Raw genomic sequence first — 288358 nt, 5'->3', positions numbered from 1 at the left:
TCTGGATAGATTGGAGGCTTGGGCAGATAAGTAGCAGATGAGGTTTAACACTGACAAATGTAAAGTTATGCACATGGGAAGGAATAATGCAAGTCACCCGTACATACTAAATGGTAAAACACTCGGTAACACTGACATGGAAAAAGATCTAGGAATTTTAATAAACAGCAAACTAAGCTGCAAAAACCAGTGTCAGGCAGCTGCTGCCAAGGCCAATAAGATAATGGGTTGCATCAAAAGGGGCATAGATGCCCGTGATGAGAACATAGTCCTACCACTTTACAAATCATTAGTCAGACCACACATGGAGTACTGTGTACAGTTCTGGGCTCCAGTGAACAAAGCAGACATAGCAGAGCTGGAGAGGGTCCAGAGGAGGGCAACTAAAGTAATAACTGGAATGGGGCAACTACAGTACCCTGAAAGATTATCAACATTAGGGTTATTCACTTTAGAAAAAAGACGACTGAGGGGAGATCTAATTACTATGTATAAATATATCAGGGGTCAGTACAGAGATCTATCCCATCATCTATTTATCCCCAGGACGGTGACTGTGACGAGGGGACATCCTCTGCGTCTGGAGGAAAGAAGGTTTGTACACAAACATAGAAGAGGATTCTTTACGGTAAGAGCAGTGAGACTATGGAACTCTCTGCCTGAGGAGGTGGTGATGGTGAGTACAATAAAGGAATTCAAGAGGGGCCTGGATGTATTTCTGGAGCGTAATAATATTACAGGCTATAGCTACTAGAGAGGGGTCGTTGATCCAGGGAGTTATTCTGATTGCCTGATTGGAGTCGGGAAGGGATTTTTATTCCCCTAAAGTGAGGAAAATTGGCTTCTACCTCACAGGGTTTTTTTTGCCTTCCTCTGGATCAACTTGCATGATAACAGGCCGAACTGGATGGACAAATGTCTTTTTTTGGCCTTATGTACTATGTTACTATGTTACTCGTTGGAATACGGGTAACACAATTCTTGGAAATAGAAGTTTCTCCAGCATTCACTGTCTTTTTTGTTAAAAACATTCGTTTATTAGATCTTCACGGGCCATAAAAACTTGCCAAAATGTTTTATAGGCTGTGCACAACTCATTGTTTTTAATGAAGATCTAATAAAGAAGTTTTTTCAACGAAAATATAGTGAATGCTGGAAAAACTTCAATCTATTTCCATGAGTAGAAGAGGAGGCATCTGGAAGGGATTAATGTTTGACTCCAGGATCAGACTACATGCAGGGTTTATTTGTAGTCTGCAACCATAGGGATACATAGATGGACATAGGAGCTGTATACAGAAAGTGACCGGAAATTTAGAATCAAGGCAAAGCTATCATAAGACACACCCTTAAGTCTTTCACAGTAACTAAAAAAAGTACTTAAAAAGTAATAGTTTGTTGAAAGGGTAATGATGAAAATTCCCAAGAAAGCTTTAGATAATACATTATTCACCTTACATGATGCGGCTAAAGACGGGTTAAGTTTTTCTCTGCCTTGGGTGATGAATTCCTGTCAAGACAGAACAGTTTGACATCTGCTGCATTCATAAAATTCCCTTTTTTTACCCTGCGACCTGGTGTAGGAGTTTCAGGACTGTAATGATAATACCACAAGCCCAGGAGACTGCTAGTTCTTGCTGTTATTATGACTCTCTAGAAAACACTGACATAGCTGCGGCTAGCCTAACACTGGGGAACTATAAGTCCCAGCATGTTCTGATTTTAACCACTACTTTGACTAAACATTCACAAGAGTTATAAGCTAAGAACAAACTTTCACTGGAAATTTTTCTAGATTGACATCACAAGGACCCCCCCCCCCCCCAGAGAGTGCACTATTATTGCATTGAGAATTTATGTCACACCACAACAGTGAACATAGATGGCTCCACCCGGCAGTTTTACATGCCATATACCTTGTCATTCGACTCAGAAAGTGTCTATAGCAGGCATGCTCAACCTGCGGCCCTCCAGCTGTTGTAAAACTACAACTCCCACAATGCCCTGCTGTAGGCTGATAGCTGTAGGCTGTTCGGGCATGCTGGGAGTTTTAGTTTTGCAACAGTTGGAGGGCCGCAGGTTGAGCGTGACTGGTCTATAGCCTTACACAGAGACTATATGCAACAAGCATGGCCCACACAGAGGAGGTGTGCTGGTGGTGAGGAGAGGATGAGAGTGGTTCCAGTGGTGATGAGGTTGGTAGTAGTCCTCAGGGTGGCTGCTTCTATTCTGACTCTCACTTAGGTTTGGACCTTAATGGATGGAGGAGCGCTCCCTTTGTTCCACTCAAGGCACAACCTGGGCTTTAAGGTTCCTTCCTGGTGATAGCTGGGGTGTCCTCGATGGTGGATAGTTTGTTATGTTAATTGGTAATGTTCTTATTTACTGTATAATATCCTCAATAGTCCTGTACGGATAGGTCAGGATTAACTATCCTGACTCAGCCCCTTTTAGGATGCTAGGAGATGGACTTAGGTCCACCTGGAGTGCAGTAGAGGTGTTTTTTACTAGTCGTGGAAGAGAGAGGAGGTACATGTGCTTACTCCTCAGAAAACTAGGCCTGAGTCCCAGAGAACCATCCTCTCTGAGACATTTACAGAAAGAAAGCCATTACTACATTAAAGTACTCCAGAAAGAGAAAAAGAAGAACTAGAAAGTTCAGAATCTACAAGGCTGAGGGAAAAGTAATACGCCCTCCTGTCACTGCCTGGCCCTAGGAAGCATCAGTATGAGGATTACCACTGTGATTTTTGTGAACAATTGTCATTGCCAGAGCCACTACCACTCCCACCTTCTGCTCCTCCTTTGCTTGCAGCATATCTGCAATGCCCAACTGCGGGGTGCAGTCCTAGATAGGGTGGCTAGTCCGTAAGTGTGGCAGGTGCCAAAAGCATTTAACCCTAACCACAGGCAGTAAAGTCCAAAGCTGTAACTGTGACCCTTAAAGGTCAGTCCTTGGCACAGTTGCCTTTCTGGTAGTATGCAATCTCACAGGGATGGTGTCTCCCTTCACAATCCAGCAACACATGCACTAACATGTTTTCTCTCCCAACCAGGGAAGAGGACTTGCCTACCACCTGGCAACCATAACCAAGGCTGCCAGTTATCTATGTCCTCTCACGTACAGCCTCTTTTTTAAGTACACAGTGTATAATACTGCTGCATATCACAGTAAATACATAATAAGTAAAAATCTGTCAATAGCATTAACCTGTTAGCAGTGAACCACCAGGTCAATGAACATGGTACAAGAACCCTACTGATTGGGTTCTAGAAGCTTGTCACTGGAAACTGTGCAGAGATAAAATGATGGTACCATTGACCTTCAAATCATACAAGGAGCTCATGAAGCTGATATAGGCCTTGTCAGCCAATACACAGCTCCACAGGTTTCACCAAGGAGTGATGGCACAAGTTCCCCTTTGTAACCAAGACTTCCTTGGATGGGTGGAAGGATGAATGGTTAGGGTAATTATGAACCTTAGTAGACCAATGCTTTTACCTCTAGGGTTAGCAACCATAGGAAGAATCAATGCACCCTTGCAATCAAGGGAAAGTGGTCCTGCCACCCTTTTCCTCAAGAAGGATGAAAGGGGTTAGAGCAATCATAACACAGTATGATAGGGCTATTGAACCATAGCCAAGATGTAGAACACACTGCAGAATAAAAGCCTTGAAAAGAAAAAAAAAGGTTTGATAAAAGAAAACTCTAAAAAGAGACTTCAGAAAGTCCATCACTTAGACCCTCCAAAATTCCTATACTCCTACAGGGCAAGTACCGTGTGAGCTTACAATGTGGTGTTATATAAGACCTTCTCAGATCATCGTTGGCTCTTCCTCTAATTTTACATTGAGAACTGTTGGTTATACAGAACCTGTTAAATATGCAAAGGCTCTGTCCAGGGTCTAATACACTATGCCAGCCTACTGTACTTATATGTATGCCATACCTGTTAAGAGCTATGTAAAGAGAAAGAGAAGGTGGATCCTCCTCATCACCTCTGAACACCTTCTTGGTCGTCACAAAAAAAACCTGTTATGAAATCTCTGCCTTTTCTGGAGTTTCAAAGTTGCATCCTAACATAAGCAGATCAGTTCGATGGAGTACATAGCAGAAGGACATAACGTAGATTTGTTGGTCAGTCAATTTCAGAACCAAAATGAATGCTTGGTGGAGTAGGAAAAAGGACATCATTTATAACTTTATGTTCTGCATTTAAATTTCTGTGTGTAAAAAACTGGACACTTGTTCGGGCCACAGCTGCTCCACTCACCAGTCCTAGTTTTCTGTAACACAATGGCATGGACCCAGGGGCATAGCTAAAGGTTCATGGGCCCTGGTGCAGGAGTACAGCTTGGGGCCCCCACCACCGCCTTCCCTCAGTGCTTTACGACAAGGGGCAGGCGTGCACCTAGCCTTTCTGGTGCGGAGGCAAAAATTGAAACCTCCCCCACCCCATGACAAATTCTCAACCTAACTCATTCCCTCCAGTCCTACTGTGTGCCAGTACAAAAAAATACCCCCTTACCTTTCAGATCAGCCCCCATATCAAACCCCAGATGAGACCCCCCCTATCTCAGACCAGACCCCCTTTAGACCTCTGTCAGACCCCATATCAGACCCCATTAGACCTCAATGTCAGACCCCGCCCCAAAATCAGACCTCAGATAAGACCCCATTAGACCTCAAGACCCCCATATAAGACCCTCATTAGACCTCCAGACTCCTAGTAGACCTCAGACCAGACCTCTAGACCTCATATGACCTCCAAACTCCCATATCTGACCCCTATTAGACCTCTAGACCCCCAATCGGATCCCCATTAGACATCCAGACCCTCAATCGGACCCTCATTAGACCTCCAGACCCACAATCAGACCCCCATTAGACCTCCAGACCCCCATTAGACTTCTCTAGACCCCAAGTTAGACCCTTCAGATCCCCAATCAGACCCTTCAGACACCTAATCAGACCCCCAATCAGACCCTTTAGGCTCCTTATCAGACCCTTCAGACCCCTAATCAGACCCTTTAGACCCCAATCAGATCCTTCAGACCCCCAATCAAACCCTTCAGGCCCATAATCAGACCCTTCAGACCTCTAATCAGACCCCCATTCAGACTTCAGACCCCCAATCAGAACCTTCAGACCCCCATATCAGACCTCAGATCAGACTATAAAAAAAAAAAAAACTTACCTCTCCTGCTGTGCTGCTCCTCTTCCGGTCAGGCTGTCTCCTGGGGTCTCATCTTTTCTCAGGTCCTGCCCTGCAGTCACCTGACCTCCTGCAGCATCAGGTCAGAGTGCGCTATGTACGCCACGGACACGGCAGCGCGGGCCCCGGGAAGAGCGAGCAGGCGGTGGGGTAAGTACTGTACAGCGCTCACAGCACTTCTCTGTCTCCCCCTCCTCCTGCAGACTAGTGAGAGCTTTCATTATGGAGGCGCTCACTAGTATTCCCTTTATAAGATGCAGTGCATCTTATAAAGGGAAATATACAGCACCACTGGCAAGGGGGCCCCTCTGCGACATCTGTGACACCAATAGTTACACCAGTGCATGGACCCACCTCCTGATCTCCTCTTACCAACGGGCTCGGCTACCAGGGTTGCTCTGTCTGTCCACACAGGCTGTGGCCTGCTTGCCAGCAAGGCCTCTCCTCTTCTGCCTGCCTATGGCTAGCTATCTAATCTTACTCTGCGTCCGAGCAATAGGTTCCTAACTTGATAGCTCCTGCAAAGGTGTGCTGTATTCATTTTATCTGCTAACCAACCATTTTTGACCTGATCTGTGCCTTACTTCCATACTGACCCTTCACTGCCTTCTCAAGTGCTCTATCTGCCCTGACCTTGGGCTCTCTCTAACTACCGTTTTGTCTGATCCCTCAGTGTCCTGCGCTGGTTTCAGACTCCAGTGGGTTAGCAGTTACTTGAACAGAAACTACTTCAGGAGGTTGCGGCCTGGTGGTTCCTCTTCTGCAGATCCAGATCCCTCTATCTAACTTCAAATCTGTTGGTTGACACAGTGGTTCCACACCCACTGTCGTAACAACACTGTATCTGGGCTGCTGCTGCTGTAGGTACTGAGGTCTGATGAGAACATCCCTTTAGTTTGGTAACATTACCCATCACACAGGAATAGGCTAGGGTATGGCAGGAGCTGTAATAAATCAGCAGCTCAATGACGACATTGTTGGATGGAGCTGGGAGAAGATCTACATAAACTGGTAGACTCTACTTCGGACACGTGGTATGGTCTCCAGTAGGCCCTGCATCAAGTATTGTATACATATACATATACAGAGGAGATCGGATAGAAAGAAGTGGATTGTGTATTTTATAAATAGTCTCCTAGGGAAAGCTGACAAAGAGGGTCAACTTCTGGCAATTGAAAAATAGTTAACATCCAAATACTAGGGTAGGGTGGTGGGATAGTTTCTTAAACCCTGACCTTACAAACCATGTGTATAGGGACTGTACATGGCTACCATTAGTGGTTTTCACCTTTGCAAAACCAGAGCCTACTAGAGGGAGAAAGAGGACAACTCATATTCCTGGACATGTCTCTTACAACACATATCGCACTTCTACATATATATACTTTACCTTCTGCTCACTGCAGATCTCTCACCTGTTGGCCCTGGATGCCTTAGGGTCCCCAGGCAGGAGGAATCTCTACTATTTTTAGAGGGCTTTCGAGGCTTGCTGTACCTTGTTCCTGGATGAGGTATGATGTATAGGAAATATGTCATATGAGAAAGGGGTGTGTAAATCAGTTGAGGGTCTAGGAGGCATTTTGGATTTCAGACACCGTAGCTGTAGCTTGCACATGAATGGGTTAACATTGCACCTGTGTGTCTAGTGGAGGAAATGTAGTAGGCGTAGAAAGGTATGGAAAGTGCCTTAGATTCTTTCTTTGTTGAGATTGTATGATAGATCTCATGCATATATATAGCATTCTCCATAAATCATAGAGGGATTATTCGATGAGCTGGTAGTCACTGCCACCCTTTTTTGTGCGTTTTATGGCGCATTAACTAAGGGTTGCCTCAGGGAAGATATGTCCATGGTATTTTTGGAACGTGCAATGTGTAGGACTTACAGTACTAACAGCAGTGATATGTATGAGGCTGACTGCCCCTGAGCAATATGGTAGAAGAACCACATCTGCTTAGTATTTAGCTCTACCCATGCTATAACTACTGTACTATATGAAGGGTGGGGTATTTAAAGAGAATTTCCTCAAAGAATAAAAAATTACAAGACAAACAAAGCCTGTGAGTTAAGGGCCCTTTACACACACCGACAATTGAACAGATTATCGCTAATGAGCGTTACTAGTAAATGCAGCGGTCTCCTCTGCTAGAGATCAGCAGAGTGTTGGGAAGGAACGCTTCCTTACTGACAATCTGCTAGATCGACGTCCCATGTGAAAGGACAGTCATTCTAATCACTGCAGGTTTTTATCACATTTGTTCGTGTTACGGACATAGGTGTGGAACCATTGTGTCCACAAACAGATTTTACTTTGGGCCTATCCTAAGGGCATTATCCTGGAAGGCCCCTGGTTTTTGCCCTTTAACCTCTGTACTGGGATCTGGACTTTGCTGCCGGGAAACCACCAGGCTGCTACCTCCTGGTGTATTCTCTGTGTAATTAACAGTTGATGCACGGAGTTCAAGAGACATAGGTGCAGGACACCATGGAGTCAGGCACAATCATAGTCAGGGAATAGGCCAAGGTTAGGGCAGGCAGAGTATGTGCTATAGGTTAAATGGTCCAAGGCAAAGGTCAGGTCAGACAGTGGAGGGTCAGAATCCAGTAAATGGCAGAGAGTCAGGATACTAGCACATTAGAACACCTAATGCTCCGGCACCTTCCCATATGGGAAGGTGACTTAAGTTCCTCATGGTTGCCAGCCATTAGCTGGTGAAGATTAGAGTGTGTATGCTGGCCCTTTAAGAGTCAGAGGGAATGTGAGCACATGCCCTTCAAGCAGAGGAGGACAGGCTTGCTGGCAATCAGACTGCGTGGAGGAACAGAGCAGACCCGCCGGCCGGAAGAAGACAGTGGGAAGTGGGTCTGGGCCACTGGGCGAAGTAAGCAGAAAAGAAGAGTCTGTGAACTGTCTCTGTAATAATACCGTTGTTTCTTAGCTATAATTGCTTCTCTCAATTTTCCAAAAATGTGACAACAGTTTTCTGGGGTTGTCAGCTATTTTTTTAGGATCTAGCATACAATCAGTGTGAACAACTGACAATTGCATGGGCATACCGATTCTCACCTGAGGCCAGATGTCGATGTCATTAGAAAGAAGGATCGCACATGTTGGATTTCATTAACATCGAGCTTCCAGCCTATAGACTGGTGGGCTTAGACCAAAGTGGACAATCCCTTTAACTTGACTATATCTTTAGCAGGCCATGACATATTTATATGACATTTTCATCCCAGGTGAATGTAATGTAAATCTGCTTTGTCTTTCTTTAAAACGTTCTAAGTGTGAAAGTAGCCTCAGACGGATCCGTCCAGACTTTACATTGAAAGTCAATGGGGGACGGATCCGTTTGAAAATTGAGCCATAGTGTGTCATATTCAAACTGATCCGTCCCCATTGACTTACATTGTAAGTCTAGACGGATCCGCTTGCCTCCGCACGGCCAGGCGGACACCCGAACGCTGCAAGCAGCATTCAGGTGTCCGCCTGCTGAGCGGAGCGGAGGCCAAACGTTGCCAGACTGATGCATTCTGAGCGGATCCGCGTACACTCAGAATGCATTAGGGCTGGATGGATGCGTTCGGGGCCGCTTGTGAGCCCCTTCAAACGGAGCTCACAAGCGGACACCCGAACGCTAGTGTGAAAGTAGCCTAACCTGTGTGCCTTTTATGTGCTAAACTATATAAAAAATGGAGTCAATTATCTTGTATTGTTTATGAGTTATACCTTGCATTATAATCCAGAGCTGCTCACTGTTCTACAGATTGCAGAAACGGGTCACCAAATGGGTCAGAGACAAAGCTGCGGAGAAGTATAGATCAGGGTTGGGTTAAAAAAAAAAATATCCCAAGCTCTGAACTTTCCATGGTGAGTAAATCTATTATTCCAACAAGATGGAAAGACTATGGCACAACAGCAGACCTGACAACAGATTTTGCCCACCAAAACTCACAGACAAGGCAAGGAGGACACTCAGAGATTCAACAAAGAGATCAACAATAAATCTAAAGAAGCTCCAGAGATCTACAGCAGAGATTGAAGTATCTGTCAACAGGACCACTATAAGCCACACACTCCACAGAGGAGATAGAAGTATCTGTCCATACAGCCACTATACGCCATACACTCCACAGAGGAGATGGAAGCATCTTCCCATAGGACCACTATAAGTCGTACACTCCACAGAGGAGATGAAAGCTTCTGTCCATAGGACCACTATAAGCCGTACACTCCACAGAGGTGATGGAAGCATCTTCCCATAGGACCACTATAAGCCGTACACTCCACAGAGGAGATGGAAGCATCTGTCCATAGGACCACTATAAGCCGTACACTCCACAGAGGAGATGGAAGCATCTGTCCATAGGACCACTATAATCCATGCACCCCACAGAGGAAATGGAAGCATCTGTCCATAGGACCACTATAAGCCGTACACTCCACAGAGGAGATGAAAACATCTGTCCATAGGACCACTATAAGCCGTACACTCCACAGAGGAGATGGAAGCATCTGTCCATAGGACCACTATAAGCCGTACACTCCACAGAGGAGATGGAAGCATCTGTCCATAGGACCACTATAATCCATGCACCCCACAGAGGAAATGGAAGCATCTGTCCATAGGACCACTATAAGCCGTACACTCCACAGAGGAGATGAAAACATCTGTCCATAGGACCACTATAAGCCATACACTCCACAGAGGAGATGGAAGCATCTTCCCATAGGACCACTATAAGCCGTACACTCCACAGAGGAGATAGGAGTATCTGTCCATACAACCACTATAAGCCGTACAGTCCACAGAAGAGATGGAAGGATCTGTCCATAGGACCACTATAAGATGTACACTGCACAGAGTAGATGAAAGCATCTGTCCATAGGACCATTATAAGCCGTACACTCCACAGAGGAGATGAAAGCATCTGTCCATAGGACCATTATAAGCCGTACACTCCACAGAGGAGATGAAAGCATCTGTCCATAGGACCATTATAAGCCGTACACTCCACAGAGGAAATGGAAGCGTCTGTCCATAGGACCACTATAAGCTGTACACTCCACAGAGGAAATGGAAGCGTCTGTCCATAGGACCACTAAAAGCCGTACACTCCACAGAGGAGATGGAAGCATCTGTCCATAGGACCACTATAAGTATTGACTTTTTAGAGGGTAAATACTTATGCACAAGTTCTCAGTTTTTTTTTCTTTTTTAGTGTTTGTGTCACAGTAAAACTTGTGTACCTTATAAAGGGTCAGCATGTTGTGTAAATCAGATGGTCCAAACCCCACCAAAAATCCATTGTAATTTCAAGTTGCAAGGCAGTAAAACAGGCAAAACACCAAGGGGTGAATACTTTCTCAAGTCATTATAGTCTGAGAAAGGCAATAACTCTTAAATATTTTTTATTACAATCCGACTTTCATATATATAGATGCCGATGTAAAATCCTAGGGGACTCATAATAAACATCTGACAGATTTATGGCCATGCGGACTGTCCAGACTTTGTGAGGGAATGATACGCGGGGGTCATAAACTTTTTATAGGCAACAGAAAATATACATAGCAATTCTGACATTGAAGTCTTCCCAATCTCGACATGCCAAGACTTGGTCGTTTCTTAATAACTACATGAAACTCAGCAAATTTACAAAGCTCCTGCTGCTGGCAACCTGGAGCTTCTTGAAAAAGTGGCCCTCCTGACAATGACACGGACTTGGGTTTCTATGGTTACATAACTGTGCATGTTATGAAAATAACTGATATGATTGACAGCTCAATGGTCCAGGCAAGAGCTTTGGTTTCAACCATGCTCAGACCAGGCCTAGAAGGGTAATTAATGCAGGGCAGGCCTGTCCTTAGGTATCCCTGGAATGCAGTGATCGGAGAGAAGATGGAAACCCTACAAGTATAGAATGAGACATGTAGCTGTCCTTATACCTGTGCGATAAAAACCAGACTAGTCCTCAGACAATAATTATACTGTAAGGAACAGCCCAATGATGTCCCAAGTTTCATAAGTCTGTTTAAAGTGTGTTAAAGTTGAATGTACAGGTCCTTCTAAAAAAATTAGCATATTGTGATAAAGTTCATTATTTTCTGATTAGCATATCATGAAAAGGTTCTCTAAACGAGCTATTAACCTAATCATCTGAATCAACTAATTAACTCTAAACACCTGCAAAAGATTCCGGTGGCTTTTAAAAACTCCCAGCCTGGTTCATTACTCAAAACCGCAATCATGGGTAAGACTGCCGACCTGACTGCTGTCCAGAAGGCCAGCATTGACACCCTCAAGCAAGAGGGTAAGACACAGAAAGAAATTTCTGAACGAATAGGCTGTTCCCAGAGTGCTGTATCAAGGCACCTCAGTGGGAAGTCTGTGGGAAGGAAAAAGTGTGGCAGAAAACGCTGCACAACGAGAAGAGGTGACCGGACCCTGAGGAAGATTGTGGAGAAGGACCGATTCCAGACCTTGGGGGACCTGCGGAAGCAGTGGACTGAGTCTGGAGTAGAAACATCCAGAGCCACCATGTACAGGCGTGTGCAGGAAATGGGCTACAGGTGCCGCATTCCCCAGGTCAAGCCACTTTTGAACCAGAAACAGCGGCAGAAGCGCCTGACCTGGGCTACAGAGAAGCAGCACTGGACTGTTGCTCAGTGGTCCAAAGTACTTTTTTCGGATGAAAGCTAATTTTGCATGTCATTCGGAAATCAAGGTGCCAGAGTCTGGAGGAAGACTGGGGAGAGGGAAATGCCAAAATGCCTGAAGTCCAGTGTCAAGTACCCACAGTCAGTGATGGTCTGGGGTGCCATGTCAGCTGCTGGTGTTGGTCCACTGTGTTTTATCAAGGGCAGGGTCAATGCAGCTATCTATCAGGAGATTTTGGAGCACTTCATGCTTCCATCTGCTGAAAAGCTTTATGGAGATGAAGATTTCATTTTTCAGCACGACCTGGCACCTGCTCACAGTGCCAAAACCACTGGTAAATGGTTTACTGACCATGGTATTACTGTGCTCAATTGGCCTGCTAACTCTCCTGACCTGAACCCCATAGAGAATCTGTGGGATATTGGGAAGAGAAAGTTGAGAGACGCAAGACCCAACACTCTGGATGAGCTTAAGGCCGCTATCGAAGCATCCTGGGCCTCCATAACACCTCAGCAGTGCCACAGGCTGATTGCCTCCATGCCACGCCGCATTGAAGCAGTCATTTCTGCAAAAGGATTCCCGACCAAGTATTGAGTGCATAACTGAACATAATTATTTGAAGGTTGACTTTTTTTGTATTAAAAACACTTTTCTTTTATTGGTCGGATGAAATATGCAAATTTTTTGAGATAGGAATTTGGGGTTTTCATGAGCTGTATGCCCAAATCATCAATATTAAAACAATAAAAGGCTTGAACTACTTCAGTTGGTGTGTAATGAATCTAAAATATATGAAAGTCTAATGTTTATCAGTACATTACAGAAAATAATGAACTTTATCACAATATGCTAATTTTTTGAGAAGGACCTGTATATGTGTTCCTGTGTTTCTAGTCCTTTAAGACAGCAGCTATTGATGATGCTGGAGTGACGCCCCAATGATGTCCGCCTGCCTGTTTGCAGACAGAGTGTGAGAAGAGAAGCAAGAAATGACGAGACATTGAGCAGCAGCCATCTTGGCAAGAGAAAAGACAGGTGTCTGTGCTTTATTGAGAGTGTGTGGAGATATTAGAGGACTTTCCTGTGCAGCCAAGCTGTATGTATTTCAGTCCAGAGGTAGACGGAGTATAAAGAGACAGTACGTTTAGTGGAGCCACGCTGAAAGGACTGTGCTCAGTGGCTAATCAGTGTTGTATATTGCCCCCAAAGTTAGAGACTCGCAGTGCTGTTGAGTACTGGACAGTAACTACAAAACCCCGGCTTACATCGCACCTCAGTGTATGGATTCCAACCTGTAGTAAATGCATTTTTCTTGAACTTGACCACTGCGTGTGGGTTCTTTTCTGTTTGCGGAGCCCAAGCCCTTGGTTCACAATACGATTCAAGAAAATCCTTGCAGGGTAATGGTTCTTGCGTGAGGAGGCGGCAAACAGATGAAGAGTGCATGAAATGGATGGACAAGGATAAATTTACTACAACGGATATTTATGGATATCATAAGCATCATATTTGATGTTGATATTTGACCATTTTTATCTCAGGAAACTTCAGTTTTGACAAGGTGGGGTTTGTCGGGGCATAGCTTGCCATGGAGAAGGCGTTGTCAGGACGTGAGCCTTCCAGTTAGTACAGTATAGTGGGAGGGTACTGCTGTAATTTTGGCATTGCATATGACTGCTGCGGCCAGTGATTGGCTCCAGACAATGTAAACATAGACCACCGGGGTCTTGAGTGCAAAGGATGAGAAGATATTAGACTTTTCTAGCTATAAGACTCCATTTGCAGTTAAAATTACAAGTTGTATAAACTGCAGAAAACCCCTTTAACCCAGACCAGACTACAACATTATTCCAGACCTCAGACCTGACCCCAAGATAAATACAGACTCTAAACCCCCAAAGTCAGACCCCAGAATTTAGACCATAATATTCAGACAAAAGAAAAGACCCAGACCTCAGACTAGACCCCATAATTCAGAACAAGGACCAGACCCTGAAATTCAGACCACAGACCCCAAAATATAGACCTCAGACCAGACCTCAAAACTCAGACCTCAGAGAAGACCTCATAATTCAAACCACTGCCCAGACCCTGAAATTCAAACCCCAGACCCCACACTTCAGACCTCAAAATATAGACCACAGACCAGACTTCCAAATTCAGACACCAGATTAGACCCCTATATTTACTTACTGCCCCTCGCACTTGACTCTTTGGCACCAGCACATACAGAGTCTAAATACTGGTGACTTCCACTTGTATGGAATGTCACCCATAGCTGAAGAGAACCTGGAGCTGCTAAAGAGATGCCAGAAGTGAGAAGTCTTGAATGACAGATGATAAAAAGATGGCAGTAGTTTGCCATCTAGATTCCGCACTACCACCCACCTAAATCCACCCATACATTTTCAGGATGGTAGGGCAGTGGTGGCAAAATTTGGAGTGTTTGCAACTGTGATCATAACGTCCCCAATGATGCTATTATTTATAACAGGGGTGGCCAACCCGCGGCTCCTCAGACCTTCACTTGCAGCTCTCAGAGGAGCGCGGTCTCCTCTACATATGCGGCTCGCAGGGGAGCGGGCCAGGGATGTCGCAGGTTTTCAAAATATTAGCAGCACGGGAGAAGGAAGAAGAAAGCAGTCCCCTCCTCCTCCCTGCGCTGCTGCTGCCGCTGCTACCAATGAGAATGAAGAGGGGAAGAGGAGGGGAGGGGCTGTTTCCACTGCCACCAATGATGTTAACTCACTCATTTATTCAAATACAGGAGGCGGGTTCTGGCTGCAAAATCATATAGCCCGCACCTGAGAGGTTAAGTGCCGGGGAACGCAGCATAGAGGCCAGGTGTCGGTTATGAGATTCTGCCGGCACCCGCCCCCTGTATCTGTATTAAAGGTTGTCATTGGTGGCGTAGTGCACCCCCCCCCCCCTTAATACATGCAGGCCCACGCTCTGACCTGACGCTGTGCACGTCAGGTCACTATGGAGAGGTCGCCACAGTCTTCAGAACAGCGGCAGCAGAGGTAGGATAAGCCTCCACAGTTTTATTTTATTAAAGTACTGATCTGGGGGTCTTATCTGACATGGGGGTAGTATGAGCTCAGATAAGACCCCCAAATCCTCATCAGACCCACAAAATAAGCCTCTCCAGTGCTCACATAAGACACTAAAAATCAGACACCCCATGCTCACATCTCCCCTATGTCAAATCACCCCTGAGCATCTGAGCATGGGGCGGTCATCTGATAATAAAGCGGTCATCTGAGCATGGGGCGTCATCTGAGCATGGGGTGTCATCTGAGCATGGGGTGTCATCTGATAATAAGGCAGTCATCTGAGTATAAGGCGGTCATCTGAACATAAGGAGGTCATCTGAGCATAAGGCGGTCATCTGATAATAAGGCGGTCATCTGAGCATAAGGCGGTCATCTGAGCATGGGGCGTCATCTGAGCATAAGGCGGTCATCTGAGCACAAGGCGGTCATCTGAGCATAAGGGTGTCATCTGAGCAGAAGGCGGTTATCTGAGCATAAGGGTGTCATCTGAGCATGGGCGGTCATCTGAGCATGGGCGGTCATCTGTGCATGGGCGGTCATCTGTGCATAAGGATGTCATCTGTGCATAAGGGTGTTATCTGTGCATGGGCGGTCATCCGAGCATAAGGCGGTCATCTGAGCATAAGGCGGTCATCTGAGCATGGGCGGTCATCTGAGCATAAGGCGGTCATCTGAGCATGGGGCGTCATCTGAGCATAAGGCGGTCATCTGAGCATAAGGCGGTCATCTGAGCATGGGGCGTCATCTGAGCATAAGGCGGTCATCTGAGCATAAGGCGGTCATCTGAGCATGGGCGGTCATTTGAACATAAGGCAGTCATCTGAGCATAAGGCGGTCATCTGAGCATAAGGCGGTCATCTGAGCATAAGGGTGTCATCTGAGCATGAGGCGGTCATCTGATAATAAGGCGGTCATCTGAGCATAAGGAGGTCATCTGAGCATGGGGCGTCATCTGAGCATAAGGCGGTCATCTGAGCACAAGGCGGTCATCTGAGCATAAGGGTGTCATCTGAGCATAAGGCGGTCATCTGAGCATAAGGGTGTCATCTGAGCATGGGCGGTCATCTGTGCATAAGGGTGTCATCTGTGCATAGGGTGTCATCTGAGCATGGGCGGTCATCTGTGCGTAAGGATGTCATCTGTGCATAAGGATGTCATCTGTGCATAGGCGGTCATCTGTGCATAGGCGGTCATCTGAGCATGGGCGGTCATCTGAGCATGGGCGGTCATCTGTGCATAAGGATGTCATCTGTGCATAAGGGTGTCATCTGTGCATGGGCGGTCATCTGAGCATAAGGCGGTCATCTGAGCATGGGCGGTCATCTGAGCATAAGGCGGTCATCTGAGCATGGGCGGTCATCTGAGCATAAGGCGGTCATCTGAGCATGGGCGGTCATCTGAGCATAAGGCGGTCATCCGAGCATGGGCGGTCATCTGAGCATGAGGCAGTCATCTGAGAAATCTTGAAACACATTGTGAAAAACAAAGATTGCCAGAAGTCTCACTAAAGCTGTCTACATTACAGGTAGGAAAGGTGGTTTAAATGCACTTTTAAATGTTTGATAACTAGATAAGTAGTAATACTGTCGTGTGCACGCATATTTGTGTAAACGGATAGCTTGTGGCTCTTGGCAGTCATAAGATTTTTTTTTTGGCTCTTTGTGTCTGTAAGGTTGGCCACCCCTGATTTATAAGCTTCAACTCCTTTGCTGGCTACTGCTCAAGTAAGGTTACAAGTCTTCAGAATGTAGCTACATTGACACAACCTCAGGATACTTAATGAAATACAGGAGAAACTCGAAAAATTTGAATATCGTGCAAAGTTAATTTATTTCAGTAATGCATCTTAAAAGGTGAAACTAACATATGAGACTCATTACAGGCAAAGCGAGATATTCCAAGCCTTTATTTGTTATAATTTGGATGATTATGGCTTACAGCTTGTGAAAACCCCAAAGTCACAATCTCAGGTCCCCTTTGCTCAGGGGGTATGGATTAATTAGCTGACTAGAGTGTGACACTTTGAGCCTAGGATATTGAACTTTTTCACAAAATTCTAATTTTAGGCTGCATTACTGCAATTCCTTTTAATTTGCATTCCTGAAATAAATGGACTTTTGCACGATATTCAAATTTTTCGAGTTTCACCTGTATAATACATTAAATTATATTATATTTTCAACAAATCAAGAAATAACAATTGAAGAAATCACAGATCACTATGAAAGTATGATTAATTGAAACATATTTTGTATTCTTATTTTTGAAATTTTATGTTTTTTCACAATCACTGAGTTCGATAAATATTATTCCCTTATGTTAAATAAGAATTCTTTGCCTCAACCATGAAGATATTTGATTAGGGTACAATTATGGAATAACAAAAAGAACATTACCATCAATAATTGATTTGGGAACTAAGCATTTTTGGACCATATTTATTATATTTTATATATTTTTATTTTTATTACTTTTATATATAATTTAGAATTTTTTTTACTGCTGTTTTATATATGGAATAGTGAAAATATTATATGTATTAGGGTCGATAAAATATTCTGCTAATTGTATCTATATTGACTATTACGGTACTAATAGTAACCAGTCTTTATCTGTCCTATCCATACATTTCTTTTCTTTTTATCTATTTTTATATACACAATAGGAATATCCAATGAAAGCAGTAGATTGCATGTTAATATAATTAATTTTTGTAATTTGATATTTGCCTTTGGCGTTATAATGGCAGATAAACTGTTAGGAAATATGTCTGTTAGCATTCAGAATTGTGAATGCAGCTCTGGATTTTAGTAAAATCTGTCTGTATGCAGAATTGTGAATGCAGCTCTAGAGTATAATAAAATCTGTAACCCGGAATCATTCATGTATTGTATTTACTATAAAATGGTGTTCAAAGGTGAACATTCCCTGTCATTGGACTTCAATGTCTATGTGCTGCAATCAGCCAGGGTTCATCAGTCATTGTCAGTCTATGTCTGTCACTATTAGCTTCTGTCTGCTGCCATGTCCATCGTCATCAGGTTTAGTCTGAAAGGAATGATTGGACGCGTTTTGTGTTACGTTTTTCTGATGACCCAGGAAATACTGAAATATCTCATCTGATGTTGACATCTGCACATGAACTGACATTTCTACAACACCTTTTAAGTGAGATGTCATATTGCATCCTGACAACCCTAGACGTGTAGAAGACAAGTCTGTACCATAGTAATGACTATATCTAAATTGTATGTCTTAAGCAGTGGGGCTGGGTGGCCCCTGGCAGGGGTGGACTGGCCATAGATCCTACAGGGAATTTTCCTGGTGGGCTGATGCTCATAGGGCCACCCAAGCCCTGCTCACTGTGCTGGCCGGGTACATACTACTGGGGGGAGCTATAGGGGGTCATTATTAGAAGTCCAAGCAGCATGCTGAAGGTAGGGCTGGCTTGGTGCTATGGCCCATATCGCAACTTCTAAGCCCCCCCCCTTCCTGCTCCATATCCATGTTAGAGACAGTTGGAGGAGGATGAGAACAGTACGTGACAGCTACTGATGACCACCACAGAGGGACAGCTCCTGTGGAGGTATTCTGTGCTGCACTGTGGTTTTTGGTTCTGTGGGATACTATTCTGTGCTATGGTATTACTGACCATGAAAACTTGTATTGGCCCCATCTAATTGTCCACCTTCTGTCAATTTGGACCCACTTACAAAATTGGGGCCACTTTCAGGTTTTTTCCAGGGCCACTTTAAGTTCCCAGTCCGTTCCTGGATCCTGGGACTATGCTGACTATATCCTAGCAGTAGTCTGGCTTTAGTGGATGCTGATGTAGCAATTGTGCAGTGGCCAGGTTTGAAGTGGCCCCCAATGCTACACTGAGTCCCCCAGGACACCACTGAGGTGTCACCACATGTTGCTGCTCTCTAGAGGGAATGGTAAGCCGTGGTGCACCCCAATAGCAAATTCATTATTACCATTCTAACTGATCTAGAACCTTCTAGTGTGAGGAGTGGAGCTGGAGAGGTATAGCCTAACAGAAAAAAATGTTGCAGCTCAAGTCGGCCATAGACTTGTATTGTTTACTAAGCCGTAAACAACTGTTTGACAAAGCTAAACCAGACGGTCAAAAGTTTACTGTGTCTGCCTTTTCCCTTCAAACTTAGCTCTTCATAGTCCCTTATGACAGCAGTGTAAAATTCTTAGCTTCTCGCTGCAAAGACTGGAGATTCCCAAAGTCCCATGAACTGGCTGTACATTAACCCTTTCCACAATTCAGTGTAAATACAGTACAATGCAAATGAACAGGATATATAATATAAAATGCAACTATATAAAATATATCATTGCATACAGTCCTATAGGTAACTGTCATGGAACCATGAACCAGACGTACAACAAGAGATAAGTGGAAATAAGAAGGCTTTATTGAAAATCAAGCTGTAAGGCAAAAGTCCAAACGGATGGCTAAACCGAAGCAGGGTCTTGCGAAGCCAGAGGTCAGGAACCAGAAGGGTAGTCAGACGAAGCCTGGATCAGGAACCAGCAGGGTAGTCAGACGAAGCCTGGATCAGGAACCAGCAGGGTAGTCAGACGAAGCCAGGATCATGAACCAGAAGCAGCAGCAGTCTTAGAAGCATGTGAAAACAGGAGGACCAAGCAAGGAACTGAAGCCACAGACCTCCTATATATATGAGCTAGGCATCCAGCTCCTCCCAGTGGGAAGGAGGAGCCGCAGGGTGGAAGGCTACAAGAAACCCAGAAACCAAGATGGCCGCCAGCACATGTCAAACGAAGGAGAGCAGCAAGAAGGTAAGACCATGACAGTAACTTCACCAAATATAGGGCTCAGCTGCTAATATTAATCACCAATCAGATATAAACAGCAACTGAGCCAATATCTGTTTACCCCTTAAAACAGTCTTTATTAAATATCCGATAAAACTTATAATAACCAGAATATTATTCTGAGTTATTCTGGTTATTGTGGGGGGTTCAGCCCGCACAACCCTGCATACAGGCGCACATTGCTATGGCAAAATACAGATACAAACGCAAAAACACAAATGCAATGGCACTCTGCAAACCAGCACTCTGCCCTGCCTCTATGCTGGATGTTGAATGAGGCATTAGTGTACATTTTGGCCAAAGTGTAATAAGCCACTCACCACGTCAAGGTCGCCTCTATGAGTGGTCCCTAACACTAGTTCCTACCTGTTATGGGCCATGACAGCCACACAAAGTCCAGGGAGCACAGGTACAGCATGCACGCCAGGCACACTCTGCTTTTAACCCCGTCCGGTGCCATAACAGCTTCCATCGGATCCAGGGATGCAAGTACCAACATGCATGCTGAGCCCACTATATACTTCTCCTGGAGCCAGACGGCTACTGGTAGGTGCTATATAAGCAGACTTAGTTTTATACTGACTTTAAAACCAGTCTCCAGGGCAGACTAACCAAACGTTCAGACTCCAAAGTACCTTTGTTCCGGAGCACTACAATGGCACGTGTTTATGGTACCTAAGGGGGCTTAAAGTGTAACTGTCATATTGTTTTTTATTTGCTAGTTTATTAGAGCTAGGCATGTATACCCGAGTTAGTCTGTCAATGATTGTCAAAAGATCTGTAATTACCTTATAATAACAGCTTTCAAAAATGTCCCCTATCCCTTTCCATTGGTCCCTTAAAACAGTGTTGCTATGTCTTCTCTGTCTTCCCTTTAGTGTAAACAGAAGACAGAGGGGGCAGTCCTCTACACCGCATGCCTGTGTGTAGATGGTATTGGCTGATTGGCTGGCAGGAAGCTGCTGGATAAAGCAAGTGGATATGGGAAGTGAGGGAAAGCAGTTTTGGCCTCAGAGAACTGGCAGAGGAGTTCTGGAAGATTGTCATAATGCATGGTTACAAAACAGCTGTAACCAAGGGAAAAAGTCAAGAAAAACATGAAGAAACTAAAGAGTGCTCGATGCATAATGCTGCAGAAGCAGTAACATATGCTAAACTTGATATTTTGGTGAAAACATGACAACTACATGTTAAAGGCCCTTCACATTAAAAGGTTCCAGTATTATAAGTGGCTCATAATAGGCAGGAGCTCTGTTACACATTTTGTATTGGGACACACAGCAGATGCTGTGCGTAATGGACCTTGGGACATTGACATGTCCCTCAGGAATAACTTAGATAAACTCTCCTACAGGCAACAAGCAGGTGGCTATTATTGAACTACTCAGCTGCTTGTCATGCCATAACTACATGTAGCTGCCACTAAGCGGACATTACTGCAGATTTATACAGCTCCCATTCAGTTCAATGGTATCTGTATAAAGCAAACTGCGGTTAGCACCCCCTAGTGACTACTGAAGGCAGTAAAAATGTCATAACTTTAGAATTATAAATCTGATTGGTTAGGATCTTACTCATAGCACTCATGTTGATCATCTGAAGAGGGGGTAAATATAAAAAAGCTGCAGTACCAGAATGAGCCACAACTAAATAAACTATCAAGAGGACACAGTTGTCATTACGGCAGGGGTGCCGGAAGCTGGACCCCTATCAATCAGATTATCGCACTCTGCCCAGCCTATAGACTGTTTAAGAAAATAAGGGACAGTGCGTGACAGCAAAGGTGACGCTCGTTTGTGGTTTGGGACTTTTCTGCTTGTGGAAAGGGTTTATTGCTTCCGGCACCCACCACACTTGAGAGAGGGATTGGCCATCCGATCTAAGATCACCCCTCAGTGGGAACTGCAGTAAGAGTTAATGAGAACGGATTTTCACGCCCATGCTTAATTTTGGAAGTTGTCTGGATTCAATGGAGAGACTATGCAGCCTGCTTTCCCACATACTGCTTGGAAAGATTGGGGCACATTTACTAAGACCAGCTTTTTACGTCGGTTTTAGTTTTCCCCGCTGTGCTGCCATTAGATTTGTCTAATTTATGATGAGTTTGCATATATTTCCAAGTTTCCAGGCGTAAATGTTAATAAATTTGCTGGGACTGGAGTCCCAGTACCGGCACAGCCCCTGACATGCCCAATTCATGCCCAACTGGTGGACACGACATAAAAAAAAAAGGGGGCCTTAAATAGTCGCAAGTCCTTTAGGAAATGTGCCCCATTGTGTGTGGGGATTTGGAGAGACTGAACTTATCCTCACAATAGTTTTTTGCCAAGATGACCTCAGTAAAGCTTTTTGGACTTGTTACCTTACACTGGACTCCTATTTGCCTTGCATCCAGAACCTGCACTGCTGGCACCATTGTATTGCCTACACCACCAGCAGTCCTCCCTATTGCCTACACCACCAGCAGTCCTCCCTATTGCCTACACCACCAGCGGTCCTCCCTATTGCCTACACCACCAGCGGTCCTCCCTATTGCCTACACCACCAGCGGTCCTCCCTACTGCCTACACCACCAGCGGTCCTCCCTATTGCACCACCAGCGGTCCTCCCTATTGCCTACACCACCAACAGTCCTCCCTATTGCCTACACCACCAGCAGTCCTCCCTATTGCCTACACCACCAGTGGTCCTCCCTATTGCCTACACCACAAGTGGTCCTCCCTATTGCCTACACCACCAGCGGTCCTCCCTATTGCCTACACCACCAGCGGTCCTCCCTATTGCCTACACCACCAGCGGTCCTCCCTATTGCACCACCAGCGGTCCTCCCTATTGCCTACACCACCAGCGGTCCACTCTTACACCCATCTCCCTAACATCAAGGGCACCCCAACTTTCATCAGACAGACAACCCATAGCCAAATTCATGGCCCCAGGGCATGTCGGAATGTAGCTCATGCAACAGATATAGACATAGAATTTTTTACATGTTTTACAATTATAAAGTAATTACTGACTTCTGCCATCAAAGTGTTTGCATGTTTATTTAATATATAGTGATGACTTGATGTAAAAATGTATAGCATTTTAGCAACCACAGCGACATAGCTCCCATGACCTTTAGACTTGTGTCTGGCTGTAATAGTAAAAGCATAAGATATAATAACCCAAACATTCACATGACGATCATTAGATACTTTAGCTGAACATAAATATACAAGGGGTCAGGTCTCCAGTGTGCAACTGTCGCCATATAAACACTCCAGATACTTCAAGGGGTAGTCCAGTTTGGACAATCCCAACCATTAGATGATGACTGTGACAAAACCTCTCCTTCCTGGAATCTCAAGCGACCATCTGTAATCAGTGGGGAAACCTAGCACTAAGTGTTCAGTTTCCCTGGAGTGACACCAGAGTATTACACAGTCCATTCATAACATACAGGATAGGACAGGTCCTCCAGAGTGAGAAACCCCCTTTATAACCGCTCTCCACTTTGTCCAGAGCAGAGGATTCCCCTTTATTAACTCATTTTTGCCTAATAAGATACAGTCATGTGAAAAAATTAGGACACCCTTTGAAAGCATGTGGTTTTTTGTAACATTTTTAATAAAAGGTTATTTCATCTCTGTTTCAACAATACAGAGAGATTAAAGTAATCCGACTAAACAAAGAAAACTGAAGAAAAGTCTTTTCAAGATCTTCTGTAAATGTCATTCTACAAAAATGCCTATTCTAACTGAGGAAAAAGATAGGACACCCTTGCCCCTAATAGCGAGTGTTACCTCCTTTGGCTGAAATAACTGCAGTGAGACGGTTCTTGTAGCCATCTACCAGTCTTCGACATCGGTCTGAGGAAATTTTACCCCACTCCTCAATGCAGAACTTTTTCAGCTGTGAGATGTTTGAGGGGTTTCTTGCACGTACAGCCCTTTTCAAGTCACCCCACAGCATCTCAATGGGATTCAAATCTGGACTTTGACTTGGCCATTCCAGGACTCTCCATTTCTTCTTTTTCAGCCAATCTTTGGTTGATTTACTAGTATGTTTTGGGTCATTGTCATGTTGCATGGTCCAGTTCCGCTTCAGCTTTAATTTTCTAACTGATGGTCTCACATGTTCTTCAAGCACCTTCTGATACACAGTAGAATTCATCGTGGATTCTATGATGGTGAGCTGACCAGGTCCTGCTGCAGCAAAGCAGCCCCAAACCATGACACTTCCACCTCCATGCTTCACAGTTGGTATGAGGTTCTTTTCTTGGAATGCTGTGTTTGGTTTACGCCAAACATGTCCTCTGCTGTTGTGTCCAAATAATTCAATTTTGGACTCATCTGTCCAAAGAACATTATTCCAGAAGTCCTGGTCTTTGTCAACTTTATCTCTGGCAAATGTCAGTCTGGCCTCGATGTTTCTCTTGAAAAGCAAAGGTTTCCTCCTTGCACACCTCCCATGCAAGTTAAACTTGTACAGTCTCTTTCTGATTGTAGAGGCATGTACTTCTACATCAACAGTAGCCAGAGCCTGCTGTAGTTCTCGAGATGACACTTTAGGGTTTTTGGAGACCTCTTTTAGCATCTTGCGGTCTGCTCTTGGGGTGAACTTGCTGGGGCGACCAGTCCTGGGCATGTTGGCAGTTGTTTTGAAAGCCCTCCACTTGTAGACTATCTTCCGGACAGTGGAATGGCTGATTTCAAAATCTTTTGAGATCTTTTTAAATCCCTTCCCAGACTCATAGGCTGCTACAATCTTTTTTCTGAAGTCCTCTGACAGCTCTTTTGCTCTCACCATGGTGCTCACTCTCACTTCAACAGTCAGGAGCACACCAAACTAAATGTCTGAGGTTTAAATAGGGCAAGCCTCATTCAACATGCAGAGTAACGATCTACTAATTATGTGCACCTGGTGTGATATACCTGTGTGAGATCTGAGCCAATTTAAGAGGGAATACATGTCAGGGTGTCCTATCTTTTTCCTCAGTTAGAATAGGCATTTTTGTAGAATGACATTTACAGAAGATCTTGAAAAGACTTTTCTTCAGTTTTCTTTGTTTAGTTGGATTACTTTAATCTCTCTGTATTGTTGAAACGGAGATGAAATAACCTTTTATTAAAAATGTTACAAAAAACCACATGCTTTCAAAGGGTGTCCTAATTTTTTCACATGACTGTATATACCACTGGGCTTTCTAAAATTGATGACCCCTTTAAAATGGTTCTCTTTTACACCAGTTTGATAAATCTCCCCCAGCAGAATAGTGAGTGCAGCTCTGGAATATAATACAGGATGTAACTCAGGATCAGTACAGAATAAGTAATGTAATGTTTGTACACAGTGACTCCACCAGCAGAATAGTGAGTGCAGCTCTGGAGTATAATACAGGATGTAACTCAGGATCAGTACAGAATAAGTAATGTAATGTTTGTACACAGTGACTCCACCAGCAGAATAGTGAGTGCAGCTCTGGAGTATAATACAGGATGTAACTCAGGATCAGTACAGGATAAGTAATGTATGTACACAGTGACTCCACCAGCAGAATAGTGAGTGCAGCTCTGGAGTATAATACAGGATGTAACTCAGGATCAGTACAGGATAAGTAATGTATGTACACAGTGACTCCACCAGCAGAATAGTGAGTGCAGCTCTGGAGTATAATACAGGATGTAACTCAGGATCAGTACAGGATAAGTAATGTAATGTTTGTACACAGTGACTGCACCAGCAGAATAGTGAGTACAGCTCTGGAGTATAATACAAGATGTAACTCAGGATCAGTACAGGATAAGTAATGTATGTACACAGTGACTCCACCAGCAGAATAGTGAGTGCAGCTCTGGACCAGCTGTTCCTGAGCTGTAATTACCTGAGGGTGTGGTCCTCTGTGGCTGCATGTGCTGGTGCTCCTGAATCACTTGGAGGAAAATCTATCCACCTGAGGCAGTCTCTCTCCTCCACAGGGAGGAAGTGCGTTCTCAGGCATAAGTGAGGTAAGCAAGCCCCAGGCTTCTGTTCCCAGCAGCAGGCCATTGGGGGACAGGAGAAGCCAGAGTTTGGCCTGTATGAGGACTCAGGGGTAATAAGATCTGGCAGAAGTCGCAGTAATGTGGCTTCAGTCTCCCCTGAGTCTGTGGACAGTAGGAAGAGCCTCAAGGCTGGATCTAGTATAGAAAACCTGAATGCCATCTCAGGTGAGAGTGGCCCTTTCAGGGCCCAAAGAAAGCAGAGTGTTCACAGAGGAGAAGCAGATCTTGAGGAGGAAGACTGGGGCGTACCGAGGGCTTGGGAGTCTATTTCCACCTACGGCTCCCGGGTCATGAGCCACCACCACTGCTTGCACCATTGCATTGCCTATGTTACCCGCGTTCGTGGTGGCACCATCAGTAGTCCTCCCTTACACCCATCTCCCTAACATCAAGGGCAACCCAACTTTCATCAGACAGAATACCCATAGCCAAATTCATGGCCCCAGGGCATGTCGGAATGTAGCTCATGCAACAGATATAGACATTGAATTTTTTACATGTTTTATAATTATAAAGTAATTACCGACTTACGCCATCAAAGCGTTTGCATGTTTATTTAATATATAGTGATGACTTGATGTAAAAATGTATAGCATTTCATCAACCACAACGACATAGCTCCCATGACCTTTAGCCTTGTGTCTGGCTGTAATAGTAAAAGCATAAGATATAATAACCCAAACATTCACATGACGATTGTAGCTGGCCAGCTAAGACCTGTCCTAGTTTGCTAATATGCCTTATATGTGTATACAGCTAAACCTGCCACTAGCCTTTTTACAGTTCCTATGTTTATGTTTTAAAGACAAAAGAAGAGTTATTTACTGTGACTTCTTGTTTTGGATGTCATATAACAGTTATATATTGTGTTCACAGAAGCAGGAAAAGATTATATGCCTTTAAGATTCATTTTGTAATGTAAGGTAAGCTCAGTGACACAGCAGAAACAACAGAAAGCATAGTGTTAATCTGTTGTTGCTGGGCAGAAGTCTAGACCAATCACAGCCAGCTTCTCACACAGCAAGAGTTTTTACCAATCACAGCCAGCCTCACACACAGCCTGTCTGGGAATTCCCCTAGCAGGAGCTGCTGGAATCATTACTCACCAGAGACAGGAGCTGAAGAGACATTCACTCCACTGATAGTCTAGTTTTATGGGAACAAGAGGCCAAAATAGGTATTTAAAACAGTTATATGATGTTCATGTTGTTAGTATTGTGATTGGAACTGTATATTGAACCAGTTATATGTGTGTTTACTTAAAGTTCCACCAATTGCAACCAAACTACAATTGCAACCAAACTGCAATTGCAACCATACAATTGCAAATTCAAATACAAATCAAATTGCAAGCATATAAACCAGATTCCATACAAATTGCATACAAACTGCGAACTGCTCATAAGAGATCATAAGCAATTGCATACTGCAAACTGGAAACCAAGTTGAGCAAGCAGAGGGTGAAAAAACCCTCTTTATAACCGCTCTGCACTTTGACCAAGAGATGAGGGTCCAGAGCAGAGGATTCCCCTTTATTAACTCAATTTTCCCTAATAAGATATATACCACTGGGGGAGCTGAGACTGAGGAACTGTGTTAGCAGAGGATACGACGGCATCCAGGTGTGAGAGCCTACCTCAGTGACCAGAGTTACAGCTAAGTGAAGCTGATCGTGTCCAAGACCCTGATCATGTCCAGAGGAACAAGAATTGCTTCTAGGAACGCTGATGAGAGCTGAGGAGCAAAGCTACATACACTGTGGGACCGCATGCTTGTTGGAGAGGCATTTGCTCTGTTCAGAGTCACCAGCTGATGCAGAGCAGACCCGGGTCGGTAAGATCGTGCACGCACCTCATTACAGTGTTGGCACCTAGAGACTGAGACCAGGCCTGTAGTTATTTAGATAGGGTTTCTGTTTGTATCAGGCCACAAGTGTTACTATTGTTCATTGCAAGGACTCTATAACTTAGGCCTCATGCACACAACAGTGTTTTTTCACTGTCAGTGATTTGGCTTCGGTGGTCCGTGTCCGATTTTGCTTCAGTTGTGTTTCCTTGTGTCTTCCTTTTTTTTTGTCTGACGGGAAAAAAAGGAAGGTTAATGAAAAGTGTAATATTATCGCACCAAGGTCTTGTAGAAAAAAACGGACACTGATGCGGATGCGGATGACATACCAATTGTGCATCCATTTTTTTTGACGGACCCATTGACTTGAATGGGTCCGTCCTCTGTTTTCCACTGACAAGATCAGGACAAGTTATATTTTTTTGACGGACTGGAATCACGAACGCGGAGCTGCTGTGCTGCACCGCAGGCTAGCCCGCACCACACACCTATACAGTTATTCTTGTTTGTTACCGTAATGACAGGTAAGGTGTGGCGGTTTAATTGTGCCCGCCAGTAGGTAAATTACCACCCTTTCCTCCTGCATCCATCAGAGGGCGCCGCGCTGTGCAGCACAAGGGTCTCAGCCTTCGGGCTGGATGTATGTAACTTTATTGTGTGTTCCCAGCATTTGTGGTTGTGTTCATTACCAGTAAAATTCTGCTTTGGAAAAGCTGGTGGTGGAGTTGTTTTCCTCGTTCGTGACTTTGCTGTATCCTGGGGAGCCCACCCCTGGTACACGGCTTACAGTTACATTTTCTGAGGAGGAGACAGAACGCACCTTGAATTGTTCATCCCTCAGGCAATTGGCAAGAAAAATACTTTGCTTTGACAGATGCCCGGGGTAGACATAAGGTTAGTAGTAGCATAGCTGAGATTTGAGCCCCTAAAGCTCATTGACCTTTATACAGTTCCATTTTTTGCATATTTTCCTTTACATGTTTTTGCCTTTTAACTTATGAAAATTTGTTTGACTTATTTTGCATGTATTTTTTACCTATCACCCGTTTTACATATCTAACACCGCCTGCCTGGTCATTACAGTTTTCACTTAATGGACTCCAATATTCCATATGTCATCCTCATCTCCCGCCATCCACCCATTTCCATATATATCTGATCCTGGGAAAGCTGAGTGATGATGAGTAGTGTGATTTCAACTCCCATATGGATAGTCACCCATCTTTCCCAGATGTCTGAATGGCAAATCTGCTTACCTATGCAGTTACAAATTAGAACTCTAGGAATGTGGTTATCATTACAATTCCCATAGGGTTAGTCACTCACCCAGCTTTCCCAGACTCTCATATAACAAATCTACCTGCATCTGCATTTGTCCTTTTACTCACTTACCGCTCTAAGAACGTGGGGTGACGACCATGGCTGTTATTCCAGTTTTAATAAAGCTTTCCAAGACTTCTGAATGGCAGATTTGCCTATTTGTTTATTAAAGGGGTTCTGCAGTTTGTATAAACTGATGATCTATCCAACTGGCCTGGGCGCGGCTAAGCTCCATTCAAGCGAACAGAGCTTAGCCGCGCCCAGGCCAGTTGATACTAGTCGTGACGTCACTGGGCCTGCGGAGCACCGCTGCCTTCTCAAACAGCTGATCGGTGGGGGTCCCAGGTGTCGGACCCCCACCGATTAGATGCTGATGATCTATCCAGATCTATCCAAACAAACTGAATCCCTTTAAGGCCTCTTTCACACAACCGTTTTTTTTTCCGTTTACTTTTCTGTTTTTTGCGTTCCGTATATACGGTCCGTATACGGAACCATTCATTTCAATGGTTCAGCAAAAAAAAAGGAATGCGTATGCATTTCATTTCCGTATCTCCGTTCCGTTGAAAGATAGAACATGTCCTATTATTGCCCGCAAATCACGTTCCGTGGATCCATTCAAGTCAACGGGTCTGCAAAAAAAAAACTGAACACATACGGAAATGCATCCGTATCCATTCCGTTTTTGCGGAACCATCTATTAAATATTTTATGCACAGCTTAATTTTTTCTATGTAATTACCTGTACACTGTATATGCCATACGAAAAAAACAGAACATAAACGGAAACACAACAGAAACGGAACAACAGATCCATGAAAAACGGACCGCAAAACACTAAAAAAGCCATACGGTCATGTGAAAGAGGTCTGAGGCTACTTTCACACTGGCGTTTTCAATTCCGCTATTGAGATCTGTGCCCATTCATAGTCAATGGGGACAAAACTGAACTGAACTAAACGTAATGCACCAAAACGTATGGTTGGGCTCCCATCGCGGACAGAATAACGCTGCAAGCAGCGTTTTTCTGTCCGCAATGTGGTGCGGAGCAAGATGGATCCGTCCTGTAACACAAAATGTAAATCAATGGGGACGGATCCGTGTTCTCTGACACAATAGAAAACGGATCCGTCCCCCATTGACTTTCAATGGTGTTCATGACGGATCCGTCATGGCTATGGAAGACATAATACAACCGGATCTGTTCATGACGGATGCATGCGGTTGTATTATGGTAACGGAATAGTTTTTGCAGATTCATGACGGATCCGCAAAAACGCTAATGTGAAAGTAGCCAAAGCCTGAAGGACTAATCTGTCCGTCCATCCTCTTTGCCCTTCAGAACTCTGAGAAAGCTGGGTGACAAACAACATGGCTGTCATTACAGCTTCCATAAGGATGCTCACCCAGCTTTTCCAGAATGCTGAATGCCCACTTATGCATTTACCTCTTTACTGTTCAGAACTCTAGGACAACTGAGTGACAACCAGCATGACCACCATTACCGCGTCCATAAGGGTGGTTACCCAGCTTTCCTAGACTCCTGAATGACAAATCTGCCTATTTTATGCCTTTATCCCTACAATAATACTAGCATTCCATACTCTAGGACAGTTGGGTGAGACACCCAGCTTTCCCAGAAGAAGATAAAACGACTTGAACATCTTAAAGGGGTTGTTCCACATTTTGGGAATCCTGTGTTGTGCCATAGGACTGAAATAGTTGCCAGCTGTCCTCAATTTTCAGGGACTGTCCCTGATTTTCAGAAACAGTCCTGGCAAATTCGTGCTGTCTTGGGTTAGAAAATGGACGTGCTAGTGTAAGCCCCACCCTACGTAGACCTTTCTTGTTGGGGATCAACGTTTCTAGGATGGGGCATAAATGTCCCGAATTTACCAACTAAACTGTTGGGAAGTATGGATTGGGGTTAAAGGGGTTGTTGTGTCATTTCAGCAAGTGACATTGATCATGTAGAGAAAATTAATACAAGGCACTTACTAATGTATTTTTAATATCCATGTTGGTTCCCTTGCTGGCTGGATTCATTTTTCCATCACATTATACGCTGCTTGTTTCCATGGTGACGACCACCCTGCAATCCATCAGTGGTGGTCGCGCTTGCACACTATAGCAAAAAGCGCAGGCATCTCTGGTGGCCGGGAACGTTGGAGCTCATACTGTATAGACCGCTGCTTTTTCCTATAGTGTGCAAGCACGACCACCACTGATGGATTGCAGGGTGGTCGTCACCATGGAAACAAGCAGCATATAATGTGATGGAAAAATGAATCCAGCCAGCAAATGGACAATCACAATACATTAGGAAGTGGCTTGTATTAACTTTCTCTACGTGATAAATGCCATTTGTTGAAGTGACACAGCCCCTTTAAGTGTCTGACCACCAGGACCCCCAACCAACACAGCGGTTGAACATACTTGCTTCTACTCCATTCATTTTCTATGGGATTGCTGAGTACAGCGCTCGGCCACCTCTGTCAGTTTGTTACGGATGAACGTAGCGACAGCGCACGTGCCCCACGGCTCCTCCATTCATACGGGGAAACACTGGACCCCTGTTTTTTCATGATTGGTGGGGGTCCCGGCAGCTAGACGCCCAGTTGCGGCGACCGCTTCAGCATGGTTGTTTTTTTTTTTAATTGTCTAATTGAGGCAACGTGTGGGTAACTCACCGGTGGGTAGCGCTCAACTGTGGTTTTCGGCGTTGCGACATGTGCGGCATCCAAATTCGCGATTTAACCTCAGCCTAAGGACTTAGGTGAATTCACATCTCAGGCAATGGGAGTATATCGCTAGGATATGCCCCCAATGTCTGATAGGTGTGGGTCCCACTTCGAATGGAGCCCGCAAAGTGTCAGAGGGCTTCCATCGATTCCTACGAGAGTGTCGAAAATAGCTGGGGCACACTGGGCTATTTTGGGAAGTCCCATTGAAATGAATGGGAAGCTCGGCCACAACTCCTTTCACTTCTATGGGGCTGACGAAAATTTCGCTCAGCTATTTTCAGCGCTCCCATAGGAATGAATGAAGGGTGGCTGTGCTTGCGATGCACCCTCCGGCACTTTGCGGCTCTCAGAGGTGGGACCCGCACCTATCTCCAAGATGTGCCACCAATGACCAAGATGGAAATACCCCTTTAAGGCTACATGCACACGGCCGTATGTGTTTTGCGGTCTGCAAAAAAAAAAACTGATGACATTCGTATACCATACGTTTTTGTTTTTTTTGCGGATCCATTGTAACAATGCCTAAAACGGACAAGAATAGGACATGTTCTATTTTTTTTTTGCGGGGCTACGGAACGGACATACTGATCTGGACAGCACATGGTGTGTTGTCCGCATTTTTTGCGGACCCATTGAAATGAATGGGTCCGCATCCTGTCCGCAAACGGAACGGATATGGAAACAAACAAAGTTTGTGTGCATGTAGCCTAACGCTCGGTCTTACTATGGAAAAAACAGGCCTGGTTAAAGCATCATGCTTCCAAGGTGAAGGGATCAGGTTCACACACTAGATAAGATACCCTATGAGGTTCAATGTGCTCTAAGCAGTTGTCAGAGAAGTTGTCACGGCACTCGTATAGTTAAATAACCCTTCCCATCCCGGTCTATAGAGGGCACGGGGCATAGTGAGTCTGCCAGAAAGATTAATTTGGCCGCATTTACGTTCCTAACACATTGAGCCCTTTGGGACCTTTGTCAGTAACAGCGGGGGAGATCTGTAATGGCCGCGCAGACAAAAGATGGGTCTGTCTGCGTTCTCTGTCCAAAGCCGGGGTACCGAGAAGGGGGAGAGGGTGTGATCTGGGTTGGTAAATGTCTTCGAAACAATGAGACCTTGTTTTCTTTTCCACAAGAAGGCCTACTGGAACATTCTTCCACTGGCGGAATAACTCTAGTCAGGCCTCGGCCTACGTAAGTCTGTCAGAGAATGAGTCGGCAGTCACACAAACAGCGTCTTATATGTGGGGCCAGGGCTGAAATGTCACAGGGTTATGGCATCTTGGTGGAAAAATCTATAGCCGGACTAATATGTGACATAGAATAAGAAGAACCTCCTCTGTGTCCATAGAGATTACTCACCACCTAAAACATCCAGGGTCCCGAACGACGTAAGCTCTGCCTGAATAGACCAGCAGTCAACTTTAACCCCATCCACCAAGCCTGGACAGGAGGAGCAGTAATGGTCAATCATTACAATAATTATAATATCCCTGGGGGTCTGGAAGGTTTAAAGGGGTTTTCCGGGAGAGCACGATATTAGTAGTCTATTCTCAGGATAGGTCATTACTATCTGAATGGTGAGGTTACGACCAGTCTGCCATTAAAGGAGACAGCTGCGCTCCAATGAGTGCCTTACCATGCAATACCAAGCACAGCCACTATAAAATGTATGGCGCTGTGCTTGGTATGCTGTGAAGCACTTATCAGCTGATCAGAGCTGGTGACGTTGGTTGGACCCCCACCGATCAGATATTGATGACCTATCCTGAGCATAGGTCATCTTACTTCCAGAAAACCCCTTCAATAATAAAATTACTTTGTTCTAAGGGATAATAATATTCTGGCTCCTGGTCTAATAGTAATTATCCATGGTGGTCTAGGGCAGTGTTTCCCTGCTGTAAGTGAATAATAATAGTAACACTGATAAACCTGTTAGGCTACGGTTTAACCACTATGGCCATATGACTATATACATCGGTGGTAGGGTCTTATAATATGGCGCACGTCCAGAGTAATGCTGTTTTGAATAACAGACAAAGCAATGTCTGTAATCGGTGATAACGCCGATGCTGGGCATTTAACCCCTCTAATCTGATGAGGCTTTTCCCGGGAGCTGTGTGGTTGGGGCCTGAACAGTTTCCCCATGTGGAGATCGGAGAAGCCATTACTTCTCTGTAATAGCCTCAGACTCTCCGAAGAATTCTAGACTATTACAACTGTAGTTCTTATGGAGGCCTGCAGATGGCAAGGCTCCTTAGGAACATAGCGAATCTCCCATACACTGCAATGGTAATTCATTGCTGTGTATAGGAAAAGCGATGTGAAGATTGCATTTTCAAGTCCCCTATGGGGACTTAAAAAAAGTTAAACAATTTTTTTTTAAATATAAAAATTCACCCTCCTTTCTTCATAATAAAAATAAACAATAAAAAATAAAGACCATTCGCACCATCACATCCCAAAATGTCCATACTATTAAAATATAAATGTATTTATCCCGTACAGTGAATGATGGAACAGAAAAAATCAAAATGGCTGATTTGCCATTTTTGTTGCTTCACCTACCCAAAAAATGGAATAAAAAATAGATCAAAAAGTCATACACAGTCCAACATGGTTTAAAAACTACAAAATGCCCCCAGAAAAAAAGGGGCCCTCATACAGCTCCGTAGACATAACTATAAAAATGTTGTGGGGGTCAGGATATGGCAGTGCAAATAAATTTTTTTTTTTTTTTTCATTTCCGCCCCATTTGGATTTTTTTTTCTAGCTTTCCACTAGATCATATGCAATATTAAATGATGTCATTAGAAAGTACAACTTATCCCATAAAAAACAAGGTGACATACCGCTATGTGAACAGAAGAATAAAAAATTTAAAAGTTATGGCTCCAGAAAGGCAGGAAGTGAAAAATGAAAAAGCAAAAATGGAAAATTGCCTGGAAATGAAGTGGTTAATAATATCACTCTCTTTTAGTGTCTAATGATATGTCTCTAGTGTAATGAACAGTCTCTAGTGATTTCCATGTTATACCTGGAGGTGTATGGCTTATTATCAATAATAACTATGATAATCCTGGTGGATTAGGGGGTTTTAATAATTATAATATCACCTAGGTTCAGTGGATGAAAATACTATCTTTCCTAGTCTGGGAGTAATCATACACCTGGTGGTCTGGGGGATTTCCTTATCATCCTAGGAAGTGGTGATCATTTATATTAGTAACTAATTTTAATACTAGTGGATAATAAAATGATCACTTGTGTCTATTACGTAATGTTAGCATTTCTCCTGGTTTAGGAGTAATAATATCCCTGGTGGTCTAGGGTTCTTCTGGTTAACCCTGGAGGTATAAGGGCTATCATTATTAGCAGTGTTGAGCGAATAGAAGTATCCAAAGTGGACTTCGATCCGAATTTCAGGGAAAATTCGATTTGCCACGAAGCCGAAATTTCTTCATGTTTAGTGGTAACGAATCAATTTTCCCTGAAATGGCGGTAAAAACAAAACAAAAACATACTCGCCTCGTCCATTTGAACGCGAAGATGCCATGGTGGCCATCTCGATTGAAGATCCTGCGAGAAATCTCATGCGCGGTGACGTATGACCTCACCACGCTGGCCAGCATGATGACATCAATCAAGGTGGCTGTGGCGGCCCAATGGATAAGGTGAGTATTTATTTTAACGATTAACCCCTAAAAGCCCTAACTTTTTTTTAAATCTCAGATGCCGTGATCAGCGATGAACGCGGCATCTAAAGGGTTCAGTGACGGGGGGCAGCGCAATAATTGTTCCCTGTCATTGTGCCCGCTACTCACAAACAAGTGCACTTTGTGACGAAGCAAATTTCTTTGCGAAATTCGGTGAAGCAGCTGAATCGAGTTTTTCTAAACTTTGCTCATCTCTACTTATTAGTGAGAACCATAAACCTGGTGGTCTAGTGCAGAGTAAGCCACACAGTACCACCACTCAAAGTGCCGCTGCACCAATTAAAAGCCCAGCATTAGGACAATACGAGTAGCCCCTAGGCAGGCATCTCAAACTGCGGCCCTCCAGCTGTTGTAAAACTACAACTCCCACAATGCCCTGCTGTAGGCTGATACCTGTAGGCTGTCCGGGCATGCTGGGAGTTGTAGTTTTGCAACAGCTGGAGGGCCGCGAGTTTGAGATGCCTGCCCTAGAGGCATGGGTATGCTATCCCTGAAGGTCTAGGAATAATAATACTGGGGTCTATGTACTCAGATTACCATGGTGAACTTGACCAAACAGAAATGAGATCTCTCTGAGCTGCCTCCATGACCACGTGAATTTCCACATCTTACTCTATTCAGAAGGAGGACTTAAGTACAGGAACAACCCCACGAGGGGAAAAGAATACACATAGCCATAAAGTAATTGACACATTTTTGTCTGCCTACAACCACCACAAGGGGGAGCTCCTGACATAGGAATTTATAAAGCTTATGAGAAAAAATAGTTTGTGGTGAGCTCCCTCTAGTGGTGGCTGCAGGCAGACTCCATTTTATAATTGGCCAATACAATTAACCTGAACAGAGGTCTGGGCATAAGTACATCATATCTAATGAAATGATAGCGTCAGATAAAATACCATTAACCCTTTCATCATCCTTAAATCTACCATTAATGCCCCATGCACACATCAGTGTTTTGATCAGTGATTGTGAGCCAAAACCAGGATAGGTATAAGGGAAAGATCTGCCCCTGTTCTGTGTTTAGAGCCGCACCTAGTTTTGGCTCAAAATCACTGATGGAAATCACTGACCGAACACTGACGTGTGAATGAGGCATAAGTATTTACCTCTAGTTCACCTGAGATACGCAGGACTATTGCAGGACCCTCGACCACTAGTAGTGCAACCAGCCATACCATCCCAAGCTGATTCCTGGCTTTGCTGTGAATTCTAGTGGGTCCTCGATAGGTGGTCATGAGAGGGCGGTTAGAACCATGTGGAATGCTGCTCCCTCTAGTGGACATCAGTGGTTTTGCACTCATCGAGCTAATGGTAATATGAGCAATCACAATCTGAGTACCTCACCCCTCTATAAGTGTCTGCAGCGCTGATTTAGGGTGCCACACCTGCATTGTACGCAGTCACAGCCATGATTTATATGGACGTTAAGAACATCACGGCCCCTAGGGGGACTAGAATTATTAAATGGGGTCTACATTTTTTTAATTAAACGCGGCATCTTCGTATTGAGGCTTCAGGCACGCTGCGCAGCGATGTCTGTTAATTCTGCCTGAACGTCTTATGATGAACATATTTGTTGTGTCTTTAGGCAAAGTCATGATCTTAAAGACAGAAGCTGAGACCCTCCTTCCCCCCCACGTATCTTATAGACCATACAAAGATGAGGAAGGAGAATTAATACTTTTATACAGGAAGGCACACATTCACTTTCCAGGAGACCTTGAATCACCCCTGCAATGTCTAGGAAAATATCATGGCGCATTGTTCTACTGCGGCACTCCAGCTGTTGTGAAACTACAACTCCCAGCATGCGTATTTACTCTGCTCTTCTCAGAACTCTAGTAGAAATGAATGGGACATGCTGGGAATTGTAGTTTCACAACAGCTGGAGTGCCGGAGGTTGCTGATCCCTGTTCTACTGAGTGTGCATTGCTGCATCTATTCATTTCCCTGAAATACTCTGTGCTGCTGTGAGATCCTGCCCCACTAACTATTAGAAGGTGATCTTCCGCCTGTCTCCATTTTACTCTTCATATCATGGCTCCTGCGATATGCAGCCATGTCTCAACTAGCATAATTATAGGAGTGGACAGGTCACTCAACTAGAAATACTCTGTGCCGCTGTGAGACCCTACACCACCAGCTATCGGTCTGAAACCCCCAGTTATCTCCTTTCCTCTCCTCATGCAGACCTGTCCTTCCTAACCCTAGAAGATTATTTACAGGTTACTAGGCAAGATCAGCAGGCCCTTCTCCTGAAATACTTTGTGCTTCTCTGAAACTCTACTCCACTAATGAATAGTCTGTGGCCTCCCACTTGCCTCCACCCCTCTCCTCCTATCACACCGCCCTATCACATGCAGTCCTGTTTTTATTAATCACGGCCCCTGAAATACTCTGTGCTGCTGGGCAACTTTTCTTTCTGAGTGAAAGAGAAATATAAAGAACATGTCCTCCCCCTGGTGGAGGCTTGCAGAACTGCATGCTATGTGAATTCTATTTTATAGTAAATTACTATTTTTATGTATGGTTATCTATAAAAAAAAAAAAGTATATAAAGTTAGTTTTTGATATCCCATTACTGAATGTCTAGCAGAACTTGATTGCTGGAAAATCCTCAGAATCTTGGTAAAAGGACAAAAACATTCAAAAACATGGCACATGCTGCCATCTGCTGGCTGTCTGAGAGAAGTACTCAGATAAGCATGGTTTATCATCCATACATGGCAATTTTTGGGATCATCGTTATTAGTAAGTGTGGCTTATAGTAACATTTACATTGCATAGTTCGCTGCATGGAAATGGTGATGGTGATATTGATCGCCGTGCATTCCTAAAACAGAGGCAGATTTGTGAGGAGAGAGGAGCCCTCCACTGAACCTCTACTGCTTTCTGGCATAGTCATACCATTTTCCTGCAGCTGCCACTAGGGGGAGCTCACTGCATAAGGAATTTTATACCTGTAACAACTGTATAAATCTGTACACACTGAGCTCCCTCTAGTGGTGGCTGCAGACAGCCAGAGATTTATCATGTACTGTGTAAAGGGAAGCAGAGGATTTGGACCATACCATATATACATTAAAAAAGAGGTTCCTTAGCCTGAACGCCATATTTATGAATCACCTTTGTCCTTTTTTTCAACAGACAGGAAAAGTCAGCGAGGATTCAGTGAGTAGTATCTAGAACAGGGTTTCTTGGGACCCACTTACCGGTCAGGATTTGAGAATATCCCACAGAATGAATACCTGTGGTAAGTCCTGATGCATGGACACTAATTATATCACCTGCTCAATACTAAGGCCCCTTTCACACGGGCAAGTTTTCCGCGCGGGTGCAATGCGTGAGTTGAACGCATTGCACCCGCACTGAATCGGGACCCATTCATTTCTATGGGGCTGTTCACATGAGCGGTGATTTTCACGCATCACTTGTGCGTTGCGTGCAAATCGCAGCAAGCTCTATTTTGTGCGTTGCCCCATAGAAGTGAATGGGGCTGTGTGAAAATCGCAAGCATCCGCAAGCTAGTGCGGATGCGGTTTGATTTTCACGCACGGTTGCTAGGAGACGATTGGGATGGGGACCCGATCATTATTATTTTCTGTTATAAGGGAAAATAATAGCATTCTGAATACAGAATGCATAGTACAATAGCGCTGAAGGGGTTAAAAAAATAAATAAATAATTAAACTCACCTTAATCCACTTGATCGCGCAGCCCGGCTTCTCTTCTGTCTTCTTTTTTGCTATGTGCAGGAAAAGGACCTGTGGTGACATCACTCCGGTCATCACATGGTCCGTCACATGATCTTTTACCATGGTGATGGATCATGTGATGGATCATGTGATGGATCATGTGATGACCGGAGTGACGTCACCACAGGTCCTGTTACTGCACACAGCAAAGAAGAGAAGATGTGCCGGCTGCGCGATCAAGTGGATTGAAGGGGTATTCTCAACACGCCGTTTAATACTTACCTGCTCCCGGCGCGCTGTCCACTTCCTGGTTTCGGCACTCGGCAGGCGGTGGGCTTCATCTTGATTGATGTCTTCTCCCGGCCGGGCCGCGCGCTGTACTGAACGCACACGCCGAGGCCGTGCATGCGCCCTGGTGACTTCTTCCTGGCAAGTATACTATACTGGCCAAGAAGAAATCACCATAGCACATGCGCGGCCTCGGCGTGCGCGTTCAGTACAGCGTGTGGCCGGCCGGGAGAAGATAAGAAGTCGTCTGCGCACGCGCGGCCACCTCGATTCCTGAGAAGAGCGGTGGCCGTAACCAGGGGAGATGGAAGACAACAGTCAGGTAAGTATAGGTTTATTTTCTTCTAAGGGGTGGGAATTTGTTAATTAAATATATTTAGAAAAAAGATCACTGTTAAATCATTAACAGATTTAACAGTGATCATTAAGATGATAATACCCCTTTAAAGTGAGTTTATTTATTTTTAACCCCTTCAGCGCTATTGTACTATGCATTCTGTATTCAGAATGCTATTATTTACCCTTATAACCATGTTATAAGGGAAAATAATACAATCTACAGAACACCGATCCCAAGTCCGAACTTCTGTGAAGAAGTTCGGGTTTGGGTACCAAACATGCCGATTTTTCTCACGCGCGTGCAAAACGCATTACAATGTTTTTCACTTGTGCTGAAAAATCGCGCATGTTCCCGCAACGCACCCGCACCTTTTCCCGCAACGCCCGCCTGAAAGAGGCGTAAGGAAATCCTGAAAACATGACTGGTAGGTGGGTCCCGAGGACCAGAGTTTGAGAAACCCTGATCTAGAGCCTCTTGTTCTTCAGATGTTCCATCACTTTTCAGGTCCACCCAGGAATTTTAACCTTAAAGAGGTTTTCCAGTACTTAGAAATCCATGACCTAACCTCAGGATTTGATCGATGGAGGTTCAAGTGCAGACAACCCCACCAATCACTAGAACATGAGGGCGGACAAGTTTTGGGTTAGGGTTGGCTGCCATGGTAAAGCCACTGAAGCAGTCACCTCCCTCTATCAAACACTTTGACCTCTGGGTGGGTCATTGTGTCTGAATTTTTTATTATCATTCTACAGCTCACAGTAAATGCTGGTAATGATTTCAGTATAGTGAGCCATAATTGGGAAGAAACAAAGTTCTTAACAGAATAATTCATTGCAAATGGATGCGTGGAGAACAGGAAGCTGTCAATCAAGGAGAGGAGAACCTGTAGGAACCCCTCTACAGAGACTACCTGGAACAACCTGGACAAGTACTTAAAGAGGTTGTCTCATTTAGGAAACATATTTTCAAAGACCCTAATAGTTAATATTTCTCCATTAAAAAATGCACCATCCCCTACTTAGGACCCTCGTCAACTAATCAGGGTGTCTCTTGCTCTGGAGGACCCAAAGTGTCTGTTCATTCCACAGAAAACTCATACAATTTTAATGGGATCTGTGTAATGCTTTGCTTCTCCACTAGTGGCGCTGCAGGGGAATTGAACACCTGCTGCCACAGATCTCAGCTGATTGCTGAGGGTCCCAGCAGCAGAGAATATACCACCTAGAGAACATGACTATTATTTTACATTTAATTAGTGGTAAGAACATAGATGAGAAAGAAGAGCAGCAGGATACATTATAATACTTTAACATAGGAAAGTGGTTGGGACCTTTGACCCTTGGGGTATTGAAGAGGTTAAAAGGGACAGTCATCTGGAAAATGCTCTGTCACGTGGTGTTGTGATAATCCGGGATCTCTTGCAGAGGAGGGTTGTCAGCGCACTGAGAACAAGGCACAATGGCTAATGACAGCAAGAAGACCGTCCTTATAACAGGGTGCTCATCAGGCATCGGCCTGAAGATTGCAGTGCAGCTGGCGAAGGACCCCCGGGAGCGTTACCATGGTAGGAAACTAAAGGGGACACCTTGATGAAAACTTATATAGAGTCCAAAAGAAATGTTATCAGAGGTGACAGTGAGCACTAATAACGGAGAGTAGTTAAGGAGATTTAAAGTGGCCTTTAACCTAATCGCTTCCTATATATTATTATCATATTTGATTTATTTTTTTCTTCCATTTATACCTTGTGTGACAGTATGTAGTAGTTCTAATGAAAAGGGCATAACTAGTGCAGTTTTTCATACTGTGTAGTCCCAGGTCCCAAACCATAACTCAAATGTGACCTGTAACCACTGATCCAAATACTAATTTACTTGGGACTCCAGCCAAAGAACATTGTCGTGTGACTTCTAGCTGCAGACATATTGCACACTTTTTGATATGCAGCTTTGTGTCAGGTAACTAAAGCCCTAGCCAAGGTGGACTTTCCAGACTGGTGATTGACTTGAAGAACCTTACATTTCTTTGAGGGGTTTTCTGTTATTGCAACATGCCGGTCCGCAGGGGAGAACACGTGAGGTTCACGGTGGGCCGAAAGGGTACAACAGTTCATCAGGTACTCACGGTCAGCAGATGCCTCCCTGGGCCAGCAGTGCAGTGAAGGGGAGAACAGCACTGGATTCTCCGGGGAACACTCTGATATGAGGGACACAGGCCAGAGTGTGGCTGAGGTGCCCTTGGTGGTAACGTGGCTTTATGTGCTTATGGTTAGGTCCCTTTAGTCGTGACGCCAGTACCGTTGTGGTACAACATTGGTGAGAGTAGTAGTTGAATTAAGGAGTAAGACAGCAGTTGAATTCAAGTCACAACTTTTAGGCCGGGTTCACACATAAGCGTACCCGATAAGCGCTGTTTACAAGGAAACAAGCAAATGCCCATTGTCGCGCATTCCCGCTAGGTCTATGTTCAGGAACGTGCGACAATGGGCCCCAAAGAAGCTCCTGTACTTCTTGTGGCGTAGGGCGTTTTACAGCGCGTTCGTACGCGCTGTAAAACGCTCAGGTGAGAACCATGCCGAAAGGGAAGCATTGGTTTTTGCCTGTTGAGCGTTTTAGAAAAACCCTCAGGTGTGAACCCGGCCTTACTGTTTTGCTGGTTCTCAGTAGCAATGACATTCACAGATATCAGTCTCTCTTGTATGCAGAGGTAATAAATTGTAATCCCAGGTAACAGGCTTTTTTGTAGATAAAAAACTTCAGATTAAAGTTCAGTTGGCTGGTATCTAGCTCCTTGCCTTATTCTAATCCCAGTAACGGTGGTTTCTGATCCTTCCTTCCACTTAAGTAACATAACAGATTGGCTTTCTGTCTTCTACAGGTCCTTCTAAAAAAAATTGCATATTGTGATAAAGTTCATTATTTTCTGTAATGTACTGATAAACATTAGACTTTCATATATTTTAGATTATTAGTGTTTTTAATACAAAAAAAGTCAACCTTCAAATAATTATGTTCAGTTCTGCACTCAATACTTGGTCGGGAATCCTTTTGCAGAAATGACTGCTTCAATGCGGCGTGGCATGGAGGCAATCAGCCTGTGGCACTGCTGAGGTGTTATGGAGGCCCAGGATGCTTCCATAGCGGCCTTAAGCTCATCCAGAGTGTTGGGTCTTGCGTCTCTCAACTTTCTCTTCCCAATATCCCACAGATTCTCTATGGGGTTCAGGTCAGGAGAGTTGGCAGGCCAATTGAGCACAGTAATACCATGGTCAGTAAACCATTCACCAGTGGTTTGGGCACTGTGAGCAGGTGCCAGGTCGTGCTGAAAAATGAAATCTTCATCTCCATAAAGCTTTTCAGCAGATGGAAGCATGAAGTGCTCCAAAATCTCCTGATAGCTAGCTGCATTGACCCTGCCCTTGATAAAACACAGTGGACCAACACCAGCAGCTGACATGGCACCACAGACCATCACTGACTGTGGGTACTTGACACTGGACTTCAGGCATTTTGGCATTTCCCTCTCCCCAGTCTTCCTCCAGACTCTGGCACCTTGATATCCGAATGACATGCAAAATTTGCTTTCATCCGAAAAAAGTACTTTGGACCACTGAGCAACAGTCCAGTGCTGCTTCTCTGTAGCCCAGGTCAGGCGCTTCTGCCGCTGTTTCTGGGGAATGCGCCACCTGTAGCCCATTTCCTGCACACGCCTGTACACGGTGGCTCTGGATGTTTCTACTCCAGACTCAGTCCACTGCTTCCGCAGGTCCCCCAAGGTCTGGAATCGGTCCTTCTCCACAATCTTCCTCAGAGTCCGGTCACCTCTTCTCGTTGTGCAGCGTTTTCTGCCACACTTTTTCCTTCCCACAGACTTCCCACTGAGGTGCCTTGATACAGCACTCTGGGAACAGCCTATTCGTTCAGAAATTTCGTTCTGTGTCTTACCCTCTTGCTTGAGGGTGTCAATGATGGCCTTCTGGACAGCAGTCAGGTCGGCAGTCTTACCCCTGATTGCGGTTTTGAGTAATGAACCAGGCTTGGAGTTTTTAAAAGCCTCAGGAATCTTTTGCAGGTGTTTAGAGTTAATTAGTTGATTCAGATGATTAGGTTAATAGCTCGTTTAGAGAACCTTTTCGTGATATGCTAATTTTTTTAGATAGGAATTTGGGGTTTTCATGAGCTGTATGCCAAAATCATCAATATTAAAACAATAAAAGGCTTAAACTACTTCAGTTGGTGTGTAATGAATCTAAAATATATGAAAGTCTAATGTTTATCAGTACATTACAGAAAATAATTAATTTTATCACACTATGCTAATTTTTTGAGAAGGACCTGTATATACTGGTGAGGCTGCCTGTAGCTAGATTGTCCTACACCAAATTCAAAGGAGACCATAAGCATAATAAGATGACTGTTATCTTCCTTTGTATTTTCTGTAGTCAAAACACGATTTTCCACTTGTCCTCCTGGAGGGATAGACTGCAGAAGGAGGTCTCACCTTAGCCTTGCTACTTGGCCTAAAACTTGGGAAAAGATCACTTGGCTCCTCTGGAGAGAGCTGAGAGGAGGGGGCCTCTGTCCTTCCCCCTGCTCCTCACTCCAGCTACTCCATCTCCTCAACACACACACACTGAACTCCAACTCTACATCTTCTCAACTCACTAACTAGGCCTGAACTGAGGTATATTTATACTAGTACTATCCCGATCTAGTGGTGGATGTGATGTAGTGCACCCTACCAGCCTGTTAACAGAGATTTAAGAAGCAAATATATGCAGTATACAATACAACTTGGCAGTGCCCACGTTCACTAGTGGGACGCTGCATACCCCCTAGTTTAATCTGTGTCGCCCTCGACACATTCTTGACATGTCGCAGTCTCCTGAAAAATATATAAAGGGGGAGAGCATGCAGGCAGATATACTGATATAAAATATGAAAAACAGTATGAAAATTCACATTCTTGTAAAACACTTTATAAAAACACAATAAATTATGTGGTGCACAATGCAAAATGGAATGTTGGGCGGCGCTTCTTCTGATCTTGGAGGTGACACAAATGGGCGTTGATCTCACAAACATAATATAAAGTCCATGGCAAAGTCCAACCAAGTCTTTAGAATATAAAACTTTTTAAGTGCAGCATAATAAGAAAAGTGCAAAAAGTCTGTGAAATTGCAAACATAGGAATTGCACATAAACAATCACAGAAGAATGTCTTTCGGGGTAAAATTACTTAAACATTATAATAGTCCTGTTGCATTACCCTCATCAACCTGAAGAGGGAATAGGAAGGGAAAAACTTTGTGTAAACCAGGCGCAACTACAGGTAGGGCAAAAAACAAAGGTTATCTGGCAGGGAGTCCTCAAATGTTAAAGGGCCACTAGGCTGTACAGTGGCCTAGGAAACTGCCACTTGCCGTGGGGAACTGGCATCAGTCCATACTGGGACAAAATCACTGGCTCCATTGGAGACAGTTGTTGTAGAATGGCCTACAGGCCTACTTACAGGTAGGTATCTTGTTCATCCGGTTCACCATCTTCCTATGAATCCTCCACTTGTCCAGATTCCCGGCTTTGAGGAACAGCAGGCCACAAAACGGTACCATCAGGATGCAAGATGCGGACTGGTAGCTCACTTTGTGTAGACTTGAGGACGTCCGCCAGGATCTCTTCCTTAGTGCGAACCCTGGACCGGGCATAAGTCAGTCTCTCGGGTAAGTAGATGTGTGCCGGCGTTGAGGCACGGGCAAGCGGGCTGTCATCTGGCTCTTGTGCAGCAGCGGTTGTGGGATCATAGGGACTCCGGTGGTCAGGTGCTTGACTCTGTCCCTCTAGGTAAGTCCATATCCTCTCTTGCTCCTCCATATCAGCTATCTCTTTCGTCCGCCGACTGAGGTTAGGCGATGGATAAGGACTGGCTCCTCCTTTCAGGACTGTTGGTTGCCAAAATATATTGGGACCTATGAAGGACGATTTTTCTTGCTATGTGGACCGGGCAGGCCCTGGAGGGGTCTTTGACTCCGTCTCTGTTTCAGTGACATCAGCAATACACTCCCAGTCCTCTGGCTCAGGCTGCGAACGGGACACTGCGGCGGTGTAGGGGCCTCTCAGGCCCTCCACGCGGGTGAACTCTACTTTTTAACCCTCCTGGAGGTTGGGTAAATATCCCAGTAGGTAGCTCCACTTTACAGACCGGCGATTAACATAATAATCCCGGCCGGTGCCACTCTCTTTAAAATGATGCCGAAGACTCGGTCCTTGTTAAATGTCACAACAACTCCCGTCCTCCTTTCCAGGCGGGGCTGACAGTCACAGGGATCCTCAAGGATTGTCTTGGCGACTTCTTCAAAATATTTATTTTTCTGGGTGGTTTTCTGGATGGCAGCCTCATGTATTTCAGCCATTAGGACAGGCCATAGGGGGTCTGGTTTTAGGAAACCCTCGCGTGGGCGATGGAAACGACAAGGCCCTGACCATGGCCATGGGCGGGGCGGCAGCTCCAATCCCGGTGTATAGGCTGGCGGCTCACCCATCTCATGCTCTGGCTGTCTTGCCCTATCAGTAGGCACAACATCTCCTTGCATGTCTGGAGGCAGGAACACATCTAGCAGAGTCGTCCACTGATCGCATAGACTCCACCTTTCCTTTGGCACGCCCCCCAGGTTTGGCAGCACAGGGGAGGCGGCGCTCATATTGTAAACCCTGCTAATGAGGTGATGGCTTAGCAGAGATATCTTTCCCGCTCTCTCAGGAGGGGCGTCACTTAATATATTTTTATCTGGAGGCTCAGGTGTAGCGATAATAGTAGTTGTAATACTAGGCACTGGTATTTCTTGCAGGGGCACCGGTGGCGCTGGTGCATTATCCTCGTCAGGTTGAGTCTCCAAAGGAATAAGAGTATTAATAGGCAGTATCCCAATTTGTTTTGGTGACTGGGAAAATCACGGGGGCTGACTCAACACTGGAGACGGCTCTGCAGTCTCCTGCACACTAGAACACCAACACTGGATTGAGTCCTCAACAAAGCACCCAATAGGCGGGCACAGTGACAATCCACACAGACTTCCACCCATTTTGTCCAATGGCAGAGTCTTGCTTTCAAGAAAGGGCGGTGCTCAGGTTTCCCCGCTCTGAAGGGGGTGTGAACCACTTCTTTGCGCAAACAGGGAGTTTCTACAAAGTGATGGCGCAGTTGAAATTTGTAAGCACTTTAGGCGGCCATCTTGGACGCACCAAATGTCCATTCAAATAAAGCAAGCAGTGTTACTAACACAAGAAAAATCCACAATTTCTTAATTTCAGTGATGTGGTTTTGTAGCAGACGATCAGCACAGGACAGTTAGGCACTTGCTAAACATTTAGAACAATTCTTTGGCCCAATAAAACAGCAAAATAGATGGGGCTTATTCACATAAGGCAGTTCACTATGGCGCACAATTTTGTTACTGAGTCCTGTTCACAGCACCAATTTATTAAGGGGGCACACAAATGCAGCGATGCACAAATCCAGTTATCAATGAGGAGCCGAGGAATATAATCCTGTTCGTGACGCCAATTTTTATATGCAACGTGCTCATCCGCAAGGGAGATACTCTGTGCTGCTGGGCAACTTTTTCTTTCTGAGTGAAAGAGAAATATAAATAACATGTCCTCCCCCTGGTGGAGGCTTGCAGAACTGCATGCTATGTGAATTCTATTTTATAGTAAATTACTATTTTTATGTTTGGTTATATATAAAAAAAAAAGTTTATGAAGTTAGTATTTGATATCCCATTACTGAATGTCTAGCAGAACTTGATTGCTGGAGTATCCTCAGAATCTTGGTAAAAGGACAAAAACATTCAAAAACATGGCACATGCTGCCATCTGCTGGCTGCTTGAGAGAAGTACTCAGATAAGCATGGTTTATCATCCATACATGGCAATTTTTGGGATCATTGTTAACAGTAAGTGTGGCTTATAGTAACATTTACATTGCATAGTTCGCTGCATGGAAATGGTGATATGGATCGCCGTGCATTCCTAAAACAGAGACAGATTTGTGAGGAGAGAGAAGCCCTCGGCTGAACCTTTACTGCTTTCTGGCATAGTCATACCATTTTCCTGCAGCTGCCATTAGGGGGAGCTCACTGCATAAGGAATTTTATACCTGTAACAACTGTATAAATCCATACACGCTGAGGTCCCACTAGTGGTGGCTGCAGACAGCCAGAGATTTATCATGTACTGTGTAAAGGGAAGCAGAGGATTTGGACCATACCATATATACATTAAAATAGAGGTTCCTTAGCCTGAACACCATATTTATGAATTACCTTTGCCCTTTTTTCCAACAGACAGGAAAAGTCAGCGAGGATTCAGTGAGTAGTATCTAGAACAGGGTTTCTTGGGACCCACTTACCGGTCAGGATTTGAGAATATCCCACAAAATGAATACCTGTGGTAAGTCCTGATGCATGAACACTAATTATATCACCTGCTCAATACTATGGAAATCCTGAAAACATGACTGGTAGGTGGGTCCCAAGGACCAGAATTGAGAAACCCTAATCTAGAGCCTCTTGTTCTTCAGATGTTCCATCGCTTTTCAGGTCCACCCAAGAATTTTAACCTTAAAGGGGTTTTCCAGTACTTAGATATCCATGACCTAACCTCAGGATTTGATCGATGGAGGTCCAGGTGCAGACAACCCCACCAATCATTAGAACATGAGGGCGGGCAAGTTTAGGGTTAGGGTTGGCTGCCATGGTAAAGCCACTGAAGCAGTCATCTCCCTCTATCAAACACTTTGACCTCTGGGTGGGTCATTGTGTCTGAATTTTTTATTATCATTCTACAGCTCACAGTAAATGCTGGTAATGATTTCAGTATAGTGAGCCATAATTGGGAAGAAACAAAGTTCTTAACAGAATAATTCATTGCAAATGGAATGCGTGGAGAACAGGAAGCTGTCAATCAAGGAGAGGAGAACCTGTAGGAACCCCTCTACAGAGACTACCTGGAACAACCTGGACAAGTTCTTAAAGAGGTTGTCTCATTTAGGAAACATATTTTCAAAGACCCTAATAGTTAATATTTCTCCATTAAAAGAAGCACCATCCCCTACTTAGGACCCTCTACACCTACTGCCACAGATCTCAGCTGATTGCTGAGGGTCCCAGCAGCAGAGAATATACCACCTAGAGAACATGACTATTATTTTACATTTAATTAGTGGTAAGAACATAGATGAGAAAGAAGAGCAGCAGGATACATTATAATACTTTAACATAGGAAAGTGGTTGGGACCTTTGACCCTTGGGGTATTGAAGAGGTTAAAAGGGACAGTCATCTGGAAAATGCTCTGTCACGTGGTGTTGTGATAATCCGGGATCTCTTGCAGAGGAGGGTTGTCAGCGCACTGAGAACAAGGCACAATGGCTAATGACAGCAAGAAGACCGTCCTTATAACAGGGTGCTCATCAGGCATCGGCCTGAAGATTGCAGTGCAGCTGGCGAAGGACCCGAAGGAGCGTTACCATGGTAGGAAACTAAAGGGGACACCTTGATGAAAACTTATATAGAGTCCAAAAGAAATGTTATCAGAGGTGACAGTGAGCACTAATAACGGAGAGTAGTTAAGGAGATTTAAAGTGGCCTTTAACCTAATCGCTTCCTATATATTATTATCATATTTGATTATTTTTTTCTTCCATTTATACCTTGTGTGACAGTATGTAGTAGTTCTAATGAAAAGGGCATAACTAGTGCAGTTTTTCATACTGTGTAGTCCCAGGTCCCAAACCATAACTCAAATGTGACCTGTAATCACTGATCCAAATACTAATTTACTTGGGCCGCCAGCCAAAGAACATTGTCGTGTGACTTCTAGCTGCAGACATATTGCACACTTTTTGCTATGCAGCTTTTTGTCAGGTAACTAAAGAAAAATCCACAATTTCTTAATTTCATTGATGTGGTTTTGTAGCAGACGATCGGCACAGGACAGTCAGGCACTTGCTAAACGTTTAGAACAATTCTTTGGCCCAATAAAACAGCAAAATAGATGGGGCTTATTCACATCAGGCAGTTCACTATGGCGCACAATTTTGTTACTGAGTCCTGTTCACAGCGCCAATTTATTAAGGGGGCACGCAAATGCAGCGATGCACAAATCCAGTTACCAATGGGGAGCCGAGGAATATAATCCTGTTCGTGACACCAATTTTTATATGAAACATGCTGGTCCGCAGGGGAGAACACGTGAGGTTCACGGTGGGCCGAAAGGGTACAACAGTTCATCGGGTACTCACGGTCAGCAGATGCCTCCCTGGGCCAGCAGTGCAGTGAAGGGGAGAACAGCACTGGATTCTCCGGGGCACACTCTGATATGAGGGACACACGCCAGATGGTGGCTGAGGTGCCCTTGGTGGTAACTTGGCTTTATGTGCTTATGGCTAGGTCCCTTTAGTCGTGACGCCAGTACAGTCATGGTACAACAATGGTGAGAGTAGTAGTTGAATTAAGGAGTAAGACAGCAGTTGAATCCAACTCACAACTTTTACTGTTTCGCTGGTTCTCAGTAGCAGTGACATTCACAGATATCACAGTCTCTCTTGTATGCAGAGGTAATAAATTGTAATCCCAGGTAACAGGCTTTTTTGTAGATAAGAAACTTCAGATTAAAGTTCAGTTGGCTGGTATCTAGCTCCTTGCTTTATTCTAATCCCAGTAACGGTGGTTTCTGATCCTTCATTCCACATAAGTGACATAACAGATTGGCCTTTCTGTCTTCTATATACCGGTGAGGCTGCCTGTAGCTAGATTGTCCTACACCGAAATCAAAGGAGCCCATAAGCATAATAAGATGACTGTTATCTTCCTTTGTCTTTTCTGCAGTCAAAACACAATTTTCCACTTGTCCTCCTGGAGGGATAGACTGCAGAAGGAGGTCTCACCTCAGCCTTACTTCTTGGCTTAAAACTTGGGGAAAGATCACTTGTCTCCTCTGGACCGTGGGTCCTCAGAGAGAGAGCGGAGAGGAGGGGGCCTCTGTCCTTCCCCCTGCTCCTCACTCCAGCTACTCCATCTCCTCAACACACACACACTGAACTCCAACTCTACATCTTCTCAACTCACTAACTAGGCCTGAACTGAGGTATATACAGTATATACTAGTGCTATCCCCATCTAGTGGTGGGTGTGATTTAGTGCACCCTACCAGCCTGTTAACAGAGATTTAAGAAGCAAATATATGCAGTATACAATACAACAACTTGGCAGTGCCCACGTTCACTAGTGGGACGCTGCATTATGTTTTTTGCCAGTCATTGTCATGTCATATTATCCCCGATCATCCTCTGGTACAATGAAGAATGCATTGTGGATGCTATGATGGTGGCCCCAAACCACAGGATCAAGTTCTTCAGGTTAAATACAGGCTTTGGTTTTTGACAAACATGTCTTCTAGTCTTATCTGCTTAGAGCACCAGAAGTTAATTACGTTTTAAGGTGCCTTCAAGAGTTATCTCCCCAATACATATAAACATGTTTGGTTCGACTGAGAGTGAATGGGTTTCCGAAGGGGAGAAAGTAGAAAGCCACCGCCGGACGTGTCTTATCTCCTGGGAGAACAAAGGAGCAGGTGTTGAAATTCAACATGCTCGATCCTTCTCTCCCCCGACATGGCTAGTTGGGAAGACTTGGAACTCCCCATACACATTAGGCTACTTTCACACTCGGGTTTGGTGCGGATCCGTCATGGATCTGCACAGACGGATCCGTTCAGATAATACAAACATCTGCATCAGTTCAGAACGGATCCGTTTGTATTATCTTTAACATAGCCAAGGAGGATGCATCTTGAACACCATTGAATGCCAGATTGTGTCATAGAAAATTGATCCGTCCCCATTGACTTACATTGTGTGTCAGAACGGGTCCGTTTGGCTCAGTTTCGTCAGAAGGACACCAAAATGCTACAAGCAGCGTTTTGGTGTCCGCCTCCAAAGCGGAATGGAGGCGGAACGGAGGCAAACTGATGCTTTCTGAGCGGATCATTTTCCATTCAGAATGTATTAGGGCAAAACTGATCTGAAAGCCAAAACGCCAGTGTGAAAGTAGAGTTAGATTGCCAGTGGTCTTTCCAAAAATGTTGGTTTCAGTCTATAATTATCTAAGGGTGCATTCACACAACCGTATGTATTTTGCAGTCCTAAAACACAGATCCGCTAAAAAATATGGATGACGTCCGTGTTGCATCCGTTTTTTGTTTTTTTTGCAGACCAATTATAACAATGCCTATTCGTGTTCACAAAACGGACAAGAATAGGGCATGTTCTATCTAATTTGTGGGGCTGCGGAACGGACATACGGATGCGGTCAGAACACAGTGTGCTGTCTGCATTTATTGTGGGATGTGTACAGTCGTGGCCAAAAGTTTTGAGAATTACATAAATATTGGAAATTGGAAAAGTTGCTGCTTAAGTTTTTATAATAGCAATTTGCATATACTCCAGAATGTTATGAAGAGTGATCAGATGAATTGCATAGTCCTTCTTTGCCATGAAAATTAACTTAATCCCCCAAAAAACTTTCCACTGCATTTCATTGCTGTCATTAAAGGACCTGCTGAGATCATTTCAGTAATCGTCTTGTTAACTCAGGTGAGAATGTTGACGAGCACAAGGCTGGAGATCATTATGTCAGGCTTATTGGGTTAAAATGGCAGACTTGACCTGTTAAAAGGAGGGTGATGCTTGAAATCATTGTTCTTCCATTGTTAACCATGGTGACCTGCAAAGAAACGTGTGCAGCCATCATTGCGTTGCATAAAAATGGCTTCACAGGCAAGGATATTGTGGCTACTAAGATTGCACCTCAATCAACAATTTATAGGATCATCAAGAACTTCAAGGAAAGAGGTTCAATTCTTGTTAAGAAGGCTTCAGGGCGTCCAAGAAAGTCCAGAAAGCGCCAGGATCGTCTCCTAAAGAGGATTCAGCTGCGGGATCGGAGTGCCACCAGTGTAGAGCTTGCTCAGGAATAGCAGCAGGCAGGTGTGAGCGCATCTGCACGCACAGTGAGGCGAAGACTTTTGGAAGATGGCCTGGTGTCAAGAAGGGCAGCAAAGAAGCCACTTCTCTCCAAAAAAAACATCAGGGACAGATTGATCTTCTGCAGAAAGTATGGTGAATGGACTGCTGAGGACTGGGGCAAAGTCATATTCTCCGATGAAGCCTCTTTCCGATTGTTTGGGGCATCAGGAAAAAGTCTTGTCCGGAGAAGAAAAGGCGTGCGCTACCATCAGTCCTGTGTCATGCCAACAGTAAAGCATCCTGAGACCATTCATGTGTGGGGTTGCTTATCATCCAAGGGAGTGGGCTCACTCACAATTTTGCCTAAAAACACAGCCATGAATAAAGAATGGTACCAAAACACCCTCCATCAGCAACTTCTTCCAACAATCCAACAACAGTTTGGTGAAGAACAATGCATTTTCCAGCACGATGGAGCACCGTGCCATAAGGCAAAAGTGATAACTAAGTGGCTCGGGGACCAAAACGTTGACATTTTGGGTCCATGGCCTGGAAACTCCCCAGATCTTAATCCCATTGACAACTTGTGGTCAATCCTCAAGAGGCGGGTGGACAAACAAAAACCCACTAAGGCCTCATGCACACGACCGTTGTGTGCATCCGCGGCCGTTGTTCCGTTTTCAGTTTTTTTCCGCGGACCCATTGACTTTCAATGGGTCCGTGCAAAAATCGGAAAATGCACCGTTTGGCATCCGCGTCCGTGATCCGTGTTTCCAGTCCGTGAAAAAAATATGACCTGTCCTATTTTTTTCACGGACAACGGTTCACGTACCCATTCAAGTCAATGGGTCCGTGAAAAATCACGGCTGCACACAAGATTGTCATCCGCGTCCGTGATTCGTGTCCGTTTTTTCCTATCATTTCAAAGGCAAACTTGACTTTGATTTTTTTTTTCATTTTTCATGTCCGTGGATCCTCCAAAAATCAAGGAAGACCCACGGAAGAAAAAACGGACACGGATCACGGAACGACGGAAACCGTTTTTGCGGACCGTGTGCATGAGGCCTTATTCTGACAAACTCCAATAAGTGATTATGAAAGAATGGGTTGCTATCAGTCAGGAATTGGCCCAGAAGTTGATTGAGAGCATGCCCAGTCGAATTGCAGAGGTCCTGAAAAAGAAGGGCCAACACTGCAAATACTGACTCTTTGCATAAATGTCATGTAATTGTCGATAAAAGCCTTTGAAACGTATGAAGTGCGTGTAATTATATTTCACTACATGACAGAAACAACTGAAACAAAGATCTAAAAGCAGTTTAGCAGCAAACTTTGTGAAAACTAATATTTGTGTCATTCTCAAAACTTTTGGCCACGACTGTATAGTGGGAGGTGTATACTGTACCAAGTATTTTCCAAGTGGATTTTAGGTGCAGAGTGATTTATATCTGCTTTGTGTAGGCTCGACTTGTAATAGTAGACTCCTGCATGTTGACATCAGTGGTGATAAAGGCTACCTCTAGGTCTCTTGATAAAATCCTGGGGTTCTTAGAAATTTCTTTCAACATCCTGTGCTGATAAGATGAACTTGCTGGGTTGGCCTGGGTAAGTTGATGGCGATCTTTTTAAATCCCTATTGAAACACCTAGACATCTATATGGCCCCACCCTTAAACCTCATTCACACGTCAGTGTTTTGGTCAGTGATTTCCCTCAGTGATTGTGAGCCAAAACCAGAATTGGAGCCTTCAGGCTGGGTTCACACCTGAGCGTTTTACAGCGCGTTCCTACGCGCTGTAAAACGCTCAACAGGCAAAAACCAATGATTCCCTATGGGAATGGTTCTCAACTGAGCGTTTTGCAGCACGTACGAACGCGCTGTAAAGCGCCCTACGCCCCAAGAAGTACAGGAGCTTCTTTGGGCCGTATTGTCGCGCGTAACACCTCTGTTTTTCCATGTGGTCAATAGCAAGAACGCACGTACAACGCGCGTTTCCAAAATACAAAAACGCCCCAAAATACGCCTCAAAAATGCCCGATAAAAACACCTGTAAACAGCGCTTATCGAATACGCTCAGGTGTCAACCCAGCCTCACAGAGATAAGGTATAAGGGAAAGATCTGCACCTGCTCTGTGTTTAGAACCGCACCTGTTTTTGGCTCAGAATCACTCAGGGAAATCACTGACCGAACACTGACGTGTGAATGAGCCATTAGACCTTATTCACTCATCAGTGTTTTGGTCAGTGATTTCCCTCAGTGATTGTGAGCCAAAACCAGAATTGGAGCCTTCACAGAGATAAGGTATAAGGGAAAGATCAGCACCTGCTCTGTGTTTAGAGCCGCACCTGGTTTTGGCTCAGAATCACTCAGTGAAATCACTGACCGAACACTGACATGTGACTGAGCCATTAGACCTTATTCACTCATCAGTGCTTTGGTCAGTGATTTCCATAAAGGTCCATTCACACAACCGTAAGGGCACGGGCTGTGTGCACTCCATGGATCAGAAGCACAGATGTGCTTCCATGGGCTTTCGAGTCTGTGCCTTCGCACTGCAAAAAATAGGACATGTCCTATCTTTTGCCGTATTTTGTGGATCACGGACCCATTCAAGTCAATGTGTCCGAACCGCAATACAGGATTCACATGGCCACTGCCCATGCATTGCGTTCCGCAGCACTGAGCCCTTACGTTTGTGTAAATGGACAAATCCAGGAGCCAGACCAAATCTTTTCATTATACCGTATCCTGTGGGAAGATCCACTCTTGGTTTTGTATAATAATCACTGATGCAAAAAACACTGATCAAAAACACAGACGTGGGAATAAGGCCTTGGATCTTGCTCACCCATCATGGATTCACATCCGTGTGCTGTCCATGTTCTCCACAGACAGCTGACTGATTCATTGAATTCTGTATCTGTATTCAGACTTGATCAGTGTTTTTTTATTGGCTTTTGTAGGAATTGTTGCCCATATAGTGTGTTTTACCACCATTCTTTTGATAGTATTTTTTTGTGTCCTCCATAATGTCACTTCCTCTGTAGAGCAGCATGGAGAAAATACATTCATACAAAAAACACCATGCAAAGACACCTGTGTTTCTTCATGCTGGGCACAAAATAACAATGGAGGTCTGGGGGACAAAAATGCCAGGCAATGACAGGAAAACAATCACCAGATCTAGAGCATTTGGCGATTTCAAAAGACAACTATGACCCAAAAATATCACACCTCAAGGTGTGCCGTGTTTAATATTTCCTGTAGACTTCATTGTAACGTCTGGAACTGGTGCTTTTTGACCAAAAGAACACTGCAAAAAAGGCCAGTAAAAGAAAAAGCACCAAAACCACAAACCCTCTCAAAAACACCAAAAACAAAACTATGTGTGGCAACAGCCTTCTGAAATAGGTAATCGTCAGGTATTCAACTCCTGGTTGGCACTTTCACCGATCAGCTGTTAGCAGGAGCAACTCTGCTCCTGAACCAGGCACTAGAACAGCACAGCGCCGTACACCTTGTAGTGGCCATGTCTGGTTACTGCAGCTATTGACAGAAGAACAGTGATGGCCAGTTCGCCGTGTTCGCCCGCAAACACATGCGGGCTGCTATCTTAACTCACAAGTCCAATGATGCACAGGTAAGTCCTTACCTGTGCCTGTGCGCGAGCCGGTCTGAAATGAAATGCGGTCACTTGGAGCAGGCAGTTCCGAGAACAGCCGCCGGGGGCCTTCATCGGGCTGTTCTCGGAACTGCCTGCACCCGGAGACCGCATTTGTTTCAGACCGGCTCGTGCACAGGCACAGGTAAGGACTTACCTGTGCATCACCGAACTTGTGAGTTATGATGGCGGCTCGCATGTGTTCGCGGGCGAACACGGCGAACTGGCCATCACTGCAGAAGAACACTGAAAAATAATCAAAAAGTTGTATGTACCCCAAAATGATACCGTTAGAAACATCAACTCATCCGATAAAAAACAAAAACCCTCACACAGCTCCATCGAACGGAAAAATAGAAAGCTATGGCTCTCAGAATATGGGTCCCAAAAAACCTCAAAACTTTATTTTATGTTTTTATGGTGCAAAAATTAAAAAGTAGATGCATAAAAAAATAGAAACTTGGTATCACTTTAATGGTATAGAATAAAGGTAACGTCATATCTCACTTTGAGTATCGTAAATTTGAAACCCAAAAAACAAAACCCCGAAAAATTGCAGAATTGCCGTTTTTTTTTTCCATTCTCCCCAAAAATCTTAATAAAAATGAGGCCAGTGACTATCTGTAGTGGTCTTGTGGGTATATAGCCCATCACCACTGCATCGAAGTAAACAGTGACCAGCCATGATGACATTTTAACATTTTTTATCAGATTTTAGTTCCTTAGAGAGGACCCCCAATTTTAAACATAATGGTCCTAAAAACACATTCCCTCATTCTTGCACTAGCTTTGCCTGTAATATAGTCAGGTATCACATTTATTCGTGTATATACACTAAGGACAATTGCTGTTTTTGAGAAGTGGAACATGGTTTCGTAATAAAAATACTCAGTCTCAGACACTGACCTTTTGCTCCAAGCAAATCTGCTTATTCTTAAGACTCATTCCCTCCAATCATGAAGCCTCTTAAAGTACCATATGACTGCCAACTAATACCCACTGATAGCTCGGGGGATGAGGAGGAGTGTTTTGTAATCTAAAGTGATAACTGTTTATTCGTAATTCTGGCATGGCGTAATACTTAACGCTATGATAAGGTTTCATAGCCAAGAAGGGATCAGACCTGGACTAAGGAGATCAGTTGGGTCATGTCACAAAGGACACCTTCATCCCTCCCACCATCCGTGTACTTTTCACACAGCTACAGAGGCTGGGTTTGGGGTGGCTCCAACACTACGCTAGCTCCCCCGGACACCATTGAGGTGTTATCACATTTTGCTGCTCTACAGAGAGGATGATAAGGCGTGGTGCACCCCAATGGGAAATAAGTCCAGAGAGTCAGGGTTTGCAGTTAACCAGTGTTCTTTACTGGAGGAACTCAAGTGAAAAACAATACAGGCAATGCAGTTAACTGGCTTGTCCAGTCTCCCCTCTGGTAGAAGAAGGTTCCGTGCTGAGAAAAGGCCTGAGATGGCTGCATCACTGATCAAAGGGCTAGTGACCCAGGGACTGTGGCAGAGTATCCCCATCTCAACATCTTCTTCTGGTTACTGGTGAAGTCTGGCAGAGCCCCTCCTACTGAACACTGGTCCCTATTTGCAGACAACTAGGGGCTCTGACTACTTTCCTTTTATACCGTTTCTAACTGATTCAGAACCTTCTATTGGAGAAACAATGCCTAACAGAAACAATGTTGCAATTTCCATCTGCCATAAACTTGTATTGAGCCTCAGTACAAGTCAATGGAAATGAATAAGCAATTTTCTGAAATAAACAACAGTCTATATAGCTTAACTAGACAGTCAAAAGGTCACTGTGTCTGGTTTTCCCTCCAAAACCTAGTTCTGCATATTCTCTTATAGTAAGTGTGGAAAATGACTAGCTTCTCAGTGCATAGGTAGAAAGTCCCAAAGTCTCTCAGTATTAGCTGGCTGTGTATTAACTCTTCCTGCAGTGCAGTGCAAATACTGTACAATAACAGTGAGAATGAACAGGATATATCACAATAAACATATACAATGCAGTTCAACAACACAAGACAATATAAGTGTAAACAATGGCATAAATCATGGTGCAAGTTAACTCTTCAATGTGCAATAAAGTAGGGTGTTGGAGGTTTTCTATAGTACCAATGGGACAAATATCCACAAAGGTCCCAACTCCAAAGTACCCTTGCTCCAGGGCACTACACATCAACTAAAAATATATTTGGACGGCACTCCTCTATTTCTTGTTACGGTGCTCAGCGGTAATTGTGGTAATAGTATAATGGGAATGACCACAGCACTCATTTAATAGTTGAATTAATAATGCTTCTTTATTATCCATCCAGGAAGTAATAATTAATACTGGCCAACGTTTCGGTCTTATCACAAGACCTTGTTCACGGCCTGAGGCAAAATAGGAAATATGGTACATATGAGGATACATACATAGGAAAATAATATTCCTAGATATTAATAATATATGTCAAGGTACGAAGTGCAAATCGGATATTAGATTTAGTACACAGAGTATAGAATATAATGGACAGAGGAGATCTGTCGGTATATCTAGAGTCTCAAAGAGATTAGTAGCAAAAAAGGTAGGTATATGCGTAAAATCATAGGTCTAGGTGAGGTCACAGTGTAACACAAGTTTCAGAAGATTCCTGCTACATATAGTCAGACCTGCGGGGTATAAGAAGTATTAGTAAGTCTCTAAGAATAGAAGTCCTGTTTTTGATAGATATATATATATATATATATATATATATACATTCCATGCAGCACCAAAGAAATATAGAGACTGCCATAAAGAAAGAAATTTGCCGTAGGGAGGTTCCAATAGCATGGGAACCGCGTAATGAGACATACCTTAGTATTGAGGGCATCTTGTTTTCTGGAAGGCTTAGGCCAAATAAGCAAGGCCGCGATAATATACATCCACTAGACATACAGGAACAATCCAGTCATATCTGGTCAAAACTTATAATACAGTGAGGAACCGTACTCTATTCAAGTGTGTCACCGGTGCCAATCAAGGGCTTATTAAGCCATTTATCATGAGAATGAAGTATTGAGGCACTCAGGTTCTTTTTGCAATTTAAATGAAATTTATTTCATGAATTAATCTCTGCATCATCCATTCGCCCGTGGTATATATAGGAGCATTAAACAACAGAATATTTCTGACCAAACGTTTCGGTCACGGTGGACCTTCGTCAGTGGTCATATTATCTGGAATAATATTGGATACATGTTCAGGGTTATTCGGATGGCAGAGATAACGTTACATCATCATAGTGAAACAAAAATCAATGTCAATATATACAAGTCAAATTGAACACGGTTGTAGCAGCAAGAGAAATGGTGTCCAATAACGTAATAAATATTCAAATACATATAGACGCAAATACGATGGGTCCGTGGCGTATGGTTTATAAAGGTAAAAAATAGTAAAAAATAGTAAAGTACCAGTGTAATAATAGTGGAAGTGACAGGGTTCAAATTGGTACATGGTATATTGTATACTGTGGTATCACACGTGTATCACCGAGTATTACTGGTATATGCTGAATCGAGGACATATTCTATAGTCGGATATGGGGGAGTCACTGTACGACTATGCCATTGGTATAATAATTTTGTTTGAAAAAAGCATAAATCCTCTATGTAGCATATCACAGAGTACTCAGGCCGTGCGGTATTTGCGTTTGGTATATATCAGGTATCACCTATAACATTACTGTGGTATCACACGTGTATCACCGAGTATTACTGGTATATGCTGAATCGAGGACATATTCTATAGTCGGATATGGGGGAGTCACTGTACGACTATGCCATTGGTATAATAATTTTGTTTGAAAAATGCATAAATCCTCTATGTAGCATATCACAGAGTACTCAGGCCGTGCGGTATTTACATTTTATTATACCAATGGCATAGTCGTACAGTGACTCCCCCATATCCGACTATAGAATATGTCCTCGATTCAGCATATACCAGTAATACTCGGTGATACACGTGTGATACCACAGTAATGTTATAGGTGATACCTGATATATACCAAATGTAAATACCGCACGGCCTGAGTACTCTGTGATATGCTACATAGAGGATTTATGCATTTTTCAAACAAAATTATTATACCAATGGCATAGTCGTACAGTGACTCCCCCATATCCGACTATAGAATATGTCCTCGATTCAGCATATACCAGTAATACTCGGTGATACACGTGTGATACCACAGTATACAATATACCATGTACCAATTTGAACCCTGTCACTTCCACTATTATTACACTGGTACTTTACTATTTTTTACCTTTATAAACCATACGCCACGGACCCATCGTATTTGCGTCTATGTATTTGAATATTTATTACGTTATTGGACACCATTTCTCTTGCTGCTACAACCGTGTTCAATTTGACTTGTATATATTGACATTGATTTTTGTTTCACTATGATGATGTAACGTTATCTCTGCCATCCGAATAACCCTGAACATGTATCCAATATTATTCCAGATAATATGACCACTGACGAAGGTCCACCGTGACCGAAACGTTTGGTCAGAAATATTCTGTTGTTTAATGCTCCTATATATACCACGGGCGAATGGATGATGCAGAGATTAATTCATGAAATAAATTTCATTTAAATTGCAAAAAGAACCTGAGTGCCTCAATACTTCATTCTCATATCTGGTCAAAAATCAGAGATTGCCAGAGACCTTTGTGTCATCACTGCCTCGTTCTTAATATATGAATAAAAAAAAATCACAAAGTTTGATAGTCTGCTTATTTATTGGAGAAACACATTCCATGGTGAACTCAAGCTCTTGCTCTATCAACAGTGATTGCCACTATGAGAGACCCCAAGAAGAGTGCAAAGTTGGAAGCAGAAGCTGGAGAGTCCTTCAATAAGACCCTGGTAATCAGACAGCTGGATGTAACCAATGAAGAGTCAGTGAAGAAATGCATAGCAGAGCTGCCTGGTCAGACAGTGGACATCCTTGGTAAGCGATCAACATGGTTGAGTTACACATTTAGTTTGCTGTTAATAAGGAATGAAGTTTGTTATAACTCTTGTAATATGATGTACATTGTTGATTCCCAGTGAACAACGCTGGTGTAGGCCAGGCTGGTCCCCTTGAAAGCATCTCAATGGACGACATGAGGAAAGTCTTTGAGACAAACTTTTTTGGGGTGGTGCACTTGATCAAAGAACTGCTCCCTGCCATGAAGAAGAGAAGAAGTGGTCACATTGTGGTTATAAGCAGCGTCATGGGGTTACAAGGTGAGATATGGGTATTTAGTATACTTTATATGTTATTTCTCTTAGGCCTCTTGCACACGACCGTATGGCTTTTTCAGTATTTTGCAGTCCGCAAAAAAACGGATCCGCAAAAAATACTGATGACATCCGTGTGCATTCCGTTTTTGGCGGAATGGAACAGCTGGCCCCTGATAGAACAGTCCTATCCTTGTCCGTTATGCGGACAATAATAGTACATGTTCTATCTTTGAACGGAACGGAAAAATATAAATACGGAAACAGAAGGCATACAGAGTACCTTCCACTTTTTTGGCGGATCCATTGAAATGAATGGTTCCGTATACGGCCCGTATAAGAAACGCAAAAAAACGTAAAGTAAATGGGAAAAAAAACGTTCGTGTGCAATAGGCCTTAGGGTATGAGGACAGATAGATCCCTCAAAGACTATTGATATTAGTAAGACATCTGCCAGTCTATGGCTACTTTCATATTGGGCATCTTGTTTTCTTTAAAGTAGTGTCACTGTCACTTCCCGCCCAAGAGAATCTTTGAACAGAAACATTGTGGTCAGTATTTGGCCATCATTTTTCAATATTTGCTAGTCAAAACCAGGGATGGACTCAAACTACAGAAGAGGTGCCACTCCTGGTTTTGGCTTACAAATATCGATGCAAAACACTGTGTGGAAGTGGCCTTACAACCCTGGTGGCTTGCACGCCATAAGAGGTTCAGAAAACATTTGTCTAATGTGTGTGGCCACCTTTAGGTTGATGACAACTGGGGGTCTACTGTGCACCAAGGACAAGTCGTGGCTAAGCAGTCATGCTGTTAGTCCATATAACTAAGACATGCTTTTGAACACATTCAAACCTTTACTGACCACCATCCTTCTGCTTCAATCCTGTCGATACCCTGATGATAGCTCCAAATAACTCCAGTGACATAAGTGAATCTTCTTGAATAGTGATTTTAAATTATTATGCGGCTTAGATGTGACGTTTCGGCCAACACGGCCGTTTTCAAACTGAAAAGTACAAACAAAAAGAAGTATATACAGTAAATAACAATTTGATCCATCACGACAAACATGGTATACATTAGGTGGTTATGTGGAAAGAGATATATCATTCATCTCTATGGCATTTTCTGTGGAAGTCCATGTATTTCTATTCCATGCAAAGAGTGATATGAACATAATACAATTAATGTAGCATCTAACCCCTTTTTCACTTTTTCATGTTCCTTTTGAAAAATAAATCATTTTTTTCCCATTTTTTCCACCTTTCTTTTATTTAATTCCATGCTTCACCTTTTTTCCCTTAATTCTCTCTTTTTCCTTAATTCGTTTGTCCTGAGTTGCCCACTTTTTTCAGCTCTTTTATTTGGACTTTCTGTTTTCTTGCTAATTATCATTACTTCTTTTTTTCATTTAACTTTTGGTTCATTTTTGTTGTCTTTCAACATTGTCCTCTCTATACGCCTGATCTGTCTCATCCCCTCCGACAATCTACCTTCTAACTTCCTTTTCTCTCTATTCACTCTCGCTGTACTGTATTATCCCTCTTTGGCCTCATGCACACGACCGTTGTGTGCATCCGTGGCCGTTGTGCCGTTTTCCGTTTTTTTTCGCGGACCCATTGACTTTCAATGGGTCCGTGGAAAAATCAGAAAATGCACCGTTTTGCAGCCGCATCCGTGATCTATGTTTCCTGTCCGTCAAAAAAATATGACCTGTCCTATTTTTTTGACGGACAACGGTTCACTGACCCATTCAAGTCAATGGGTCCATGAAAAAACACGGATGCACACAAGATTGGCATCTGCGTCTGTGGTCCGTGGCCGTAGGCTACTTTTACATAGACAAACTCAGATCCGACAGTATATTCTAACACAGAGGCATTCCCATGGTGATGGGGACGCTTCAGGTTAGAATATGCTAAAAGAACTGTGTACATGACTGCCCCCTGCTGCCTGGCAGACCCCCCCCCCCCCCCCCTGTATTTAACTCATTGGTGGCCAGTGCGGCCGGCCCCCCCTCCCTCCCCTGTAGTTAACTCATTGGTGGCCAGTGGGCCCCCCCCCCCTCCCTCCCCCTCCTAATTAAAATCTCCCCCCCTATCGATGGTGGCAGCGGAGAGTACCGATCGGAGTCCCAGTTTAAAGGGACACTGACAGGCCCAATTAGCATATTTAGGTATATATATGTCAGTACAGGTCTTCTAAAGTCTATTAAAATGATCTAAGTAGCCCCCCTGTCCACCTTATAAATACCGAAATATAAAGTTTTATAACCTGCTTGTCCGGTCACCAATCTGCCCAAGGGGCGGCGTTTCATGTCAAAGTGCGCCCAGCCAGCCGCTCCCAACTGCCGTTCTGAAGCCCCGCCCAGCTCATCAATATTCACTTCACTGGGCGGCGGCTACAACTCTCCCGACTCACGATCCTGCGCATGGCCCATTCAATCCTCTGGGCACGTCCTCCATCCAATCTTCAGCGCATGCGCCCAGCCGGGGTCACATCGCGCCTGCGTACAGAGCGCTGCAGCCTCTGCTTTATGCGCATGCGCCGGGCACTTGAGTCGGGAGAGTTGTAGCCGCCGCCCAGCTAAGTGAATATTGATGAGCTGGGCGGGGCTTCAGAACGGCAGTTGGGAGCGGCTGGCTGGGCGCATTTTGACATGAAACGCCGCCCCTTGGGCAGATTGGTGACCGGACAAGCAGGTTATAAAACTTTATATTTCGGTATTTATAAGGTGGACAGGGGGGATACTTAGATGATTTTAATAGACTTTAGAAGACCTGTACTGACATATATATACCTAAATATGCTAATTGGGCCTGTCAGTGTCCCTTTAATCGCTGGGGCTCCGATCGGTAACCATGGCAACCAGGACGCTACTGCAGTCCCGGTTGCCATGGTTACTTAGCAATTTGTAGAAGCATTATACTTACCTGCGAGCTGCGATGTCTGTGTCCGGCCGGGAGCTCCTCTTATAATGCTTCTACAAATTGCTAAGTAACCATGGCAACCGGGACTGCAGTAGCGTCCTGGATGCCATGGTTACCGATCGGAGCCCCAGCGATTAAACTGGGACTCCGATCGGTACTCTCCGCTGCCACCAATGATGGGGGGGGGGAGATTTTAATTAGGAGGGGGGCCCACTGGCCACCAATGAGTTAACTACAGGGGAGGGGGGGCCGGCCACACTGGCCACCAATGAGTTAACTACAGGGGAGGGGGGGGGCCGGCCGCACTGGCCACCAATGTGTTAAATACAGGGGGGGAGGGGGGGTATGCCCCCTGCTGCCTGGCAGCACCTGCCAGGCAGCAGGGGGCAGTCATGTACACTGTTCTTTTAGTATATTCTAACCTGAAGCGTCCCCATCACCATGGGAACGCCTCTGTGTTAGAATATACTGTCGGATCTGAGTTCCACGATCAAACTCAAATCCGATGGTATATTCTAACATAGAGGCGTTCCCATGGTAATGGGGACGCTTCAAGTTAAAATATACCATCGGATTGGAGAAAACTCTGATCCGATGGTATAAAAGGGACTCCTGACTTTACATTGAAAGTCAATGGGGGACGGATCAGTTTGCAATTGCACCATATTGTGTCAATGTCAAACGGATGAGTCCCCATTGACTTGCATTGTAATTCAGGATGGATCCATTTGGCTGACAATGACATTTTTTTATATGTCCGTGGATCCTCCAAAAATCAAGGAAGACCCACGGACGAAAAAACGGTCACGGATCACGGACCTACGGACCCCGTTTTTGCGGACCTTCACTGTTGCTGCCTCGATTGTCATGCACACATTTAAAAGTCACACCACGGAAGCGTAGTCTCGCGAGACTATCGCTCTGGCCGGATGTCTTCCATGCTAAAGACCTCACACTGAGGTCTGACAAGCGCTTGGCGCATGCGCACGTGACAGCCACTGTTTAGCGCACAAGCCTCATAAGACGCCGGCCACACCGGTCAAAACATGGCATCCTCCGGTAGTGCAGCAGCACATTTGGTGAGACCAAGCCATTGCCTTCCAAGTTCCTTACAGAGCGGCACCAGGTAGGCCAGTAGTCCAGGTCTCTTAAGTTATCTTATCCCCGTGAGGTAAACAGGATCTGTTCATCCCCCTGTGAGTGTCCCTGTTGTTTCTGCCCCTCCACAGCTTTCTTAACTAGGATGACTCAGTACTCGCTTTGGGACAGCTTTGGATGCACGTCCTGTACACCAGTGATATTATGGTGGACCTCTACCTTCATACGATTGTATGCTTTATGTGTCGTGGATTTCCGCCATGTGACATCATGTTGTTATGCCACAATGCTTCTGTTATATTACGTGTTAGATGCTACATTAATTGTATTATGTTCATATCACTCTTTGCATGGAATAGAAATACATGGACTTCCGCGGAAAATGCCATAGATATGAATGATATATCTCTTTCCACATAACCACCTAATGTATACCATATTTGTCGTGATGGATCAAATTGTTATTTACTGTATATACTTCTTTTTGTTTGTACTTCAGTTTGAAAACGGCCGTGTTGGCCGAAACGTCACATCTAAGCCGCATAATAATTAAAAATCACTATTCAAGAAGATTTACTTATGTCATTGAGGTTATTTTGAGCTACATGTAATAGGGTAGGAACCCTACTTCCAGGGACGAGGATCCCTGAACTGCACCTTCTCCCTGGCTGTGACTCTCTGCGCTGCGATTGGACAGCGCTACAGCCAGGGAGAAGGAACGCCCAGGGAGAAAAGCTGATGTCTCCTCCCCGACGTTCCGATAGTAGTAATTAGCATACAGCGCAGGAGACGGTAACGGGGGCCGCAGCGGGCGAACAAAGCGGCGCCCAGATATAATAGTAAGTCCAGGGAGATCCCTGGGCGCCGCTCTACATGTCCTGCTACTTAGTTAACAATGTCCAGACCCATGAAAGGTCCTCTTTAAGGTATATTCATTGTTAATACATCGTAGATCTATGGGGGTTGTTTTTCAGTCTTGTAAAAGGTGTCAAAGGGATCTCGTCCATTCAGTACTGGTTAGTTGGGATAAAGTCTTTAGCAGCATCAGCGAAGTATCTTCTAATGCCTCCTGGATCAAGTTATATTGGCACACCATCCAAAGGTTAAATTTTATGCCCAAATTTATTTTTAAAATCCAGGAAATATCCTCTGTTAATTGTCCTAAGTGCCTTCAAGGGTCTGTGGATTTAGTATCCCTCCTCTGGAGATGTCCAAGGCTCCATCAATACTGGGCTGAGGTACCTAGAATGCTAAGTGATGCATACGAAACAGAGGTACCAACTCTAAGATATTTATCCTTAGATTGTGAATGTTTAATAAGGTTCCTACATCAACAGCATGGAGTAACATGCAGTGACCTATAACCACAAATGAAAGGAATTTCGCAATATCAAGACAATCACAAAAATATTTCTTCCATGTAGATACTGTCCCATATAGAGCAGATACTGTCACAGTAAGGGAAGGTGAAGTAAGATAAGAAGCAAGTGTAGAACGGGTAAAAATCCTAAAACTCATGTGTAATTATATTTATGCCTATTTTCCTCTCTCTTCAGGGTGGCTTGGGTGGAGGTTAGGACTGAGGTTATGATAACTGAGGTTACTGATAGCTTTGCGTATGCTAAATTTATTGTATTTGTTTAAAGGTAGTCTCCACTCTGGAAATTCCAATTTTTTTGTTATAAGGGTCCCTTAGCAATTAAATAATCCTGCAGTTCCGCTCTGCAGGATCCCTCAGTGATCAGTTGTAACATGTGAGAAAACCTGGCAGCAAGTGGTCAGTTTCCATGCAGTGCCACCACAAGGTAAAAGAAGCACTGAATCAAATCAATGGCATACCTTTGTAATCCAGGACAGGAAGGTCCTCCACAGTCAGAAGCTCTATTTGTATCCACTCTCCACTCTGGCCTAGATATGAGGAGCATGGGTATATGAAAGGGGTTTATGAAAATGAACTTTCTAAACTAGACAAAATGTTTAACAAAGTCTCTCTTTGACTCATTTCCACCTTGTAGATGGTATCAAAGCCGATTAGGTTGGAGATCTGAACTATAAGTATATCCTCCTACTTATTTCTATATGTTCTATGTAGAAGGCAGAGCCTCATGTTTCATTAACCTTGAAGTTAATTTTCTTCCTCTCAGTTTAAAGTCAAAGAGGTTGTCCCATCTCAGACATTCATGGCCTATCACTAGGATGTACCATAAATGTCAGATAGGTGTCTCCAGAATGGAACACCAAAGTGAAGGGAAAGCATGTCACGCATACGTGGCCACCCTCCATTCACACAATGAAAGTTTTGAAAATAACCAAACCCTTGCTCGGCTATTTTCGTTAGTCCCATAGAGGATGCCACCTATGCATGGCATGCCATATGTTTTGCATTCACTTCATGGGCCTTGCTCTGGAGATAGAAGCAAGTCCCAGATGTGATACAGCTATCCGACATTTTTGATATATCCTAGCAATATTCCATAGATGTCCCGGATAGGACGACCCATTTCACCCAAAAGGGACACAAATGAGGAGCGTTAAACTGATTCTGCCCTTGAATTCTCTGTTCGTAGGCTTCACATTGCAGCTCATCTTGTTCAGACGTCTGCTGTGTGTTAACACAAGTCTTCATTCCACCTTCTTACAGTGACCCTATTGGTTAACTGAAAGGCAATGACTGGAGGTCCCAGCACCCCATGAGCTTACTGTCAGAGAATACTTCTAACAAAAACTATTTCTAAAGTGGAAACCACCCCTTTGATATACTATATATGGGACATTAGCAATACTTGTGATGCCCAGTAATATAGTTTGGAGTTTTATGTAAATGTGAGGTTTTAATGTTTTCTCTGGACTTTTTTTTATTACACAGGCATTGTTTTTAATGACGTCTATGCAGCTTCAAAATTTGCAATTGAAGGATTCTGTGAAAGTCTGGCCGTTCAACTCTTAAAGTTTAATATCTTGTAAGTATAGAAAAAAAATCTCAGTTTCTCATTAACCACATATTTTTTCCATGGAGAGATGAGCAAGTTTCCATCTGCTTGAGGAACCTGTTTGAAGAGGTGGTCCCGCTTGAGGATCCTATTTGAAGAGGTGGTCCCAGTGTCAGACTGTGGTTCCTTTTGCCCAGCAGAGGATATTCTCAAGGCCCAACCACCCATAAAATCAATAAAGTCTAATAGCTTTTGATTCAAATAAACCTAGACCCTAGTGGCAAGTGATTGGCTCCAAAGGTGTCTCCAAATGTTTTTTTCTTCCCTCGTGGACCTTTGAAGGCCACTATGGTATCAGAATCTGGTACTCTTGTTGGGCCAGTCCAACACTAGTCAATCCCATAAGGGCATATGGATGTCATACAGGCAGGAGAATCTCTTTCTATTGACAAGAGTGGAAAGTATGTAGACCTCAACATAACCCTAAATTATACTGACATTGATTTTAATTGGTGCCATATAATAAAAGGTGATTCAAGGTAGTGGTGGGCCTTATTTATGAAAAATAACAGAAACTGTCCTTGTTGTCCATAGCAGCCAATCACAGTGTAGCCTGAGTACTTTATAAACTACAACTCCCAGCATGCCCAGACAGCCTACAGCTATCAGCCTACAGCAGGGCATGGTGGGAATTTTTACAACAGCTGGAGAGCCGCAGGTTGGCCAGCCCTGAGCTATAATCTCTGAAGGAACCTGGTAGGTGTTTAACTTGCCTACAGCACCACCGCAGGAGAGACTAAGCATTACACCGCATTAAAATCAATAGGCTGATCATATAATGAATGCAGAGTCCACTCTGATCCAGTCTGCATATCAAAGTCCTGAATTGGAGACTCCCCTCTATTAACTCAGAATTTCCTAAAAGGGTACGGTAATTCAAAATGGGTTTTCTAGGGCTTCTACCACCAGAAATACCGTTATGTAGCTGACTGACATTAGCGATGCACTAATGTCAGCACTACATAACAGTGTGTTTCTAACATTTGTCCCTGCAGCCGTTTTTGTAAATATGCTAATGAGCCTCTAGGTGCTATGTGGGCGTAAAATCAGCACCTAGAGGCTCCGTCCACTCACGCTTTATCCTGCCCAGGTCCCCTGTTCTGCCCGCCCCGCTCCTCTTGATTGATGCCACGGTCCACCGCATCGTTGACAAAATCCCGCGGAATCCGGCACCAGAAGGGCATCATTCACTCGCTGCACCTGCGCCGAATACAGAAGTGAACGGCGCAGGCGCGGGATTTCGTCTGCGATGCAGGGAACAGTGACATCAATCAAGAGGAGCGGGGCGGGCAGAACAGGGGACCTGGGCGGGATAAAGGGTGAGTAGACGGAGCCTCTAGGTGCTGATTTTACACCCACATAGCACCTAGAGGCTCATTAGCATATTATAAAAGTGCTTTTTTTACAAAAACGGCTGCAGGGACAAATGTCAGAAACACACTGTTATGTAGTGCTGACATTAGTGCATCGCTAATATCAGTCAGCTACATAACTGTATTTCTGGTGGTAGAAACCCTTTAACCGCCTCAGGATCGCGGTCCGGAGGCGGCTGTCTCAGGCAGAGTCACGCATCTACAGTACGTGTCATATTACGAGACTTCCTGTGAATGCGCGCACACAGGCGCGCTCATTCACAGGATTGGCAGGTAAGAGAGTGGATCTACAGCCTGCCATCGGCGATCGTTCGCTGGCAGGCTGTAGATGCGATTTTTTTTTAACCCATAACAGGTATATTAGACGCTGTTTTGATAACAGCGTCTAATATACCTGCTACCTGGTCCTCTGGTGGTCCCTTTTGCTTGGATCGACCACCAGAGGACACAGGCAGCTCTGTAATAAGTAGCACCAAGCACCACACTACACTACACCCCCCCCTGTCACTTATTAACCCCTGATCACCCCATATAGACTCCCTGATCACCCCCCTGTCATTGATCACCCCCCTGTAAGGCTCCATTCAGACGTCCGTATGTGTTTTACGGATCTACGGATCCATGGATCGGATCAGCAAAACACATACGGACGTCTGAATGGAGCCTTACAGGGGGGTGATCAGGGAGTCTATATGGGATGATCACCCCCCTGTAAGGCTCCATTCAGACGTCCGTATGTGCTTTACGGATCCACGGATCCATGGATCGGATCCACAAAACACATACGGACGTCTGAATGGAGCCTTACAGGGGGGTGATCAATTACAGGGGGGTGATCATCCCATATAGACTCCCTGATCACCCCCCTGTCATTGATCACCCCCCTGTCATTGATCACCCCCCTGTAAGGCTCCATTCAGACGTCCGTATGTGTTTTACGGATCCACGGATCCATGGATCGGATCCGCAAAACACATACAGACGTCTGAATGGAGCCTTACAGGGGGTGATCAATGACAGGGGGGTGATCAGGGAGTCTATATGGGGTGATCACCCCCCTGTCATTGATCACCCCCCTGTAAGGCTCCATTCAGATGTCCGTATGTGTTTTGCGGATCCGCAAAACACGGACACCGCGGATCCGCAAAACACATACGGACGTCTGAATGGAGCCTTACCGGGGGGTGATCAATGACAGGGTGGTGATCACCCCATATAGACTCCCTGATCACCCCCCTGTCATTGATCACCCCCCTGTAAGGCTCCATTTAGACATTTTTTTGTTTTTTCTTACAAAGTCTCATATTCCACTAACTTGTGTCAGAAAATAAAATCTCACATGAACTCCCCATACCCCTCACGGAATCCAAATGCGTAACATTTTTTAGACATTTATATTCCAGACTTCTTCTCACGCTTTAGGGCCCCAAAAATGCCAGGGCAGTATAAATACCCCACATGTGACCCCATTTCGGAAAGAAGACACCCCAAGGTATTCTCTGAGGGGCATATTGAGTCCATGAAAGATTGAACTTTTTGTCCCAAGTTAGCGGAAAGGGAGACTTTGTGAGAAAAAACAAAATAAAATCAATTTCCGCTAACTTGTGCACAAAAAAAAAATCTTCTATGAACTCGCCATGCCCCTCATTGAATACCTTGGGGTGTCTTCTTTCCAAAATGGGGTCACATGTGAGGTATTTATACTGCCCTGGCATTTTAGGGGCCCTAAAGCGTGAGAAGAAATCTGGGATCCAAATGTCTAAAAATGCCCTCCTAAAAGGAATTTGGGCCCCTTTGCACATCTAGGCTGCAAAAAAGTGTCACACATGTGGTATCGCCGTACTCAGGAGAAGTAGGGCAATGTGTTTTGGGGTGTCTTTTTACATATACCCATGCTGGGTGAGAGAAATATCTCTCTAAAAGACAACTTTTCCCATTTTTTTATACAAAGTTGTCATTTGACAGAGATATTTATCTCACCCAGCATGGGCATGTGTAAAAAGACACCCCAAAACACATTGCCCAACTTCTCCTGAGTACAGCGATACAACATGTGTGACACTTTTTTGCAGCCTAGGTGGGCAAAGGGGCCCAAATTCTAAAGAGCACCTTTAGGATTTCACAGGGCATTTTTTACACATTTTGATTTCAAACTACTTCTCACGCATTAGGGCCCCTAAAATGCCAGGGCAGTATAACTACACCACAAGTGACCCCATTTTGGAAAGAAGACACCCCAAGGTATTTTGTGATGGGCATAGTGAGTTCATGGAAGTTTTTATTTTTTTTGTCACAAGTTAGTGGAATATGAGACTTTGTAAGGAAAAAATAAAATAAAAAAAATCCTCATTTTCCGCTAACTTGTGACAAAAAATAAAACGTTCTATGAACTCACTATGCCCATCAGCGAATACCTTAGGGTGTCTACTTTCCGAAATGGGGTCATTTGTGGGGTGTTTCTACTGTCTGGGCATTGTAGAACCTCAGGAAACATGACAGGTGCTCAGAAAGTCAGAGCTGCTTCAAAAAGCGGAAATTCACATTTTTGTACCATAGTTTGTAAACGCTATAACTTTTACCCAAACCATTTATTTTTTTTACCCAAACATTTTTTTTTTATCAAAGACATGTAGAACAATAAATTTAGAGAAAAATGTATATAGAAATGTAGTTTTTTAAAAAAAAAATTACAACTGAAAGTGAAAAATTTCATTTTTTTAAAAAGTTTCGGTAAATTTCGATTAATAACAAAAAAAGTAAAAATGTCAGCAGCAATGAAATACCACCAAATGAAAGCTCTATTAGTGAGAAGAAAAGGAGGTAAAATTCATTTGGGTGGTAAGTTGTATGACCGAGCAATAAACGGTGAAAGTAGTGTAGTGCAGAATTGTAAAAAGTGGTCTGGTCATGAAGGGGGTTTCAGCTAGGGGGGCTGAGGTGGTAAGAAACAAAGGCTGGGCTATTATTAAAAGGGTTGCCTCATGAAAAATATTCAGCAGTTTTCAAACCAGCATGTGGATCTGAATACTTTTGTAACTGCATGTAATTAAAAATTTAGTATAGTCACTGAGTTATTCAATAAAATGTATCTGTATAGCGCCACCTGCTGTTTATTTTTTTATTTGTCCTGCTCACTGAGATGGCCGCATATGCTCAGTTTCATCCTTCAACTGCCTCCTTAGCTGTGATAGGGAGAGAACTGCAGCAGAAATGACACCCCACGCCGAGCTGCGAGCTTGATATAAATCTAGCGATTGCTGCAATGAATTTTGAGATCCCGCCATTAACTAAGAATACCTTAATAAGGCACTTAGAAATAGGTCGCCTTAAAGGGGTTATCCCATGATTAATGTAAAAACTGAAATTCAGACATCATATAGTACATGACAATCTCTGACAAAGCTAGAACTTGCCTGTACCTGACCACTACATGGTAAAGGCGTGAAGGGGAGATAACATCCGGGTTCAGCCCTGAACTCTGACAACCCCTTTAATAAATAGTCTATTCTTTCTTGCTTCTAATTTCAGTCAACCATCTTCAAAATCCCTTCGTCTAGGACTAGGAGAGTATAAAATTCATCCTAATGGTCACTGTGGTGTGATTTCATGGATGATATGACTGAAGTCAACCCCTTTCAGTTATATTCTTGTACATAGGAGGCAGTATTATAGTAGTTATATTCTTGTACATAGGAGCAGTATTATAGTAGTTATAGTCTTGTACATAGGAGCAGTATTATAGTAGTTATATTCTTGTACATAGGAGCAGTATTATAGTAGTTATAGTCTTGTACATAGGAGCAGTGTTATAGTAGTTATAGTCTTGTACATAGGAGCAGTATTATAGTAGTTATAGTCTTGTACATAGGAGCAGCATTATAGTAGTTATATTCTGGTACATAGGAGCAATATTATAGTAGTTATATTCTTGTACATAGGAGCAGTATTATAGTAGTTATATTCTTGTACATAGGAGGCAGTATTATAGTAGTTATATTCTTGTACATAGGAGCAGTGTTATAGTAGTTATAGTCTTGTACATAGGAGGCAGTATTATAGTAGTTATATTCTGGTACATAGGAGCAATATTATAGTAGTTATATTCTTGTACATAGGAGCAGTATTATAGTAGTTATATTCTTGTACATAGGAGCAGTATTATAGTAGTTATATACTTGTACATAGGAGCAGTGTTATAGTAGTTATATTCTTGTACATAGGAGGCAGTATTATAGTAGTTATATTCTTGTACATAGGAGCAGTATTATAGTAGTTATATTGTTGTACATAGGAGCAGTATTATAGTAGTTATATTCTTGTACATAGGATCAGTATTATAGTAGTTATATTCTTGTACATAGGAGCAGTATTATAGTAGTTATATTCTTGTACATAGGAGCAGTGTTATAGTAGTTATATTCTTGTACATAGGAGGCAGTATTATAGTAGTTATATTCTTGTACATAGGAGGCAGTATTATAGTAGTTATATTCTTGTACATAGGAGGCAGTATTATAGTAGTTATATTCTGGTACATAGGAGCAATATTATAGTAGTTATATTCTTGTACATAGGAGCAGTATTATAGTAGTTATATTCTTGTACATAGGAGCAGTATTATAGTAGTTATATACTTGTACATAGGAGCAGTATTATAGTAGTTATATTCTTGTACATAGGAGACAGTATTATAGTAGTTATATTCTTGTACATAGGAACAGTATTATAGTAATTATATTCTTGTACATAGGAGCAGTATTGTAGTAGTTATATTCTTGTACATAGGAGCAGTATTGTAGTAGTTATATTCTTGTACATAGGAGGCAGTATTATAGTAGTTATATTCTTGTACATAGGAGGCAGTATTATAGTAGTTATATTCTTGTACATAGGAGGCAGTATTATAGTAGTTATAGTCTTGTACATAGGAGGCAGTATTGTAGTAGTTATATTCTTGTACATAGGAGCAGTATTATAGTAGTTATATTCTTGTACATAGGAGGTAGTATTATAGTAGTTATATTCTTGTACATAGGAGGCAGTATTATAGTAGTTATGTTAATGTACATAGCATACAGTATTATAGTAGTTATAGTCATGTACATAGGGGCAGTATTATAGTATAGTAGGAAAAATATAGTACAAACCGGATTCCCAAAAAGTTTGGACACTACAAATCGTGAATAAAAACTGAATGCAATGATGTGGAGGTGCCAACTTCTAATATTTTATTCAGAATAGAACATAAATCACGGAACAAAAGTTTAAACTGAGAAAATGTACCATTTTAAGGGAAAAATATGTTGAATCAGAATTTCATGGTGTCAACAAATCCCCAAAAAGTTGGGACAAGGCCATTTTCACCACTGTGTGGCATCTCCCCTTCTTCTTACAACACTCAACAGACGTCTGGGGACCGAGGAGACCAGTTTCTCAAGTTTAGAAATAGGAATGCTCTCCCATTCTTGTCTAATACAAGCCTCTAACTGTTCAATCGTCTTGGGCCTTCTTTGTTGCACCTTCCTCTTTATGATGTGCCAAATGTTCTCTATAGGTGAAAGATCTGGACTGCAGACTGGCCATTTCAGTACCCGGATCCTTCTCCTACGCAGCCATGATGTTGTGATTGATGCAGAATGTGGTCTGGCATTATCTTGTTGAAAAATGCAGGGTCTTCCCTGAAAGAGATGACGTCTGGATGGGAGCATATGTTGTTCTAGAACCTGAATATATTTTTCTGCATTGATGGTGCCTTTCCAGACATGCAAGCTGCCCATGCCACACGCACTCATGCAACCCCATACCATCAGAGATGCAGGCTTCTGAACTGAGCGTTGATAACAACTTGGGTTGTCCTTGTCCTCTTTGGTCCGGAAAACATGGCGTCCCAGATTTCCAAAAAGAACTTTGAATCGTGACTCGTCTGACCACAGAACAGTCTTCCATTTTGCCACACTCCATTTTAAATGATCCCTGGCCCAGTGAAAACGCCCGAGCTTGTGGATCTTGCTTAGAAATGGCTTCTTCTTTGCACTGTAGAGTTTCAGCTGGCAACGGCGGATGGCACGGTGGATTGTGTTCACTGACAATGGTTTCTGGAAGTATTCCTGAGCCCATTCTGTGATTTCCTTTACAGTAGCATTCCTGTTTGTGGTGCAGTGTCGTTTAAGGGCCCGGAGATCACGGGCATCCAGTATGGTTTTACGGCCTTGACCCTTACGCACAGAGATTGTTCCAGATTCTCTGAATCTTCGGATGATGTTATGCACAGTTGATGATGATAGATGCAAAGTCTTTGCAATTTTTCGCTGGGTAACACCTTTCTGATATTGCTCCATTATCTTTCTGCGCAACATTGTGGGAATTGGTGATCCTCTACCCATCTTGGCTTCTGAGAGACACTGCCACTCTGAGAAGCTCTTTTTATACCCAATCATGTTGCCAATTGACCTAATTAGTGTTAATTGGTCTTCCAGCTCTTCGTTATGCTCAAATTTACTTTTTCCAGCCTCTTATTGCTACTTTGTCCCAACTTTTTGGGGATTTGTTGACACCGTGAAAATTTGAATCAACGTATTTTTCCTTTAAAATGATACATTTACTCGGATTAAACGTTTGATCTGTCATCTACGTTCTATTACAAATAAAATATTGACATTTGCCATCTCCACATCATTGCATTCAGTTTTTATTCACAATTTGTTTAGTGTCCCAACTTTTTGGGAATCCGGTTTGTATTAGATTTAAGTGGCACCAGCGTGATATAAATTATGATGCTCTCTGTTCTGGTTTACAGACATTTGTTTGGAATGTGCTGTTGACAAGCTTGTTGGCTGCAGAACTCTGAATACAGCTCTGTAGTATAATATAGGCAGTAATTCAGTACAAGATAAGCAGTACAATGTATTAAAAAAAGTAATTGAACTGTTATTAAGATGATATCTCTAGATAAACAGTACAATGGTGGACATAGGTCTTGTTTCTGTAGGACACAGTGATGATGTAATCCATGCTCTTTATGTGCAGTGTTTCTTTAATTGAGCCTGGACCAGTCAACACAGAGTTTGAGATGAAGCTGATGGAGGAAGTGGCTCGCTCAGACTTTCCAGGTGCTGACGCTGAGACCATAAGATACTTTAAGGAGGTTTACCTCCCTAGCGCACATGAGATCTTTGTCACCTTGGGGCAGACACCAGATGCCGTGGCAAAGGTAAGTACTATTCCTTCTGGTCATTGTGTGCCACATCACAGTTTACCCCTTAACCAAAATGTGTCCCTTAAGTTCATCTTGTAAGAATTTGTTAGTTGAATGTTTGAGTTAGAGGCTTGTTTCATTTTCGAGACGTGACCTCAAAAGTTGAAATATTTAGCTTAATCCACACCAACTGTACTGTACCTGTGGTTAGCCACTTCCTGCTCTGCAAATGTTTAACTCGTTGTACACTGGCACCCTGGGTATGGCGTGGGCACATATGTATGCATCAGAGGCAGGAGTAATATGTCAGACTCAGATGATCTCTGGCTTCATGATGAGGATTGGAGATTACTTTGATCCAGGTCATTTAACTCTTGATGGCAACCTGCTATCACTCTATTGGCACTCGTGTTCTGGGATCATGAAGTCCCCATGGGGTGGCATCGTAGTAGAGGCTTAAGAAAGGCCTTCAGGCGTGGCATATGTATGCCTAATACTGCTAGTGTACCACATACAGGCATAATACTAGCACCCCAAAAAATAGTAAAAAGAGGGGCTAGGGTTTTCTCCACCCAGCTCCAAAAATTCATGAGTAAAAGTTAATCAATAAATTAAATGTACCACAACATGGTGTCACTGAAAAATACAATTAATCCTCCGGCAGGCTGTTCCGTCGGGTCCTGCCGCTAGTGACTGTGTGCCCCCGGACTGCCGCTCCATCCCCATTGACTATAATGGGGGGCGGGGAAGAGTTCCGGCGGAGGCTAGGCAGCGCACGGTGGGAGGCCGTGCGCTGCCGTGCCTCCGCCAAAACTCCGCCCCCACAGTCACTAGCGGCAGGACGGATCCGACAGGCTGTTCACCCGATGGAACAGCCTGCCGGAGGTCTGTGCCGCTAGCGTGAAAGTAGCCTAAGAACACAAACCTTCATACAGTCAAAATGTGTTGTTTGTTGGAATGTGTGGTCATGCTTTGGAAATACCCGGATAGCTGATCTGAGTAAACATCTACACTGACGGGAGAAACAATCTGTGAACCCTTGAATTAAATAATTTGTAGATCCCCCATTGACAGCAATCACCATCAAACATTTCCTGTAGCTGCAAATAAGGTTTACACAATGTCGAGGACTTTTGGACCGTTCCTCCCTGCAAATTTGTTTCAGTTCATCAGCATTTCTGGGATGTCTTGTGTGCACGGCCCTCTCTTCAGATCTTGCCTGAAGAAAAAAGACTCGGATCGCACTTCCACATGCCACACGTTAATCTGTTGTTTCTCCACACAATTCATAAACATGTACATGGGGCACTTTGGATATGTTTTGATCAAAATGCATAGGCCTACTCAGCACGTCAAGGTGGCCTCTGTTGAGTGGGTTCCTACTCTAATTTAGTGCACTGGGCCCCACCAACTCACAGGCACAACACCACAGCAACAACAGTTGCTGTTCCTTTTGTGGTCGTTGTATAGCGGTGTCCCAATTTAGAGTAGGGTTAATTAACAGGAGATAAGGGTTAATGCCTACTGGTTTTTGAGACCAAATGGAAAAGTGAAATTTTGAGATCTGTCCACATGGGGCAGTTCGGCATGGCGGCTGTTCTTGCATGACAAGGCTTAACCTGACAGCAGGGGTGTTATGGAGCTGCTGGGTCTCACGCTCCCAGGTGTTGTGTAGCGGCGGCAGTCGCCATGTGGCTCTGCACAAAATTAGAGTAGTGACCGTCCCGAAAGAGGTCACCTTTACGTGGCAAGTGAGCCTATGCATTTTGATCAAAACGTACACAAAGTGCCTTATGTACTTGCTGAGAAGCAATAGATCAATGCATGGCATGTGGACGTGCGATCCATGCCTTTTTCTCTACAGATTGGCCTTCTTCAGGTCAGGCCACAGAATTTCAGGATTCTGACATTCCAAAACAAAAATCTTTTTCAACCATTTGTTAGTTGATTTACTTGTGTGTTTTAGGTCATTGTCTGCCTTCACCACCCAAAGTCTCTTCAGCTTGAGGTCATGGATGGCCGTCTTTACATTTGCCTCTAAAATGTTGTGTTACACCTTAGAATTAATTGTTTCCTCAAGGATCACAAGGTGATCAGGCCCAGAGGCAGCAAAACCACCCCAAACCATAGTGCCCCTTCTACCACACTTCCCATAACATTGCAGCCCATCCTTACCTAAGACGTTCCACAATACTTTTGGGAAAATGTTCTATTGGTAGATGAGACGAAAGTTGACCTGCAGTAAGGATTATAAATATACAGCGTGGTGACCCTCAATAGCTGCTAAATTGGAGCAGGGGGCACAGAAGGTGAGATGTGGGCTACAGCACCAAGCAAGGCCTACCTTCAGCATGCTGCCTAGACTTCGTCTAATAATGACCTCTATAGTGCCCCCAGTAGTATGTACCCGGCCAGCGGCAGTGAGGAGGGCTTGTGTGGACCTATGGGCATCGGGAAAATTCCATGCAGGGTCTATGGCCAGTCCACCCCTGCACCAACTATATAGGTGCATAGATTGATGGTGCCAAAGGTGGCAAAGAGTTGCAGTTCAATATTACAGTTAAAAAATTAATATAAAAATTTAAGAATCAATGGTCTCTAGAGATCTTTGTGTTTTTTTTTTTTTTTTTTTTTTTTTTTCTGGATGAAAACAGGATTTAGTAACTGTGTAAGGGGGGATGCCCCCTCTGATGTAATTATAAACTGCTTAAAGGGGTTCTGCACTTTGTTTAAACTGATCGGCACTCATCAGCATCTGATCGGCGGGGATCCGACACCCGGGACCCCCGCCGATCAGCTGTTTGAGAAGGCAGCGGCGCTCCAGCAGCGCCGCGGCCTTCTCACTGTTTACCGCTGGCCGAGTGACGTCACGACTTGTATCACTGGCCTGGGCGGGGCTAAGCTACATTCAAGGGAACAGAGCTTAGCCGCGCCCAGGCCAGTGATACTAGTCGTGACGTCACGGGGCCTGTGCTAAACAGTGAGAAGGCCGCAGCGCTCCTGGATCGCCGCTGCCTTCTCAAACAGCTGATCGGCGGGAGTCCCGGGTGTCAGACCCCCGCCGATCAGATGCTGATGATCTATCCAGAGGATAAAAAATCAGTTTAAACAAAGTGCAGAACCCCTTTAATGAGAACTGCTTTGATCCTCCATGCATATAAAATCCTAGGAATAAACTACTAATATGAAGAAGTAGAGCAAACGCATTTGGCTCTGATTGAGAGCAGCTTTAACAGTTCTAACTTCATCTTCTCATTTCGTGTAGGCCACGGTGAAGGTGATAGGCATGGAGCAGCCGGTCTTGCGTCGGCAGACGAATCCTCTCTACACCCCACTCACTGCTCTGAAATATGCAGACAACAGTGGAAACCTCTCCGTCAGGACCTTCTACAATATGATCTTCAACTATGGCTCCCTCTTTCATTGCAGCCTCAACTTCTTGAAATGTATCACCTGCAACTGTTTTCGCCGGAGAGTCATGCCAGTCTGAAGAATGAGAATGTCAGCCTACAGTTCAGCATATAAATGGTACAGATGCTTTTGCAAACAATTTAAGTTTTTTTGCTCTAATGCATCTAAAATGAACATAAAGATAAAAACAACTTAGCAAATAAGTCTTGATTAACACTATCCTACTGGTTTGCATCTACAGCTTCTATGCATATCTATATGTTTCCATGGAAACAGACTACCATGTGTAGTCAGATGCTGTAATCATGTGTTACTCCCTTCCATATGCCTTCTCTACAGGCAGTTGGTCGAGAAAAGCATTAAGTTAAAAACAAGACGGCACTCTCATAAGGACCCTTAACCCCTTAGTGACCACCAATACGCCTTTTTACAGCAGTCACTAAGGGGCCTTAGACTGGGCTGCCTTATCACGGCGTCCCAGTCTAACATGAGAGCCGCGCTCCTGCTCTAACAGCCCGGACTGGCAGGAGCGCCGATCCGGGCTGTTTAACCCTGAACATTGCCATGGGCAATGGCAGCCCACCGCATGTAAGCGGTGACAGAGGGAGCGGACTCCCTATGTCTCTTATCTGCACCCGGCAAATGCGATTGCGGGGTGCCAATTTGAGTAAAGGCTGGTTGGGGCCTGGTATAGGCCCCAAGCCTGCCTTGAGTGTTTTCCAGCACTGACATTAAAATGCAATGCACTATAGGGATAGAGCATTGTATTTTAAAATCAGTCAAAATATTGCCTGTTATAGTCCCCTTGAGAAAAATAGCGCATGTGAAGTTCGGGCTTGGGATCGGTGTTCTGTAGATTGTATTATTTTCCCTTATAACATGGTTATAAGGGAAAATAATAGCATTCTGAATACAGAATACATAGTAAAATAGCACTAGAGGGGTTAAAAATAAAAATAATAATTTAACTCACCTTAATCCACTTGATCACGCAGCCGGCATCTCCTTCTGTCTTCATCTTAGCTGTGTGCAGGAACAGGACCTGTGGTGACGTCACTCCGGTCATCACATGGTCCATTCCATCACATGATCTTTTACTATCGTGATGGATCATGTGATGGACCATGTGATGACCAGAGTGACGTCACCACAGGTCCTGTTCCTGCACACAGCTAAGATGAAGACAGAAGGAGATGCCGGCTGCGCGATCAAGTGGATTAAGGTGAGTTACATATTTTTTTTAACCCCTCCAGCGCTATTTTACTATGCATTCTGTATTCAGAATGCTATTATTTTCCCTTATAACCATGTTATAAGGGAAAATAATAATGATCGGGTCCCCATCCCGATCGTCTCCTAGCAACCGTGCGTGAAAATCGCACTGCATCCGCACTTGCTTGCGGATGCTTGCGATTTTTCACGCAACCCCATTCATTTCTATGGGGCCTGCGTTACGTGAAAAACGCACAAAGAGGAGCATGCTGCGATTTTTACGCAACGCACAAGTGATCATGTGAACAGCCCCATAGAAATGAATGGGTCGGGATTCAACTCACGCATCGCATCCGCGCTGAATACTCGCCCAGGTGAAAGGGGCCTTAAGTGGTAAAAAAAAAAAAGAGTAAAAAAAAACTCCAACTAAAAAATATGCTTTTTTCTATTGAAAATACGCTTTTTAAAAAAAATAATGGTTTGGTATCGCCATGACCATAACAACCCGCATTACACAAATATGTAAATTATTCCCTACGTCGTAAAAAAACTAAGCAAAAAAAATGGCAGAATTGCTGATTTATTCTTAGTCACCACCGAAAAAACTCAATAACAAGTGATCAAAAAGTATAATTTACCCCATAATGATACCAATGAAAACAATTGGTAATTAGTAATAATGTAGAGACAATAAAAACTTCTGCAAACTTCACTTGGGAGGCAAATGATGGAACATCATCCGGTGAAGAAAACGGCAAAGCCAGGAGGAAGACGGGAGAGATAGCTGTCACCTGAACAGCTATTGAATGTGTATGCCCAGCTTAAAGAGGACCTTTCACTAGTTTAAAAAGTAAAAACTAACTATATCAGTGGGCAGAGCGGCGCCCAGGGGTCCCCCTGCACTTACTAGTATGTCTGGGCGCCGCTCCGTTCGCCCGGTATAGGCTCCGATGTCTGCAGATTTTTTGTATCAGGCGTGTCCCTTGCTGCAGCGCTGGCCAATCGCAGCGCACAGCTCATAGCCTGGGACTCCCAGGCTATGAGCTGTGCGCTACGATTGGCCAGTGCTGCAGCAAGGGACAACCCTAATACAAAAACTCCGCCCAGTACAAAAGAAGGTTGTTAAGGAAAATGGGGGTTAGAACCTCGGATAAGTGCCCAAAATGTAGGGCTGAGAGGGCGGATCTTATACATTGTTTTTGGAGATGCCCAAAATTGATCAGATATTGGAAGGAGATTGTAGAGATTATAGTATTATTCTTGGGTATCCAAGTTCCAGAGGATCCGGTGGTCTGTATACTGGGGGCTACCGCACATATTGGGTTAAATAGAGAGGTACAGTCGGTCTTGAATAAGGTATTGTTTCAGGCTAGACTTTTGATACTTCGAAAATGGATAAATAAAGATCCCCCCACAGTAGGACAGTGGCAGGAAGCTGTACATAATTTGATTAGACTGGAACAGGGCATGGAGAGATCGAGGGATAGACAGGAAAAACTGGATAAAATTTGGAAAAAATGGTTGAACCAGAGCCAAGTTGTTTGAAAATTTTTTTTTTATTTTTATTTTTTTTTATTTTTTATTTTTTCTTCTCTCTCTCTTCAGTGGGGTGGGTGGTATTCGGATAAAAAAAAATATATATATATATGTAGATGTTTAAACAAATGTAAAATGTTTTTGTAAAATGGACCCTTTGGACGGTCCATACGTGTATTTGTATTTGTTTTTTGTATATTGGAAAAGATAAATAAAAAAATAAAAAAAAAATAATAAAAAAAAACAAAAGAAGGAGCTGCAGACACCGCAGCCTATACCGGGCGAACGGAGCGGCGCCCAGACATACTAGTAAGTGCAGGGGGACCCCTGGGCGCTGCTCTGCCCACTGATATAGTTAGTTTTTACTTTTTAAACTAGTGAAAGGTCCTCTTTAACACATGACTGCAGCATCTGACTACACAGGGATTTTTGTAGTCTGTAACCATGGTGACATATAGGTCTGTGTACACAAAAAGTAGGATATTCTTAATGTAGTCTATTTGAAAATGTGCTTTATTTTGTTTTTACTTTAGAGACATTGGAACAATAAAAAAAATGTTTGCAAAAGTGTAGGCACTTTCACACTTGCGTTGTTGTTTTACGGCAGTGGTCCCCAACCTTTTTTGCACCAAGGACCGGTTTCATGCAAGACAATTTTCCCAGGCACCAGGTGGGGAGGGGGGGGGGGGAGAAGGGGAAGGGGGCGGGGGTTCTGGGGTGGGGCTTAGGAGGTGGGGGGGGGCTGACTGATTCACGTGCATAACAAAACACAAGGTGCATATTAAAATATATAACACTATATAACGACTATATAAACTGACTATGGTCTCTGCTGCACTGGTCTCTGCTGCACTGTACCGTATTTTTCGCCCCTATAAGATGCACCTAGTTTTAGAGGAGAACAATAATAAAAAAATATTTTTAATTACACCTCAGGTCAGACCAGCAATCAGACCCCCATTAGCCCCTCATGTCAGCCATAAGCCCCCCATTAGCCCCTCGTGTCAGCCATAAGCCCCCATTAGCCCCTCATGTCAGCCATAAGCCCCCCATTATCCCCTCATGTCAGCCATAAGCCCCCCATTAGCCCCTCATGTCAGCCATAAGCCCCCCATTAGCCCCTCATGTCAGCCATAAGCCCCCCATTAGCCCCTCGTGTCAGCCATAAGCCCCCATTAGCCCCTCATGTCAGCCATAAGCCCCCATTAGCCCCTCATGTCAGCCATAAGCCCCCATTAGCCCCTCATGTCAGCCATAAGCCCCCATTAGCCCCTCATGTCAGCCATAAGCCCCCCATTAGCCCCTCATGTCAGCCATAAGCCCCCCATTAGCCCCTCATGTCAGCCATAAGCCCCCCATTAGCCCCTCATGTCAGCAATAAGCCCCCCATTAGCCCCTCATGTCAGCCATTAGCCCCTCATGTCAGCCATAAGCCCCTCATGTCAGCCATAAGCCCCCATTAGCCCCTCATGTCAGCCATAAGCCCCCCATTAGCCCCTCATGTCAGCCATTAGCCCCTCATGTCAGCCATAAGCCCCCCATTAGCCCCTCATGTCAGCCATAAGCCCCCCATTAGCCCCTCATGTCAGCCATAAGCCCCCCATTAGCCCCTCATGTCTGCCCAATGTCCCCGAGGTCAGCCATCAGCCCCCAGTGCAAATAAAATAAAATAAAATAAACACTTACCTCTCCTGCTCCTAGTCACCATCGCGATCCTCTTCATTCTGCTTTCGGCTGGCTGTGTATAGCGGCGCACAGTGTGAGGTCACAGAGAGACCTCACGCTGTGCGCAGCCCTGCACAGCCGATAGCCGAGCCTAGGACCAGGAAGGGGTGAGTACAGATCCTTCACCGCTTCCTGGTCCTTCTGTACTAATGAAGCGCTTCCATAATGGAAGCGCTTCATTAGCACAGCGTTAAAGACTGCCCTGATCGCCGCGGCCTGGCAAACCATCTTCCAGGGCCCGGTGCTGGGCCGCGGCCCGGCGGTTGGGGACCGCTGTTTTACGGTATTGAGATCCAGCAGTACCGGAAAAAAACATTTCTGTTTAGTCCTCATGCATTCTTAATGGAAACAGATCAGTTCAGGATGCATCAGGATGTCTTCCGTTTCGGCAGCATTACGTTTTGTGACCGGACACAAAACCACTGCAAGCTGCGGTTTTGTGTCCTGTCATAAAAAACTGAAAAAACTGATCCGGCACGGAAAACAATGTAAGTCAATTGTCACTTAGGAGCCTAAAAAAAAAAACATCACTAAATACATTGAAAGTCAACGGGTGACGGATCCCTTTTTTTCCGTTTTGATTTCACACAACCACATTCTAATGGAACAGATGAATCATGATGTGCAAAATCAAAACGGATCCGTGTTATTCCGGTATTGAGATCCTCTGCCAGAACCCAAGTGTGAAAGTAGCCTAATGGATAAAGTGGCTGATGCCTAACATAGGATTTCCTTATATTTGAGATTTAGGAATTTTAGTGATCAACTGAATGAAGTTGATTTGTTTGCGAAGATTTTCTTGAAGACATTTCATCCTGATATCTAGACAATTGGCCGATGCAGACACGCCGTTGAATCAGTCATGGTGCCCTACTGTACTGATAATCAAGGCACCTATGGCCAAGAAAAGATGGAAATCTGATCCATCACTCCATTTAAAGGGGCTCCCTGTCCTCAGGATAGGACATCTGTATCTGATCGGTGGGGTCCAACACCCGATCAGCTGTTTGAGAAGGCACCGGCGCTCGCAGTAGCACTGCAGCCCTCTTGCAGACTTCTCTAGGCCATGTGACGTCACGTTCATCGGTTACATGACCTAGGCACAGCTCAGCCTCATTGAAGTGAATATTACTAAGCACAGCCACTCTACAATGTACGGCACTGTGCTTGGTGAGCTTAGATAAGGCCGTACCGCTACTGCGAGCTCCTGTGCCTTCTCAAACAGCTGAATAGGTCATCAGTAAAAAAATCTTGGAAAACCCTTTTAAATACTGGTGACTCTCATGCTTCAGTCATGGAGGTAAGATGTTGATTGCATTTGCATGACTTAAGCTATTAGATGTGATTAAACTGCATTGGGAGAGGTGTTAGAACAGCATTGTAAGTTGCAGATAATAGACCCCTCCATCTCTATACAAACTTGAATTTAATTCATGTAGATTTCTCATACAAGACATTGAGGAAGCCACAAACTTCTTCAAGAAGAGGGAAACCAATATACAAAAAGTCCAGTTGGTCTGACTTATTGCTACTGATATTTACCATGAACTGGAACTTTAACAGTCAACCGCTACTGGAAAGTAGATCTGCCTGCCGAAACCTCGGGGGAGGTTTCCTATTTTTATCAGAGAGGGTTGTCAGCAACCACACTTACCTACAGCCATGAGTGTAGCCATAGCTGTGCAGAGGGTGTAGTTGCATCTGGATCCTGGTGCTTGTTGAGGCCCAAAGGTCTCTCTGTCACATAAGAACGTACAGGTTGGGAACAAGCACAGATTTTGCACTAGGGCCTAAAATTTTTACATTTTAGGCTCCTTTCTATGTCTAATAGAAAGTGAACCCAAGTCCTGCATATGAACAGGGGTTTTAACATTTTTGAAAATGTATTTTAAATTTTTAAGGGACCTTATAGCATGCTATTGGTCGCTGGACCAAAAACCAACAATAAAGCCACAGCAAGTATTATAATTATCAAATGATTTAGTAAACAAGTACTAAAATGATCAAGTATTAAAATCAGCAAGTATTATCAGAACATGATCCTATGGAGCTAGCAAATTTCTAAATCGCGATGTATCCCTTGTTATCTGTTCTGTGAGCTCCACAACTGGAAACAAAGATGTAAAGGAAGTAAGGGAAAGGAAGTCACAGCAGTACAGTGCTGGCAAAAAGGAGATGTCTCCTGCTTCTGAGTGAAATGCATCTAATTGTGCAACAGAAACAGGGAATAATACAGCTGAAAAAATATTAGGGAATCCCAAACATCACTGTCCCTTCACAGTTATGATTGCACAAAGAAGCACAGCCATTATGAAAGCTTTTTTTTTGTTGAAAACTTAGGTATGATTTAACATGATCCATTAAACTATGAGCAATGTGTCTACATACTACGAGATACTAAAAAATCTTTTATTTCAAAAATTATTTTTAACATTTTTTTATTTTATTTATAAAATGACACAGAGTTATATAATTCTGGATTGCACCTTAACAGCTTGTGGGACAATGTGACATATGAATGATGAAATATCTGTTAAAAGGGGTTGTTTGAGATTTTTATAGTGATGGCCTATCCTCAGGATAGGTCATCAATATCAGATATGATGGTGGTCCGACTCTCGGCACCGCCATCGCCACTGATCAGCTGTTTGAAGAAGATGTGCTGTCCACCAAGCCCCTTCCTAGGCCAGTTCATTGGTCACGTGGCCTGGTAAAGCTCAGTCCCCCACAGCTTATCAGTGTCAGACACCCGCTGATCTGATATTGTCCTGAGGATAGATCATCAATGTCAGAATCTTGGAAAACCAATTTAATACAATTTTTAATATAATTAAAGGGGTATTCCGGCTGGATAGGGTTGAAGAGAGCAAATATTTTGAACTGTAAGTACTCACGTTACCCATGCCCAGCCACTGCTCTGCTTCCCACCTCTGTCCGTTTCCTTATCTTTTTCTCAACACACCGTGATTGGCTAAGTGGGCAAACCAAGCCATAGTATGTCGAGGTCAAGAAGAGGAAGTGGAGAGAAGCAAGGACCAGAGCAGCGGCCTAAAAACAGTAATGTGAGAGTACTCACTACTTGTTATTTTTATTATCTCCAACCCCATTTTTATTTAAAATGATTCCACAGGAATACCCCTTTAATATTATCAAATGAATGTATAATTAATATCTAATACATTATTAATTATTGTCCTTATAATAGCTAATATACAACCTGTATAATATAATAAAGTTTTATTTGTATACATGGTTATGAATTGTCTTATGTGCTTTTTTAACTGTTCCGTTAATTTTTATTGTTTATGACTATTTTTGCAATTATTTTTTAATTTATACACTAAAGGAGCAGATTTAAAAAGAAAATCTCTGGCAGATTTTTTTCTTTATATTTTAATCCAACCCTTCAGTGTGTTCATTGCTATGTCTGGCTTTGTTTGCCTTACTATTTTATAGGGCTACAGTCATGCGGTATTTCTGATCATGCGGATTTCAGCACGTATTCATGCTGAAATCCTCACACCACCTGCTTCCCATAGTTTGCCACTAGAAATTCACGTTGTATAAACTACAGTACAATCGTGTTTTGGACACGGCCCTTCTTGGAGCTTTTTCCAGTGAATGGGTCTAATCCTGGTCGGATTCGTCGCGTGACAAACTACAAATAGCATGTGACCAAGGCTGTGGAGTGCTGCACAATACAGCGCATGTGACCAAGGCTGTGGAGTGCTGCACAGCTACAGCGCATGTGACCAAGGCTGTGGAGTGCTGCACAGGTACAGCACATGTGACCAAGGCTGTGGAGTGCTGCACAGCTACAGCACATGTGACCAATACTGTGGAGTGCTGCACAGCTACAGCGCATGTGACCATGGCTGTGGAGTACTGCACCGCTACAGCGCATGTGACCAAGGCTGTGGAGTGCTGCAAAGCTACTGCGCATGTGACCAAGACTGTGGAGTGCTGCACAGCTACAGCGCATGTGACCAAGACTGTGGAGTGCTGCACAGCTACAGCGCATGTGACCAAGGCTGTGGAGTACTGCACAGCTACAGCGCATGTGACCAAGGCTGTGGAGTACTGCACAGTTACTGCGCATGTGACCAAGGATGTGGAGTGCTGCACAGCTACAGCACATGTGATCAAGGCTGTGCAGTGTTGCACAGTTACAGCGCGTGTGACCAAGGCTGTGCAGTGTTGCACAGTTACAGCGCGTGTGACCGAGGCTGTGCAGTGTTGCACAGTTACAGCACGTGTGACCAAGGCTGTGGAGTGCTGCACAGTTACAGCGCATGTGACCAAGGCTGTGGAGTACTGCACAGCTACAGCGCATGTGACCAAGGCTGTGGAGTGCTGCAAAGCTACTGCGCATGTGACCATGCTTGTGGAGTCGACTGTGGAGTGCTGCAGAGCTACAGCGCGTGTGACCAAGGCTGTGCAGTGTTGCACAGCTACAGCGCGTGTGACCAAGGCTGTGGAGTGCTGCACAACTACAGTGCATGTGATCAAGGCTGTGGAGTGCTGCGCAGCTACTCCACATGTGACCAAGGCTGTGGAGTGCTGCACATCTACAGCACATGTGACCAAGGCTGTGGAGTGCTGAACAGCTACAGCACATGTGATCAATGCTGTGGAGTGCTGCACAGCTATAGCACATGTAACCAAGGCTGTGGAGTGCTGCAGAGCTACAGCGCGTGTGACCAAGGCTGTGGAGTGCTGCACAGCTACAGCACATGTGATCAATGCTGTGGAGTGCTGCACAGCTACAGCACATGTGACCAAGACTGTGGAGTGCTGCACAGCTACAGCGCGTGTGACCAAGACTGTGGAGTGCTGCACAGCTACAGCGCATGTGACCAAGGCTGTGGAGTGCTGCACAGCTACAGCGCATGTGACAATTGCTGTGGAGTGCTGCACAGCTACAGCGCATGTGACAATTGCTGTGGAGTGCTGCACAGCTACAGCGCATGTGACAATTGCTGTGGAGTGCTGCACAGCTACAGCGCATGTGACAATTGCTGTGGAGTGCTGCACAGCTACAGTGCGTGTGACTGGCTGGGGGATAAAATAATTGCCCTATTGTAAAAAAAATTCTATGGGGCCCCACAGATACCTTTTATACTGCTGAAGGTGCTGGAGGTAGTGATATAAATGTCTTCAGTTCAGTCACTTTTCCGGTATTTGGCCGGAGAAAATACCCCAGCATGCTGCGGTATTTTCTCCGGCCAAAATTCCAGAACACTTGCCGGATTGCCAGATGCGGCAATTATTTCCATTGAAAAGTATTAATGCCGGAAGGTTTCTGAAAAAAACGGATCCGGTTTCCCGGTCTATGCATGCGCAGACCTTTAAATCTGTGAAACAAATAAATACCGGATCCGTTTTTCCGGATGACACCGGAGAGACGGATCCGGTATTGTGATGCATTTGTCAAACGGATCCGCATCCGGAAACAAATGCGATCTGTTTGCATACGGATGGCCAGATCCGGTAGGCAGTTCTGGCAACGGAACTGCCTGCCGGAATCCAACAACGCAAGTGTGAAAGTAGCCTGACAGAAGCCATTCGCTCTGATAAATCTGGCTCCACTGCACAGTTGCACGCGCGTGAGAAAAAACTGAATGTGGTACCCAGCACCGAACCCGGACTTTTTCACTGAAGTTCGGGCTTGGGATCGGTGTTCTGTTGATTGTATTATCTTCCCTTCTAACATGGTTATAAGGGAAAATAATAGCATTCTGAATACAGAATGGTAACTAAAATGTCCATTGAGGGGTTAAAAAAAAATAATAATAATAAACTCACCTCACCCCCTTGATCGCACAGCTGGCATCGTCTTCTTCTTTTACTTTATTGGGGTCCGGGGTTTTCTCATCACTATTTAGTTACATCATCTCCTAGCAACTATGCGTGAAAATCGCACCGCATCCGCACTTGCTTGCGGATGCGATTTTCATGCAGCCCCATTCATTTCTATGGGGCCTGCTTTGTGTGAAAAACGCTGAATATAAGAGACACCGTTGACACTACACAGAGACATTATCCCCCTCTGGCATTCCTCACCTGGTATATGAGCTATAACATCTTAAAGGGCCCTGCTACAGTACCTGCGCAAGCTGCAACTGGCGTCACAAACTATTACATATATAAACTGACCCACTGCATAGCAACCCCACTGACCCAGTGTCCTGCTCATTGCATCAAGTGGCGTCACGAACAGGATCGGATTGAATTGTGTGTCCATCCCTAACAACAGAATCGCATGTTTCATAATTGTGCGCAAAAACTGACATAAGTCGCATGTTTTACAGTGTAACAGTAAGGGCTGAAGATTGTGCAAAGATCGCTGGAAAAACTGACTTTCTTACTTGTATTATTGTGCCAAGAAAGCGCTGGACGTGCGCTACAGCATTCAAGGAGTTAATTCGACATTGTGGAAATTCGCCATATTTGTTTAAAATGGCGCTTCATCTTCATGCCCAGAAGCAAAGGAACGCCCTCTCAAGAGCGCGAAAATGAAGAATACGCCCCCCAGAAGCAGGAAAATCTAGTAACTCCCCCTCAAGAGCGCGAAGATAACGAATACGCCCCTTTGGAAGCGGGAAAAATAGAGACCACCCTCCATGAACTTGTTACTGGGACCCAAGGTGATGAAGACTCCACCCTCTGCGCCCCTCCCTTAGTTCTGGCAGTCTGTGTGTTCCGGAGAACAGCAAACATGGCCTACCCGCGTCCCAGGTGGAATGAGATGTCCATCAGTGGAGAACCTGTTTACCCAGAACAGCCACTGGAGAGCCAGGTCTCCCAGCTCTTGCAAAGACGCTGTCCATCGACCTTTGGTGCCGGTCCGGAGGCAGTGGATCCCTCCGTGCCCAAAGGCCCAGCATCATCTACCCTGGCCAGCATTCCAGAGGAGTCGGAGAAAGCCGCCGCTGATGCCCCGATCCTTGATGTGAAGAGCCAGGATCTAATCAAGTTCCCGGAGGCCGTGGATCCCTCCGCTGAGTCAAGTGCCCCCGCGGAAGAAGACGTGCCTATGAAGATGGAGGTTGACGTCAAGCCAGCACCTGCGGAGGACGCCGCTGACGCAGCTACTGGACGAGCCAGCGAACCAGATGGCGCCAGAAGTCCATGATGGCATCCAGGAGGCACGGGTATTGGCCGCCCGGCCACAACTACAGGTAGGAGCTACCCCCGCTCCCTGAGGCCCCGGCCCGGTCCGTGTCCGTCCCTCCGCCACGTCCAGAAACCCCAGCACCTGACATCAGCCTTAGGCCTGCAACGCCCCGACCACCTACTGGTGCGGCGGAGGCGGCTGGTGATTCCACTCCGCCGCCCAGCTACGCCAAACTCCGAAGCCTTAACCCTGAGGTGCCCCATGAAATCACGGCCTTTGCCCAGACCGAATGGGAATACAAATCAGCGGTCGAAGAATGGGTTAAACAGGTCATCGATAACCCCCAGACAGGAGACCCCAAACTCACCAGGAGAACCGGGACAGTACTGTGGTTTTCTGTGGAGCGGGGTTCCTCCAAGATAACTATTCTGGGACTGAAGTCTTTGTGGGCCGACGCTCTGTGAAGCGGCACTATCTGCCCCAGGCCAGGCACAACCTTTATGTGGGGGATCAGATAGAATACACCCCCATGAGATCCATGCAAGGACTATTTGCGGCGGGTGTCACTCTACTCGACAAGCCGCTAACTCCTGCCATTACCCCAGAGTCCTGGCAGGAGGATCCAGGCTCTGCGGGCAGGTCCATATGTCTGCAAGAAGCTCCGGATGGTCGCCTGCAGTTCAGGGCCTGCACCTGCACCACTAATACCACACCTGTCACCGCCACCAACCCTGAGGGTGGGACAGATTAACAATAGCGTATTAACCTTTAACCCTAAGGTCCAGCCATGCTTCATGCCACCCTACGTGCTACCCTGGAAGCAGCCCCAGGTAGCTGCTCCAGCTCTCCCTGAGCCCCTGCAGCCAGAAGTTCTGCCACCTCCTGTACCGGCTGTGGATCCTGGGCTACGGCGTGTTACAGCAGCATTTTCCAGGCTGTCCGCACAGCCGATCCCTACAGCCACTGGTAGAGGGCAGTGGCGCACCACTACTAACGCCACCCTAAGCTATCAACAGAGGCTGGAACATCCTCTTATGCATTTTAGCAGCTCCAGCAGTGACGAGGAGCTGGACACCTACCTGTAAGGTGTCCCCTAACAATAAAAATTCCTTCAGTGACATTCTGGGAGCCACGCCATGGACTGCTATCTGACGGGTGAGGACCTGTTGGCAGAGTTGTGTGTTTTAACCGTTTTGTTCCAGGTTGCCAGTGTTTGTCCTCATCCAGATGGTCATGCTCAGTTAGGACTCCCCCCAACAGCACTTAACCCCCTCATGTCCAAGTTTACCGTTTTATCCCCTTTCTCAGGTTACTTGATAGCCTGTTGCTGCTATTATTATATGACATTTTAACCCTTGGATTACAATTTACTCCTTTGCCCTGTAGATTGCAAGGAACTTGTATCAGTTTCCAGAGGATTCTACCACTTTAAGCACTTTCAGGAAACAGAACTCAAGTTATTGTTGAGCCCTCACCTGACATTGACATTTGCACTATTTTATAAAATGTTTTATTGCAACGTAAAAGTTTGCACCCAAAGAAAGGACTCAAACGTGATACCTGAGCTCTTTGTGATCTTATGCTATTTAATATTTTGTACTATTGTACCAGCTTACCAATGTTATGCAACGTTCAAGATAACCTGCCCATCGTGTGTATTATCCTTTCAGATGCCACAATGTGAATTTATGCACTGTTTCCAATGATTGCACTAACCATTGCACTCAACAAAAATGGTAGCAACTTACTTAAGTGTGCCTCTTTTACAGCTCTTGTTCTCTCCCCCCTTCTACGGATTGTCTACATAGGGACGTTTTATACTAATGGCCTACACCCGGTGATATATAGGTACCCAGGGTAGGACCAAGTGGTAAGTCCAGACAGATCCAGTTACACAGGTACCCCTGCTGCTTCAGGAATCGTTAGAAGCCCTAGGCTGCTCCTTCCCGCTTGTTTTATGTTCCGGATTGTTCCCATCCGGAGGTGTCTCATTTCCAGGAGCGCACGGGATTAAAGACCCTCCTCCTGTGACTAGCCAGAAGACATGGAGACGATACATACCTCCCCTTCTGAGCCTTTTGCCTAAGGTAAGTGCCCTCAAACCTTAGAGCCACTACTTAGCTTCCTCATAGACATCATAGTGATCGTGCTACAAGCCAAATTTCTTCAGGCTATGGTGCAGGGAAGGGAATACAGGATAAAGCCACCCTTCTATTTGCGGGCATTGCATTACACAATGGTGGGATTACGGAGTAAAGACACCCCCATGCTTTCTTTGATGTCTACCGAGCTCAGGACATACGAAGTCAGTTAGTAATGTTTGCTTTGTGCAGTATTAGGTTACCTGGTTATACCAAGAGAAGGAAACTGTGTGTTGGACACCTTACTCTAGCGGGCAGGAACCTCGAGGAAACTGTTATATGTCTTGTCTTTGTTTGTCATTTTATGTATATGCATGCAGCACTTTGTATTTATTGGGTACCCAGAGCTTATTCCTCACCTGCCTATCTTGCGCCGAGGACGGCTTATCTTAAAGTAACGGGGTATGTAACATCCCAGAGTATGTCACTAAAACTCTGTCACCCTGCTACATGATGTTAACGTGTATATGTGTTATCATCCTGTGTAATCTGACATTACATTTTCTATTATCTGGATTTCCTATGACTGTTTTATGTAAATTGCTGTAATTATTCATGTACACCAGTAGGTGGCGGCAATGTGCAGGCAGTCTGTAGAATAGTTTAGTATATCTAGACCGGAATAGTCCATTCCAGTCTAGGCTCCCCTGTATGAGCAGAAGTGGGACGTTCCCATGTCCTGTATCATGAGGAGGAGTAGGAAGTCTAGTAGTGTACCAGCCACCCCTGTTGGGGTAGGTTGTGTTGATAGGAGCTCCCAGAACAAGGGATCCCAACTCTGGATCCAACCTCAGCTGAGGTCAGGACCCATCTTCCCAGCCTGAGTCATCTACCTCAGCTGGTCGACCAGAGAAGCAGCCATCTCCAGCATCCAGGAAGAAGCATACCCTGTGAGCCAAGCTGTGAGTACATTTCCCAAGTCCAGGAGAAGCCAAATTCCTCCTCAGCTAGTCAGGCCCACTACCAAGCAGAATACAGACAGAGCAGAAGACTAATACCTGCCAGATCTATAGGCGTATGTACCAGAAGCAGAATAGATATAAATTCCTGCCACATATTGCCAATACCTGCTGGGACCTAAAGACTGAAGCTGTAACTTGTACGGATTTAAAGCTGCCATTAAGTAAAGACGAGTTGGACGATATCTCCTGTCTGGATCTTAATTATTCCATCAAAACTCCTATTAACAACACTCAATTTGTTGCATGTGAGCCAGGATACAGGGGTCCAGCCGTACCAAGGTAGGAGACACCGTTGACACTACACAGAGACATTATCCCCCTCTGGCATTCCTCACCTGGTATATGAGCTATAACATCTTAAAGGGCCCTGCTACAGTACCTGCGCAAGCTGCAACTGGCGTCACAAACTATTACATATACAGTACAGACCAAAAGTTTGGACACACCTTCTCATTCAAAGAGTTTTCTTTATTTTCATGACTATGAAAATTGTAGATTCACACTGAAGGCATCAAAACTATGAATTAACACATGTGGAATTATATACATAACAAAAAAGTGTGAAACAGCTGAAAATATGTCATATTCTAGGTTCTTCAAGAGAATGCCAAGAGTGTGCAAAGCAGTAATCAAAGCAAAAGGTGGCTACTTTGAAGAACCTAGAATATGACATATTTTCAGTTGTTTCACACTTTTTTGTTATGTAGATAATTCCACATGTGTTAATTCATAGTTTTGATGCCTTCCGTGTGAATCTACAATTTTCATAGTCATGAAAATAAAGAAAACTCTTTGAATGAGAAGGTGTGTCCAAACTTTTGGTCTGTACTGTATAAACTGACCCACTGACCCAGTGTCCTGCTCATTGCACATTGCACCCGTGTGGAATACTCGCCCGTGTGAAAGGGGCCTAACTGGATGAACTCTGAATGTGGGTGCGGTAGAACCTGCCGTATATACTGAGGCACACTTTTCAAAACTGGTGTAAAGTAGAACTGGCTTAGTTGCCCATAGCAACCAATCCGATTCCACCTTTTATTTTCCAAAGGAGCTGTGAAAAATGAAAGGTGGAATCTGATTGGTTGCTATGGGCAACTAAGCAGTTTTGATAACTCTCCCCCACCAACTGTATGAATAAAATAACGGATTAACTCTTAATGTGGGTGCAGTAGAACGTCATGCACATGGCGATACCCTCAACCTGAAATCTCCCTGCACTCTCCCTATCCAATTTTTTTTTTAAACCAGTTTTCAGCCACACTGTACCTAGCGCATAAGCGCTTGTCACGTCTCTCCCTATGCTCAGCTCACAGTGAAATGGATATATCGCGAGGGACGAGGCTTTAATAGGGCTGTGACATCACAGGGCTAACTGAATGGCTGGCTTTACGTCATTGTGGCTCATATCGCATTCCCGGGCTTCTTACTTTCAGTTTCTAATACGTGCAGCCGCCATTTTAGGAAAAGCTGATTCGTTACCACGAAGAGCGAGAAAGTTCGGATTTTGATCTTGTAAGGGTGTTCCATCCCCTGCTGTGTCCCCTTCACATTGGCGTGCAGACCACCCGTGTGGCCCCATAGGAGTGTGGGCAGCTGCTGTACGTGCCGGTGGCGGTCAGTGTGACGAGTTACACGGGGCAATTATTGGGATTGAGTGTTCATAGGAACCTGGTCTCAATCCTCGGCCCGGGTAAAAAGGGATCACCAAGCTAAACCAGAGCTGTGGGCCCTTAATTTTTAGGATCGGAGGGGGTTCTAAAGATCTGATACCCACTGATCACAAAGTGAGGGCATACCCTCATGACAGACCACCACATTACACGATGGGAAGACCCCTTTAATTTGACCACATATGTAATCCTGTGAAGGAATTACATGCACTACGGGGGGAGAGTTATCAAAACTGGTGTAAAGGAGAATTGGCTTAGTTGCCCCTAGCAACCAATCAGATTCCACCTTTCATTTTTCACAGCTCCTTTGGAAAATGAAAGGTGGAATCTGATTGGTTGCTATGGGCGACCAGGCCAGTTTCTGTTTACACCAGTGTTCTGAACATCTGGAGATCAGAATGGTTACCGGGTAAAGAGGAAGCAAAACTTGCACAGTGTATGAAATGAGTCATGCCCTGCACCATCATCCCTTCCCGCACCCGCCAGCGACCCCTCACCCAGCCCCAAGACTAGAAGAAATCTTCTCAAAAGCCTCCATAGGGTCTCCTGACATGACCATCACTTCATGCTATCCCATCCACTACACGTGAACGCTAAAGAATTACCTAGGAGGTCCTGTCCACCATGCTTTACACTGCGCCTCTGTTTGCTCCCATCACTAGGAGGTCAGCGCATGGAGAGGAGATGGCATCACTTTACACTGTAGTGCACTTTCATTTCTTCTATGTCCGCCCGCTGGACTTTAACACTTGGCGGCACATCACAGATTTGCGATATAAAGTCTCATATTTGTCAAGTCAAAGGTGAAGCCAAACTGCTATGTCAGGAACCTGCAGCACAGCGGTGCCCAAACAGCGCCCACAGGGGCAGAGACAGGCGGCACATGGGTACCACTGTGCAAAATCTACCTAAGTAAAATGGAGAACGTGTCCAGGTCCCTAGGAGACATACTAGAGCTCACCATAAGCAGAGCTAAACTTCCCAGTAGGAACTATATGGCAGTATTATGTTGGTTCTTTATGGCAGCATTAATTCGATAATGCATATTATTTAGGCTCTATATATTATGTTGGCCGTATAGCTTAGTATTATTTTGGCATTATATGGTGGTATTAAGTAGGCAGTATTATCTTGGCACAATATGGCAGTATGTAGGCTGTATACAGCAGTATTATCTTAACACTATATGGTGGTATTATGTAGGCTGTATATGGCTGTATTATCTTGACACTATACGGTGGTATTATGTAGGTTATATACAGCAGTGTTATCAGGCACTATATGGTGATAATATGTAGGTTATATACAGCAGTGTTATCAGGCACTATATGGTGATAATATGTAGGCTGTATATGGCTGTATTATCTTGACACCATATGGCGGTATTAGGTACGCTGTATACAGCAGTATTATATTAACACTATATGGTGGTATTACGTAGGCTGTATACAGCAGTATTATCTTGGCACTATACAACGGTATTATGTAGGCTGTATATGGCTGTATTATCTTGACACTATATGGTGGTATTAGGTAGGCTGTATATGGCTGTATTATCTTGACACTATATGGTGGTATTATGTAGGTTATATACAGCAGTGTTATCAGGCACTATATGGTGATAATATGTAGGCTGTATATGGCTGTATTATCTTGACACCATATGGCGGTATTAGGTAGGCTGTATACAACAGTATTATATTAACACTATATGGTGGTATTATGGTGGTATTACGTAGGCTGTATACAGCAGTATTATCTTGGCACTATACAACAGTATTATGTAGGCTGTATATGACTGTGTCTTGGGAGTATATGGCGGTATTTTGCAGGAAAACAACAGGGCCCTCTTGTTGGATGCACTCTCAGCTACAGAGAACCACAGGCCCTATCAACCCCTCGACTGACATACTGGGATTTGTAGTCCCACAATGTAATGTTATGCCGAAGAACTACAGCTCCCAGCATATCCTACTCCCTTGAATGCTGGGATTTTTAGTCCTACCATAGATAAAGCTTGTCTGTTGTGGAACTACAGGGCCCTGCATGCCCCCTCCTCACATGCTGGTATTTGTAGCCCTACACTATATACAAGCACCTTCTGCAGATTGGGAGTTATAGTCCCACAAATGAATGGGGCGCTAAGCCCCTGTCACACCTCTCCTCCTGCAGGCTGGGAGTTGTAGTCCCTCAGGTCCGGGGTCACATGACAGGCTGTGTACAGTACATACAGCACAGGCTGCAGTCTCCTCCTCTAACGGGCGGACCCGGAACAGTCTCCCCGACCGAGAGCAGCGGCCGAGCAGCGGAGTCCGCCACACCGGGACCATGGAGGACGGGCTGGCGGAGGAGCTGGAGGCGAGTGCCCAGCCCGGTGCACGGGATCCTGAGCTCGGTGCACTGGGCTTATCTACTGTACATTGTATTCTGTATACGGGATTCTCCACATTGCCTTATGTGTTCTGTGCACTGGATCCGGAGCTTTGCGCACTGGACCCTGAGGTCTGTGCACTGGATCCGTCTGAGCTCCGTGCACTGGATTCTGGGATCTGTGCACTGGGCTTATGTACTGTACATTGTATTCTGTATACGGGATTCTCCACATTGCCTTATGTGTTCTGTGCACTGGATCCGGAGCTCGGTGCACTGGATTCTGAAATCGGTGCACTGGATTCTGAAATCGGTGCACTGGATCCCTCTGAGCTCCGTGCACTGGATTCTGTGATCTGTGCACTGGGCTTATGTACTGTACATTGCGTTCTGTATACTGCATTCTCCACATTGCCTTATGTGTTCTGTGCACTGGATCCGGAGCTCGGTGCACTGGATTCTGAAATCGGTGCACTGGATCCCTCTGAGCTCCGTGCACTGGATTCTGTGATCTGTGCACTGGGCTTATGTACTGTACATTGCGTTCTGTATACTGCATTCTCCACATTGCCTTATGTGTTCTGTGCACCGGATCCTGTGTTCTGTGCACTGGGCTTATGTTCTGTACATTGTATTCTGTGTTCTATATACTGGATTCTCCACATTGCGATATGTGTTATGTGCACTGGATCCTGAGCTTGGTGTACTGGACCCTGTGATCCGTGCACTGAATCCTGAACTGGGTGCACTAGATTCGGTGCACTGGGTTCTATGTACTGTACATTGCATTCTGTGTTCTGGACTCTCCACATTACGTTATGTGTTCTGTGCACTGTATCCTGAGATCTGTGCACTGGAACCCTGAGATCTGTGCACTGGACCCTGAGTCCTGTACGTTGTGTTCTGAACACTGGGTCCTGAGTTCTGTGCACTAGATTCTGTATTTTATGCACCGGGTTCTATATTGTGTCCTCTGTGTTCTGGATTCTGTCCTCAATATCATTAATAAATAAATTAAATAACAGAGGACCCAGCACTGAACCTTGGGGTCACCACTTATTACCCGGGACCATTCTGAATAGGAATCATTGACCACAACTCTCTGGACACGGTCCTTCAGCCAGTTTTCAATCCAATTACAGACTATTCTTTCCAAGCCTATAGACCTTACTTTACCTATTAAATGTCTGAGGGACAGTATCAAAAGCCTTTGCAAAATCCAGAAACACTACATCCACAGCCGCCCCTCTGTCCAGGCTACTACTTACCTCACTACATCCACAGCCGCCCCTCTGTCCAGGCTACTACTCACCTCACTACATCCACAGCCGCCCCTCTGTCCAGGCTACTACTTACCTCACTACATCCACAGCCGCCCCTCTGTCCAGACTACTACTGACCTCACTACATCCACAGCCGCCCCTCTGTCCAGACTACTACTGATCTCACTACATCCACAGCCGTCCCTCTGTTCATGCTACTACTGACCTCACTACATCCACAGCTGCCCCTTTGTCCAGGCTACTACTCACCTCACTACATCCACAGCCGCCCCTCTGTCCAGGCTACTACTTACCTCACTACATCCACAGCTGCCCCTCTGTCCAGGCTACTACTCACCTCACTACATCCACAGCCGCCCCTCTGTCCAGGCTACTACTTACCTCACTACATCCACAGCCGCCCCTCTGTCCAGGCTACTACTGACCTCACTACATCCACAGCCGCCCCTCTGTCCAGGCTACTACTTACCTCACTACATCCACAGCCGCCCCTCTGTCCAGGCTACTACTGACCTCACTACATCCACAGCCGCCCCTCTGTCCAGGCTACTACTTACCTCGCTACATCCACAGCCGCCCCTCTGTCCAGACTACTACTGATCTCGCTACATCCACAGCCGCCCCTCTGTCCAGGCTACTACTGACCTCACTACATCCACAGCCGCCCCTCTGTCCAGGCTACTACTCACCTCACTACATCCACAGCCGCCCCTCTGTCCAGACTACTACTGATCTCACTACATCCACAGCCGCCCCTCTGTTCAGGCTACTACTGACCTCACTACATCCACAGCCGCCCCTCTGTCCAGGCTACTACTGACCTCACTACATCCACAGCCGCCCCTCTGTTCAGGCTACTACTGACCTCACTACATCCACAGCTGCCCCTCTGTCCAGGCTACTACTGACCTCACTACATCCACAGCCGCCCCTCTGTCCAGGCTACTACTCACCTCACTACATCCACAGCTGCCCCTCTGTCCAGGCTACTACTCACCTCACTACATCCACAGCCGGGGCGGCAGTCCAGGGTCAATGAGGACAGAGCGGCAGTCCAGGGTCAATGAGGACAGAGCGGCAGTCCAGGGTCACATGTGAACTAGCGGCAGGACGGATCCGACAGCCTGCCGGACTCCCCTGCCGCTAATGTGAAAGTACCCTTAAATGCCCTTCTTTGTCATTTATTGCCCTTTACAGTATCTGTAAGCCATGGGGGCTTTAATTTTAGCCGTTTTTACTTGTTACCTAAAGGAATAAATGTTTTAGTGCAATTACTTAATGTGGATTTAAAGTGTGCTCTGTGTGCTGGATTCTGTCCTCTGTGTTCTGGATTCTGTGTTCTGGATTCTGTGCTCTGTGTGCTGGATTCTGTCCTCTGTGTGCTGGATTCTGTGCTCTGTGTGCTGGATTCTGTCCTCTGTGTGCTGGATTCTGTGTTCTGGATTCTGTGCTCTGTGTGCTGGATTATTTCCCCTGTGTGCTGGATTCTGTGCTCTGTGTGCTGGATTCTGTGCTCTGTGTGCTGGATTCTTTGCTCTGTGTGCTGGATTCTGTCCTCTGCGTGCTGGATTTTGTGCTCTGTGTGTTGGATTATTTCCTCTGTGTGCTGTGCTCTGTGTGCTGGATTCTGTCCTCTGTGTGTTGAATTATTTCCTCTGTGTGCTGGATTCTGTGCTCTGTGTGCTGGATTCTGTGCTCTGTGTGCTGGATTCTGTCCTCTGTGTTCTGGCTTCTGTCCTCTGTGTGCTGGATTCTGTCCTCTGTGTGCTGTATTCTGTGCTCTGTGTGCTGTATTCTGTGCTCTGTGTGCTGGATTCTGTCCTCTGTGTGCTGGATTATGTCCTCTGTGTTCTGGATTCTGTGCTCTGTGTGCTGGATTATTTCCTCTGTGTGCTGGATTCTGTCCTCTGTGTGCTGGATTCTGTGCTCTGTGTGCTGGATTCTGTCTTCTGTGTGCTGGCTTCTGTGCTCTGTGTGCTGGCTTCTGTCCTCTGTGTGCTGGCTTCTGTCCTCTGTGTGCTGGCTTCTGTCCTCTGTGTGCTGGCTTCTGTGCTCTGTGTGCTGGATTCTGTGCTCTGTGTGCTGGATTCTGTCCTCTGTGTGCTGGCTTCTGTCCTCTGTGTGCTGGCTTCTGTCCTCTGTGTGCTGGATTCTGTGCTCTGTGTGCTGCATTCTGTCTTCTGTATGCTGGCGTATTTCCTCTATGTGTTGGATTATTTCCGCTGTGTGCTGCATTCTGTGCTCTGTGTGCTGTATTTTGTGCTCTGTGTGCTGGATTCTGTGTTGTAGGTTTACTAGTGCTGTCTCATATTTAGACAGTGTAATCTTAGACAGGCGCTCTAAAGACCTTTATAGTAAAATTGGTGCATTTTTAGACACTTAAAGTGGTTATCTAAGTCTAACACATGCCCCCAAATGCCCAGGCCCCTTATATAGATTATACATTTTTTTCCCCCGTTTTTTAAATTTCAACCCCATCACCACCGAGGCGAGTCTTTGGCCACGGCAATGCACATGACTCCATCCATTCAGAAGTTTACAGGGTGGAGAAGGGAACAACAACTGAGCAGTGAGAAAGCAGGGCAGGGGGTATGGATTTTTCCACAGGTAAAGCAAAAAAAGTAAAAAATTGCTGGATAACCACTTTAAGCCGCAACCGTCACGCTAAGCCATGCCCCCCTGTTGAGTGAAGTGCAAAATGCATGACCAATACTGGCTCAACTGGATTACTAAATCTGCCCCATGTTTTATATTCTGTGCTTTGTATTCTTTATAGGCCAGTGACGTCACCGTACATCAGTCACGTGACCTAGGTGCAGCTTAGTCACATTCAGGCCAGTGGGACTGAGCTGTGATACCAAGCATAGCCACTATACTATGTACTCGATTTGGAGAGACCGCAGGCCAGTGAGTGCAGCGGCCCCTTCAAACAGCTGATTGGTGGGAGTGCTAGAAGTTGGACCAGTCTGATATTGATGACCTATCATGAGGATAGGTCATCAGTATCAGAGGATCCGACTCCCGGGGCTGTCCCATCCACATGAATGACAGGACACAAGGTATCCCAGCAGAACATTGACCAAAGCATCACACAATCAGCTTCCCATAGTGCATCCTAGTACGATCTCTTCCTGGCCACCTTGTTCCATTGCTCCATTGTCCTGCCCTCATGCCTTAGACCCATTGTAGGCTCCTTCAGCAGTGTTCAGAGGTCAGCCTGGACACTCTGACCAGTCTGTTGGCCAGGCCACCTTCTTCCACTGCTCCATGGTCCAGTTCTGATGCTCTGTGCCCATTGTAGGCTCTTTCAGCAGTGTTCAGAGGTCAGCATGGACACTCTGACCAGTCTGTTGGCCAGGCCACCTTCTTACACTGCTCCATGGTCCAGTTCTGATGCTCTGTGCCCATTGTAGGCTTTTTCCGCAGTGTTCAGGAGTCAGCATGGACATTCTGACCGGCCTGTAGGAACATACACCCCATGCCTATAAATCTGTGATTCCCTTTGAGTTTTCACACCTTTCTGTCATCGTCAGCGGAAACTTTTCCCGCAGTTTATGCTTCAGTAGCTCTTCTATGGGATCGGACGAGATAAGTTAGGCTTTACCCCCCTCGTGAGTATCAGGCGCCCATGACCATGTTGTCGATTAATCGGTTCGCCTTCCTTGGTCCACTTTAGATGTTACTACAAACTTCATGTCATGAAAACCCCACAAGACCTGACCTATTTTAGATGCTCTGACCCACTCCTCTAGCCATTACAATTTGGTCTTTTTCAAAGCCACTCTGATCCTTACGCTTGCCCATTTTCCTGCTTCAACTCATCAACTTCACAAACTGACTGTTTATGGCTGCCACAAGATAATCACAATAATGAAGGGGTGGCCATGTTTCACTTCAGATTTTTTTCCCTCCACAAGATCAGGAGAAAAAAATTTGAATTGAGGATTCACTGGGATCACTTTGGTTGAGAACCTATATTAAAGGGGTTGTGCCAAATTTTTAAGTTATGCATTACTCTAACCACAGGATTGGAGATAACTAATTGATCGGTAGTGGTACAACCTATGGAACCCCACCCATCCTGTAAAAAGGGCTCCCATGTCCCTATATTGATGGAGTGTTAGGTTGAGTGTGTGCCCTGCTGCTCCATTCATTCTCTATGGGACTGCCAGAAATAGTTGAGTACAGTGCTTAGTGATTTCTGTCAGACCTGTAGAGACTGAATAGAGCTGCAGGAATCATGCTCGACCTGCTGTTCCATCAGGACAGGGACAGTGGACGCCTGTTCTCTGGATCAGTGGCCAGTGGACCCCTACCATTCGGTTAGTTTTTCCCTATCCTTGGATACTCCAGCACACTGTTCCAGGAGCTACTTCATGAATGGGGGTTGTCCTGAGAGAACAACCCCTTGAAGGCTTCCTCCAGACATGGAACGCAGTAGGTTCCATTGGAATGGGTATGGGCAGAAGAGGACACAGGGAGCAGAGTAACAACATTAGGAACAGAAGCATAGTGAAAGATTAGAATAAAGTTAATAAAAATGGACAAATTCAACCATAACAAACAAATATGTAGGTGACAATTAACAGCGAACAATCTTTTTAAACAAGTGATGTCAGTGTGTAGACCATTTGTCGACAAAAGATCTTTCCTAGAACATAGAAAGATCATTCTTCTATCGCCTGGTGTCATTGAAAATATCAGGCCAGTTTGAACCACTGTAATGGGCAATGTAGATTAAAATATCTATGGCTGTGGAAACCTTCACCAGATTATTCGGTTGTATTGATCAGCAACGTTTAGAAGCAGTTTGTGTAGGGCAGCTCACCCTGATGTGGTGTGGAAGCTTTCTAGGATGCGGAAGCTGACTGGTATTGATTAGAAAAATGTTTTGCCGTATAGTGGAAAAGGTGAAGTGACTTGACGAGTCCATACACACGACTGAGCCTGCCAATCTCAGCAGGACCAGATGACCATCTAATGTGTATGGGGGTGTCCCAACTTTCCCTCTACAGATGTCAAGAAAAAAAGGATTGGCCATGATGAATTTTAAGACCCAATCATTTTGTTTTTCAAGGCGATAAACCACTACTCTGGTATCTGACAGCAGCTTACTCTTCTCTGCCAGATGAAATCACATGGATCCAGGGGCGTAGCTAAAGGCTCATGGGCCCTGGTGCAAGAGTTCAGCTTGGGCCCCCTACTTAGTGGCAAGGGAAACACATAGCCTTCGTGCCACCTGAGGCAAAAATTTAAACAGCACCCCCCCCCTCAATCCAAATTTTTGACCTAACCCCTTCCCTTCAGCCAGAGGTGTAACTTGATCAGCATGTACTTTCTATAATACCAGTGTCCTCTTATGTGGCACAAGAGACCTTGGGCCCCCTCAGGCTCCTGGGCCCGGTAGCGACTGCTACCTCTGCACCCCCTATAGCTACGCCCCTGCATGGATCATGGTCGGCCCACCGACCATGAACAAGTACGACGTAGTCTGGAGTAATAGCAACCATTGAAGAACAGTGGAAGCTTGGGTCGGGCTTGTTTTTTGATTTTACTAAAGCTGTTGACTTCTCTTTAAGAGTACAGTTAACAGCTCTCCTTGTTTCATGCCTCGAGGGTTGGAGCTTCATGCTCAGAAATGTAGCCATAGCTTTGTGATTCACGAGTTCTTCTAGTGGAAATACAAGGACACCTGCACACTCTGAGAGGCAAGAGAGCAAAATGGTGGCATTGACTACTGTAACGTTACCTCTTTTATCACATATGACTAGTTGATACTGATTCCTGTGTGAAGACCCATTCAGATTAAAGGGGTATTCCAGTAGGTACAAGTTATTCCCTATTCATAGGATAGGGATTGACCATCAGTATGGTGGGGATCCTACCGCTGGGACCCCATTAGAGCGGGGGCCGTCCTCCCCTGCTGCTCCCCTAAAATGACGGGAGCGGCCGGTGGCACATGTGCATGGCCGCTCCATTCATTTCTATTGGAGTTCGGGAGATAGCAAAGTAGAGCACTCCACTATCTCCGGAACTCCCATAGAAATGAATGGAGCGGCCGCGCACATGTATAACCGGCCACTCTGGTCATTTTAGTGGAGCAGCAAGGGTAGGACCCCCACCGATCTGATAGTTAATCTCTATTCTGTGGATAGGAGATAACTTGTACCTACTGGAATACCACTTATTTGGGGAAAAACCAGCTTGGATCAGAGATGGCATATGACAGTTGCGAGGAGGCAACCGAGTATATGTGAATGTTGGTATGCGTTGACACCAAGAGGCCTCAGCGTTTTTAGTTTGAGAATATCATTCACATTAAGTTAAATTCTAAAGAATTGTACTGCTCAAAGTCAGGATTCGGAAGCTATGGCCAAGTTCGAGTGTTATATATAGTTCTGTAGATACTGTTTCTTATACACCACGGGTCAGCGACCTTCAGCAATCCAGCTGTTGTGAAAGTACAATTCCCAGCAATGCATGCTGCCAGATGTAGCTTCATAACAGCTGGAGTTCTGGAGGTTGCCTACCCCTGTTATACACCATCCCACTATAATGGATGTAGATTCTGGTCCATGTGGGCACTCTTTCTTTGATGAAACCTCTTCAGCTAGTAATACACACCTTCACGTAACAGACACCTTCATCTGAGGTTATCAACTGTGAGAACAAAGGGTTTTGTTTCCTTGGACATCTGCTGTCATGGTGGAGTTACATTAGATAGTTAGCTAGTCATGCCAAAATGGTGTGGTTCTGCGAAATTTCAACTAAGGCTACGCTCACAGCTATGGCAGGTATATATGGTAGTCTAGTCATAGTTGGACACCGCCGCACACCGCCTGATCCCCATATACTATACTGGGATCCGATGATGATCCAGCGGGTTTCCGGCTTAAATGCAGGCTTTCTGCAGGAAAAATACTACTGCGTGCATCAGTATTGTTTCCAGCAGGAAGCTGGCATTTCTCGCAGAAGCCCGCTGTATCCCCGTTGGATCTACTTATAGTCAATGGAGATCCAGCGGTGCCACTCTGAACAGACCACCGGATTTAACTGCTGGAGATGTGAATGTAACCTGATGTGTGAGCTCAGCCTTCAAAGGGAGTCTGTCATCAGCATTTCACGTTTGTAACCCTTCCCATAGCTTTCTAGCATGCTTACAGTTAATAAAAACGTTACCTTTAGCATCAATCCTGGACTTCTAAAACCGTCAAAAACCATCTTTGTAACATATGCAAATGAGGGCTCGCAAGTGCCCAGGGGCGGCGTTACCCTCGTAGGTGCCCTGCTAGCTCAGCCTTTTCTTCACTTCCCCCCGCCCCTTCCTACCCTCCGCCCGCCCATCCTTTCCCTCTGACCGCCTATCTACCAACTTGTTATTCCGCCGAGATCCCGCGCCTGCTCACTCAGTCCGTCGGCTGGCGCACAGGCGTGGGATCTCGTGGTGAATTAAGAAGTAAGTAGATAGGCGGCCAGAGGGAAAGGATGGGCGGGCGGAGGGAAGGAAGGGGCGGGGGGAAGCGAAGAAAAGGCTGAGCTAGCAGGGCACCTACGAGGGTAACGCCGCCCCTGGGCACTTGCAAGCCCTCATTTGCATATGTAACAAAGATGTTTTTTGACAGTTTTATAAGACCAGGATTGATGCTAAAGGTAAAGTTTTTATTAACTGTAAGCATGCTAGAGAGCTATGGGAAGGGTTACAAACGTGAAATGCTGATGACAGACTCCCTTTAAGATGACTAAAATTGTAATGTAAAATGGTCTTCTGGGGGGGGGATATCCTCATAAAAAGAGGCCAATATACTCAGAAGATTGGGTTACTAAAACTTGACATCTGACTTAGAGGTTTCACTGTATTTCTTGTTTTATGTCAGCTGATTTGAACGAATCACTGACTTTGTAAAGCTGTGGGTTTTGAGGAAGTTCATGACATCATGGTGTAGTAGTAGTTGCTGCTAGCTGTAGCCCTGTAGTTCGTTGCTGGTGACTTCTCACCTCCAGTAACGTGAAGGGAGGAATTGTGAACCATTTTTTGGCTTCCAAACTCCATGCATTAGTAGGCACTCAATAGTTGGTAGATTTCTCACCAGGATAGACCAGAAACTTCTGTTGCCAACTAGGGTCAAGAGGAGCTAACCTTATGGCAATGAAGACATCATGACATAACTGTGTATATCCTAATACAGTATGGACCACAACCTACTCGAAATTAAAGTCTTGGTTGCCTGATTGTGTCCCAGAATCATCGCATCACGTATGTTTGATGGAGGACCAGTGGGATGGTTGGTGGACCACCATGTATTGGCCAATATCGAGATGCAAAATTGCTGTGTATGGTCATGGCGTCCTGGTATATAGCTTTACTCCTAATGTATGGTTGTACAGTTGGTCCTCTTGACCGGACTATCATCCAGATATTGATCCCTGGGCTTCAGTGTCTCTACTCCCAAAATTAGCATTATGTGTTGGTTTTGCATGAGCCTCTACTGGATTCTGTATTGGGCAAGAGTCCTTGAGTCACCCATTTCCTGTAGAATTCAGCTGTCTAGCATCATGTTTGTCATTTGCAATGTGAGTGAATTAAATTGGCCAATTGTGAGTATACAGTGTGCCAAGAGTGCCAAAGAACTGTTGCTCGTGGCATGGGGACAGATTATTGTAAACTGAAATAAGAATCACCTTGAAGTTGCTTTGTAGCTTCAGCACATCGGTTACAGTGACGTCATTGTCCCCTGAGCATTGGATTTGCATGTTCTGCCTATGTTTGCATAGCTACCTCTAAGCCTCGTAGTTTGTTACGTGGTTTGATATGACTGGTCATAAAAGTTTCACTGTTAGCAGTGGGCTCACAGAAGCTACAGTTATTCTCAGTCTTCCGTTGACTGGTGCCAACGGTGTCATTTTTTGTGTCAGATTTTTAGGACTGGAACACACTATATTTAAGCTTAAACATCTACCTCCTACACTACCCTAGACCTCCAGGGATTTTTCTATTATCCCCTTCACCATCCTAGATCTCCTGAGATGCTTACTAACCCTGTCATCATCCTAGAGCACCACGGATGTTCCCATTATCCCGTACATTACCATATTATGACTATGGACATAACATGCAGAGACAATGAGGAGAGAGGAGAACAGGGTTTGTATTTATAGTCTTTTATGCAACCTCAGGGACTGGATGACCAAGGACAACTCCCTATGTCCTCTAAAATAATTGCCTGTAGATGTGGAAAATGCATCTCTGGAGCACATACTTCTGCTCTGACAACCAAAATACCATGCAGACTAAGGGTACTGCTACACAGAGTTCTTTGGATGAGATTTTGAGGCAGAGCCTTCAGTTTTTCAGCCAAAAGAAGTCCAGACACAGACGAGCGGGTTCAGTGTGAAGCGTGTGGCAGTGTGAGTTCCCCTTCTGACCTCTGCTCCTCTGACAGGATCACACAGCATTATAATGATGTATAATGCTGTGTGACCCTGAGAGTTCTGGAATCTTCTGAATTATACTGACAGCATTATGTCAGTGTAATTCAAAAGATTCCAGGTCTTGTAGGGACACATAGCATTATAAATCATTCCGGTCAGGGTCACACACAACGGGTTTCTCGCATTGAACTTGCACGTCTGTGTCTGGCCTAAATCCTTCTTTATGTTTCCGATTACTTTCTAATCCACTTCTGATCTTGGCAAAGAATCCTAAAGGCAGATCTGCCTCAAAATCTCATCCAAAAAAATCTGTATGGCCGTACCCTAAAGGTCACCCTGCACTTTAGATGACTGTTGGCTCAGCATGTTAATTTTGGTGGTCCATCGAGTGTGTATGGGGGCTGAAGGCAGATGTTGGGGGTGAAGGATCAGTCTTGCTGGTTCAGTGGTCAGCTATTTAAGGTGTATGGCCACCCAGTCTGTGCTGCATCAATGTTTCGGGTGATCAGATTGCTTTCTGTCCCTTGTTGACGCTTGTGGTTCTTCCGCGTCCTTGTCTACATGTAAATAGCTTGGGTTCCTGCACAGTACAAACAATCTCTATAAAGTAAACCTGATCCTCACCAAGAACAAAGTCCTTACTATTGACTTCTCTCCACCCCCACCTTTCTCTCCTTAACCACTGGGTTTATATTACAGGGGTTAACTCTTTCATATGCATGCTGAGCGTGACTCCTGGGAAACAGACCTAAAGGACACTCCATCGATTGGCTGCAATCTATGGGGAAACACAGCTGCAAGTGTTCCGTTTTCCTGCAGCGCCCCAACAGGGAAAATAAGGAATTACAATATTTCCATTGAAAACTACTGTATGTAATACCTGGTTGTGCCAGGTCCTCCAGTGAGTGAGAGGCGCTCTTTGTAGTCACTCACAGTTCTAATAGATAAGGATTCTGAATTAGGACTATTCAAAATATCTAATAGGGTATATAAAAATGGCTTTTCCTAACCTAGACAATCAGAACACACAAGGCCTTTGTAGTCAACTAAAGGTCTCTCATAAATCATATTATCTAAAGGGTTTTATTACTGCAACGTGACCCACATAGTAGTGTCGGCATGTGCTAAGGCGCACCTGCTAAGCAAGACAAAATCTCTAGCATTGACTATGTACTCGCCCTCGTCTGCCACCGGTTTATGCCGGCAACAGGTGTGTTTGCTTTCACAGGGCAAATAGCTTCCGGACATCAAGGTTCCCAGCACAAACGTTTTACTATCAAAACAGATCTGCGTTTATTAATGTAGCAGAGTTGAGTTGGTGATTCTTCTGCATGCTTTTTACATAGGGCTAAATTTACTTAATTTTAAGATCTTCATTATGGCGCAGGAAAGAAATACCGTAGTTGAATCTCAATCTCGAACAATGTCCTCATGTGTCTTATATTTTTCCATTAGCTGGAGAAGAGCATCCGCCGCCTTCGAGAGAAATTTCATGGCAAGATCCCGATAGAGAAGGCCATGTCTCTGATGAAAAAATGGGCCAACAATCATGACCAGGTGACCAATTTGATCCTTCTGTGCAGGCATGAAACTAATGGTGAGAGCAGTTTATTAAGACCAATGTTAATACTGTATTCTGGATAATTTGTTGTATTCTTTCTTAGCTTTGGAGTGGATTTATGTCCACGACTGCGGCTTTGTTGGAACATCCCAGTGCTCTCTGTATCCTGACACATCCCGCTGCTCTCTGTCTTCTGACACATCCCGCTACCCTCTATACCCTGACACATCCCGCTTCCCTCTATCTCCTGACATGTTCCGCTACCCTCTCTCTTGATACATCCCGCTTCCCTCTATCTCCTGACACGTCCCGCTACCCTCTCTCTTGATACATCCCGCTTCCCTCTATCTCCTCACACATCTCGCTACCTTCTCTGTTCTGACACATCTCGCTGCTCTCTTTCTCATGATACAACCTGCTGTCCTCTCTCTTCTGACACATCCCGCTACCTTCTATCTCCTGACACATCCCGCTACCTTCTATCTCCTGACACATCCCGCTACCTTCTATCTCCTGTCGCATCCTGCTGCCCTCTATCTCCTGTTGCATCCAGTTACCCTCTACCTCCTGACACATCCCTCTACCCGCTGACACATCCCACTGCCCTCTTTCTTGACACCTACTGGTGCCCTCTATCTCCTGACACATCTCGCTGCACCTCTATCTTGACCCCTCCTGCTGCCCTCTCTGTTGAAACCTCCTGCTGCCCTCTCTCCTGTGTCATCCCGCTGCCCTCTATCTCCTGACACATCCCGCTGCCCTCCGTCTCCTAGCACATCTCACTGCCCTCTATCTCCTGACACATCCCCCTACCTCTGTCTCCTGACACATCCAGTTGACCTATGTCCTTTGACACATCATGCTGCCCTCCATCTTCTGACACATCCCGCTGCCCTCTATCACCTGACACATCCCACTGCCCTCTATCTCCTGACACATCCCGCTACCCTCTATTTCCCGACACATCCCGCTGCCCTCCATCTTCTGACACATCCCGCTGTCCTGTATCACCTGACACATCCCACTGTCCTCTATCTCCTGACACATCCCGCTGCCCTCTATCTCCTGACACATCCCGCTACCCTCTATTTCCCGACACATCCCGCTGCCCTCCATCTTCTGACACATCCCGCTGTCCTGTATCACCTGACACATCCCACTACCCTCTAACTTCTGACACATCCCACTGCCCTCTCTCTCCTCACACATCCCGCTGTCCTGTATCTCCTGACACATCTCGCTACCCTCTATCTCCTGACACATCCCACTGCCCTCTCTCTCCTCAAACATCCCGCTGTCCTGTATCTCCTGACACATCCTGCTACACTCCGTCCTGCTGATGTACGTGATCCAACCATGTGATAATATTTCATCCTGTTGCTCATAATTCTCTGTCCCTTTTGGGTTTTGACCCTTCCTCACGTTAACCTCACCCCCCGATGAGTGTTGGTGTTATGTCTGCCCTTGTGTGTTTATATTCTAGATGTGGACCAAGGCAACAGAAACAGGTCAACAGAAGGCAATGCTACACCGGTAAGACATTTATTACAAGACTGGACAAAAACGGGGCTGTGATTGGTTTTTCTTTTAGACATTTGCATACATCTCCACCATCACGCGTCTAGGCACCATAATCAGGTGCTGTGGTCGCAGTTGATCACAGCATCGGAGGGGCCACACGTTGGTGAATGGAGAACTCTCCCTGCGTGTGTCTACTGGTTAAAACAGGGCACCATCTTTAAAGACATCCACCATATGTTAGGGATGGGTTAATTAAAGCAGAGAATTGCTGGACCCTAAATGCCCCAAGTTCATTTTGTAGGTCTAGGCCCAGGAAGGGCAAGCCTGATAGCGTCAGTTCCCGTCTGAGGAGTCCACCTTGTCATTGGTTGAACGACCCACATAATTTTGATCAGAGATGTATGTTTTCAGTTTGCATATGTTTTTGGTCATAAAGCAGTGCGCTGCTACATGTAATATGCCACAGAACCTCTGCAGATCTTTCCATTATGCCTTATCTTGATGGAGGATCCATTTCAGGTTTTGAATGACAATTATTGATAGAAAAGCTAACATAATACACTGCAAAACAGAAGTACTGTAGCAATGAAGTACTCTAATGGGACTAAAAAAGAAAGAAAAAAAAGTTGGTATTGCTGTTTCCAAGTACAAGCCTGTGCCAGTTTTGGTATCACTATATTACCCCCTTAACGTATAATGCCTTACATTGCCCTGAGCCCTCTCCATACATGGTGGGTGCCGGCTGTATAATACAGCAGGCACCTGGTCGCAGTAACCAGGATCAGCGCCAAAACTGGTCACTTAATCCCTCAAATGCTGCACTCAATAGCGATCGCGGCATCTGTGAGATTACCAAAAGGGAGTGGGTTCCATCTGCCTTCTGATTGGAGCCCCCTCAGTGAATTTGCAAGGCTCTGATAAGTTACCATGACAGCCTGAGGTGTTCTGAAGTTTCTCTCTTGAGTCCTGACATTTTCCAAGCCTGAGACAGGGAAGAGAAAAAAAGAGGGTTAGTCACTGGGCCTTTCAAAATGATGGTCCAGGGATAACTTCGCAGGGCGCCAAAGGTAGGTCAAATAGTACGTATAGTTCGTTTGTACCAGAATTTTTGGAGAACAAGTATATGTATATAGTAAATTTTTATTTTTATTTTTATTTTATTAGTAGAACAAAGGAGGGCAGGCTGCCAATGGTCTCGACCCTCCCTGATGCCCTCAGGGTGGGTGATTAGAACGAAAACAGTGGGGTTGCGTAAAAAACGCTAGAAAAGACCACAAAGAGGCGCCAAGATCCCTAGTATCTAGGGTTGTGATGGTATATACCCAAAAGGTGTTAGATGCACATAAGTAGGGTGACAGTACTTTCACACTCACCAATTTATTTGTTTAAGATTCTCACGGTCAACTCGTATATGGTGTGCAAATAGCAAATGTATTATTTAGGTAAATAGAAATATAAAACCTTTGGCAAAATATAAAATCTAGATATAAAATCAAGATATAAAATCAAAATTTTAGTGACTCACTTCACCCAGGAGGGTAATGTGGGATAAAGCACAAGACACCCACATCACACCTCCTGCGCCTGGATCGCCAGTAGAGTCTTCACGGATGAACAATGATCACTCAGGAGTTTGTGTTCATTCTTTATATTCTTTTATTCCAAAGCCAGGGTGGGGGAAGGAGCAGCTCAACGCGTTTCGGGGCCTCTTAGTGGGTCCCCTTCATCAGGAGCATATAAAATAGTAACACAATGTAATGGCGTTTAAATAACAAATAAAACACAGAAAAACCGCCAAAAAACGGCTTCCCATTACGTCACTTCCGGTACTGTATGCGCTCCAAGGTGGAACGCACCGGAAGTGACGTCATATTCGTCCTCCAGAATGTCGGCTAAACTACCGATAAATCCTGGAGAGACATCACAGTATTTTGACATGGTAAGGTCCTGTAGGGCCGATGGGGGGCACATACTGGCTGTTCCAGGTTTGTTTTAGGAAGGATCGTGTCCTTTTCTCTATTATGCTCACGGTGGAACGCATCCTGTACTTCCGGTGCGTTCCACCGTGGAGCGCACCCGAAACCGGAAGTGCCTCTCAAGACGGGAGTAACTCTTTTAAGAACCGAAGGAAGCGGAGAAAAAGGAAAAAAAGGGGGGGGGGGGGGGGAAATAGCCTCGATGTTAGGTTTACACAAATGTGAGAAGTGGATGTTTTGGAAAAGATATGTAAATAAGTTTAATACTAAAGTGAAGGGAAAAGGAGATCACATGACCAGCTACCTAATCACATGACCGGGGTTACATTTATGTTGATAACAGAATCGGATGTGTAAGTTTCTATACATTATTCTGTTAGAGTAATGGGAAAGTGTTTTTAATGTTGTTAACAAGATGATAAAAAGAGATTGATGTTGGTAATATTAATATTTGACAGCATTAATCAGAGTACCATATGATATCTATTGATGATGATTAGTAACATGGAAAATGATAGTATGCATAATAAATAAGAATAATATAGCATCAAATGAAGTAAAATGTATTACTAAAAAATACATATAATAGATATACTGTGGTTCAAATAATATATATAAATAAATAAATATATATAAAATCTCCAAATATATGTATAGTCGAGAAAATAGAGTAAAAAATGGGGTAAAAATATATAATAAAAATAAAATTAGAGGAAATGGAAAAAATTAATAGAAAAAATTAATAGAAAGAATTGTCCCCTGAAGGGCAAATGCTTTGTTGCAAAATATAAAATATAAAGTATGGCGACGGTACTTCTTTAGTAATTAGAGTATTCTAAGCTTTCATTTAGGCCGAAAGGGGATAGAGTGTTTAGTGTAAAAATCCAATACATTTCCTTTCGGCATAATTGTTGATATGATGAGGCGATATTTTCTAGAGGAGTAACTGTGAGACCGGTTATGGAACCCTCATGTCGTTCAGAGAAGTGCCGTGATACGCTGTGTGTCGGGACTTTTCGTTTAATGTTAGATCTATGTTCGCACATTCTTTCCCTAAGGGTTTGGGTAGTTCTACCGACATATTTTAAACCACAGGGACATCTGAGGAGATATATGACATTTCTTGTCCCGCAGTTCAGGTCTTGTCTTATTGTCCAGGGGCCCTGGGGACCTCCTGTTTCGATGGCCCTAGTATCATGTGTGATCATCGCACAACATTTGCATTTTTTCGTGCCACATTTAAAACACCCTTTTCTTATTGGCTGTGGGAAGATGGTTTTCGTGGGGGCTTGAAGTTTGGGACAGGATGGGGCGATGATATTTTTGATAGTTTGTGCCCTTCTAAATGTTATGGACGGTATTTGGGGTAGAATGTTTTTAAGGATGGGGTCTTTTAGTAAGATGTTCCAGTGCTTCATCACTATTTTTCTAATATTCTGGTGGTCTCTATTATACCTGGTAATGAGGTTATATTGGTATCCTTTTGGATCACTCGTTTTAGGGGGTGGTGGTTTCAGTGCTTCCCTTTGGTCTAATTTTAGAACCCTCTGGGTGGATGCTTTAATTAGACTTTTTGGGTAGCCCTTTTCCAAAAAGCGATCCCTTAAGATTCCCAGTTGAGTTTTGAGGGTCTTTTCATTGGAGCAGTTTCTCCGGATTCTTTTCATTTGCCCATACGGTATGTTTCTTTTCCATTTCGTGTAGTGGCAGCTGGAGTATTCTAAGTAGCTGTTGGAGTCCACTTTTTTGAAATGGGTGCTAGTGGTGATCTTATTCATGATAATTTCAATATGTAGGTCTAGAAACGTTGATTTTTTTGAGTCAAATTCATGTGTAAATTGGAGGCCCCAATCATTCTGATTTAGCGTTAGTATAAAAGACGTGAGTTCTTCGACGCTGCCACCCCAGATGAAGATAATATCATCGATATATCGACGGTAGAGGTGTATATCCTTATGGTATTGGAGACCTAGAGACTCCTCGAAGAGGCCTACGAATAGATTAGCATACGAGGGTGCAAATTTTGTACCCATTGCGGTACCCCTTGTTTGAATATAAAAGGTGTCATTAAAAGTGAAGAAATTATGTTCTAAAATAAATTGTATTGAATTTAAAATGAACTCTTTCTGGGGGGGGGGGCATCTCGTGATCCATCTCAAGGAAATGTTTCGTTGCGCGTATTCCTAAATCATGTCGGATATTGCTGTAGAGGGATGCTACGTCCAGTGTGACCCAAATGTAGTGGTCTTTCCAAACTATATTATTGAGGGTGTTTATGAGGTCTGTGGAATCTTTTAGGTAGGAGGGGAGTTTTTGTGCGTATTTTTGTAGGAAAGTGTCGACATACGCTGAAAGGTTGGATGTAAGGGAATTTATACCAGAGATGATGGGTCTGCCTGGTGGATTGGTAAGGGTTTTGTGTATTTTTGGTAAAAAATAAAAGCGAGCAGTGGTAGGATGATTATGGGTGAGGAATATTTTTTCTTTTTTGTTTAAAATATTTTGATTAAAACCAGAGTCTACATGTTCAAACAGTGCTTTCTTGAAAATGGCCGTTGGATCGTCTACAAGGACTTTGTAGTAGGTTCGATCAGACAAAATTCTTTTTGATTCCTGTATGTAATAATTAAGATCCATGATTACGACTCCCCCCCCTTTATCAGCGTTTTTAATTACAATGTCCTTGTTTTTTTTGAGTTCTGTCAATGCTCTTTTTTCTTGGGTACTGAGATTATTTGGAACGGTAAGGGTTCGGGGTTCTTTTGGGTTCCTTTGAGGGTTTTTTAGGTCATTCAAAACTATATTGAGAAAGCTCTCTAGATGTGGACCCCTACTATGTAGGGGATAGAAAGAGGATTTATTTTTCAGACCTGATGGAATGAAGGTATTTATTGGATCTTCGTTATGGGTGGACGGTGACTGAGATTCTCTAGTGGGGGTGGGGGGCTGAATGAGTGAGATGCTATTATTGGTGACAATTAATGGTGATGGGTTTTCCTTTTTTCCTGAGATGATGTCTTTAATGGCGAAATGTCGTTTGAGTGTTAATTTTCTGATCCACTGATTAATGTCTACGAATAGTTCGAAGGGGTCAGGGTTGTTGGTAGGACAAAAGGAAAGTCCTTTACTGAGCACGCTAAGTTCAAATGGTTTGGGTTCATATTTTGATAGGTTAAATATGCCTCTGGTTACTTTTGTTGTATCGGTCAGTGGATTGTAGGGGAGGTCTTTTGGTGTGGAATGAGCGGTTTCAGTTTTCTCTTTTTTGGGGTGTTTGGTTTTTCCCCCTCTGCATCCCCTGAGTCGTTTTTTACTCTTTTGCGGGATGGTGGAATGGGACTGAAAAAATGGGTGATCTTGAGGTTTTGGGGATTGGGAGTGGGCGTATGGGGTACAGGACCTGTTGGGGTGAAAAAAGGACTTAGAAATTGTAAGCTGGAGATTATCTGTCTGGCGGGAGGGGTCTGGTTGTGGTCGTTTAGCGAAGGTGAATTTCTCCCTAAAAAAGGACTTTCGGAGAGTTTGGGAGGTAGGTCTAAAAAAATCTCGGATTGGGTGGTGGAAACTGAATGTGTTGAGATTTCGTTTATATTTAGTACGGATCCCGTAGGGATGGACAATGTATGGGATTTGTTCGGGGAGGTGGGGGACTGGATTGCGCTGGATCTGGAGCATGTTGGTAAGGATCGGTTCCTCGGTGAAGTGGAGCTCGTGTTTGGCAAGACAAGGGACAGGGGGGAAGATGGACTAATGTCCGCCGAGGGGGACAGTTGGGTTTCCTCCCTTACTGGTAGGGCAATCCAAATTGGGCCGGCAAGAGGTGTCATATGTCCATTCAGAGCCCCGGTTGACTTTTGGGGGTATTGCCATTTGGGGTGTTGAATTGTCTGAAATTCTGACGGTTTGGGAATGGGATAAACGGGTGTTGTGGATTCTTCGTGCCCCATGCGTGTTGCTATTGTAGAAAACCTTATTATGTGAAGTGGATTGGGTTTTCATAGAAGTAGATCTAAAATGGGGGTACAAATCGATAGGTCTAGTGTGCTTGTTTTTGGGTAAGCTGGATGCACTGTTATAGGGTAGGGAGGGAGGGTGTCTTCTTTCCCAGGACCTGATCTTGTTTAGATCATAGTCCTTGATGTCTCTTAGGAGTTTGTTGCATTTTCTAAAGGCCTCGTTATATTCAAAGCTTCTGAGAGGATCCCAATGGAGATTTTTCCTCTCATCGGCCTTAGGCTGGGGACTATTTTGGAACCATGTTTTAAGTTTGCGCCCCAGGTGCATACATGTGGCTTTTCTTTTGGCAATTAAAAGCCTCATGTATTGTTGTGAGCATTTATCACTTGCAGTTAGCCAGTTTTTGACGAATTCCGGGTCATTCATAAATGATGGTTTTACAGATAGTCTTAGACCGCGTGGGGTAATCCCCATGAATTCATAAATAAAGAGGAAATACCAGTCAATTTCGTTCTTTACAAAATTCTTGATGGTGTCCAGTATGTCGAAATCTTCTTTATCGGTGTTTCCTTTTCCGTGGTTGGATGTCGGGGGGAGTGGTTCTCCAATGGACTGCCAGGTTCCGCTGATTGTGTTTGGAGAGGGCAGTCTCAGTTCCATAGTGGAGGGTAATCTTCTGATTTCTTTTAGAATTCTTGTCATTATACCGTGGATATCTCTATCCAGATAAGCCGAACCTATGTCAGCCGCCGCTCCTCTGGTCGGCCGTTGGTCACCCATCGGCCGAACAAATGTAAGTCAGAGACAGGGAAGAGAAAAAAAGAGGGTTAGTCACTGGGCCTTTCAAAATGATGGTCCAGGGATAACTTCGCAGGGCGCCAAAGGTAGGTCAAATAGTACGTATAGTTCGTTTGTACCAGAATTTTTGGAGAACAAGTATATGTATATAGTAAATTTTAATTTTTATTTTTATTTTTATTAGTAGAACAAAGGAGGGCAGGCTGCCAATGGTCTCGACCCTCCCTGATGCCCTCAGGGTGGGTGATTAGAACGAAAACAGTGGGGTTGCGTAAAAAACGCTAGAAAAGACCACAAAGAGGCGCCAAGATCCCTAGTATCTAGGGTTGTGATGGTATATACCCAAAAGGTGTTAGATGCACATAAGTAGGGTGACAGTACTTTCACACTCACCAATTTATTTGTTTAAGATTCTCACGGTCAACTCGTATATGGTGTGCAAATAGCAAATGTATTATTTAGGTAAATAGAAATATAAAACCTTTGGCAAAATATAAAATCTAGATATAAAATCAAGATATAAAATCAAAATTTTAGTGACTCACTTCACCCAGGAGGGTAATGTGGGATAAAGCACAAGACACCCACATCACACCTCCTGCGCCTGGATCGCCAGTAGAGTCTTCACGGATGAACAATGATCACTCAGGAGTTTGTGTTCATTCTTTATATTCTTTTATTCCAAAGCCAGGGTGGGGGAAGGAGCAGCTCAACGCGTTTCGGGGCCTCTTAGTGGGTCCCCTTCATCAGGAGCATATAAAATAGTAACACAATGTAATGGCGTTTAAATAACAAATAAAACACAGAAAAACCGCCAAAAAACGGCTTCCCATTACGTCACTTCCGGTACTGTATGCGCTCCAAGGTGGAACGCACCGGAAGTGACGTCATATTCGTCCTCCAGAATGTCGGCTAAACTACCGATAAATCCTGGAGAGACATCACAGTATTTTGACATGGTAAGGTCCTGTAGGGCCGATGGGGGGCACATACTGGCTGTTCCAGGTTTGTTTTAGGAAGGATCGTGTCCTTTTCTCTATTATGCTCACGGTGGAACGCATCCTGTACTTCCGGTGCGTTCCACCGTGGAGCGCACCCGAAACCGGAAGTGCCTCTCAAGACGGGAGTAACTCTTTTAAGAACCGAAGGAAGCGGAGAAAAAGGAAAAAAAAGGAAAAAAAAAAGGGGGGGGGGGGGGGAAATAGCCTCGATGTTAGGTTTACACAAATGTGAGAAGTGGATGTTTTGGAAAAGATATGTAAATAAGTTTAATACTAAAGTGAAGGGAAAAGGAGATCACATGACCAGCTACCTAATCACATGACCGGGGTTACATTTATGTTGATAACAGAATCGGATGTGTAAGTTTCTATACATTATTCTGTTAGAGTAATGGGAAAGTGTTTTTAATGTTGTTAACAAGATGATAAAAAGAGATTGATGTTGGTAATATTAATATTTGACAGCATTAATCAGAGTACCATATGATATCTATTGATGATGATTAGTAACATGGAAAATGATAGTATGCATAATAAATAAGAATAATATAGCATCAAATGAAGTAAAATGTATTACTAAAAAATACATATAATAGATATACTGTGGTTCAAATAATATATATAAATAAATAAATATATATAAAATCTCCAAATATATGTATAGTCGAGAAAATAGAGTAAAAAATGGGGTAAAAATATATAATAAAAATAAAATTAGAGGAAATGGAAAAAATTAATAGAAAAAATTAATAGAAAGAATTGTCCCCTGAAGGGCAAATGCTTTGTTGCAAAATATAAAATATAAAGTATGGCGACGGTACTTCTTTAGTAATTAGAGTATTCTAAGCTTTCATTTAGGCCGAAAGGGGATAGAGTGTTTAGTGTAAAAATCCAATACATTTCCTTTCGGCATAATTGTTGATATGATGAGGCGATATTTTCTAGAGGAGTAACTGTGAGACCGGTTATGGAACCCTCATGTCGTTCAGAGAAGTGCCGTGATACGCTGTGTGTCGGGACTTTTCGTTTAATGTTAGATCTATGTTCGCACATTCTTTCCCTAAGGGTTTGGGTAGTTCTACCGACATATTTTAAACCACAGGGACATCTGAGGAGATATATGACATTTCTTGTCCCGCAGTTCAGGTCTTGTCTTATTGTCCAGGGGCCCTGGGGACAAACTGGCTAACTGCAAGTGATAAATGCTCACAACAATACATGAGGCTTTTAATTGCCAAAAGAAAAGCCACATGTATGCACCTGGGGCGCAAACTTAAAACATGGTTCCAAAATAGTCCCCAGCCTAAGGCCGATGAGAGGAAAAATCTCCATTGGGATCCTCTCAGAAGCTTTGAATATAACGAGGCCTTTAGAAAATGCAACAAACTCCTAAGAGACATCAAGGACTATGATCTAAACAAGATCAGGTCCTGGGAAAGAAGACACCCTCCCTCCCTACCCTATAACAGTGCATCCAGCTTACCCAAAAACAAGCACACTAGACCTATCGATTTGTACCCCCATTTTAGATCTACTTCTATGAAAACCCAATCCACTTCACATAATAAGGTTTTCTACAATAGCAACACGCATGGGGCACGAAGAATCCACAACACCCGTTTATCCCATTCCCAAACCGTCAGAATTTCAGACAATTCAACACCCCAAATGGCAATACCCCCAAAAGTCAACCGGGGCTCTGAATGGACATATGACACCTCTTGCCGGCCCAATTTGGATTGCCCTACCAGTAAGGGAGGAAACCCAACTGTCCCCTCGGCGGACATTAGTCCATCTTCCCCCCTGTCCCTTGTCTTGCCAAACACGAGCTCCACTTCACTCCGAGGAACCGATCCTTACCAACATGCTCCAGATCCAGCGCAATCCAGTCCCCCACCTCCCCGAACAAATCCCATACATTGTCCATCCCTACGGGATCCGTACTAAATATAAACGAAATCTCAACACATTCAGTTTCCACCACCCAATCCGAGATTTTTTTAGACCTACCTCCCAAACTCTCCGAAAGTCCTTTTTTAGGGAGAAATTCACCTTCGCTAAACGACCACAACCAGACCCCTCCCGCCAGACAGATAATCTCCAGCTTACAATTTCTAAGTCCTTTTTTCACCCCAACAGGTCCTGTACCCCATACGCCCACTCCCAATCCCCAAAACCTCAAGATCACCCATTTTTTCAGTCCCATTCCACCATCCCGCAAAAGAGTAAAAAACGACTCAGGGGATGCAGAGGGGGAAAAACCAAACACCCCAAAAAAGAGAAAACTGAAACCGCTCATTCCACACCAAAAGACCTCCCCTACAATCCACTGACCGATACAACAAAAGTAACCAGAGGCATATTTAACCTATCAAAATATGAACCCAAACCATTTGAACTTAGCGTGCTCAGTAAAGGACTTTCCTTTTGTCCTACCAACAACCCTGACCCCTTCGAACTATTCGTAGACATTAATCAGTGGATCAGAAAATTAACACTCAAACGACATTTCGCCATTAAAGACATCATCTCAGGAAAAAAGGAAAACCCATCACCATTAATTGTCACCAATAATAGCATCTCACTCATTCAGCCCCCCACCCCCACTAGAGAATCTCAGTCACCGTCCACCCATAACGAAGATCCAATAAATACCTTCATTCCATCAGGTCTGAAAAATAAATCCTCTTTCTATCCCCTACATAGTAGGGGTCCACATCTAGAGAGCTTTCTCAATATAGTTTTGAATGACCTAAAAAACCCTCAAAGGAACCCAAAAGAACCCCGAACCCTTACCGTTCCAAATAATCTCAGTACCCAAGAAAAAAGAGCATTGACAGAACTCAAAAAAAACAAGGACATTGTAATTAAAAACGCTGATAAAGGGGGGGGAGTCGTAATCATGGATCTTAATTATTACATACAGGAATCAAAAAGAATTTTGTCTGATCGAACCTACTACAAAGTCCTTGTAGACGATCCAACGGCCATTTTCAAGAAAGCACTGTTTGAACATGTAGACTCTGGTTTTAATCAAAATATTTTAAACAAAAAAGAAAAAATATTCCTCACCCATAATCATCCTACCACTGCTCGCTTTTATTTTTTACCAAAAATACACAAAACCCTTACCAATCCACCAGGCAGACCCATCATCTCTGGTATAAATTCCCTTACATCCAACCTTTCAGCGTATGTCGACACTTTCCTACAAAAATACGCACAAAAACTCCCCTCCTACCTAAAAGATTCCACAGACCTCATAAACACCCTCAATAATATAGTTTGGAAAGACCACTACATTTGGGTCACACTGGACGTAGCATCCCTCTACAGCAATATCCGACATGATTTAGGAATACGCGCAACGAAACATTTCCTTGAGATGGATCACGAGATGCCCCCCCCCCCAGAAAGAGTTCATTTTAAATTCAATACAATTTATTTTAGAACATAATTTCTTCACTTTTAATGACACCTTTTATATTCAAACAAGGGGTACCGCAATGGGTACAAAATTTGCACCCTCGTATGCTAATCTATTCGTAGGCCTCTTCGAGGAGTCTCTAGGTCTCCAATACCATAAGGATATACACCTCTACCGTCGATATATCGATGATATTATCTTCATCTGGGGTGGCAGCGTCGAAGAACTCACGTCTTTTATACTAACGCTAAATCAGAATGATTGGGGCCTCCAATTTACACATGAATTTGACTCAAAAAAATCAACGTTTCTAGACCTACATATTGAAATTATCATGAATAAGATCACCACTAGCACCCATTTCAAAAAAGTGGACTCCAACAGCTACTTAGAATACTCCAGCTGCCACTACACGAAATGGAAAAGAAACATACCGTATGGGCAAATGAAAAGAATCCGGAGAAACTGCTCCAATGAAAAGACCCTCAAAACTCAACTGGGAATCTTAAGGGATCGCTTTTTGGAAAAGGGCTACCCAAAAAGTCTAATTAAAGCATCCACCCAGAGGGTTCTAAAATTAGACCAAAGGGAAGCACTGAAACCACCACCCCCTAAAACGAGTGATCCAAAAGGATACCAATATAACCTCATTACCAGGTATAATAGAGACCACCAGAATATTAGAAAAATAGTGATGAAGCACTGGAACATCTTACTAAAAGACCCCATCCTTAAAAACATTCTACCCCAAATACCGTCCATAACATTTAGAAGGGCACAAACTATCAAAAATATCATCGCCCCATCCTGTCCCAAACTTCAAGCCCCCACGAAAACCATCTTCCCACAGCCAATAAGAAAAGGGTGTTTTAAATGTGGCACGAAAAAATGCAAATGTTGTGCGATGATCACACATGATACTAGGGCCATCGAAACAGGAGGTCCCCAGGGCCCCTGGACAATAAGACAAGACCTGAACTGCGGGACAAGAAATGTCATATATCTCCTCAGATGTCCCTGTGGTTTAAAATATGTCGGTAGAACTACCCAAACCCTTAGGGAAAGAATGTGCGAACATAGATCTAACATTAAACGAAAAGTCCCGACACACAGCGTATCACGGCACTTCTCTGAACGACATGAGGGTTCCATAACCGGTCTCACAGTTACTCCTCTAGAAAATATCGCCTCATCATATCAACAATTATGCCGAAAGGAAATGTATTGGATTTTTACACTAAATACTCTATCCCCTTTCGGCCTAAATGAAAGCTTAGAATACTCTAATTACTAAAGAAGTACCGTCGCCATACTTTATATTTTATATTTTGCAACAAAGCATTTGCCCTTCAGGGGACAATTCTTTCTATTAATTTTTTCTATTAATTTTTTCCATTTCCTCTAATTTTATTTTTATTATATATTTTTACCCCATTTTTTACTCTATTTTCTCGACTATACATATATTTGGAGATTTTATATATATTTATTTATTTATATATATTATTTGAACCACAGTATATCTATTATATGTATTTTTTAGTAATACATTTTACTTCATTTGATGCTATATTATTCTTATTTATTATGCATACTATCATTTTCCATGTTACTAATCATCATCAATAGATATCATATGGTACTCTGATTAATGCTGTCAAATATTAATATTACCAACATCAATCTCTTTTTATCATCTTGTTAACAACATTAAAAACACTTTCCCATTACTCTAACAGAATAATGTATAGAAACTTACACATCCGATTCTGTTATCAACATAAATGTAACCCCGGTCATGTGATTAGGTAGCTGGTCATGTGATCTCCTTTTCCCTTCACTTTAGTATTAAACTTATTTACATATCTTTTCCAAAACATCCACTTCTCACATTTGTGTAAACCTAACATCGAGGCTATTTCCCCCCCCCCCCCCCCTTTTTTTTTTCCTTTTTCTCCGCTTCCTTCGGTTCTTAAAAGAGTTACTCCCGTCTTGAGAGGCACTTCCGGTTTCGGGTGCGCTCCACGGTGGAACGCACCGGAAGTACAGGATGCGTTCCACCGTGAGCATAATAGAGAAAAGGACACGATCCTTCCTAAAACAAACCTGGAACAGCCAGTATGTGCCCCCCATCGGCCCTACAGGACCTTACCATGTCAAAATACTGTGATGTCTCTCCAGGATTTATCGGTAGTTTAGCCGACATTCTGGAGGACGAATATGACGTCACTTCCGGTGCGTTCCACCTTGGAGCGCATACAGTACCGGAAGTGACGTAATGGGAAGCCGTTTTTTGGCGGTTTTTCTGTGTTTTATTTGTTATTTAAACGCCATTACATTGTGTTACTATTTTATATGCTCCTGATGAAGGGGACCCACTAAGAGGCCCCGAAACGCGTTGAGCTGCTCCTTCCCCCACCCTGGCTTTGGAATAAAAGAATATAAAGAATGAACACAAACTCCTGAGTGATCATTGTTCATCCGTGAAGACTCTACTGGCGATCCAGGCGCAGGAGGTGTGATGTGGGTGTCTTGTGCTTTATCCCACATTACCCTCCTGGGTGAAGTGAGTCACTAAAATTTTGATTTTATATCTTGATTTTATATCTAGATTTTATATTTTGCCAAAGGTTTTATATTTCTATTTACCTAAATAATACATTTGCTATTTGCACACCATATACGAGTTGACCGTGAGAATCTTAAACAAATAAATTGGTGAGTGTGAAAGTACTGTCACCCTACTTATGTGCATCTAACACCTTTTGGGTATATACCATCACAACCCTAGATACTAGGGATCTTGGCGCCTCTTTGTGGTCTTTTCTAGCGTTTTTTACGCAACCCCACTGTTTTCGTTCTAATCACCCACCCTGAGGGCATCAGGGAGGGTCGAGACCATTGGCAGCCTGCCCTCCTTTGTTCTACTAATAATAATAATAAAAATAAAAATTTACTATATACATATACTTGTTCTCCAAAAATTCTGGTACAAACGAACTATACGTACTATTTGACCTACCTTTGGCGCCCTGCGAAGTTATCCCTGGACCATCATTTTGAAAGGCCCAGTGACTAACCCTCTTTTTTTCTCTTCCCTGTCTCTGACTTACATTTGTTCGGCCGATGGGTGACCAACGGCCGACCAGAGGAGCGGCGGCTGACATAGGTTCGGCTTATCTGGATAGAGATATCCACGGTATAATGACAAGAATTCTAAAAGAAATCAGAAGATTACCCTCCACTATGGAACTGAGACTGCCCTCTCCAAACACAATCAGCGGAACCTGGCAGTCCATTGGAGAACCACTCCCCCCGACATCCAACCACGGAAAAGGAAACACCGATAAAGAAGATTTCGACATACTGGACACCATCAAGAATTTTGTAAAGAACGAAATTGACTGGTATTTCCTCTTTATTTATGAATTCATGGGGATTACCCCACGCGGTCTAAGACTATCTGTAAAACCATCATTTATGAATGACCCGGAATTCGTCAAAAACTGGCTAACTGCAAGTGATAAATGCTCACAACAATACATGAGGCTTTTAATTGCCAAAAGAAAAGCCACATGTATGCACCTGGGGCGCAAACTTAAAACATGGTTCCAAAATAGTCCCCAGCCTAAGGCCGATGAGAGGAAAAATCTCCATTGGGATCCTCTCAGAAGCTTTGAATATAACGAGGCCTTTAGAAAATGCAACAAACTCCTAAGAGACATCAAGGACTATGATCTAAACAAGATCAGGTCCTGGGAAAGAAGACACCCTCCCTCCCTACCCTATAACAGTGCATCCAGCTTACCCAAAAACAAGCACACTAGACCTATCGATTTGTACCCCCATTTTAGATCTACTTCTATGAAAACCCAATCCACTTCACATAATAAGGTTTTCTACAATAGCAACACGCATGGGGCACGAAGAATCCACAACACCCGTTTATCCCATTCCCAAACCGTCAGAATTTCAGACAATTCAACACCCCAAATGGCAATACCCCCAAAAGTCAACCGGGGCTCTGAATGGACATATGACACCTCTTGCCGGCCCAATTTGGATTGCCCTACCAGTAAGGGAGGAAACCCAACTGTCCCCTCGGCGGACATTAGTCCATCTTCCCCCCTGTCCCTTGTCTTGCCAAACACGAGCTCCACTTCACCGAGGAACCGATCCTTACCAACATGCTCCAGATCCAGCGCAATCCAGTCCCCCACCTCCCCGAACAAATCCCATACATTGTCCATCCCTACGGGATCCGTACTAAATATAAACGAAATCTCAACACATTCAGTTTCCACCACCCAATCCGAGATTTTTTTAGACCTACCTCCCAAACTCTCCGAAAGTCCTTTTTTAGGGAGAAATTCACCTTCGCTAAACGACCACAACCAGACCCCTCCCGCCAGACAGATAATCTCCAGCTTACAATTTCTAAGTCCTTTTTTCACCCCAACAGGTCCTGTACCCCATACGCCCACTCCCAATCCCCAAAACCTCAAGATCACCCATTTTTTCAGTCCCATTCCACCATCCCGCAAAAGAGTAAAAAACGACTCAGGGGATGCAGAGGGGGAAAAACCAAACACCCCAAAAAAGAGAAAACTGAAACCGCTCATTCCACACCAAAAGACCTCCCCTACAATCCACTGACCGATACAACAAAAGTAACCAGAGGCATATTTAACCTATCAAAATATGAACCCAAACCATTTGAACTTAGCGTGCTCAGTAAAGGACTTTCCTTTTGTCCTACCAACAACCCTGACCCCTTCGAACTATTCGTAGACATTAATCAGTGGATCAGAAAATTAACACTCAAACGACATTTCGCCATTAAAGACATCATCTCAGGAAAAAAGGAAAACCCATCACCATTAATTGTCACCAATAATAGCATCTCACTCATTCAGCCCCCCACCCCCACTAGAGAATCTCAGTCACCGTCCACCCATAACGAAGATCCAATAAATACCTTCATTCCATCAGGTCTGAAAAATAAATCCTCTTTCTATCCCCTACATAGTAGGGGTCCACATCTAGAGAGCTTTCTCAATATAGTTTTGAATGACCTAAAAAACCCTCAAAGGAACCCAAAAGAACCCCGAACCCTTACCGTTCCAAATAATCTCAGTACCCAAGAAAAAAGAGCATTGACAGAACTCAAAAAAAACAAGGACATTGTAATTAAAAACGCTGATAAAGGGGGGGGAGTCGTAATCATGGATCTTAATTATTACATACAGGAATCAAAAAGAATTTTGTCTGATCGAACCTACTACAAAGTCCTTGTAGACGATCCAACGGCCATTTTCAAGAAAGCACTGTTTGAACATGTAGACTCTGGTTTTAATCAAAATATTTTAAACAAAAAAGAAAAAATATTCCTCACCCATAATCATCCTACCACTGCTCGCTTTTATTTTTTACCAAAAATACACAAAACCCTTACCAATCCACCAGGCAGACCCATCATCTCTGGTATAAATTCCCTTACATCCAACCTTTCAGCGTATGTCGACACTTTCCTACAAAAATACGCACAAAAACTCCCCTCCTACCTAAAAGATTCCACAGACCTCATAAACACCCTCAATAATATAGTTTGGAAAGACCACTACATTTGGGTCACACTGGACGTAGCATCCCTCTACAGCAATATCCGACATGATTTAGGAATACGCGCAACGAAACATTTCCTTGAGATGGATCACGAGATGCCCCCCCCCCAGAAAGAGTTCATTTTAAATTCAATACAATTTATTTTAGAACATAATTTCTTCACTTTTAATGACACCTTTTATATTCAAACAAGGGGTACCGCAATGGGTACAAAATTTGCACCCTCGTATGCTAATCTATTCGTAGGCCTCTTCGAGGAGTCTCTAGGTCTCCAATACCATAAGGATATACACCTCTACCGTCGATATATCGATGATATTATCTTCATCTGGGGTGGCAGCGTCGAAGAACTCACGTCTTTTATACTAACGCTAAATCAGAATGATTGGGGCCTCCAATTTACACATGAATTTGACTCAAAAAAATCAACGTTTCTAGACCTACATATTGAAATTATCATGAATAAGATCACCACTAGCACCCATTTCAAAAAAGTGGACTCCAACAGCTACTTAGAATACTCCAGCTGCCACTACACGAAATGGAAAAGAAACATACCGTATGGGCAAATGAAAAGAATCCGGAGAAACTGCTCCAATGAAAAGACCCTCAAAACTCAACTGGGAATCTTAAGGGATCGCTTTTTGGAAAAGGGCTACCCAAAAAGTCTAATTAAAGCATCCACCCAGAGGGTTCTAAAATTAGACCAAAGGGAAGCACTGAAACCACCACCCCCTAAAACGAGTGATCCAAAAGGATACCAATATAACCTCATTACCAGGTATAATAGAGACCACCAGAATATTAGAAAAATAGTGATGAAGCACTGGAACATCTTACTAAAAGACCCCATCCTTAAAAACATTCTACCCCAAATACCGTCCATAACATTTAGAAGGGCACAAACTATCAAAAATATCATCGCCCCATCCTGTCCCAAACTTCAAGCCCCCACGAAAACCATCTTCCCACAGCCAATAAGAAAAGGGTGTTTTAAATGTGGCACGAAAAAATGCAAATGTTGTGCGATGATCACACATGATACTAGGGCCATCGAAACAGGAGGTCCCCAGGGCCCCTGGACAATAAGACAAGACCTGAACTGCGGGACAAGAAATGTCATATATCTCCTCAGATGTCCCTGTGGTTTAAAATATGTCGGTAGAACTACCCAAACCCTTAGGGAAAGAATGTGCGAACATAGATCTAACATTAAACGAAAAGTCCCGACACACAGCGTATCACGGCACTTCTCTGAACGACATGAGGGTTCCATAACCGGTCTCACAGTTACTCCTCTAGAAAATATCGCCTCATCATATCAACAATTATGCCGAAAGGAAATGTATTGGATTTTTACACTAAACACTCTATCCCCTTTCGGCCTAAATGAAAGCTTAGAATACTCTAATTACTAAAGAAGTACCGTCGCCATACTTTATATTTTATATTTTGCAACAAAGCATTTGCCCTTCAGGGGACAATTCTTTCTATTAATTTTTTCTATTAATTTTTTCCATTTCCTCTAATTTTATTTTTATTATATATTTTTACCCCATTTTTTACTCTATTTTCTCGACTATACATATATTTGGAGATTTTATATATATTTATTTATTTATATATATTATTTGAACCACAGTATATCTATTATATGTATTTTTTAGTAATACATTTTACTTCATTTGATGCTATATTATTCTTATTTATTATGCATACTATCATTTTCCATGTTACTAATCATCATCAATAGATATCATATGGTACTCTGATTAATGCTGTCAAATATTAATATTACCAACATCAATCTCTTTTTATCATCTTGTTAACAACATTAAAAACACTTTCCCATTACTCTAACAGAATAATGTATAGAAACTTACACATCCGATTCTGTTATCAACATAAATGTAACCCCGGTCATGTGATTAGGTAGCTGGTCATGTGATCTCCTTTTCCCTTCACTTTAGTATTAAACTTATTTACATATCTTTTCCAAAACATCCACTTCTCACATTTGTGTAAACCTAACATCGAGGCTATTTCCCCCCCCCCCCCCCCTTTTTTTTTTTTTCCTTTTTCTCCGCTTCCTTCGGTTCTTAAAAGAGTTACTCCCGTCTTGAGAGGCACTTCCGGTTTCGGGTGCGCTCCACGGTGGAACGCACCGGAAGTACAGGATGCGTTCCACCGTGAGCATAATAGAGAAAAGGACACGATCCTTCCTAAAACAAACCTGGAACAGCCAGTATGTGCCCCCCATCGGCCCTACAGGACCTTACCATGTCAAAATACTGTGATGTCTCTCCAGGATTTATCGGTAGTTTAGCCGACATTCTGGAGGACGAATATGACGTCACTTCCGGTGCGTTCCACCTTGGAGCGCATACAGTACCGGAAGTGACGTAATGGGAAGCCGTTTTTTGGCGGTTTTTCTGTGTTTTATTTGTTATTTAAACGCCATTACATTGTGTTACTATTTTATATGCTCCTGATGAAGGGGACCCACTAAGAGGCCCCGAAACGCGTTGAGCTGCTCCTTCCCCCACCCTGGCTTTGGAATAAAAGAATATAAAGAATGAACACAAACTCCTGAGTGATCATTGTTCATCCGTGAAGACTCTACTGGCGATCCAGGCGCAGGAGGTGTGATGTGGGTGTCTTGTGCTTTATCCCACATTACCCTCCTGGGTGAAGTGAGTCACTAAAATTTTGATTTTATATCTTGATTTTATATCTAGATTTTATATTTTGCCAAAGGTTTTATATTTCTATTTACCTAAATAATACATTTGCTATTTGCACACCATATACGAGTTGACCGTGAGAATCTTAAACAAATAAATTGGTGAGTGTGAAAGTACTGTCACCCTACTTATGTGCATCTAACACCTTTTGGGTATATACCATCACAACCCTAGATACTAGGGATCTTGACGCCTCTTTGTGGTCTTTTCTAGCGTTTTTTACGCAACCCCACTGTTTTCATTTTCCAAGCCTGTCATGGTAAGCTGCCTGTAATGCTGTGCACGAGGCACGACTTCACAGGCAGGGAAAGAAAATGTCATAGACCATAATAGTTTTCTATTTTAGTCTATGGGACAAGCAATCAGAAGATCACAGGTTAAAAGTTAATGAGTAAAAAGATATTTTAAAAAAATATAAATAAATTCTAATCAAACTCCTTTCCAAATTTTACATATAAAAATAAACAATAAAATGTCTGTGCTATTAAAATATAAAAATATTTTTCCTGCGCAGTGAACATCGTAACATTAAAACTATGTAATTCGCCATTTTTTTATCACCTTGTCCCCCAAAACAAATCGAATAACAGTAATCACAAACCAAAAATGGTAACAATAAAAAGTATAGTTTGTCCGACAAAGGTTTTTATTTTTTTTAATTAATAAAACAAAATAAAAAACTGTACAAATTTGCTATCGTTTTAATCGTACTGACCTGCAAAATAAGGACGTAATGACGTCATGTCATTTTTAGTGCCCATTGAACGTTGTACTATGAAAAACCAAAAAACCTTGGTGGAACTTTATTTTTTCTTCACTTTTACCCCACAAATAATTTTTCTTCCCGTTTTTTTCCAATACAGGACATGGTAAATGAAATGTTGCCATTAAAATACAACTTGTCTCATAAAAAAAGCCCTCATATAGCTATGTGAATGGAAAATGTAAAAAGTTATGACATAAATAGGCCCAGTCTTTAAGGGGTTAAATGATCACATTATGTAATACCAAAATTTCAGTTTTTTTCTACTTTTTGTTCATCCCACCTCCGGCAAAAAAATGCCTGGTCGTTAAAGGGGAATGATTGACAGTATACAAATATGTCTATATGTCTTTGTACTGACCTTGGACCGAGAAGCCAGAAAGTCTGTTTGTTGTCCGCCCGGTGTCACTGAACATGTCACGGCCATTATGGACTAATCTTTCTATGGCCACCCCGGCATAACGGTCGTTCGCGAGACTTTCATTCATTCAGTGGTTGTTCAATCATCCACCAGCTGACCACAGAGTCTTCTCCAGCTCTGGAGTCCCCCTGTGTGTATCAGAATATGAAGAGGTCTCTCTGATGGACCAGATGCAGCGCTGTACAGGAAAGTCCATTTATTAGTTCTGGTTCGTAAAAATAAAAAAAACTTAAAAGACAACCCCTTTAAGGAAATACATTTCCAAGAAACTGTCCAGAGAGGTACAGAAGCCAAACTGTAGTACAAGGTGGGGGCACAAACGATAAATGAGATCAGAGTTAGCCGGAGGTCCAAGTCAAAAAAGGTAGTTAGCAATTAGCTGGTATAAAAATTAAGAGAAAGGTAGAGGGTGATCCAGAACCAGCGCCCCTCTCTTTGATTGACTGTGCTGCCAGCTCTGAGGGCAGTGGCCATGTCTCTATCTGGCATGACCATATACATGATTACGACAAGTCTAGCAGAGTCTCACACTCAAGCGGTTATGCCATAGCAAGTCCTGGCGGACTAGTTCCTGGAGTAACCAAGTGTTAATGTGACCTCTCGAGTCCTCTATGGGTCTTTCAGAGTCTTCTTGGCAGCATGTCATCTCTCACACAATCATCCTTCAGCCCTGCTCCATGCAAACACTATCCAAAAGAATTTCAATTTGTGTACAAACCACCTTTGAAGAAGAGGTTGAGATGATACTGAAGGTTGTCGAACAGCCAAAATTGCCAGGCTCTGCTTTTTCATGAGCTCATACCAGTAGCTTATTTTTGGTATTCCAGTGGACTTGCATTGCACAGATATTTAAAGAGCATCTGTCCACAGGATCAACTCTATTAAACCAGAATACTGCCTGGTTTGATTATGATTAAAATGATACCTGTCTTCCTAAAAAAAAAAAAAAAAGACTTCTTTATTCTGTATTCAGTTCACCAAGAGGCAGTGCACTAAAGCCTTCGTTTGCACAAAGAATACTGATTTTCACAAGATATGTATCAATTTAATCAGCAGGATCAACCCTACCAGGCGATGTGGCTGGTTTAATGGAATTAATCTTGATGACAAATGCTCGTTAACCCCTAAACGACCAGACTGGCCAGGCCTGTTTGTCACTTAAAGGGGTTTTGAAAGGTATTTAAAAAAAAATGGCACAGAGCAGGGATCACCACCTCGATCCATGGTGCACTGAAGCTCTCATTTAGAGTTGAGCGAAGCGAGCTTCGAATGCTTAATCCGAAGTCGCTTTGTTCAAAACTTCGGAATAATACTATACGTAGATTCGTCTCTGTGCAGTATTAGAATGTATGGGCTCTGATGAGCCGAAGTTAGTTATTCATGAAGTCACGCGTGACTTCGTTGAATAACTTCGGTAGTTGATTTTTAAAGTGGAAAAACACTTGAAAACTTGAAACCGAACTCGGCTTTGGTTCCAACTAGACCCTGACCTGACCTCTGCCTGATTCTTGTATTCACCCTGTGCTGCCCTCCATGACCTTTGGCCCGATTATAGGATTGAATGTACTCTGCCTGCCCTGACCTTGGGTTGTTCCTTTACTGTGGTGTAGCCTGATCTCTTGGTGCTCCGAACAAGCCTGTCTTCACCCCAGTGGATCAGCAGTCTACGGAACAGAGACTTCTCCATTTGCCTGATCTATTGTAGCTCTGCACATATGTGTCTTGACCCATGTGGATCCGCAGTCTATTGAACAGAGGCTGCCTCCAAGAGGTAGAGGCGCGGTAGTTCCCCTGCAGTAGAGTCCAGATCCCTGTACTGGGGTTAAAGGGTGAAGGCCAGGGGGGCCACTTAGATGACCCTCAGGAGTAGCCTCACATCATATCTGTTCATGTGACACCGCGTATTCCCCTCCGCTTCTGTTACACCGCGTATGCACAGGTCTTATAATATTGTTTGAAATATTATTTCAAAATGAGTTTTCTAAACCAGACAACCCCTTTGAGGCCATCATATGACATGTTATCTCTTGCTGTATCATTATTGATATATAAAGATTTAGTAAAATTATCTATGTTTCCATTTTTAGGAGAATATGCGCTCCGACAGGGAAATAAAGGTAAAGTTCATAATGCTACATGAAATGTTATAAGAGCTTGTGCAATATGGGGAGCTACAATGATGGAACCAATAAATGATTCCCTTAAAATGGTGGTCTCAAAAGGTCTACTTTCACACTCGCGTTTTGGTTTCTAATGCATTCTGAATGGGAAAGGATCCGCTCAGTCTAGTCACCATTCCGCTTTGGAGATGAACACCAAAACTGAGCCAAATGGATCCATCCTGGCACACAATGTAAGTCAATGGGGACAGATCCGCTCAGAATGCATCAGTTTGCCTCCGTTCCATCTCCATTCTGCTTTGCGTTTTGGTGTCCATCTGATGAAACTGAGCCAAAAAGATCCGTCCTGACACACAATGTAAGTCAATGGGGACAGATCCATTTTCACTGACACAATCTGGCACAATAGAAAACGGATCCGTCCTCCATTGACTTTCAATGGTGTTCAAGACGGATCCGTCTTGGTTATGTTAAAGATAATAGAAACGGATCCGTTCTGAACGGATGCAGACGGTTGTATTATCTGAACGTATCCGTCCATAAGGGATCCGCACAAAACGCGAGCGTGAAAGTAGCCTAATACGTGATAAATAGTGTTGGGTGAATCGATCTAAATTTCTGGGAAAACTCAATTTGCCGAGAAACCAAATTTCCTCGTGCTTCATGGTAATGGATCAATTTTCCCTGAAATGGAGTAAAAAAAAAAAAAACTTAGCTCATCCATTTGCTTGAGACGGGCCGGCCGCCACCATCTTGATTAAATATCTCGTGCGCGGTGTCATATGACGTCACCACGCCGGCCGACGTGATGACATCATCACGGGCTGCGTGAGATTTTGCGCCACATCTTCAATCAAGATGGCGGCGGCCAGCTCGTCATGAGCAAATGGATGAGGTAAGTATGATGTAATTTATAATTTTTTTGTTTATTTTACACTGTATTATTACTTTTAGATGCTGCAGTCAGCTATGAACGCGGCATCTGAGGGGTACAATGACGGAGGGCGGCGCAATCGCTGCTCCCTGTCATTGCACCGGCTACTTACAAAGAAATGCTCTTCATGACAAAGTAATTTGTCACAAAGCAATTCTTTTTGTAAAAATTTGGCGAAGCAGCCGAATCGAAGTTTTAAATACTTTGCTCATCTCTAGTGATAATGTACTATTACAAGTTCATATTCTGTTTACCTTTATCTGAGATATATGGGCCTATCCAATACTTAAAACGAGTTGTGCCACCATTAAGTGCTATTTTAATATTCAGCAAGAAAAACTTTTTACAGATGTAATTTACTTTCTGTACAAAAATGTCCCAGTTTTGAGATGTTTTCTTTACATCCGTGTGATAATATGCACGCCCACCCACTGAGGTGGTCGCACATGCTCAGTTCCATTCTTGAACAAGTGATCCTTTGAATTTACTGGTATAATAATATATATTCCCAGAACCTGGCTGAAACATTAAATTGTTTGCCTCTGACTGAAGAAAATCTTAGGATGTTTAACAATGCCTCCGAAAACCGAATTCCCTCTAGTGACAGACAGTTCTCGTGCAAAGACTGTGACAAGATGTGGTGGAGACGCGTTCCTACGAGGAAGGAGGTGAGTGTTTCTTCTGCTTCCTCAGATTCAAGGGTTTATTCAATTGAGGGTTGACCCGAAATCATGCTGGGACTTACTGCTGGTAGAGAGGGAGAGAGAGCTGCTTCATCCTCACCCCAAATTCTGAATTATTATTAATTATTAACATATGAGGGTAAGTCAAAAACTATCTATACTCTGGCTGTAGAATTTATTTTAACGAGGGAATACGAAATCTTGTTGACAGATGGATTGAAAAGCAGGGAGATTATGTCTAAAAATGACGTATTTGTCTTTTCTGAAAGTTGATTGAAATAAATTGCACAGCCAGAGTGCGGATAATTTTTGACTCAGCCTCGAAGATTTTTGAGTCCTACTAGGGGACTTGTGTGGGCATAATTGATGAGATAGTTACAACAAACGTAAAGCAACCAGAGCAGCGGGGGTGAGCTGACTACTTTATCTAATGAGACGATACATTACAACGTTGCAGTGTATTATGCCTGTCAGTGGGATAGCCCAATAGATGTACTAAGATGATAGGCCAACATCTCCCATTGCAGCTCATCGGCAACCCACTCTCATGTCCCACTGGGGCATGATGTTTTGGCAGAGGCAGTGGCATAGTTAGCGTTGCCAGCTCCCAGGGCAAGCCATGCATTACACCGCTTATTTTTATAGAATAATATTATATCAAGACCAACGTTACCAATAACAACACTGTATACGAGACAAATAATACTGCCGAAGCCATGAATATTATACCATATTGCTTCTAATACACTGTACAAATGCTGATATTACCATCAAACAGTTACCATATAGTGGTAGACACGCCCTACACAAGGGCATATACAATGAAGGTAAATCCACCGAAAACTACTGTCCACGGCACAGGCCCCAATCTGTCATATCATCCACTTGCAGCCTGTAGGGGCTCCAATCAGAGGGTAGAGGGAGGCTCCTTCTGTCTAACCGTTTAGATACCACAGTCACTATTGACCGTGGTATCTGGAGGGGTTAAATGACCAGGATTGGTGTTATGTCCAATCCTGGTCATTGCGGCCGGTGGCTAGCTGAGCTGGAACGAGTTGCGCGTCGAACTGGATCAGCTAATAACCCTGCTCTATACACCTCTCACGTTCCACCGATGTGCTATTACATCAGTGGTTGTAAAGGGGTTTCATTACCAATCCCCATTTAGGCTTTATACTCCCAACCAGCACCTCTGAGAGTAGCACAAGGAAAATTCCCAGTGGGGCTCTCAGTGGGGCATGGGGCCTAAATAGGGATGGCTTCATAAGGAGGATTAATACTAAGTGTAGTCTGCACAGAAGGCCCATTGGAATTTTACTAGTACCAATCGCTGTGTAGACTCAGCTTCATCCCTCACAGTAATAATCCTCCAATATGAAGCCAGTCCCAATCCTTGTTTAGACTCCATGAAGCCTCCTGCCAGCCTCATGGCTGGGCAGCGGGCTTTGCACCTGAAAATTCCCACTACTTTGGGGGTACTTAGGACTTTGATCTCAGTGTAGGAATGGCTACCAGAAAATGGCACCTGGAAAAGGATTTACCTTTTTGAGTTCCTCAGTCTGGTCCCCTATCGTTCATATCATGCTGTGTTCTCAACGTTTTGTCTCCTTGTTTTTTAGGTGTCAAAATGTCACAGCTGTCGTAGAAAATTTGACCCTATTCCACATGACAAGATGTGGGGGATTGCGGAGTTCCACTGCCTTAACTGCAGACGCACGTTCAAGTAAGGCATTGAGGAGCTTCAGTGTTGCCTATATTATGTGTGCCTTCATTATACATGTGTTTGAGAGTCCATCGTTGAAGACCATTTCATTTTATCTAAATTGGTCCTAAATTCTGCGCTGACGGGTTCCTTAAGGGCCCTTTACACAGGCAGAGAATCCCGCAGATAATCGCTAATGAGCGCTCGTTAGCAGTTATCTAGCGGTGTAAATGTATCACTCATTCATCGGGTAATAGATCATTTGTGCGGTTACAATAGAAGTTACAGTAGAAGGCGCTGTGTAAAGAACGAGTCTGTATGCAGATTAGCTATGGCATTAGTGATCGCTCCTCCCCATACTGTGGAGGAGATCCCTGCGTGAAAATGCAGTGGTCTCATCCACCAGTGAGCAGGCACTTATCGGGAAGGAACACTTCCTTCCCGACAATCTGCCGCTGTATCGTTCCATGTAATGGGACCTTTAGGCCCCTTTCACACGGGCGTTGCGGGAAAATGTGCAGGTGCGTAATGCGTTTTGCACTCGCGTGAGAAAAATCACACGTGTTTGGTACCCAAACCGGAACTTCTTCTCAGAAGTTCGGGCTTGGGATCGGTGTTCTGTAGATTGTATTATTTTCCCTTATAACATGGTTATAAGGGGAAATAATAGCATTCTGAATACAGAAAATACAGAAAAATATAAAAAAAAAAATTTAACTCACCTTAGTCCACTTGCTCGCGTAGCCGGCATCTCCTTCTGTCTTCATCTTAGCTTTGTGTAGCAACAGGACCTGTGGTGACGTCACTCCGGTCATCACATGATCCATCACCATGGTAAAAGATCATGTGATGGACCATGTGATGACTGTGACGTCACCAAAGGTCCTTGTTGCTACACAGAGCTAAGATGAAGACAGAAGGAGATGCCGGGCTGCGCGAGCAAGTGGATTAAGGGGAGTTAAATTATTTTTTATTTTTTTTTAACCCCTCCAGCGCTATTTTACTATGCATTCTGTATTAAGAATGCAATTCTTTTCCCTTATAACCATGTTATAACGGAAAATAATAATGATCGGGTCTCCACCCCGATCGTCTCCTAGCAACCGTGCGTGAAAATCGCACCGCATCCGCACTTGCTTGCGATTTTAACGCAACCCCATTCACTTCTATGGGGCCTGCGTTGCGTGAAAAACGCACAATATAGAGCATGCTGCGATTTTCACGCAACGCACAAGTGATGCGTGAAAATCACTGCTCATGTGCACAGCCCCATAGAAATGAATGGGTTGGTATTCAGTGCGGGTGCAATGCGTTCAACTCACGCATCGCATCCGCACGGAATACTCGCCCGTTTGAAAGGGGCCCTAGTCTTCCTTCATTTTCTAGAGGTCAGAGCACATTTTTGTCAAAAAGAGCCCCAAATCTACCGCATTTCCTGATGCCGTTAATATTTAAGAAAAAAGATAAGTTACTGGAAGAAGAGTCCTGGACCCTTATCCGGCGGCAGCGGCTGAATGCGCACTATGCTGATGAAGCCAAGGATGGCACTCACTTTACTGCCTATGTTACTAATGGGCAGTGCATGAGTAGTCAAGTGAGGTCTACCGTCCTCAGCTTCATCATCGCAATGCGCATGCATCAGATGCCGCTGGATAAGAGTCCTGGACTCTTCCTCTGGTAAGTTTGAACTTCATTTACTTTTGTTTGCGGAATCGGATGGGTTTGCTATGGGCAGCTTTGAGACCCTAAACCCCAGCTGCATAACGTCATGTTGGTGTTTAATGGTCCTAAACTACAGAAGGTGAAACCTGCCAAAAATTTAATTGAACTTAAAAAAGATTAAATTAAAATGCAAGTCCTGATTCGACATTTAATTTTCATCCCATGTAGAATTCATGGCAAAAATAAAAGGAAATACCTCCATTTGAATTTTCATTTCCAACTCCTGTGTGGGTAATATGTGTCTCCTAATGTAATTTCTCTAATCTGCAGCTGTGTGTGACCTGTTAGAATTATTGCACAGAAGCAGAGCGCCCTCTAGTGGAATAAGGCCTCATGCACACAACCGTTCGGCAAAAAACGGAAGCCGCCCGTGTGCTTTCAGCAATTTACGGAACAGGCGGCCCATTGTAGAAATGCCTATGTCCGCAAAACGGACAAGAATAGGACATGCTATATATTTTTTTGCTGGAACGGAGCAACGGATGCGGACAGCACACGGAGTGCTGTCCGCATCTTTTGCGGCCCCATTGAAGTGAATGGGTCCACACCCGAGCTGCAAAAACTGCGGCTCGGATGCGGACCCGAAAAACGGTCGTGTGCATGAGGCCTAATAGACTCTATTCAGTCCAGAGTTAATTAACATTTTTTACATGTTGACCCGCACCCACTAATTCTCATTTGAATGTTGGATAACTTAAAATGAAATAGTGGAAAAAAAAAAAAAAAAAGGCAAAATTATAAATAAAATAGCCAGCAGGTGGCGCTTTTCATTTTAATTTTGGCAGGGAAAATGCCTACATCTCAAACCCTCAGTTTTTTCATTTGATTTTAAATTTTGACTACGGGGAGATTAAAAGGGCAAAAGGCTGATTAATTTTGTACGTATTTTTGGCACATATTACCCACGCTGGAGTTGGCAATGATAATTTTAAATGGAGGTATTTAATTTGGCATGAATTTTGCAGACACGGGTTGAAAATAAAATGTCAAATCCGGATTGTGTTTTAATTTTGGTTTTTATTTCAGTTTTATTTTTGGGCGAGTTTTACCAAACATACTAAACCAGGGGACAGGTTCCCTTCAAGAGGCAACAAACAGTGTTGGAGATGTAATTTCCAGGTTACATACTCCATATATGGTGGAACTGTGAAGCAATTAAGAAATACTGTACTTTAGAGAGGTAGCGAGCTCCTTGGAAGACATGGGCCTTCTGTCTTCATCTTTCTTACACACCTGCTGCTAAACTGTTAATACCTATTAATTGGTATGAGAAAAATATAGAAAGTACACCTCTATCGATTCCTTTTTACACGCTATAGGATGCTTAACCCCAGCTTTATGTTTTATGGTATATCAATTGTCTAAGGAATGTAGAAAATGTATAAATAAAGTATACCATTAGCGCCACCACTAGGGAACGCATAAAAGCTTACAGTATACTATGTTATTTTGAGTTCAATTTATAAATAGTATACAGTAAGCTTCAAAGCCCCCTCTAGTGGTGGCTGGAAGCAATCAAAAAATATAACATTTAACTTTCTATTTTGGTGCTTTGGAGCTGTAAAGGCATATTAAGAAATGAATCAGTGCAGAATTGTGGTCCTAAAAATTACATAGTGCAAATCCACAACATCGACACACAGGAAAAACTGCAGAAGCCTCACCAAGTTCCTATCCACACAATATATAACTGACGCAGCCCAACAATCATTTAGTTCATTCTATGTTGGTTCTCACTTTGAAACAGAATGGACTAAATGATTGTTGGGCTTTGTCAATTATATATTGCCTAAAAATGACATAAGTATACATAGTTAGAGACTGCTTTATTGGGTCTGCCTCCACATGTGGTTGTTAGCGTGGCCATTATGTGGCATGTTCAAGAAAGTAATCTATAGTTTAGATCAAACACCAGCATGGAGAAGAAATTGGATCTGACAGATCGTGACCATAGACTGATTATCAATGCTAGACTGTGTAATGCAGGGGGTATGGGCACATTGTGCCAGTGAACGGACTTGGCCTGGGGCTACTCCTGAGGGTGTTGATAAGATGGACCCCTGGTTTTCACCCCCCCCCCCCCGTATGGGGATCTGGACTTTGCTGCAGGTGCCACAAGGCTGCTACTTATAGAAGGAGTCTCTATTCAAGGCTGCTGTCTTAGGGATGTTAAGAGAGACTGATGCCACAGGGACAGACAAAAGCATAGCCAGAGAGCAAGTTGAGGTCACAACAGGCAAAGTTCAGGCAATACGGTAAACAGGCAAAGGTCAGGAACCTATAATTCAGGCACCTTCTCATAGGGGAAGGCACCTTATTTACCACAGGGGAAATTACCATTGGATAGGAACAGATTAGCCCATGTTTGTACCAGTTCCTTAAGAGCTGGGAAGGGAGCAAACACCAGGAAGCAGGCAGGGGCAGTCACAAAGAGCTTGCAGTGTGTGATGGTGGGGTGGATGAGTACTCTGGTTACCGAGCCCACAAGGAGAACATAGATGTCAGCAGGCATGGACCCCCGAAATCAGGCTGGATGGTGTGAGGATGATTTTCAGCATCAAAAGGGTATCGCCATCTTAGGCACACAAGATATGCCATAAAAACTTCTGAGACTCTCATCTATAGAAAGATCTGCCGATCCCTGTCTGCCAGTTGGGTTACACCAGGTACCAGCTGAGAAGTTATCACTGCTACAAAAGCTAGACTTGCTCAGTTGATGAAGACCCCAGTTCAGGGTCAAAACATGTCATTCAGCAAATAAAGTATTCTTCAACCACCCTTCTTGATGTATCTCTTGACTTTGTGGATCAAGAGTAGTGCCAGTAGAAGTTAGCACCAGAATCAGAAGATTGGCTACCTGTGTGTTGGGATTTGCCTAGTCTTGTTTTGATGGCTCTTTGTCACAAGAAGGTATGTCACAAAACAAGTCATCTCAAGCTGGTTCCATGACCTTTTAATCTAGTAGTGCCCCCTGTGGAATCCATACCAGGAAAAATGTAGGTTGTTCTCAGAGTAACCAGTACTAGAAAAATGTATTTAGTGAAGTGACTGCTGAGAATATATAACAGTACCGCTATCCGTGGCCTCCACTCATGAGATTCCTTACATGTTGATATCTCTACAAAATTACAGATCGAATTTGACTGGTTTCTGGACTGACCATTTTCATCTTCAGTATGTCACTTTTTGTGCTTCAACCTCTTCTTACATTTGCAGGGGATTTTCACAAATGGGGCTTTCGTGCCCATGTTACATGTGCGGCAATCCAGTCACACCTACTCGAATACTCCCTCCACGGCGGAATAATGGCCCACGAACCCGAAACCCTCACAGCTGCTTCGCAGAAAATTGTTATAATCGAAGAGGTAAAAATATGGTTCTTTACTGTAACATTATAATTATTTACAGTACATATGATATACTAATGCTGACCTTCTTTATATGGTAAGAAAACAATAGTAGAAAACTGAATTAAAAATCTGTAAAATGATAAAATAAGTCACACTCACCTTACCAATCCCCTACTGCTCTTGTTCCCCCACTTGGCCAATCACTGAGGGGCCAGAAAGGAGAGCCCGGTGGAGGACCATGATGACGCATAGGAAACAAAGCCGGGGAGATCAATGAGATTTGACTTCCTTTGTTATTTTACACCGTTTAAAAAAAATTCAGGTGGTCAGATATCCCTTTCAGCTGCCAAGAACGGAAGCATTATGTCCTGACTTCAAAACAAGTGTGGTGACTGAAAACCATGGCTAGGACTGTGGTCTTTGGTGTCACCTGGGATTGAAGATGCTATGTATAGTGACATACCATTAAAATAACATAAGGTATTAGTGAGAAAGCTTCTTCTCCATCCATAATTGTTTGGACATTGACCTCTTTCTGTCTACTCACAGAGCCCTACATTCCTGGCCACGAGTGTGTCCATCCCCGGAGCAGGGCCAGAAATAACTGTCCCAAAGTCCTATATGCCAGCATGCTGCACCTGAGCACAGGATCCACGGTGGCTACATGCCTCAGCCAGGGCAGCCTGACCCAGTGTGATCTCGATGATCTCATTCTGGATGACATACGGGAGTCTGACGAAGACGGGAGTGACAGTAACGACAGCTAGAATCGAGATGCAATGTCCAAGTGCCATCAGGAATTTCCATATGCACCGTAGAGCCCTCTCCTGGGACATATGTCACGTTACCTGAAAGCACCTACATTCATATTTTCAAAGGAATGAAAATTCCCAATATATACCTAATGTCGGAACTGCTCCTTTTTCAAGAAGGAATTTTCTAATAATAAAGCAGGGAAGCCAGTGTGTCATTAAAGGGGTTTCTAGTTGTGGGCATATCACTAGGATTGATGAGAATCTGACTGCTTGCTAGAGTAAAGGGTCTTCTATGGGGAAGAGCGGCCACTTCCTTCTTGTGACTGGTGAGGACCAATGCAGTCAGACGCCCACCAATCACTAAAGGATGGCATATTGCCCAGATGTGCCATCACTTGATATGACCTGAATACCCTCGTTGTATGATGGCCTGTGCTTGCCACTATAAGCAGAATACAGGCTGCCATTAACAGCAACCCACATTCTGCAGATGGATTTAAAAGGCAAGGACGAGTCATTGTAATTTTTCTGCACCCTAAGGACTCTTTTACAAGTTTTCCATAATTTTTCACGCATCATCTGTGTTCAGGAAAAATCTCAGCAAGGTCTCTATTGTGCGTTTTTCACGCAGGTTTGGCTCTATAGAAGTGAATGGGGCTTGCGTGAAAAACGGATTGCATTCCGGATGCAGTGTATTTTTCCCTTGTGTTTGTTAGAAGATATAAGTTGTTATTCTTCAGTTTTACACATACAATTCGGATACAATCCAGAGGGAAACAATCTACACACTGAACGCAATCGCAGAAAAAAGTGATTGAACTTGCGTGCGAAACCATCAGTTTATTCCTGAAAGGATCCTGACACAATCTGTATCTTGTGTGAAAGAGACCTTATGTTCCTTCTATTAAAAGGAGTAGTCCAGCACAAATAGATAGATATATATAGCATGCAGATGTGTCTTTTCTCACCTTTCCTCTCGGCTCGAGATGTCCTTTGGTGAGTGGAGTAAGTTGACCAGCTTTGGAAAAAAAAACTTTGCAAACAGAGTATTGCAGAAGATTTATTTTATAGATGGTCTTCTCGCACCAGTCTTCTCTAGGTATCGTGAGCCATGAGGAATGTTAAGGAAGGAGATATCTGATATGTAATTGTTACTTATGCAATCCCCCAATTGTGAAGGCTCAAACTAAATTGCCTTCAATCAGTGCCTTATTCGTGTGGCTCAGGACTGTGCAGATGAGTGATCCCTTCCTTGGGGTGAACTTACCTCCATTGCCGCTTTTCTTGTTCCTGCTTTTTGACATTTCAGTGTCCGTTGCCATTTCTGTTTCCAGAAATGAAATGTTCTACTGTTTTCCAAATATTTTTGTTAATATTAAATATGTTTTACAGCAAATGTGTTTTAGTGTTTTTACTATGACAACATGGGCATGCTCCAGACTCCACCCCATCACAGGGTAATAATCAAGAGAAGGGACACAGACAACACACACACGGTATCCAATGAAATCTCCTCATTTCGATATTATGTATATTTGGCACATGGGTATTTATTAGTATTCATGATCAGGATATAGGAAACCAATATCATTGGTGGTATAACGAAACCAAGATTTCAGAAAAAAATGGTATACTGCATCTAAAAAGAGAACGCCCCAGATAGCATGCTGTAAAGATAGCAATCAAAAACGTTCTTCCTTTGGCAAGGTGTGAGATGTTGACGTTTCATTTACTTCTCTGTACGTGGAAGTTAGATTCTGGCTGGTTGCTGTCAGACCCAGTGTTCCTATCGTAACATTGAGGTGTCAAACATGAGGACAAGAAGTGTTATCAAGGGGAAATAGACAATGAAATCTCCTTATTTCGATATTATGTCTATTTGGCTCACAGGTATTTATTAGTATTCATGATCAGGATGTAGGAAACCATTAGGTGGTATAATGAAACCAAGATTTCCGGAAAAAGTGGTATACTGTATCTAAAAAGAGAACGCCCCTGATAAGCATGCTGTAAAAATAGCAATAGGGCCAACCATAACTTTTTTATTTACTACTCTGTGCTTGGAAGTTAGATTCTGGCTGGTGGCTGTCACACCCAGTGTCCCTATCATAACACTGAGGTGCCAAATATAAGGACAATAATTGTTATCGTAGAGACATAGACATCCAAAGTAACATTTATAAGCATTTAAAGGTTACAAAAAGTAAAATTGAGACAGAGTGCAACCTTATAATAGTCCTACTTCTGCCTCTATACTCTGATCTTGGAGCTTGTTCTTGTGAGAGCTACATGAGAACATGTCCACAAAGTCAGACATAGGTGCAGATGCACTCATGGTGTAGAATAGCTGGTTCTGCACTTACTAGAGTATGTCCAGTGAGAGGCTCTCTTACACTTAAAATGACCTTATTTTGAATAAATATGTCAGTAAAGAGATATGTCTAAAGATAGATTTATCCCCAGGCCGGTGGGCACAATATAGGAGTATACATAAAAATCATGGGGGCAAAAAGGTTTTAGCACACAAAAAGGGATTCTTCTCAGTAAGAGCAGTAAGACTATGGGACTCTCTTCTTGGGATGTGCTGATGGTCACTTCATTAAAACAATTTTAAAGCAGTTTAACAATGAAATTATTTGTACTAGAGTACTTGTGTAGAAAACCGAGTCGGTACTTGATCTTCATAGCATAGGATAATCTATGCCACAGGGTCTTTCTTCTTCTGGATCAACAATAACAGTTGTACTTAATGAACATGTCCTATTTCAACCCTACTAAACAATAGGTCTGTCTCCAGTTATGAATGGCACTCCAAGAGCACTAAAAGAACATTCTGATAAAAATATCATCAATACAAAGTTTAAATAGAATTAGATATTCTCCAAAACAAAGAGTGATCCCTGCAATATCTATAATTCATAGCGTAGATAGACTAACGACGTGGAGGAGTCAAGATGTTTTTTTTCATGTCTCCATCTGTATTGCTGGTAAGAAAATGAAGGGTTAAACTTCATGGGTTGGTATTTCTCAGGTAGGTTACCAAGAGGTCACTGTTTGTTGGGTTTTACAAGCATGGAGACCTTCTTTAGAGAGTAAGCTCCACCACGAAACTCAGCCCAGTAGACTCCATCCTGGTAGCGGCTACGGTAATGACCACCACGGTACCATACCCCGTTGAGGTTGGAATGGGCACACATATTATACCACCATCCTCCTTTCTGGAAATGGGCACAGTTACCTTCAAGAAGATAAATGAAAGCAGTGGTTAGAAATTAACCAAAATTCCTTGGGCAAAAAATTATGAATGGAACTAGTTTTTAGTTGACCTTATAATTTGGAACCCAAGTTTCACTCCATCTATACATTTATATATGAATGGTTATATTCCTATATACTGTACATCATGCTTTTCCATCCTGTCAAAGTGTAGGCTACTTGAAAAGGCCAAACCAAGGCTAAAACTTCTTGTACTTCCAATTCTGGGGCTTTCACAATAAGTAGAAACATTTTTTAAACCAAATTTCTGCCATGTTCCTCACCTGAGTACGAGTCCCGATCTTTGTCCAAAGTGCTAAACTGTTTATCATTGTGCCAGGAGAGGGAGTCTCCAGCTGTACCACGGTATTGCCCTAGTCGCAACCGGTAGAAGTCGCTCTCTGGTTCCACACGAAACTGGTCATATTCTGCACTAACTTGTCTACCTTGCCAGTCATCCATGAGGATAAGAAGTTTGTAGTTTCCTTGTTTGGTCAACCAGTAAATGTTCTCAAGACCCAACCAATATTCGTTGTCCAAATTACCAAATCCATCCTGTAAAAATAATGAAGGGAATAGAAAAATAAGGAAAGGAAATATAAATATCAGTATACAACTACATGGTGAACTAAGGGCCCTTTTACATGGACCAAAGTTGGAGGCAGTTATTGGTAATGCTATTTCCTACGAACACTCGTTCCCAATAATTGATCTATGTAAATGTGCTGCCAATCACCTTGTTAGTTGCATAGTCACATCTTTCAGGCAGCACCAAAAATCCTTGTTTCTCAGGGGCATATCGCCTTGTGTAAACAGGGATGTCATGCTTACAAACAAGGAAATTTGGGATGAACGATCATTGAAATGATTGTCCGTCACCATACAACAGCAATGATTGCTGCATGTAAATGCAGCTATGGGGTGGGTCATAATCAGGAATGAACTTCCTCATTCCTGATCATTGCTGCTCTGCAGGGCCTTGTATAAGGGCCATTACTGGACCTCATTTTTGTAATGCACAGTGGTTCTCTTGGACCACTCTCTGATGCAGGACTTCTCTGGCTAATATAAGTCTAGGTCAGTGAACCCTATCATTCCCTCTGCAGGGCTTCCTACAAATTGGTTCCATGCCCCTTCATTAGCAGCCGTGTTTAGGAAGGGAACGCTTTACAATCCATGGACAGACTGTACTAACAAGGGGGTGGCACTTCAAATAAAAATACATCAGCGCTGAGATGCTAACAGTATATTGGTAAATGGCACATGCTATTTACAGCACATTTGTAGAAATAAACAGAAACCGGGATCCTATTTAAGAACTATAGACATAATGATTATTGTTAATGAACATCATAACACCTAAGTCTGCATTATGGGCTTATATACTATGGTCACCTTAAAGGCTCATCCTGAAAGACCTCCATGTCCTTATGTACGACTCTGTCAGATGCCGTAGGTATGGATCTATTCTGTCCTAGATGCAATACTTCTAGGACGGAATGCATCTGTAGATACAGAATCCAGATAGAACATGCCACCTTTTTTCTGTTGGATTCGTATAAAATTCAATAGCAAAAAAACTCCAAATGAAATTGCATACACCTTAATCGGCACCATACTATGGCTCCCCACAACTCAGAGATAATAAAAAAAATGAAGAATATCTTCAAGAGTAAAGTTGCTCTTACTTTATAGTTATGCCAGGTTTTAAAGAAGTTGGTTGATCCATCCTGTCGTCTTTGAATCACCGTCCACCCACCTCCGTTGTTCTCTTGGTCACACCAGGCCTGCATGATTTGGTTGCTGTTTTGTGGTTTCAGAAGATAGATACCACTTGACTTTTGACCTGCTAAGAAGGCTTCAGAGCAATCCATCCATGGTCCTGTTCGAGAAGACAACAATGGATCAATATTGACCAATGGGATTCCCCAACCTGGCCATATAATGTAAATGTACAGTCAGGTCCATAAATATTGGGACATCGACACAATTCTAACATTTTTGGCTCTATATACCACCAGAATGAATTTGAAATGAAACCAACAAGATGTGCTTTCACTGCAGACTGTCAGCTTTAGTTTGAGGTATTTACATCCAAATCAGGTGAACGGTGCAGGAATTACAACAGTTTGCATATGTGCCTCCTACTTGTTAAGGGACCAAAAGTAATGGAATAATTGGCTTCTCAGCTGTTCCATGGCCAGGTGTGTGTTATTCCCTCATTATCCCCATTACAATGAGCAGATAAAAGGTCCAGAGTTCATTTTTAAGTGTGCTATTTGCATTTGGAATCTGTTGCTGTCAACTCCCAAGATGAGATCCAAAGACCTGTCACTATCAGTGAAGCAAGCCATCATTAGGCTGAAAAAAACACAACAAACCCATCAGAGAGATAGCAAAAACATTAGGCGTGGCCAAAACAATTGTTTGGAACATTCTTAAAAAGAAGGAACGCACCGATGAGCTCAGCAACACCAAAAGACCAAGGAAAACAACTATGGTGGATGACCGCAGAATTATTTCCCTGGTGAAGAAAACACCCTTCACAACAGTTGGCCAGATCAAGAACACTCTCCAGGAGGTAGGTGTACAGGTCCTTCTAAAAAAAAAAATAGCATATTGTGATAAAGTTCATTATTTTCTGTAATGTACTGATAAACATTAGACTTTCATATATTTTAGATTCATTACACACCAACTGAAGTAGTTCAAGCCTTTTATTGTTTTAATATTGATGATTTTGGCATACAGCTCATGAAAACCCCAAATTCCTATCTAAAAAAATTAGCATATCATGAAAAGGTTCTCTAAACGAGCTATTAACGTAATCATCTGAATCAACTAATTAACTCTAAACACCTGCAAAAGATTCCTGAGGCTTTTAAAAACTCCCAGCCTGGTTCATTACTCAAAACCGCAATCATGGGTAAGACTGCCGACCTGACTGCTGTCCAGAAGGCCATCATTAACACCCTCAAGCAAGAGGGTAAGACACAGAAAGAAATTTCTGAACGAATAGGCTGTTCCCAGAGTGCTGTATCAAGGCACCTCAGTGGGAAGTCTGTGGGAAGCAAAAAGTGTGGCAGAAAACGCTGCACAACGAGAAGAGGTGACCGGCCCCTGAGGAAGATTGTGGAGAAGGACCGATTCCAGACCTTGGGGTACCTGCGGAAGCAGTGGACTGAGTCACCGTGTATAGGCGTGTGCAGGAAATGGGCTACAGGTGCCGCATTCCCCAGGTCAAGCCACTTTTGAACCAGAAACAGCGGCAGAAGCGCCTGACCTGGGCTACAGAGAAGCAGCACTGGACTGTTGCTCAGTGGTCCAAAGTACTTTTTTCGGATGAAAGCAAATTTTGCATGTCATTCGGAAATCAAGGTGCCAGAGTCTGGAGGAAGACTGGGGAGAGGGAAATGCCAAAATGCCTGAAGTCCAGTGTCAAGTACCCACAGTCAGTGATGGTCTGGGGTGCCATGTCAGCTGCTGGTGTTGGTCCACTGTGTTTTATCAAGGGCAGGGTCAATGCAGCTAGCTATCAGGAGATTTTGGAGCACTTCATGCTTCCATCTGCTGAAAAGCTTTATAAAGATGAAGCTTTCATTTTTCAGCACGACCTGGCACCTGCTCACAGTGCCAAAACCACTGGTAAATGGTTTACTGACCATGGTATTACTGTGCTCAATTGGCCTGCCAACTCTCCTGACCTGAACCCCATAGAGAATCTGTGGGATATTGGGAAGAGAAAATTGAGAGACGCAAGACCCAACACCCTGGATGAGCTTAAGGCCGCTATCGAAGCATCCTGGGCCTCCATAACACCTCAGCAGTGCCACAGGCTGATTGCCTCCATGCCACGCCGCATTGAAGCAGTCATTTCTGCAAAAGGATTCCCGACCAAGTATTGAGTGCATAACTGAACATAATTATTTGAAGGTTGACTTTTTTTGTATTAAAAACACTTTTCTTTTATTGGTCGGATGAAATATGCTAATTTTTTTAGATAGGAAATTTGGGTTTTCATGAGCTGTATGCCAAAATCATCAATATTAAAACAATAAAAGGCTTGAACTACTTCAGTTGGTGTGTAATGAATCTAAAATATATGAAAGTCTAATGTTTATCAGTACATTACAGAAAATAATGAACTTTATCACAATATGCAATTTTTTTTAGAAGGACCTGTATGTGTGTCAAAGTCAACAATCAAGAGAAGACTTCACCAGAGTGAATACAGAGGGTTCACCACAAGATGTAAACCATTGCTGAGCCTTAATAACAGGAAGGCCAGATTAGAGTTTGCCAAACGACATCTAAAAAAGCCTTCACAGTTCTGGAACAACATCCTATGGACAGATAAGACCAAGATCAACTTGTACCAGAGTGATGGGAAGAGAAGAGTATGGAGAAGGAAAGGAACTGCTCATGATCCTAAGCATACCACCTCATCAGTGAAGCATGGTGGTGGTAGTGTCATGGCGTAGGCATGTATGGCTGCCAATGGAACTGGTTCTCTTGTATTTATTGATGATGTGACTGCTGACACTGCATTCTGAAGTGTTTCGGGCAATATTGTCTGCTCATATGCAGCCAAATGCTTCAGAACTCATTGGAGTGAGCTTCATCACAGTGCAGATGGACAATGACCCAAAGCATACTGCAAAAGCAACCAAAGAGTTTAAGGGAAAGAAGTGGAATGTTATGCAATGGCCAAGTCAATCACCGGACCTGAATCGGATTGAGCATGCATTTCACTTGCTGAAGACAAAACTGAAGGAAAAATGCCCCAAGAACAAGCAGGAACTGAAGACAGTTGCAGTAGAGGCCTGGCAGAGCATCACCAGGGATGAAACCCAGCGTCTGGTGATGTCTATGCGTTCCAGACTTCATGCTGTAATTGACTGCAAAGGATTTGCAACCAAGTATTAAAAAGTGAAAGTTAGATTTTTGATTATTATTATGTCCCATTTCTTTTGGTCCCTTAACAAGTGGGAGGCACATATGCAAACTGTTGTAATTCCTGCACCGTTCACCTGATTTGGATGTAAATACCCTCAAATTAAAGCTGACAGTCTGCAGTTAAAGCACATCTTGTTCGTTTCATTTCAAATCCATTGTGGTGGTGTATAGAGCCAAAAATTTTAGAATTGTGTCGAAGTCCCAATATTTATGGACCTGACTGTATGTAATTAAAATATTACAGTTGGGCCTATTTTTAAAATTCTAAGATTACTATATTGTTTATCTTGTTAAATTTTCTGTCTATTTGTTATAATTGTCCACATAACTAAGGCACCTTCTGATTGGGAGGCCTCGGATTGGATAACCGGGGTTTTGGAGGTTGTCTTTGTTGCTTGTGTTGGGAGTATTTCTTTCCTGTGTGCGGCTCCATCTGTCTGCTCCCCATGAGTATCGTGATTTTGTTTCTTTTTCCCTTCTGAAGAGTTGCTCAAAGCCTCAATTGTTGACTGTGAATAGGATGGCGCCTGGAAAATAAATCACCTGATATGTACAGAGCAGTTCCCCTAAAACAAAGAAACAAGTCTTGTAATATTCTGAATCTAAATTACCTTTGTCTCAGATGCTTGGTGACAACCACTCATAGTGGTCTGTAAAAGCTTATGGTTGTCACTTTGCTTTATATAGAGCCAAAACAGCCCATTGATCCCCACTGTTATGCAGAACGACATTCCTCCTGCTCCATTCAATGGGGTCACTTGTCAGGAAACACCCAAGTCTCCCCCAGACCTAATGAGATTCATGGGACCCAGTTTTCCCACTAGGTGGGAGTTCCCAGAAGTGAGACATTTACCTATCAAATATTTATGGCATTTGCTGAGGTTAAACCATAAATAGTATATGACCCATGGCAGCTTGAGAAACAACGACCCATTTAAGGATGAAAGCAAACTCTCGTAATAATCAGAATTTCTGTTTTTAATCACTCATTAGGGAGTCATTCAGCTTCCCTAGTAAATTGTTATTTAGCAACCCCCTTATTGAATGCTCTTGGTTTGGCACACCAAATGACGAAAGGATCTTCTGATGGTCCATGAACTAAAGAATCACCCTATTATTTAAGCAAAAAGGATGGTAAAGTGCATTGCCAAGTGCCCACGCTCTGGGTTTGGCCCACCAAATGACCAAAGGATCTTCTGATGGGTCAGTGATCTTAAAGACCATGGCACAACAGGGACCATAAAGTCCAGGAGCATGTCTTTAAGCTCTTAGGTCCCAAAGCAAAATCTGCAACAGAGACCCCACTTATGGTCCCATTTATAATACTGATATCTTCTTATTTTGGGCTCCCTTCAAACACAAGAGAACGAGTGCAACTGGTATATCTACCCTTCTAATATCTACACCCCTATAGATCTATACACACCTGTTTGTTCATTACAAATTTATAATGCTTTAACTTTATACTGGCATCTTTTTGACACAGAACATATAAGAAGAGCTATGATCTTGGAGAATAATTCTCTGTACTACTGATTGTAGACCTCTGAATCTCATTACTTCTTTTGTCGAGTTCTGCTAGGGTACTCTTATGGAAAAACTAATGAGGGCCATGTCAACCAAAAGTAGCTGGAGAACAAAGAACCCACACATTCTGTAGGTCTTGCTCAAGTGTCTTCCAAGTGTCTACAACAGGCATCCTCCAACTGCGGCCCTCCAGCTGTTACAAAACTACAACTCCCAGCATGCTCAAACAGCCTACAGGTATCAGCCTACAGCAGGGCATTGTGGGAGTTGTAGTTTTACAACAGCTGGAGGGCCGTAGTTTGAGGATGCCTGGTCTACAAGTTGTTGTTGTTTATGGGAATAACACACTATTAGCTAATATTAAGTGTCCTTACCTGGTCAACGTGACGTCTACCAAGGCTTTGTTGACACTGCTCTTCTAAACGTGCAATGATAAGACTCTGGTTGTTGACCAATGAAGTTAGGAAATTATACTTTTCTTGGAGATCTCGGTATTTAGAAGCTAAGATTGGGATTTCAGAGATGGCATTGACTACTTTATCTTCTCCCTGAAACACTTCTTTTGAGTCATTCTTCTTCTGAAGAACCTCATGGAGGAACTGCACATGCAAGTTACTGAGACGGGAATCCATATTCCTGCTCTCTCTTCGGAGATGGTCCATCTCATTGGCTACTTCATGGTCCACGTCTACCAGTCTTTTAATTTTCTCAATCTCAGTTTGTTGTCGGCTAAGTTCCTGTTTTAACTCCTCAACTTCGCTTCTGTTCACTCCAAACGCTTCAGGGAACTTAGCTGTGCTGACGCAAACAGCTCCAGTGATTTTCTGCTGCGGCACCACAAATGTATAGGTGCATTTACCTTGGCTTCCTCTGTTGTTCAGATTAACATATTCGCTTGTTATCTGTGGTTGGCAAAGGCTTGGCAGCAGTGTAATCCATATGACTGAATATAAGCTCATTGTAAGCTTAATTTAGGTAGCCGCAAGTCCAGACCTCACAATGTATATCCTGGAATGGAAAACAGAGTAATTACAGTCATAATTAATGTTAATCTCATAAGTGCTATGTTATCACATGCCATATTACAGAGGTATTTACCCTCATCAAGGCACAACACAATAGTGCACATACAGTAGCTTCTACAAGAGCCTTTAGTTAGATTTGACTATTGATAGCTGTTTTGGCCATATGGGTTTTATAAGACTACAGACACTAGCAGTGGCCAGTCATTGGCCGAGCAGCCACATATCCAGGGTCAAGAGGAATCAAGAAGTAGAGACCAGCGGCGGACCTGGAAAGCAATAGAATGAGAGCGTCGGGGGAAAGTCTTTCTGACTTAGGGTTGTTTCACACTGCCGGAAGGCTGCTCCGGCAGAAAACAGCCTGCCAGAGCTATCTGGATCCGGCATCACCGGATGTTACTGAAGTGCCCGTTGGCCCCATTGACTATAATGTGGTCCGGCGGAGATCCAGCCACTACCAAGAAAATATGCTGGGATTTAGCCGGACAAATACCACTGCGTGCGGTAAACTGTTCTCTGCTGGAACAGCCTGCCAGAACTAATGCCGACATTGTAAAAGAGGCCTTAAAAAAATAGATAAAACAGCTGACAACGCCTGCCTTTGTCAATGAAACTATGTGTTTGTCGGCTTTCAGGTTGATTGCTGGGATAAATCATTGAAAATCTGGACAGTCAAGAGATCTGAAGGAGGACCACCAGGGTCAAATTTAGAAGTGTGTCACCAGTAAATTCTCTTCTGAAGGGGTCACTTCTGGATATGATCACTCATAGTGCGGGAACCTATGGCATGGCAGCTACAGTCTGTAGCTTTTGGATTGACCAGTGTTACTTAGGGAGCTGAGTAACAGTGTAATGTGGGCAAAGTATGGTATATTTCATTATAGATTCGACAATCGACCATATAATTTACCCAATGTGAATTTAATTTCTGTGACAACCTCTGTTTTTATCAATAAAAAAGTTGTCAAAATTCTGACCATTTTACTACTCATTAAAGATTATTTATTAAAACCGTTGTAAAGTAGAACTGGCTTAGTTGCCCATAGCAGCCAATCAGATTCCACCTTTAATTTTTAAAGGAGCTGTGAAAAATGAGGTGGAATCTGATTGGTTGCTAAGGGCAAAGAGGCCAGTTTTCCTTTAAAGCAATTTTGGTAACTCTCGACCTATGTCCAGACCTTTTATGATATACACTATGACTTAACTTCCATATTTCTACATTCAGAGGTAACCAAGCAGTCTGGCGTGTTAAAGGTTAAACTTATAAGGTCTTACTAAAAAAATAAAAAAAGGACCCAAATATTTTAAGAATGCTGTATTTTTTTACTATAGTACCTATTACCCAAAATACTGCATTCCTAGAAACCCACTCTCAAAGTCAATCATCTTTTTGCCAACATTGTGAGTATGCACTTGATTCTGTATAGAGCAAATTCTAAAGCAGATCCCCATATCTTCATAACTTTTTGGTGACAGATTATTACATATGTATTCAAGGTACTGCCCCGAGTCCAGTAACTGGCTCAGTTACAGTAGCCATGCTCACTATGGAGCTACTATTCAGTCACAGAGTCACCTAGGCTTCATATAAATGCATAGACCCTGCTTCCTCCCCCCGCTCTCTTTATCTCCTCCAAATGGCTTTTAAGGCCTCATGCACACGGCCGTTGTTTTGGTCCGCAGTTTTTGCGGCTTGGATGCGGACTCATTCACTTCAATGGGGCCGTAAAAGAAGCAGACAGCACTCCGTGGGCTGTCCGCATCTGTTGCTCCATTCCGTGGTCCGCAAATAAAAATATAACCTGTCCTATTCTTGTCTGTTTTGCGGACAAGAATAGGCAGTTATATCAATGGCTGTCTGTGACGCACACGGATGCAAAACACACAGCGGTTGTGTGCATGAGGCCTTACACTGAATTATTTGCAGTGTCTGATATCTGGCAGCCTGGGGAGACAATTACTCTTCTAGGGGTTGTATGGAAGTCGGAAATATGGCTGCTTTCTTCCTGAAACAGTACCGCACCTGTCTGTGGGTTCTAACAATCTTCAAGAATTGAAAAACCAGCGGCACTTACCAAATCTCGTTGCAGCTTTATTATTTCACATTAAAAACAGGACGGATGCGGGTACAGCACAGTGAAAGGCAACAGCCGTTTCGCGCTTCCTCAAGCCTCAACGTGATGACGCCGACGTGCTCATGTAGTATACGCTCACGTCGGCGTCATATCCATGACAACCATAGACAGCTCAATAAAACCATATAAATAACATAAAAGATTACACAAATACCGCAAGATCATTCTTCTCATTTAGTCCTAAAGGACCCATTGCGTTTTCTTTGATAATCCAAGAAGCTTCTTTTTGTAACAGGATGCGGTTCCTGTCCCCTCCACGATCTGGGGCTTGCACCACCTCTATTCCTGCGTATGTTAATATATCACTTTTTCCTTCATGCTCCTCATGTATATGCTCAATCAGTCTTGGTGATCCTATACCTGCCTCTAAGGACCTCCTGTGCTCCCGAAATCTTACATATAGGCATCTTATGGCTTTTCCTAGATAAAATCGGCCGCAAGGGCAAAAAATAACATACACTACAAACCTATACCGAGAACGGAGCTGGTGGCTGGAGGACTGTGGTCCGGCCACCACCAAGTCGGCTCCCCATAGAAGTGAATGGGAGCGTACCACGCATGCGCGGCCACCGCTCCCATTCATTTCTATAGGGCTGACGGAAATAGCAGAGCCAGCGCTCGGCTATTTTCACCGGCCCCATAGAAAATGAATGAAAGGCGGCTGCACATGTTCAGTGCTCCCTCCTTCACTTGCGGGGCTCCGTTCTCGATATAGGTGCAGATCCCAGCGGTGGGACCCACACCTATAAGACAATGGGGGCATATCCTTGTGATATTCCCCCATTGTCCATGATGAGAAAAGCCTTTTAAGAGCGCCCATATCACCTTATAGCACAGTTCCTATAGTACCTGAATCGTGTCTTTCCCCGTCCAGAAGCTGAAAAACACTTGATAGAGATATGCAAATTAGGTCCCTCAAGTGCCCAGGGGCAGCGTCAAGGCAGCAAGTGCCCAGGGGCAGCGTCAAGGCAGCAAGTGCCCAGGTCCCTCTCCGATGTGCCGGCATAACCGCTCCCCTTGCAGTCCCCTGGCCCACCCCACTCTCCTACTTCGTCCTCCTCTGGCTCGGAAATCTTGCAAGAGTGCCAGTCACAGCCGGGCCCACGCTGGTCTTATCAAAGCTCCATAGCTGGCGGAGGATCTGCCGAAGTTATGAAGAGGCGCCGGCCTCTCCATAACTTTGGCACATCCAGCACCAGTTTTAAAATGTAAGACAGCTTCCGAGCTGTCTTACGTTTAGACCTTTTTCTACGCCTAAACAAGGCGTAGAAAATGGTAAATTAGACGGGCCCCTTCCCCGCCCTTGCCACTCCCACAATTTTAGACCTGGCGTGAGCGGGGAGAAGTCGCAGACAGGGCCGTCTTTACCAAGGGGCAAAAGGGGCAGCTGCCCCGGGCCCAGTTGCTCCTGGGGGGCCCAAGGCAGCTGCCTCTTGAGCCCTGCTAGCTACTGCCCCGGGTGTCAGGCTGTCGGCTACACAGGCATCATGATCTTACTGTGTTAATGATCTTAATTCTAGGACCTTAATGAGTTTTGCTCTAGGACCTTAATGACATCATTACCATGTGACCAGTAACCTAGCAATTACTGGTCACATGGCTATGAGGTCATCACAGGTCCTACTGAGTGTTGCAGAAGTTAACTGTGGAGCTTTTTTGTGTAAAGATTACATCAGAAAAAGGTGACAGGGGCTGTTATGTTAATATACTGTAAACTACTGTATAGTGGGGTGCTGTATACTGTGTGGTGGGCTGTATATTGTGTGGTGGGCTGTATATTGTGTAATGGGCTGTATATTGTGTGGTGGGCTGTATACTGTGGGGGTGGAGGGGGGGTGGCCTGTATACTGTGTGGGGGCCTGTATACTGTGTGGTGGGCTGTATACTGTGTGGTGGGCTGTATACTGTGTGGTGGGCTGTATACTGTGGGGGGCCTGTATAGTGTGGGGGGGGGGGCGTGCTATACTGCTGTACTGTATAGTGTGGGGGGCTGTATCGTGTATAGTTTGGGGGGCTGTATACAATGAGGTGTTGTATACCGTGAGGTGCTGTATACTGTGGGCTGCTATACTGCTCTACTATATACTGTGGGGTACTGTATAGTGTGGGGTGCTAAACTGCATACTGTGTGGTGCTGTATACTATAGGGTGCTATACTGCATACTGTGGGGTGCTGGGGTGCACTGTAACACTAGGGTGAGCCGAGCCCTGGTCTCCTTCCTGCAGAGCGGTGCCCACTTCCAGCCCAGAGCACTGATCCTGAGCCGCTGGAGTCTTCAGAACTAGGAGTATTTACAGTCATTCACTGTACTCTACCAGGTGTGTGGATTTTTTGTGTGTGTTTTGGGGGTTTGGGGGCGTGATTGCACGCTAAGGTGTGGGAAGGCGGGATCCAGGGGGCCCAAGTAAATTTTTGCCCAGTGTCCAATCAATATTAAAGACGGCCCTGGTCGCAGATAGCGGTGCAACTAACTGCTGCAGCCAGTTTTGGCTTTAATTTTTTTTGTTTTTCATTCCTTTCTACTGAGAGCCATCACTATTTTTCTTTTGACGTAGTCATATGAGGGCTTGTTGTTTGCAGAGCTGTATTTCCAAGTGCCACTATCATAGGGTACATATAATGTACTGAAAAACTATAACTTTTTTCCAAGGGTTTCTACCACTTTGATTTCACATAATTAGCTTTCAGACACTAGCGATCCGCTAGTGTCTGCTCTGCCAAACCATCCTGCTATAATAGCTTTTGGGGCAGCCGTTTACCTAAAAAAAGAACTTATATTGATATGCTAATGACCCTCTAGGTGCTATGGGGGCGTCATTAGCACCTAGAGGATCGGTCTACCTTCACAAGATGCCGCCGCCCAGCGCCTCCCTCCAGCCCGCCCATCTCCTCCGGAATGCATCAAACGGACGACTTCACGCGCATGCGCCGTGCGCGGCTGTATTCGGCGCATGCGCAGTGAATGTCCGACCGCTTCCCTGCTCAGACATCTCCACTGCGCCTGCGCCGATGACGTCATAGTGCTCCATCGGCGCAGGCGCAGTGGAGATGTCTGAGCAGGGAAGCGGTCGGACATTCACTGCGCACGGCGCATGCGCGTGAAGTGTCCGTTTGATCGCATTCCGGAGGAGATGGGCGGGCTGGAGGGACGCGCTGGGCGGCGGCATCTTGTGAAGGTAGACCGATCCTCTAGGTGCTAATGACGCCCCCATAGCACCTAGAGGGTCATTAGCATATTAATATAATTTCTTTTTTTAGGTAAACGGCTGCCCCAAAAGCTATTATAGCAGGATGGTTTGGCAGAGCAGACACTAGCGGATCGCTAGTGTCTGACACCTAATTATGTGAAATCAAAGTGGTAGAAACCCTTTAATCATTTATTTTTTTATATATGCATAACAAAAACATCAGTTAAAAAATGTGGGATGCTTTAGGTTTTGCTTACTATGTGTAAAAAAAGTTTTTTTTCTGTGGGTCAGTAGGATTATGGTAATACCAGATTTATATACTTTTTATGTTACTACTTTTTTATGTTACTACTAGTTTTTGTGCCACCCTATTCTGAGAGCCGTAACTTCTTTATTTTTTTCTATCTAAGGAGCTGTGTGTGGACTTGTTTCTTGCAGGGCGGATTGAGGCTTTCATTGGGACCATTTTGGGGAACATACGACTTTTTGATCATGTTTTGTTCCATTTTTTGGAAGGGAGGAACAAAAACAGCAGTTGTAATATTGTTTTTGTTTTTACGACATTTACCTTCATTATTTAATAGGTTGTGTGTTATAGATGCAGCAATCCCAATTATGTGAACTTTTTCTCTTTATATTTTCTGATATGATTATTGATTAAGCATTTTTAATTGGAAAAATCTTTTTTGTTTTTATTTTTTAGGCATAATTTTTAACCTCTTATTATACTCTATTTTAAATTTTTTAGGCCTGCTGTTGGACATGGCTGTGCGATCACTTAATGATATACTACACAATAGCCCTGTATTGTACCTGTCATCACAACACTTAGGCCTCTTTCACACGGGCGTCCCGGATTTGCTCCGGATGTGTTGAGTGTGCATTGCGGGAAACCCGCGCGAGTGCGCGCGCAATTTAAGTCCGTTTTGACTGAGATTGCGTTGTTCAGTTTTTATCACGTGGGTGCAATGCGTTTTGTATGCGCGTGATAAAAAACTGAATGTTAGTACCCAGACCTGAACCCGGACTTCTTCACTGAAGTTCAGGTTTGGGTTAGGTGTTCTGTAGATTTTATTATTTTCCCTTTATAACATGGTTATAAGGGAAAATAATTGCATTCTTAATACAGAATGCTTAGTAAAATGTCGATTGAGGGGTTAAAAAATAAATTACTCACCTCATCCACTTGATCGTGCAGCCGGCATCGTCTTCTTTCAGGACCTGTAAAAGGACCTTTGATGATGTAATCCTCCTATCTTCATTCAGCAGGACCTGCGCTGACGTCACCACGCTCACCACGTGGGGAGCGCAATTAAGTCATCAAAGGTCCTTTTGCAGGTCCTGAAAGAAGAAGAAAGAAGACGATGCCGGCTGCGCGATCAAGTGGATGAGGCGAGTTAATTTTTTGTATTTTTTAACCCCTCAATCGACATTTTAGCAAGCATTCTGTATTAAGAATGCTATTATTTTCCCTTATAGCCATGTTATAAGGGAAAATAATACAGTGATTTTCAAGCAGCCCCATTCATTTCTATGAGGCCTGCGTTGCGTGAAAAACTCAGAATTTAGAACATGCTGCGATTTTCGCGCAACGCACAAGTGATGTGTGAAAATCACCGCTCATGTGCACAGCCCCATAGATATGAATGGGTTCGGATTCAGTGCGGGTGCAATGCGTTCACCTCACGCACTGCACCCATGCGGAAAACTCGCCCGTGTGATAGGGGCCTTAGGTCTAATAGACGTACAAGGATTTTTATGGGAAATCTACTGGCAGAATGGCGTCATCTTTTACTTTACTGATAATGGTACAAAAATCAAATGTATGCCCCGAGGTGTAATGTAAAGTCATCGCACTGAACAAACAATATATATTATTAGAGGATGGGGGTCTAATACTTACTTGGTTTACTTCCATCTTTGACCACCACTGAAGTGGCACTTGGCACAGAGGGGAATATATTGCACAGGGTAACCCTCCATATAGCAGAAGCTGATTTTTACATATGAAGTCCTCAACTTGTACCATTCCCCTACATATGATACAGTATCTAGAATGAACCCCCTGTATACACACGGCTGCACCCTACATCACAAGTGTCGCCCCCCATCTATACCCAGGAGACAGAGAAGAAAAGTGAAGCAAAAATAAGAAAAATAATTCTGCTGACGAGCGGAAATCAAGCAGAAGCCTCAAAGTTCAGGCCTTGGCAGATACAGTATGTGGTTACTAATATCAGGTTGCAATTACAATTCAGCTCGATGTCTGGTGAGATGTTTTCAGGAGGTAATAGGAGAAGGGTGTGTGTATATATGCAGGTTTGTAAGCAGGTGACTAAGAGGCAACCGTCCTCTAGCTTAGCGCCCTCGTTCAAGTAGTTATCTGTGATAATATTATGTACAATCCTATAGTGGAGGCAGCCAATTTGTGGCTTAAACCCACATCCTTAAACTGAGTGCAGCGTCCCACTCATGTACGTGGGCACTTCAAATCTTGTTATATTGTATGTCGTACCATGTTGTATTGCACTTTTGTTTTGTTTTTCAGCTAATCCAAATTTTAGGACCACATGCCTTTAAAAGTACAAATCTGTGCAAAGATGTGGATTCATTGTCATTTTCTGTCAGGTAGTCACACGTTGTGATGGCAAAGGCAAAAAAACTCTCCCTTTTTGAACGTGATCGGGTTGTTGAACTGCATAAGCAGGGTCTCTCACAGCGCGCCATCGCTGCTGAGGTGGGACGCAGTAAGACAGTCATTTGAAATTTCTTAAATGATCCTGAGGGTTATGGAACAAAAAAGTCAAGTGGAAGACCCAAAAAAATGTCCTCAGCACTGAGCCGGAGGATCCAATTGGCTGTCCGTCAAGACACTGGACGATCCTCGACCCAAATTAAGGCCCTTACTGGTGCTGACTGTAGCCCCATAACCATCAGACGGCATCTGAGACTGAAGGGCTTCAAAAACAAAAAACGTCTTCAAAGACCTCGTCTCCTTGAACGCCACAGAACTGCTCGTTTGGACTTTGCAAGAGAGCACCAAACATGGGACATTCAAAGGTGGAAGAAAGTTTTTTTCTCTGATGAGATTTTTTTTTTACCTTGATGGTCCTGATGGTTTCCAACGTTACTGGCATGACAAGCAGATCCTACCTGAGATGTTTTCTACGCGCCACAGTGAAGGGGGCGCCATAATGGTCTGGGTGCTTTTTCTTTCAGTGGAACACTGGAGCTTCAGGAAGTGCAGGGGCGTCAAACGGCCGCTGGCTATGTCCAGATGTTGCAGAGAGCATTCCTCATGACTGAGGGCCCTCGTCTGTGTGGTAACGACTGAGTTTTTCAACAGGACCACGCTACAGTACACAATGCCCGCAGGACAAGGGACTTCTTCCAGGAGAATAACATCACTCTTTTGGCCCATCCTGCGTGTTCCCCTGATCTAAATCCAATTGAGAACCTTTGGGGATGGATGGCAAGGGAAGTTTACAAAAATTGACAACAGTTCCAGACAGTAGATGGCCTTCATGCGTCTTCATTCTTGTTGCATGTTGAAGCTCTACTTGGAACCTTGTTAAGATCCAGCCATGCTAAATATGATTTTTTTGCCATTTTTCAAGTGGTCTTAAACTTTTGATCAGGACTGTACCTCAGTTCAAGCCTAGCTAGAGGGAGTTAGAGTATGGAAGTTGGAGGAGATTGAGTGAGGGGCAAGGGGGAAGGAGAGGACCCCCTCCTCTCAGCTCTCTCTTGGGCTCCACGGCACAGAGGAGCCAATTCTTTAGTCTCAGTGTCAAGCTAGGAAAGCAAACAAAAGGGGGTTAGTCAGCACCTCCCAATGCGCAGATGCACGCCGCCATGGCAAAAACCTAGAGAAAAAAAGTCAATGTAGCAGCACCCTGCAAATCACATAAAGTACAATAATTCCATAGTCACAAAAAATATTATAGTGCTAATGCTACGCTTATTTATAAAGTGAGATGCTTGGCAAATGTATTTTGTACAAAACTATCTGAGCCCGTCTGCCGTACGTCAAGGCGATCTCTGTAAGACGGGTCCTAACACTAAATACTACCTGTTATGTGCCATAATGGCCGCAATAAAGTTCAGGAAGTGTTGGACCCAGCATGCATGTGGATCCAACACTTCCTGAACTTTATGGTGGCCATTATGGCACATAACAGGTAGTATTTAGTGTTAGGTTCCCGTCTTACAGAGATCGCCTTGACGTTCGGCAGACGGGCTCAAATGGTTTTGTACAAAATACATTTGCCAAGCATCTCACTTTATAAATAAGTGTAGTATTATCATTATAATATTTTTTGTGACTATGGCATTATTGTACTTTATCTGATTTGCAAGGTGCTGCTGCATTGTCTTTTTTTCTCTAAGCTAGGAAAGCAGGCAGAGGTGAAACCTTTATTCTACCGTCTACTCTTCCGGAGAGCCAAGTGGATTTTTACCATTTTCTATGTGGAATGACAAAGGAAGGACAATAACCATTATTCTAGGCTTCAGGCGCCTTTGTATCAAGGTGAAGGATTTATTAGCTTCCAGCAGCCTCACCGTTACTTCAAGGACAGACAGGCCACCTGTTGCATCACTTGTTTGTAGAAGATAAGGACATGAACCACCTTTACTGAGATTAGAACAAGGCAAAGAGCTAACTACCAATGAGTACACAACCTCCTACCTACAGCCTCATATACAGCCTGTTACCTGAATTTACAGTATTCAACCTCCATATACATGAGAGACTGTTTATATCTGGATGTAAATTGCTGTCAAGACCCTGCTTACAGTAAAGTTCTGAGTTGGATTCAAACCCTGCCTCATTCTTCCATCTCCATACTACAACCACTCTCATCATTTTGCACCACCAAGGTGCTGGCATCACGACATTACCTAATTCAGGGGCCCAGCCGCACAAGCACCCAGGAAATCCAACCACCATCAAGGGCACCTCGATCACTACCTGGCCGGTGTCCCCTGTAATAGAGTGTGCCCCGGAGAATTTGGTGCTGTTCTACCCTTCACTGCAGCCCGGCCCAGGGAACGTCAAAACTGTGAGTAAAGAACTAACTGTGATTATTCCTCGATACACCGTCACCTCACAAGTTATTCCCCTGCGGCCCGGCTCGCTGCATTAGGAGGGTTTACTATATTCCAGAAATCTCCCCTAAACTTAGGAGGGTTTACTATTATCCAGAAACCTCCCTCTGTCACCACTAGAAGGAGCTCACTACTAATATTGATTTATCATTGAGTTCTATGGGAACTTGTGCTGTGAGCTCCCTCTAGTGGCAGATTTCTGTTACAGAATTTAATTAAAGTAACACAAAAATATGTTTTTAGCATCACTTGAGAGATCCTGTCCTCACAAAAACAACAGCCTGTATGGAAATTAGGATGCTGCACACAGCAGCGTTAGTCCACAGTGAAAAATGGGCATATCCCCATAGCATTATAATGAACACACTTGGAAAACCCCACAAAGATTTTTTTCTGTCTGATATAGAGGTATACATTGAAAAAATAATATATATATATATATAAATATATATATATATAAAACAATAAAAAAAAATCAAAGTGAATGGAGGGAGTCACACATGCACGCTGCATCCCTATGGGACTGTTGGCTTTTCTTCAGCAGTTTCCTAGAGTGACAGTCTGCATGCGTGACCATGGCTTTATTCACTGTGGGCCCTCAGGACCCTGTTCTCATGATTGGTAGGTTTCCCAGAGGTTGGACCCCCACCAATGAGATACTTGATGGTCCTCTTTAAAACACTGGGAGTTTTGAAAAGCCCTGATCACAAACATGACGGCAATCAAGGCAGATTCTATAGGAGGGCTCATAATGGCCAAAGCAGTGACCTCTAGTGGTCTTATTGCACACTGCAGAAGAATCAGCCACAGCAGAGATCAAATATCGAAATCGAAAACGGCTATTTGAGGATACTTATGATCGCAGTTATTACATTTTCATAGAAACATTTTTCCATAGAATAATTTTTGGGGGGGAGGGGGTGTTGACTGAATCCTCAGGATAAGCCATTAATATCTGATCAGCGGGGGTCTGACAACCACCATTCCCACCAATCAGTTGTTTTGTTGCATCTTCTATTCACTGCGGTGCTACAACAAAACAGCTGATTGATAGGGGGGCGAGGAGCTGATCTGATTCCTATGGCCTGTCCCGAGGATAGGCCAACAACATCAGCATCCTGGACATCCCCTTTAAGGACGAGAGGAGTATATGTAATGATCAATGTGGTTTTCATAGGTGTAATGCATTTTAAATACCCAAGTGCTTATATGCTATAAAAGGATATTGAAATATTTAAAGATTTGTAAAAAAGCTAATAAAAATACCAATAATATGACTCTAAAAGGATTTTAAAACTTTACAGACAAATTCAGGAACTTTCTTCATTCCTACACCCTCAGACCATCCATGACCCCACTGGTCGTGACATCCTGGTGTTTGATTTACTTGTCCAAGGAAAGATAAAGTTCATCAGTCATAAGCCCATCCTGTGTGATACTGTGTGCTGAGCTGATGTATCTAAGCCCATACTGTGAGATACTGTGTGCTGAGCTGCTGTATCTAAGCCCATCCTGTGTGATACTGTGTGCTGAGCTGCTGCATCTAAGCCCATCCTGTGTGATACTGTGTGCTGAGCTGCTGTATCTAAGCCCATCCTGTGTGATACTGTCTGCTGAGCTGTGTATCTAAGCCCATCCTGTGTGATACTGTGTGCTGAGCTGCTGTATCTAAGCCCATCCTGTGTGATACTGTGTGCTGAGCTGCTGTATCTAAGCCCATCCTGTGTGATACTGTGTGCTGAGCTGCTGTATCTAAGCACATCCTGTGTGATACTGTGTGCTGAGCTGCTGTATCTAAGCCCATCCTGTGTGATACTGTGTGCTGAGGTGCTGTATCTAAGCCCATCCTGTGTGATACTGTGTGCTGAGCTGCTGTATCTAAGCCCATCCTGTGTGATACTGTGTGCTGAGCTGCTGTATCTAAGCCCATCCCGTGTGATACTGTGCTGAGCTGCTGTATCTAAGCCCATCCTGTGTGATACTGTGTGCTGAGCTGCTGTATCTAAGCCCATCTTGTGTGATACTGTGTGCTGAGCTGCTGTATCTAAGCCAATCCCGTGATACTGTGTGCTGAGCTGCTGTATCTAAGCCCATCCTGTGTGATACTGTGTGCTGAACTGCTGTATCTAAGCCCATCCTGTGTGATACTGTGTGCTGAGCTGCTGTATCTAAGCCCATCCCGTGTGATACTGTGCTGAGCTGCTGTATCTAAGCCCATCCTGTGTGATACTGTGTGCTGAGCTGCTGTATCCAAGCCTATACTGTGTGATACTGTGTGCTGAGCTGCTGTATCTAAGCCCATCCTGTGTGATACTGTGGGCTGAGCTGCTGTATCTAAGCCAATCCTGTGTGATACAGTGTGCTGAACTGCTGTATCTAAGCCCATCCTGTGTGATACTGTGTGCTGAGCTGCTGTATCTAAGCCCATCCTGTGTGATACTGTGTGCTGAGCTGCTGTATCTAAGCCCATCCCGTGTGATACTGTGCTGAGCTGCTGTATCTAAGCCCATCCTGTGTGATACTGTGTGCTGAGCTGCTGTATCCAAGCCTATCCTGTGTGATACTGTGTGCTCAGCTGCTGTATCTAAGCCCATCCCGTGTGATACGGTGTGCTGAGCTGCTGTATCTAAGCCCATCCCGTGTGATACTGTGCTGAGCTGCTGTATCTAAGCCCATCCTGTGCGATAATGTGCGATGAGCTGCTGTATCTAGGCCTATCCTGTGTGATACTGTGTGCTGAGCTGCTGTATCTAAGCCCATCCTGTGTGATACTGTGTGCTGAGCTGCTGTATCTAAGCCCATCCTGTGAGATACTGTGCTGAGCTGCTGTATCTAAGCCTATACTGTGTGCTGAGCTGCTGTATCTAAGCCCACTCTGTGTGATACTGTGTGCTGAGCTGCTGTATCTAAGCCCATCCTGTGGGATACTGTGTGCTGAGCTGCTGTATCTAAGCCCATCCTGTGGGATACTGTGTGCTGAGCTTCTGTATCTAAGCCCATTCTGTGTGATACTGTGTGCTGAGCTGCTGTATCTAAGCCCATCCTGTATGATACTGCTTAGCTGCTATATGTAATCTTACCGTGTGATAATTTCTGCTAAGCTGCTGTATCTAAACCCATCATGTGCGATACCGTCTGCTGAGCTGTGTATCTAATCCTATCATGTGAGCTACAGCCGTGTATTTAATCTTATATGTGCGATACTGTCTGCTGAGCGGTGTATCTAATCCTATCGTGTGATACTGTGTGCTAAGCTGCTGTATCTAAGCCCATCCTGTGTGATACTGTGTGCTGAGCTGCTGTATCTAAGCCTATCCTGTGTGATAATGTGTGCTGAGCTGCTGTATCTAAGCCCCTCCTGTGTGATATTGTGTGCTGAGCTGCTGTATCTAAGCCAATCCTGTGTGATACTGTGTGCTGAGCTGCTGTATCTAAGCCCATCTAGTGTGATACTGTGTGCTGAGCTGCTGTATCTAAGCCAATCCAGTGTGATACTGTGCTGAGCTGCTGTATCTAAGCCCATCCTGTGTGATACTGTGTGCTGAGCTGCTGTATCTAAGCCCATCCCGTGTGATACTGTGTGCTGAGCTGCTGTATCTAAGCCCATCTAGTGTGGTACTGTGTGCTGAGCTACTGTATCTAAGCCCATCCTGTGATACGGTGTGCTGAGCTGCTGTATCTAAGCCAATCCCGTGTGATACTGTGTGCTGAGCTGCTGTATCTAAGCCCATCCTGTGATACGGTGTGCTGAGCTGCTGTATCTAAGCCAATCCAGTGTGATACTGTGCTGAGCTGCTGTATCTAAGCCCATCCTGTGTGATACTGTGTGCTGAGATACTGTATTTAAGCCCATCCTGTGTGATACTGTGCTGAGCTGCTGTATCTAAGCCCATCTAGTGTGATACTGTGTGCTGAGCTGCTGTATCTAAGCCCATCTAGTGTGATACTGTGTGCTGAGCTACTGTATCTAAGCCCATCCTGTGTGATACTGTGTGCTGAGCTGCTGTATCTAAGCCCATCCTGTGTGATACTGTGTGCTGAGCTGCTGTATCTAAGCCCATCCTGTGTGATACTGTCTGCTGAGCTGCTGTATCTAAGCCAATCCTGTGTGATACTGTCTGCTGAGCTGCTGTATCTAAGCCAATCCTGTGTGATACTGTGTGCTGAGCTGCTGTATCTAAGCCAATCCAGTGTGATACTGTGCTGAGCTGCTGTATCTAAGCCCATCCTGTGTGATACTGTGTGCTGAGCTGCTGTATCTAAGCCCACCCTGTGTGATACTGTGTGCTGAGCTGCTGTATATAAGGCTACTTTCCCATCTGCGCTCTTGCTGGATGCGTCATGGATCAGCAAAAACGCTTCTGTTCTGATAATACAACCGCCGGCGTCTGTTATGAACGGATTCGGCCATGTTATCTCTAAAATGACCAAGACCATTGTAAGTCAATGGGCACCGGATCCGGGTTTTCACGTCCAAAAAAACCGGAACCAGCACCATTGACTTACATTGTGTTTCATGCCGGATCCGTCTCGATTAGTATCCCATGACGCACACAAGAACGCTGCTTGAAGCGGTTTTCTGTCTGGCATAGGAACGCAATGAAACGGAATGGAATGCGTTCTGCTGGACACCGTTCCGTTCCACTTTGTCTCCATTGACAAAGAACGGGGACAAAACTGAAGCATGTGAAAGTGGCCTAATCCGATCTGCTGAGCCGGTGTATCTAAGCTCTCAGAGGAGCACACAGCACTACCTCCCCAATCACTGTGTCCATATCGCAGTGACACCCAGCAGACATCGCCCTAATGAGGAAGGAGGAGAAGAATGACAGCAGGAAGATAAGGTGACGGGAAGCAGGCCTGAGAAGGCTCCCAGGAGGTCGCCTCTGTGTACATTACGGGGTTAAGGAACGCTGGGCTGCTATCTCACCCTTAATAAGCTGTCTTACACCCGCTGACTTGTCAGTCAAGACATGAAATAAGATATTTTGGGAACAGACATGTCTACTTGGACATATCGATAGGATATGCTATAGATAGATGCGGGTTCCACCTCTGGGACCCTCTCCAATCTCATGAATGGGGCCCACAGCGCATGCGCAGCATCCTCTCGGTTCACTGCTGCTCAGCTATTTTCGGATGTCTCATAGCAGTGAATGGAGATGACACAGCGCCGCCATCCCTCCATTCACTGCTAAGTAGCCAAGCCGGCACTGCGGAGATAGGAGCAGGTCCCACATCTACCGGACATTTATAACCCATCCTATCAATATGCCTGAAATGCTGCAGAGGGGAACGCCCCTTTAATATAAAACGGAGACCTAGTAGTAAAGAGGATTCAATGGTAAAAATACGCATGTCGGCGGCGTGCATCACATACTTTCCTCTGTCCCTGTTATTGTCCGCAAAACGCACAAGAATAGGACATGTTCTATCTTTTGCGGAATGGCCGCACGGATGCGGACCGCGCGACACTGATGATGTCCATGTGATGAGCGCATTTATGGGTCCGTGTGCGAGCCGCTAGGACGTGGACCCAAAATATGGTCTAATATGGTCTGCACTTTTTTGCAGTTCTGCACCATATTTTACGTCTCTGCTTGCAGTCAGTGAATGGAAGCTTGTCTGTTTGCATCTACAGTAGGCCTAATACTTCCCACAGCAGAGCATCTGCTACAAAGTAGTAGTGTAGTATGATATAACATCATGTAGAGGATATAATATTGTATAATACATTATAGATAGTATACTATAAATAATACATAATATAGTATATCCTCATGTAAAAAGGTATTATAGATAACATACTAGTAATAATAAACGATGGATAATATAGTATAACATCATGTAAAAAGATAATATATTATAGATAGCATGCTATAAATAATAAACTAGAAATAATATAGTATAACATCATGTGAAAATATAATATATTATACATAATAAACTATAGTATAACATCATATTATATAGGACAATATAACAAAATACAGATATTATTACATAAAATACATTATTGTATAAAATATATCAAAGTACAGAGAGTAGAACGTCATGTAGATTAGATAATATAATACGGGTGACTAATAATAAATGGTCCGACACTAGGTCAAAAATATAATGCAGTATAATATACTATAAATGAATACTATAAAGTATTGGGTAATAAAGCATCATGCAGATAATATAATACAGTATAATATGTAATAGATTAATATAACATCAGGTAAATAATATAAAACACTGTAATATAATATAAAATACATTAATAATATAGAAAGTATAGATGACACTGAGTAGATAATATCATTTAGATAATACATAATATGCTACAGATAATAAACTAAAAATATAATATGGATCATTTAACCTCCTGTCAGTCAGTGCTTCTCTGTTGCTAAGTGGCCAAGACTCCGGTCATACACTGCGCACCGTAGGTAAAAAAGTGCGGATAATATCATATAGTATAATAGAGGGCACATAATACAACATAGATAATATACTATAGAGGACATGAAAATAGCTATTAACTTATCACAGCCGACTAATACGTGGCACCAGCCCCCAATAATAGTAGCAGAATCCTCATTACTAGCAGCAGAGCCCCATTGATAACTGCAGAGTCCCCATTACTAGCAGCAGAGCCCCCAATAATAGCAGCAGAATCCTTATTAATAGCAGCTGAGCCTCCATTAATAACTGCAGAGTCCCCATTAGGAGCAGCAGGGCCCCCATTAATAGCTGCAGAGCCCCCATTAATAACTGCAGAATCCTTATTAATAGCAGCAGAGCCCCCATTAACAGCAGCAGAGCCCCCATTAATAACTGCAGAGCCCCCATTAATAACTGCAGAGCCCCCATTAATAGCAGCAGAATCCTTATTAATAGCAGCAGAGCCCCCATTAATAGCAGCAGAGCCCCCATTAACAGCAGCAGAGCCCCCATTAACAGCAGCAGAGACCCCATTAACAGCAGCAGAGCCCCCATTAACAGCAGCAGAGCCCCCATTAACAGCAGCAGAGCCCCCATTAACAGCAGCAGAGACCCCATTAATAGCAGCAGAGACCCCATTAATAGCAGCAGAGACCCCATTAATAGCTGCAGAATCCTTATTGACAGCAACAGAGCCCCCATTAATAACCTCAGAGCCCCCATTAATAGCAGCAGAGCCCCCATTAATAGCAGCAGAGCCCCCATTAACAGCAGCAGAGCCCCCATTAATAGCAGCAGAGCCCCCATTAACAGCAGCAGAGACCCCATTAATAGCAGCAGAGACCCCATTAACAGCAGCAGAATCATTATTAACAGCAGCAGGGCCCCCATTAATAGCAGCAGAGCCCCCAATAATAGCAGCAGAATCCTTATTAATAGCTGCAGAGCCCCCATTAATAACTGCAGAATCCTTATTAATAGCAGCAGAGCCCCCATTAATAACTGCAGAGCCCCCATTAATAACTGCAGAGCCCCCATTAATAGCAGCAGAATCCTTAATAGCAGCAGAGCCCCCATTAATAACTGCAGAGCCCCCATTAATAACTGCAGAGCCCCCATTAATAGCAGCAGAGCCCCCATTAATAGCAGCAGAGCCCCCATTAACAGCAGCAGAGCCCCCATTAACAGCAGCAGAGCCCCCATTAACAGCAGCAGAGCCCCCATTAATAGCAGCAGAGCCCCCATTAACAGCAGCAGAGCCCCCATTAACAGCAGCAGAGCCCCCATTAACAGCAGCAGAGACCCCATTAACAGCAGCAGAGCCCCCATTAATAGCAGCAGAGCCCCCATTACCAGCAGCAGAGACCCCATTAATAGCAGCAGAGACCCCATTAACAGCAGCAGAGCCCCCATTAATAGCAGCAGAGCCCCCATTAACAGCAGCAGAGACCCCATTAATAGCTGCAGAATCCTTATTGACAGCAACAGAGCCCCCATTAATAACTGCAGAGCCCCCATTAACAGCAGCAGAGCCCCCATTAATAACTGCAGAGCCCCCATTAATAACTGCAGAGCCCCCATTAATAGCAGCAGAATCCTTATTAATAGCAGCAGAGCCCCCATTAATAACCTCAGAGCCCCCATTAATAGCAGCAGAGCCCCCATTAATAACCTCAGAGCCCCCATTAATAGCAGCAGAGCCCCCATTAATAGCAGCAGAGCCCCCATTAACAGCAGCAGAGCTCCCATTAACAGCAGCAGAGCCCCCATTAATAGCAGCAGAGCCCCCATTAACAGCAGCAGAGACCCCATTAATAGCAGCAGAGACCCCATTAACAGCAGCAGAATCATTATTAACAGCAGCAGGGCCCCCAATAACAGCAGCAGAGCCCCCATTAACAGCAGCAGGGCCCCCAATAATAGCAGCAGAGCCCCCTTCAATCGCACAATAGAGGGGAATTGCCCTTCCAGCATTTTCCTCGGACGCCCTCAGCTGCACAGAACAGGCCGTCCAGTCCTCCCATCTCTATATAAACTTGCGAGACTGGAGAGCGGATAATTCAGCACAAAGAGACTACAGCTGTGCGGCCAATAATACCTCCTGTACACCCATAGAGGGGCCACAGGTGCCACTTACCGCCAGTGTTATCCGATGGATGCTCAGCGTAGACTGGGAGCGCTGGGTGGGAGTAGTAGCTCTTCCCTCTCTTTATGTAGGACTGCAGGATGGGGAGAGGCAGCCTCAGACCACCCCTCCCCATCTACAGCAGCAGAAGGGGGGCAGCCATAGGGAGAGCAGAGGCAGCACCCAGATCTGGTGCCCGAGGGGGCCCAGAGGCACCAGTATGTACAGGGCACCAGGTAGGTGGGTGGGGCGCCCTGTTCCAGATCTTACACTGAGGAGCAATGGATCTATATCTATCTATCTATCTATCTCATATCTATCTATCATCTATCTATGTATAAAAAAAGTTGATGAGCAGCACACAAATCCAAACTGGTGCAATTCCAGACCACGGACCCGGTCCTATTACAAAGGCTCCGTGGAGCTGAAACGTTGCTGTTACCACAAGGGTGATTAAAATCCCCTTTTTTCAAGGATACTTGAGTGCTGCCGTGGCCTTTTTTTACACCTATCTCTCTCTCTAGCCATCTTTCCACTAGACCATGCTGTCCCATCAGATGTCCTGCTCAGGGTGGGTTGCGCTGGTATTGAGGACACACATGTGGCAGAAGCTGGAGAAAGCTTCTCGAGTTCTTTTCAGTTCTTTGCCAGTAAAGGATATACTCAGTTTCATTTGCTCCACAGGAATTTAACATTTTCCTTCCAGAAATGAGAGCTAGCAGGGCCTGGCCCGCAGCGCTGTTCTGTGCAGGGAGCCAAGGATTGCAACCCACTGTATTTTAATGTTACTTTTTTCTGTCCTTAAAATGTCCTTCTCAGCAGCAGGAGATTTCCACGAGCCCGCTGCCAGGCAGACACGCTCACCCCCTAGCTCCAGAGCTCATGAATCAGACGACCTGAACAATAGAATCATTTCCACATTATTATATGTCCTGCTCACAATAGACTGGATCACGGGCGGGGATATTAGGGAAGGAGGGGGGGGGGATCGGGCTGTTGGATTTCAGCATGCCTAGTCTTGTGCCAACTGAGGGACCTGCAATCGTCCTATCAGAACACTTGGTCCGGCATGTGCACAGAGGGATTGGAAGGAATACGTGTCAGTCCAAGAAGCGCTTGGCTGGCTTCATGCTCTACTCCCACCGAGCTTTGAAAGCCATCACCAAGCCTGAAAGTAGATCTTTTGAAGCACTGGGTCCAAATATTTGTCTTGGACAGGTCCGACTATTTCAGTGAAGGTGAATGAAGAGCAAAACATCCAAAATATTGTCCATGCGATATTGCCACCATATGTTACCGCATAGCTGTACTATACAGTGCCTACTTAACACTGTCCCACACTGGCCACATAATACCGCCATACAGTTACTACATAATAGTGCTATCTAGAGCAGTAAGATTCTAGTGAATCACATAGGCTAAAGAGGAGCTTGACACATCTATATGTTGTGCCATTCCATTATTATTCCTACTAGAAATTATGAATGAATTGCCAGCAGTTTGTGCAGAGAGCACGGCCCACGGGGGGGAAGGGGGAGGTGCGGTGGAGGGGATGGAGAGTATGAGAGTAGCTGAGGTGGGGATGAGGGGGTTCCTAGTCCTCACTGTGGCCAGCTTTCCCCTAGGCCGTGGCTGATGTGGAGGGGGGCACACCCTTTATTCCCCCCGGGGCACACCCAGGGTTTTGGGGCTAGATAACAGCCTTTTTACTGAGGATGATGGGTGGCACAGTGCAAATATGTGTTGTAGGCACAGGCAGGTTTCTCCCAAATGCTGCGTATAGGAGTCGGCAGTAGGATAATCTCCTCTAAGTCTCTCTTCAGATACACTGTGCAATCTTCCAAATTGAACACTGGCGTGTAAGTCCTTTTCCCATGTATCTGCAATGCCCAAGTGGCGGGGTTCAGTCCTAGATTGGATGGCCAGTCTGTCTCAAAAGTTTGGCAAGTACCTGAAGCAATTAACCCTAATCACAGGCAGCAAAGTCCAAAGCCGTAAGCGTGCATTACTACGCATTTGCTGACTCAGTCCATGCACTGTCCCTTTAAAATGTTCCTCAACCTTCTGTAAATGTCCGTTCTGTTCTCCCTTAGAGGTCAGTCCTTATCACGGTTGCCTTTTTGGTAGTTTGCAATTTGACAGGGATGGTGTCTCCTTGAAGAAGGCAGTAACAGACACACCCACGTCTTCTCTCTGGCTTGTTCAATGCTCTCCACCAGAGGGCAAGACTAGTAACTAGGGCTGAGAGTTAACTATTTCCTCCCATATACAGCCTTTTAGAGTATTTGTCAATAAACCATTTGACAATTTTGACAGGAAACCATAGCATTATAACCCTTTAGCAGTAAACCACCGGGTCACTGCATTTGCAAGGAAGATCTAGTTGGGGGAGGGGGGTCCCTGCACAGTCTGACGCTGGCAGCACTGATTGGATAGTGTCAGACTGCACAGGGACACACCTCCACCTGACCCAGCTGGACCTTCACTGAAAACTGCTGGCAATTAATTTCTACACTTCTAGTAGGGATAATAGAAGAATGGCACAGCATGAAGTGATGAAAATAGACGTTCAAGAAGTGATATTATGTGGAGAATGCAAGTAGTCGTTACTAATACAGACATGTCAGAGGGCACAGCTCCTCTTTATACTGCCGCACACATAGCAGCCCAGCTTGCCTTTCATCTCTAGATCCCACATATCTTCCAGTAGTTTTCTATAGAAATACTGAACTCATTAGAAGCACAACAAACCATGTCGAATCTTGCTAATAGGTCAGAAATAATGGCTAAATAATACCAATATACATCGGATATGTAATACCGCCATACAGTGTTCAAATACAAAATGATAAGGTGGAACGGTCCAAGAACAACGCAGAGCAACGAAGCCCGCCAAACTAATCTGAACCCAAGGCCACAAATATAAAAATCTAAAACTTCTGACCACTCCACAGTATTTCCGGTAACCCGACTCCAGCACTATGTAGAAAATACATCCCCTGAAGTAGACATGTCGGTATAGCAGAGGCAGAGAGCACAAACGGCACACATTTTTAAAGGAAGCTCCTGTTCCACATGCATCCTATGGCCGTTGTGTGTGATGTGTCTCCTGGGGCCCCCCACAGTATACAGCCACCCACACTATACAGCCCCCCACACTATACAGCCCCCCCCCCACAGTATACAGCCCCCCCACAGTATACAGCCCCCCCACAGTATACAGCCCCCCACAGTATACAGGCCCCCCACAGTATACAGGCCCCCCACAGTATACAGCACCCCACTATAAAGTAGTTTACAGTATATTAGCATAACACCCCTGTAACCTTTTTCTGATGTAATCTTCACAAAAATAGCTCATAGCCATGTGACCAGCAATATTGCTAGGTTACTGGTCACATGGTTATGATGTCATCTAAGGTCCTAGAGAATCACAGCTCTCACAGTACGCTGCCTGGAGTGCCGGCAGGCATGGCAGCACCCCCTGTGTAGCTGACAGCCTGACACCCGGGGCAGTGGCCAGCAGGGCTCAAGAGGCAGCTTCCCCTTTTGCCCCTTGTTAAAGACGGCCCTGGTCATAAAGTATTTAATACTGCAATATAGTACTTAAAAAATACCACCATACAATACTTTGAATAACAATCTCATACAGTATCTAATACTGCAATACAGTACTCAAATAATACCACCATACAATATCTCTATTTACACTGTCATACAGTATTTAATACTGCAATAGAGTACTCAAATAATTCCACCATACAATACCTGGAATAGCAATGTCATACAGTATCTAATCCTGCAATACAGCACTCAAATAATACCAACATTCAATACCTTGAATAACACTGTCATACAGTATCTAATACTGCAATAGAGTACTCAAATAATACCACCATACAATACATTAAATAACTATTTCATACAGTACCTAATACTGCAATACAGCACTCAAATAATACCGGCATACAGTAGTGCCAAATAATACCACTATACAGTGCTTAAATAAAACTACCATAAAGGTAGTGGCTTACTCACCACTCAGGCAGAGCACGCGACTACTAGGAGGACTAGTGGGTCCGGTATTGAGGTCCTCCTGTTCCTACACTAGTAGTGGCTGTAGGCAGTTTTATTATCTACTGTGTGAAGGCAAGCTGAAGATTTAGGACAGTATGAGGGAGATGTATCAATGTATTTTGCCATATCTTCAAACTTTATAAAATCACAAAGTGGGAGAATATTTGCAGAGCGTGTAGTGCACCGCAGCAATTTTGTTCATACTAGGCCACTCCTCTAAATTTGCCCAAAGCATAACTAGACCTACCCAGTGCAGCCAGCCAGTACCGCAGGGGCAACACGTGAGGTGCACGGTGGGCCGATGAGGGGCCAAATAACAACACAGTTCATCAGTTTACTCACGGTTAGCAGATAGCCTCCCTGGGCTGGCAGCACAGTGTTGAGGTGGACAGCACAAAACCCTCCGGGGCACGCTCTGTGATAGGGAAGCATCAGCCAAGATGGAGGTTGAGGTGCCCTTGATGTCAGGGGTGCTTAGGGTGCTTGTTGCGGCTGAGTCCCTTGATGGTATTTGTTGTGACGCCAGTACCGTTAATGGTGGTACAACCAATAGTGAGAATGAAGTAGACAGTGGTAGGATACAACTCACAACTTTTACTGATGTTGGTTCCAGTTGCAGTAGGTACATCAAACAGAATACAGTCTTTTGTAATTTAGAGGAATCCTGTTGATCCAAGGTTAATAAGTTTGGCTGGGTTTAGACTTAGCTTGAAGGTTTAGTAGAAGTAGTTCTGGTAGGTGACTCTGCTTCAGGTCCCTAGTAACTAATTTGGTGAGGTTGCCTGTAATACTTATTGGTATGCTTAGTCCTTTTGTTTCTGTATCTTCCAAGCCCTTGAACAGGTAGCTAATCTGTATTCTTCAAAATATGGTGAGGCTGCCTGTAGCTAGATTGTCCTCCACCATGTGCAAAGGTGCCCATTAAGCCTTAAAGAGAACCTGTCACCGGGATTTTGTGTATAGAGCTGAGGACATGGGCTGCTAGATGGCCGCTAGCACATCCACAATACCCAGTCCCCATAGCTCTGTGTGCTTTTATTGTGTAAAAAAAAAACAATTTAATACATATGCAAATTAACTTGGGATGAGTCCTGTATGTGAGAGGAGTCAGGGACAGGACTCATCTCAGGTTAATTTGCATATGGATCAAATCAGATCAGATTTATGAGCAGTTTATATCACATTTTTTATGCGGTTTCCGGACGTGGCAGAGAGAGCAGAGCTCCTAGGTGTAACGGTAACGCCCTCGTTGCTCCTAGAGGCTCATTTGCATATATTGAAACCTCTTTTTTCACAGCAATGCGGGCACATATGAACATGGGATCAACACAGATGCCAAGTCTACAGGTCAGCCAATGTCATAGGTACAAATCTGCTGACAGATTCCCTTTAACAGCAGATGCATCAGGGTAGGCATCCAAGTCGTACCGTTCAATCTAATGGAGTTCAAGTTCCATTAATGAAAGAGTGGACTGGGATTTATCAAAATAAAGGAATTAAAAAAATAATTTCCTGCTGCTCTCCCTTTCCACTGTAGTATCGGCGCTAGATTACAAGGCCAGGCAAGATGCCTAGCTCTGTCAATCTATGGGAAAGTGGGCACAGCAGGAAGAATAGGGCGTTGAAGATCTGGGCTTGGCCCGCCCTTAGGTGCTTTAATAAGTCAAAGGTGTAATTTTGCTCAGCAGGATCAACCCCACCAAGCACTCTGCCTGGTTAAATAGGGTTTATCCTGCTGAGAGAAGTAAAAAGAAAGACGTGTCAGCTCTGTAAATGTGTCAGCTCTGCCTCTGACCACTAGATGTCGCTGCTGTACAAACACCATAACTAGGGATCAGTGAATCGAGCGATGAGTGAAGTCGATTTGCATAAAACTTAGTTAGAATACTGTACAGAGCGAGCGCTCCGTACAGTATTAGAATGTATTGGCTCATACGAGCCGAAGTTATTACTTCGCAAAGTCTTGTGAGACTTTGGGTAATAAATAATTTCTATTGTAAAAAACCTTTTACTGAACTCATGTTCGGTTCCAAGTGGTACCTTGACCTCCTGCGCCATTATTTGCTGGAGCGGGGATCAGCAACCACCAGCACTCCAGCTGTTCTGAAACTACAACTCCAAGAATCCAAATTTCTTTTCTATGGGAGTTACAAGAACAGCCAAGTAAGTATGCATGCTTGATGCTTGGAGTTGTAGCTTCACAGCAGCTGGAGTGCTGAAAGTTGTTCAACGTACCAGGCCACAGGGGCAACACGTGAGGCTCACGGTGGGCTGATGGGGGTAGTAGTTAATTTACTCACGGTTAGCAGAGCCTCCCTGCGTCGGCATGCAGTGACGGAGAGGACAGCACTAAATCCTCCGGGGCACTCTCTATTGCAGGGAACACCAGCCAGATGGAGGTTGAGGTGCCCTTGATAGTATAGGTGTTAAGGTGCTTTGGTGGCTGGGCCCCTGTGTTCGTGACACCAGCACCGTAAGGTGCAAATGTTGAGGGTAGTAAAAAGGATGAGGAGTCAGTTGTAGTAGAAAACAGTTAAACATTTACTGAATCAATCGTCTCAGGGCAGTTGTTACAGTTCATCAATACAGCAAAAGAAAGAATCCAGATGTTGGTTTAACTGGAATTCCTTATAACAGGTCTGGCAATTGTCAGTTGAGCAGTTTTCCTAATGCTGTTACTTTACAGGCAAAGAATGGGTACATTTGCACTAAGTCTACTTTCTAGCACTCAGGTACTGAATATAATTATATCCTATTTATCTTGAGCAATCCAATAAGGGCGTTCTCCCTCGTGGCAGGAAAACTCTCTGCTACATTATTTGATGCAGGATGCTCTACTGAAGTATTCAGGTTCACTATGTCCCAGAAGGCATTTAGTGGAATTCTGCGCACTAATCATCCAGTGGTGTCCAGGTACCTTTAAGTTCCTCCTGATGAAGTGCTTGTGAAGTCCCTTGGCTAGACTAAGCTCTATTCTTCACTAGACTCGCTTTATATCCATAGACTTACTGTCTTGTGCTGGACTGCAGTAAACACTTGGTTTGTCCTCTCCAGGCTTGATCAGGGGCCAGTGGAAAGAAAGGCAGCTACATTCTGGACTAAGCCTGCTCTCCTCCATTAACTTTCTTCTCCTGTTCCTCACTCAACCTTCACTACTTCCACATACACAACTACTAACTTTATTAACAAACCCCAGATATAGGGGCAAATAGATGTAATGACAATGCCAGCCTGATATTAGGAAATACAATACATTAAATACAGAAATTTAACGGGACAACTTGTACACACATAAGTGAGACGCTGCAGTTGCTGATCCCTCAGCTAGAGGATCCTTGTAAACCAGAAATACTTAGCAGTGGTCTCCAAACATTTTTGGTAAAAGATATATAGATCCTGCACCAAAAATACAGCTTATATCCAATGGGGACAGTTTCCTTAACCTCTTAGGGACCGGGCTCATTTTCACCTTAAGGACCAGGTAATTTTTTGCAAATCTGACCAGTGTCACTTTATGTGGTGATAACTTTAAAACACTTTGACTTATCCAGGCCATTCTGAGAAAGTTTGTTTTTTCATCACATATTGTACTTCATGACATTAGTAAAATGAAGTAAAAAAAAAAAAAACATTTTTATATTTTTTTTAAATACAAAATTTGGGAAAAATTGGCAAATTTCCAAGTTTCAATTTCTCTACTTCTATAATACATAGTAATACCTACAAAAATAGTTATTACTTTACATTCCCATATGTCTACTTCATGTTTGGATCATTTTGGGAATTACATTTTAGTTTTTGGGGATGTTACAAGGCTTAGAAGTTTAGAAGCAAATCTTGAAATTTTTCAGAAATTTTCAAAAACCCAATTTTTAGGGACCAGTTCAGGTCTGAAGTCACTTTGTGAGGCTTACATAATAGAAACCACTCAAAAATGACCCCATTCTAGAAACTACACCCTCAAGGTATTCAAAACTGATTTTGCAAACTTTGTTAACCCTTTAGGTGTTGCACAAGAGTTATTGGCAAATGGAGATGAAATTTGTGAATTAAATTTTTTGGGCAAATTTTCCATTTTAATCCATTTTTTCCAGTAACAAAGCAAGGGTTAACAGCCAAACAAAATGCTATATTTATTGCCCCCCGATTCTGTAGTTTGCAGAAACACTCAATATGTGGCTGTAAACTACTGTACGGGCACACAGTAGGGCGTAGAGGGAAAGGTGCGCCGTGTGGTTTTTGAAAGGCAGATTTTGCTGGACTGTTTTTTTTATACCATGTTCCATTTTAAGGCCCCCCTGATGCACACCTAGAGTAGGAACTCCATAAAGGTGACCACATCTAAGAAACTACACCCCTCAAGGTATCAAAAACTGATTTTACAAACTTTGTTAACCCTTTAGGTGTTGCACAAGAGTTATTGGCAAATGGAGATGAAATTTGAGAATTTAAATTTTTGGGCAAATTTTCCATTTTAATCCATTTTTTCCAGTAACAAAGCAAGGGTTTGATGGCATATCATAAGAACAAAAATCACAGAAACCCAGACTTATTTAACTTATTATTAAAATAGATGGACTCCCACTATGATATAAGGGGCACGGAGATCACCAAATTGTTAGACACAACAACTATCCTGGACGACAGAGAATGCATCAACATTTTAGATTTATTGATAACACAATGGACATGATGCAAATACACCAAGTGTATCCGACTGTGATTATATATATATATATATATATATATATATATATATAATCAACCAAAAGAAAAATAATAAAAAAATTGTGAAAAGGAAACACTGAGCAAACAGGAAGTTTCTGTAGTGTAGTGGCTATCATGTTCGCCTCACACGTGAAAGGTCCCTGGTTTGAAAACGGGCAGAAACATGTACCTTTTCAAAGATGTTGAAAGAGCTCATGATGCGTAATATCTAACCCCACAACAAGTGACGGCATCTCTGCTTACTTCCCTCTTCTGTCTGGATCTGGCTGCCAATCATTACCACCATGTCCTGGAAACTACCTTGGATGAAGCAGCTCCAATTACAATGCAACCTTCCTGACCCAGAACATGGCAACCCTGGCACACATGTGAAACAAGTTTTATCCAGTGGTGTTCTAGATATGCAGAACGGTTATGGAGAAAATCACGAATATCTGCATATTGCCCCAAAACTATATCTCAGCACTCCATATTGCCAAGCAGAACTATTTCACCTCTCTCATCTCCCCACTTTCAAATAACCCTAAACGACTGTGCTGAAGACCTGGCCCCTTACTTCAGAGATAAGATTGGTAACATCCGGCACCACATCTCCCAGTCCCCAACCATCTTCGATCCTTTTCCCTCCCGCACTTCCTCGTGTTTGTTGTCCTGTTTTGACCCTGTAATAGAAGAAGTCTTCTTTCCTATTCTCTAACCACAACCTGCATCGGTGATACTCTTCCCTCACACCTCCTCCAGTCCCTCTAGCCACCTGTAATTACTCACCTTACTACAATATTGAACCTATCTTCTGGTATCTTTCTGTCCTAACTACCGATCTGTTTCTAACCTCCCCTTCATCTCTAAAATCCCAGAACATCTTGTCTATTCTCGCTTAATAAGCTATCTCTCTGCAAACTCTTTTCTTGACTCCTTACAACTAGGGTGGCCATTTGCTTCACCCTCAAAAGCCGGACACTGTAGCCACGCCTCTGAGACCGCCAAGCCACACCCCCAAGTCCACAATCACGTCAAGTCTGCAAGCCACGCTCCGAAAGCGTTCTTTTAGAACAGAATAAGACCAGAAAGTAGTCTCTTGATGTCTTAAAACTTAAAGGCACAGCAGCCCGGCTAGCTCAGTCGGTAGAGCATGAGACTCTTAATCTCAGGGTCGTGGGTTCGAGCCCCACGTTGGGCGACTATGTTTTTTAGTATTTTTGAAAATACAGGCAGAGACTATTAGAAACTGCAAAAAAAATGTGGATCCTCCACTAAAAATACAGCAGGACAACCCCTTGTCCATACAGTTTATTTTATTAGGGTATAAGAACATCAGAGAGTCAGGTCTCTACTCACGAACCGCTCCGGGGGTTTCAAGATGCACTAATTTCTGACAATAACAAAAACTTTCAAAGAATAGATTTCAGAGAGATTTTTGATCCAGTACATGAAGTAAATTGCCATTATGCCCTGATTGCAACAGCTAGAGCGCCTCTATTAAAGGGGTTGTCCCATGAATAACATTCGACAATTTTTAAACCAGTACCTGGATCCGAATACTTTTGTAACTGCATGTAATTAAAAGTTGTGTATAGCCAGTGAGCTATTCAGTAAAGTACATTGTATTGCTGTAGAGCAGGCATCCTCAAACTGCAGCCCTCCAGCCGTTGTAAAACTACAACTCCCACAATGCCCTGCTGTAGGCTGATACCTATAGGCTGTTCGGGCATGCTGGGAGTTGTGGTTTTGCAACAGCCGGAGGGCCGCAGTTTGAGGATGCCTGCTGTAGAGGCTGGGGATGGCTGCAGAACTGAAGCGCCAAAGATGTCTCTGCAGGAAGCTTTGCAGGAGAAGTTATAATGTCTCCCTGGGTTTGATGGACAAGACAGGAGAATGTCTCCAGACAGAGAAGACATCAACTGCGAGTGATTAGATTTATAGAGGATCTGAGACCTGACATATCTGTTATAGAAATACTTGTAATATCCATCAGATAACAATTCTTGCGAATCTAATCTGTGCTGTCGTGTTCTTCTGTTATTCCTCCTGGAAATTTATGAATATGTTCTGTCTGACCAAGTAAGGTCACATCCCTTGGACAATGTGGATGTTAGCACCCAGATGTCAATTTAGTCATACATTTCCAGGACAAATAATAGAATCTGGCTGAATAAAACTTTATATTCACACTCCTGGTGCGACAAACTCCACAAAATATATGCCCTGCTCTCCCGAGCCGTAACTTTGTGCTGTCAGCAGCTCAGCATGGTCAAAACTACTGACAGACCCCTTTTCATTGTTTTATATTCTGCCTGTGACCAATGCGATATTTTCTTGTACAGTCTGCAAAATGATGATATTCTGCAGATCACTTGTGCAGACCTGGTATCTAACCACCATATGGTCACTATATGCATAACTCCCATCCGTCCCGGATCCGGGGGGACAGTCCCGGATTGCAGTGGCTGTCCTTCTGTCCCGGAATGGGGGAGGTATATCCCACTCTCAGGCAGCTTTCTCTGCTTCCATAGGAAGTACAGACACTTGCCTGTAATGGTGAAGCAGAGAGCCGCCATAGTCTCTCTGCACCATCATTCAGCAGATCCCTGCGACATATGGTGGGTCTGTCAGTTAATGATGGGCCACTGCCATAGTGGAGTAGGGTGAGTGGCGGGTCTGCTGCAGTACGGATCCTCTGTGCTAGGGGGCAGCATTGCTTCTCCGGCTCTAAATTACACCGTCCGGAGAGCAGTAAAGTTGGGCACACATGTATTCCCGGGTACGTGCCTTGGCTGTTCAGGCCTCAGGAGATGGCAGACGGGCACAGCGCAGCAGGAGGCGCCACTTACTGAGTGTGCAGGAGGCTGGCATAAGGTACGGAGCTCAGGTGACCTGAGGCGCCAGCACGGAAAACTTCAGTGACATTGCACAACAATGTTGCTTCCAGTGCAGTATGAATAGTGTAATTGTGTCAGGGCGAGTCCCCATAAGCCTACTGTCTGCTATGTAATACTGTGATTATGGTAACAGAAGCTAATACAATGTATAAGTGACTTCATGTGTGACTCATGGAGGTGAAATCTCAGGCAGTCACCTAAAAACTGGAAGCTTGTAACATGGAGTACTCCTGCATGTAGCAGAACATGGATGTCCAGTGCTGCGGGTAGCAGTTTGTTGGTATAGTACTGGGATCCTTTATTATATCCTGCCAGAAATCATCAAATCTTCCAAGTAATTAAAATGATTAGAAACTTATGAATCTGGTGCCCGGTTTCTTATAATTCTGTGAGGGGGCACAATGTGGGCATAAATACTGTGCACAAAGGGGGAATAACTACTATTTGGGGGCATTAAGGGGACTGGTTGGGATTAGGTGCATAGTTATATTTTGGGCGGAGTTAGAGGCGTGGCCTAGTGCAGAAAATAATCGCTGCGTTGCGCGCCGCACAATGTGTCTCTCTTTGTTTGGTAAGTTGGGAGGTATGTATCTGGTGGTATTGTTGGTTATTGGTGCTTGTATTGTGGTAGTGTACCGTTAGTCAATAGGGCAAAAACATCACATGTGGATAAGGGTACGGTCACATCAGAGTCAGAAGTCCGTCAGTGGAGTTTACCATATACGGCATAGCCGGATACTGCCGTTCTCCAACAGATCCCCATGGACTATAATGAGATCTGCACCAGCCGGCAGTTATACTGAAACAGGCTGAACACAGGACCTGAACGAGGGAAGGGAAGTGATAAATGACCACAAGATGTCACCGTTCTACAATGCAATCTTCAAAAACTTCAAAGCCATGTGGCCACCAGCAGTAAAGTCAGAGCAGGCGGCTTTGTTGTGGGGAAATGTTAGACACTGGTTAATTATTACGTCTGCCCCAGCCTTGTAAATAACCAAACTGTGTCAATGGCTCATGTCCATTATCTGCTGGAGCGTCCTTGTAGAACAGAAAAAGGCCAGAAAGTAGTCTCTTGAGGTCTTAAAATTTAAAGGCACAGCAGCCCGGCTAGCTCAGTCGGTAGAGCATGAGACTCTTAATCTCAGGGTCGTGGGTTCGAGCCCCACGTTGGGCGACTATGTTTTTTGTATTTTTGGAAACAGGGGCAGAGCCTACTAGTAACTGCAAAAAAACATGTGGATCCTCCACTAAAAATACAGCAGTACAAACCCTTTCCATACAGTTTATTTTATTAGGGTATAAGGACATCACAAAGCAAGGACTCGGGGGTTTCAAGATGCACTAAATTCTGACAATAACAAAAACTTTCAAAGAATAGACTTCAGAGAGATTTTTGATCCAGCACATGAAGTAAATTGCGATTATGCCCTGATAGTAACAGCTAGAACGCCTGTATTAACCACTTCAGCTCCCCTAGCTTAAACACCCTTAATGACCAGACCACTTTTTACACTTCTGCACTACACTACTTTCACGGTTTATTGCTCGGTCATACAACTTACCACCCAAATGAATTTTACCTCCTTTTCTTCTCACTAATAGAGCTTTCATTTGGTTTTATTTCATTGCTGCTGCCATTTTTTTAAAAATTTTTATATTAATCGAAATTTAGGCTACTTTCACACTAGCGTTCGGGGCTCCGCTTGTGAGTTCCGTTTGAAGGCTCTCACAAGCGGCCCCGAACGGATCCGTACAGCCCCAATGCATTCTGAGTGGATGCGGATCCGCTCAGAATGCATCAGTTTGGCACCGTTTGGCCTCCGCTCCGCTCAGCAGGCGGACACCTGAACGCTGCTTGCAGCGTTTTCGTGTCCGCCTGGCCGTGCGGAGCCAAACGGATCCGTCCAGACTTACAATGCAAGTCAATGGGGACGGATCCGTTTGACGTTGACACAATATGGTGCAATTTCAAACGGATCCGTCCCCCATTGACTTTCAATGCAAAGTCAGGAGTCCCCATCAGATCGGAGTTTTCTCCGATCCGATGGTATATTTTAACTTGAAGCGTCCCCATCACCATGGGAACGCCTCTATGTTAGAATATACCATCGGATTTGAGTTACATCGTAAACCTCAGATCCGACAGTATATTCTAACACAGAGGCGTTCCCATGGTGATGGGGACGCTTCATGTTAGAATATACTGAGAACTGTGTACATGACTGCCCCCTGCTGCCTGGCAGATGCTGCCAGGCAGCAGGGGGCAGACCCCCCCCCCCCTCCTCCTGTAATTAACTTATTGGTGGCCAGTGCGGGCCCCCCTCACTCCCCAGTATTAAATATTACCAGTGCGGCGGCCTCCCCCTCCCTCCCCAGTATTAAATATTACCAGTGCGGCGGCCTCCCCCTCCCTCCCCAGTATTAAATATTACCAGTGCGGCCCCCTCCCTCTATATTTATTGGTGGCCGGGCCAGTGCGGATTCCAAGTATTGTGAGCAGTGCGGCCTCCCCTCTCCCCCCCTAATTAAAATCACCCCCCCCCCCCATCATTGGTGGCAGCAGAGAGTACCGATCGGAGTCCCAGTTTAAATCGCTGGGGCTCCGATCGGTTACCATGGCAACCAAGACGCTATTGCAGTCTTGGCTGCCATGGTTACTTGGCAATAAATACAAGCATTATACTTACCTGAAGAGCTGCGATGTCTGACCGGCCGGGAGCTCCTCCTACTGGTAAGTGAAAGGTCTGTGCGGCGCATTGCTAAAGACCTGTCACTTACCAGTAGGAGGAGCGCTCCTCCTACTGGTAAGTGACAGGTCTTTAGCAATGCGCCGCACAGACCTTTCACTTACCAGTAGGAGGAGCTCCCGGCCGGTCAGACATCGCAGCTCTTCAGGTAAGTATAATGCTTGTATTTATTGCCAAGTAACCATGGCAGCCAAGACTGCAATAGCGTCTTGGTTGCCATGGTAACCGATCGGAGCCCCAGCGATTTAAACTGGGACTCCGATCGGTACTCTCCGCTGCCACCAATGATGGGGGGGGTGATTTTAATTAGGGGGGGAGAGGGGAGGCCGCACTGCTCACAATACTTGGAATCCGCACTGGCCCGGCCACCAATAAATATAGAGGGAGGGGGCCGCACTGGTCATATTTAATACTGGGGAGGGAGGGAGGGGGAGGCCGCCGCACTGGTCATATTTAATACTGGGGAGGGAGGGGGGTCGCACTGGCCACGAATAAGTTAAATACAGGAGGGGGGGGGGGGGTCTGCCCCCTGCTGCCTGGCAGCAGGGGGCAGTCGTGTACACAGTTCTCAGTATATTCTAACATGAAGCCTCCCCATCACCATGGGAACGCTTCTGTGTTTAGAATATACTGTCGGATCTGAGTTTTCCGAAGTGAAAAATCAGATCTGAAATAAACAGTTATGCAAACGGATCCGTTCTGAACGGATGCAAGCGTTTGCATTATAGGAGCGGATCCGTCTGTGCAGACACCAGACGGATCCGCTCCTAACGCAAGTGTGAAAGTAACCTTACCAAAATGTTTGCAAAAAAACATCATTTTTCACTTTCGGTTGTAAAATTTTTCAATTAAAACTACATTTCTATATAAATTTTTCTCTAAATTTATTGTTCTACATGTCTTTAATAAAAAAAAAATGCAATAAGTGTATATTTATTGGGTTGGGTAAAAGTTATAGCGTTTACAAACTATGGTGCAAAAATGTGAATTTCCTCATTTTGAAGCAGCTCTGACTTTCTGAGCACCTGTCATGTTTCAAGAGGTTCTACAATGCCCAGACAGTAGAAACACCCCACAAATGACCCCATTTCGGAAAGTAGGCACCCTAAGGTATTCGCTGATGGGCATAGTGAGTTATTGGAAGCTTTTATTTTTTGTCACAAGTTAGCGGAAAATGATTTTTTTACATGAACTAACCATACCCCTCACGGAATACCTTGGGGTGTCTTCTTTCCAAAATTGGGTCACTTGTGGGGTATTTATACTGCCCTGGCATTCTAGGGGCCCTAAAGCGTGAGAAGTAGTTTGGAATCCAAATTCGTAAAAATGCCCTGTGAAATCCTGAAAGTACTCATTGGAAATTGGGCCCCTTTGCGCATCTTGGCTGCAAAAAAGTGTCACACATATGGTATCGCCGTACTCAGAAGAAGTAGGGCAATGTGTTTTGGGGTGTATTTTTACATATACCCATGCTGGGTGAGAGAAATATCTCTCTAAAAGTCAACTTTTCCCATTTTTTTATACAAAGTTGTCATTATAGAGAGATATTTCTCTCACCCAGCATGGGTATATGTAAAAAGACACCCCAAAACACATTGCCTAACTTCTCCTGAGTACGGCGATACCACATGTGTGACACTTTTTTGCAGCCAAGATGTGCAAAGGGGCCCAATTTCCTTTTAGGAGGGCATTTTTAGACATTTGGATTCCAGACTTCTTCTCACGCTTTAGGGCCCCTAAAATGCCAGGGCAGTATAATTACCCACATGTGACCCCATTTTGGAAAGAAGACACCCCAAGGTATTCCGTGAGGGGCATGGCGAGTTCATCGAAGTTTTTTTTTTTTGGCACAAGTTAGCGGAAATTGATTTTTTCTTTTTTTTCTCACAAAGTCTCATATTCCACTAGCTTGTGACAAAAAATGCAATCTTTCATGGACTCACTATGCCCTTCAGCGAATACCTTGGGGTGTCTTCTTTTCGAAATGGGGTCATTTGTGGGGTATTTATACTGCCCTGGCATTTTAGGGGCCCTAAAGCGTGAGAAGTAGTTTGGAATCCAAATTCGTAAAAATGCCCTGTGAAATCCTGAAAGTACTCATTGGAAATTGGGCCCCTTTGCGCATCTTGGCTGCAAAGAAGTGTCACACATGTGGTATCGCCGTACTCAGAAGAAGTAGGGCAATGTGTTTTGGGGTGTATTTTTACATATACCCATGCTGGGTGAGAGAAATATCTCTAAAAGTCAACTTTTCCCATTTTTTTATACAAAGTTGTCAATATAGAGAGATATTTCTCTCACCCAGCATCGGTATATGTAAGAAGACACCCCAAAACACATTGCCCAACTTCTCCTTAGTACGGCGATACCACATGTGTGACACTTTTTTGCAGCCAAGATGCGCAAAGGGGCCCAATTTCCTTTTAGGAGGGCATTTTTAGACATTTGGATTCCAGACTTCTTCTCACGCTTTAGGGCCTCTAAAATGCCAGGGCAGTATAAATACCCCACAAGTGACCCCATTTTGGAAAGAAGACACCCCAAGGTATTCCGCAAGGGGCATGGTGAGTTCATCGAAGTTTTTTTTTTTTGGCACAAGTTAGCGGAAATTGATATATTTTTTTTTCTCACAAAGTCTCCCTTTCCGCTAACTTGTGACAAAAAATGCAATCTTTCATGGACTCACTATGCTCCTCAGCGAATACCTTGGGGTGTCTTCTTTTCGAAATGGGGTAATTTGTGGGGTATTTATACTGCCCTGGCATTTTAGGGGCCCTAAAGCGTGAGAAGTAGTCTGGAATATAAATGTCTAAAAATGCCCTCCTAAAAGGAAATTGGGCCCCTTTGCGCATCTTGGCTGCAAAAAAGATTTAATGTGAGATTAAATTTTTTGTCACAAGTTAGTGGAATATGAGACTTTGTAAGAAAAAAACAAAAAAAAAAAACAATTTCCGCTTTTGCCCAAAAAAAAAAAAATCTTCTATGAACTGGCCATGCCCCTCAAAAGTGATCTTTTTATAGAGCCGCAGCGATTTTACAGTGTTTTTGCAGTGAGCAGAAAAAATTAATTCTGTCACTGCAGTGGGGCGAACTGAACGCAAGTGTGCGCACAAGATCAGGCCTGATCGGACAAGATCGCAATTGCAGACAAGAAAAGGCATTTTCTATATAGTTCTGGCAATGTGCGGATCCGCAAAATGCGGAAAGCACATTGCCGGTGTCCTCACTGGACTGAAATTGCGACTTTTTTGCGACTTTTTAAATAGTCCCAATAGTAAATCTGTCTAGAGATTCATTTACATAAGAAAACACGCCCACTTTTAGAAAACTGGCGAGCATAGTGCAGAGCAGAATTTGTGCGCAGTTTTAGCGTTTGGGACTTTTTCACTCCATTATTCTGACCTGAGCTAATGATAAATCTGGCCCATAGTGTCTCCCTGGGTTTGATGGACAAGACAGGAGAATGTCTCCAGACAGAGAAGACATCCACTACGAGTCATTAGATTTATAGAGGATCTGAGACCTGACATATCTGTTACAGAAATACTTCCCCCTCTCCCCGTTTGTTTCTGGCTTCTCAATAAAGCTAAGGGAATGTGATCCCCCCTCCCTACCCCCTCCTTCCCACCTCCTCTTCCCCCATCACTGTCTTAATGCTTTGTTGGAAGGTTTTGTGATTGAATAGGTATGCTAGTGTAGCATCCATTGTGATGTATAGTGTAGGTTAGCCTGGCGTCACACAACAATGCCATGCTATGAAAGACGAGTGTAAGTAATTTATTAAGTGCTGCCTCGTGGCCTGCGCTGCCTCACAGTACTAAAGTCTGTATAACGATTGTAATAAAGGTGTTTTCAATAAAAAATCTGTTATAGAAATACTTGTAATATCCATCAGATAACAATTCTTGCGAACCTAATCTGTGCTGTCATGTTCTTCTGTTATTCCTCCTGGAAATTTATGAATATGTTCTGTCTGACCAAGTAAGGTCACATCCATTGGACAATGTGGATGTTAGCACCCAGATGTCAATTTAGTCATACATTTCCAGGACAAATAATAGAATCTGGCTGAATAAAACTTCATATTCACACTCCGGGTGTGAAAAACTCGAAAAAGCCGTACTTTTGTGCTGTCAGCAGCTCAGCATGGTCAAAACTACTGACAGACCCCTTTTCATTGTTTTATATTCTGCCTGTGACCAATGCGATATTTTCTTGTACAGTCTGCAAAATGATGATATTCTGCAGATCATTTGTGCAGACCTGGTATCTAACCACCATATGGTCACTATATGCATACCTCCCATCCGTCCCGGATCCGGCAGGACAGTCCCGGATTGCAGTGGCTGTCCTCCTGTCCCGGAATGGGGAAGGTATATCCCACTCTCAGGCAGCTTTCTCTGTTTCCATAGGAAGTACAGACACTTGCCTGTAACGGTGAAGCAGAGAGCTAATCCAATGTATAAGTGACTTCATGTGTGACTCATGGAGGTGAAATCTCAGGCAGTCACCTAAAAACTGGAAGCTTGTAACATGGAGTACTCCTGCATGTTGCAGAACATGGATGTCCAGTGCTGCGGGTAGCAGTTTGTTGGTATAGTACTGGATTCCTTTATTATATCCTGCCAGAAATCATCAAATCTTCCAAATAATTAAAATAATTAGAAACTTATGAATCTGTTGCCCGGGTTCTTATAATTCTGGTAGGGGCACAATGTGGGCATAAAAACAGTGTGGTGGCATGAACGGGGAATAACTACTATGTGGGGGCAGGGCCAGATTAAGAGCGTGATGGGCCTGGTGCTGAAGATTATAATGGGCCTTTTTTTATAGAAAATAAAAACGCAACTCACAGTCTTCCACTTTACAGCAGGGCCCAGGACCCAGGGGAGAAGTCTGACCTGTCACTGTCCTGGTGAGTTCTGTAAAGGGCCGGCCTGGGAGATTACTCCTTGCGTGCCGGCTCTGTCATCATCTGACAGTCAGCCCGGTCCTTCTAACTGGGCAGCGGAGCGGCCGACGGGCGACTTCAGCGAGGCAGTGGCGGATCCAGAGCCTGGTCTCGGGAGGGACACTTCCAGATTATTTTCTGTCCGCCGCCACAAAACAATGGTGCTTATAGAACAGACTACACAGTGTAGAGGTATACTGTATATTGTGTGGCACAGTGTAGCGGTATACTGTATATTGTGTGTCACAGTGTAGAGGTATACTGTATATTGTGTGGCACAGTGTAGAGGTATACTGTATATTGTGTGGCACAGTGTAGAGGTATACTGTATATTGTGTGGCACAGTGTAGAGGTATACTGTACATTGTGTGGCACAGTGTGAGGTATACGGTATATTGTGAGGTCACAGTGTAGAGGTATACTGTATATTGTGGGGCACAGTGTAGAGGTATACTGTATATTGTGTGGCACAGTGTAGAGGTATACTGTATATTGTGGGGCACAGTGTAGAGGTATACTGTTATTGTGGGGCACAGTGTAGAGGTATACTAGTATATTGTGTGGCACAGTGTAGAGTATACTGTATATTGTGTGGCACAGTGTAGAGGTATACTGTATATTGTTTGGCACAGTGTAGAGGTATACTGTATATTGTGTGGCACAGTGTAGAGGTATACTGTATATTGTGTGGCACAGTGTAGAGGTATACTGTACATTGTGTGGCACAGTGTAGGAGGTATACTGTACATTGGTGTGGCACAGTGTAGCGGTATACTGTATATTGGTTTCACAGGTAGAGTATAACTGTTTTGTGTGGCACAGTGTATAGAGGTATAACTGTATATTGTGTGGTCACAGTGTAGAGGTTACTGTATATTGTGTGTCACAGTGTATAGGTATACTGTATATTTGTGGGGCACGTGTAGAGGTATCGTAGAGGTATACTGTATATTGTGTGGCACAGTGTAGAGGTATACGTATATTGTGGGGCACAGTGTAGAGGTATACTGTATATTGTGGGGCACAGTGTAGAGGTATACTGTATTGTGTGGCACAGTGTAGAGGTATACTGTATATTGTGTGGCACAGTGTAGAGGTATACTGTAATTGTGGCACAGTGTAGAGGTATACTGTATATTGTGGGGCACAGTGTAGAGGTATACTGTATATTGTGTGGCACAGTGTAGAGGTATACTGTATATTGTGGGGCACAGTGTAGAGGTATACTGTATATTGTGTGGCACAGTGTAGAGGTATACTGTATATTGTGTGGCACAGTGTAGAGGTATACTGTATATTGTGTGGCACAGTGTAGAGGTATACTGTATATTGTGTGGCACAGTGTAGAGGTATACTGTATATTGTGGGGCACAGTGTAGAGGTATACTGTATATTGTGTGGCACAGTGTAGAGGTATACTGTATATTGTGGGGCACAGTGTAGAGGTATACTGTATATTGTGGGGCACAGTGTAGAGGTATACTGTATATTGTGTGGCACAGTGTAGAGGTATACTGTATATTGTGTGGCACAGTGTAGAGGTATACTGTATATTGTGTGGCACAGTGTAGAGGTATACTGTATATTGTGTGGGCACAGTGTAGAGGTATACTGTATATTGTGGGGCACAGTGTAGAGGTATACTGTATATTGTGGGGCACAGTGTAGAGGTATACTGTATATTGTGTGGCACAGTGTAGAGGTATACTGTATATTGTGGGGCACAGTGTAGAGGTATACTGTATATTGTGTGGCACAGTGTAGAGGTATACTGTATATTGTGTGGCACAGTGTAGAGGTATACTGTACATTGTGTGGCACAGTGTAGAGGTATACTGTATCTTGTGTGGCACAGTGTAGAGGTATACTGTATATTGTGGGGCACAGTGTAGAGGTATACTGTATATTGTGGGGCACAGTGTAGAGGTATACTGTATATTGTGGGGCACAGTGTAGAGGTATACTGTATATTGTGTGGCACAGTGTAGAGGTATACTGTATATTGTGTGGCACAGTGTAGAGGTATACTGTATATTGTGTGGCACAGTGTAGAGGTATACTGTATATTGTGTGGCACAGTGTAGAGGTATACTGTACATTGTGTGGCACAGTGTAGAGGTATACTGTATATTGTGTGGCACAGTGTAGAGGTATACTGTATATTGTGGGGCACAGTGTAGAGGTATACTGTATATTGTGTGGCACAGTGTAGAGGTATACTGTATATTGTGTGGCACAGTGTAGAGGTATACTGTATATTGTGTGGCACAGTGTAGAGGTATACTGTATATTGTGTGGCACAGTGTAGAGGTATACTGTATATTGTGTGGCACAGTGTAGAGGTATACTGTATATTGTGTGGCACAGTGTAGAGGTATACTGTATATTGTGTGGCACAGTGTAGAGGTATACTGTATATTGTGTGGCACAGTGTAGAGGTATACTGTATATTGTGTGGCACAGTGTAGAGGTATACTGTATATTGTGTGGCACAGTGTAGAGGTATACTGTATATTGTGGGGCACAGTGTAGAGGTATACTGTATATTGTGTGGCACAGTGTAGAGGTATACTGTATATTGTGTGGCACAGTGTAGAGGTATACTGTATATTGTGGGGCACAGTGTAGAGGTATACTGTATATTGTGTGGCACAGTGTAGAGGTATACTGTATATTGTGGGGCACAGTGTAGAGGTATACTGTATATTGTGTGGCACAGTGTAGAGGTATACTGTATATTGTGGGCACAGTGTAGAGGTATACTGTATATTGTGTGGCACAGTGTAGAGGTATACTGTATATTGTGTGGCACAGTGTAGAGGTATACTGTATATTGTGTGGCACAGTGTAGAGGTATACTGTATATTGTGTGGCACAGTGTAGAGGTATACTGTATATTGTGTGGCACAGTGTAGAGGTATACTGTATATTGTGGGGCACAGTGTAGAGGTATACTGTATATTGTGGGGCACAGTGTAGAGGTATACTGTATATTGTGTGGCACAGTGTAGAGGTATACTGTATATTGTGTGGCACAGTGTAGAGGTATACTGTATATTGTGGGGCACAGTGTAGAGGTATACTGTATATTGTGTGGCACAGTGTAGAGGTATACTGTATATTGTGTGGCACAGTGTAGAGGTATACTGTATATTGTGTGGCACAGTGTAGAGGTATACTGTATATTGTGGGGCCAGTGTAGAGGTATACTGTATATTGTGTGGCACAGTGTAGAGGTATACTGTATATTGTGTGGCACAGGGTAGAGGTTATACTGTATATTGTGTGGCACAGTGTAGAGGTATACTGTATATTGTGGGGCACAGTGTAGCGGTATACTGTATATTGTGGGCACAGTGTAGAGGTATACTGTTATATTGTGGGGCACAGTGTAGAGGTATACTGTATATTGTGTGGCACAGTGTAGAGGTATAATGTATATTGTGGGGCACAGTGTAGAGGTATACTGTATATTGTGTGGCACAGTGTAGAGGTATACTGTATATTGTGTGGCACAGTGTAGAGGTATACTGTATATTGTGTGGCACAGTGTAGAGGTATACTGTATATTGTGTGGCACAGTGTAGAGGTATACTGTATATTGTGGGGCACAGTGTAGAGGTATACTGTATATTGTGGGGCACAGTGTAGAGGTATACTGTATATTGTGTGGCACAGTGTAGAGGTATACTGTATATTGTGTGGCACAGTGTAGAGGTATACTGTATATTGTGGCACAGTGTAGAGGTATACTGTATATAGTGGGGCACAGTGTAGAGGTATACTGTATATTGTGGGGCACAGTGTAGAGGTATACTGTATATTGTGTGGCACAGTGTAGAGGTATACTGTATATTGTGGGGCACAGTGTAGAGGTATACTGTATATTGTGGGGCACAGTGTAGAGGTATACTGTATATTGTGGGGCACAGTGTAGAGGTATACTGTACTATTGTGGGGCACAGTGTAGAGGTATACTGTATATTGTGTGGCACAGTGTAGAGGTATACTGTATATTGTGGGGCACAGTGTAGAGGTATACTGTATATTGTGTGGCACAGTGTAAAGGTATACTGTATATTGTGGGGCACAGTGTAGAGGTATACTGTATATTGTGGGGCACAGTGTAGAGGTATACTGTATATTGTGTGGCACAGTGTAGAGGTATACTGTACATTGTGTGGCACAGTGTAGAGGTATACTGTATATTGAGGGGCACAGTGTAGAGGTATACTGTACATTGTGGGGCACAGTGTAGAGGTATACTGTATATTGTGTGGCACAGTGTAGAGGTATACTGTATATGTGGGGCCACAGTGTAGAGGTATACTGTACATTGTGGGGCACAGTATAGAGGTATACTGTTTATTGTGTGGCACAGTGTAGAGGTATACTGTATATTGTGTGGCACGGTGTAGCGGTATACTGTATATTGTGTGGCACAGTGTAGAGGTATACTGTATATTGTGGGGCACAGTGTAGAGGTATACTGTATATTGTGGGGCACAGTGTAGAGGTATACTGTACATTGTGGGGCACAGTGTAGAGGTATACTGTATATTGTGTGGCACAGTGTAGAGGTATACTGTATATTGTGTGGCACAGTGTAGAGGTATATTGTATATTGTGTGGCACAGTGTAGAGGTATACTGTATATTGTGGGGCACAGTGTAAAGGTATACTGTACATTGTGGGGCACAGTGTAGAGGTATACTGTATATTGTGTGGCACAGTGTAGAGGTATACTGTATATTGTGGGGCACAGTGTAGAGGTATACTGTATATTGTGTGGCACAGTATAGAGGTATACTGTATATTGTGTGGCACAGTGTAGAGGTATACTGTATATTGTGTGGCACAGTGTAGCGGTATACTGTATATTGTGGGGCACAGTGTATGCTATATGTGTATAACAAACATATTTTACATGAAAACTTACAATTACTTGGCTTGGCCCTTGGGGATCTCGGACGCCACTTCCACACTTTGGCCGGGGGCTCGGCGGAGCTGATGTTGTGTTTTATCCTAATGAGAAAGATTTTATAATAAGGATTTGGAGAAGGGGCAGTGGGGTCACGGAGCAGGGAGAGGCTGGTGCTGCTACTAGGGGGTCATACCATGGGGGAGTAATAAAGCCCACCATAATGCCCCCCCAATAGAAATAATTCTCCTTATAATGTGACAGTGCAAAAAATACCCCCTTTTAATGCCCCCAGTTGAGCTAATGTCCCCATAGTGCCCCCATAATGTGCCAGCATAAAATACCCCAATATAATGCCCCCAGTAAATGTCTCCATAGTGCTCCTCTCCCCCTTCCTCATAGTGCCCCCCATAATGTACCAGTATAAAATGCCCCAGTAGATGCCCTCAGTGTCCCCCATAATTTTCAAGTATAAAATACCCCTTCTTAGTGCCCCCGTAGATAACCTTATAGTACTCCTCTCCCCAACAGTACCCACCATAATGTGCCCTAGTATAAAATGCTACTGTATAGATCCCCCATATAAAATACCCCTTCTTTGTGGCCTCAGTAGATGCACCTATAGTGCCCACCAAGAATGTGCCCCATAGATGCCCCCAATAATGTCAGTAAAATGTTCCCCCATAGATGCCCCCATCATGTGCCAGTAACAGGAGGGCCCCCCATCATGTGCCAGTAACAGGAGAGCCCCCCATCATGTGCCAGTAACAGGAGGGCCCCCATCATGTGCCAGTAACAAGAGGCCCCCCCATCATGTGCCAGTAACAAGAGTCTCCCCTATGCCCCATTATGTGCCAGTAACAATAGGGGCCCCCCATCATGTGCCAGTAACAAGAGGACCCCCCCTATGCACCATCATGTGCCAGTAACAGGAGGGCCCCCCATCACGTGCCAGTAACAAGAGGGCCACCCCCATCATGTGCCAGTAACAAGAGCCCCCCTATGCCCCTTCATGTGCCAGTAACAGGAGAGCCCCCATCATGTGCCAGTAACAAGAGGGCCCTCCATTATGTGCCAGTAACAAGAGCGCCCCATCATGTGCCAGTAACAAGAGGACCCCCCATGCCCCATCATGTGCCAGTAACAGGAGGGCCCCTATCATGTGCCAGTAACAAGAGGGGCCCCCCTATGCCCCATCATGTGCCAGTAACAAGAGCCCCCCCCATGCCCCATCATTTGCCAGTAACTAGAGGGTCCCCCTATGCCCCATCATGTGCCAGTAACAAGAGCCCCCCCCATGCCCCATCATTTGCCAATAACAAGAGCCCCCCCCCATGCCCCATCATGTGCCAGTAACAGGAGGGCCCCCATCATATGCCAGTAACAATAGGACCTCCCATCATGTGCCAGTACCAAGAGGCCCCCCATGCCCCATCATGTGCCAGTAACAGGAGGGCCCCCATCATATGCCAGTAACAATAGGACCCCCCATCATGTGCCAGTAACAAGAGGGCCCCCTATGCCCCATCATGTGCCAGTATCAAGAGCCCCCCCCCATGCCCCATCATGTGCCAGTAACAGGAGGGCCCCCCCATCATGTTCCAGTAACAAGAGAGCCCCCCATGCCCCATAATGTTACAGTAAAAAGAGGCGCCCCCCATCATGTGCCAGGAAAAGACTTTTCCTAAAAGTATTATACATCTAAAAAAAAAAAGGTATACTTACCTCTGTGTCAGCGATGCAGGACTCTTCCGGCCTGTGTCCCGCGCTGTACGGCTCAGGCGGCGCTCCATCTGCCCCCATGTTAATCCAGCACTGTGTGGGGCATTAAGGGGACTGGTTGGGATTAGGTGCATAGTTATATTTTGGGCAAAGTTATAGGTGTGGCCTAGTGCAGAAATAATAATTGGCGCACAATGTGTCTCACTTTGTTTAGTAAGTTGGGAGGTATGTATCTGGTGGTATTGTTGGTTATTGGTGCTTGTATTGTGGTAGTGTACCGTTAGTCAATGGGGCAAAAACATCACATGTGGATAAGGGTACGGTCACATCAGAGTCAGAAATCCGTCAGTGGAGTTTACCATATACGGCATAGCCGGATACTGCCGTTCTCCAACAGATCCCCATGGACTACAATGAGATCTGCACCAGCCGGCAGTTATACTGAAACAGGCTGAGCACAGGACCTGAACGAGGGAAGGGAAGTGATAAATGGCCACAAGATGTCACCGTTCTACAATGCAAATTTCAAAAACTTCAAAGCCATGTGGCCACCAGCAGTAAAGTCAGAGCAGGCGGCTTTGTTGTGGGGAAATGTTAGACACTGGTTAATTATTACGTCTGCCCCAGCCTTGTAAATAACCAAACTGTGTCCATGGCTCATGTCCATTATCTGCTGGAGCGTCCTTGTAGAACAGAAAAAGGCCAGAAAGTAGTCCCTTGAGGTCTAAGATCTTGCATGTACAGCAGCCCGGCTAGCTCAGTCGGTAGAGCATGAGACTCTTAATCTCAGGGTCGTGGGTTCGAGCCCCATGTTGGGCGACTATGTCTTTTTGGAAACACAGGCAGAGCCTACTAGTAACTGCAATAAAACATGTGGATCCTCCACTAAAAATACAGCAGGACAAACCCTTTCCATACAGTTTATTTTATTAGGGAATAAGGACATCAGAGAGTCAGGTTTCTACTCAGGAACCCCAGATGCACTAATTTCTGAGAATAACAAAAACTTTCAAAGAACAGACTTTAGAGAGATTTTTATCCAGCACATGAAGTAAATTGTGATTATGCCCTGATTGCAACAGCTAGAGCGCCTCTATTAACCCGTAGAGGACCCGAGCTGTACATGTACGACGCAGAATAGATGTCCGTGACTTAAGGACCATCGCCGTACATGTACGACGCTGTGATCGGGCGGGTGCAGGAGATGAGCCCGCCCGATCCGCGGCAGAGGTCTGGCAGTCACTGATAGCCGGACCCCTGCTGCATGCGCCGGTATCGGTGAAAGCAGCCGGTCCCGGTGCTGCTGTGACGGGGACCCGATGGCATGGAGGAAGGCAGCACAATGCCTTCCTTAGGCATCGTGGCTGCCTTCCGGGAGAGCCTGTGAGATCCAGCCCCCTGGATCTCACAGGCAGGAAGCTGTATGAGTAATACACACTGTATTACACTTACAGCCAATGCATTACAATACAGAAGTATTGTGATGCATTGTAAAGGTGATCAGACCCCCAAAAGTTTAAGTCCCAGAGTGGGACAGAAAATAAAGTGTTAAAATTAAAAATTAAAAATTTAAAGTTGCAAGTAAAAAATGCTGTTATTGTTTAAAACTTAAGTAAATAAAAAAGTATACGTATTAGGTATTGCCGCGTCCGTAACAACCTGCTCTATAAAAATACCACATGATCTAACCCCTCAGATGACCACCGTAAAAAAAAACGGTGTCGAAAAAGCAATTTTTTTGCCACCTTACATCACAAAAAGTGTAATAGCAAGCAATCAAAAAGTCATTTGCACCCCAAAATAGTGCCAATCAAACCGTCATCTCATCCCACAGAAATCAGACCCTACCTAAGTCAATCGCACAAAAACTGAAAAAACTATGGCTCTCAGAATTTGGAGACACTAAAACATGATTTATTTTTTGTTTCAAAAATGACATTATTGTGTAAAACTTACATAAATAAATAAAAAGTTGACATATTAGGTATCTCCACGTCCGTAAGAACCTGCTCTATAAAAATATCACATGATCTAACCCCTCAGGTGAATACCGGAAAAAAAAAACGGTGTCAAATAAGCCATTTTTTGTCACCTTACATCACAAAAAGTGTAATCGCAAGTGATCAAAAAGTCATACACACCCCAAATTAGTGCCAAACTATTATCTCATCCCGCAGAAATCAGACTCTACCTAAGACAATCGCCAAAAAACTGAAAAAACTATGGCTCTCAGAATATGGAGACACTAAAACATGATTTATTTTTTGTTTCAAAAATTTAATCATTGTGTAAAACTTACATAAATAAAAAAAAGTAGACATATTAGGTATCTCCGCGTCCAATAGAACCTGCTCTATAAAAATATCAAATGACCAAACCCCTCAGGTAAATACCTTAAAAAAAAAGGGTAAAAAAAGCCATTGTTTGTCACCTTACATCACAAAAAGTGTAATAGCAAGCGATCAAAAAGTCATACGCACCTGAACTGACAATCGCCCAAAAACTGAAAAATCTATGGCTCTCAGACTATTTAGACACTAAAACATTATTTTTTTTGTTTCAAAAATGAAATCATTGTGTAAAACTTACATAAATAAAAAAAAGTACACATATTAGGTATCGCCGTGCCCGTGATAACCTGCTCTATAAAAATATCACATGAAAAAATATATAGTTGTGATGGCACACTCTCATCTGGTATACAATGGAACAATTATTTTGATTTAAAAACGTATTTATTTATATTCTCAATGTAAAAACAACACCAGTTTGATGTACTGGGGAGACTATTCCGTAGATTTGGTTTAAAGTGCTATATGCAAGCTGAGTACATGTATTGCTGAGTATAGGCAGGGTACATATAATGTGAAACACAAGCTGAGTACACAGAGATGAAAGCTGAGTACAATAAAGTGTTGTATGTACACTGAGTACAAGAAAGTGCTATGTGCAGACTGGGTAAGCATAATTTATTGGGGGGACTGTCGTGTAGACTTGGTTTAAAGTGCTTTATGCAGGCTGAATACAATAAAGTGTTAAGTTTAAGTTACGTATATATAGTGTTGCATGTAAACTGAGTACACAAAGGTAGTTGATGTAAGTTGAGTACACAGAGGTAGGTGGTGTGAGCCGAGTACAATAAAGTGCTATATGCAGACTGAATACATGAAAGTGCTATGTGCAAGCTGAATATATATATAAAAAAAAAAAGAGTATAAGCTGCGTACACAAAATGGTTGATATGGACTAGATGTAAAGAGTTGTAAAATACATCAATGAGCAAAAACCGGAAGCATAAAAATATTGTAAATAGAGATTCAATATATAAAAACCATTGGATGTCGTGTACATATGAATTCAGTGCACTAAAATGGAGTCCAGAGAAATTTTTTTATAAAATAATATAAAAATATATATAATGGGGACCGATAATGTCACTTAGATTAGACGTTTGCTTTTGATACCAGATTGATTATGGTATGTTTATTGAGAAGAGTTCCAGTCCTGAAAATTCCCACTTTGTAAGGAGGGAACAATTTGGTTGCAGATATACAGTTGCAAGAAAAAGTATGTGAACCCTTTGGGATGATATGGATTTCTGCACAAATTAGTAATAAAATGTGATCTGATCTTCATCTAAGTCACAACAATAGACAATCACAGTCTGCTTAAACCAATAACAGACAAAGAGTTACGGTAAATGTTACCATGTTTTTATTGAACACACCATGTAAGCATTCACAGTGCAGGTGGAAAAAGTATATGAACCCCTAGACTAATGACTAGTCTAGTAAAAAAAAAAACACACACCAAAATATTAATTATAAATTAAAAAGAAAGATTTACAAAAAAATAACTACACGTTAACAATAAACATTCATTTTCAGAAGATTTGAGTAGGATTTTATTTTTTTTTTCAAAAATGAAAATTCACAGAATATCGGTATAAATTATCGGCCATTTTTTGTCACCTTACATCACAAAAAGTGTAATAGCAAGCAATCAAAAAGTTATATGCACGCTATACTAGTACCAATCAAACCGTCATCTCATCCCGAAAAAAATGAGCCCCTACACAAGACAGTCGCCAAAAAAATTAATAAAACTACGGCTTTCAGAATGTGGAGACACTGAAAAATATCTTTTTTTGTAAAACTGAAGCAATCAACCTAAAAAATCATAGTCATATTTGGTATTGTCGCATCTGTAACAACCTGTTCTATAAAAATACCACATGATCTAACCTGTCAGATGAATGCTGTAAATAACAAAAAATAAAAACGGTACCAAAACAGCTATTTCTTACTATTACCTTGCCTCACAAAAAGTGTAATATAAAGCAACTGAAAATTATATATACCCTAAAATAGTACCAACAAAACTGCCACCTTATCCTGTAGTTTACAAAATGGCGTCACTTTTTTGGAGTTTCTACTCTAGGAAGCATCAGGGGGGCTTCAAGTGGGACATGGTGTCAAAAAAATAGTCCAGCAAAATCTGCCTTCCAAAAACCGTATGGCATTCCTTTCCTTCTGCACAATGCCGTGTGCCTGGTACAGCAGTTTACGACCACATATGGGGTGTTTCTGTAAACGACAGAATCAGGGCCATTAATATTGAGTTTTGTTTGGCTGTTATACCTTGCTTTGTAACTGGAAAAAATAAAATAAAACGGAAAATCTGCCCAAAAAGTGAAATTCTGAAATTTCATCTCTATTTTCCATTAATTCTTGTGGAACACCTAAAGGGTTAACAAAGTTTGTAAAATCAGTTTTGAATAACTTGAGGGGTGTAATTTCTAAAATGGGGTCACTTTTTTGGAGTTTCTACTCTAGCGGTTTCTTTAGGGGGTCTTCAAATGTGACATGGCAGCTTAAAATTATCCCAGTGAAATCTGCTTTCCAAAAACCACATGGCATTCCTTTCCTTCTGCGCCCTGCCGTGTGCCCGTACGGTAGTTTACGACCACATATGGGGTGTTTCTGTAAACTACAGAATCAGGGCAATAAATATTGAGTTTTTTTTGGCTGTTAACCCTTGCTTTGTTAGTGGCAAAATTGATTCAAATGGAAAATCTGCCCAAAAAATGAAATTCTGAAATTTCATGTCCATTTTCCATTAATTCTTGTGGAACACCTAAAGGGTTAACAAAGTTAGTAAAATCAGTTTTGAATACCTTGAGGGGTGTAGTTTCTAAAATGGGGTGATTTGTGCGTGGTTTCTATTATGTAAGCCTCACAAAGTGACTTCAGACCTGAACTGGCCCTTAAAAAGTGGGTTTTGGAAATTTTCAGAATAATTTCAAGATTTGTTTCTAAACTTCTAAGCCTTCTAACGTCCCTAAAAAATAAAATGGCATTCACAAAATGATCAAAACATGTGATAGATCTGAGGGTCCAGGGTTCATATCCCTGTTCGGGCACCAAAACCCCCACAAAAAACAAAACATGTGATAGACATATGGGGAATGTAAAGTAATAACTATTTTTGGAGGTATTACTATCTATTATAAAGGTAGAGAAATAAAAATTAGCAAATTTGCTAATTTTTCAATTTTTGGGGTAAATTTGGCATATTTTTATAAATAAAAAAATAATAATTTTGACTCAGTTTTATCACTGTCATAAAGTACAATATGTGACGAGAAAACAATCTCTCTGATTTTTTGTATTAGGGTTGTCCCTTGCTGCAGCAGCTGGCCAATCGCAGCGCACAGCTCATAGCCTGGGAGTCCCAGCAAGGGGCACGCCTAATACAAAAACTCCGCCCAGTACAACAGAGGGAGCTGCAGACACCGGAGCCTATACCGGGCGAATGGAGCGGCGCCCAGACATACTAGTAAGTGCAGGGGGACCCCTGGGCGCTGCTCTGCCCACTGATATAGTTAGTTTTTCGTTTTTAAACTAGTGAAAGGTCCTCTTTAAAGGGAGTCTGTCACCTCCATATGGCCATACACAGTGCTTACATGGCTCTGTAGCACACCTATACAGGATTGTAACGGTACCTTTGTCTTTGTCTTTAGACTTGCACCAGCAGGAAAAACGAAGTTTAATTCATATGCAAATGAGCACTCGCAAGTGCCCAGGGGCGGAGTTCAGCGTGTAGGTGCCCAGGCTGCTCTGCCTTCTTTTCACTTTACTCCTCCCCAGTCTCTGCCTTTGCCCGCCCTCCAAGTCTCTTGCCTCATCGATAGGTCCGGACTTGGAGGGCGGGCAAAGGCAGAGACTGGGGAGGAGTAAAGTGAAAAGAAGGCAGAGCAGCCTGGGCACCTACACGCTGAACTCCGCCCCTGGGCACTTGCGAGTGCTCATTTGCATATGAATTAAACTTCGTTTTTCCTGCTGGTGCAAGTCTAAAGACAAAGACAAAGGTACCGTTACAATCCTGTATAGGTGTGCTACAGAGCCATGTAAGCACTGTATATGGCCATATGGAGGTGACAGACTCCCTTTAAATAGGAATGCTAGTGTAGCATGCATTGCGATGTATAGTGTAGGTTAGCCTGGCGTCACACAACAATGCCATGCTCGCAAAGACGACTGTAAGTAATTTATTAAGTGCTGACTCATGGCCTGCGCTGCCTCACAGTACTAAAGTCTGTATGTATAACGACTGATTGTAATAAAGGTGTTTCAATAAAAAATCTGTTATAGAAATACTTGTAATATCCATCAGATAACAATTCTTGCGAACCTAATCTGTGCTGTCATGTTCTTCTGTTATTCCTCCTGGAAATTTATGAATATGTTCTGTCTGACCAAGTAAGGTCACATCCATTGGACAATGTGGATGTTAGGACCCAGATGTCAATTTAGTCATACATTTCCAGGACAAATAATAGAATCTGGCTGAATAAAACTTCATATTCACACTCCTGGTGTGACAAACTCCGCAAAATATATGCCCTGCTCTCCCGAGCCTTAACTTTGTGCTGTCAGCAGCTCAGCATGGTCAAAACTACTGACAGACCCCTTTTCATTGTTTTATATTCTGCCTATGACCAATGCGATATTTTTTTGTACAGTCTGCAAAAACTTGTGCAGACCTGGTATCTAACCACCATATGCTCACTATATGCATACCTCCTGTGTCAGGGCGAGTCCCCATAAGCCTACTGTCTGCCATGTAATACCGTGATTATGGTAACAAAAGCTAATACAATGTATAAGTGACTTCATGTGTGACTCATGGAGGTGAAATCTCAGGCAGTCACCTAAAAACTGGAAGCTTGTAACATGGAGTACTCCTGCATGTAGCAGAACATGGATGTCCAGTGCTGCGGGTAGCAGTTTGTTGGTATAGTACTGGGATCCTTTATTATATCCTGCCAGAAATCATCAAATCTTCCAAGTAATTATTGATTAGAAAGTTATGAATCCGGTGCCCGGTTACTTATAATTCTGTGAGGGGGCACAATGTGGGCATAAATACTGTGCACGAAGGGGGAATAACTACTATGTGGGGGCATTAAGGGGACTGGTTGGGATTAGGTGCATAGTTATATTTTGGGCGGAGTTAGAGGCGTGGCCTAGTGCAGAAAATAATCGCTGCGTTGTGCGCCGCACAATGTGTCTCTCTTTGTTTAGTAAGTTGTGAGGTATGTATCTGGTGGTATTGTTGGTTATTGGTGCTTGTATTGTGGTAGTGTACCGTTAGTCAATGGGGCAAAAACATCACATGTGGATAAGGGTATGGTCACATCAGAGTCAGAAGTCCGTCAGTGGCGTTAACCATATACGGCATAGCCGGATACTGCCGTTCTCCAACAGATCCCCATGGACTATAATGAGATCTGCACCAGCCAGCAGTTATACTGAAACAGGCTGAACACAGGACCTGAACAAGGGAAGGGAAGTGATAAATGACCACAAGATGTCGCCGTTCTACAATGCAATCTTCAAAAACTTCAAAGCCATGTGGCCACCAGCAGTAAAGTCAGAGCAGGCGGCTTTGTTGTGGGGAAATGTTAGACACTGGTTAATTATTACTGTCTGCCCCAGCCTTGTAAATAACCAAACTGTGTCAATGGCTCATGTCCATAATCTGCTGGAGCGTCCTTGTAGAACAGAAAAAGGCCAGAAAATAGTCTCTTGAGGTCTTAAAATTTAAAAGCACAGCAGCCCGGCTAGCTCAGTCGGTAGAGCATGAGACTCTTAATCTCAGGGTCGTGGGTTCGAGCCCCACGTTGGGCGACTTTACTTTTTTAGTATTGGAGTATTTTTGGAAACAGAGGCAGAACCGATTAGTAACTGCAAGAAAACATGTGGATCCTCCACTAAAAATACAGCAGGACAAACCCTTTCCATACTATTAATTCTATTAGGGTATAGGGACATCAGAGAGTCAGGTCTCTACTCAGGAACCGCTCCGGGGGTTTCAAGACGCTCTAATTTCTGACAAAACACATACCGACGTCTGAATGGAGCCTTACAGGGGGGTGATCAATGACAGGGGGGTGATCAATGATAGGGGGGTGATCAGGCAGTCTATATGGGGTGATCAGGGGTTAATAAGGCGTTAATAAGTGACAGGGGGGTGGGGGGTGTAGTGTAGTGGTGTAGTGCTACTTCGATCCAAGCAAAAGGGACCACCAGAGGAGCAGGTAGCAGGTATATCAAACGCTGTTAACAAAACAGCATCTGATATACCTTTCAAGGGTTAAAAAAAATCACATCTACAGCCTGCCAGCGAACGATCGCCGCTGGCAGGCTGTAGATGCACTCGTTTACCTGCCGTTCCTGGGAACGCGCGTCTCGCGAGATGACGTGGCGGCGCAGTGAAGGAGGAATAAACCGGCCGCCTTCGGACCGCAATCCTGCGTTAGGCGGTCCGGAGGCGGTTAAAGAGATCACTACTGGGGGGCATTATATGCAATGTGCACAACTGGGGGGGGGGGGGGGCATTATATGTGAAGAGGGCACTTTATGTAAAGAGGCCACTACTGGGGGGCATTACACTGCGTGCAGAATTATTAGGCAAATGAGTATTTTGACCACATCATCCTCTTTATGCATGTTGTCTTACTCCAAGCTGTATAGGCTCGAAAGCCTACTACCAATTAAGCATATTAGGTGATGTGCATCTCTGTAATGAGAAGGGGTGTGGTCTAATGACATCAACACCCTATATCAGGTGTGCATAATTATTAGGCAACTTCCTTTCCTTTGGCAAAATGGGTCAAAAGAAGGACTTGACAGGCTCAGAAAAGTCAAAAATAGTGAGATATCTTGCAGAGGGTGCAGCACTCTTAAAATTGCAAAGCTTCTGAAGCGTGATCATCGAACAATCAAGCGTTTCATTCAAAATAGTCAACAGGGTCGCAAGAAGCGTGTGGAAAAACCAAGGCGCAAAATAACTGCCCATGAACTGAGAAAAGTCAAGCGTGCAGCTGCCAAGATGCCACTTGCCACCAGTTTGGCCATATTTCAGAGCTGCAACATCACTGGAGTGCCCAAAAGCACAAGGTGTGCAATACTCAGAGACATGGCCATGGTAAGAAAGGCTGAAAGACGACCACCACTGAACAAGACACACAAGCTGAAACGTCAAGACTGGGCCAAGAAATCAGATACTGTAGTAGATCACTAGCAGTCCTATGTTACACCTCAGATAACACAGAGATAACTCTCTGAGTACAGATAATGTAGTAGATGGGTGTGAGGCCCCAGAATTCTGAACACGTACAGTGTGACCTGAAGTCTGGGGCCAGAATGCGGCAGTATGGGCCAAATTCTCAATCTTCTCCCCCAACCCTACCATGAAACAGATATGTGGATGGACATTATTATTACAGTAGAATACCGCCCCATACCTGTTACATCCAGTGACGTCTCCTGTGATGTAGACTCTCCTCGACGTCTTCATTCAGAGATAAGACCACCATGATAACTTCTTTCAGCCGCTTCTCGTCTCTGCAGAGTTTCACCGAAAAAAATTTAGGTTCCTCACTTTACTATCATGCTCTCCTTCCTTCAACACTGTCATCCTGCTGCCCCCCAATACTGAGCTAGAGCCAGACAGATAGCTTTCATTCCCCCTGTATATTATAATGGCCCCCTCTTTATTATTAATGTACTGGCCCCCTCTTTAATAACAAAGAGGGGCCATTACATTAATAATAAAGAGGGGCCATTACATTAATAATAAAGAGGGGGTCATTACATTAATAATAAAGAGGGGCCATTACATTAATAATAAAGAGGGGCCATTACATTAATAATAAAGAGGGGGTTATTACATTAATAATAAAGAGGGGGCCATTACATTAATAATAAAGAGGGGGCCATTACATTAATAACAAAGAGGGGGTCATTACATTCATAATAAAGATGGGGTCATTATATTAATAATAAAGAGGGGGCCATTATATTAATAATAAAGAGGGGGTCATTACATTCATAACAAAGATGGGGCCATTACATTAATAATAAAGAGGGGGCCATTACATTAATAATAAAGAGGGGCCATTACATTAATAATAAAGAGGGGCCATTACATTAATAATAAAGAGGGGGTCATTACATTAATAATAAAGAGGGGCCATTACATTAATAATAAAGAGGGGCCATTACATTAATAATAAAGAGGGGGTTATTACATTAATAATAAAGAGGGGGCCATTACATTAATAATAAAGAGGGGGCCATTACATTAATAATAAAGAGGGGTCATTACATTAATAATAAAGAGGGGCCATTACATTAATAATAAAGAGGGGGTTATTACATTAATAATAAAGAGGGGGCCATTACATTAATAATAAAGAGGGGGCCATTACATTAATAATAAAGAGGGGGTCATTACATTCATAACAAAGATGGGGTCATTATATTAATAATAAAGAGGGGGTCATTACATTCATAACAAAGATGGGGCCATTACATTAATAATAAAGAGGGGGCCATTACATTAATAATAAAGAGGGGGCCAATACATTAATAATAAAGAGGGGGGCCATTACATTAATAATAAAGAGGGGGCCAATACATTAATAATAAAGAGGGGTCATTATATTAATAATAAAGAGGGGGCCATTACATTAATAATAAAGAGGGGGCCAATACATTAATAATAAAGAGGGGGGCCATTACATTAATAATAAAGAGGGGGCCAATACATTAATAATAAAGAGGGGGCCATTACATTAATAATGAAGAGGGGGCCAATACATTAATAATAAAGAGGGGGCCATTACATTAATAATGAAGAGGGGGCCATTACATTAATAATGAAGAGGGGGTCATTACATTAATAATGAAGAGGGGGTCATTACATTAATAATGAAGAGGGGGTCATTACATTAATAATAATAATGTACTGGCCCCCTCTTTATTATTAATATAATGGCCCCCTTTTTATTAATAATGTACTGGCCCCCTCTTTGCTAATATAATGTCCCCCTCTTTGTTATTAATGTACTGGCCCCTCTGTTATTAATGTACTGGCCCCCCTCTTTGCTAATATAATCGCCCCTCTTATTGCTGTGCCAATGCCATTGAATATAGCCTTTCTGCTCCAGTCCTCTCCTCTCCCACCCCCCATACTGCCGCCAGAGCCTCTGCAATTAGGTAAGGTAACATTAAAAAAAATACTTACCTATCTCCATCCCCGCTTGTTCCCGCCGCAGGCGGTCACGAACGCCTCACTGTGCCTTCCTGCGCCGCGTCATCGCGTCATCTCGCGAGACCCGACGCAGGAGGTCACAGTGAGGTTATCGTGACCGAGTCCTGCGTCGCTCTACTGCCTTATAGGCTTCAGGCCACTAGGCCTGAAGCCTATGGGGCATAACGGAGGGGACGGGAGCCATAGGCTCCCGTAGCCCTCATTGAAATTTCGGATGCCTGGCGCCCCCTGCAATTTGGCGCCCGGGGCAACGGCCCCTCCGCCCCCCCCCCCCCCCCCACGCTACGCCCCTGCAAGAAATATCTCAAGACTGATTTTTCTAAGGTTTTATGGACTAATGAAATGAGAGTGAGTTTTGATGGGCCAGATGGCTGGATTGGTAAAGGGCAGAGAGCTCCAGTCCGACTCAGATGCCAGCAAGGTGGAGGTGGAGTACTGGTTTGGGCTGTTATCATCAAAGATGAGCTTGTGGGGCCTTTTCGGGTTGAGGATGGAGTCAAGCTCAACTCCCAGTCCTACTGCCAGTTTCTGGAAGACACCTTCTTCAAGCAGTGGTACAGGAAGAAGTCTGCATCCTTCAAGAAAAACGTGATTTTCATGCAGGACAATGCTCCATCACACGCGTCCAAGTACTCCACAACGTGGCTGGCAAGAAAGGGTATAAAAGAAGAAAATCTAATGACATGGCCTCCTTGTTCATCTGATCTGAACCCCATTGAGAACCTGTGGTCCATCATCAAATGTGAGATTTACAAGGAGGGAAAACAGTCCACCTCTCTGAACAGTGTCTGGGAGGCTGTGGTTGCTGCTGCACGCAATGTTGATGGTGAACAGATCAAAACACTGACAGAATCCATGGATGGCAGGCTTTTGAGTGTCCTTGCAAAGAAAGGTGGCTATATTGGTCACTGATTTGTTTTTGTTTTGTTTTTGAATGTCAGAAATGTATATTTGTGAATGTTGAGATGTTATATTGGTTTCACTGGTAAAAATAAATAATTGAAATGGGTATATATTAGTTTTTTGTTAAGTTGCCTAATAATTATGCACAGTAATAGTCACCTGCACACACAGATATCCCCCTAAAATAGCTAAAACTAAAAACAAACTAAAAACTACTTCCAAAAATATTCAGCTTTGATATTAATGAGTTTTTTGGGTTCATTGAGAACATGGTTGTTGTTCAATAATAAAATTAATCCTCAAAAATACAATTTGCCTAATAATTCTGCACTCCCTGTATATATGAAGAGCACTACCGGGGGGCATTATATGTAAAGAGGACGCTACTGGGGGCATAAAAGGGGGCAATAATACTAAATAGGTGTGTTTAAGTTTGTAAATACAAGTTGTGGTTAAGAGACGTCATCTGTGCAGGACTGAGAAAAAATAAATAAAAAAGGAAAGAGAACAACTCCAGTCAGAGGAGACTTTACCCGTCACTGAATGGGATTATTACTGATTGTGTTCTGCTATGTATGGGATTTACTCCTCCAATCATTCCTGGAGAACCCCTTCAACGACGTGACAAGTAAATGGTTACAAGGTGATTTCACAGTAGTGCAGCTGCCCCCAAAATATAGACAGATTGCTGCAATCTTAGCCTCTCTCTGTTATGAGCACTGCTTGGAAAAAACTAAACACATTTTTGTCTTTTAATTCCTATTACAACCGAAGGAAAAAAATAAATAATAGAAGTCACCCAACTTAGGGTACTTTCACACTTGCAGCAGGACGGATCCGACAGGCTGTTCACCCTGTCGGATCCGTCCTGCGGCTATTTCGCCGTGCTGCCGGACCGCCGCTCCGTCCCCATTGACTATAATGGGGACGGGGGCAGAGCTCCAGCGCAGCACGGCGGTGCACGGAGAAAGCCGCCGGACTAAAATTACTGCATGTCAGGCTTTTTAGTCCGGCGGCTTTCTCCATGCACCGCCGTGCTGCGGCGGAGCTCCGCCCGTCCCCATTATTGTCAATGGGGACGGAGCGGCGGTCCGGTGGCACGGCGAAATAGCCGCAGGACGGATCCGACATGGTGAACAGCCTGTCGGATCCGTCCTGCCGCAAGTGTGAAACTAGCCTTAGGGCTTAAACCCACAACCCTAAAATGAAGCGGCTCATGCTGTACTGGCTGAGCTCCTGTAGAGTTAAGGGGATTGTGTCCCTAATAACATTTATTCTCCTCCGGATGGGGTGAGGATTTGATCACTGGGGTTGTGACCTTTGGGAGTCTGCTGCTGAACTGCCCTGAGAATGGAGAGGTGGTGGGGGGTCCCAGAGGTCAGACCTCCCATTGATCAAACACTTATCCCTTATCTACAAGTGTCATCAGTGACACAGCCCCTTTAGGCCTCTTTCACACGGGCAAGATTTCCGCGCGGATGCGATGCGTGAGCTGAACGCATTGCACCCGCACTGAATCCGGACCCATTAATTTCTATGGGGCTGTGCACATGAGCGGCGATTTTCACACATCACTTGTGCGTTGCGTGAAAATCGCAGCAAGCTCTATTTTGTGCGTTTTTCAAAACGCAGGCCCCATAGAAGTAAATGGAGCTGTGTGAAAATCGCAAGCATACGCAAGCAAGTGCGGATGCGGTGCGATTTTTATGCACGGTTGCTAGGAGACGATCGGGATGGGGACCCGATCATTATTATTTTCCCTTATAACATGGTTATAAGGGAAAATAATAGAATTCTTAATATAGAATGCATAGTACAATAGGGCTGGAGGGGTTAAAAAAATATAAAAATAATAATTTAACTCACCTTAATCCACTTGTTCGTGCAGCGGGCATCTATTCTGTCTTCATCTTTGCTGTGCACAGGAAAAGGACCTTTGGTGACGTCACTGCGCTCATCACATGGTCCATCACATGTTCCAGCACCTTGGTTAAAAAGATCATGTGACGGACCATGTGATGAGCGCAGTTATGTCATCAAAGGTCCTATTCCTACGGCACAGCGAAGATGAAGACAAAAGAGAAGACGGGCTGCGCGAACAAGTGGATTAAGGTGAGTTAAATAATAATTATTTTTTTTAACCCCTCCAGCTCTATTGTACTATGCATTCTGTATTAAGAATGCTATTATTTTCCCTTATAACCATGTTATAAGGGAAAATAATAAAATCTACACAACACCTAACCCAAACCCGAACTTCTGTGAAGAAGTCCGGGTTCGGGTCTGTGTACCAAACATGCCGATGTTTCTCACGCGTGTGCAACACGCATTACAATGTTTTGCACTCGCGCGGAAAGATCGCGCATCATATCCGGGCCAAAAACATGACACCTGTGTGAAAGAGGCCTTAATGTTTAAAGCTACAGTAGCCAGGCTACCTCAGTTGTTAGCAACAAAAAAAAAAAAAGACTCAGGGTTGTGGGCTTGAGCCCCATGTTGGGTGACTGCTCATTTAGGGTTTTTGTAACATATATTAGTTTTAAAGCAGAACTGTGTTGGTTATTTCCACGAAAAGTGCCCATTTTTCCTACCCAATCAGCTGCTCCAGTGGCGCAATCGGTTAGCGCGCGGTACTTATAAGACAGTAACTGGTGAGCGATGCCGAGGTTGTGAGTTCGAGCCTCACCTGGAGCACAATCTTTTGCTATCTGAGTCATTACTTGAAATGTCAGTAAATCCAGTTTACTGAGAATAAATGTGAAGAATCTGTAAAAAAAATTCTAATTTCAAACTTGAATAATTTAAAATGTGGAAAAATCAACCACTGAGGTGCTGGGTTATCCAAAATTCTTAAAAGACTGTCTGCAAAAAAAAAAGTCTGCTTTTTCTCCGCCTACATGCACATGACCGTATGTGTTTTGTAGTCTGCAAATTGCGGATCCGCAAAAAAAAACAACGGATGACATCCGTATGCCAGCCGTTTTTTTTGCGGATCCATTGTAACAATGCCTAAAACGGACCAGAATAGGACATGTTCTATTTTTTTTTTGCGGGGCTACAGAACGGACATACTGATGCGGACAGCACACGGTGGGTCTGCATCCTATCTGCAAAAAAAACCGGAACGGACACGGATACAAACAACGTTCGTGTGCATGTAGCCTAAAACAGTGGTCCTCTTGTCCATGGACTGTGTCGTCTAGTTGAGCCCTGTTCACTGTAAAATGCATGAGTTGCAATACCACCAACAACCCATAGACAAGCGTGGCGCTGTTTCTGGAAATAAGAAAACAAGATTTTTGTAAAACTTACCAGTAAAATCTCTTTCTCGCTCTTCATTGGGGGACACAGAAACCGTGGGTATAGCTATGTCCTCTAGGAGGCGTTGACACTAGTAAAAGCTGTTAGCTCCTCCCCTGGCAGCTATACCCCCTCCAGCCTGGAGAGAGAGCTTCAGTTTGTGTAGAAGCAGTAGAAGAAGCAAGTAAACCAACAAAATAACGTGGGACACCAACAATGCCAAGAACCCAACTAGGTTCTAACCAGCAACAGCCACAACTGTGGCCTAACAACAATACTGGATACAGATAACACAGTGATAACTCTCTGAGTACAGATAACACAGTGATAACTCTCTCAGTACAGATAAAACAGTGATAACTCTCTGAGTGCAGATAACACAGTGATAACTCTCTGAGTACAGATAACACAGTGATAACTCTCTGAGTACAGATAACACAGTGATAACTCTCTGAGTACAGATAACACAGTGATAACTCTCTGAGTGCAGATAACACAGTGATAACTCTCTGAGTACAGATAACACAGTGATAACTCTCTGAGTACAGATAACACAGTGATAACTCTCTGAGTACAGATAACACAGTGATAACTCTCTGAGTACAGATAACACAGTGATAACTCTCTGAGTACAGAAAACACAGTGATAACTCTCTGAGTGCAGATAACACAGTGATAACTCTCTGAGTGCAGATAACACAGTGATAACTCTCTGAGTGCAGATAACACAGTGATAACTCTCTGAGTACAGATAACACAGTGATAACTCTCTGAGTACAGATAACACAGTGATAACTCTCTGAGTACAGATAACACAGTGATAACTCTCTGAGTACAGATAACACAATGACAACTCTGATTACAGATAATGTAGTAGATGGGTGTGAGCCCCCAGAATTCAGAACACACAGTGTGGTCTGAAGTCTGGGGCCAGGCTTCGGCAGTGTGGGCCATATTCTATATACCCCCCCCCCCAGCCTACCGTGAAGCAGATATTTGGATGGACATAACATACATTGATATGAAATATACAGGAGAATACCGCACCATACCTGTTACATCCAGTGACATCTCCTGTGATATAGACTTTCCTCAGCGTCTTCATTCGGAGATGGGACCGTCATTACAGCGTCTCGTCTCTGCAACGTTTTGCAGAATTTTTTTTAGATTCCTCACTTTACTATTATCCTTAGATAACAGACCTCCCCTCCCCTGTAGTGACCATAAGTATAATTGCAATGAGCAGGACACTGGGTCAGTGGGTCAGCTTTGCAGTGGGTCAGTTTATATATGTAATAGTTTGTGACGCCAGTTGCAGCTTGCGCAGGTACTGTAGCAGGGCCCTTTAAGATGTTACAGCTCATACCAGGCGAGGAATGCCAGAGGGGGATAATGTCTCTGTGCAGTGTCAACGGTGTCTCCTACCTTGGTACGGCTGGACTCCTGTATCCCGGCTCACATGCAACAAATTGAGTGTTGTTAATAGGTGTTTTGATGGAATAATTAACATCCAGACAGGAGATATCGTCCAACTCGTCTTTACTTAATGGCAGCTTTGAATCCGTACAAGTTACAGCTTTAGTCTTTAGGTCCCAGCAGGTTTTGGCAATATGTGGCAGGAATTTATATCTGTTCTGCTTCTGGTACATACGCCTAGTAGATCTGGCAGGTATTAGTCTTCTGCTCTGTCTGTATTCTGCTTGGCAATGGGCCTGACTAGCTGAGGAGGAATTTGGCTTCTCCTGGACTTGGGAAATGTACTCACAGCTTGGCTCACAGGGTATGCTTCTTCCTGGATGCTGGAGATGGCTGCTTCTCTGGTCGACCAGCTGAGGTAGATGACTCAGGCTGGGAAGATGGATCCGGGCCTCAGCCGAGGTTGGATCCAGGGTTGGGATCCCTGATTCTGGGAGCTCCTATCAACACAATTTACCTCAACAGGGGTGGCTGGAACACTCACTAGACTTCCTACTCCTCCTCATGATACAGGACATGGGAACGTCCCACTTCTGCTCATACAGGGGAGTCTAGACTGGAATGGACTATTCCGGTCTAGATATACTAAACTGTTCTATAGACTGCCTATACATTGCCGCCACCTACTGGTGTACATGGAGAATTACAGCAATTTACATAAAACAGTCATAGGAAATCCATATAATGGAAAATGCAATGTAAGGTTACACAGGATGATAATACATTTACACTTAACATCATATAGCAGGGTGACAGTTTTAGTGACATACTCTGGGATGTTACATAATGTCCTCTGTATAATTATGATATATAATGGCCCCCTCTGTATTAGTATTATTATCATAAAGACCACCTCTGTAGTATTATTGTAATAATTATGCCCCCCTCTGTATTATAGTAATAATTATGGCCCCCTATAGCTCCTCTAGCATACAGTCCCATGTAAGATACATCACTCTACTGCCTTCAGTCCTTCTTGCAAACAGTCCCATGTACAATACATCACTCCCCCTGCCTTCCTCTCCTCCAGGATACAGTCGCATGTAAAATACATCACTCCCCCTGCCTTCCTCTCCTCCAGGATACAGTCGCATGTAAAATACATCACTCCCCCTGCCTTCCTCTCCTCCAGGATACAGTCGCATGTAAAATACATCACTCCCCCTGCCTTCCACTCCTCCAGGATACAGTCGCATGTAAAATACATCACTCTCCCTTCAGCTCCTCCAGCATATAGCCCCATGTAAGATACAACCCCCAGAGGATGCCATCTGCCCATCTCTGCTGTCCTTATACCAGGCCTACCAGTATTACCCCTTCATATACCGCCTGGTCACCCCACACCTAACAGTCTGAGTCACTTGTCTCCCTGAGTGTTAGGTGGGGTGATCAGGGGGGCAGGCGGTAGATCAAGGGGTAATGCTAGTAGGCCTGGCCTGGTATATGGACAGCAGAGATGGGCAGATGGCATCCTCTAAGCAGTACTGTCACTCTGGTCAACCTTCACCAGCACCCTGACTGCCACCTGCTTGGCCTGGCTGTCATGGCACTTCACTGCCTGGTGCTTGGCTATCAGCGCTGAGGGACTCAGTCACACAGTGACACTGACTGTCATTCAGTGCTGATAGCCAAGCACCAGGCAGTGAAGTGCCATGAGAGCCAGGCCAAGCAGGTGGCAGTCAGGGTGCTGGTGAAGGATGACCAGAGAGACAGTACTGCCCAGAGGATGCCATCTGCCCATCTCTGCTGTCCATATACCAGGCCAGGCCTACCAGCAGTACCCCTTGATATACCGCCTGCCCCCCTGATCGCCCCGTCTAACACTCAGGGAGTGACTCAGTCACACTGTCTGGCACTCTCTGTCAGTGGCGCTCATTCCGGCTGCCCGTGGAGCCTGTCCTGAAGGGGCACTGCAGCAGCCATCTTCTTCTTCTTGCTCCGGCTCCGCAGTGTCTTTCCCGCCTGAAAGGTGGCTGGAGCCTATCAGTGAAGTGCCGTACTGACCTGCGCGCCCTGGTGATTTATCAGGGTGTGCGCTCATTCTGCTGAAACCGCTCCACACTCTGCAGCGCTGTGCAGTGCAGCAGAGAGAAAAACTGAAGTTAACAATTTTTTGGGCGCCAGCGCCCCCTGCAGCCCCCTGCAGACCTCCCAACCGTCCTGGATCCGGCGGGACAGTCCAGTCCAGTCCAGTGCAGTATGAATACAGTGTAATTGTGTCAGGGCGAGTCCCCATAAGCCTACTGTCTGCTATGTAATACTGTGATTATGGTAACAGAAGCTAATACAATGTATAAGTGACTTCATGTGTGACTCATGGAGGTGAAATCTCAGGCAGTCACCTAAAAACTGGAAAAAAAAAAAAATGGGCAGTCAGTGGTCACCTAAAAAACTGGAAGCTTGTAACATGGAGTACTCCTGCATGTAGCAGAACATGGATGTCCAGTGCTGCGGGTAGCAGTTTGTTGGTATAGTACTGGGATCCTTTATTATATCCTGCCAGAAATCATCAAATCTTCCAAATAATTAAAATGATTAGAAACTTATGAATCCGGTGCCCGGTTTCTGTGAGGGGGCACAATGTAGGCATAAATACTGTGCACGAAGGGGGAATAACTACTATGTGGGGGCATTAAGGGGACTGGTTGGGATTAGGTGCATAGCTATATTTTGGGCGGAGTTAGAGGCGTGGCCTAGTGCAGAAAATAATCGCTGCGTTGCGCGCCGCACAATGTGTCTCACTTTGTTCGTTTGGTAAGTTGTGAGGTATGTATATGGTGGTATTGTTGGTTATTGGTGCTTGTATTGTGGTAGTGTACCGTTAGTCAATGGGGCAAAAACATCACATGTGGATAAGGGTATGGTCACATCAGAGTCAGAAGTCCGTCAGTGGAGTTTACCATATACGGCATAGCCGGATACTGACGTTCTCCAACAGATCCCCATGGACTATAATGAGATCTGCACCAGCCGGCAGTTATACTGAAACAGGCTGAACACAGGACCTGAACGAGGGAAGGGAAGTGATAAATGACCACAAGATGTCGCCGTTCTACAATGCAAATTTCAAAAACTTCAAAGCCATGTGGCCACCAGCAGTAAGGTCAGAGCAGACGGCTTTGTTGTGGGGAAATGTTAGACAATGGTTAATTATTACATCTGCCCCAGCCTTGTAAATAACCAAACTGTGTCCATGGCTCATGTCCATTATCTGCTGGAGCGTCCTTGTAGAACAGAAAAAGGCCAGAAAGTAGTCCCTTTAGGTCTAAGATCTTGCAGGTACAGTAGCCCGGCTAGCTCAGTCGGTAGAGCATGAGACTCTTAATCTCAGGGTCGTGGGTTCGAGCCCCACGTTGGGCGACTATGTTTTTTTTTTTTTTGGGAAACAGGGGCAGAGCCTACTAGTAACTGCAAAAAAACTAATGGATCCTCCACTAAAAATAAAGCAGGACAAACTCTTTTCATACTATTAATTTTATTAGGGTATAAGGACATCAGAGAGTCAGGTCTCTACTCAGGAACCGCTCCGGGGGTTTCAAGACGCTCTCATTTCTGACAGTAACAAAAACTTTCAAAGAATAGATCTCTGAGAGATTTTTGATCCAGCACAAGAAGTAAATTGCAATTATGCCTTGATAGCAACAGCTAGAATGCCTCCTAACAGTGCCTCTATTAATTCCATAGTGCTCTACCCCAAAGGTCCCCAACAACCGGGCCATGGACCGCCTGGTACTGGTCCACGGGGAGCGCTGGATTTGAGCTGCAGGGCAGGAATGGCCTCTGTGCTCTGCCATTTAGCCTCATAAGTAGGATTGAGCGAACCCGAACTGTACAGTTCGGGTTTGTACCGAACTTTACGGTGTTCGGCACCCGAACATTTCAGTAAAAGTTTGGGTTCGGTGTTCGGGTAATATTAATATACCATCGGATCGGAGTTTTCTCCAATCCGATGGTATATTTTAACTTGAAGCGTCCCCATCACCATAGGAACGCCTCTATATTAGAAAATACCATCGGATTTGAGTTAGATCGTGAAAACTCAGATCGGACAGTATATTCTAACACAGAGGCGTTCTCAGGTGCCGCACCTAAGGGGTTAATTGTGCAGATCACAGCCCCCTGTAAGAGATAGGATGCTGCCAGGCAGCAGGGGGCAGTTATGTACACAGTTCTTAGTATATTCTAACTTGAAGCGTCCCCATCACCATGGGAACGCCTCTGTGTTAGAATACACTGTCGGATCTGAGTTTTCACGATCGTAAAAACTCAGATCTGAAAAAGCGAATACTATTATTTTCCATTATAACCATGTTATAACGGAAAATAAAGTGATGTTCGGGACCCCATTGACTTCAATGGGGTTCGGGTTCGGATCAAGTTCGGGTCCCGAACCCGAACTTTTTTTAAAGTTTGGCCGAACTCCCCGAACATCTAGGTGTTCGCTCAACTCTACTCATAAGCAAAAGGCTGCTAGGCCTGATGACATCATCGTGACCTCCTGTGCGGGGGTCACAGGTAGTATGACGCCGGCAGCCAGCCGGAAGAGGCCTGTATGGCAGACAATGGGGGGGAGGTGAGTATTTAGTTATTTTTTTTCTTGGCTTGAGCATTACAGGGGAGGGGTTAGTGCAATAAATACAGGATAGGGGGGAACTATATGTAAAGAGGCACTACTGCAGGGGGGGGGGGGTATATTTAAAGGGACCACTACTTTGGAGGAGGGCACTATGTTTAAAGGGAACCTGTTATCAACTTTATGCTGACCTCACTGAGGGCAGCATGAAATAGTGACAGAAAGGCTGATCTCAGCGGTGTGTCTCTCATGAGCTAAAAGTAAGTGGTTGCTGAGAACCAGCATCATAATCATTGCAGCCCAGGCCTGGAAAAGAGTCAGATCTACCTGAGAAGAGTCCTGGTTATCCATAATCTCCTGCTCTCCTGTCCATCTGCTGATGATTGGCAGTTATCTCCTAGAGAGAAAGGGAGAAAACTAGGTAGAAGCCGGTCAGACATCAGCAGGTGGGCAGGAGAGCAGGAATTCATGAATAACCAGGACTCTTCTCAGGTGGCCGGGACTCTTCTCCAGGCCCAGTCTGCAATGATTGTGATGTTGGTTCTCAGCAACCACTTACTGTAAACTTATAAATGACAGATCTCTGACATCAACTCACCTGTCTGTGTATTCTGCTGCTAGTATGGGCAGCATAACGGTGATGACAGGTTCCCTTTAGAGAGGCCACTACTGGGGACATTATATGTGAAGAGGGCGCAACTGGGGGAAATTATATGTAAAGAGGCCACTACTGGGGGGGGCATTATATGTGAAGAGGGCGCAACTGGGGGGCATTATATGTGAAGAGGCTACTTTATGTAAAGAGGGCCCTACTGGGGGGGGGGGGATTATATGTGAAGAGGGTGCTACTGGGGGGGCATTATATGTGTAGAGGGCGCTACTGGGGGGGCATTATATGTGAAGAACACTACTGGGGGGCATTATATGTGAAGAGGGCACTACTGGGGGGCATTATATGTGAAGAGGCTACTTTATGTAAAGAGGGCCCTACTGGGGGGGGGGGGGATTATATGTGAAGAGGGCGCTACTGGGGGGGCATTATATGTGAAGAACACTACTGGGGGGCATTATATGTGAAGAGGGCACTACTGGGGGGCATTATATGTGAAGAGGCTACTTATGTAAAGAGGGCCCTACTGGGGGAGGGGGGATTATATGTGAAGAGGGCGCTACTGGGGGGGCATTATATGTTAAGAACACTACTGGGGGGCATTATATGTGAAGAGGGCACTACTGGGGGGCATTATATGTGAAGAGGCTACTTTATGTAAAGAGGGCCCTACTGGGGGGGGGGGGATTATATGTGAAGAGGGCGCTACTGGGGGGGCATTATATGTGTAGAGGGCACTACTGGGGGGGCATTATATGTGAAGAGGACGCTACTGGAGGGCATAAAAGGGGGCAATAATACTAAATAGGTGTGTTTAAGTTTGTAAATACAAGTTGTGGTTAAGAGACGTCATCTGTGCAGGACTAAGAAAAAATAAAAAAGGAAAGAGAACAACTCCAGTCAGAGGAGACTTTACCCGTCACTGAATGGGATTGTTACTGATTGTGTTCTGCTATGTATGGGATTTACTCCTCCAATCATTCCTGGAGAACCCCTTTAGCGACGCGACAAACTAATAAACACACATTTTTGTCTCTTTTAATTCCTATTACAACCAAAGGAAAAAATAAAAAATAGAAGTCACCCAACTTAGGGCTTAAACCCACAACCCTAAAATGAAGCGGCTCATGCTGTACTGGCTGAGCTCCTGTAGAGTTAAGGAGATTGTGTCACTAATAACATTTATTCTCCTCCGGATGGGGTGAGGATTTGATCACTGGGGTTGAGAATGGAGAGGTGGTGGGGGGTCCCAGAGGTCAGACCTCCCATTGATCAAACACTTATCCCTTATCTACAAGTGTCTTCAGTGACACAGCCCCTTTAGGCCCCTTTCACACGGGCAAGATTTCCGCGTGGGGGCAATGCGTGAGGTGAACGCATTGCACCCGCATTGAATCCGGACCCATTCACTTCTATGGGGCTGTGCACATGAGCAGTGATTTTCATGCATCACTTGTGCGTTGCGTGAAAATCGCAGCATGCTCTATATTGTGCGATTTTCATGCAACGCAGGCCCCATAGAAGTGAATAGGGCTGCGTGAAAATCGCAGCATGCTCTATATTGTGCGATTTTCATGCAACGCAGGCCCCATAGAAGTGAATAGGGCTGCGTGAAAATCGCAAGCATCCGTAAGCAAGTGCGGATGTGGTGCGATTCTCACGCACGGTTGCTAGGAGACGATTGGGGACCCAATTATTATTATTTTCCCTTATAGCATGGTTATAAAGGAAAATAATAGCATTCTGACTACAGAATGCTTAGTATAATAGTGCTGGAGGGGTTAAAAAAAATTCAAATTTAACTCACCTTAATCCACTTGCTCGCGCAGCCCGGCTTCTCTTCTGTCTTCTTCTTTGCTGTGCACAGGAAAAGGACCTGTGGTGACGTCACTGCGCTCATCATATGGTCCATCACATGATCCATCACCATGGTAAAAAAAAGATCATGTGATGGACCATGTGATGAGTGCAGTGACGTCATCAAAGGTCCTATTCCTACTGCACAGCAAAGATGAAGACAGAAGAGAAGACGGGCTGCGCGAACAAGTGGATTAAGGTGAGTTAAATAATTTTTTATTTTTTTTGACCCCTCCAGCTCTATTGTACTATGCATTCTGTATTAAGAATGCTATTATTTTCCCTTATAACCATGTTATAAGGGAAAATAATAAAATCTACACAACACCTAACTCAAACCCGAACTTCTGTGAAGAAGTCCGGGTTCGGGTCTGTGTACCAAACATGCCGATGTTTCTCAAGCGAGTGCAAAACGCATTACAATGTTTTGCACTCGCGCGGAAAGATCGCGCATCATATCCGGCCCAAAAACATGACGCCTGTGTGAAAGAGGCCTTAATGTTTAAAGCTACAGTAGCCAGGCTACCTCAGTTGTTAGTAAAAAAAAAAAGACTCAGGGTTGTGGGCTTGAGCCCCATGTTGGGTGACTGCTCATTTAGGGTTTTTGTAACATATATTAGTTTTAAAGCAGAACTGTGTTGGTTATTTCCACGAAAAGTGCCCATTTTTCCTACCCAATCAGCTGCTCCAGTGGCGCAATCGGTTAGCGCGCGGTACTTATAAGACAGTAACTGGTGAGCGATGCCGAGGTTGTGAGTTCGAGCCTCACCTGGAGCACAATCTTTTAGATTGCTATCTGAGGGACTGAGTCATTACTTGCAATGTCCTCCTGGATGTTTACTGAGAATAAATGTGAAGAATTTGTAAAAAAAATACTAATTTCAAACTTTAATAATTTAAAATGTGGAAAAATCAACCACTGAGGTGCCGGGGTATCAGAAATTCTTAAAAGACTGTCGGCAAAAAAAAAGGTCTGCTTTTTCTCCGCCTACATGCACATGACCGTATGTGTTTTGCGGTCTGCAAATTGCGGATCCGCCCAAAAAAACGGATGACATCCGTATGCCAGCCGTTTTTTTTGTGGATCCATTGTAACAATGCCTCAAATGGACCAGAATAGGACATGTTCTATTTTTTTTTGCGGGGCTACAGAACGGACATACTGATGCGGACAGCACACGGTGGGTCCGCATCCTATCTGCAAAAAAAACGAAACGGACACGGATACAAACAACGTTCGTGTGCATGTAGCCTAAAACAGTGGTCCTCTTGTCCATGGACTGTGTCGTCTAGTTGAGCCCTGTTCACTGTAAAATGCATGAGTTGCAATACCACCAACAACCCATAGACAAGCGTGGCGTTGTTTCTGGAAATAAGAAAACAAGATTTTTGTAAAACTTACCAGTAAAATCTCTTTCTCGCTCTTCATTGGGGGACACAGAAACCGTGGGTATAGCTATGTCCTCTAGGAGGCGTTGACACTAGTAAAAGCTGTTAGCTCCTCCCCTGGCAGCTGTACCCCCTCCAGCCTGGAGAGAGAGCTTCAGTTTGTGTAGAAGCAGTAGAAGAAGCAAGTAAACCAACAAAATAACGTGGAACACCAACAATGCCAAGAACCCAACTAGGTTCTAACCAGCAACAGCCACAACTGTGGCCTAACAACAATACTGGATACAGATAACACAGTGATAACTCTCTGAGTACAGATAACACAGTGATAACTCTCTGAGGACAGATAACACAGTGATAACTCTCTGAGTACAGATAACACAGTGATAACTCTCTGAGTACAGATAACACAGTGATAACTCTCTGAGTACAGATAACACAGTGATAACTCTCTGAGTACAGATAACACAGTGATAACTCTCTGAGTACAGATAACACAGTGATAACTCTCTGAGTACAGATAACACAGTGATAACTCTCTGAGTGCAGATAACACAGTGATAACTCTGAGTACACATAACACAGTGATAACTCTCTGAGTACAGATAACACAGTGATAACTCTCTGAGTACAGATAACACAGTGATAACTCTCTGAGTACAGATAATGTAGTAGATGGGTGTGAGCCCCCAGAATTTAGAACACACACAGTGTGGTCTGAAGTCTGGGACCAGGCTTCGACAGTGTGGGCCGTATTCTATATACCCCCTCCCCCCCCAGCCTACCGTGAAGGAGATATTTGGATGGACATAACATACATTGCTATGAAATATACAGGAGAATACCGCACTATACCTGTTACATCCAGTGACATCTCCTGTGATGTAGACTTTCCTCAGCGTCTTCATTCGGAGATGGGACCGCCATGACAGCGTCTCGTCTCTGCAACGTTTTGGAGATTTTTTTTTAGATTCCTCACTTTACTATCATCCTTAGATAACAGACCTCCCCTCCCCTGTAATGCCCATAAGTACAATGCCCTCTGTATAATTATGATATATAATGGCCCCCTCTGTACTAGTATTATTATTATTATAAAGACCACCTCTGTAGTATTATTGTACTAAGTATGCCCCCCTCTGTATTATAGTAATAATTATGGCCCCCTATAGCTCCTCTAGCATACAGTCCCATGTAAGATACATCACTCTCCTGCCCTCAGTCCTTTTTGCAAACAGTCCCATGTAAGATACATCACTCCCCCTGCCTTCCACTCCTCCAGGATACAGTCGCATGTAAAATACATCACTCTCCCTTCAGCTCCTCCAGCATATAGCCCCATGTAAGATACAACCCGCAGAGGATGCCATCTGCCCATCTCTGCTGTCCATATACCAGGCCTACCAGTATAACCCCTTCATATACCGCCTGGTCACCCCACACCTAACAGTCTGAGTCACTTGTCTCCCTGAGTGTTAGGTGGGGTGACCATGTGGGCAGGCGTTATATCAAGGGGTAATGCTGGTAGGCCTGGCCTGGTATATGGATAGCAGAGATGGGAAGAGGGCATCCTCTGGGCAGTACTGTCTCTCTGGTCATCCTTCATCAGCACCCTGACTGCCACCTGCTTGGCCTGGCTGTCATGGCACTTCACTGCCTTGTGCTTGGCTATCAGCACTAAGTGACTCAGTCACACAGTGACACTGACTGTCGTCACTCAGTGCTGATAGCCAAGCACCAGGCAGTGAAGTGCCATGACAGCCAGGCCAAGCAGGTGGCAGTCAGGGTGCTGGTGAAGGATGACCAGAGAGACAGTACTGCCCAGAGGATGCCATCTGTCCATCTCTGCTGTCCATATACCAGGCCAGGCCTACCAGCATTACCCACTGTCAGTGTCGCTCATTCCGGCTGCCTGTGGAGCCTGTCCTGAAGGGGCACTGCAGCAGCCATCTTCTTCTTCTTGCTCCGGCTCCGCAGTGTCTTTTCCGCCTGGAAGGTGGCTGGAGCCTATCAGTGAAGTGCCGTACTGACCTGCGCGCCATGGTGATTTAACGGTGGTGCGCGCTCCTTCTGCTGAAATCGCTCTTCACTCTGCAGCGCTGCGCAGTGCAGCAGAGCGAAAAACTGAAGTTAACAAAAAAAATTGCACCAGCGCCCCCTGCAGTCTGGTGCCCGGGGCAATGCCCCCCCTTCCCCCACGCTACGCCACTGATATGGTCACTATATGCATACCTCCCAACCGTCCTGGATCCGGCGGGACAGTCCAGTCCAGTGCAGTATAAATACAGTGTAATTGTGTCAGGGCGAGTCCCCATAAGCCTACTGTCTGCTATGTAATACTGTGATTATGGTAACAGAAGCTAATACAATGTATAAGTGACTTCATGTGTGACTCATGGAGGTGAAATCTCAGGCAGTCACCTAAAAACTGGAAAAAAATAAAAATGGGCAGTCAGTGGTCACCTAGAAAACTGGAAGCTTGTAACATGGAGTACTCCTGCATGTAGCAGAACATGGATGTCCAGTGCTGCGGGTAGCAGTTTGTTGGTATAGTACTGGGATCCTTTATTATATCCTGCCAGAAATCATCAAATCTTCCAAATAATTAAAATGATTAGAAACGTATGAATCCGGTGCCCGGTTTCTGTGAGGGGGCACAATGTGGGCATAAATACTGTGGACAAAGGGGGAATAACTACTATGTGGGGGCATTAAGGGGACTGGTTGGGATTAGGTGCATAGTTATATTTTGGGCAGAGTTAGAGGCGTGGCCTAGTGCAGAAAATAATCGCTGCGTTGCGCGCCGCACAATGTGTCTCTCTTTGTTTGTTTGGTAAGTTGTGAGGTATGTATATGGTGGTATTGTTGGTTATTGGTGCTTGTATTGTGGTAGTGTACCGTTAGTCAATGGGGCAAAAACATCACATGTGGATAAGGGTACGGTCACATCAGAGTCAGAAATCCGTCAGTGGAGTTTACCATATACGGCATAGCCGGATACTGCCGTTCTCCAACAGATCCCAATGGACTATAATGAGATCTGCACCAGCCAGCAGTTATACTGAAACAGGCTGAACACAGGACCTGAATGAGGGAAGGGAAGTGATAAATGGCCACAAGATGTCGCCGTTCTACAATGCAAATTTCAAAAACTTCAAAGCCATGTGGCCACCAGCAGTAAGGTCAGAGCCGGCGGCTTTGTTGTGGGGAAATGTTAGACACTGGTTAATTATTACGTCTGCCCCAGCCTTGTAAATAACCAAACTGTGTCCATGGCTCATGTCCATTATCTGCTGGAGCGTCCTTGTAGAACAGAAAAAGGCCAGAAAGTAGTCCCTTGAGGTCTAAGATCTTGCAGGTACAGTAGCCCGGCTAGCTCAGTCGGTAGAGCATGAGACTCTTAATCTCAGGGTCGTGGGTTCGAGCCCCACGTTGGGCGACTATGTTTATTTAGAATTTTTGGAAACAGAGGCAGAGCCTATTAGTAACTACAAAAAAACATGTGGATCCTCCACTAAAAATACAGCAGGACAAACTCTTTTCATACTATTAATTTTATTAGGGTATAAGGACATCTGAGAGTCAGGTCTCTACTCAGGAACCCCTCCGGGGTTTCAAGATGCACTAATTTCTGACAATAACAAAAACTTTCAAAGAATAGATTTCTGAGAGATTTTTGATCCAGCACATAAAGTAAATTGCGATTATGCCCTGATAGTAACAGCTAGAATGCCTCCTAACAGTGCCTCTATTAATTCCATAGTGCGCTACCCCAAAGGTCCCCAACAACCGGGCCATGGACCACCTGGTACTGGTCCACGGGGAGCGCTGGATTTGAGCTGCAGGGCAGGAATGACTTCTGTGCTCTGCCATTTAGCCTCATAAGTAGGATTGAGCGAACCCGAACTGTAAAGTTCGGGTTCGTACCAAACTTTACTGGGTTCGGCACCCGAACATTTCAGTAAAAGTTTGGGTTCGGTGTTCGGGTAATGTAAATATACCATCGGATCGGAGTTTTCTCCAATCCGATGGTATATTTTAACTTGAAGCGTCCCCATCACCATGGGAACGCCTCTATATTAGAATATACCATCAGATTATTCCCCCTGTAGCGATCGGGTGCTGCCAGGCAGCAGGGGGCCGTTATGTCCACAGTTCTCAGTATATTCTAACTTGAAGCGTCCCCATCACTATGAGAACGCCTCTGTGTTAGAATATACTGTCGGATCTGAGTTTTCACGATCTAACTCAAATCCGATGGTATATTCTAATATAGAGGCGTTCCCATGGTGATGGGGACGCTTCAAGTTAAAATATACCATCGGATTGGAAAAAACTCTGATCCGATGGTATATTAATATTACCCGAACACCGAACCCGAACTTTTACTGAAATGTTCGGGTGCCGAACACCGTAAAGTATTTAGCTAATACTAATATTTAGCTAATACTATTATTTTCCATTATAACCATGTTATAACGAAAAATAAAGTGACGTTCGGGACCCCATTGACTTCAATGGGGTTCGGGTTCGGATCAAGTTCGGGTCCCGAACCCAAACTTTTTTTTAAAGTTCGGCCGAACTCCCCGAACATCTAGGTGTTCGCTCAACTCTACTCATAAGCAAAAGGCTGCTAGGCCTGATGAGATCATCGTGACCTCCTATGCGGGGGTCACAGGTAGTATGACGCCGGCAGCCAGCCAGAAGAGGCCTGTATGGCAGACAATGGGGAGGGAGGTGAGTATTTAGTTATTTTTTTTCTTGGCTTGAGCATTACAGGGGAGGGGTTAGTGCAATAAATACAGGACGGGGGGCACTATATGTAAAGAGGCACTACTGTGGGGGGGGGGGTATATTTAAAGGGACCACTACTTTGGAGGAGGGCACTATGTTTAAAGGGAACCTGTTATCAACTTTATGCTGACCTCACTGAGGGCAGCATGAAATAGTGACAGAAATGCTGATGTCAGCGGTGTGTCACTCATGAGCTAAAGGTAAGTGGTTGCCGAGAACCAGCATCATTGCAGCCGAGAACCATTGCATTGCATTGCAGCCCAGGCCTGGAAAAGAGTCAGATCTACCTGAGAAGAGTCCTGGTCATTCCTAATCTCCTGCTCTCTCGCCCATCTGCTGATTATTGGCAGTTCTCTCCTAGATAGAAAGGGAGAACACTCGGTAGAAGACTGTCAGTCATCAGCAGGTGGGCAGGAGAGCAGGGAGTCATGAATAACCAGGACTCTTCTCAGGTGGCCGGGACTCTTTTCCAGGCCCAGTCTGCAATGATTGTGATGTTGGTTCTCAGCAACCACTTACTGCTAACTTATAAATGACAGAGCGCTAAAAACATCTCACCTGTCTGTGTATTCTGCCGCTAGTATGGGCAGCATAACGGTGATGACAGGTTCCCTTTAGAGAGGCCACTACTGGGGACATTATATGTGAAGAGGGCGCAACTGGGGGAAATTATATGTAAAGATGCCACTACTGGGGGACATTATATGTGAAGAACACTACTGGGGGGGCATTATATGTGAAGAACACTACTGGGGGGGCATTATATGTGAAGAGGCTACTTTATGTGAAGAGGGCGCTACTGGGGGGGCATTATATGTGAAGAGGGCGCTACTGGGGGGGCATTATATGTGAAGAGGGCGCTACTGGAGGGCATAAAAGGGGGCAATAATACTAAATAGGTGTGTTTAAGTTTGTAAATACAAGTTGTGGTTAAGAGACGTCATCTGTGCAGGACTGAGGGGAAAAATAAAAAAGGAAAGAGAACAACTCCAGTCAGAGGAGACTTTACCCGTCACTGAATGGGATTGTTACTGATTGTGTTCTGCTATGTATGTGATTTACTCCTCCAATCATTCCTGGAGAACCCCTTCAGCGACACGACAAACTAATAAACCACATTTTTGTCTCTTTTAATTCCTATTACAACCAAAGGAAAAAAAATAAAATAGAAGTCACCCAACTTAGGGCTTAAACCCACAACCCTAAAATGAAGCGGCTCATGCTGTACTGGCTGAGCTCCTGTAGAGTTAAGGGGATTGTGTCCCTAATAACATTTATTCTCCTCCGGATGGGGTGAGGATTTGATCACTGGGGTTGAGAATGGAGAGGTGGTGGGGGGTCCCAGAGGTCAGACCTCCCATTGATTAAACACTTATCCCTTATCTACAAGTGTCATCAGTGACACAGCCCCTTTAGGTCCCTTTCACACGGGCAAGATTTCCGCATGGGGCAATGCGTGAGGTGAACGCATTGCACCCGCACTGAATCCTGACCCATTTATTTCTATGGGGCTGTGCACATGAGCAGTGATTTTCACTCATCACTTGTGCGTTGCGTGAAAATCGCAGCATGCTCTATATTGTGCGTTTTTAATGCAACGCAGGCCCCATAGAAGTGAATGGGGCTGCGTGAAAATCGCAAGCATCCGCATGCAAGTGCGGATGCGGTGCGATTTTCACGCACGGTTGCTAGGAGACGATCGGGGACCCAATCATTATTATTTTCCCTTATAACATGGTTATAAGGGAAAATAATAGCATTCTGAATACAGAATGCATAGTACAATAGCGCTGGAGGGGTTTAAAATAAATAAATAATTTAACTCACCTTAATCCACTTGTTTGCGCAGCCCGGCTTCTCTTCTGTCTTCTTCTGTGCTGTGCACAGGAAAAGGACCTGTGGTGACGTCACTGCGCTCATCACATGGTCCATCACATGATCCACCACCATGGTAAAAGATCTTGTGATGGACCCTGTGATGAGCGCAGTGACGCCATCAAAGGTCCTATTCCTACTGCACAGCAAAGCTGAAGACGGGCTGCGCGAACAAGTGGATTAAGGCGAGTTAAATAATTTTTTATTTTTTTTAACCCCTCCAGTTCTATTGTACTATGCATTCTGTATTAAGAATGCTATTATTTTCCCTTATAACCATGTTTTAAGGGAAAATAGTAAAATCTACAGAACACCTAACTCAAACCCGAACTTCTGTGAAGAAGTCCGGGTTCGGGTCTGGGTACCAAACATGCCGATGTTTCTCAAGCGAGTGCAAAACGCATTACAATGTTTTGCACTCGCGCGGAAAAATCGCGCATCATATCCGGCCCAAAAACATGACGCCTGTGTGAAAGAGGCCTTAATGTTTAAAGCTACAGTAGCCAGGCTAACTCAGTTGTTAGTAAAAAAAAAAGACTCAGGGTTGTGGGCTTGAGCCCCATGTTGGGTGACTGCTCATTTAGGGTTTTTGTAACATATATTAGTTTTAAAGGAGAACTGTGTTGGTTATTTCCACGAAAAGTGCCCATTTTTCCTACCCAATCAGCTGCTCCAGTGGCGCAATCGGTTAGCGCGCGGTACTTATAAGACAGTTACTGGTGAGCGATGCCGAGGTTGTGAGTTCGAGCCTCACCTGGAGCACAATCTTTTAGATTGCTATCTGAGGGACTGAGTCATTACTTGCAATGTCCTCCTGGATGTTTACTGAGAATAAATGTGAAGAATTTGTAAAAAAAATACTAATTTCAAACTTTAATAATTTAAAATGTGGAAAAATCAACCACTGAGGTGCCGGGGTATCAGAAATTCTTAAAAGACTGTCGGCAAAAAAAAAGGTCTGCTTTTTCTCCGCCTACATGCACATGACCGTATGTGTTTTGCGGTCTGCAAATTGCGGATCCGCCCAAAAAAACGGATGACATCCGTATGCCAGCCGTTTTTTGGGCGGATCCATTGTAACAATGCCTCAAACGGACCAGGATAGGACATGTTCTATTTTTTTTTTGCGGGGCTACAGAACGGACATACTGATGCGGACAGCACACGGTGGGTAGGCATCCTATCTGCAAAAAAACCGGAACGGACACGGATACAAACAACGTTCGTGTGCATGTAGCCTAGAACAGTGGTCCTCTTGTCCATGGACTGTGTCGTCTAGTTGAGCCCTGTTCATTGTAAAATGCATGAGTTGCAATACCACCAACAACCCATAGACAAGCGTGGCGCTGTTTCTGGAAATAAGAAAACAAGATTTTTGTAAAACTTACCAGTAAAATCTCTTTCTCGCTTTTCATTGGGGGACACAGAAACCGTGGGTATAGCCATGTCCTCTAGGAGGCGTTGACACTAATAAAAGCTGTTAGGTCCTCCTCTGGCAGCTATACCCCCTCCAGCCTGGAGAGAGAGCTTCAGTTTGTGTAGAAGCAGTAGAAGAAGCAAGTAAACCAACAAAATAACGTGGAACACCAACAATGCCAAGAACCCAACTAGGTTCTAACCAGCAACAGCCACAACTGTGGCCTAACAACAATACTGGATACAGATAACACAGTGATAACTCTCTGAGTACAGATAACACAGTGATAACTCTCTGAGTACAGATAACACAGTGATAACTCTCTGAGTACAGATAACACAGTGATAACTCTCTGAGTGCAGATAACACAGTGATAACTCTCTGAGTACAGATAACACAGTGGTAACTCTCTGAGTACAGATAACACAGTGATAACTCTGATTACAGATAATGTAGTAGATGGGTGTGAGCCCCCAGAATTCAGAACACACACAGTGTGGTCTGACGTCTGGGGCCAGGCTTCGGGAGCACTCAGGGAGTGACTCAGTCACACTGTGACACTGACTGGCACTCACTGTCAGTGGCGCTCATTCCAGCTGCCTGTGGAGCCTGTCCTGAAGGGGCACTGCAGCAGCCATCTTCTTCTTCTTGCTCCGGCTCCGCAATGTCTTTCCCGCCTGGAAGGTGGCTGGAGCCTATCAGTGAAGTGCCGTACTGACCTGCGCACCCTGGTGATTTAGTTAGTCAATGGGGCAAAAACATCACATGTGGATAAGGGTATGGTCACATCAGAGTCAGAAGTCCGTCAGTGGAGTTTACCATATACGGCATAGCCGGATACTGCCGTTCTCCAACAGATCCCCATGGACTATAATGAGATCTGCACCAGCCGGCAGTTATACTGAAACAGGCTGAACACAGGACCTGAACGAGGGACGGGAAGTGATAAATGACCACAAGATGTCGCCGTTCTACAATGCAAATTTCAAAAACTTCAAAGCCATGTGGCCACCAGCAGTAAAGTCAGAGCAGGCGGCTTTGTTGTGGGGAAATGTTAGACACTGGTTAATTATTACGTCTGCCCCAGCCTTGTAAATAACCAAACTGTGTCCATGGCTCATGTCCATTATCTGCTGGAGCGTCCTTGTAGAACAGAAAAAGCCCAGAAAGTAGTCCCTTGAGGTCTAAGATCTTGCATGTACAGCAGCCCGGCTAGCTCAGTCGGTAGAGCATGAGACTCTTAATCTCAGGGTCGTGGGTTCGAGCCCCACGTTGGGCGACTATGTATTTTTGGAAACAGAGGCAGAACCTACTAGTAACTGCAAAAAAACATGTGGATCCTCCACTAAAAATACAGCAGGACAAACCCTTTTCATACTATTAATTTTATTAGGGTATAAGGACATCAGAGAGTCAGGTCTTTACTCAGGAACCGCTCCGGGGGTTTCAAGACGCTCTCATTTCTGACAGTAACAAAAACTTTAAAAGAAGAGATTTTTGATCCAGCACAGAAAGTAAATTGCAATTATGCCCTGATAGTAACAGCTAGAATGCCTCCTAACAGTGCCTCTATTAATTCCATAGTGCTCTACCCCAAAGGTCCCCAACAACCGGGCCATGGACCGCCTGGTACTGGTCCACGGGGAGCGCTGGAGTTGAGCTGCAGGGCAGGAATAGCTTCTGTGCTCTGCCATTTAGCCTCATAAGTAGGATTGAGCCTACTTCGTTCCGAACTTTACGGTGTTCGGCACCTGAACATTTCAGTAAAAGTTCAGGTTCGTTGTTCGGGTAATATTAATATACCATCGGATTGGAGTTTTCTCCAATCCGATGGTATATTTTAACTTGAAGCGTCCCCATCACCATGGGAACGCCTCTATATTAGAATATACCATCGGATTTGAGTTAGATTGTGAAAACTCAGATCCGACAGTATATTCTAACACAGAGGCGTTCTCATAGTGATGGGGACGCTTCAAGTTAGAATATACTGAGAACTGTGGACATAACGGCCCCCTGCTGCCTGGCAGCACCTGATCTCTTACAGGGGGCTGTGATCCGCACAATTAACCCCTCAGGTGCCGCACAAACAAAAACAAATTTTTGTCTTTAAATTCCTATTACAACCGAAGGAAAAAAATAATAAATAGAAGTCACCAACTTAGGGCTTAAACCCACAACCCTAAAATGAAGAGGCTCATGCTGTACTGGCTGAGCTCCTGTAGTTTAAGAGTTAAGGGGATTGTGTCACTAATAACATTTATTCTCCACCGGATGGGGTGAGGATTTGATCACTGGGGTTGAGAATGGAGAGGTGGTGGGGGGTCCCAGAGGTCAGACCTCCCATTCATTAAACACTTATCCCTTATCTACAAGTGTCATCAGTGACACAGCCCCTTTAGGCCCCTTTCACACGGGCAAGATTTCCGCGTGGGGGCAATGCGTGAGGTGAACGCATTGCACCCGCACTGAATCCGGACCCATTTATTTCTATGGGGCTGTGCACATGAGCAGTGATTTTCACGCATCACTTGTGCGTTGCGTGAAAATCGCAGCATGCTCTATATTGTGCGTTTTTCATGCAACGCAGGCCCTATAGAAGTGAATGGGGCTGCGTGAAAATCGCAAGCATCCGCAAGCAAGTGCGATTTTCATGCACGGTTGCTAGGAGACGATCGGGGACCCGATCATTATTATTTTCCCTTATAACAGCTCTATTGTACTATGCATTCTGTATTAAGAATGCTATTATTTTCCCTTATAACCATGTTTTAAGGGAAAATAATAAAATCTACACAACGCCTAACTCAAACCCGAACTTCTGTGAAGAAGTCCGGGTTCGGGTCTAGGTACCAAACATGCCAATGTTTCTCAAGCGAGTGCAAAACGCATTACAATGTTTTGCACTCGCGCGGAAAAATCGCGCATCATATCCGGCCCAAAAACATGACGCCCATGTGAAAGAGGCCTTAATGTTTAAAGCTACAGTAGCCAGACTACCTCAGTTGTTAGCAAAAAAAAAAAACTCAGGGTTGTGGGCTTGAGCCCCATGTTGGGTGACTGCTCATTTAGGGTTTTTGTAACATATATTAGTTTTAAAGGAGAACTGTGTTGGTTATTTCCACGAAAAGTGCCCATTTTTCCTACCCAATCAGCTGCTCCAGTGGCGCAATCGGTTAGCGCGCGGTACTTATAAGACAGTAACTGGTGAGCGATGCCGAGGTTGTGAGTTCGAGCCTCACCTGGAGCACAATCTTTTAGATTGCTATCTGAGGGACTGAGTCATTACTTGCAATGTCCTCCTGGATGTTTACTGAGAATAAATGTGAAGAATTTGTAAATTTGTTTCTAATTTCAAACTCTAATAATTTAAAAAGCACCTCAGCTGGGTTATCAGAAATTCTTAAAAGACTGTCGGCAAAAAAAAAAAAGTCTGCTTTTTCTCCGCCTACATGCACACGACCGTATGTGTTTTGTGGTCTGCAAATTGCGTATCCGCAAAAAAAAAAAAAACGGATGACATCCGTATGCCAGCCGTTTTTTTTGTGGATCCATTGTAACAATGCCTAAAACGGACCAGAATAGGACATGTTCTATTTTTTTGGGCAGGGCTACAGAACGGACATACTGATGTGGACAGCACGCGGTGGGTCCACATCCTATCTGCAAAAAAAACGGAACGGACACGGAAACAAACAACGTTCGTGTGCATGTAGCCTAAAACAGTGGTCCTCTTGTCCATGGACTGTGTCGTCTAGTTGAGCCCTGTTCACTGTAAAATGCATGAGTTGAAATACCACCAACAACCCATAGACAAGCGTGGCGCTGTTTCTGAAAATAAGAAAACGAGATTTTTGTAAAACTTACCAGTAAAATCTCTTTCTCGCTTTTCATTGGGGGACACAGGAACCGTGGGTATAGCCATGTCCTCTAGGAGGCGTTGACACTAGTAGAAGCTGTTAGCTCCTCCCCTGGCAGCTGTACCCCCTCCAGCCTGGAGAGAGAGCTTCAGTTTGTGTAGAAGAAGCAAGTAAACCAACGAAATAACGTGGAACACCAACAATGCCAAGAACCCAACTAGGTTCTAACCAGCAACAGCCACAACTGTGGCCGAACAACAATACTGGTGGGTGCTGTGTCCCCCAATGAAGAGCGAGAAAGAGATTTACTGGTAAGTTTTTACAAAAATCTCGTTTTCTCGCCCATATTCATTGGGGGACACAGAAACCGTGGGACTGTCCAAAAGCAGTCCACAGGGAGGAAAAATCACAGACCCATGGAGCAAGCGCCCCTGCTAGGCAACTAAGAACTGCTGCCTGCAAGACCATGCGGCCCAAGGCAGCGCCCGCCGATGCATAAGTATGCACCTGGCAACATTTTGTGAATGTGTGTAAGGAGGTCAGTAGCCGCCTTGCACAACTGCGCGGACGAACCTTGAATCCTCCAAGCCTAAGAGTCGCCCACCGCTCTGGTGGAGTGAGCCGTGACACCGAAGGGCTGAAACCCTGCCCCGGGTGCAGTATGCTTCAGCAATTGCAGACGTGCAATTGCCACCCTGGAGGCCGCCAATGCCTTGCGAGGACCCTCCGAGATGACAAAAAAAGGAGAGTCCGTATGCCGGAAGGAACTGGAGGCTGGCAAATAAAGTCAAAGCCCTGACAACGTCCAAATGATCTAACCCCCTTTCCTTAGGGTGTGATGGGGAGGGACACAGTGATGGAAGGAAAATTTCTTCATTGAAATGGAAATCAGAGACCACCGTCGGAAGAAAGGAATCAACGGGCCGGGGAACCGCTTATCCCTGTCAAGAACCAGGAAGGTTCTGTGCAAGAGAGCGCCCCAACCCGGACACCCGTCCGATGGATGTGATAGCCACAAGAAAAAAAACTACCTTCCAGGACAGGAGTCGGAGTGACATCTCCCGCAAGGGTTCAAGGGGAGAATTCCGGAGCGCTGAAAGGACTAAGTTCAGATCCCAAGGCGGTAAAGGAGGACGGTACGGAGGAACCATATGTGCCATTCCCTGAAGGAAGGTATTATGGGCCCCGGGTGAGTCAGAGGACGCTGGAAAAGCATACAAAGCGCCGAACCTGACCCAGCAAGAAACTAACAGCTAAACCAAAAACCCAGGACTGCAGGATCCACCCCTACTAAAGGGAAGCGTTCCATGAAAAACGGTAAGTGGTCCACCAATGTCCCCCGAGCCGAAGAGGCTTGTGGGGAGACTGAAAAGCTGGCTGATAAACTACAGAGAAAAAAACGCCTGAGTGAGGCATGTCAACCGCAAGTCAAGGCATCAATACTGGATAGGTAGAAGTAGAGATGATATGAGAAACACCGGTGGTGGAGTTCTGTGAGCGACCATGTATTGACGGTGTGGCAACACTGCTCGATGGAAATTTCGACCATACCAAGATGAGAGAAAAACTCCTGCCTCAAGGAGAAAGAATAGAAGGAATGAAACTCCATCAACAATCGTGACAGCACCCCCGCTCAGCCTGGCATGGTGAGTCTCGTAGTCTAGCCACGTAATGTGCAGTGAAAAGGCATGACTACATCGGACTGACATGGCAGTCACTAGTCAAGTCTTAAGAGAGGTAGTTGTAGATATGGGAAGTACACCCAGGACCAACAGGTAGGATTCACCTGTAGAAGGAGGAACATGGAAAAAGTTACAGCCCAACAGTCGGTCCGGAACAAGACTGGAAGAAAAAAAACACAGAACTAATACCCTGCATCAACGTAGATGAGGGGAAGTAGCAACGTAGGAGCTACCAAGGTTTGCGGAGTGGCCATGAACCCTGAGCCAGAGAAGGAAAAAACGGAAGGAAAAAGTGGCAGGGCGAAGCCCATTCCCCATATGAGACTGACACTACACAGAAGTAGCTACCGGATTATAGTGGCGGTGCCATACTCTGCCTAAGAGGGAGGCCATGCAGCGTACGCCACCGAATTGGCGTTAGAAGAATCCGTCACCTGACGAAGGAGCCGTGCAGGGGGAGCCAGAGTATGTATTGGCTACTCCAGGACCCCCGTACCGTAGGAGCCGCAGCATGCCCCGCCAGCGCAAACTGAGGGGCAGACTAGAGGGATCCGATGGAGGCCATGGTACCATACTGCCCCAGGGAAGGAGAGCTAACCTTAAACACTCCACCTGGGAAGGGCATTGAACAGGGAACAACCGCCAAGCCAGCGTCAGGGTAGAACCACTACCTGAGGGAATGCCCCACTACAGCGACTGTGAACGCTAGTACCAGCGTAAAATCCGCACCAGCGGAGGAGAACACACTGTAAAAGCTAAACCAGAGTGCCAGCACAACCACTTCCCACATCAGGAATGGTGGATAGAGAATATAGAGTCAGAGTAACACTCGACTTGCTGGAACGTAATCACAATATTATGTGCCATGGTGTACGCACTACATACTGTTGACAACACATATTGGAACAGTGGAGGACCATGGAGATGGGGGATGCTAGGACACATGAGTGACGCTGAGGAGAGAGCTTGTCATATTCATGCCCCAAACCGGCACCGAAGAAAAAGGACACAACGTGGAAACAGCCACATAATCTACTGGCGGCACCAAAATACCATTAGAAGAAAAGTACAGGGCACCAGCGTGTATCGATACTCGCTACTTATCTATAGCCGTGGTGTAGTTGAAGTGCAGCATCCAAGATGTGTACTCATTCCCTACGGTAGTGGATCACTTGTGGAAGGGGCAATGTGGCAATTATGCCACCAATGAAAGGGGGTAATGCTTACGGCAAGCACTGCACTCAGTGGTAGTGCAAATACTCAATGAAGGGTGGCAATGCAGTAATGCATCTAGCAGGAACTGAATCCAAGTAGAGAGAATACGCCTCTTACGGAAAGGGCAAGGTATATGGAGAGTCCCGTATCAATACCCCACCTACGTAAGGGGGTAAGACATACAGTAAACACTGAACCAGGGATAATGCCATAGCGCCACCTATGGAAGAGGCTAATGCATACAGTAAGTACTGTCCCCAGTGGGAATGCAGTTCCGCCACCTACAAAAGGGGGAATGCCTACTGCCGGCACTGAAACAGTTCTAGTGCGGTTAGACCCCAATGGAGGGAGGTAATATCCAAGGGAGTACTGCATCCAGTAGTAGTGCAAATACTCCGCCTAAGGAAGGGGGTAATGTATACGACAAGTACTGCTGTCTACCTCGGACGCCATCTTGGAAGATCGCACCGGAATCACGGCAGAGACCGAACCACTGATCCCCCCCCCCCATTCAGACTGAACCTCTCCAGGGAGGGTGCATCTGAGCGTGACCCTAGGGAGGAAGGGTGGGGGTGCGGAGGTAAACGAGGAGGAAGTATCCTGCTCTGGCCCACTATGTGCAATCCTGCCTCTCAAGAACTCCCCATGGCAGCTGGAGACTGCGCCGGTGGAATTTATCAACCAAACTACTTGGGGGTGGAATGGCAACTTCTAGAGGTTCACTCACCGGATTGCGCAGGCGGAGCTACATCAACCAAACGACCCCGGAGGGTGGATTGGGAATTTTTCTGAGGTCCTCCATTGGGTTGCACAGGCAGTCCTTTGTCAACCAAACTACCTCAGAGAGTGGATTGGGAAAGTTCGGAGATCCACAATTGGATTGCGCAGGCGGTGCTCATCAAACAAACGACCCAGGAGGGTGATTGGGAAGATCCGGAGATCCACCAATGGATTGCGCAGGCAGCGCTTTATCAACTAAACGACCCCTGAGGGTGATTGGGAAGGTCAGGATATCCCCCATTGGATTGCGCAGGCAGCGTTTAATCAACCATTTGGGTTGGGGACCCAAATGGACCTATTTGTATAATTTTTTTTATTAATAAAAAACTGGGATGCCCACCTCAATTGGGCAAGAAGCAGAGGAGTTAAATCCCTCAACATTAAAGCCCCGCAGCAAGAAACCCATATAATCCTGTGCCAGCCTCAAGTGATTTCTGACCAGGAAGGGTTAACTGCCTGAGGACCGAGGGCAGGGCTCTGCGAGCTACTGGGGGAGGGGAAAGCAAGGGGGGGGGGGGGGGGGGGGGGGGGAGAATTTGCGCCAGATCGCCCCCTCCCTGGGGATGAAGTGCGGGCTAGTAGGCCGCAAGTCGGGGCCTAAAGTTATGGGACCAGGCCGACTGTACGGCCGGAGCACTGAGGGCTGCGGGGACAACGCTGTTGACTGCGGCTATCCGAGGGGCAGCGCGTTCACCACACACCAGCGCGTTACTGTAAGTGAATGGCGCCAGACCCAGAGAAATGCACGCGCATGCCGGGAGCCAGATTTTATGGTGTCCGGACCCAGTGCTGGCGTTAGCCTCCTGGAGCGGCGCACTCTTAGGTGCCCGCTTCCAGGGGATGATTATCGCTGGGGAGCGGAAGCAAGTGGGCATCTGAGCGTGAGGTCAGCGTTTAGTTGCGCAGGCACTCTGCATGCATTCTCCACACCCGACCAAATCGGTGAGCACGGTCGCCCGCTGTTTAATAGTGCCTGCGGGGACCTGGCCATTAACTCCCTTATGTGTCCGAGTACCGACGGCACAGAGGGGGAGGGAAGGAAGACTGTTGGAAGCTGGGCTAGTGATAAATGAAGCCCGTGTCTGGCCACGGAGGGAGCCTTTTCCGTAGAACCCTTTAATAGGAAGGGTGGGAGGGGGTTAACATACGCACCTAGTCCCGTACTCACCTTATCTTCCTCCTCTTGGCTTCACCCTCCCTAAGTGGGCCTATAAGGTCACCTTCTCCAGCAGGGTCACCTCCTCAGCAGCTGGCACCGGAGTGGCAGGAGTCTGGAATGGTGGGAGGGTCTTCTCTATGTCGGACCTAGGTGACCCCTTAGCTGGCGGGATGCAGGGGAGCGAGGCTTCCCTGGTCCACCTTGTCTTCTTGTGGGGGGAGGAGGCAGCGTGGCAGACCAACGCTGGCGTGCTCTCCCCGGGAGAACAGGGAGGCGAGGCGACCACTGTTTTCCACCTAGAAGAGAAAACGATAAACTAAAATAAAAAATCTTCAGGAGATCCCTGCGGAGCACGGAGGTCTTGCCTCCTATTGACACTAGAAAAAACTGAAGCTCTCTCTCCAGGCTGGAGGGGGTATAGCTGCCAGGGGAGGAGCTAACAGCTTCTACTAGTGTCAACGCCTCCTAGAGGACATGGCTATACCCACGGTTTCTGTGTCCCCAATGAATACGGGCGAGAAACCTTTTTTTTTTTTTTTTTTTTCAAACCTTGGAAAACCCTTCCTTTAAGAGTAATTCTATATAACAGTTGGTAACTCTACCCGAGTTGGTATTTCGAGGCATAGAAACATCAATGTGTCTTCTATACAAAAACGAACACAGGTGACCAACAGGCATGTTTTATGCCCCCATGTCAGTGCCCTTCTAAGCTGTGTTCACCACCATTATCAAATCATGTACAGATCTATACTTGAACATGGAAAATTAATTATATCAGGCTAACATGCCTGGCTGTGCCGACTAATAAAACCTTCATTATATAGCCCGGATTCATCTTACAAGCTTGTGTAAAAGTCACTGCCTAAGGCCTCTTTCACACTTGCGTTGTCCGGATCCGTCGCGTACTCCATTTGCCGGAACTACACGCCGGATCCGGAAAAACGCAAGTGAGCTGAAAGCATTTGAAGACGGATCAGTCTTCAAAATGCGTTCAGTGTTACTATGGCAGCCAGGACGCTATTAAAGTCCTGGTTGCCATAGTAGTAGTGGGGAGCGGGGGAGAGGTATACTTACAGTCTGTGCGGCTCCCGGGGCGCTCCAGAATGACGTCAGAGCGCCCCAGGCGCATGGATGACGTGTACATGCGATCACGTCATCCATGCGCCCCACGTGCCCTGACGTCACTCTGGAGCGCTCCGGGAGCCGCACGGACTAAGTATTCTGCCCCCCCGCTCCCCACTACACTTTACCATGGCAAACAGAACTTTGGTTACCATGGCTGCCAGGACGCTATTCAGAAAAAGCTAAACGTCGGATCCGGTAATGCATCGAAACGACGTTTAGCTTAAGGCCGGATTAATGCCTTTCAATGGGCATTAATTCCGGATCCGGCCTTGCGGCAAGTCTTCAGGATTTTTGGCCGGAGCAAAAAGCGCAGCATGCTGCAGTATTTTCTCCGGCCAAAAAACATTCCGGTCCTGAACTGAAGACATCCTGAACGGATTTCTCTCTATTCAGAATGCATGGGGATAATCCTGACGACGGAACTCTATGCCGGAAAAGCACAACGCAAGTGTGAAAGAGCCTTGTTAGATCATGATGGGGGAAAGAGGGAATTGGGGCAAACCTGCTAGCAAAACAACCCAAATCTTGCAGGCACAGTAGCCCGGCTAGCTCAGTCGGTAGAGCATGAGACTCTTAATCTCAGGGTCGTGGGTTCGAGCCCCACGTTGGGCGATTAATTTTTTTTCCCCCCCTCCATCTGCTATAGGATGAGGATGGTAAAACAGGATTACAGCAATGATAACGGGGTCTAGATTATTTTTTTTAATTTTTTTTAAGGGGGTGGGGATGTTCTCTAAAGGCAAAAACACATTTGTTCCAACTGGTTTTATTTCCCACACTTGCAGATGACACCTCTATTGCATTGAGCAGAAAGCCTGACCTCTGTTGGCAGAACTAGGTATTGCATTATTTTTTATTTGCTGTATATGTGACATGTGGTCATTAATCTTTGTGCATTATTTAACCATGCACAAAATGCATGATAAAACCTGTATTCGCTTTACAAGCTTGTGTTTAATAGGAACCGCTATGGGCCAAACCTGCCCCCACTGACAGCACAGGAACCTCTGTTAGTGATATATTTTAAATGGCTGTCAAGATAACATTCAAAGTTAATTTTTCCTTCTATGGAACTAGAATTATTATTTCAAACTAATTTGAGGAACAATAAAACCTACTTATCCCGTACTAAGGATATCGTAAAGAAAAAAAAAAAAAAAAAAAAAGCATAATAAATAAATATATATATATATATAATATTCACAAAAATTGAACCAAAAGGAAAACTACAACTCATCCTACAAAAAAGAAAAACAAGCAATTATACAGATCTGTTGATAGAAAAATAAAAATTTATGTGTTACAGATTTTATTTGCAAAAATGTAATTTTTATTTGGCAAAAATAGAAAAAAGAAAAAAAAAGAAGTGATATCAATTTGGTATCACAGATATAATACTGACCCACAGAACAACATTAACCCCCTCACCCCCACATAAAATTAAGAAAAGATATACTATACATTACATTTAGCCCAAAATAGCGTCCCACAGAAATCGAAGCTCTCATACAGCTATACCAATAGAAAAATTAAAAGTTACGGCTTTTCAAAAGTGGAGATTGTTATGAGTGCCGATGCCACCTTCTCACGGATGAGAACTTTTTATATACAGGATGTTGTAGACTGGATTGGCAATTAAAAAAAAAGGCCAACTGTACTGCTTGCGAGTTACCACAGAGGTGCCAATGGAAGTAGTGCAGGCCACAGATGGAATATCTCCTGTCCATCCAATGTTGGAACTAGGGCTGTATCTATACATAAGCCAAAAACATAGAATGTGTCGGCAGATAAGAACCATTTGGCCCATCTAGTCTGCCCAATACACTGAATACTATGCATAGCCCCTGGCCCTATCTTATATGAAGGATGGCCTTATGCCTATCCCATGCATGCATGCTTAAACTCCTCCACTGTATTTGCAGCTACCACTTCTGCAGGAGGCTATTCCATGCATCCACTACTCTCTCAGTAAAGTAATACTTCCTTATATTACTTTTAAACCTTTGCCCCTCTAATTTAAAACTATGTCCTCTTGTAGCAGTTTTTCTTCTTTTAAATATTCTCTCCTCTTTTACCTTGTTGATTCCCTTTATGTATTTAAGAGTTTCTATCATATCCCCTCTGTCTCGTCTTTCTTCCAAGCTATACATGTTAAGGTCCTTTAATCTTAACACTTCAAAAGCAGCCTTGTCAAAATTCGTGTTCTTATGACTTTGGAGCTTCTTTAGTTTCAAGCGCCAGGATTTCCCCCAAAATACTGGCGCTAGGATTTGGGGGGGGGGGGGGGGGGGTGAATGAAACATCCCAAAACCACAGGGTATCTTAAGTGTTCAAACTACAGCAGCCCGGCTAGCTCAGTCGGTAGAGCATGAGACTCTTAATCTCAGGGTCGTGGGTTCGAGCCCCACGTTGGGCGACTATGTTTTTTAGTATTTGATTCTTATAGGAATTAAACAAAAAAAGCAATACAGGGAATAGGATTACAGGGCTGCGCTGCATTTAAAAAAATATAAATAAAATTGTAAAGAACACTTATTCCAACTGGTTTTATTTCCCACACTTGAAGAGGACACCTCTTTTGCATTGAACAGAACGCCTCTGTTGGCAACACTAGGTATTGCATGATTTTTTTACTTACTATTCTCTGCTGCATATGTAACATGTTCTCTATAATTTGTGTGCAAAAAAAACAAAAACATACAAAAAGCAGATTTCAGGCTGTGTCAGTGGTAACACCTTCATGACAGAGCCTGTATTCTCTTTACAAGCTTGTGTCTAGTCATTGTCTACAAAAAAAAAAAAAAAAAAAAAAAAAAAAAAAATAGGAATAGGAACCGCGATGGGCCTACCATGCCCCCATGACGACACAAAAACCTATATTAGTGCAATTGTCTTTTTTATGGAACTAAAATGATTATGTCGAACTAATTCGAGCCTCATTTGGATATCAAACAAATCTGCATAGCGAAGGCAAAGGGGGTTTATTACCAACTCCTTCCTAATGACTAGATCCTGCAAAAGGCAGTCAATATGCACTGTGTAGACAATACAGTAAGCTGCGCCAGCGCATGAGTCGCGACAAATCATGAATTCATCTGGTTATAGCTGAGATCCTTATAAGACCCTGTTCAGCTCTACATTGTAAAGAAACGGGATTGCAGATTCCCACATGAATGGGACCGCTATGCTAGCAACAAGTGAATGGGAGCAGCGTTGTAGTAACCAGGCACGGCCACTGCCACGAGGATGGCGCAATGGTGTTCTGAGGCACGATTCCACCGCACAGCAGCGGGGGTGGCGAGAGCCAGACTCCCACCAATCTGATAGGTCATCAATATTAAACTCCTGTTGTCCGTGGAAATTAATTAATTACCATAAGGGCCAGGATGGGTTACTCACCTCATCAATGCCCCACGGTAAAGTCAGATCACCGTGGCGGCCAGTGACTGGAGGGGTTACTGCATTTTATTTTACGGTATTCACAGTGTGATGCAAGAAACATTTTAAACAAATTATCAAAGCTTGAGCAAATGGACCTTCGGATCGTACATCCAAAGTTGATTCGTTCAAATACTTCGATTTTAATGCTGTTTCCGTACAGCATTAAAATGTATTGGCTCTGTGGAGCCGAAGTTCCTTCTTGGCCGAAGCCATGCAAGACTTCATTGGATTACTACTGTATTCCTATCTGCGTATATAAAATAGCAATCTGAGGTACCAGCCAGTATCTAAGCCCACTTTGCCATTTTTTATAGTTTTTAAATACAGTAGGAATTCACTGAAGTCTTGCACGACTTCGTCCGAGACGAACTTCGGATCCACGGAGACAATACATTTTAATGCTGCACAGAAGCAGCTTTAACATCTATAATCCGACGGTTGATTTGCTCAAGCCTACTTATTATACATGTTATGATTGAAGTCATACTAAATATATGCATTTTTAAAGGGGTGTTCCAAGATTTTGATATTGAGGGCCTATCCTCAGGATAGGTCATCAATATCTGATTGGTGGGGGTCCAACTCCCAGCACCCCCCAACAATCAGCTGTTTGAAGAGACTACGACGCTATTCAAACAGCTGGTCGGCAGCGGTGCTGGGAGTCGACCCCCCACTGATCTGATATTGAGGACTTATCGTAAGGATATTGTTAATATAAGGATGTGTACTCCATATGCTAGAGTCTCACAATGTATTAGTACAGAAGATTCCACTCAAAATTTCATCCTGAGGATAGGTCATTAATATATATATATATATATATATATATATATATATATATATATTTACTTCTAGTATGAGGGTTGTGGGCAATTGAGTTGACAATGCCACTGTGAAACCCCTTAGGCTGGGTTCACACCTGAGCGTTCTACAGCATGTTCCTACGCGCTGTAAAATGCTCAACAGGTGAAAAAACCAATGCTTCCCTATGGGAATGGTTCTCACCTGAGCGTTTTACAGCGCGTACGATCGCGCTGTAAAACGCCCTACGCCCCAAGAAGTACAGGAGCTTCTTTGGGGCGCATTGTCGCACGTTCCCGCACATAGACCTAGCGGGAACGCGCGACAATGCGCGTTTGCTTGTTTCCTCGGCTTGTATGTAAACGCCCGATAAGCACGCTTGTAAACAGCGCTTATCGGGTACGCTTATGTGTGAACCCGGCCTTAAATTCCATAATCAGAGTCATCTCCGATCCTAGCCATTGCTGCAGGGTGTCAGCAGTATGTGCCATGGACCCAGCACCTAAGCCGAGTGGCTGTATGAGAAGTCACTACAAACCATGACGTACAGGTAAGTCAGTGTGAAAACGGTTAGTTACACTGGTTTGGATTACAGGGCTTCTGCATTGCATGCCCTTTTGCCTTCTTAGGTTGCCAAGAAGAGAAATACTATATATAAAAATTACCCTATAAAGAGACCCCACCTTTTCGGGGATGCACCAGTGTCCAGCCACCGGCTTCCCGTATGTATAGAGCCTTGGCAGTAGACACGTCCATATCCCTGTCTAAGAGACGCATTGACAGTTCAGCGTTTAAGGTGGAGCATGGAAATTCGGCAGCATGAGTGACTGATCCAATAGAGAAACCTGGTAAAATTCATCAATGATGTTTATTTTACAAATCGTTTGCGCTTTCCAAAAGCGATTTCGAGTAGAAAAACAAAAAAAGATCAGTTTGTCATGTCCCGAGCATGTGGTGATTTCTTCAAGTGTTGAGTTTTCTTCATCTTGTCACAGAATGCAGTTTCCAGAAATTCCTCTTGTCGAGGGGCCGTACGTGCTTTGGGAAATGAAGACTGACCTATAGATGGAGCCATGTTGTGGGCAGTGTTAACTCCTTGCTGTCTGGGTTCATGAAGGCACTTTGAGGTTACAGCTCCCCAAGAAATACTGGAGGATTCGGTCCACCAACCAGGCCAAGCAGAAATCCACAGACAGAACTGTGGCAATAACCAGCTTGAACTGCAAGAAATAAAAAGTTAAATAAAACCGCCTGTAAGACGTACATTCCTACAAAGTAAAGACTCTCAGACATATTACATATTGAGAGCAGCACAAGCCCAGCGGCAAAACAGAAGATCATGCAATCTGAACACCAAGACCAAACCCTGCATCCCCCCCCCAGAGGTCCTACTGACATGCTCATATCAGGACCGCAAAGAGTTTGCAATCAGGCACCCTGGAAACACGGCCACCAATATGGCACCTCTTAACAACACTCCCTGCATGAGCGCAGATCCACTGACAGTGGCAAGCAACCGCTCCTTGCATGGTCCCTAAATCTCCAAGGCCACCCAGGCAGATGGCTAGGACCCAAACAGTGAATAAAAAATACAGTTTAGCCAGGTGGCACAACGTAGAACTGCCATGCCCACTGATAAGTATGCTTTATGCTAAACCCATGCACAGGACTCCTAGAAGGGCTGGCGAGAGTCCTGATAACAGACAGCCTTCTGAATACACACACTGATAACAAGGAGAGCTGCTGGTCACAATGTGTGAGCAGGGTTACCAGGACTCTCGCTGTACCTCCAAGGAGTCCTGTCAGGATTTACCCTGCTCCATACACTGTAAACCTAGATATCACAGAGCTTGGCTTCTCTCGCTCTAACAAATCATCTAATGGGTTCACTTTAAAGGGCTATTCCCATCTTGGACATTTGGAGCATATTGTTAGGGTATACTCCTAATGTCTAATAGGTGCGAGTCCCTGTGGGACTTGCACCTATACTTAAAACAGAGCCTGTAAAGTGACGGAGGGGGCTCAGCGCATTTGCGGCTGCCCTCTATTAAAATCTATGGAAGCTCCATAGAAGTGAAGGGAGCGGTGGCCACGCTTTTGCGGTGCACTTCCCATTCATTTTACCCAAGCCATGTGACCTCCCCCCCTCCTCTGAGATCTGATGAGGGAAGGAGGGGGTCTGATCTGAGGTATGCTGAAGATGGGGGTCTGATCTGAGGTATGCTGAAGATGGGGGTCTGATCTGAGGTATGCTGAAGATGGGGGTCTGATCTGAGGTATGCTGAAGATGGGGGTCTGATCTGAGGTATGCTGAAGATGGGGGTCTGATCTGAGGTATGCTGAAGATGGGGGTCTGATCTGAGGTATGCTGAAGATGGGGGTCTGATCTGAGGTATGCTGAAGATGGGGGTCTGATCTGAGGTATGCTGAAGATGGGGGTCTGATCTGAAGTATGCTGAAGATGGGGGTCTGATCTGAGGTATGCTGAAGATGGGGGTCTGATCTGAGGTATGCTGAAGATGGGGGTCTGATCTGAGGTATGCTGAAGATGGGGGTCTGATCTGAGGGGGGGTAGTTCTCATCTGAGGTATGCTGAAGATGGGAGTCTGATCTGAGGGGGGGGGGGGTTCTCATCTGAGGTATGCTGAAGATGGGAGTCTGATCTGAGGTATGCTGAAGATGGGAGTCTGATCTGAGGGGGGGTAGTTCTCATCTGAGGTATGCTGAAGATGGGAGTCTGATCTGAGGGGGGGGGGGGGGGGGGTTCTCATCTGAGGTATGCTGAAGATGGGAGTCTGATCTGAGGTATGCTGAAGATGGGAGTCTGATCTGAGGGGGGGGGGGGTTCTCATCTGAGGTATGCTGAAGATGGGAGTCTGATCTGAGGGGGGGGGGGTTCTCATCTGAGGTATGCTGAAGATGGGAGTCTGATCTCAGGTATGCTGAAGATGGGAGTCTGATCTGGGGGGGGGGGGGGGTTCTCATCTGAGGTATGCTGAAGATGGGAGTCTGATCTGAGGTATGCTGAAGATGGGAGTCTGATTTGAGGGGGGGGGGGGTCCTCATCTGAGGTATGCTGAAGATGGGAGTCTGATCTGAGGGGGGGTAGTTCTCATCTGAGGTATGCTGAAGATGGGAGTCTGATCTGAGGTATGCTGAAGATGGGAGTCTGATCTGAGGGGGGGTAGTTCTCATCTGAGGTATGCTGAAGATGGGAGTCTGATCTGAGGTATGCTGAAGATGGGAGTCTGATCTGAGGGGGGGTAGTTCTCATCTGAGGTATGCTGAAGATCGGGGGTCTGAAAATACAGACCAGATTATTATTTTTTTAAATGGCATATAATAGCCACACATTGCTTGTTAATAGGCGGAAAAACAGACTAATGACCAACATCACGATGGGTTTACACAGCCATAATACAGCCACGTTCAAAGTGAGTCTGTCACTAATATATGGGGTGTAACCAATATTCACTATAGTCACTTCAGAACGGTGACAATTGAAGTTACTGGATGAAAATCCCAGCCACATACAGCAGAATAGAATATAGGATCTGGTAAGGACTGTTCCACAGGCATAGCAATGCCGCATTATGAATAACTATGTACGACACAGACAACAAATCTCATTGCAGGTTGTTACCTCCACAGGGATGTCCACCAGGCCAAACTGATCATTGAACTCTGGAGATGTTCCAGACAGGAGGCAGACAATAGCCATTCCGGACAGCACAATGCTCCACAGCAACGGCTTGTTCTCTCTTAGGCTTTCCATAAAAGGATGACCCTAAAAGAAAAAAAAGAAAATTCTGTGATTTTTACAAGCTGGTAGGAGAACACTAGTTGTGTGAACCCTCGCCCTGCCAGCCACCTACTTCTGATGTATTCCCCCTATGTGCCAGCAGATGGAAGCATTGACCATCTGAAAATTGCTTCCTGATAAGAAGCATCAGGTTCTTAGGGATTGGAGAGTCCAGAATCAGGCATGGACATAAATGGTGGCCGTACATGTTAGATGAATGTCAGCCAATGCTGCTGGAGACACTTGAGGACCATCTCAAGGGTACAGTGGCATCCAAAAGAAGGGTTGAAATCCAACATGCACAATCCTCTGGCCTACAAGTGTTGCACAGTAAGGCTTTAGCGAGCACATAAGCAGATTTGTCACCGGGTGATTACGGTCACCCAGGGCTATTCATTATACATGGCACAAGTTTCTGCGATATGCAGTATGGGGGCAATAAATGAATGAATAATCTACTAGTTTACTAGTCATCTAGAACACATATGGAGAGCTGGTCGTACAGACGTCGCTGAGAGGGGTCCCGTCTACCAGGAGTCCCTCGCAGGTGCTGATCTCACATACCTTATAGTTGATGGCAAATGTGGCCATCTGCATGGCCATGGACATTATGTACACGGTGCTGTTCACCAGGCTCGGCTCAAACTCCTTATACAAGTCCACAAACTCGTCCTTCCTGAATGAGAGATGCCCAAAAATTAAACACCGATCACACATCACAAAGCTCCACAAGAACGCCTTCATACAGTCCTTTGTCACCGGGACCTCATACGTGATGGATTAATCAAATATTCCAGAATTTGGAGCAGACATAGAAGCAAAGAAAGACATTTAGCCTGAAAGCGCACAGGAAGCCCAAAAAAGTATGATCTGGACCCTCAATCACTGACATATGTCACTGAGTAACGATCATGAATTAAGGGGGTTGCGAGGGATTAGTAAAAGCAGTCGCGGACACAGACAGCAGAGAGCCCCTGTGCAAAAAATGTGACATACAGACGTAAACGTATACAATACATGCATAACCCTGGAAGACCAAGCAGCATATAAGGACCAGGAGCGCAGCGCTGGCCCAGGAAGCAACATTTAATAAGTACAGTACCAATGAAAAGGGGAAAAAAAAAAAAAAACACACAGATACAGTGACCCATTTAAGGGTACTTTCACACTTGCGTTTTTCTTTTCCGGCATAGAGTTCCGTCACAGGGGCTCTATACCGGAAAAGAACTGATCAGGCATATCCCCATGCATTCTGAATGGAGAGTAATCCGTTCAGTTTGCATCAGGATGTCTTCAGTTCAGTCGTTTTGACTGATCAGGCAAAAGAGAAAACCGCAGCATGCTACGGTTTTCTCTCCGGCCAAAAAAACTGAAGACATGCCTGAACGCCGGATCCAGCATTTTTTCCCATAGGAATGTATTAGCGCCGGATCCGGCATTCAGAATACCGGATCCGTCGTTCCGGCATGCGCAGATCGGCAAAAATGTGAAAAAATGTACAAGACGGATCCGTCTGTCCGCATGACAAGCGGAGAGACGGATCCGTCCTTGCAATGCATTTGTGAGACGGATCCGTCCTTGCAATGCATTTGTGAGACGGATCCGCATCCGGATCCGTCTCACAAATGCTTTCAGTCAGCGGCAGATAGGCGGATCCGGCGGCCAGTTCCGACGACGGAACTGCCCGCCGGATCACACTGCCGCAAGTGTGAAAGTAGCCTAAGGCTACTTTGACATTAGCGTTTTTCTTTTCCGGCATAGAGTTCCGTCACAGGGGCTCTATACCGGAAAATAACTGATCAGGCATATCCCCATGCATTCTGAATGGAGAGGAATCCGTTCAGGATGCATCAGGATGTCTTCAGTTCAGTCTTTTTGACTGATCAGGCAAAAGAGAAAACCGTAGCATGCTACGGGATTATCTCTGGCGGAAAAAACCTGAAGACTTGCCTGAATGCCATATCCGCATGCGCAGACCTTTAAAAATGAGAAAGAAAAAAAAAAACGATCCGCTATTGCAATGCATTTTTCAGACTGATCAGGATCCTGATCAGTCTGAAAAATGCCTGAACAGTCAGAAAAAATGACATGCGTTTGCATACTGTTTGCCTGATCAGGCAGTCAGTTCAGGCAATGGAACTGCCTGCCAGAATCAAACAACGCAAGTGTGAAAGTACGCTAAGGCTGCACAGTGCTTTTGGCCAACAATGTGTCGTGCAACCAAGGATCACAGCAGCACCGCGCTGCAATGCATTGAGTTAAAATGAATGGGGTCGCATCGTGACCTTGAATTCTTTTAAAAAAAAAAAAAAATATCACAATTGAATAGTTGCAAGAAATTCAGCAGGTTGGATTTTTTGTGACAGTCAGATCTCGACCCTATTTAGACGGCTGTGCTTTACAGTCCGCAAATTGCGGATCCACAAAACACGGAGAATGGCCTTGTGCATCGTAGGATAGAAAATGCCTATTCATGTCTGCAATTGCGGACAAAAATTGGACATGTTCTATCGTTTTTGCGGGGCCGTGGAACGGACATATGGATGCGGACAGCACACGATGTGCTGTCCGCATCTTCTGCGTACCTGTTGAACTGAATGGATCCACACCCATTCTGCAAAATTGCAGAACAGATGCGGACTCCTTCATACGGCCATCTGAATGAGCCCTAACACACATACTGGACTGTCATACATGCAAATGCTTTTTATACATCCTCACACACGCAGTCACTCACATACATACACACACACAGGAACTATTTTACACTACATTATATACAGATCCCTTCCCCACCTCCTGGGTCTGTATTGCTGGTTCTTGTGTCCTCAGTAGCAGGCTCCTCCCTCACCCCCCTCTGTAGCAGGCTGCTCCTCCCTCCCCCCCTCTGTAGCAGGCTGCTCCTCCCTCCCCCCCTCTGTAGCAGGCTCCTCCTCCCTCCCCCCCTCTGTAGCAGGCTCCTCCTCCGCCCCCCCCTCTGTAGCAGGCTCCTCCTCCCCCCCCCTCTGTAGCAGGCTCCTCCTCCCCCCCCCTCTGTAGCAGGCTCCTCCTCCACCCCCCCCCCTCTGTAGCAGGCTCCTCCTCCACCCCCCCCTCTGTAGCAGGCTCCTCCTCCACCCCCCCCCCCTCTGTAGCAGGCTCCTCCTCCACCCCCCCCCCCTCTGTAGCAGGCTCCTCCTCCACCCCCCCCCCTCTGTAGCAGGCTCCTCCTCCACCCCCCCCCCTCTGTAGCAGGCTCCTCCTCCACCCCCCCCCCTCTGTAGCAGGCTCCTCCTCCACCACCCCCCCTCTGTAGCAGGCTCCTCCTCCACCCCCCCCCCCTCTGTAGCAGGCTCCTCCTCCACCACCCCCCTCTGCAGCAAGCTCCTCCTCCACCCCCCCCCCTCTGCAGCAAGCTCCTCCTCCACCCCCCCCCCTCTGTAGCAGGCTCCTCCTCCACCCCCCCCCTCTGTAGCAGGCTCCTCCTCCACCCCCCCCCCTCTGTAGCAGGCTCCTCCTCCACCCCCCCCTCTGTAGCAGGCTCCTCCTCCACCCCCCCCTCTGTAGCAGGCTCCTCCTCCACCCCCCCCCTCTGTAGCAGGCTCCTCCTCCACCCCCCCCCTCTGTAGCAGGCTCCTCCTCCACCCCCCCCCTCTGTAGCAGGCTCCTCCTCCACCCCCCCCCTCTGTAGCAGGCTCCTCCTCCACCCCCCCCCCTGTAGCAGGCTCCTCCTCCACCCCCCCCCCCTCTGTAGCAGGCTCCTCCTCCACCCCCCCCCCCTCTGTAGCAGGCTCCTCCTCCACCCCCCCCTCTGTAGCAGGCTCCTCCTCCACCCCCCCCTCTGTAGCAGGCTCCTCCTCCCCCCCCCCTCTGTAGCAGGCTCCTCCTCCACCCCCCCACCTCTGTAGCAGGCTCCTCCTCCACCCCCCCACCTCTGTAGCAGGCTCCTCCTCCACCCCCCACCTCTGTAGCAGGCTCCTCCTCCACCCCCCCACCTCTGTAGCAGGCTCCTCCTCCACCCCCCCCCCTCTGTAGCAGGCTCCTCCTCCACCCCCCCCCTCTGTAGCAGGCTCCTCCTCCACCCCCCCCCCTCTGTAGCAGGCTCCTCCTCCACCCCCCCACCTCTGTAGCAGGCTCCTCCTCCACCCCCCACCTCTGTAGCAGGCTCCTCCTCCGCCCCCCCCCCCCCCTCTGTAGCAGGCTCCTCCTCTGCCGCCCCCCCCCCCCCACCTCTGTAGCAGGCTCCTCCTCCGCCCCCCCCCCTCTGTAGCAGGCTCCTCCTCTGCCGCCCCCCCCCCCCCTCTGTAGCAGGCTCCTCCTCTGCCGCCCCCCCCCCCCCACCTCTGTAGCAGGCTCCTCCTCCGCCCCCCCCCCCCCTCTGTAGCAGGCTCCTCCTCTGCCGCCCCCCCCCCCCCCCCCCCCCCCCTCTGTAGCAGGCTCCTCCTCTGCCCCCTTTGTATCAGGCTTTGTCTAGAAGTGAATGGAGCAGTGTTCACAACTAGGGTTCCATTCTGTTCTCAGAGATCATACATTTAGTGCCAATCTTGTGGATATGCAATAAACAGCATCTATGGGCCAACCCCTTTAATTGGTTGTGCAGCCAGTACTTATTAGTATCTGATCGGTGGGGGTCACCTGAAGCACAATCTCTTTAAGCTCCTAACAAGTCAGTGAGAGGTTGTGAGGTCTGCATCTTACCTGGGTTCAGTTCTATAGATTGCCTCTCGGTATAAATATATAAGACTGCCAAAATGGACAAGGAACTGCAAAAGCACCGTCAGGACGGTGTACAAGTTGAAGATGTTAGGCAAAGGACGCTCACTGGAGAGGTATTTGAGAGGCTGAAAAAAAAATGGAGGAAGAGAGTCAAACATGGAAAAAGAAACATTGCCATCTCTAGCGGTGCCGTGTATACAAAATCAGAAAACCCACCTTAGATCGGGAGATGAAGAGGAAGCAGCCGGCCAGAAGTAGCCCTTGTAATGTAGCTTGGAAATCGCTAAACTTGACCCCCTCCAGATACAAAACGCTCTGTCCGTAAGCCAGGATAAGAGCGTTCAGGGCCAGTATTTTAAACATCTGCAGCGTTGTAACCAGAGTACAGCGGCCCTGCTTGATAACGTGGCAGACTGCAGGAAATAAAGACTCCGGTGAACATATGGTAGAAGGGTCCGATGTCCTACACACCAGCCAAAACACTTCTCATAATACGGTTCGTCCCTAAAAGGTAAACCAGCCTCCGAGCACCATTCCCCACAATAAAACACCCCACAGAAAAAGACCCCAGTATGTTAAGGGCCTGAGCTAGTCACTGTGCCAATGTGGACATAGTTTGGCATTGTGCCTCTAAAGCTGGATTTATTTGGGAAGATAATGCAAATGCTTGTTCCCGACAATCTGCCAGTGTAAAAATGCAGCCGATCACCCAATGAATTTGCGATCTGCTCGTTCATCGGGTAAAATAAGTTAGTGAAGGCACATAAACTATGCAGATATAGGAGGATGAGCGTTCCTAATAGCGACAGCTCGTCCTCATATTGCGGAGATGATCGCTGCACCTCCACTTAAGGAGGAGCCAGTTGGTCGCTTTAGGTCAGGCCCTCCAGCTGTTGCAAAACTACAACTCCCAGCATGACTGGCCATCCTACAACTATTAGGGCATGCTAGGAGTTGTAGATTTGCAACAGCTGGAGGGCCGCAGGTTCAGCATTCCTGCTTTAGATTGTCGGGAAGGAAGAGCTCCTTCCCAACAAGTGCCTGCTCATCGATGGAGGTGACCACTCCAAAGGTACGGGGAGCAGCGATCGCTAATGCCATTACTCGTCCCCATACAGATTAAACGTGCTCCTATATAAAATAACGTGCTCCTATATACAGTGTATACACTCACTGCATTGTATGGACGACAGCTTAGAGGTAAATGGAGCAGCAATACTGGCATCTCCCAGCTTCACCACCTGCGCCTGATCCTCCTCCAACTCCTTCAGGACCTGGCTGATCCGCTCCTGGAAAATAAGCACAGCGCTAATGACACAAGAACATCCAATACAATAGAGGTGACATAAAGGACGCCACTTTCCTGTACAACTACTCTTAGCAGCACTTTCTATGCAAAGCCATCTCTCTCAAGGTAAGAGAACCATCTCGCTAGCACCGCCTTGTGGAAGTGGCTCCCCTATGAGTCGAAATCCAAGCCTTGGAATACAAGGGAAAATGCCAAGCCAGATATCCATCCGTAGTATACATACATCTGGCTTGGCATATCCCAAGGCTTATTAAAAAGTCAGATTTTGACTCATAGGGAGCCACGTCCACAAGGTGGCACTAGAGAGATGGTTCTCTTTCCTTGGGAGGTACCTCGGCTAGTAAATTCCCCTGCAGCACTTCCACTAAGTCTTCATACAGGGCTGGTCTCTTTAAGGAGAGCACTTTTTATATAAGACTAGAAAGAAAAGAACTCTAAACATAGGGGACAACTTAAAGGGGTATTCCCATCTCAACCACTGATGGCTAAGAGTGGACTTCCATCTATATAGAATCCACATATGGTGGGGCTCAGCCCACTTGCTTAAAGATAATATGTTTTGAGACGCAGCGGCGGCTGTGCGAGCATCAGGAGCGACCTGGGTGCCAGGGAGGAGGGTAAGTATAACCTGTATGAGGGCATTTTAGGTGTTGGATAACCCCTTTAGAAATGAAATGCCATCGCTGCACTCCCTCTTCTGGCAGCTACCTATGAAATTCAATATGTATGTATACTCCACAGAGCAGCAGAGTCTGCTAGGCTGACACTGCCTTCATGATTAATCTTACCCTCTGCTGAGCCTGTTGTTCCTCTCGCTGGGACATGATCCGGTTCCTTGCCGCCCTGGAAGTGGGCTTGATGGAGTTGCTCGAGAATGGTCCAGCAGGTCTGCCCTCTGTCACGGTTTCCCGGGGCTTCTTCTTCTTCTCAGGTAGGCGTTCTGGAGCATTGGCGAGTAGGGCTACCCCTGAGAGAATAGAGGTGACCAGCGTCACAAGCCTGACATTCACTAGAAGTCTGCAGAACTAATCAGCAAAATCTTAGATGAACTGACAACATTTCAACTGAAATTTTTTTTAATTGGAAAAACAAAACTCCTCTTGGTGCCGCTTGCCAAATCTAAGGAAATACACCCAAAGCAATGTACGAAGTGAAGATACTTTATTTGGTGTGCAGTGCAACAAGGCTGGCCCAGAAAAAGGGTCTTCATCAAGTGTTGTGCCTGTGTCACAGACATTGAACTGGATGAAGACCCTTGTTCAGGGTCAAAATGCGTCATACTGAACGTCCCCAAAAATTAATTTAAAAAAAATATACGCATGCAGCTTTACTTTGGATATATTTCTACTGATTTGGGAGGTCGCCAAGCAGCGGCAAGAGGAGGTTCTACGAGGCAAAGCATCGACTGTTTTCCTGTTGCCTACAATGTGACTTCTGGCTTGATGACCCTTTCCGCTGGTCCTAGGACAGAGCTGTACCGACTGCTTGCACAACTCACCGAGGTGAGAAGACATCCAAGCAGCATTATCAGGTATGGATTACCGACTCCCGATATGTCCCGACAGTCCTTCAAGGCTATGAAAAGCCATGAGGACAAAATACTTCTCTACATTCACGCTTGGGATACCATGTGTTCAGGAACACTGCTGGCCTTCACATTTCAGAGATCACATTTGTAAAGCTGTATTTTCTTTGTGTACTGCCTTTTTACTTACCCACATTAGCATGTTTTAACGCCCCCACGTCATTCGTCCCATCTCCGCACATCAATGTGATGTAGCCCAGCTCTTTCAGACTCGTAATCACAAATTCCTGTTGACAGAGATCATCCGATCATGAACCATAACTCGTGACCAGTGTATACAGTTTCCGGTCATTGGGACTCCACACTCCTTAAATGAGGTAACAGGCGCTCTACTGCACCAACTGATCAACCCCCAAGGTCCTGTTCAGGAGGGTCGGAGACTGCTCAAAGGTTGTACAATGTCCCTCTGACTACAGGTCAAGAAAGATCAGTAGACTGACAACTATAGATGCAAAAGTTCAGTTCTGTGACATTTCTGTATGGATCAGGTCAAAGATTTTAGACTTAAAGACTGAATTTATTCACTCATGATTCCAGCACTCTACATAGTAGTATGATATTTTGACTTCATTCCCCCCTGATTAACGCATTTCATTTGTTTTTGCCCCCTTCCTGCCTGCAAAAAAACCCATATTAGAGTGCAAGACTCCTAAAGGGGTTGTCTCATTTTGCCATTACAAGCAGAGATGGGAGTAAGCCCCACCACCAGGTGGCCCGGAAACAGAAGAGCAGGCAAACGCTCCACTGCTTCAGTAGCTCCTATTGCAGTGCAAAACAGTGGAGCAAATCAAGTTGTGCAGTTTCCATAATTCCTTAGTAACGGCGAGATGAGACAACCCCTTTAAATAAAACCATCAGGCAGCAGCTGTTAATGGAATGGAAGAGATACTTTTCTCCCCTGCCGCTACCACCAGCGTCATGCTTCGGTCCTCCCTGGCTCTGTTTGTTTTCCCAGCTGAAGTGGTCCCATACACTCATCATCACCGTTGCAACCAATCACATCCCATATACTGCTAATAAGGCTACTTTCACACTAGCAGCACGGACCTCCGGCAGGCTGTTCCGTCGGGTGAACAGCCTGTCGGAGCTGTCCTGCCGCTAGTGAACATGTGCCCCCGGACTGACGCTCCTTCCCCATTGACTATATGGGGGCGGGGCAGAGTTCCGGCAGAGGCTGCCAGAATAAATGTCAGACATGTCATAGTTTTATTCCGGCAGCCTCTCGCCGTGCCTCCGCCCCCACCACCATTATAGTCAATAGGGATGGAGCGGCAGTCCGGAGGCACACGTTCACTAGCTGCAGGACGAATCCGTCGGGTGAACAGCCAGCCGGAGGACTGTGCCGCTAGTGTGAAAGTAGCCTAAGGCCACTGATTGGCTGCAGGGTGACCTGTGTAAATGGTATGCCACTGCCAAAGCCAGGATGACGACCTGAGAGGTGCAGGACTGGAAGCTGAAGGGGGAGAAAAGGGGCGAGAATAATTTCTTATTATTTTAGACTTTTTACAGGGGCTGCCCGAGTTTTTCTATAACTCTGACAATCCCAAACAAAGGTACTATTAAAGGGGTTGTCCGGGTTCAGAGCTGAACCCGGACATACCCTTATTTTCACCCCGGCAGCCCTCCTGAGCCTTGCATCGGAGCATCTCATGCTCCGATGCGCTCCCGTGCCCTGTGCTAGATCGCGCAGGGCACGGGCTCTTGTGTTTTCAATAACACACTGCCGGGCGGTAACTTCCGCCCAGCAGTGTGTTCGGTGACGTCACCGGCTCTGAGGGGCGGGCTTTAGCTCTGCCCTAGCCGTTTTACTGGCTAGGGCAGAGCCAAATCCCGCCCATCAGTGCCGGTGACGTCACCGGGCTGCCTGTCAGCCCCATAGAGAGCCCGGTATGTCACCGGAACTCAGAAAAATGCCTTTGCCCTGCGCGATTTAGCGCAGGGCAAAGGAGAGCATCGGAGCGTGAACTGCTCCGATGCTCATGTCAGGGGGGCTGCCGGGGTGAAAATGGAGGGATGTCCAGGTTCAGCTCTGAACCTGGACAACCCCTTTAAATGCTTTCACCGACATGTTCTAAAGGCTTTGGACTCCTTTGGGGCATGTTTTATAATTGCATTTTACTTATTTTGGGCTTATTTTTTCAGTTGGTCTGGTATTTTCAACCTTTTTTGAGACACGGGGGTTAAAAACACCAGTCTATTTCCATAGGATCACTTTTAAGTCCTGTCAGCCGAGTGCTTATGTGAAGCCTTATCTCTGATCTCCTGACCTCAAACATTCATTAAAGCTAAACTCTTTTCAAACTGATAAGAATATGGCCTAAATGAGTGTTTATGGGATAAGGCTTCACATGAGCCTTCAACTGACAGGACTGAGAAGTGATACTTTGCAAACAGACTGATTTTTAACCCCTGTATCTCAAAAACTGGTAAAAGTTTTTTGGTTTTAAATAAACAACAACTGAAAGGTGTCCATAGCCTTCAATTCCGGGATCTGCTGGGGTCCTCAGTTCAAGTATCCCAAATACTGAATTTAGGCAGCATTTTTCTTTAATCTAAACATGAGCAAAAAGAAAACCTCACTTGGCCCATGCATTGTAAATGGCAGGATTTACTTCTCTGCTACTTGTTTCCTACCTTTTGTTTCGGGGACACTCGTGCAAACACCTGAGTGTGTGGGATGAGAGCAGCCAACATGTCTGCTCTGGTGGCCTGCAAGTAGGACAGGCCCTCCCCTGTCAGGCATAGGTAGTACTTATCGGTGAAGGCTTGCACGGAGTCTGGGAAGGCAGGCAGAGACACTGTGCCATCAATGGACTGCCATATCCAACTGGCACCTTTACAGAAGGAACAAGAAAGAAATTAGGATAAATAACCTAGGTCAGTAGAGAAGTAAATCTACCGCGTATGGAATGCCCTTGCAATTATTATTGCTGCCAGTAGGCATTCTGATAATATACAAAGACATTTCTACACTAAGCCAACATGCACACAGAGACTAAGAGTGCAATCTAAGGAGCAGTCACATCTGAAACATGATAGACAGTGTCCTCATACCAGCATACTGACCTTTCGCATTGTTAGTAGGTTGGAGGATTAATGTGTCCTCCTTTTCAATGAAGCTGAGCTCCTGAGCGACATGGCAGGCAGTGAGAGGGTTGTCTCCAGTGATCATCACAATCTGCAAAACAGAAGAGTCCGGAGTTATAGTCTTACTTCTCGCAAGCATTTACTAATCCAGAGAACTGATCAGTCCGCATCCTAATCTGTCTGAATTATTCTATGGGGCATTCACTGTGTATCTGTGTAGTCCCACCTAAATACCTCTTTCTTGCAGAGGTCTCTGGAGTGCCCACTGATCCTGAGAATTAAGTGGCTGCAGCGCTGATTTAGCTCTGCCTCCCCTCCCACTTTACCCTGTACAGCAGCCCACCCAATTGTGCAGGGAACTGCAGCACAACTGCATACAGGGGACGCAGCACTAAATCACCTCTAGGACCCCTCTATTCACAGGATTGGTTGGGCAGGCAGCACCGATCATAAAGTGATGGTGTATCCTAATCATAGGCCATCACTTTACAAGACGGGATACCGCTTTTGATGGTATTTGAATTGAAAGTTTTTTCCCAGAAAAAGGCACTTATATATGATCAATGGAGGCTCCATCCTCACGATCCATAGAACAGGGGTGTGCAGAGTCTCCAATTCCTCCTCACATGACTGCGGTGAGGCAAGACTGGATTGGCGCTTCTCCACTCAAATCCCTCCTCACCACAGTCAAGTGGCGAGGAGGAACGGGAGACTTAAGACCCCCTCTGTGCCTAAGTGATGAATGTATTTTCTGGAAAAATCCTTTAAAGTGTATCTGTCAGCAGATTTGTACCAATGACACTGGCTGACCTGTACACTTGGCAGCTGAAGACATCGGTGTTGGTCCCATGTTCATATGAGCCTGCATTATTGATAAAAATGAGGTTTTAATATATGCAAATGAGCCTCTGGAGCAATAGGGGCGTTGCCATTACACCTAGAGGCTCTGCTCCTTCTGCAGCTGCCACACCCTCTCCAGTTTGATTGACAGGGACAGGTGTGATCACATTTAGGTCCCTTTCACACGAGCGAGTTTTCAGCGCGGGTGCAATGCGTGACGTGAACGCATTGCACCCGCACTGAATCCTGGCCCATTCATTTCAATGGGTTTGTGTACATGAGCGTTGTTTTTCACGCATCAGTTCTGCGTTGCGTGAAAATTGCAGCATGTTCTATATTCTGCGTTTTTCACGCAGCCCTGGCCCCATAGAAGTGAATGGGGTTGCGTGAAAAACGCATTGCATCCGGAAGCAAGTGCGGGTGCGATGCGTTTTTCAATGATGGTTGCTAAGAGATGTTGTTTGTAAACCTTCAGTTTTTTATCACACGTGTGAAAAACGCATCAAAACGCATTGCACCCGCGTGGAAAAAACTGAACAACTGAACGCAATCGCCGACAAAACTGACTGAACTTGCTTGCAAAATAGTGCGAGTTTCACTGAACGCATCCGGACCTATTCCCGCAACGCCCGTGTGAAAGAGGCCTTACACTGACTGGCCCAGTCAGAGTGCAGTGGATGCGGCAGATGCAGAGGGAGCAGGGCCTCTAGGAGTAACGGCAACGCCCCTGTTGCTCCTAGAGGCTCATTTCCATATATCAAAACATAATTTTTCTCAGCAATGAGGGCACATATGAACATGGGACCAATAGGTCAGACAGTTTCATAGGTACCAACCTGCTTACAGATGCCCTTTAAGAGCATCAGGACAAATTCCCTTTAACCTGGCCATGTACATAAGTAAGCTGTACATTTAAAGAATGTTTAAACAGATGCTGGTTCACACTGCCAAAACAGTGTTCCAATAGTGGAGCCTATTAGCTTCCACAAGAAACAAAAGACCCCAACACGAAAATGTGAATAGTAAGGGAGACCCCATACAAACAACATCTCTTGTTTGCATGGTCAGCACTTGTGAGGTTTCCTCTTAACCCCCCAGACGGTAACTTACATGGTGCGATGCCTTTTGAATCTCTTTGATGACGGCTTTGGAGTCTGCTTTCAGGGGGCAGGAAACCACAATGAAGCCTGCAAACTTTAGATCACACTCCAGGGTCTCCCTCTTGATTTCACGGATCTAAATGAAGCAATAGATAAAGCAGTTGTATGGGATTTGTCATATTCATCAAGGATTCGGTCAAAGAAAATATTGTAATTGTTCATTGAGCAATTGCTAATGGATTACATGGACAGCAGCCGCCTGAATGTGTGCGGACATAAGTGTTGGGCGACAAGACTGGATTCTCAGAGCGTCCTGCTTTTCCTTGGAGACGGAAGAGGACATGTTGCACAGAACGCTGGATAGTGCATTACAGGCAATGGTCATGGAGACTCATTTAATCCCGACTTTTTTTATTTTATTTATTTTTTAAAAGCTATAATTTTTTTCCGTTCAGTTCTGCATCTTTTTCTGGTGATACTTGGGCCTTTATTTTGGGCACTTTTATGGTAGCATTTTTTTATTTATTTTTTTAACACAGGAAAACATTTTTTTTATGGTATAATGAGCAACTTCTTTCTGTAACAGTCATTTTGATATAGGGGAGGCATGGATTATGTTTGCCAAAGACGGGGCTAGAGGTTGTAGTGTGGCATGTAAATGCTTTTATTTATTTATTATTATTTTACTTTGTCTTTATAAAATAATAAATATTTTTATTTTACACTTTATGTACCTCATAAGGTCATACAAGACCTGTGTGGGGAGGGACATATTTTTTCTAAAGTGCTGATTTCTCGTGACCACATACCCCAGGGAGGTTGGACAGGGTTGTACTGTTTCACTGCAGTGATGACCTTGGTCTGCCAAGACCCAGCATCTCCCACAGACTCCCGGTGATCATATGATTGCTCGCACCAGAGCTGGGAGCAGCCGCATTGCAGCTTCTTGATCAGCATATGTACAACACTCATTGAGAGCTAGTCATACAGTGATGGGAAAGACAAGGACGGTAAAAAACAAAAACAAAAAAAAAACTAAAAATAAATAAAAAAAAACACCCCCATCTTCTCTATAGAAACATAGAATGTGTCGGCAGATTAGAATCATTTGGCCCATCTAGTAGGGAGGTCCTACTGTCACTCACCGCTGTCTAACCACTCCCACAGCAAAATCTGCAAGGACATTTCTAAGATTAGTGCCAACTGCCCAAATGTATATCGTCCACTGGAAGACGGCAAGCGGTTAGGCTACTTTCACACTTGCGACAGTGTGATCCGGCAAGCAGTTCCGTCGTCGGAACTGCCTGCCGGATCTGCCGATCTGGATGTGACTGAAAGCATTTGTGAGATGCATCTGGATGCGGATCTGGCACTAATACAGTCCTATGGGGAAAAATGCTGGATCTGGCATTCAGGCAAGTCTTCCGTTTTTTCGCCGGAGATAAAACTGTAGCATACTACGGTTTTCTCTTTTGCCTGAACAGTCGAAATGACTGAACTGAAGACATCCTGAATGGATTACTCTCCATTCAGAATGCATGGTGATATACCTGATCAGTTCTTTTCCGGTATAGATCCCCTGTGACGGAACTCTATGCCGGAAAAGAAAAACGCTAGTGTGAAATTCCCCTAAATATACATTTAATTTGCTATGTCTGGGTATGTAATAAATTGTTATTGATTCATATGCAGATTGTGGAACTCTGTCTCAGCGAGTCAGTCCTGTTACCTGCTGATGAGACAGGTGCCCAAGTTCTTTGTATCCCAGGGCGAGAACCCGAGCCCCTTCTCTGGAGATTTCAGTGTGCACTTGGTTATAATACTCCGGACAATGAGAGAACTGAAAGACACAGTAATAAAGTCAAATTTACATGGCATCAAGTGACTGCAACCAATATAAAAGGAAAAAAAGCTGCATCCCACAAGGACCCTTCTATTAGATTTCATGTCCTAAAATACGGCAATCTAATGGTGACTAGCCAGCTGCCTCCCCGAATGCTCCCGGCCTGCCGTATAAGTGTCCTAGCTATTCTCTATGTCTACTGGCAGGACCACTGGTAATACAATTTAGTACAGGGTATAAAGGAATGTGTCACCAGGATCGGTTCCCTTTTGATTAGAAGTCAGCGCAACTTTCCCAACTGTGTTCACACTTAAAGGGTACCCGAGTTTTGGTAAAACTTTTGATATGTCGTAGACATCTAGCAAAGGTTTTGATTGGTGGGGGTCTGAGTGCAGAGACCCCCCACGATCATTAGAACGAGGAGACAGAAAAACGAGATTTTTGTATTACTTACCAGTAAAATCTCTTTCTCGCTCTTTCCTTGGGGGACACAGAAGACCTTGGGTATAGCTCATCTCCATAGGAGGCGTGACACTAAGTGAAGACTGTTAAGCCCCTCCTCCACAGCTATACCCTCAGCCTGGAGAGAGAGACTGCCAGTTGCGTGTCCAAGCAGTGAGAAAAGGCAAAGTCCAACAAGGAACCAACAAGCCAACAACCCGACGGGTAACAAAAAACTCGGAAACCGTACAGAGAAAAAACAATGAATGGGTGGGTGCTGTGTCCCCCAAGGAAAGAGCGAGAAAGAGATTTTACTGGTAAGTAATACAAAAATCTCGTTTTCTCGCCCAGTTTCCTTGGGGGACACAGAAGACCTTGGGACGTTCAAAAGCAGTCCAAAAGGGGGAGGGACCACAGCCCAAGGTGAAGCACCCGAAAGGCATCAATGAACCGCCGCCCGCAACCCCAGGCGGGGCAAGGCATTATCTGCCAAAGTCAGAGTATGCACCCTGTAGAACACGGCAAGGCGCAAGGTAGACCCGTGGCCGCCTTGCCCAAATGCATGGCCGAAGCCCAATGCCTCCGGCCCAGGAGGCACCAACCGCTCTGGCGAAATGAACGGTAACACCAAAGACAGAATCCTGCCCTCGGTGCGGTAACCTCAGCAATAGCCAAACTGATCAAGCGGAGGAAAACCACCCTGGAGTCAGTCAACCCCATGCACAGACCTCCTGGAAACCCAAGAGGCCGAACGGCTACAAGAGTCGGAGATCCCCCAAATAAAAGCGGCAAGGCCCAAACAGGTGAAGTGTTGAAGCGAAAGGCAAACACCACCTTCAGAAGGAAGGAAGGAAGAAACTGAACGTAGAACAGCCCTGTCCTGGAAAAGACAGAAGGCTTGGAACAAAAAAAGGACCATTCCGGCACCCGTCAGAGACACGACTGATACGGAACACAACCGTACAAGACAGAAGGGGTAGAGAGAACTTCTGTAACGGCTCCAAGGACAAGATTGGAGCACCGAGAGCTCAGTATAAAGTCCCCAGGGCGATACCGAAGGACAGCACAGAGGAACCAAAGAGCCACTCCGAGGAAGAAGGTCTTGGCAGGCCCAGGGGGCCGAGAACGCTGGAAGAGGAAGAACAGCGCCGACACTTGACACCTCAAGTAAAAGACCGAACCATGGGGAGAGAAATTCAGAGTGGGGAATGCACAGCTTCCCACAGAACCCCAGACAAAAAAACCTAAGCCCTACGACAGATCCTGGACGAAACACTGCCAGGAGTGGACAGTAGCGAACCCGCTAGAGTCGCCTGGCAAGCGGGCGAAAACCCAATGTGATCAGGCGCAGACCAGCAGCACAGGCAGAAGGGTTGACAAAAATAGCCCCATCGGCCCTCGAACAACGTTATCCCGTATCCACCCGAATGGGGAAGCAGAAGGACAGATGGAAAGAACCCAAACGATCCGCCAGATGCCAGGAGAAGACAGGCTAAAATCCATGCTGACGTAACCACGTCGTACCGTCCCGGTGTGGGAGATCAGGAGAATCTGGAATGAAAAGGTAGTCCCCCCAAGTTATCGAGAAGGTAAGTCTACAGCAGGACCATCGTCTTAGAATGGGCCACGCAATCTGCACTCAGCGAGAGAACAGAACGCGGTAGACTCGGTAAATAGGCACACAGCTAATACAGCCAGTGTGAACAAGGGAGACAGTACGAGGCCAAAAGGAACACCGGAACCACCCACATGAACAACCATGCTCTCCCCAGAAGGGAGGACAACGAAGAACAGCCTCTGAAGACAGGCGGGAAGCCACATTGGAGCGATCTGTACCGAGCGGGAGCCAAACAAGGCCGGCGAGATAAGGCAGTCGAGACAGAGGCCGGCATAACACCCTCCCACCGAAAGGAGGAGGAGTGGGCAACAGGGAAGCCATAGGACAGCTCAAAGCAGAACCCACTATACTGTGAGACGCCCGGTCCACCGCCTCGCAGAAGGCGAATACCGTGAAGAACCCAAGGCGGAGGTCCTCCGGACCCGGGTAATCGAGCACCCAAGAGAAGTCGGGTGACCTTCCCGAGAAGAGCAGCCCGAACCTGGTAGCAGATCAGACAGAAGCGTAGAGGCGCCAAGAGGAAGGACTCATACCACACTGCATCCGAAGAGGAGGAAATTGCAGCAGGCAAGGGAACCGCAGTCCTGCCAGAGCCAACGAAGAATTCGAGAGGCGCTGCAGACAACAGCACTCTCGACCATGTGACCACCAGCGCAGGGAAGCAATGCCGCAGAAGGACGAATGGGCATGCATCTAGGACCCACGAACACTCCCTGGAATGAAAAGCCAACGAAATAAATGAGCACCACCCAGCTCGGTGCAGCAGAGAGCAATAGAACCTGTTCGGTCAGGAGGACAGAATGAACTCCTTAGGGACGAGTGCAAGGCTTGCGGCAAGCATCGCATCCCAAGAAATAAAGGTATGCCGCAGGAAGCAGGTGAGGCATACGTACGAGCAGCCCCGTAAGCAGCGGGAAGGCCCGCCCCAGAGTGCCACAGCATGTACGGAATTGCAAGTGCAACCTGAAAGGGAGTTATGCACAAACCTAGCATAGCATGCGATGGAACGCAACCAGTCCACCCCGAAAGGGGGAAATGTACCAGGTCAACAGCAGTCGGTAAGAGTGCAAAGGCCCGTCCCAAAAGGAAGTGATGCCTAAGGCCGTACCTACTTCAGAGAAGCAGGACATACCCTATAAACCAGCAGGAACGCAGGAGGTCCACCTAGCGAAAGGGGAACATGCACAGGGTATCCCAGCATTAAGTGAGTGTGCCACAATGCACCAACACTGAACTCAGCGAGAGTGCAACTACTCTGCCAACGAAGGGGGACATGTACAAGTCCAGCACAGCCATATAAGGACAGCCGTGAATCTCATGAGCGTGCCAAATTCTGCCCTTGAAATGAGAGGTGGTCACGCACAAGGCCAGCACCGTATCCAATGGAAGTGCAAGCGTTCCACCCCTGTTAGAGGGCCATTCACATGGCCAGCAATGTATCCGGTGAGAGTGTAGCATGCCGCCCAGAAAAAAAGGGGGGTAAAGCACATGGCCAGCATCTCATCCAGGGAGAGTGCGAGCACACCGCCATGCATGGGAGTCATACACATGGCCAGCAACGTACTGGCGAGATACAAACACAGTCACTAAGAATGTGGGCATGTCGCCTGAGGAAGGAAGGCAAGCCCCTGGCTGGCAGCGAATCCAGCAAGAGTGCGTACACCGCCACGGAAGAGGGGTCATGCATATGGCCGACAGCGGATCCAGCGAGAGTGCAAGCACCCTGCCATGTATTGGGCACACGCACATGGTCAGTGACGTACCTGCGAGGAAACAACCACAGACAGAGGGATGTATGTAAGCTGCCTGAGGGAAGGAGGCATACCCAAGGCCGGCAGGGAATCCAATGAGAGTGCAGCATACCGCCTAAGAAATGGCCGGCAGCGAAACCAGTGAGAGTGCAGCATAATAACATAGTACCTAAGTACAACATAGCACATCAGTGAGAGTGCAGCCTTCCGCCTATAGAAGGGGGTCGTGCACATAGCCAGTACCGTATCCGGTGAGAGTGCAGTATTCCGCCTAAAAAAGGGGGTCATGCACATGATCGGCAACAGATCCAGTGAGAGTGCTGCGTTCCGCCCAGGAAGGGGGGTCACGCACATGGCCGGCTCACGCACACGGCCGGCAGCGAATCCAGTGAGTGCTGCGTTCCGCCCACGGAAGGGGGTCACGCACATGGCCGGCAGCAAAACCAGAGAGTGCAGCGTTCCGCTTATGGAAGGGGGTCGTGCACATGGCCAGCACCGTATCTGGTGAAGATGCAGTATTCCGCCTAAGAAGGGGGTCATGCACATGGCCAGTCAGGGAGAGTGCAGTAGCCCGCCTAGGAGGGGGGGGAATGCACATGGCAGGCACCATAACTGGAGAGACGATGAATGCTGCCTACAGAAGGGCCGAACGCACTTGGCCAGCGCCGTACCTGGAAGAGGCAAGAAAACCGCCTAAAAGGGGAAAATGCCCTAGCAGCGACGCAGGCTGGGAGCGCAACACCATGCCGCCCGTGGAAAGAGGTCATGCCGACATGCAGCATTACTGATGAGGCTGCAGCGTCCTGCGCAGTCTAATAGAAATCATGATCTATTATTATTTAATTCATATATATTTTTTTTTTTTTTATTTATTATTTATTGAAACACAGCCTCTGAGGCTAAAGGGGAGCCACCATATAGGGGCACCTGAGAGGCAGGAGAAAAAAGGGGGCCAACTAAACAGACCCATTTTTTGGGGACCGGCCTGTACCCAAAGGGTTAACAGGAATCCGGCCTGGAGGGCGGCGTGCGATCCCCTGGGGGCGGAGGAACCTCCAGGCGGGAAAAATTCGCGCCCGGAGAAGTTCCCGCCCCCTCCACCAGAGACCGGAATATTGCGGCCTAGTAGGCCGCGAAGCCGGAGGCTAAATTGCGGCGCCCGGCCCGTTATACCGCCGGGACCTGAGGCGGAATGCTGCAGCGACCTGCCGCTTTAGACCGGCCGCGGGAGCCCACCCCGCGGGCCGGTCGGAAATGCGGCCCAGCAGGCCGCGAAGCATGGGACCAAATTTGCGGAGCCCCGCCGACCGGCACCCGCTGGGGCATAGTCAAGCCCAATGCCGGCCGCAGGAGCCCACGCCGGCCGGAAGAGACAGGGACCTGGAATGGCGTTTTCCGGCCGCGGGAGCCCACCCCGCCGCCGGACAAGACAGGGACCTGGAATGGCGTTTTCCGGCCGCGGGAGCCCACCCCGCCGCCGGACGAGACCGGGACCCGGAATGGCGTTTTCCGGCCGCGGGAGCCCACCCCGCCGCCGGACGAGACAGGGGCCGGAATGACGTTTTGCCGGCCGCGGGAGCCCACCCCGCCGCCGGACGAGACAGGGGCCGGAATGGCGGCTTGCTGGCCGCGGAGCCTAATTTTCGCGGCGCCCGGCCGCACCGGAATATTAGTGCTGGCCGGAGGGGAGGCCTTACTCCACTGCAGCGTCCTGCACACTCCGGTAAGGCCCAATGTGATCAGGCGAGATGGGGACGTGACCCAGAGACGGGATGCCCGTGAGGAGAAGGCAGGCGACGGCCGACAGCCACTAGCTGCATCGCCGTATCCTGGTCCTATGAAGGCCAGGAAAAAAAGGCAGGGAGCAGATTGCCGCACTGCGGCACCCCAGGGGCCAGCTTAGGTCCAGCAGGGGAAGGGTCCAGAGGCCCAGTATGGGGGGGTCAGGCACGCAGGAGACCATTGGGTGGGGGGTGGGGGACGTAGGGCTGGAGAAGCCACTCTCTTACCACAGCCGTCTTCACCCTCGGTCCACTCCAGCAGGGTCGCCCCTTCAGCTACTGGCACCGTAGTGGCAGGACGCTGGAAGAGGGACTTGGCGTGCGGGCGACCCTTGCGCTGGCGGGATGCAGGGGAGCTGGGCTGCCCTGGTCCACCTTGCCTTCTGTGGGGGAGGCAGCAGTGCGGATGACCGGCACTGGCGCAGCTCAACCCCGGGAGAAACAGAGAGGTCTAGTGCGACTCTGTTGTCCCTGATGTTCTGGAACAAAAAGAAAAGAAAAAAGTAAAAATCAAAAATTTAAACAAGGAGAAAAGAGCCCTGCAGAGCAGGGAGTGTCTTGCCTCCTTGGACACTAAGCAAAAACTGGCAGTCTCTCTCTCCAGGCTGAGGGTATAGCTGTGGAGGAGGGGCTTAACAGTCTTCACTTAGTGTCACGCCTCCTATGGAGATGAGCTATACCCAAGGTCTTCTGTGTCCCCCAAGGAAACTGGGCGAGAAAGAGCGCATATCGTGCCCTCACTCCCCTCGCTGCAGGAGACAGGCTCGTAGACTTCTACTGAGCCAGTCTCGATTCTGCCCTCTGCAGTAAGGAGAGAGAGAGCTTCTCTCTCTTCATTCTAGTGATCGTGGAGGTCTCAGCACTCAGACCCCCACCAAAAGTTTTGATATGTCTCTATGCCATATCAAAAAAGTCTTACCAAAACCTTGTGACCCTTTAAAGTAGATCCATAAGCCGCCCTTTCACCCAATGGCAGTCAAAAGAGTGCAAATTTGGCCTCCGCCGGGGAAGTATGTGTCGGTATACCTTTTTTTCTTACTGGATAGAATACCGCAGTAGACGATGCTATTCTATCCAGAGAGATTCTGCAAATATATATGATGTGCAGAATGTGGTTTTTAACATGGGACACAATGGGAGGGATGTCTTCTGGCATCTGTAGGACTCACACGTCGGGAAATCCTCCCAATGTAAATGGTACCTCAGACGTACACTACAAACCCTAAAATGTCGAATAGGAACTGGAAAAGGTTTTGGCTCTGACCCTGCACAAACTCAAACAGTTGCTCAAGTTTAGGCAGGAGAAGGGACAGATTCAAAGTCTGAGTGATGGTGACCGACAACTGAAACCCATATTAATATCTAGTCATTATGATTGTGCTCATCACTCACCATCTTGTGTAGCGTCTCCGGCGCTCCTTTAACCGTGGCCACGCAACACAGATCAGTGGAGCCGGGCCGCTCGTACGAGGCCAGGACAGACATCCGCTTGAGGGAGCTGGCAAAATGGAATCTCTGGTGGATTTTCAGGCCCTGGGTTTTAATGCTTCGAGGAAACACTTTCTCATCTGTTAACGAATGGAGCAATGAAAGCTAGTAATGGACAGGACAGTGACGCAGTCCCATAGCTCTAGTGATGCAAGGGATGGCTCTTACCTTTGGTGAGGGCCCAGTCCACAGCAGTGAGCATGGCTTTCTCTAGGGGATCTCCTACCAATGTGCCATCATCCAGCTGCACAAGAGAGTGACAGGTGGCCACTACTCGGTGAGTGTCGATGGGGATGTCAGAGATAGGCGTTATATCCTTTCCATCTCTAGAGGAAGAGAAGAGACTGTCTGAAATTCCCATAGCTTAGTGTCCACTAATAAGGAGGCAATAAGTCCCTTGCTGGTCTCCCTCCTACTGAGGAACTTAATAATGGGAAATTCTATTAGCAGGGATTTTCTTGAAATCGGGTTGTTCCTCCCTGAGGATGTTTTCTGCAGACCCCCCTCCCCAATCGCCAGACCCATGGTCGTAATCATGTGTTCCTGACCCTTGTCACTAGGTTCTGCCCTGCCAACTCTGCAGGTCCTGGGTCTCACCACGCCAACATCTATTTTGGTCTGAGTCAAGTGACTGCTGCAGCTAATGACTAGCCACAGCGGTCCCGTGCCACCCATGCGTCATGTGACCTGATGCATGGGTGACATATCACCGCTGTAACCAGACATTGGATGGAGCAGTCGCATCACCAGCGGACATGTGGGACCTGCAGAGCCAGAGCCAATCTCCAACAGCAGGGATCAGACATTTAGCTGCAGCTCTGAACCCGGACATACCTCCATTTTCACCTAGGCAGCCCCCCCTGACTTGAGCATCGGAGCAATTCATGCTCCGATGCTCTTGTTTACAATCTCACACACTGCCGGCTGGAAGCTTCCGCCCGGCAGTGTGTTCGGTGACGTCACCGGCTCTGATCAGCAAGCTTTAGCGCTGCCCTAGCTGTTTTAATGGCTAGGGCAGTGCTAAAGCCCGCCCATCAGTGCCAGTGACGTCACCGGGCTTCCTGGCAGCCCCGTGGAGAGCCCGGTACGTCACCAGATCTCCAAAAAAATGGGGAGGGAGGGGGCTGTCTGGAGGTAATGTCCGGGTTCAGATCTGAACCTGGACAACCCCTTTAAATCTGAACCATGGATACGGTGGGCAGGTATCAAACAATTAAGGTCAAGATGGTGGTGCTACTAGAATCGAGATGCAACCACCACACAAACATAAAATCCAAACATTAGATACTTTGATTAGCTTTCTTGATATCTCACAGACCACACACTGAGAACTTACTTTAGCCCGGCCACACCGCGGACAACAAGGCTGTCGCTGGTTAACGTCCCGGTCTTGTCAAAGCAGCAGATGTCCACCTTGCCAGCAAAGGGGATTCGGAATGGCTCAGTACAGTACACGTCTGAAATAAAACTTGCGGTTACGTCAATCAATGGGAGGATTAACTATGAGTATTAATATATCATGCCTGCGCCGTGCACTTACAGAGCTTGGCCAGAGCGATCAGCGAGGTGTTCACTGCCAGGGAGAGCTCAATCGGAAGCTCTGGCGGGACAACTGAGGTCAGGATTAGTGTGCACTCCAAAAACAACTTGTAGCGGTTCCTACTGAGATCTTTAGTGCCTGGAGACAGAAATCCATCACAGCGGTCAACATCCAGATTCCCAAGTAACTCAAACACACATTCAAAGACCACAAATGAATCTATCGAGCGCAAGCACATTTCTGCAAAAACTTTGAGACATTTTCCCATTTTGCGCTTTTCTCATCACAAGTTTGGGTAACATCTGGGGAGGGCGGGAGGAGAGGAGCTTGTACAAGTGAAGGCTGGCCATACACATGGGATACCTGTGGGATGAACCCTCCCGTACACGTGCATGCTCGGCAGCACCTCTGGCGGCGACTTACCTCTCGAGCACAAAGGCAATGAAATCCAACAGACCGATGCTCATATTTCCCGACATCTACCGCTGGGATAGATCTTATACATTAGATTGATGGATTGCTCAGATAGACCTCTAATGTGTAGGGTTAGATTAAGTTGCACCTTTTTTTTTTTTTTATCTTCTCCTCCTTATAAAAAGGTTACACGTTACCTCGCCACAATGCAAACTACTCCCAAGTTTCTTACGGTTTTAACAAAATAAAAGAGGAATAAACGGACTGTTCCTTGCACATTGCTCTTCTTTATGCGAGAAGCAGCTCCCCCTTGTCCACGGGCAGTGTCTGGTATTGCAGCTCAGCTCCATTCAAGTGAGATCCTATTGTTTTCTGACCTCATAACTCCTCTAATTTTTTTTTTTTTTTTTTTAACTAGCTTCAAATATAAAAACAAAAAAACAAACACTATAGAACTACATGAAAAATTCAAATTTCCAATCATTTAGTAATCCTCATCTTGCCCACTGCCAACTTCATCCTATCTAGTTCTCCATTTTAACATTTGTAAATGTAACCCACTCCAGAAGCCCCCCCGCCCCAAACAAATCCTAATAACAAAATGGTTACAAGGTGGAAGGGCAGCTGCCTCCCAAAAAATCATTACTGCAATGTTAGCCCACCAATCTCCGTGTTACCACTTATTAGCCCTGCTTGGAGAAAATGTTTTAATTTTTTTTAATTTTTTTCAATTCCTATTAAGCTACTTTCACACTTGCGGCAGAGTGATCTGGCAAGCAGTTCCGTCGCCGGAACTGCCTGCCGGATCTGTGCAAAAAGTATGCCAACTGATGGCATTTGTAAGACTGATCAGGATCCTTATCAGTCAGAAAAGGAGATTTTTGTATAACTTACCAGTTAAATCTCTTTCTCGCTCTTCCTTGGGGGACACAGACCTTGGGTATAGCTCAGCTCCCTAGGAGGCGTGACACTAAGTAAAACTGTTAAGCCCCTCCTCCATCAGCTATACCCTCAGCCTGGAGATAGAGGCTACCAGTTGCGTGTCCAAGTAGTGAAAGGATAACAACCAATAACGGAAACAACCAGCCAGCAACCCAACGGGGCGCCAGACCATAACCCTGTAACCAAACACAGAAGGGTGGGTGCTGTGTCCCCCAAGGAAGAGCGAGAAAGAGATTTAACTGGTAAGTTATACAAAAATCTCCTTTTCTCGCCCATTTTCCTTGGGGGACACAGACCTTGGGACGTTCAAGAGCAGTCCAAGAAGGGAGGGACCACAAACCCAAGGCGGAACACCACCAGAGCATCAGGAAACCGCTGCCTGCAAAACCAGGCGGCCCAACGCAGCATCCGCTGATGCATGCGTATGCACCCTATAGAACTTTGTGAAAGTGTGCAGAGAGGACCAAGTGGCTGCTTTGCACAACTGTTCAGCCGAGGCCCGATGCCTCTGCGCCCAGGAAGCTCCGACTGCTCTGGTGGAATGAGCAGTGACGCCAAAAGGCGGAGGTCTGCCCTTGGCTCGATAAGCCTCAGACACCGCCAGTTTAATGAAACGGGCAATAGCCACCTTGGAGACCGCCAACCCTTTGCGCGAACCCTCCGGAACCACAAACAGGGAGTCCGTGCGCCGAAAGGACCCGGTGACCTCCAAGTAAATCCTCAACGCCCTGACCACATCCAGACGGTGCAGTTCCCGTTCTCTGGGGTGGGAAGGAGAGGGACAGAGCGACGGAAGGACGATGTCCTCATTGATGTGAAAGGCGGAGACCACCTTTGGCAGGAAAGTCGGGACAGGCCGAAGCACAACCTTATCCTGGTGGAAGATCAGGAAAGGTTCGGAGCAAGAAAGAGCCGCTAACTCCGACACCCGTCGGAGAGACGTGACGGCCACAAGAAAGATGACCTTGCAGGACAGAAGGCGAAGGGAGACCTCCCGTAAAGGCTCGAAGGGGGCTGATTGGAGCGCCGAGAGCACCACATTCAGGTCCCAGGAAGGAACTGGAGGGCGGTACGGCGGAACAGAGTGAGCCACCCCTTGTAAAAAGGTCTTAATTGGCCCTAGAGGGGCCAGGGGACGCTGGAGAAGAATAGACAGCGCCGAAATCTGACCCTTCAGAGAACTGAGGCACAGCCCCAGGTCCAGACCCGACTGGAGGAAGGACAGGATTGTGGGAAGAGAAAACCGGAGAGGTGGGATGCTCCGGGACTCACAGAACCCCAGATAGGACCTCCAAACCCGATAGTAGATCCTAGAGGATACGGGCTTACGAGCCCGGATCATGGTGCGGACTACGTCCGCGGAGAAACCCCGTCGCGTTAAGACGGCGGTCTCAATAGCCACGCCGTCAAACGTAGCGAGCCTAAATGCTCGTGGAAGATCGGTCCCTGAGAGAGAAGGTCTTCCCTGGAGGGCAGTGGCCACGGTGCGTCTGCCAACAGCAACATTAGGTCGGCGTACCAAGACCGGCGGGGCCAATCCGGGGCGATTAGAATCGCGGGGACGCCCTCTGCCGCGATCCTCCGAAGAACCCGTGGCAGGAGGGGAAAAGGAGGAAAGACGTACAGAAGGGAGAATTCGCGCCACGGAAGGACGAGCGCGTCGGCGCCGTATGCCTTCGGGTCCCGTGCCCTGGCCAGGTATAGGGGGACCTTGTGGTTGAATTTGGAGGCCATGAGGTCCACGTCGGGGCGACCCCAGCGAAGACAAAGGGCTTCGAACACCTCTGGGTGCAGGGACCATTCTCCCGGGTCGATGGTGGACCGGCTGAGGAAATCCGCCGCCCAGTTGTCCACCCCCGGGATGTAAATCGCAGATAAGGCCGGCACGTGCGTCTCTGCCCAGAGGAGAATGAGGGTCACCTCTTGCATCGCTGCGAGTGCCTCCCTGATGGTTTATGTATGCCACAGCCGTGGCATTGTCCGATTGGATCCGAACAGGGTGGCCCTCAGCAGATGGGTCCAGTGTCTGAGGGACAGAAGAATCGCCCTCAGTTCCAGAATATTGATTGGAAGTCTGGACTCCGATAGAGACCAAACGCCCTGGACGGACCGGGGAGGGAAAAACCCCCCCCCCCACCCCCGTAAGCTGGCATCTGTGGTAATCACCAGCCAGTTCAGTGGAAGGAAGGACTTCCCCCTTAGAGGGATATGCAACCACCAGCCGAGGGAAGCTCGAGCCAGGGGAGGCAGAAGAAAGGTCTTGTCCAGACTCCTCAGTGATTTGTCCCAGGCCGACAGAATTGCCCTCTGAAAGGTGCGGGATCGGAATTGTGCGAACGGCACCGCTTCGAAACAGGCAACCATCTTTCCCAACAACCGCATGCTGGATCTGAGGGAAGGGCGGTGATGACGGAGGAGACTGCGAACCGACCCGCGAAGGGCCAGACGCTTGTCCGACGGAAGGCGGACCTCCGCCAACTCTGTATCCAGGAGCATCCCCAGGAAGATCAGCCGTCTGGAGGGGGTAAGGGAAGATTTGGGGTGGTTGATAATCCAACTGAACCGCGTCAGGGTCTCCAGAGTGAGTTCCACACTGCGGGATGTCTGAGAGAAGGAGGGTGCCTTGACCAGGATGTCGTCCAAGTATGGGAGAAGAAAAACACTTCTTGAACGTAGAAGGGCCAAGACAGGGGCCAGGACCTTGGTGAACACTCGAGGAGCAGTCGCCAGACCAAAGGGAAGGGCGACGAATTGGAAGTGATCGTCCCCCACCGCAAAGCGCAGGAAGCGGTGATGACATGGAGCAACCGGAACGTGGAGGTATGCATCCTGAATGTCGATTGAGGCCATGAAATCCCCTCTTTCCAGGGAGGCCACTGCGGACCTGAGAGACTCCATCCGGAATCTCTGCAGTCGGAGAAAACGGTTCAGGCGTTTTAGGTCCAAGATCGGACGCACTGAGCCTTCCTTCTTGGGAACCACAAAGAGGTTCGAGTAGAACCCCCTGAACCTTTCCGTCGGAGGCACGGGGGCGACGACACCCTTGTCCATTAGAGAGTGAATGGCCGCGAAGAAGGCGGCCACTCGTACGGGATCTCGCGGAGGACGGGATCGGAAGAAACGGTCTGGCGGAATGGACGCAAATTCGATTTTGTATCCGCAAGATACAATCTCGAGCGCCCATGCGTCTGAGATGTGGGCCCACAGACGAATTTTCCGGCCTGAACAATTAGTTGGGCTAAGGAACGGAGGTCCTGAACAGGGACGTCCGACCCTAACTCCCGTTCCAGTTGCAAACCCCATTCAGAGACCGCTTTGCCAACCCAGGCGGAGGCAAAGACCGGTCTAAGGGCCGAACCAGAGGCAGTAAATATGGCCTTGGAGAGGGATTCCGTACGACGGTCCTCAACAGACTGGAGGGAAGATCCGTCCTGTACAGGAATAGTAGTGCTTTTGGACAGGCGAGCCACGGGAGGATCAACCTTAGGCGGGGATGTCCACGTGGTCACAGAATCCGCTGGAAAGGGATAACAAATGTCCAGCTTTTTGGGTGTAATAAAGCGGACGTTAGGCCGAGTCCAAGCCTTGGATACCACAGAAGAAAAATCTGCGTGTATGGGAAAAACCTTGGAGGCCTGTTTGGGGCGGAGAAAGGACACGCCGGCCTGTTCAGAGCTGGGGGGGTCATCGTGTAGCTGAAAGGTATCACGGATGCTAGTGACAAGATGCCCCACCGCGGACGCCAATTTGGACGGAAGCTCTGAGTCCATGTCCACGTCCGAATCCGCCAGTTCTCCCTCAGAAAGCGTATCCCTTTGAGAGGATAGACTTGACTGAGCTCGCACGCATGGCGGAGAGAGCGAAGCATCTGGAGAAGATGTGCGCTCAACCCTTGAACGTTTCTGAGTATGCCGGGCCCTGGAAGATTCGCTGGGAGGCAGGGAACCAGTGGGGGCGGCAGAAACGGTAGTCCCAGCGGGTGCGACAGGGATTGTGGCAGCCTGCGGGAGAGGCGGTCTATCCACGAGACGGCCCACTACGTGTGTAAGGCTTTCCACCGCCTGAGACAGAGACCTAGCCCAGTCAGGGGGTTCAGAGGCACCGGGGGGCGCAGCGGGAAGCGGGCCCTGCACCGGGGCCTGACATGCAAGGCAATGCGGCTCAGATTGCCCACGCGGAAAAAGTTCCTTACAGGCGGTACAGGCATGGTACCAGGGTTTGGGGGCACCTGTGGGATCTGACATGCTGAAGTGTGGTTGTACTCTAATATAGAGACCACAAAGGGTTATAGCAGCTATGACCAGGAGGGTTAGGAGAGGGTTAACTGTCCTACCAGTGCCTCAGAAGAACGTCAGGAGATGGCCCAGATCAGCAGCAGCAGAGAAGCAGTGAACAGCAGTGAGCAGCAGAGAGCGCCCACAGAAGCCGAGCGATGTACACAGGAGGTTAGAGTCCCCCACCTGTGTCCCAGCTTCCTGTCAGGAGTGAGGAAGCGCGGGAAACCTCAGCAGAAAGCGCGGGGAACAAGCTCCGCCCCCTCCAGCGCTTGAAATGTCTCCTGTGAAGGAGAACGTAGCTCCGCCCCCAAAATGACGCGCGGAAGCCCCGCCCCCTGCCGGGACCGCTAAGCCCCGCCCCCCGTTCTCGGCGGGAAGGGGGAGAGAGAGAAGAGAAAAATGGAGTCAGCCCCGATGAGGGGGAGGGGGGGGGAGAAAGATAGCAGCGTGGGGGGGAAAAGCGTGGGGGTGCTGAGGATGCTGCTGTGCTGCATTGTCCTGCAGATGAGCGCTCAGAATGAGCGACCACGGGTGCCCCCCTTACCCAGAGGGGTAGATGCTGCAGATAGGGACGGGGTATGGGCTGGAATAGCCATCTCACCGTGCGACGTCTTCACCCTCAGTCCTTTCCAGCAGGGTCGCCCCTTCAGCCACTGGCACCGCAGTGGCAGGAAGCTGGAAGAGGGGCTTGGCGTGCGGGCGACCCCCTAGCTGGCGGGATGTAGGGGAGCCATTGCTGCCCAGATCCTCCTATTGCTTCTGTGGGGGAGGCAGCAGTGCAGATAAGTTGGCACTGGCGCAGCTCAACCCCGGGAGAGCAGAGAGGTCAAATGCGTCTCTGGTATCCCTAGGAAAAAATAAAATAACAAAATTAGAAGAAAAAGTAAAAATAACAAGGAGAAAACAGCCCTGCAGTAGCAGGGAGTGTCTTGCCTCCTTGGACACTAAGCTAAAACTGGTAGCCTCTATCTCCAGGCTGAGGGTATAGCTGATGGAGGAGGGGCTTAACAGTTTTACTTAGTGTCACGCCTCCTAGGGAGCTGAGCTATACCCAAGGTCTGTGTCCCCCAAGGAAAATGGGCGAGAAAAATGCATTGAAATGCCGGTATTTTGAATGCCATTCCTACGGGGGAAAAAATGCTGTATCCGGCATTCAGGCAAGTCTTCAGTTTTTTTGGCCAGAGATATAACCGTAGCATGCTGCCGTTTTAGCTCTGTCCGGATCAGTGAAAAAAAACTGAACTGAAGACATCCCGATGCATCCTGAGCGGATCGCTCTCCATTCAGAATGCATGGGGATAAAACTGATCAGTTCTTTTCCAGCATAGAGCCCCTAGGATGGAAGAAAAACGCATTAATGTGAAAGTAGCCTTACAACTGAAGAAAAAGAAAGAAAGAATTCGCCCAACGTGGGGCTCGAACCCACGACCCTGAGATTAAGAGTCTCATGCTCTACCGACTGAGCTAGCCGGGCAGACAAGTGCCTGAAACTTCCTGGACTACTGGGTCAGAAGGCTTCTTCCTAACACCCGTCCTGTAACTCATTCTCTTAGTGCACAAAAGGGATTTGCATAATAAAGTAGCAATAAGCAAAGCCGCAGGACATTAACCTTTTTTTTTTACACGTCATAATTCAGTAGCAATACATAAAACATCGCCCTTTTTTAAATCAATTTTTGCAGTTATTTATGTAGCCAGCTAAAAAAAAAAATGATAATTTCACTTTGGTGAAACCAATATACGACAGCACGTGCAGGTGGTTATCAGAGGAGGAGGAAAAAAAAAAAAATAACCCCGCTTTACAGCCTGCAGTAAAAACGTATCACCAAACGTCATACTGAAAGTCGTAAATTGAAGAGCTCAATTGGAGTGGGGGGAAAAAAAAAAAAGGAATTGCATTAGGCTCAGATCACAACAAAATAGAAACCTATATAATAATAATAATCTGCATGATATCCTTAAAAACAGTCGCCCAACGTGGGGCTCGAACCCACGACCCTGAGATTAAGAGTCTCATGCTCTACCGACTGAGCTAGCCGGGCTGCTGATCAATACCACCAACAGCGCCCTACTCCAAACACAGGAGGAGGGAAAGACATGCTGGTCAGATAATTGTGCAATCGTCACCTTCTATCCATACGTAAGCTGCAGCAGCAATGGCAAACACCAAGAGGAAGAGGATAAAGATGAAGGTCTCCAGATTGTTGGCGGTGACACGTTTCACTCCAAACAGGATAGTGCGCAGGAGCTTCCCCTGTTAATGAATTGGAAACGCAATGGTTAAATTATGCCATCAACTGAATAAAACCATCAACCACAGTGGAGAGAAATCCCGCAGGGAGATCGAGGCCCCCTGTGAAGGGATTTTCTCATCGGCTGATGAACAGGATCCTCTACGGTATTAAATATATAAAATTTACATAAAGCGTTTAATTCCAGCGAAACACTGAAAGGGTTAAACTTCCTAAACATAGTTTTGAAGATGGAGGGTTCTAGTTTTTAAAATGGGGTAAATATAAGGCTACTTTCACACTCGTGTTTTGGCTTTCCGTTTGTGGGATCCGTCATGGGCTCTCACAAGCGGTCCGAAACAGTTCAGTTTTGCCCTTAATGCATTCTGAATGGAAAATGATCCGCTCATAATGCATCAGTTTGCCTCCGTTCCGCCTCCATTGCGCTTTGCTTGCAGCGTTTTGGTGTCCGTCTGACGAAACTGAGCCAAACGGCACACAAAGTAAGTCAATGGGGATGGATCCGTTTTCTCTGACAATAGAAAACGGATCCGTCCTCCACTGACTTTCAATGGTGTTCAAGACGGATCCGTCTTGGCAATGTTACAGATAATACAAACGGATCCGTTCTGAACGGATGAGTCTGTGCAGATCCATGACGGATCTGCACCAAACGCGAGTGTTAAAGTAGCCTAATATACTGGCCCCTGCAAAGCCACTTCAGAATGAAAAAAAAAACAAAAAAAAAAAAAACGGGGTCATTTGTCAAACTGGTGTAAAGTAGAACAGGCTCAGTTGCCCATAGCAACCAATCAGATTCCACCTTTCATTTTACAAAGGAGCTGTCAAAAATGAAAGGTGGAATTGTTGGAAATTTTCTTGAGAATGTTAACAAAATGACCGCTAAACTTCTAAGCTTTCTGAAGACCTAAAAATAAAAAAAATAAAATATTCAGTGCGATTTGACTGTTTGTCTTAAAGGGGTTGTCTCATCTCACCATTACCAAGGCGAAATGAGACATGGTTCCAACCATCTTCCGGCCAGGAAACGGCGCACTGCTCCGTCACCTTGCTGTTTCCGTGATTGTCCGTAGCACAACACGCGCAGCTGTTTCCCTAACTCAGATACAGCAGAGTTTGCACGGCAATGAGAACTACTGAAACAGCAAGGTGCTGGAGCCGTGCGCCGTTTCCCAGCTGGGAGGAGGTCGGGACTGTGTCTCCTCGCGGCTTAGAAACAGCAAGATGAGACCACTCCTTTAACAGCAGAGAAATTATAATTTGGAATACTGCAAATTTTTCCAAATTTTCTGTAATTCTTCATTTATAAAAAAAAAACAACTCAACGTCAAGTCCAAAGTGTCCCCAACAAATCCCAGAATTCACTGGATAAGTACATGCTTTTCAGAGATTGATGTCAATTTAAGAGGTTACCAAATTTGAGAAATGGGGCGGCATCCTGAAGCTAAATCGTACACACAGACTTTAGCAGATATACAAAGTATAAGGGCTGTTCCACACGAGCGAGTCCACGGCGGGAATCACACTCCGTGTGTGAGCGTGATCCACTGCTCCGGACTTGCAGGAGCGCACGGCATTATCATGATTTATAATGCGGTCTGTTTCTGCCTGACCTTACCGATACAGGATCATAGCGACATAAGGCTGTCAGTGTGATCCTGTAGAAGTAAGGCCATGCAGGGACGCACAGTATTATAAATCATAATACCATGCGCACCTGCAAGTCCAGAATGGATGATCATGCTCACACACGGAGCGCGACTCCTGCAATGGACTCGCTCCTGGGAAACAGCCCGAACACTTAGATTTCGGAGCCTGCTGGACTATTGGACAACCGAGCCCCCAGTGCCTGTCCTAGCAAATACTTGTATCCCCTGTAATAATTCTGGAGTATCTATTCTTATGACTATGCTCTACTATTCCACTATTATTCCTGCTGTAAGTTTCTGAATGAATTGCCAGGAGTCTGCAGTCCTTGCACTGTCACTGAAAGCTCCGACTGGTTAATGTCAGACTGCAACGGACCATTATTGCAGGCTGCTGGCAATTCATAAGTAAACTTCTAGCAGGAATAATAGAGGAATGGTAGAGTCATTAGAATAGATGCCCCAGATTACAAGAATTTTACTGTAGTTCAGGACTGAGAAATGTAGAACGCTGTTCAAGTAAATGGAGGCAGTTATAATATGTGAGGGGAACTAACTCACCTGTGAAGTATTGAATCCCGTCCTTAGGACATAGGCCACACATCCGTTATCCAGTGCTGAGGACAAAGTACAGGAAGGGGTAAGTAACGTCATTCATAAAGGCTTTATAGACAATCTCACAAAAATAGCCCCCAACAGATCAAAATTTGAGAATGCCCCATAGAGAGACCCTGTGGCACTTGACACCTCCCCAATGATTCCTCTACACTTTTGTAGGTGGTGAGCGGTGCAATTTTGTGATTTGGATGAATCAGCCCTCCACCAGATAGACATTGCTGAACAGTGCCTTAGCCACACAGTGTCCAGAAAAATCGGGGTAGCCCATCAACTCTGAGGTCCTGACAAGATAAAATGGCTGCCAAATGGTCTATGCGGGCAACAAACGCTGATGGTCTACCAAAACCCCAAGTGAAAGAAAATCCCTAGTACAGGGCGGGGGAGGAGAAAGGCCCCTAGCAGTACAGGGCGGGGGAGGAGAAAGGCCCCTAGTAGTACAGGGCGGGGGAGGAGAAAGGCCCCTAGTAGTACAGGGCGTAGGGTTGGACGATATCAAAAATATTCAGACGATAACGATATTAAAAAAGTTATCGCGATAACGATATATATCGCGATAAATGCCCGTTTAAAAGAGAAAAAAACACAAGACGTTACACTGTATGGGGGCGGCCACAAGGAGGCGTTACACTGTATGGGGGCGGCCACAAGGAGGCGTTACACTGTATGGGGGGGGCCACAAGGAGGCGTTACACTGTATGGGGGGGGCCACAAGGAGGAGTTACACTGTATGGGGGGGGCCACAAGGAGGCGTTACACTGTATGGGGGGGGCCCACAAGGAGGCGTTACACTGTATTGGGGGGGCCACAAGGAGGCGTTACACTGTATGGGGGGGCCACAAGGAGGCGTTACACTGTATGGGGGGGGCCACAAGGAGGCGTTACAGTATGGGGGGGGCCACAAGGAGGCGTTACACTGTATGGGGGGGGCCACAAGGAGGCGTTACACTGTATGGGGGGCCACAAGGAGCGTTATAATAAGGTCTTATGGGAGCGAGGAGGAGGGAGAGTCGGGGCGGCCGCTGCAGGAAGTAGTAGGTTTATAATTTCGTCATCAGACAGAGCACACACTAGTGAGACAGCCGCAGAAAAAGTCTCTCCAGAGACACCAGTACTCACACAGGGGATCGCCAGTTCGCCACACACAGAGCCGGCACTGGTGGATGACGACGTCAGATGGTGGGTGGAGACTTGACTAAGGGAGGCGGAGCAAGAAGGAGGCAGGCCAGGAGCGAGAGGAAGTAATTACCCAGCGCTATGCAAGATGCAAGGTGCAAGGTGCAAGGTGCAGGGAGGGGTGGGCGGGCGGACGCACGTTTAGAAGAGGTCAGCGCACAATGTGCGCTGACGTCACAAAATACCGCGGTATTTAGGAAACGGCGATATCGCCATATCGCCGTTTTTTTAATACCGCGGTATATCGTGATACCGGTATATCGCCCAACCCTAACAGGGCGGGGGAGGAGAACCCCTAGTAGTACAGAGCGGTGTATTTATCCAGTACATTGGCAGGCCATGCCTGTCAGGGTGGGAGACACTTTTAGTTCGCATCTCCCTGCTCTGGCTCAAACTTGGTCCCAGGCAGAGAATTCACCTTGACGTCCTAATGCAACATCTTAAAAAAATAAATAAAATCTCTGATGGCCCAGGGTGGCTGATGGGTGAATACCTGCTGATCAGTGGTTTAGGCTCTGTTCCAATCTTATAACAGAAAACATAGCACTGCACGATATGGTCTAAGACAGGGGCTCCTGAGAAGGCCACTGAGGCAGATGTGAACAGTTATGTGCTCCCCGTGTGCAGGCTCTGACAGCGAGGGCTGATCAGTTGCACAGTCCTCTATGATCACACCAAAATTGCTCTGCTGATCACTAAGTGAACCTGAGCGGGCACAGAAATTCCCCAAGCGAGAGCTATGCAGCTTCGCAAGAACAGAAGCCCCATACATATGGTGACCAGGGGATTATAGCTGGTGGACCTGTTGTTTCCGTTATAAACGGGGTTAAACGTCACAATATTAAAGGGGTTGCTCCTGTCGCTGTTTCAACAGTGCGAGATGGGACTAGGAACCAGCCCTTAGTGGGGTGGGCACTCCGTTGTTTCCGTAACTGTCCTTGTAGTTTAATGGGAGCTATGTAAACAGCTACACCGCCTCCGGAGCTCCAGGAGCACTCCTCGGCTGTCCGGGTGCTTCTCATCCAATCTACCCCTACATCGCGTCATTTTCTGACTTGGATCAAGTTAGATGTGTGCATGTCCTTCATTCTATCCGGTACTCACACTTGAGGCCACTGGTCGCCTTTTGAGGAGGGGTGTGCTGCACAACCTTCGTGCCCCCAAATATGACATGTAGTCTAGAGTCAGCGTTCAGATCTAGAACATGTTCTGGGTCCAAATCTTCTATCGGCTCCTGCAAAACAAACAAACCGTGCGATATAATTTCTGTATA

The 288358-nt window shown here is 45.1% G+C and overlaps 4 protein-coding genes and 15 non-coding genes across 20 annotated transcripts in view; 15 read left to right on the top strand and 4 right to left on the bottom strand.

The window, feature by feature from the left end:
• The first annotated feature begins 49150 nt into the window (after positions 1–49150).
• Positions 49151–81516, top strand: RDH8 (retinol dehydrogenase 8). The gene is made up of 6 exons (XM_044282806.1): positions 49151–49281; positions 61285–61446; positions 61548–61727; positions 68619–68712; positions 77142–77325; positions 80576–81516. Exons 1-6 carry the CDS (start codon positions 49176–49178, stop codon positions 80798–80800), a joined length of 951 nt encoding a protein of 316 aa, XP_044138741.1. The 5' UTR covers positions 49151–49175; the 3' UTR covers positions 80801–81516.
• Positions 81517–99331: 17815 nt separating this feature from the next.
• On the top strand, positions 99332–146622 carry SHFL (shiftless antiviral inhibitor of ribosomal frameshifting). Its single transcript, XM_044278771.1, has 8 exons — positions 99332–99442; positions 111622–111763; positions 113211–113260; positions 136048–136077; positions 137527–137682; positions 139317–139420; positions 144338–144486; positions 145021–146622. Exons 1-8 carry the CDS (start codon positions 99413–99415, stop codon positions 145236–145238), a joined length of 879 nt encoding a protein of 292 aa, XP_044134706.1. The 5' UTR covers positions 99332–99412; the 3' UTR covers positions 145239–146622.
• A 148-nt stretch (positions 146623–146770) lies between these two features.
• Positions 146771–217965, bottom strand: ANGPTL6 (angiopoietin like 6). 2 transcript variants are annotated; one of them, XM_044282805.1, is made up of 6 exons: positions 217882–217965; positions 155339–155972; positions 153775–153964; positions 150170–150363; positions 148766–149036; positions 146771–148464 (listed from the first exon to the last, which is right to left on the bottom strand). In XM_044282805.1, the coding sequence occupies exons 2-6, from the start codon at positions 155921–155923 to the stop codon at positions 148274–148276; spliced, it is 1431 nt and encodes a 476-aa protein (XP_044138740.1). In that variant the 5' UTR covers positions 155924–155972; positions 217882–217965; the 3' UTR covers positions 146771–148273. The 2 variants fall into 2 exon arrangements, with proteins under 2 accessions (XP_044138740.1, XP_044138739.1); XM_044282804.1 differs by lacking the exon at positions 217882–217965 and adding an exon at positions 174989–175044.
• On the top strand, positions 184889–184961 carry TRNAK-CUU. Its single transcript has one exon. It is a non-coding gene; the product is annotated as a tRNA-Lys (tRNA).
• Positions 187765–187837, top strand: TRNAK-CUU. Its single transcript has one exon. It is a non-coding gene; the product is annotated as a tRNA-Lys (tRNA).
• On the top strand, positions 201751–201823 carry TRNAK-CUU. Its single transcript has one exon. It is a non-coding gene; the product is annotated as a tRNA-Lys (tRNA).
• Positions 209124–209196, top strand: TRNAK-CUU. Its single transcript has one exon. It is a non-coding gene; the product is annotated as a tRNA-Lys (tRNA).
• TRNAI-UAU lies at positions 216131–216223 on the top strand. The gene is given in 2 exon segments: positions 216131–216168; positions 216188–216223. It is a non-coding gene; the product is annotated as a tRNA-Ile (tRNA).
• A 3627-nt stretch (positions 217966–221592) lies between the features above and the next one.
• Positions 221593–221665, top strand: TRNAK-CUU. The gene has a single exon. It is a non-coding gene; the product is annotated as a tRNA-Lys (tRNA).
• A 4364-nt stretch (positions 221666–226029) lies between these two features.
• Positions 226030–226122, top strand: TRNAI-UAU. Its single transcript is given in 2 exon segments — positions 226030–226067; positions 226087–226122. It is a non-coding gene; the product is annotated as a tRNA-Ile (tRNA).
• A 3978-nt stretch (positions 226123–230100) lies between these two features.
• On the top strand, positions 230101–230173 carry TRNAK-CUU. The gene has a single exon. It is a non-coding gene; the product is annotated as a tRNA-Lys (tRNA).
• A 3899-nt stretch (positions 230174–234072) lies between these two features.
• TRNAI-UAU lies at positions 234073–234165 on the top strand. The gene is given in 2 exon segments: positions 234073–234110; positions 234130–234165. It is a non-coding gene; the product is annotated as a tRNA-Ile (tRNA).
• Positions 234166–236026: 1861 nt separating this feature from the next.
• Positions 236027–236099, top strand: TRNAK-CUU. The gene has a single exon. It is a non-coding gene; the product is annotated as a tRNA-Lys (tRNA).
• Positions 236100–237977: 1878 nt separating this feature from the next.
• On the top strand, positions 237978–238070 carry TRNAI-UAU. Its single transcript is given in 2 exon segments — positions 237978–238015; positions 238035–238070. It is a non-coding gene; the product is annotated as a tRNA-Ile (tRNA).
• Positions 238071–245180: 7110 nt separating this feature from the next.
• Positions 245181–245253, top strand: TRNAK-CUU. The gene has a single exon. It is a non-coding gene; the product is annotated as a tRNA-Lys (tRNA).
• Positions 245254–246984: 1731 nt separating this feature from the next.
• TRNAK-CUU lies at positions 246985–247057 on the top strand. Its single transcript has one exon. It is a non-coding gene; the product is annotated as a tRNA-Lys (tRNA).
• Positions 247058–249732: 2675 nt separating this feature from the next.
• The window catches only part of ATP13A1 (ATPase 13A1), a gene marked incomplete at its 5' end in the record, with an annotated part of 42158 nt that continues 3532 nt past the window's right edge, over positions 249733–288358 (bottom strand). The window contains 19 exons of the mRNA XM_044276922.1: positions 249733–250103; positions 252527–252670; positions 253250–253361; positions 257363–257505; positions 257597–257793; positions 258555–258669; positions 259478–259656; positions 260405–260501; positions 262909–263108; positions 263341–263452; positions 265312–265437; positions 267031–267141; positions 274128–274303; positions 274392–274549; positions 275560–275680; positions 275764–275901; positions 283524–283650; positions 285856–285911; positions 288190–288319. Of these exons, the coding sequence (XP_044132857.1) occupies positions 249993–250103; positions 252527–252670; positions 253250–253361; positions 257363–257505; positions 257597–257793; positions 258555–258669; positions 259478–259656; positions 260405–260501; positions 262909–263108; positions 263341–263452; positions 265312–265437; positions 267031–267141; positions 274128–274303; positions 274392–274549; positions 275560–275680; positions 275764–275901; positions 283524–283650; positions 285856–285911; positions 288190–288319 (2553 nt within the window). The remainder of the gene's footprint in view (positions 250104–252526; positions 252671–253249; positions 253362–257362; positions 257506–257596; positions 257794–258554; positions 258670–259477; positions 259657–260404; positions 260502–262908; positions 263109–263340; positions 263453–265311; positions 265438–267030; positions 267142–274127; positions 274304–274391; positions 274550–275559; positions 275681–275763; positions 275902–283523; positions 283651–285855; positions 285912–288189; positions 288320–288358) is intronic.
• On the bottom strand, positions 282798–282870 carry TRNAK-CUU. Its single transcript has one exon. It is a non-coding gene; the product is annotated as a tRNA-Lys (tRNA).
• Positions 283366–283438, bottom strand: TRNAK-CUU. The gene has a single exon. It is a non-coding gene; the product is annotated as a tRNA-Lys (tRNA).

Source organism: Bufo gargarizans, chromosome 2 (assembly GCF_014858855.1).
Source record: "Bufo gargarizans isolate SCDJY-AF-19 chromosome 2, ASM1485885v1, whole genome shotgun sequence".
Classification (NCBI taxonomy): Eukaryota; Metazoa; Chordata; class Amphibia; order Anura; family Bufonidae; genus Bufo; species Bufo gargarizans.
This window is presented reverse-complemented; position numbering and strand designations above follow the sequence as displayed.

Bases quoted from the DNA above. Each gene is read 5' to 3' on its own strand.
- RDH8 (XM_044282806.1), top strand. From the start codon at position 49,176: ATGGCTAATGACAGCAAGAAGACCGTCCTTATAACAGGGTGCTCATCA. The intron at 49,282-61,284 runs GTAGGAAACTAA...CTCTATCAACAG, and splicing joins CCCGAAGGAGCGTTACCATG to TGATTGCCACTATGAGAGAC. The intron at 61,447-61,547 runs GTAAGCGATCAA...GTTGATTCCCAG, and splicing joins TCAGACAGTGGACATCCTTG to TGAACAACGCTGGTGTAGGC.
- SHFL (XM_044278771.1), top strand. From the start codon at position 99,413: ATGGAGGACGGGCTGGCGGAGGAGCTGGAG. The intron at 113,261-136,047 runs GTAAGACATTTA...TTCCATTTTTAG, and splicing joins CAGAAGGCAATGCTACACCG to GAGAATATGCGCTCCGACAG. The intron at 136,078-137,526 runs GTAAAGTTCATA...ATATATTCCCAG, and splicing joins GCTCCGACAGGGAAATAAAG to AACCTGGCTGAAACATTAAA.
- ANGPTL6 (XM_044282805.1), bottom strand. From the start codon at position 155,923: ATGAGCTTATATTCAGTCATATGGATTACACTGCTGCCAAGCCTTTGC. The intron at 149,037-150,169 runs GTAAGAGCAACT...TTATTTTTACAG, and splicing joins AAACCTGGCATAACTATAAA to GATGGATTTGGTAATTTGGA. The intron at 148,465-148,765 runs GTGAGGAACATG...ATCTTCTTGAAG, and splicing joins AGATCGGGACTCGTACTCAG to GTAACTGTGCCCATTTCCAG.